The 243,793-nt window shown below is 40.2% G+C and overlaps 5 protein-coding genes across 9 annotated transcripts; 2 read left to right on the forward strand and 3 right to left on the reverse strand.

Annotated features, from left to right (window-relative positions):
* Positions 1-9,437: 9,437 nt before the first annotated feature.
* On the reverse strand, positions 9,438-16,770 carry CBX4 (chromobox 4). Its single transcript, XM_026701802.2, has 5 exons — positions 16,555-16,770; positions 16,389-16,432; positions 15,313-15,378; positions 12,823-12,889; positions 9,438-11,907 (listed from the first exon to the last, which is right to left on the reverse strand). Exons 1-5 carry the CDS (start codon positions 16,621-16,623, stop codon positions 10,543-10,545), a joined length of 1,611 nt encoding a protein of 536 aa, XP_026557587.1. The 5' UTR covers positions 16,624-16,770; the 3' UTR covers positions 9,438-10,542.
* Positions 16,771-96,991: 80,221 nt separating this feature from the next.
* On the reverse strand, positions 96,992-173,523 carry TBC1D16 (TBC1 domain family member 16). Of its 4 annotated transcripts, XR_015741831.1 has the most exons (13): positions 173,406-173,511; positions 154,134-154,377; positions 149,520-150,144; positions 115,925-116,122; positions 110,490-110,637; positions 107,144-107,311; positions 106,351-106,499; positions 104,205-104,339; positions 103,372-103,558; positions 102,738-102,917; positions 101,009-101,094; positions 100,189-100,335; positions 96,992-99,965 (listed from the first exon to the last, which is right to left on the reverse strand). XR_015741831.1 is itself a non-coding variant. In XM_026701799.2 (12 exons), the coding sequence occupies exons 2-12, from the start codon at positions 154,312-154,314 to the stop codon at positions 99,720-99,722; spliced, it is 2,364 nt and encodes a 787-aa protein (XP_026557584.1). In that variant the 5' UTR covers positions 154,315-154,377; positions 173,406-173,523; the 3' UTR covers positions 96,992-99,719. The 4 variants fall into 4 exon arrangements, 3 of the variants coding, with proteins under 3 accessions (XP_026557584.1, XP_026557585.1, XP_087781082.1); XM_026701799.2 differs by lacking the exon at positions 101,009-101,094 and having other exon boundaries at positions 173,406-173,523; XM_026701800.2 differs by lacking the exon at positions 101,009-101,094 and having other exon boundaries at positions 107,144-107,308; positions 173,406-173,522.
* A 3,599-nt stretch (positions 173,524-177,122) lies between these two features.
* Positions 177,123-178,238, reverse strand: RMI2 (RecQ mediated genome instability 2). Its single transcript, XM_026701689.2, has one exon. The coding sequence runs from the start codon at positions 178,106-178,108 to the stop codon at positions 177,689-177,691; it is 420 nt and encodes a 139-aa protein (XP_026557474.1). The 5' UTR covers positions 178,109-178,238; the 3' UTR covers positions 177,123-177,688.
* A 203-nt stretch (positions 178,239-178,441) lies between these two features.
* Positions 178,442-214,683, forward strand: CCDC40 (coiled-coil domain 40 molecular ruler complex subunit). Of its 2 annotated transcripts, none has more exons than XM_026701798.2 (20): positions 178,442-178,697; positions 179,516-179,624; positions 182,497-182,796; positions 186,542-186,671; positions 187,851-188,029; positions 188,873-188,956; positions 189,047-189,266; positions 189,832-189,989; positions 193,213-193,335; positions 193,969-194,090; positions 195,898-196,141; positions 196,557-196,739; positions 198,648-198,893; positions 201,350-201,563; positions 207,384-207,553; positions 209,091-209,182; positions 210,311-210,431; positions 211,685-211,873; positions 213,466-213,624; positions 214,226-214,683. In XM_026701798.2, the coding sequence occupies exons 1-20, from the start codon at positions 178,681-178,683 to the stop codon at positions 214,493-214,495; spliced, it is 3,330 nt and encodes a 1,109-aa protein (XP_026557583.2). In that variant the 5' UTR covers positions 178,442-178,680; the 3' UTR covers positions 214,496-214,683. The 2 variants fall into 2 exon arrangements, with proteins under 2 accessions (XP_026557583.2, XP_087781065.1); XM_087924939.1 differs by having other exon boundaries at positions 178,581-178,697; positions 210,269-210,431.
* A 2,671-nt stretch (positions 214,684-217,354) lies between these two features.
* On the forward strand, positions 217,355-240,087 carry GAA (alpha glucosidase). The gene is made up of 20 exons (XM_026701797.2): positions 217,355-217,464; positions 218,720-219,302; positions 220,378-220,523; positions 221,669-221,834; positions 222,636-222,732; positions 223,502-223,621; positions 224,943-225,061; positions 226,010-226,141; positions 227,911-228,021; positions 228,814-228,927; positions 229,082-229,166; positions 230,553-230,670; positions 230,823-230,956; positions 231,185-231,336; positions 232,867-233,015; positions 233,362-233,503; positions 233,894-233,992; positions 234,209-234,373; positions 236,663-236,815; positions 238,657-240,087. The coding sequence occupies exons 2-20, from the start codon at positions 218,838-218,840 to the stop codon at positions 238,714-238,716; spliced, it is 2,727 nt and encodes a 908-aa protein (XP_026557582.2). The 5' UTR covers positions 217,355-217,464; positions 218,720-218,837; the 3' UTR covers positions 238,717-240,087.
* Positions 240,088-243,793: the final 3,706 nt, after the last annotated feature.

Raw genomic sequence — 243,793 nt, forward strand, 5'->3', positions numbered from 1 at the left:
TTCTGATCTAAAAACAATTCTATTGTCTGCATTAAAGTCTGTGAGATATATTTGGATGTGGTTGTGAAGGAAGTTTTAAGCCCTCATGTGAAAAATGAAGACTCAGGGATAATAATCTTAGCTTGAAATTGCTGATGAACTGTTCTTTTTGAGTTAGTAGGCAAATTGTGGTGTTAGTGCTTTATATCAGGTCATTACCAAGCAGCCTGTCAAAGCATTTTCAGTGCTGCAGTAAGAATTTGGACTGTCCAAGTCTGTGGAAGGCAATACATACAGTTAAAGCATATTTTGGTCATACAGTTTGGCCTAAAGCAGGGGTCTCCAACCTTAGCAACTTTAAGACTTGTGGAAGTCCATAAGTCTTAAATTTGCTAAGGTTGGAGACCCCTGGCCTAAAGAACCTCTAACCAGCGTCTGAATTTCCTGAATTATTTTGATTTAAAGAATTTGAGATGTTTCCAAACCTATAGTTGAGTTCTATAAACAACTGAAAGATATACAGCTAGTCTTCAACTTAAAATAGTTCATTTAGTGACCATTCAAAATTATAATGGCACTGTAAAAAGTGATTTATGACCCCTTTTCACATTTATGATCATTGCAGCATCCCCATGATCACATGATCAAAATTCAGATGCTTGGCAACTGACTAGTATTTATGATGGTTGCCGTGTCCAGGGGTCATATGATCCCCTTTTGCCACCTTCTGACAAGCAAAGCCAATAGGGAAGTGAGATTCACTTAACAACTATGTTACTTACTTAACAACTGTAGTTATTCCCTTAACAAGTGTGACAATAAAGGTCGTAAAATGGGACAAATAAATTCACAATAACTGTCTCACTTAGCAACAGAAATTTGGGGTTCAATTATGGCCATAAATTGCGGACTACCTGTAATAAAAATAGATTTTGGTAATTTACCAAAAATTCAGAATAAAGAATTGATAAGTTGTTTAAAAATAAATTGCTCAATATTTTAAGTGAAATGTGCAACTTTTGTTGCTTAGGTGCATTTAATTCAACAAATATTCTTTTTTGAGTTTTTTCTAGACTTCAAAGGAAATTTAAATTTGGATGGCAACTTCAATTTGTGGTAAAATGGTAAAGGAGGTATTATTTCATTTGTTTGGGGCTTGCCCCACTAGTGTTAATATTTATACATTTGTTAATATGATGTCAGAAGAAGAATAAGGTTTAAAGATGTTGAGCTAAATAGGCCAAATTTCTAACGTTGATTTAAGATGAACACTGAATCTATCATGCATGGATTGTAACATAAAATGTTGGTTTATTTTGATAGAAAGATTCTACTATGCTGGATTATAAATCTTGGTTTGTTAATATTGTATATGTTCACTTTCTACCTAGGAATCTGTTTTATATCAACAAGCAGGAAAAGCAACCAAGTATCTTTTCATGTGGTCAATGTTTGTTCTGTTGTTTAAAAAGTGGATTATTTTCTTATATCTATGTATTCTGTGATGTATCACTTTTTTCTTTTCCTGTATTTTTGTTACATTTCATTCTTTATTTCTGCCTTGTTCTTTTCTGTATACTATACTTTTCTAGGTGCCTTCAAGTCAGTCTCAACTCCAGGTGATTGCATGGAGTAATCCCTGCAGTTTTCTTGGCAAGATCTCAGCAGTGGCTTGCGATTGTCTCCTTCCTAGAGCTGAGAAAACTGTTCAAACTTAAACTCACTCAGTTAACGTGGACTAGAACCCAAAGCCTCTCAGTTTCTAGCCTGGTGCCACCACATCAAATTGGCTCTCTGTATGCTTACAGCAATAAAATTATTTGTTAAAGTCTCTAGAGAGAAAAAATAGTTTAAAAAGAATATAGCTCAACAAGACATAGATGAAGAGAGTTAACCAAGGACCCTGTAGCAGTGAATGGGATTAAATTAAAAGTGTTGAAATTATTCATATGACACCAAATGAAGAATAACATACAGATGTGCATGCAAAAATAGTGATATGTTGGGGAACAGAATTGAAATGTTGGGCTACAAATGTTGATGCCCACAAAAACCTGATGACAGGGAAGTCCATAAATGCCTTCAGTTTAGGCATTTCAACTGAAGAGCATTTAGGCATTTTTATCATTTAAGAAAATGTATACAAAAATAAATGGAATAACTGGAGAAATGTTGAAATATAGTTATTGTTTACTTATGGAATGTATGTGAAAACTCCCTCCAAGTTACACAGTTGAAATTATGACTTCTGATTGGTATTCCCCTCTAGAAAGCGAAGATAGCAAGAATGAATGCAAAGACAGCAAGTGGCTGGCTCTCTTAAGGTTGCTTGGGAAGGTGGCGGGCAGAATTATGACTGAAAGAATACATGAGATAATAATGGGCAACTTCAGGTGGTGTATTGTGAGTTATGCTGAAGAAGGGCACATTTATTGAGTTTAGCACATTGTTGAGAAAAGTATTCAACATTGAGCAAAGAATTGTCCTGTTTGTTGTGCTGTGTTGTAGTGGCAGCTATTTCTGTGCTTGCCTAGAATCACTGATTAAGTCTGAGAGGGAGGAAATAGCTTCCACGCTCAAAGGAGAACTAAAACCTGGATCTTTCTGCTCCTAGTATAGCACCATAACCACTCTACCATACCGGCTTTCAATGCTAAGCAGGAAGTTCCCTGAACTGTTTCCTGCATTAATAGATAACTGTATAAGTAATGCATGTGATTATGTTAGAGATGTTGGAGTTGTGGCTGGGTGGACTTAGTGAGATCCTCCAAAGAGAAGATTAGAAGTTTAAAAAACACAGCAGCATATATAACAACAGATTAATACAGTAGAAGCAATTATGTTTAGCTAGCTAGAATAGAAAAATACCTTGGTGAATGAAGTTGGTGTAAATGTGATTTAGGTGTGCATTTTTTTGTATCTTATGACTTTATTTATTTGCTTTTAATTTCTTACTCTTTGCATAACATCACTGATTGTAAAAAAGCAAGTAATTGATGGGTATATCCAGGAGTGGGATTCAATTTTTTTAACAACCGCTTCTGTCGGCGTGATCTAATTGGTGGGCGTGGCTTGCTGGTCATGTGACTGGCTGGGCATGGCCAACTCAACATCACTCACATTGAGGCATGCATCTCCTTGCCTAGCCTCTCATGACTATGGGGATGCTGCAACAGTCGTAAGTGTGAAAAATGGTCATAAGTCACTTTTTTCAGTGCCATTGTAACTTTGAATGGTCAGTCGACACAAGCAAAGTACCAGCAAAGGAGGGAAAAAACCTCCAGAGAAGTTTCAGAGATAGGAAGTCTAGTCCTGCCAAGAATGTAATAGGGGTTAACGGAGAGGCAGTTTCTGTAAGCAACACTAGAATGTTTCCTTCCTGTCTTCCTTACAGGATTAGGCCATTAATTTCTTCTAACAACTGGTTCTCCAAACTGCTTAGAATGTTAACAACTGGTTGTAGTGAATAGGTGCGAACTGGTAGAATTCCACCCCGGGTATATCTGTGCCTACATAAAAGTCTGAATATCCAAAATACCTTGTTGTTGTTCAATTGCTAAGTCATGTCTTTCTGGACCATAGCATGCCGTGTCCCCCTGCTCTCCACTATCTCCTGAAGTTTTTTCAAATTCATGTTCATAGGGAAAAAAATGCATTTACTGGCCAAGACCTGATCAATTAGCGAAGCAAGCAGACCATACTGTATCATTCCTACAAGATTTTAGAAAGTCGAATGAAGTCTGTCTTTCAGGTTTGTGCATTTCATGTTGAATTGCCTTAGTGCAATTCTACTAAAAATAACATCTCTCCAAGAGCAGAGCCATCAAGGTTAAAAAGAGTTATGCTACTAGGCCGCAAAACTCTGAATGACAGAAAAAAGCAGCCAAGAATTAATATTTTTGATTGTCCATTTATTTTTCAGTCCAGGTCTGAGAATCTGTTTATGTGGTTTGGTTTTATCATCCCCATGGTTACATTCACAAGTTCTTCCTGCCAGCTTCAGATTATTGCAATTCTGCTGCCATATTGGAAGCATTCATAATCCAGACAACCCGGGGGAAATACTTAACCGTTAGTTACACTAGTCCTATTTGTATAATTTTAACTATGACCTGATATAATTTTTTTTTCTTGGGTACACTTGGAAAATATGCTAAACCATATGTGAACAACAACAGTTTAACCTAGCATGTTTGAGGATTCAGTCAGTATCATTAGATTATTTATGTATTTTTTGTTAAATGTATGTGTCACGCATTTCACAGTTCGAGATGACTCTGAGTGGCTTTTAATTATGGCTTAGTGGTGCTGTATAAAACTAGAAAATGGCACATAAATGTTGAAAAACTACTGATGTGGGAATGATGGATAAGGCACCAAGCTAAAAACCAGAAGACTGTGAATTCTAGTCCTGCCAGAGGCATGAAAGCCAGCTAGGCCAGTCACTTTCTCTCAGTCAAAGCCACCTCACAGGGTTCTTGTTGTGGGGAAAATAGGAGGAAGGAGTATTAGATACATTTGCTGCCTTGAGTTGTTTAGAAAAATAGTAAAAGTGAGATATAAATATCAATAATCAGAAAACAAGCATGCCATCCCAAAGCTACAAACCTAAAGTACTGTAAGATGAATGATTGCTGTGCGCTTCAGTTCCACCATGAGAAAAATGTTTCTTTCCATTTGTTTATGCAGGAATTTTTTTTACATGGCAACTCTGAACAATAGCTGACAATTTGATAAAAACATAAGCAAAATTAATAATTTAAGCACATTCGTAACTATTTTTTTAAAAAATCCAAAACATGAAATTTTTGGATGCTAAAATGCCAAAACTGAAAAAAAAAAAGAATTCCAAGATTCTGTCAAAACGTGTTTCACAAATATTTGTAAGAGAAAATATGTTGGGACAGATAATCCCTTATTTTCACTTGGGAAGCAGAGAGAGTGTGCCAGAAATGCAAGCCAGAGGAATGCCCTTGGCATCTCCTTCCATTTACATCACACAGCTGGGAAAAGGGAGAAATTGCCCCACCCAGATTACAGAGTCTTAATAAACTGTACAAACAGCTGCCCCCCTCAATTTATGTATTACAGAAATTAGTCCCTCTTAAACTCTTATGACAATTTAGCGTTCCAACTTCAGAGCTGATTCTTAGTCATAACGTACTTATGATTTACTGAATAGGAAACAACCAAATGGGTTTGTAGAAATCCTGAGCCAAATCTAAACAAGCCACATACGGTTTTATTTATTTATTTATTGAATTTATATTGTCGCCTATTTGCCCATGGCAATCTGTACCCTTTCTGGACATTTCAGTGTGTTGAATAGTGAGCAAACTTGCTTTTATAAGGGCTGTATTCATATGTTGGACTAAATTGTGGTTTCTTGGATCATACTTTGCAGAATAAGCTATGAATGTCTGGCTGCAATGTATTAAATCATAAGTCACAGCTAACAAATACAGATGCATTCATGCTACAAGCTCAATGTAAAATCAATCACATTATACCATAGTTTTGCACAGTATGTCAATCCAATCATTCATTCCATTTATTATCTAGACGGCTTGTAACAACTTATAGGAGGAAATATGTCTTTCTAAGTGTTTATGATCTGGGCAGAAGATGGAATCTCAATAGGAGTAGCTTCTTGTACTGAATCTTCCTGTGCACTCATGTTGTCATCTGTGCCTGACCACTTTAGCATACAGAGTTCAAACGTAAACCAAGAGACACTCCTCAGATACCAGTTAGAATGCCTGATTCCAGTGCTTTAGGATTTCCCACAGGTCCCTACTGCAGACTCAACATCAAGCAACTCACGCTTAAGAATATGCATTCGAGACTTCAGTAGCTATTCATCTCCTCTCCTTTTATCTTATTGTCACAATTTGAGCCTAGACAATGCTAAAACCAAGCAGGTTGTAGATTAATTAGTTTTGGGTGGGAGACTTGCTGCTTGGTTTAGGCTACTCTAAATTTCCCTGAGGTGAATTATGTAAATAAAAGTACTTATTTATTTGTACTTTTTAAACCCCAAAATGGTATACATTGCACGTTTTCCTTTCCCCACACAATTTCTTTGGCAGGCAGATTGGCTTGTAAGAAAGTGAGTGGCCTAAAGTAATCTAGAAAGCTTCCGTAATCGAAGGTGATCTCAAACTGGTTTCCTCAGTCTTTTGAACAACATGACCTTTGTACTACACTGGTCCCATTAGAGACCCTGTGGAGCTGAACTTCTGATGACTTCATGGACAGGCCTTAATTGATTTCTTTAAATTGCCCTGGGGCTAATAGGGTGGACACTGTCTTCTCATGGGATGTTATTTCCAACTTCTCAGTCTAGTTTACAGCCCTAGGATTTTGTGTGATGCCCTTTCATCTAAATATTAATGAGATATTTACTTCTGAGACAATTAGTATGTTGGTTTAAAGTTTCTAACAGATCTAAATTGACATTAAAATGAGATGGATAAGCTCAGTTGAAGTTAATAACTTTGCTCTAAGCATAATGAAGATCCACCATGTTGTCTAACTCTCTGTTGCAGCCCGTGACCAAACCATAACCCGATTTAAAGTCCTTTATCTAGTGTACCTTCCCCTTTGCTGCATTCCTTTCACAAGAAGTAGCCAGCTGCAGGAGTATGAGTACAACTACGTCTGTTCAGTCGCTGGTCTCCAGCTGCCAGCAAGCAAATCTGAACAGCAAATATCACACTAAAAATATAGTTTCTTTCTTCGCTATTTGACCAGCGGATGAGCCCCATCCGTTTTGCCTACTTCCTATCTCAGATGCACCTGAAGCTGCCTGTCAGTTACTTGTACTTCTTCGGTGCAAGAAATGCTTACAGGAAATGGCGTTCATCAAAACATCCCACAAACTCTGCCAAAATACTCAGGGCTTTTTCAGCTTCTCTGTTCAGATCAGTCAGGGCTTAGGTGATATGGAGAAGGGACAGGGAGTATGCAAGCACTTGGATGAGCTCAAAACAAGTTGCAATTAAGCTGTATTTAATATACAAGCTATAATGCACTTTGCACAAGCTGCTAGCCACCAATGATTAAAGGTATTAAATGTAATTAGGGTTGCCAGAGAAACAGGAAGATTCATCTCATACACTGACACATTTCTGATACAGGAAGTGTGGCACAATGTAGGAGCTGCAAGGGGCATATTCCATTTCATGGTTTGGTACTTTTTCAGTTTTTGAAAAATGTTTTCCACTTGACAATACTATAGCAATTAAATCCAAAGAATCTTGTCTTAGCTACAATTCACTAACCTATTTGACTCAATTGTCTTTTCCATTGCTATTTTTTTTAAAGTGAAGGATCAGTAGACAAGAACCTGTTTGGTTTCTCAAAAAAAACAAAACAACAACCCTCAGCCCTTAGCTTGAGATTCAGAAACCAGAATTCTCTCTCAAGTTGAGTATAAACAAACTCATGAGAAACAGATGAGGCAGGGGATGGGAACACAGCATTTTTATTTTGAAAAATAAAAGGGCTTTCCCTCCTCAATTTCTACCTTTAAATTATGAATAAATGTAATAAACCAACTCACAAGAAACAGATGAGGCAGAAGATGGGAACATAGTTTAATTTAAAAAAGGTTTTCCCTTGAGTTTCCCCAAAATTCTTAAAATTTTAATTGGGAAATCCAACTTTGTTCTTACACACCAACACACACTTACCTGAAGGAAATCTGATTCAGTTCAACGGCCCTTGTTTCTGTATAGATATACATTGCCATATTATTGCAATATCTTACTACTGGTTTATATTTAACAAATTTGGCTCAGGAAGAAAGCAGGTTTAATTTTTTTAAAAAAATGAAGTATATCTACTTGTAGGAGAGGACCCCCCCCCCAAATGGGGGTTGCTTTTGAGCAGTTAAGCCAAATCAAACCATTAAGTGGACAGATTACTGCCACTGTGTTGGTTTTTATCCTTCTTCCAATATTTTTTGAAAGAGACTTTGTTCAATTTCCATGAACTGTTGTTCTATGTTATGACATGATTAAAGCTACTCCACTCTTTCTCAGAGAGGTGCTAGCATGAGTCAGACACATAATCTAATCGAAGGTGTGCTTCTTGGAAAGCATGTCCTCCTTCAATTCATTTTGCTTCCAAGAAAGGATTGATTCTGCCCCCCCCAATCTTTGATTGGCCAAATGGGAATTAGCATTAATTCCTTCACATTTTTATTTGCTTTGCAGCAATGGGATGGCTGCCTTAAACATGTATTATCTACCACAGGGCAAGATGGGATCATTCCAAAACAGGGAACTGTAATTTCCTTCTCATTGTGTTCACAAAAGAGTGTCTCCCCGATCCCTCCGAACCCAGTATCTTCAGCAAAGTGCTTCAACCTTGATTATTATTCAGATTCAGATCTGGTTTATCCTCCATGCTTCTAGAGCTGAGGCCCAACTTTCAAAGAATTCTTCCACACCCCTTAGTTCAGAGACCAAATACCTGCTTGGCGAGCAGAAAGCCCCAAGCAGCCTTCCTACTGGTACTGACAATGCTGAATTAGAGAAACCAACAACTTGCTGAGGTGCAGGATAGCACCTTCCATTCTGCTGATCAGGGCTTATCCTGGAGACATCTGGTAGGAGAGTATTCTTTTCAGTTAATTTTGATTTCTCAGAGACAAAAGATGTATTACTTTGGGGTTATGAAACATCCTCTGAATCAGGGGTTTCAGTTACCACAGCTCAACCGCATTCTTTGAGGAAGACTGTTATTTGGCTTTCTTTATAACCTTTACAGCAAATAAGCTGCTGCTGTTGCTACCCACTAACTGTGCCATGTTCTTTATCTCTGCATGACATGCAAGGATAGGCAAAAACTGACACTCTCTGCTTAATGGTGAGCAGCATCCTGATGAACTATAGTTGGGAAATTAGCTAGAATGATTTGGTAAATGCTACCTATATAAAATTCACCTTCCTGCACACTCCCCAACCGAAGAGGGCAGAGCACCCATCGCGTTCTTATAAATCATTGTTAAGGCTTAGATGTCACAGGCGGTGGAGAAAGAAGCCTTTTACTATTATCTCATCTCATCTCAATGATTCATTATACTTAAGAAATTAAAACTGACTTCTTAAGATACCCATGTTTTCTATTAGGTATAGAACGCCACGAGCAAGATAATAGCATGTTCCAGCCCATTATGTACTAACCAGCCTGGTAATAATAAATGTGCGTGGCTCCTCCCTCTATCCTGCACAATTTCAGAAAGCCTTCCAGAGCAAAACTGCTTACCTATCACTTGCAAGCCCAGCTTTTGAGGACTCTCAGAGAACTTCGTGTGTCGTGAAGTCCCATTTGCGGCACCACAAGGTTATTACACGAGTCACTTTTGCCTGCGTCTGAAAAGCAAGCAGCCAGGTTGGCCACTTGACCTCAGGATCTCCCAATGTTTCAATAAAAGGACTGCACACCACCTGTCGTTTTTTGAAAGGTTTATAGACCTTTGTAATGACTGCATGACACAGAGTTTACTTTCCTCCTCCCTCTGGTTTCTGAAGGCACCAAGGTGCCTGTCAGGGGCTGAGGCCCTCCTGCTTCACAGCTAGCCTTTGCCATCCCGGCCTAGGCCAGCTGCAGAACATCAAATGCACTTTCCACATATTACCATTTAATATTTACATTCAAGCAATTCATAATAATTGGAAGCTTATAGTTTAGACATTTCTAGTAGCAGCAATTTCTATAATAGCTTTAGATTATTTGGGGGGGTTGCACAGAGATAGAAACATGTGTGTGTGTATACATATACATACGTGTATACATACATGTATGTATATGTAATGTACCGATATATGTATTTACACATACCGGTATACATAACATACACACATACACACCCACCAACTCTCTCTCTCTCTCTCTCTATGTGTGTGTGTGTATGTATGTATGAATGATGGTCCTGCAGTTTTACAAAAACAAGGAGCAAGGAAATCAAAAAGAGAAGTGGCTTTTAAAAAGGGAAGGAAAGAAAATATTCTGATATAGCTTTTTATATATATATAATATATATGTATTTAATATAATTATATATATATATAGGGCAATCTAGGGAACTCCATAAATCTAGGCTTTTTATATTTCATTATATAAATACCTACAAATAAATATAATCGCATGACCCACCTGGGGAGGCCTGCCTTCAGTTCAAACAATACATTTTTTAGCAACACCACATACAAACGGGAGCATGAACCACTGAACAAGTTAGCACTGTTAAAATATAATACTATAGAACTCTTCTCCCGTGAGTTAACTGGGGAGCCGGCACCCCTTGGTGCATCCTGGTGCCCGAGATTCTGACGGGCCAAGAGCGCCTTGCAGGAAGCCCTGAAGGCCGAAGGGAAGCCTTGCACCCAACCCTCCCCTTTTTCCAGGCAGCGAAGTGTGTTTGATCTCGAGAGGGCCTGCTCTTTGCTGCTGCTCCGCAGTGCCAAAGAGTTTCTCTGGGTAGAACGGTATCTTAGGGGAGGAGCCAGGTTGCCAAGGGAGAGAGCCAGGAGGAGGAGCTTGTCCCTAAGCTCCTCACACTGTCACATATTCCTTAAAGGTCACTGTCAGGCAGTTTGCAGTCACATCCGTAATTATTATATTCCCAAAAAAAGGCTTGAACTCTTGAACGGGCTCCTCTTCCTCCTCCACTTCAAAGTGCTCCACCTGCTTTTCTGGCTCTGGGACCAACGGTTCTGGTGACAATACCGGCACAATCTCCGGCTTCACCTGCACTAAACCAAGCTCTCTGTCCCCCCGAGCCTTGACACAACGCAAGTCTATGGGCTCATCTAAATCAGAGTCCAACAGGATGACCTCCGGCTGAGAGGTGGGAAAGGCCGGGGACTCGAGTTTTTCCGGGGTAGGAGAGTTCAGGCAGGTGGGGGCACTGATGCTCCGGGAAGTGAGGCGCTTCTTGCCGCTCTCCTTATCTCCATGGGGCTCAGAAAGGCAGCGTTTCCGGGAGCCACCATAACTGGGTGAAAGGCTCAGTCCTGGGGTAGGGGAGGTCTGCTCCTGCTGGCTGGGATCCAGAGCCCAGGCAACCAGGTTGGGCTTGGTGGTCAGCTGCAGAGGCTGCTGCTCAGGAACAGGCAGCTCTTGGCTTGAGGCCACTGTCTTGGAAGGGCTGCTTCTTACCTCAGGAGGAAGCTGACTGACCTCGGTGCCAGCTTTCCCTCTGAGAGCACTACTCAGCCACTTCTCCTCCCCAGGCTTTTTCCAGGACTCCTGCCTCTCTTCAGACCCTCTTTTAGTAGTCCTCTCCTCGGCCACCCGCTTCTTTGGGGGCTCTCCAGACTTAATCTTTACTGCCTGCATGCCGTTTTCCATGTACTTGCTCATGACAATCACAATGCGTCCATTCTTATTTTTGTTCTTCACAATTTTCATTTTGCCACCAATGCCGTTGCTGGTCACCCCCTCCCGGGGAGATGGTGTTGGTGGCCCTGTGCCACTGGAGAGGTTCTTCTCTGCTCCGTTCTTTCCTTCAACCCCACTCAAACCCTTGATAGGATTCAGCAAACTCTTTGTGGAGCCGTGGGACCACTTGTCTGACTGGGACATTAACGGGCTTTTGCTGTGCTCCAAGCAGGCCTGTCCTTGCTGTGGCTCCTTGTTGTTAGGCTGGTAGTGAGGTTCATACATCTTAGGGTCCGGCTGATAGTGGTGGTGCTTTTTGCTGTTCAGCTGATAGTAGTACTTCCCTTTGCTGTGCGACTGGTGTTTGATGCTGCTCTCCTTGCTGTTGGGCTGATACTGATGGTGCTTCTTGCTGTTGAGTTCGTACTGATGCTGCTGACTTTTGCCTGAGCTGCTGAGATCCAGCTTGGGCCTGTTCTCCACGGCTGGGTCCTGCAGGCCACTGAGGATGTTAGAGCGACGTGCAAAAGATGGCAGCTGTAGGGGGGGGGGGGGAAATACATTAGGAATTTCAGAAAAGCTTCTGGAACTGATCAGAAGAAACATCTGGCTTGACAGCTCAGAAGACTTTAGGAAGTCATGATAAAGGGATGCTCTTGCTGTAACTTTCCCCTGGACAGAGCCATAGAGGAGACGAGAGGAAATAAGGCATTATTTCGCCCAATCACCCCTTTGGGCACAAAGGCAAAAACACTACATAAGCAGCAGGAAATGCGGTAAGCCAAGGAAAAGCAGCCGCCAGGAATACAGATGAACAAAACATCCTACCCATTGCAGCTGCATGCCTTTTCTCTGGCCAGTGGCTCCTTGGCCCTTCTCTTTGCTAATCCTTACACCCCAACTAGGCATCATCCTTCCTAATTGCAAGGATTTTTTTTTTTTCCTAGAGAAGGCAAGCCAGTGAGTTGTAGCCAACAGACTTCCTTCGGCTGCTTCCCAGAAATCTTATAAATCTGGAAGACACCATCATGGGTTTTCAGGATTCAGCCCAAGCCTGATGAATATTGTGTCATGTTAGAGTCTGCACTTGGCCCTGGGGCCTTCTGAAGCTGCTGGGTGTACTGGTTGTAACAGACAAAGAATGGATAGAACAGGGCTTCCTAAGGCATTTATAGTTAACAAGGCAATTGTGCACATGGGTCTCTGAGAACATGATGAAATCAAGATGAAATTCTCCCCCTTGGGATATACACTAGAAAAGGAAGGGAATATTAATTAATTGAAGGAAAACAAACTAGTCACCAACAAAACCTCTCTTTTTAAAAGAAAAAAAAGAACAGGTCAGCATGTTCAGCAAGATTCCACCTTCGGGGGTCAATTACTTTCACTTTTAGTATAGATTATTTTATTTTACTCCAATGAAAGAAAAGCAGCACAATTAATTGAATTTACCTGAACTACCAGTGGCTTTGGTTTTGGTCCTCGCTTGCGGTATCCCATAAGTTGCTCTTGCCTCTCCCTGAAGAAAGATTTTTAAAAAACCAACAAAAATAAAATTAGAAATGCTTGACTTCAGAAGCATATACATATCAACCTCTATCAACTATCAACTATGCTAGTTTAATACAAACAGAAGATGAAAGTGATAATCCTAGGCAGACTTCCTGGGAATAAGCCTCACTGAATCACTATGTCTTTTAAGGAGAGACACATGGGACCGCCCTGAGTGTTTAGAACACAGCAGCAGGAAGAGACTACAGGAAACACAAGGAAACATTGAAAGGTCACAGGAATTAATACCAGTCAGTAAGCATGGCTCCCCCTCAAGGGCCTGTGCTATAGACAGCAACGACATCCAGAAATAAGCAGGAAGGGAGGGGAAATTATGTATTTTCATACAGCACATATTAAATGGGCAGATCAGAAAGTGGAAAAGCCAAGAGTTTTTTGGGGGGAGGGGGGTAGAATTATGTCACACATCAAGACACAGGAATGAGCTAATACAGGCATGCACACTCCAAATATAAATCACCAAGGCAAAAAAAAAAAATATTTTAAGAACTATAAAGATACAGGCAAGTCTGAAAATTTCTCCTTCCCACAGGGCCCAGAATGACACCAGTGCTGCTCAAACATCCAAAAGAGCCAGTTTAGATTTCAGCTATTTTCATTTCCTGCAAACCATTCCTCTATCTGCTCAAATTTCAATTGAGCATGAAACCAACTTCTTCTGAAGGCCGTTGTACACCTCAATTTATGAACTGGCTTACTATTTTGTTAAAAATTTGAATCCGAACCTGCTAGCAAACTCTTGAGTTTACTGACACTGCTGCTTTACAAATATCCTCAAAAGTAAGTCCCACCATGTTCTATGAAGCTTCTACTACAGCTTCAGAATATGTTCTGAGCCAAAACAACCAGCTTTTATTTGAAAGCAAAGAAGCTTCAGATGTGCAAGCCAGCCCTTCAAATCTCCTGGAAAACACAGCTGCTTCCAGCTAAATAAAACTATTTAGAACATGAAAAACTATTCTTCACTTCCATTGCTTTGCCCCATTCACTGTCATAGAAGGCATTCCTCTAATTCCAAATCTGTACTGTATTTTGGTGGTCTCCCATTCAAGAACAAATCAGCACTTACTTTTGAGGTCAGTGAAGTTGGGTCACATTAAGCAGAACAGTACTCAAGCATGCAGTATAAAAAATAAAATAAAAGCAGGCAAGGCTCCAAACGACAAATCCAGATTTTGTACAAACAGCAAAATGCAGTAGTTTGCAGGAAATGGCAAACCAGATGAGCTTCGGCCCAGAAGAAGAACAGGCTGCAGTGCTATAGGAACTATCAGCAACAAGCATCCAACTTCCCACCCAGGCACTGCCAGGGTGGCTGCAGAAGGCACTGCACTGGATGCTAATCACCTCATTAGGATTCACATGATAAGGCGCTTCTCCACACCGCAGCCTCAGAGGCCGCCCATTCACCAACAACGCGAAGGGAGGGGGATACTGCTGCTCCCCCCTTCCGGTTTGCTTAACGGCAAAGGAACCAAACCAAATTATCAACCTAATGCAGGAGAGGGAAGGTCACTGCAACTGGCCAGAGTGCCACGAAGGAAGGGCAGGAGAAGAAGCCACCTGAGGCGTGCAGGTTCTCCTCGCCCCCTGCAACTTGGGGACCCAGGGTTTCCCAATGTCCCCACATTTAATCCTTTGCAAGACCAAGGTTAGGTCGGAGCCTCCAAGCAGGATAGGGGCTCCGGCAATGGGGCCACATTTTAGGAACTCAGGCAAGAGCAAGAAGACCATCGCTGCCTCTTCCTCAAGGCCTGAAGATGACATTTGCCTCGAGGTCCAGATCCCGCAGGAAATCAGGCGCGCAGTCAGGGACAGTGTGTGTGTGTGTTTGTGTTGTGTGTAGCCCAGCCCTTCAACCTTCCCCACGCTCCTCCTAAGTATGCATGCATTTTGCGAGCTGTCACCGAGCTAGACAGGGCGAAAGGGGGGCCTCTTGCGCGGGCACTTTTGTGGTGGCGATTCCACCCCGGGAAGCTTGGCAAAAACTGCCAAGCGCAGAAGCAGCAGGGCTCAGGCAGCGCACACCCGCCGCCTCTCCCTTCTGTCAGGTGCAGGGCACCACAAGCCAGCAGCAAGCTTCAGCCAGGCAACTTCGCACTGCAAAGGAAGTCTCGCCAGGCAGTGAAGCAGGGGTTAAAACTGAAGTTCCGTAACATGCAGCACGACTTGCACAAGGCTGCCACGCTCCCGCCGACTTGCCCTGCACAGCCCAAATAGGGGGGGTGCGGTTTCCTCCACCGTTGCTGGCTCCTTCGTCCTCCCCCCACCCAACCGGCTGCAGGAGCAACTCCTGCGAATAAACAGGATGGGGCAGAATTCCAGAATTCTTGTCAGCAACCCCAGGCTCCCACAGCCAGACAAACTCACCTGTTTTGAAAAGCGATTAGCAGCCTGGGATCCAGGATATTTTCCTCCGGCTCCCACGTGTTATATCTTGCAAAAGATAAAAACATGGCATTTTTGGTCTATTTTACACATTAAAACAATAGCTTAAGTTAGTCATGCAGCAGTCTTTGGGAAACGAGCCCTGATTCGCTCTGATATCCGTCCTCTGTGCGGTGGGGCCATTTTAGAAGCTGGTTGCAATAGGCACCGCCCCCCCCCCTCTTTTTCCCGCTTTCTAGGACCTGTTTCAAACTGCGCATTCAGGACTGGCGCTAACCCGAGGAGGGGGATGGGTCGGATGGCAGGAGGGAGAGAGGTTCTGCCGATCTGTGTATTTAGTGCAGTTATTATTCCAGAGGAATTCCATGCATATTATAAAGAACGGGGTTCAAAGCCTCGCCGATCCCCTCAGGGAACCGGCCAAAAAGACTCCCAGGCTTATCCCTCCCTCCGCTATTTCTAAATCTGACGGCCCCTTTACTCCCCCCACCCCAACAGGCTCCATCGTTTCAGACTTCAACACCCCCTCCCCCGCCCCGCTCCATATCCCTTAGTTCATTTGCAGCTCCTTCGATCCAGCAAAAGTAGCCCAAGCCGAGGATTTGCTCGGGTTAAAATGTGCAGCTTCACTGCCAGCAGGACAGCAACCTGGTGACAGTGATAGCCTTTCGCCGCCCTCTTCATCCCGAGTAGATTCAAGGATTTCAAGCATGGGTGTTTTTTTTTTAATGGGTTTTCTCCTCCCTCTCCCCCGATCTCCGGGGCTGCTCAGTTCTGCAATATGGAGCCTGCTTTCCAAGGGAAAGGAGCCATTTTCTGCAACTGCTGCACATCAGTCCGCCTTGCCTTCCTCCCCTGAAGCTGCTGGCTCTGCACCCCCCGGCCTCTTTCTCTTCTGCCGCCTCCCCACTTAATGAGCTCTCCCTTTTTAACCCATGCATAAAAACGGAGGCACTTTTGGGGTGCCTGGAGCGTGGCATAATATTCGCGAGGGCTGGATCCGACAGCGGAGCCCGCGTTAAGGACACCCGGTGCCCGATTCCCTTCCCGGGACTTACTTAGAGGACCATCCCCTCCATTTGACGAGATATTCCGCTCGGCCCTGCAAGGGAAGGAGAAAAAAATGTCAGGAACCGGAGAGATCTTTGGAAGGCTTCCCTCAACCTCCCCTTCGGCTGTTCTCCAGTTTCCACCCTTGAGCTTCAAGACTGGCTGGTCGCTCACCTTCCGCATTCGCTGCTTTTCGATGCTTTCCACCGCGAAGACATGCTCCCCCACCGCCGGCAGCTCCATTTTTGTAGAATTGTTTTCGGGGACGGACGCGATCCGGAAGAGAGGTGGCGGGGGTGGGGGGAAACCGCGGCTTGCGTCCTGCAGAGAGACGAGTCTTCCTCGCCGCTCACTTCGCTTTTCCAGACGACTGAGCTGCAGCTTTTCGCAGCAGCGCAACTCATGCAAATCCTGCTGGGGACGTCAGAGGAGGCGGGGGCCTCGCTGCCTGTCAAAGAGGAAGGCGGCGAGACGATTGGCTCGGCGCTTTCGAGGGCTGGGAAAAGGGGAAAGGGAGAGGACTTGCGGGAGGAGGGGCTTTGCCTCCACCCCTCCCGTTCCCTTTTGCAGGCGACGGGCTGTGTATGCATGTTAGCTAAGATTTGGCTGCTCCGTTGATCAGCAAACCACCCTCGGTCCCCTCCCCCGCCTGGAAGGCTTCGAAGTGCGGGCAGTGCCAGGATCGAAATACAGTCCCGATGTCATAGCAGCGTCAGGGCCACGGAGACCACCCTCTGCCTCGTCCTCCTGAGCGATGCAGCCCAGAACCCCTGATTTTGAACGTCGAGGACCAACTAGGAGGGCGAAAAAGTTAACCGAAGCCACCTACTTCAAGGGGTTTTGGTGCGGCGCTGTCAGCAAAGCGGATCGTCCGCAGAAGCCGCGGAAAGCCCCAAAGAGCACCTAATTCATGTTCTTATTTCTGTGTTTACTTTCCCTCGCCACGGAGTCCTTTTACCACGGGAGAAGAGCTTTTTGGGGTGACTGGTGGCGATGAGTGTTTGGATTGGGAGATCCGGGAACTTTAGAGGGTAGTCCCGGGACAGATTGCCGTCTTTGAGTGTGAACTTGAAAAATGCGAAGTCCTTTGTGTAGGCTTTCTGACACTTTACCTTCCCTTTTGAGAGTCAACAGCTTCTTCGAGTTCGCGGCTGGATTTCAGCTTTGATCTTTTAAGGCCGGATTAATCTCTGATAACATGCATGAAATAATTCGTCTAGCTGCAATCTCCTTCTAAAAAAGGCCCCTGGGCTTTCATTTCCCCGAACACCAGGACTATCTCTTCGATTATTACAACTGATTAGTGCAGCTCGGCCACTTTAACTGACGCCGCGCGCACAGGGCGGGAGAGGGGTGGAAAAAAGGTCGAAAGAGCGGGGTGTGACGAGCTCTTGGAAGTAGAGTGGAAGGTGAGCGGGAGAAGCTTGGAAAGGCGGAGAAGGGGCAGGAGGCCAAGGCGGCAGAGATGGGTGCCTGGGTTGATGCAAGGATTGCATTTTATTAGTCCTCGGGTCTCGATCCCACGGAAGACGCAGGACTGCAACGCGTAGGAGAAAGATAACTGCCTGAGTTGGGTCTCCAGAGACCATGGAAGCCAATCAGCTGTTGATGGGGGGGAGCTATGAGAAAAGGAAAACAGCAATCTGTGATGGGTGGGGGAAATCTATTTTTTTCCCAAAATCGGCATAGATTTTAGGAGAGACCAAAATAAAAAATTTGGGGGTGAAGAACCGAAATTGTCCTCCCGGGAGTTAGGCAAAGAATCTCGAGGGTACTGCAGAGCAATCCTATGACAACTGGTGGGACAGTCAGCAAAACGGAGATGCCAGGGAAAAGCTCCATCTCTAGGCTGGCAATGGAAAAACGGAGAGTCCCAGAAATGCCCTTTTCTGTGCGGAATAACTTTAGAGAGTAATGTAGCTGAATGGGGTGTTTTATGGCAGAAATCCATATAATTTGATGAAAATTTGAGTCAGTCCTGTGGGCAACGTGAACAGGAATCTACCGTAGATATTTATTTCGCACAGCCAACACACCACAAAAGGCGCACGCACTCCATATTGCACTGATTCTGCAAAGGGCGCAGGACAATTCTTTTCCAAGGTCGGGTTGCAACATGTCAACAGGTGTTAAAGAACAGCTTCGGGTCTGCGGTCAGGTGGAATCCACACAAAATCCAGAAAGCGCATTATAAAGGGGTGGATTTTCAATAGTAAAGGAATGGTCCTTTCCATACTACCTAAAAAACAGAACCCGCGGACATTCAAGTACTGAATTACTGGAATCCGGGCTGATCTCGCTCCAAGGGACCCCTAATCTGCATCTATGTTAGGAAAAGGAATCGCCGGGAAGCAAGCGTCTGGAGTGGAGGGCGGAGACGCCCGCTGCTTTCCCAATACATTCAGCCCTTGGAAAAATAACTGGGCTTCGATCATTTCTCATTAGCTATTAATCACCTTTGCCTTCAAAACACAAGAAGATCGGGCGTTTAAAATGGAGATTTCACTCTTCATTTCCCCCTTTTTCTAGACATATATTTCTCCTGCGAATGGCTGGATTTTTTTTTTTAAAAAAATCTAGTTCCTCGGCAGCGCGCCCCCTACTGTCGTCTAGCTCAATTCAATACTGTTCTGCTATCTGAAAACTTAATTTGATTTAACGGGAGGGAAATATCAAAAACCCCGAGGATCAGAAAGTTTGGTAAGAAGAGAGCGGGTCGAGGCTTTATATAGGATGTCTTCCTTTGCCCTTGCAAAATGTGTGAATTTCAGCTGCCCAAGACTGCAATAGTCCACTCTCCTCAAATCAGCGTGGATTTCTCCCTCCCCCCTCCCGCGTGCCCGTCCCGTCTCACTCTCAAAGAGGACGGGACTGAGTTTAACTGGGCTGCGGCGTTCTCTCTCCTGCGTTCGTCCGCAATACCTTCCATATATGCATCTCAAATCCGAGGGGCCTTGGCACATTTTAAGATTCTGACCCCTGAGTGCTACCTAGCGGCGAGGGTGCTTCAGGTGGGGGGCCCTGACGAACCCTGCAAGTCAACCCCGGGGGGGAGTCTGCCCATCTGAGCGCAGGGAGGCTTGTGGTGGAGTAGCTCTAGCACTGCGAGCCTTCAGGATACGACGTTAAGCGCGTGAAGATTTCCCCCACTGTTTATAGATACCGTTTGCAAGTATGTGTGAAGCCGAACGTCATGGGTCTCTTTCTTAGGGCGGACCGGTCTGATTTCGTCAGCTGTCGGCAAAAGGAAAGGCAGAAATGGAACATTCTTAGCGCAGCTTGAAATCAGAGAGAGGGTTTGCCCGGTAATCTAATGGCTCTGGAGCTGATGGTTGCAAACTAGAGAAAGGACGCGCTGAAATCCCCCTCGCTTCCAAATAGCCCAAACAAAATGAAATGGCAGACTGATTTGAATGCTAAATGGCACACCTTTAAAACGGCTACATCAGTTTTCCTTCATTCGTCTCTTCCCCCAAATCTTTTTTTTCAACTGATTCGTCCCAAGTGGAGTAATTTAGGGAGGTTAAGATTTGCTTTCCGGTGTCCAATAGAAGCCCCACCTTCTGCCGGCATGTTGAGATGGACTCTGTTCCCTCACTAACATCCGACGTGACTTAATCATACGCAATCCTCCAAAAGTTGGAGCGAATCAAACCTGCCGAAACCAAGTGTTGCCAGCCGGTAGGAAGCGTCTGAGGAAGGCGGCTGAAAAGTCTGTAATAATTTAATGGTGCCGAAGGAAAAATGGCTGCCTGTGTTGGAAATATACAACACTACCCTCCCGCCCCTCCCCCCGCCGCCCATGGTAACTGGCACCAAAGGATTCCTCTATCTTTTAGGAACTCAGCTTGTTTCAGCAGCCCCTTCCCACGTCGAGAACCCAGTCTGCTTTCTTTCCTTTCCTGAGCGTTTCATCTGCTGTCGGGATCGTCCAGCAATAAGAACTTTAGAAGGGGCCGATCGATAACTTCCTGAGTTCATTTCAGCCTCTTATTATCAGTCAGCTTGTGCCAAGGAAGCCTTCTTGGTCCAGGATTCTGGTAAAATAGACTCTTAGTCCCGATCTTTTCTCCTGGTTTCTGCTGCATTCCTACTGAGAAACGTGGGCTTTAGGGTCCATATTATTATCACGACTGCGTTAAACCGGCTACCACGCTGGATTTCTGCTTTTTGTTTGTGGGACTCTGCCTCAATTATTTCCTGGACAATAGCTCTCTTTTTGGAAATCAACACTTAAGGGAATTGCAGAAAGTCAGCTAGAAATCTAGACACCAAAGGAAAAAAGTAGCCGGGCTAAAATGGGCAGAATGTATTTGTAATAATTGTCCAACTAGAGAAGTACGGGGATTAACAGCTGTTAGTTCAGACTGCCTTGTTCAGACATACGCGCCGAATTGGGTTTTGCACCTTGTCCTTATGCAGAAATAAGCTCCGAGTTTAATGGAGCGTCTTTCCAAGGAAGATTCCTTAGGAGAGCGGTCATAAATGGACACACGTGCACCCACTTCAAATTCCCCCTAACCCTTTCTAAAGCGAAATCTCTATTTATTGGAGCTTGTTAATTGAACCAAGGTTCCAATTCAGAAATATCGATCAACTGCTCTGTTTAAAAGGAAGCTGTTCACAACCCGAACTGAGTTGCTGCGTATATTTGAATGCAAATTCCATTACTACTGCAAAGAACTTTTGCAGGGGGTGAAAGAAACAATTTGGCAGGAGTCTTCATTAGACTGACATGGCGATCGCCTCTGATTCTGGGGTATCTAGGGGACCTCAATTTTGCCCGGAAGCTGCGGACAACCGGTATGGCAGCTTTTTTTTTTTTTTTGGAGGGGGGTGGTTTCGGCCGCTTGTTGAAGGTGGTTTCGCTGGATCCTCCGATGTGACATCTCAGAATAAGTTGCTGGTTGCTCCCAGGCCAAACGGAACAGGCCAGATAGGGAGAAATGAATAGCAAGGAATCCCCGACATAACGATTCGGCTGAACCCCGTTTCCATCAGGACCGGCTTGGAGAACTGATCTATAAGAGTCTGGGCAGGAAAGATGAAAACGGTGCTTAAAACGACGCTTGCTTTTAATGCAACCCGCAAAAAGTTCGCCCCCTTTCAACCGACTTCCCAAACTGCTTTTCCTCAGGCTCAGCTGTAGGAAGCGAGGCCCCCGGTCTCCAAGCTTTTCCTTGTACCCCGCAATCCCAGGATCCCGGCCAGCATTTCCCAGCGACGCAAGAAACGGCGCCGGCTCTTCTTCCCGGCCGTGAGCTGGTCTGCCGGGAGCCGAAAGGGTTAAGCTTTCCCGCATGCAAATGAGGCCGGAGTTGGCAGCCACGTGTGTCGCTCGTGAGAGGAGGAAAGCCAGCGCCGCTCGCTCCCTGCATTCCCGGCCTCGACCGCCGTCCGCTGGGACAGCGAGTGGCTCCATAGCGGCCTGGCTGAGCGGCGGGGAAACGCTGCCCATCCGTTCCCAGGCCCGGAGCCGAAGGCGGCGTTGCAAACGGGAGAAAAGGCCGCGGATAGTTCTTGAGGAAACGCGCGGGAAGCTGCCGGGCCTCGCTACCCGAAAACAGCGTTGGTGACTTTTGTTAGAAAAGATAACACCCCCTATGGGGAGGGTGGGGGGAGTTTTCCCGCCATTTAACGGGGAACTTTACGTTTTCAAGGTCACTATCTGATTGCAAGGTTATGGGGCGCTTTCAGGAAAAGGGACACTCGATCAAATGTATAATTGGATTTTTCCAGCTTTCTAGCTCCTTCCTCTCAAATGCAAGGCCCTTCTGCGAAGGCCGTTCATACATTCAGGAAGACTTGCATGGTGATTAGATGTACAGATCTAAGGCTGAGCCAGTTCTAAGGCCCTTTCTTTAGCAATTCAATGCCTCATCCAACAACTGCTGATTCAATAAGTATTGACCACATACATACATTAAGTTTCCTGGACTGGCCTCCTCCAGGGTTCATAGTGCTTCATCTCCCAAATTTATCTTCCTCATGGCTTGGGCATCAACAATAGCGTCACTTTAGACTGCACTAGTGAGACCACACTGGGAATACTGCATCGAATTCTGGTCTCTGTGCTACAAAAAAGAACCGAGACCTTAGAAAGAGCAGCAGAAATAATAAGGGGTCTGAAGGCTAAAGCATACAATGTACAGTTGAAGGAAGTAGATATATCTAGTCTAACAAAGTGAAGGACCAGGGGTGATATAGCACAGGGGTCTCCAACCTTGGCAAATTTAAGCCTGGAGGACTTCAACTCCCAGAATTTCCCAGCCAGCTGCTGGAGGGTCTCTCACAAAGAAGAAGTCGACCTATTTTCCAAAGCACCAGAGGGCAGGGCAAGAAGTAATGGGTGGAAGAGCGTTAAAAAGAGAACCAGTCTAGCTAAGAAATTTCCTCACAATGAGAGTAATTGTGGAATGCCTTGCCACCAGAATTACGAGTGGTCCATCACTGGAGATTTTCAAGAAGAGATGGGACAACCATTTGTCCAGAATGGTATAAAGTTTCTTGCCTGAACTCTTATGTTCTAAGTGCTAACATATTCAACCCAGAGTTTCCTTAATGCCTGGTTAGTGATGTGGCAGGTAAATCCCAGTGTCCATAAAAACCCCAGTGATGTCAAAATGGTTACAGGTCTGGTGATGTCATCAAATTCCATAGTTATTTCATGTTTGAGGCAAGTACTGTATATAAGTTGTGGCATTTTTGTGATGTTGCCATCCATATGTTGTCATCCTGTCCCTACTCATGGTTGCCCATACTGGCTAATTATTTAAAAGGGAGGCTATCTCCTCACACATCCCAAATACACCCCTGATCACTCCCTATAAAAGTCACCAGATATTAGAATGCTGAGGTGTTATATGGAAAGATTCTGCCAGCTTAAACAGAAAAAAGTAGTTATTTTCTAGAATGGGATTGGTGTAAAGTCCTGGCTTGAAGAAAATAAGCCCAGCATTCTAACCAACCAGCCCTCAAGCAATAGTCATTCCAGATCATGTATCCCAGCAACTGATACTCAAAGACCCATGACCTTCAAGGCTGGAAGTTTATGCAAATAGTCCTAATTACAACCTCAATTAAGCCCAAAATATCTGTTTTTAAGCAAGGCAGTTAAGTGAGTTTTGTCCTATTTCATGACTTTTTTGCCACAGTTCTTAAGCAAATCCCTGCAGTTGTTAAGTGAGTCATGCTTGTCATTAAGCAAATTTTGCTTCCTCCATTGGCATTGTTTGTTGGAAGCTAGCTGGAAAGGTTGCAAATGGTGATCACAACACTAGTTGTCATAAATACATGCCAGTTGCCAAGCAACCAGATTTTGATCATGTGACCATGGGAATGCTGCAGTGGTTGTAAGTATGAAAATTGGTCATGTCACTTTTTTCAGTGCCGTTGTAACTTTGAACAGCCATTAAATGAATGTAAGTCAAGGACTGCCTGTTTGTGTATTGTGTAGTTATGATATTCTTTCTTCATTTTCTTTTAAAGCCTTTGGGAAGCCAAGCTTACAAGAAATAGTGTGGATTAATCAGACAGTCACAGATATGTGTTGCTTCTCTAAACATGAGCCCTGGAATAACAATTACAATTACTTGGTGATACTAGAGATTATAATTATACAAAGCAATTGCTGCATTAACTTTCGTCTGTGTTTTGTGCCACATCAAAACAAGCCAAGCAAAACAATTCTCACCTACCCACACACACCCACACACCCCCAAAAATTAATTGGAGCAAATTCAATAACCATGTAACTAGTTGCATTAGTTTTAAAAATCCCAAAGAGGAAATCGTTGTTACTCTGTTACGGTTACACAAGTACAATAACTCTTGTGGCAAATGTATGATTGTGTAACTTCTGTAGATGATGTATCCATGACCAGAAATAACATAGAACAATAATATTAATACACACACACATACACATATTTTAAAAATATTTTGGACTTTGTTCTCCTTTAGTTACTTCTTCTTCTATCAAATGTTAATGAAGGTTGAAGATATCCCATTATTCACTGGTTGGCATCTTTTAAACATCTTCTTCCTCCAGTAACGACAATGATAGTGACAGACCTAGAATTACCAGGGGAGGGAGATATAGAAGAAGCTATCCATTGATACTGACAACCGTGAAGGCATTGCATGGAGACTGGCGGAAACAGAGAAATGATGAAAAGATAAGGGCAGCAGAGTTGTGCTTCATGTACCGTGTCCTGCCTTGAGTCAATTAGCAAACACATCATCGCACAAAGCAAGAGGTCTTCCAAATGGGTGGGGAAGATTGAATTATATTAGTATCCATTTAAAAAAAAACAGCTTATATTTCTATCCATTAAAAATGCAATCCTCTCAGTGGAAGGCTCTCGTGAAACAACTGGAGGAAATGGACAGGTATTGCAACAAGCCATCGCCTCCCCCCCCCCCACTCCTCCATCTTACATTAATTTGGAGAGTAGGCTTGTTTAGTTGTATATGTATTTGAGGTATGCTTTTGAAAAGGGAGAATGTAATGGAATAAAATGTTGCCAAATTTGTGTGTGTGTGTGTGAGTGTATCTAAGTGAAGGCATGTTTTCAATTTAAATTAATAAATTGAAATAGGATTCCAACGAATGAAAATTCAAGGACAAATGAACATGAGTTAAACCAGTGTTTTAAATGTTTTAAGAACAAAATTGTTAGCATAAATTGCAGTAAAATGTCAGCAATAAGAACTAAGGCTGTAGTGGTGGGACAACTTGGTGGCAGGACAGCTGCAAAAGATCCTAGGTTTAAACCCAACATTGCTAGGAAGACTTGGGCAAAACAAAACAAAACCAACATTTTCCAGAGAGGATTATAAATTTGTATTGACAAATTGAACTAGATAGATTCCTGATCTCTTAGGCTATGTTCTTTCTTCACTTGTAGAACACTAGTATTTTGATTATCACAAATCATATTCTTAGTGCATTAAAATCCATTGGTGAGGACATGGTTTCCTTTGTAACTCAGCACTATTCATAAACCCTTTATAACAAAATGGTGTTAACAACCTCATTTAAATTAAGATTACATTGTAATAGCAGTGCAGAAAAGCAGAAAAAACATTCTTTAAAACAATGGAAACACTTTTGTCAATCTAAACTGATAGAATAGAGCCTGGTTAAAACAACTTGAATATTTCAGGCAATATGGGTGTTCTTTAAGTATTTTGGATCCAAATAATTTATGGATGTTAAAGTCCAATAGCAGTAACCTGACCTGAGCTTAGAAAAATATTATATTCTATGCTATCTGAAGCTTCTAGGCCACATTCAAGGGCAACCTTGAAACATATTATTAGAGAAAGGGGCAGAATAGGAATTGACAGAGGAGACAGCAGTTTTTATATCGTCAAAAGATTTTGCTAACTCATGAATCAGCAGATAATATTTCAACTCACCCAAGAGAAAAGGCCATATATGTGTGTTTGAATAAGGTACTGGGTTGGAAGATAAGAATTTAATGCTATTTAAGATATGGAAGCCAACTATGTGACTCTGATCTAGTAAGTCCTTTTCAATCAAAGGAAAGTGGCCATGGCAAGTCACTTCTGAAAATGCTACCAAGAACACTGTGGACTTACCCAGTTAGTCAGCAGGAATCAAGACTGACTTGAAGGACAAAACAAACTTTCTTAAATGGACATCTACATATAGAAACCATTCTATAGTACAATAGCTTAATGTCATAAAACTGATGTTTAATGCATTATGGCAACAGAGGAGGAAAGCATTATATATTAATTTCATGGTCTAATTTTTCATAGTCTGAGCAACGTACAGATATGTGTGTGCTCCTGGGTTTATGATGGATCAGATGGGCATAGTTGCAAAGCATAATTCGGATTCTTTGCCTGAGGCGTAAGATATGTTGGGCTTGGTCAGATCCCATTTAAAGTAATGCAGGGATATTCATTAGGTTCTATGGAAGGGTGATATACTGTAAAATAATAAGGATTTTTAAAAATAAATCACTCACACCCAACAATCTCATAGCTGTCAGACAAAAAATCTAATTAAAAAGGAAGTGTGTGTGTGCATGTATGTGCATGCATCTGTTAATAAATCACCAAATCAAGTGAATGAAAGATAATTGAGTAGAAAAGAAAAGACTGCCACTGAATTTTTTTTCGGTATTAAAACAGGGCAACCTCCTTTCCTGAGACTGAAGAAGAACAGGAATCTTAGTTTGCAGTTGGAAGAGGTGGGTGGAGACCATCATTTGTGGACACCTCGGACTTTCAGCTGAACAAAGGCTGTCTCTGCACTGTCACTGACATGAACCAATAAAAACCAAACTGATATTACAATTTTGATTTCCCAGAGGGCCTGAAGGGGCTTAATGTAAGAATTATTATCCATTGTGAACAGAGGCTGATATAGAGGACCCACAGGATATGGCAGGGCTGGTTTCTTAAAATAAAAGGATCAGTGCTTTCTTTAAGGAATGCTAATTTTTCTACGGACATGTTTCTGCTAAGAATTCCTTCTGACACAAGAGAAATTCTTAAATTTCTCTGACACATTTAATCTAAGAAAAGACATACGCATGTATACTTAGCATACTCCCTAAGTCATTGGATCTAGGTGCACAGACATTGGTATATTTACAGGTGTGTGTGTGTAGGCAAAGTGAAATTGTACACGAGGGCCTTTCTGCAGGATTCATCTTCGTCGTCTGAATTTTAAATTCATGATTGCATCTCACAAAACTCACCATTTCCTCTTGGGTGGCAATGCTTACCGAAGTGCCAGTTAATCACTGTTATATCATCATCATCATCATCCTAACCATTGTCTTTTCACTATAGGATGAAGGCATCTTCTGTATGTTTCACACACACACACACACAAACACACTTGAATTCTTCGTGCTTCAGAAGAAAAATTCTTTTTCAGATACATATGCAAGAGAAAACTAGCCATGTACAAAAGCAGTTTCTTTTCCCAGACCGATTGCACTTAATTTGACAGTACTGTAATGATTATAATCAGGCTTATAATGTGTCTTTGGCTTCATTATACCTGAGAGTCTCATGAACTTTTGCTTTGTGATACCTGCCTCCTGAAAAATATACCATTTTACAAAAAACCACAGGAAAGCCACATTCACTAGAAAATGCTTTTATTTATCTTAATAACTAAGAGTTATTATATCAAGAGAGCCAATTTGATCGAATGCTTAAGGCACTAGGCTAGAAAACTTTGAGTTCAAGTTCTGTCTTAGCCACAAAAGCCAGTTGGGTGATTTTAGGCCAATTACTCTCATTCAATCCAACCTCACAGGGAAAATAGGAGGACAAAGTTATGTTGGATATGTGAGTTATTTGTAAAAATAATAAAGATGGGAATAAACAAGCAAACAATACCTTCCTGTAAAGAATATGATACAGAATCAGACACAATATGACCTTGATTCAGACAATCGTAAAATTATGCCATGCATAACTGTTGTATTGTCTTAACCAAGAGCCTTCTAAATCTTTCTTTTTTAATAATAGTGGACAGATACGTGACTATCGCCTCATAAATTAGCTACACTTCTCGTGCTCTTACGAAAGAAAAGGTAGTTATAAACACGCTAGAACCCATTTTTGAGTAAGCATGGGTAGAATTATATAATCAGAAAACAATGCTAGGCAACCCTGGGCATGTTTTTTTTTCAGGAAACAACCTGCATTCTTGGTTGCTTTTTTTAATATATAATATGGGGAACAAGTAAAAACTTAAGCATACCTCCCTGATTGAAAATATAATTGAATCCAGTGGTTTTAAATTGAGTGAAATTTTCCCTTGGGGAAGTATGTACAGGATTTTACTTCCCCCCCTTATCAAAATACAAGTTTTACGTGGATTAACAGCACCATAGGAGAGAAGAATTTCCCCCCATTTCCTTAAGATTTGTAGTGATCTGGCTAAGAGCAAATACAATGATGTTTTTCTAGTTGTGTGCAGAACAAATCGTAACAAACTAACCTGATCTTTTTTATATATATATAATATAACCTTTTCAGCTGACCACAAGAATGCGGTCAACATATGAACTGTGGCTTCAGCAAAGCTTTTGCCAAAATCTCCCAAGAGATTTTAGTTGAGAAAACAGTAACATGTAGGCTGGATTATGCTACCATTAGATGAGTACTGAGTTCTTTGAATCTTTATATCCAATACGCATACATCAATGGCTGCCCATCAGGCTGGAAGAAAGTGTTAAGGGGCATAATGCAGAATTTATTGTTAGGACTTACACAATTCAACATATTTATCAATGGCTTAGACAAGAGATAGATGACACAAAAATAGTGGAGCAGGTGGATAGCAAATACCTTAAACCAGAATTTCTAGATTCAGGATAGTCTTGACCATTATTATTATTATTATGGTTGGTCACACAGTCAACTAGATGTTGAGAATGGATTTGGCATTTTTATCCACCTTTCAAGCCTTTCCCGAAGACCAGAGATAGTCAGGTGTTGTTGTTTGATAGTGTTAAAGGTATTGTCACAAGATGTAAACTGTTCCAAGTAAAGTTGACTTCTTGCAATTGATTGATTTTGTCAATTCTGATAGTGTTCAAGTGGTGCGCTAGATGTTTTGTCATTGCACCCAAGGTGCTTACTACTGTTTATTATTACCTTTAATAACTATAATTATAGAGCCGTGGTGACACAGTGGTTAGACTGCAGTATTGTAGAGAAATTCTGCCTACAACCTAGAGTTTGATCCTGACCGGCTCAAGGTTGACTCAGGCTTCCATTCCATCCTTCCGAGTTTGGTAAAATGAGAACTCAAATTGTTGCGGTTAATATGGCAACTCTGTAAACTACTTAGAGAGGGCTGTAAAGCAGTATAGAAGTCTAAGTGTTGTTGCTAATGCTATTATTATTATTATTATTATTATTATTATTATTACCTTTGCTTCTTTTTGCTTGTTATGATTATTAATTTTAATATATAAGCTGCCCAACTCCAATGGACAACCTGGAACTATTAGCAGAAGTCTGTAAAAAGGACTTTAATTGAGACAAATGCAGAGAACTATATTTCCAGATCTTCTAGACCAGTGGTTCCCAACCTTTTTTTCACCCTGCACCCCTAAAGAAATTTCACTCAAACCTCACACTCCCTGAAATTTAGACTTTAGGAACTACTGAACGCGTTGCAAATATATGGTAGGATTGAATCTTTTTCAGCTAGGTATGAGACTATGACCTAGTAGCTTAAGATCTTTCTTATAGTTTAAGACACGCACACACACCCTGATTTATTTTCCTGATATGTCTTTTCTTTTTTTTTTTTTTAAATAAACTTTATTAATTTTACTTTTTTTAAAAAAAAGACAACAACACAACTATAAATTATATACAACAAAGAGACGCACCAGTCTTGGCGTAAGCCAGAGAGGGAAAGAAAGGAAAGTTTGAGAGAGGAAAGAGGAAAGGGAAGAGAGGGGAAAAGTGGGGAAAACAAAGGTAGGAAAGACAATTATAATAAAACCATATTTTGTGACTGTCAGTAAGGTCTTTTCTTCTTCAAAGCTATAAATCGGCCTTAGTCTTCTTAGCGGTGAACTATCTTTGATTAAGCCAAATATACAAAAGGATTCCAATTGCTAGAATAAATTGAAGATTCTTTATTTTTAATGCTTGGGTTAGATTGTCCATTTCTGCACATTGTAAAATTTTCTGAATGACCATAAGTTCAGTGGGGATGGAAGGTAGTTTCCAGCACTGGGCAAATGCCAGTCTGGCCGTGGTTAAGATATGGATTGTAATATACTTTGATTTTTGGTTATTAGTTTATCAAAAATTCCTAGAAGGAAGGACTCGGTTTGTACTCAATCTGTTCCATGGTTATTTCCTCTAGCCAGTGCCTAATTTTTTGCCAATACTTCTGGGTTTCCTTGCAGCCACCACATGTGGAAGAAGGTACCTTCTATGTTTTGACATTTCCAACACTTGGGGCTCGTGTTGGGGTGCATCTTGGCCAATCTCGAAGGAGGCAGGTGCCATCTATAAAACATTTTATATAAGTTTTCTTTATAAGCTGCTGATTTCGTGATCTTAATGTTCCTGTTCCAGACCTTTTCCCATTCTGCTAGGGTAATGCTCCGACCCACATTTCTGCTCCACATAATCATATTTCCCTTGACAATTTCTTGTTCCAGTTCTGTTTCTAATAAATATTTGTAAAATTTAGATATATTTTTTTACTTGGTCCTAATAGAATTTTGTCTAAGTCTGTAATTGTGTAGATTCCAAATTCTTTAATGTCTTGTTTGTATTTACTATGAATTTGAAGGTACACCCACTGATCAATTATAAATCCTCGTTCTTGTAATTCTTGTCGTGTTTTTAACTTTCCTTGTAGGTCTAATAAATTTTCATACTTAATCATTTTGGTTATATCCAAATTATTAGGGTGTACTCCTGATATGTCTTTTCAAACTATATGCACAGCGTTTATGTACATCGCTCTGCTGTCTTTGGAGTAGGGTGTAGGGCAAAAGAGATACAACTATTGTGCCTTAGGAAAGTCAAAATGGGTGAGCATTTCTTTTCTTAGTGATCTCTGAAGGGCTGGGCTACAATTCCCATCACTACATCTTCTTGACCAGTTACTGAATTGATGAGAATGGTAGTAATTCTGCCAGAGGATATTAAATTAGGGAAGACAGTTGCAGCTTCTCACTCAAGAGGCAATTTCCAGCATTTTCTTTAGACCATGCCTAAAACTGCAGGAACCACTGAGTTCTTCGTAACCCTGACACCATCGCTGTGGGGTATGTGTGTGTGTGTGTGTCTGTGTCTGTGTTTGTGTGTCTTCTCCTGACATAAATCTACCTTTATTCTAATTGGTTGACATGCATAGAAATGATACAGTAGCTATCTAAATATATGGAGAAAATCTGAAATACAAGCATTGTGAAGAATGAATGAGCTGGATTATTTTGCCTATTGCTGGCAAGATCCTGTGGATATTGATGGCTAAGGGAAATTATCTGACCTTTTACATTCCAGATATCAAAAGATAACATTTGTTTTCCATACATTTGATTTCCACTTTGCTCCGTGTGTTTGTCTTCATCAACTCTCTTTGGACATATGCTTTTCCATCTGTTTTCTATATCCAGGGGAAGAGCCTTGCAAAACCTTGACTCTTAATCAATACAATCATTAGGACTGTGCTGCAGGTGAGCTTCCCACATGTCTGGCTTGGTATTCTGTCTAGACTTTGTGGGAAATAATCTCTAAAGAGACAAGAACAGTAGCTAGCAACTGCCAGCTTTGCTTCTTCAGTCTACATAGTCTGAATGGCTCTTATATAGCCCATCACTATTGTACCTTCCTCCTCCTTCTGTGAGCAGGCAATTAAACAAAGCAGACTGTATCTCAGGGCTGCAAGACTTATGAAATGTCACAATATTGTTTGAGGGTTCCCCAATCCTCACTCAGATCAGGAGCAGGTATGGTGAAATGGTCTTTTCTGATAGCACCTTTGCAATGTTTTGTAACAGCATGGCAGGTTTTTAGGTTTTGAGCTTATTACAAATTAGCTCTACACCCATGCTTTGCTACAAAACTATGTGATTGGGCTTAGTTTTTTTGGAAGAAAATAAGGGAAAAAAAATTGTGCCTCTGCCTACCAGCATCCATCGCCATTCATCTGGCTAACATCCTGTCAGTGTGTGAGAGAGTTGAGGGCTGTTTGGAAACAGAAACATGGAAACTGAAACATGGAAACTGAAACAGTATTTGCTGTATGAGCAAGAAGGAGACAGCAAGGAGCCTGGGTGTGGCTTCGCTCAACTGTTCTGTACTAAAGCTGGTTGCTGCTGTGAAACTGAAACCGAAAACTCCTCTCCTCTGCTTGTGTTTTGCATTTGGAACGTATTTCTTTTCAGGTGGGGTGGGAAAGTAGAACTACTTAGCATCAGAGCATGTTAACAGTAATATATGAAATACTAATGGTCTGATGGTCATTTTGAAAAGTCCTTTCTTACTCAGCAGCTAGAAGCTAAAAGGAACACACGTGCCAAATTTCAAGTTTGTAGGCTTTACGGTTCTGGAGATTTTGTGATGATGCATGAGTGGTATTTCGCTTTTATAGAGAGATGTCCTGTCCGAAGTGGGCACCTCCGCTGGATTGTTCATTCCCAGTACAGACAATAAGCTCAGACGACTGTTCAGCTAAAGTATTAGATTTGTCTTCAGTGCAGCCTCAGGACAGGTGGAATTTAAAAATAAAGTGATTTATTGTGGCATAAGGTTTGAGAGATGAGATGTTTCCTTGTTGGTTAATTAATAAATTGATAAAATAGTTGATAAGATGGACGGAGGGAGACCCACAGTAGGACCTAACATTCACAATATATTTAGAGATTATAACTAAGTTATATCTAAAAGCTGTGTACTGCATGTCACAAATTGCACCTTTTGTATTTCATGGCTCTGTGGCCTCACAGCTTATGTGTATTTCTTCTATATCTATTTAGAGGTAGGTAAACAGGCTAGATATCTGAGAACCATTCTTTCGTGGGTTGAATTCTGCTGGATCATCCTAGTCGAGAACATACAGATATGCTATAGCAAATATGTCAGCCTTTCAGGTTTGGCACATCCCTTTTGTGATGTTTGCTGCATTGGATGAAAAGACCTGCTCCGTAATATAGAAATTCGTCTCCGTCAATCAGTGGCTGGTCAGCTCCTTCACGAAGGCACCATTTGAGACACCATTTCTTTTTAAGGGACTGGGTTTTGTCTCTTTTTGAAGTGAGGTCCTTTCCCCCTGAAATCTTTGCAGCCATTAAGCCTTGAGTTTGATCGGGGAGGTGAAGGAGCAAGTTGTGTTTCGAAGGAAACAATAATTGCAAGTCTGAAGCGCTTGTTCAATACTCTATTGACAGGTTTGCCTTGGCAACACAGAGTAGGGATTCTTTGTGTGCCTCTTACTTTCTGGCATCCCATTGATTTTCATTTCCAAGCTTTTTTCCGCCTTTCTTTAAACAACATTTCCACCTGCTGATTGTTCTCTTTCTTTTCTTCCCCACATGGGGTACGCAACTGCCCTGCCTCCCAGAAATGGTTTATCGGCTCTATTTTTAAACAGCATTTTTGGGTTTGTCATGTTGGTCCAAATCCAGTGCTCTCATTTGTAACCGTGGCTTATCGCTTACCTAATGTGTAACCTGTATGGCTAACGTTGTCATACAAGCACATGTACATACGTGCAGCATGCTATTGGCTTTCAAAAAATAAATAAGCAATAGCCAGGAAGTGACAAAAAAGGAATCACAGCTGATAGCATACACAGTTATCCCTGCATACCTGTCTGTGCTTCTACTACATCTATATCTATATTGCTTCATATCAATGTTTCTCAAATTAAGATGTGCGGATTTCAACTCCCGGAATTCCTCTGCCTGGATGGCTGAAGTATTCTGGGAGCTGAAGTCCACATATCTAAAAGTTGTCGAGTTTACGATACAATGCTTTAAACACTGCCAGTTGTTCTTTCTATTGCTAATCTCTTTCTTTTGGAGGATCTCATCAACATCATCTAACCAGGCTTTCTTGGTCTTCTCCTTCCTCTAGTAGTCATCTGAATTTCAGCAAAGCAGATCCCATAGTGTATTGATAGCATTGTTTAATTGCCACATTCCAAGGCTGGAGATGAATCTCTGTTCTCAAAAGAGACCATCTCACAACAGATTCTCCTTGCCCTTCTCTGATCAGTCTATGTATAAGGTTCTTTCTGAAATCAGAAAGGCTTCTCTTTGAAGGTGGAAGGATACAAGCAGTTCTGGATCTAAGCTAGCCTTTCTCAGCCTTTTGCCATGCCTTTAAACATGGCAGGACACACACACACACACACACACACACACACACACACACACACACATCCTACTCAGAAAAGCAGGATGATATCTAACAGGACTTTAGGCTTATTTTAACACCTGAATTCTTAAGACTCCAAGAAGACTTTTGAGTTCTGGATTGTGGGTTTTCATAGCCTTCATGAATCTTGTTCATAGTGCTATGTCTGGTTTTTTTTCTAGTAATAATGATGGTAAAAATGTATACAATAAACAGTTCAAGACAATCTCTCTTCCATTTTATCACATATGTTTTAATTGGGTTTACATTTTATTACATTTTTAGACTACTCCATAGCCAAAGAGTTCTAAGCATCCTACTTTAAAACATGATGGATAAATGAGAGTTGTAAAACTAATTGCAAGGTTTATAAATTCAGAGTCAAGTCAATAGTGGGGAATTAAAAATAAATGGTGCTGAAAAGACTAGAGTGTTGGTACCAACCAAACCTGTGGCAGACAGCCTCCAAAGGCTGTGTGTCACCATGGAAAAGACCTTGTGTCTTATGTCTATGTGCTTCACCTCATTTGTTAAATATCTTGATGAAGAATGTAATCCAGCCACAAAGAGTACAGGTACTCCTCGACTTACAACAGTGACCATTCAGAGTTACGACAGCACTTAAAAAGTGACCTATGACTGTTTTTCACAATTCAGATGCTTGGCAACTAGTTCATATTTATGTCAGTTGTAGCATCCCAGGGTTCTGTGATCCCCTTTTGTGACCTTCTGTAGAGCAAAGTCACACTCCAAGAATGGGTAATTCCATGGAGTGACCAATGCTTGAAACTAAACTGAAAAGGATCCCCAAAATTACTCCCATTAAAGAGTGTCTGGAATTGATCAGCAACAACTTGCTTGAGTGTCTTGTCCATGTAACCCGTGCTTATCTTCCTCTTTTTATTCCAGAAAGGGGTTTTTTGAGGAGCAGTCTTTTTAAAATCAATCTCCCTCCTCTGAGAGGATTGTGGGGCCAGTTGTTTATCCTTCTCAATTAAAAAAAAACAAGACAGAAGGTGACCAAACAATTAGTCCATCAAACATACCATCCTTAAGAACTGAACTGGTGCTTGGATACCTGTAGGGCAGGGATTGCAGTAACTTTGGAGCCAAAGTCAAGGCACATATAACGCCCTGTATACAGGTAGCCTTTGACTTATGACCACAATTGAGACCAAAATTTCTGTTGTTAAGCAAGACAGCTTTAAGTGAGTTTTGTCCCATTTAACGAACTTTCTTGCCATTGTTGTTAAGTGCATCATTGCAGCTGTTAAGTTAGTAACATGGTTCATAAGTGAATCTGGCTTCCCTATTGACTTTGCTTGTCAGAAGTTTTCAAAAGGAAATCACATGCTCCTGGGATACTGCAACCGTCATAAATATGAATCAGTTGCCAAATGTCTGAATTTTGATCAGTCAGGATGCTGCAACAATCGTAAATATGAAGAATGGTCATCAGTCACTTTTTTCAGCACCATTATAAGTTTAAACAGTTACTAAATGAATGGCTGTAAGTCGGGGCCTACCTGTATCTTTAAAATAAACTTGTCACTTGTATAGTGTAAACAGGGTGCTTAAATTTCTTAGGACTTCAAATATGGCCTTAAGAATTAAGAGTTTAACTAAGAGGAAATTTTTCTGGTATTCTTGCTTGAATTAGCTGAAAAAGCGCTCCTCTACCTCCTGCGTAATCCCAATGCCCATCTAGGGACAACCCAGGACAGTGGTGGCTAACCTTTTTGGGCTCCTGTGCCAAAAATTGTGTGTGCCGCTTGTGCACGCACACTCACATGCCAGCACCCAGAAGGCAATGTGTGTGCCCCCTGCACATGCCTGCGCAATCCCCCCACCAACAGCCCCTTACCTGCACTGCACCTCATAGATGATTTTCGGCCCGTTTGAGGCCTTTTTCGGCCTCCCAGAGGCTTGTGGACAGCTTCTGCAGCCTTTGAAGGCCGAAAAATAGGCCCGTTACATCACTTTGGGTATTACAGGAAGTGATGAAACGGGCCTATTTTTCGGCCTGCAAAGGCTGCAGAAGCTGTTGTCAAGCCTCTGGGAGGCTGAGAAAGGCCTCACACAGCCAAAAATCAGCTGTGAGGCATGCAACATGTGCAGTGAGGTAAGTTTGCCTGTGGCTCGTGTGCCGGCACAATAGGTTCACCATCACAGACCTAGGATATGATTTGATCATCCTACCTGACAAAATGATATTTCAGACAATTGTGGGTCACTCTCATTGCATACTTTCACTGAGGCAGACAATCCACGCTGGCTGTAGGGTGTGGGGGAAGGGAAGAGTTACCCATTGATGCAGGAGAGAAAGTACTCTGGAACTGCAGCTAGAGATGGGGTTTTCTCAAGGAAAGTTGCTTAAGAAAGCCAGACGGTCAATCATTCTCTTGGCAACTGAGAAAATGAACTGTCCCCGTGATTAATCATTTCTTCATTCTTTTTTCAGATATTGCACCCTTCCCACATTTCCAGAGAAATCCAAACACTTACTATACATTGTAATGAAATGTAGGCATTTGGAATAACATAAACAAGAAAGAAGCAGCCTGTTTCTCCCTACCAGGATAGGGAATACTTCCTAAAGCTAACTGCTGCATTTTTTCTACCTATTTTTAGCCTCTGTTGTGAAGAGGAGCTAACAATGGATATGCTAGAGAGAGCAAGACAGGCATGTTCAGTTTTAGATAAATAAGAACCTGAAGGCTAATCTGGCTAGTTTACTTCTTATTTCTGAAAAACGAATGAAACAATGTCTTTGCACTTCCTTCCCTCAAACAAGCAGTTAAAAGCTGGCAAAAATGTTGATCTTGTTTGTGCTGGGCAGTGTTTTCAATCTTCACACCTCTAACCTGATGGTTATTATTCCTGGGATTGAATAATATCCTTACTGTCAATTTCCTAATTCACCTGTTCCAACCTCTAGATTCAGTAAAACGTCTGGCCGCTGTAGTTTAATAGCGTCAAGTCTGATGCAAAAGCCACTAATTTCTCTGCACTTTTAATATTTGTGCTGGATGTCAGAATTTCAGCATGAGAAGTTAAGCTGAAATTCTGCCTACCATACAATTATGAAAGGGGCAGCCCTCCCAGCCTCATTTTCACACAGTCAACCTACCTCCTCAATTTGACTTGTAGTCAAGCGTAAGGAATATATGGGGGTACATGTTATTTTGTGCCGAAAGGGACAGAGATATTTGTACCACTTCAACAAGACCATTGGGACCATTTAATTTTATTTTGGGTGTGAGCAAAGCGCTGAGGTCAAGGTGAGGAAGCCACGGGAAAATTAGGTCTTGAGCATCACATATTACATGCTACTTAGGAGGATGTTTTGCTAACAGAGGAGTATAACTGAAGGATTTCCTCCTCGAAAAAACAGGCCAGCACATGCATGGATTGCAACAGAAGGAAGAGGGGCTGATGACAGCAGCAACAAGGAGCCCATCAGCTGCTCAGTGAATTGTGAGACAGCATAGATATTTGGCACAATTTTACAGCTGCGCTTCCTATCCCCTTCTCCCTCTCCCTCTCTCCATCCTTTAGCCTTTAAACACAAAAGGCTTTTAAAAAATATTATATAGTTTGTGGCTATCTAGAATACAAATCCCAGAAAGATCCACATTTTCTGGTGGCTCAAACCTTACGCACCTCTTCCCAGAAGGGTGACTATCCCATACTGACATAGGGCAGCTGCAATAATTAATAAATCTGTGGTAGGCAGGTGTTTTTTTAACAGTTCCAGCAAATTATTCAACCAAATTATGAATTTCATGTGTGAAAATCTGTGCTTAGATACATTCATGTGTCTTCCTTCACCCAAAAAAACAGAAAAGGAAAAGTAGGAGAGTACTTGTAACTCAGGATTGAAATGAGGGATCCTTGGAGCTCTCTGAGCTTAATTGTTTTCTTGCAGCTGTTTAATTACTCAAACCAGGTAACATCACATTAGCACTGATGATGTTGCCTAGGTTGGGTAATAAGCCTGGGTGGCACAGTGGTTAGAATGCAGTATTGCAGGCTAACTCTGCCAACTGCCAGCAGTTCAATTCTGACCGACTCAAGATTGACTCAGCCTTTCATCCTTCTGAAGTTAGTAAAATGAGGACCCAAATTGTTGGAGGCAATATGCTGACTCTGTAAACTGCTTGGAGAAGGCTGTAAAGCACATGGGATATAAGTCTAAGTACTTACTATTGGATAATGAAATGTCTGCAAGAAAACAACCAAGTTCAGACAGCACCAAGGGCCTCACAAAAGGAGAAGGGGGAGGCAATCTGCAGCTTCATCCTCTGTATTTTCTTCACTTGAGGGCCACATAAAGTAAAATGCTCTAGTATGGGGTTTCTTCTGTTCATGATTTTAGCCAGTCCTTATATTTTATCTCCTTACCAATTTCAGACTCTCTAAAATCCCACTGTCAGTTTGAGCCTTTTGGGGTGTACTCTAGCTAACTGATTTCCTTTGAAGATTCTCTGGAGCCTGATTATAATGATTCCTCTCTACACTAGGCCAGAGACAAAGACCAAATAAAGAAATTAGATGCCCAAAGGTGTCTTGTATTACACAGTATACCTCATTTCTACAAATTAATGCTTTTAGACGAGTTCAAATTGATATTGGCTGGGGTGGACTTGTCGTAGCCAAGATAGAGAAAATTGAACTAGGCTGCAGGGTTATTTATTGCATCAATATCCCACCTTTTCTACACAAACTCAGAGTAGATTCCTAATTTTATTCCCCCAGCAAGCTTTGGGTGGGAGTTTAGGCTAGTGTAAAATTATCAGTGTTCTCTGTGATGAAATGGGAGTTCAACTTGGAGCTCCTAAATCCACGTTGTTTGCTAAATGCTGCCATCTGGTCAGAGCTGAAGAAGCTTCTTGGATGAGAAGTGAAACATCTTCAAAGAAAAACCAAGTCCAATTGCCTCTTGAAAAAGCTGTCTGCTACCTATAATCCCAAGATGATATGATCAAAGGATAGCAATCTTCTTGTCTACTGGGTCATGATGTCATGGACCACCCCAAAGCCTGGTGACCACTTGGTCTCCATAGTTGATATAGAAGCCCAATGAAAGGTAGACAGAGCAGGTTTCACATTATAAAAGTCCTGGAAAGACCTCTTCGACTTCACTGCCGTAAAAGATTTCTTTTGTGTGTCATGGCCACTCCACAAAAGCTATGAACAGATCCTTTGGGGGAAGCAGTAGCTTCTTGTAGGTGTTACATCATGCCCTCCCTCTTTCCACAGAGTTTTTTCAATAGTGTTGGCTGTCAGTGAGAAGATAGAGCACTAATTCTTCCTATGAACTGCCTATAGATATCTGGTGTCCTATGAAAATACCACTTTGCAATACTTTTTTCAATAGTCTCTAGGTGGCTGCCATAACCTATATTCATTTTGGGGGATTAATAGTGCAGAGCTTTGAGCAACAGGAGATTTAATCCACTGGCTGTAAAATAGTATGTATGGTGTAAAAATAGCATGATATAGTGATGCTTTGCAGGGTTGAGTAATTATTGGGCCCTGAGGGCAACAGTAAATGTTGAGGCAGGCTCTTGGGGGCCATAAAACTATGCACATACACATATAAGAGACACGGAGACACATAGTTATAGATATGCAAATACAATTTCCCTACTCATGCACCACCCCAAAACCACTGCACATATATTACATACACCCAAACCCTCCCATGTGAGAGTAGGAGTAAAACTTGAACAATTCAGTCATTTGTCTTGCACTGGATGCCACTTTTAAGACAATGGCACGTTCCTACAGTAGTATCCATCTGCCTTGAGTAGCAGAAACCTTTCGGCACAATCTCAGGATAAGTTTATTCTTTTCACTGGCTTGGAGGAGAGAGGGGGGGGGAGGGAGGGAGAGGGAGTGGGGGGGAGAGATTTTTCTCATTACTTTGGAAGAGAGATGCCAGTGGAGCCACACAAGCGCAGTGCCTGCTCCTCCAAGCAGCTTCGGCCCACCCAGCCTGCTCCCCCTGCAGATTCTGTTCCCCTTCTAGTGCAGTTCACCAGCCCTGCCCTGGCAGGCTGAAAGAAATGCCAGCACACAGCCGTTTGTGTGTCACCAGCCCAGTGGCCACCCTGCAGCTTTTATCCTCTCAGCAGATTACACAGAGGCCTTTATGTTTGGGAAAGATTTAGTGGACAAGCTGGGAAGGCTTTCTCCATGTGCTGCTGTATGGAGGTCCTCGTTGCTCGAGTGTTCTCTGCCATAAAGCTGCTTAGCTCAACCTCCAGGGCCACTCCAGTAAACCTATTACCAGATGATTTGTGTGGAGGGTAGGGGCTTTTTTCCACTGGCAAGGCAGCCCCATGATTGTCTGACTTAACTCCTTCTCTCCTCACCCTAAGCAGAAGTCTCTTGTCGGGCAGGGGGGATAACGCAACTGTGGGCCACAGAAGGTGAAAAGGTGAGGGTGTAAACGTGCCACACAGGCTCGCCCACCTGCTCCACAAGCCAGAGGCTTCCTTGTTCACCTTCCAGTGTCACAGGGAGGACTGTTCAGGCCAGCTGTCCCTGTGCAGGGAAATCCAGCAACGAGTGAGTTAATCACCATCATGCATACTGTACCTCAACCAATTAAATCTATTTGCTTGCAGTGACTGAGAAGAGCCAGAAAGAAAATGTTGGTGGGGGGAGAGGTAGAGCACAGATCCAGCCAGCACATCTGGAAGAAGGGCAGCTCCATGCTTAGATAAAGATCGCCAAGCAAAGAATTTTAACTGAGTAATAGCCCATTTGCTTGTCAGCCTTTGGCACACCTGTTCACGGTGGAGTACAAGGCCGCACATTTGTTGATTAAATGGAGCAAGTGTGTGTAATGATTCTTCTGCCCTATTTAACCATCGGGCGAAGACATCATTCATTACACAAGATGTTTCCCATATGGACACATTAACCTATATGAATAGCATTTCTGCCAAATACAAGAGAAAGGGGAGTGGGTGGGATTTCTCTGACCAGATCCCAGTTCTGTGCCAATGTGCTTTTCTCTTCTTCCCTGCAGGCAGATGGACGAGGGCTTCCCCTATTCATGCCAAGCAGCTGACTTGGCTTTCTCTTTTTGACCCAACCACCCCCAGTTTAGACACTGAAATGGGACCCTCCCTATTTAGCAGCCAGCTGACTTTTTCTTCGGCTTCCAGGACCCTGCCCTCCAAGACCAAGGAACCTTTTGGAGTTGCATCACATCTGGTTGCTATAGAGACAGGAATGATGTCAGAAACAAAGGTGGAGGATAAGCTGCAGGATTCCTACTGAATAAATCTTCTTATCAGTTTCGCAAGGACCAATCAGGCAGAGGCTTACAGCTAAAAACAGGAGAGCCGGAGTGTTTGGAGGGAGTGGAGCAGTTCTCTAATTCCGGGGGAGGTTCTCACCCTTTATAAATATATTATAGATTTCCTGTACATTTACGTTAGACCTGCTTCAGCAGTGGATTAAAAAAAAAGACTACAAGGAATCAAATCACACCTCTCTCTTTCTCTCTTTTCTCCTCCTTTTCCAGTTCAGAAAAAAATCACACAAAACCATTTGGGTTACTGTATTTTTTGCTGTCAAGATTGTTCTCTGGACAACCCCAAGGGCCACTGGTTCTATAATTGTTGTGGTGCTGTGGAAAGATGACCCTGCTCCCAACCAGCTAAGTTTTCCCTGAGTAGATTTCCAGCTGTCATAGTCTGGGCAGACAGGGAGTTGTGCCATTTCCTAGGCTAATTTTGCATATTGCCTTTCTGGTTGCTTCTGCTTTCATGCCACTGTGTGCCAGATATTTGGCTGAGGAGGGAAATTGCAACCGGAGTCTCCAACACAGGTGGTATTCAGCAGGTTCTGACCAGTTCTGGAGAACCGGTAGTAGAAATTTTGAGTAGTTCAGAGAACCAGAAAATACCACCTCTGACGGGAGATTTTATAGTATCTTTCCCCTGCCATGCCCACCAAGCCACGCCCACAGAACCGGTAATAAACAATTTTGAATCCCACCACTGCTCCAACACCCCTGAGAAGAGCCCTGTCTTGCTACAGGTTGCCTTTCTGTCCTGTAGGAACAATGAATGGACAGCTGGAGGAGAGAGGCGGGACTCAGAAATCTCCCTTGAATTCTCAGTTTGTTCAACTTTTATACTTGGCATGCTGGGTCACTATCATGAATTTCATCAGATCTTTGTTTTATTGTTCTATATTAATGTCTACACAAGAGGGCTTCAGGCATGCTGATCCAAACTATCTTCTGTTCTTTTGGACTCTACCCAGTTCTGGTAGATAGGTAGATGTTTCAGCCTTTATTCCCCCACCATAGTCAGATGATTCTGGCCTATTGTACTTTTAACGACAGCAGTTTTTTAGAAATTAACCAGATATTTTCCTTTCATAATTTTTTGCTGAACCCGAGCAGGTTTTCTGTATACAAATTTTCAGCACTCTGAATGAGTTAACAGATTTTTTTAAAAAGAGGATCAGCTTCCTCTTCCTGCTTAAATAATTTCAACAAACACTTCCTGAAATTTCTTTTTTTAGCTAACTCTTTAAAGTATGGGAGTTTCATCATCTTTTTATAACCAGGTGCTGTAATGGCTAAGCATCTAGCTCTTCACTAAATAGTGTACCATCCACTACATTCAGCTCAGAAATAATTACACATTAGATTAATGCTTGGCAAAATGTCAGATTACAGAATATCCTGCACCCCAAAAGCATGATTTCTCACTCCTGTAAATATCATGAGTATTACTCAATACTCATGATACCAGTATTATGGGCTACCCATAACTACATTTCAACAACATACATGGTTTAACAAGAGTCATCAGAACAGCATTTTTGAAGAGCCATTACATAACAATTCTGTCAGTTTGTTATCTGCCTTTACAGTCCTTCTCCAAAGTAACTTCCTATAACTATAAAGAAAGAATTCAACATTTTACAGAAATCCATATTTTTAGATTGCAGCACTGGTATTAAAACTATTATTAAACTAAGTATTAAAATTATTAAAGCTGCCCAAAATCACCTTATAGGGGAGATGGGAGGGGCATAAAAATTAATTAAATAAACAAACAGAAAGGGATATCTAATAACAAATTCAGTCTCCATTGTTTTAAAAATCATAACAAAGCAGAAATGTTTCAACAGCCATCCAGAAGATGCCTATAGAACCAATCCTCTTATTTCTATTCAAAAGGTACTCATCTAGATGATTCAACCAACACAAAAATCTTTTAATTCTTTTGACGTCAGTCGGAAAGGCAGAAACCTTTGCTAAATATCCTACTGAGTTCAATGAGGCTTTTACAAAGTTAGGCTTAAGCTTCATCTTTATGTGCATGTATGCGTAAATGGAACAAAGACTTTTGAATTAACATAAGATAGAAACTAAAACACCACTCATCGCCATTTATCAAAGTTAAAATTGATCGAATGTGATTGTACATTACATTCTATCCGGTCCATTAAGAAATTGGAATTTCAATTTCTTGGCTAAGAATTATCTACTCTTCTCTACAGCATTCTCATCTCATTCCTTAAACAGAGACAACTTTGCTATCAGTATCCACGCTTTTCTATTACCCAACTTAGATTATTTAATGGAAGGTGTTACATGTGGGACGCTGTTGCATCTGTTCAGAAATTGCAACTAGTTCAGAACATGGCAGACTAACCGCAAGGTGCCAGTCAGAGTGCATTTCACTGTTTTTTTACATTTATGTGTACATTTTAAAATCTTGTGTTTGACTCCCACAGCCTGACAGTGTTCTACAGCCCGCTTGTTTTTACTATGATTCACTGCTGTATTGTTTGTATTTGTTTTATTCTTATTTTTTTTTAAAAAACTATTGCTGCCCATTCTGAGTCATAACCACTGAAATGAATGAATGATTAGGCTTAGGATAAGGACATTTTAATACATGATCCCCATCCAATTGTTATTGCTAGTTCACCTTTCAATCACATTTATTGATTGGTTAGATTTATATCCTATCTTTTCTCCAGGAACTTAAGGTGATGTATGTGTGTTTGTGTGTGTGTAACAACCTTTTTTTCAATTTTTCCTCTGCAGGAACCCTATGGGGCAGGTCAAGAGACCGTGACTGACCAAAAGTCATCCCACATCTTAACCACTCTACCATACTAGCTGTAGGAATTGTAAGATCTGCTTCTTTTTCCTGACCTTGTATTGTGCTTGAATAATGTTTCTGGTAGATATGATCTATTGTGCACAGTTTTATAGAATCTATGGGAAATCAGCCTAAAGGAATCAATCAATCAGTCAATCAAGCATTCATCCTTGTCCAATGTTTTCTTCAGGCCCAAAGGAATGTGAACAGAATGTTCAATGTTTCTTTTCCTTTGGCGATAAACTCCTCGCATCCTTTTGTTACATTCAAATGGCAAGCTGAAAGAAAAAGAAGAACTAAGTTTGCCCCGGTAATGAGTCTTTCCTGAAAAGAGCTGGAATGTTTAGGTATTCTGGCAAAATCCTACTGATTGAGAATAATGTTGGCATATGGTGTAATAATTCATAAGCTGCCAGTTCACAATTGTCATCAATTTCAACATATAGATAGTAACATCTTACAGTTGCCTCCTCAAAGCAAATTCCATTGAGTCAATGTGGCTTACTCTAAATTTTATTCTACGTACTTACTTGTGAACAAACCAAGTATATGTATGCGTTTGTGTGTATGTATGTGTATATGTACTGTATATATAATGTTTCTAGACAACCCATCTCCCTCTTTTTACCTACTTTTTAATAAAGATATGATGTAATAGATTCAATGAAAGAGAAACCAGACAAAGTTGATACAGTTTTCCTGTCTCCACAGATCTGAAGAATTGAGCTTGTTCAGCTTTGCGTCACCAGTTAAAAACTGAAATTTTCTGAAATTTGCAGTAGTCTTTCCTGGGACCACCTTTCTATACAAAACATTAATCCTTTCCATATGTCTAGGTTGCACTGGTATTTCCCAGTGCTGCTGCTTGGGTTGAGCAAAAGGCTATGATGTCTGGGCTGTGAAAGTCCCGATGTCCATTAGATGGCAACAAAGAGATCCACTCTTTGCTTCCAGCAAGTGGTAGTCATTTTTTTTCTTCTACAACTGTAGCATTACAAAGAAATTAAGAGCATAGCACCTCTGGCCTTGGCAGTAGTAACACTGAGTGTAATCTAAAGCATATCAGCCTCATCATAATTATTCACAGCTTTGATACCATGTTCCTTTAATTTAGTGGGTGAGTATATTGAAGGGCAGTTGGAGCTCAATTTATTTGTTCTGTGGAGCAGATTGCCCAACTCTGCTAGGCACTGGCACCCATCCAAGTGTTCAGCTGACCTACTCATTCAAGTAGGTGGAAGCCAGTCCAGGCAGTTTCTCTAAACTTACTAAAGTGGCAATAATACCATTCTCCCTCCCACCCTCCCTCTTTCTCTTCCTCCCTCCCTCTCTCATATTACCAAGCAAGTTCTGATCTGCCAACATTATTTTCCCAAATAGAGTTCACTTATGTAAAAAAAATGCTGCTGGCTCACATATGCTGCTGTGCCCATAATACACCTTCCACATGTATTAATTCAGGTTGGCTACAGATTTTTACCACATCACCAAAAATGCTGTTCTCAGTAGAGGGCATACACTTTGTTTCTGAGCATGTTCCTGTAAATAAGTCCTCCTGAGTACATCTTTTTAATACCTTGGGCTTACTCCATTCATTTGGTGGATTCTTCTATGGATGATTATTATCCATTTTGGATTTGAGTCATGGAGATACTGAAAATAGCATTTGTAGTAACAAGCTAAATAAGCCAATATCAGCCCACTCTCCAAAGCTGGTCTCAAAATTCCTTTCTAAGTTTGAAAATCTTGTGCCCCCCCCCCCGCCCCCCCCAAAAGCGCTTCATCTAGCGTAGATCATGGAGATGAAGCTGTCTTGGAGGACGGTGTTTCCCACGCTTTTTGGTTTGCTCTTGGCTCTCTTCCAACCTTGTTTTTTTTTTCCTCTGCCCAGGTCCCCTTGTAGGCATGGGACAGAAACTGGTACCTTTCTTGGCATCAACCAGTCAGTATTTGCAGTCTTTCTGTGGCCCCTTTGACACATGCCCTGGTTCTTTGCTACATGACACATGCCCTGTTTTTCATCTGTGAACCCCTCAGGGCTCCTAAGGAGAAATATGGGCTCCTGGTTGGAATCTGTTCATTTAGGGCACTTCTCCAGCTACGGCAGGGGTTGCTTCTTCTGACAAATTCCTTGGAGATACAGGTAGTCCTCGACTTACAACAGTTCATTTAGTTATTCCATTCAAGGTTACAACGGCACTGAAAAAAAAGTGACCCGTGACCATTTTTCACACTTATCACCTTCACAGCATCCCCTTGGTCCTGTGATTAAAATTCAGATACTTGGCAAATGGTTCATATTTAGGATGGTTGCAGTGTCCTGGAGTCATTTGATGTAACCTTCTGACAAGCAAAGTCAATTGGGGAATCCAGATTCACTTAACAACCCTGTTACTAACTTAACAAATGCAATGATTCCCTTAACTCCTGTGGCAAGAAAAATCATAAAAAGGGCTAAACTCACTTAACAAATGTTTCCACTTAGCAACATAACTTTTGGGCTCAATTATGGTCATGACTTGAGGACTACCTGTATCTTCATTCCCCCTGCCCCCATGGTTGAAAGTCTATGCTGCAACCTATCTTTACCTGGGGCTTTTCAACCCTCAGTATTGCACAACCCTCAATAGGGCTTCCTCCATTAATTGCAGGGGATGACCAAAAATCAAGAATAGCACACATTTGAATAATTAACAAATATTAATAATTTAACATCCTAATAATTAACAAATATTAATAATTAACAAATATTCTAATACTAGGATCAATTAGGATTGGGATTAATTCTCCTGGCCCAATGAGATGGGGAGGGCGAAGCTGTCTGCCGTTGGATGCAGTCAAGCAGAGGCTGGATCTGTCACAGATGCCTTAAACAGGATTCCTGTAAGGAGCAGAGTTTGGACTCAGCGTTTTAAATCTGCCCTTCCAGAGCTATGGTTTATGATGCTAAGGCTGAATTGTGACACATGTTTCAGGAGGATTACAGGGACAATTATGTTTATTGAATAATCTTGTGTTTCTATGACCAAGCACAGACTGAGGACATCTAGTGTCGTTCAGAAGTAACTACACCTGCGTGACAGCTGGGCTGGATTGATGCTGGTACCTGAGGTTGGAAATCAGTCAAAAAGAGCTGGAATCTATAAAGGTTCCTGGATGGAAGAAATGCCTAATGCGGGCAGACATTGCCTTTGCTAAGTTTTTAAATGCGAACTCAAACTGACCACCCAGGAATGAGGTTTAGAGGCATGTCTGGATCTCATTGTGTTTTTGAAAGTTGTGTAATGAAGAGTGCATCTGTATAAAATGCTGTATTTTGTACAGCGGCAGCAACAGAAAACTGCATACAATTTTTCTGGCACCAGGAGTTTCTGCAACCAACATGTGGTAGTCTTTGTCCACGGCCAGTAAACTCAATAGCAGCTTTTCTCAATGTGGGGCACAACAATGGTTGTGCCAGCTGAGGATTCTTTAAAAAGTAACTTTTTAAAAAATGTAAACTGTGCTAAAGAAACATACAACAATGTTACTGAGCCAAGGAGGAGCTTTGATGCCACTGGCCTTTCTTTCTTTTCCTCTTTTTCTCATTCATTCCTTCTTTCGTTCTTCCCTTCCTTCTTTTCCCTGTTACTAATTTATTTCAAGAGAAAAGTGCAAGAAGCTACCTTCCCTTACATGCTGCATGTAGGCTGCAAAAACCACATGTTGTTTCATTAATAAAAGAAACAGGAAAATGTATCAAACAATTCCCAAAGCTTGGAAATGGATGTTTCATGGAAAAACAGTCATGTGGCTGCCAGTCTGTAATAGCACACTTAATTGGTTACTGAATGAATGAACCCATTGTCAGAGTTCAGACAATATACTAAATTTTAAATTAACCACACTGGCTGGGTTCATCCAACATACCGAGGAAGCCAAAAAAACTTAATCAAGGTTGACACTGACCGAGTTTAGCATATGCAAATACAGTCACTAGCTCTATAAATGACCTGAAGATAAAATGTTAGGTGGACTAGAAAATTAATCTTAAGCTTATATTCCCACTCAGCTTGATGTTTACTGTGTCAACAGAGCTTTTATATGGATAACACAGGAAATGTACATTCATTTATCTCCATCTCTCCCTCCAACCAGCACAATCAAGAAAGGTGACAATTATGTAAAAAGATACCAAGCAAAATAAAACACTAACACTAATAATTTAAATACTAAAATAAATACATATTAAAAGCCATCCTAACCTTATTCAAAAGGCCTAGCTGGCTTCATAAAATCTAAGAAAAACAACTAGAATGAAAACAGGAATGTGTAGGAAAATAAAAATGACTTGATAGACATCTATAGAATTTAAAAGAGGTTGGAGTCCTTTCTTAAAATTGTGCCAGCCTTATGAACCAAAAGTCAGAAGAAGGAAGTGTGTTTTCTAATTGCCGATGGAACGACTTCCCTATCCTATTGAATGAATGAAAACATGTGCCAATTGGATGCCTTGGTGATTAACTGGTATTAACTTGAACCTTCTATTCAATTTCAATTAAGCTTATTTAAAAATAAGTTCCACTGAGTTTTGCATGACTTACAGCCCAACCATACCAAAGTCTACTTGGATACAATGCTCATTGACATCAGTGAAGTTCACCTGTGAGCCTCTAAATAAGTATTCGCAAGCTTGTACCAAGGATGCTGAGTGTGATTTTTAAAAGCTTCTTTAAATAGAGAAGTGGAATAAGAGGTGCTTCGCTTGATTTTGCCAATTTTCTGGAAAAGGCTATATTTAAAAGCAAAAGAGGATTTCTTTAAAAATAAAAGCCAACAGCTCTAATGTAACCCAATACAAATGGTGGTTTGACAAAGTCAGTTCCTGGCTAATTGCTGTCTTCTGGCATCTAATAAAGAGCTGTCATTTTCCAACCCATTTGCTCATGTAGGAACAAATTATAGGCTGGCATACCTGCCTCCTCTGCCAGCTCAACCTCTGCTGAGGATTAATATGGCTGATTCATCTTGGCTTTTGCTTACGCACCATGGGGCATTGTTTACTGCCCTGCCTGAATAGCCTGCCTGCTAAATTAAGCCCTTCTACAATGGCTTGTTGATTCTCCCATTACATTTCCATAGGCTTTGACTTTACAAAAGGATTGCTTTAAAGGGCAAGAACAATGGCTGTCCATGGTGATTCAGCAAAGAAGAAGGCCGCAGCTATTCTCTGAGCGAGTCCTGAGTCACCTACAAAAGACACAACCATGATGTCCTGCTGTTGTCTTCATGGGGTTTGTGCTTGCGTAAAAGGTGGAAAGGGCAGGAATGGGGCAGCTGAGAGTTGTCTTTGGTGAAAGTAGCACCATACAAAAAGTGACAGCTAATTTCACCTTACTGAATCCAGTTATACGGTATGATCAGGGGTTCACCAGGCCCATGGCGAAGTAGAAGCCCCTCTGCCAGGTAGAGCTGGAGAGGATTTTCTGGCCGACCTTTGGAGGCAACTGATATTCCACAGTGTCCAAGTGCCGCAAATGAGACTGAAGGTCCATATAGCACACACACACACACACATATATATGTTTTCTTAAGTTTTCATGGGTACTTCCATGTATGGTATTCAGCTTTGTTCGGGTATTTTCCCACGTCATTGTAGCTGTGCTTTTAAAGTTGTAGCAACGTTTCGGCAGAATCTCATCTGCCATCATCAGGCTTCTGTATTGTGTTCGTCTGTGAGTCAGCTGAAACGTTGCTACAACTTTAAAAGCACAACTACAATGACGTGGGAAAATACCTGAACAAAGCTGAATACTATACATGTAAGTACCCGCAAAAACTTAAGAAAACAAATATCAGACCTCTACGGGGAGGAAATAAACAGCCAGATCAAAACCTATGAGAAGCTGGAAGTTAAAAGAGCAGGAATACTATGTGACCTCAAATTCCTATGCAGCTGCAGAGACAACAATACAACACCAACCTGCTTCAAATTAACATTTCATCACAGCACAGCAGCTACTAAACGTATCCTGAAAAGAACTGAAATGGCTCTACTCAGGAACAAGCTCCACAGAAAGAGATTCCAATTGGATCAGTTAAACAAAGATTTGCTAGCACTTCACCTGGAATTGAGCAGCAAAATCCACCCTCTACTTTGGGACAAGATAAAACAACTTACAACTTGGAGAGCTGAAACTGAAACCACTTACATAAATGACAAACTCTTGAAGAAACTAGAGAAATTAGAACATGACAAGAAAGCCCCCAACAACTCACAACAACACCTGAAACAATTAGTATATAACATTTCCAACAGAGAACTCACCAAAACAGAAACAGATGTCCTAGCCAAAGGATTCAATTATGCTATAGCACCCCAAAAAATCCCCACAGAATCCATCATATGTGCAGTAGAATCCAGCCTAACTAAATTAAATACAGATGAAGCAGATAAAATAAGACACCAAGTTACCAACATCCTATGCACAAGCAAACCACCCAAAAGCAACTTGCAGAAAGAAGAACTAAAGGCACAGCAAGCCCTGAAAAGAGATAGCAGCATAATCATACTTCCAGCAGACAAAGGGAATGCCACAGTAGTAATGGACAGAAAAGACTATGAAACAAAATTGACAGACCTACTCCAAGACTCCACATACAAACCCATAAACACAGACCCAACCACATATCTGGAAAAATTAACCAAGAAGAAAATTATAACCAGCCACATGAGCAAAGAGATCCAACAGACGATCATCCCAAGAGAAAAATCTTCCAGATGCCCCAAACTATACGGCCTCCCAAAAATACACAAAGAAGGCATACCTCTCAGACCCATAGTCAGCTCCAGAGGAGCACCACTACAAAACCTAGCTAAACACTTAGCAAAACAGCTACAGCCCCATGCTGAAACAGCAGCTTCACATGTACAAAACTCATACCACTTCTTGGAAATGATCAAAGATCTACACGTGGAGCAAGAAGATCTGCTTGTAAGTTTCAACGTGGTTTCACTATTCACTCAAGTCCCGATAAAAGAGACCCTTGAAATCATCAAAAATAAATACCAACCAGCTAAACACCTCATGGAACTAACAGAACACTGCTTAACCAACACATATTTCATATACAAAGGACAAAGATACAGGAAACCACTGTAAAAGTCTGACTCACAGACGAACACAATACAGAAGCCTGATGATGGCAGATGAGATTCTGCCGAAACGTTGCTACAACTTTCAAAGCACAACTACAATGACGTGGGAAAATACCCGAACAAAGCTGAATACCATACATGCACATACACACACACACACACACTCACACACATATATATTCCTATTGTTTTCTGCTCAGCTAACTGTTACCATATATTTATTTGTATAGCAACACATTGTAATTCCAAGATGTCACCTGCATGTAATGCCAGGACTTAATATATGATTACTGTGATATGAAGCCAAGTTTTAATTATATTAACAAAACAATAATGTGTAGTTTTCTGCTATGCATTTGTGTGTAGGTCCTCTCAAAGCAGGATATAGACTAGGGATTGTTTTGGGTCAATGACAGCTTCTGCAGCCCCAGGAAGAATATTGAAATAAAGATTTCTAAGAAGACACAAAGACAGTTCTCAAAAGTATTCATATATTTATGTGGTTTTTTTCCCCCTTTTTAAAACAAGTTTTGGGTCTTTGTGTTCATTGAGATGCTATCATATTTTATCAAGAAAGTGGAAAAAATGAGGCTTGTGCCTTTGTAATGAAAAGAAACAAAATAAAGTTTGTACTTTTTTTTAAAAAAAAAGATAGTCCTCCAAACACGGCATGATTTTCATAACAAAAGATGAACAAGAGAGGGTTCCCACATGGATGGAATGAAGTATCAAGAGACACCAGAGGATTATTATGCTGGAACTGGCCAAACCCTGCTGGATTTTTTTTTTTCATTTCTTTTTTTAAATATTATTTTTATTAAACAATTTTCCTCATTTTATAACGCCATTTTCATTCTTCTCAACTTTTCGGTGTTGTTATACATATGCTTTACATATATTTTCATTATACCAATTACACCATGCGTTCCAAATCAAATAATATTCAGTTTCTTTTCTATCTTTTATTTCCATTGTCAGACTATCCATCTCGGCATTCTCTAATACTTTCTTTATCACACTTTCCTCAGACGGTATAATGCCATTTTTCCAGTTTTGCGCATAGACAATTCTAACTGCCGTTATTAAAGGGGATGGGAACAGCAGTACTTTGAACCATCGCATAGGGATAAGGACAGGCTGCAAGGGGAAGGGTCTTCTTGATTCTTCTGAAAAATTCAGTCAAGTGGGAAGCTATAATTTGAGTTGAAATTGGAGTGGGAATGTCTGGTTTAGTTCAATGAATGAGAATAGTTTTGAACCCAGTTTAAATGTGTCTTGTGAGCGTGGAGTTACAACGGCACTGAAAAAAGTGACATATGAACATTTTTCACACTTATGACCATTGTGGCAAAATTCAGACACTTGGCAACTGACTCATATTTATGACGGTTGCAGTGTCCCAGGGTCCTGTGATCCCCTTTTGCCACCTTCTGACAAGCAAAGCAAATGAGGAAGCCAGATTCATTTAACAACCCCGTTTCTAACTTAACAACTGCAGCAATTCACTTAACAACTCTGGCAAGTCAGGTAGTAAAATGGGGCAAAATTCACTTAATGGATGTCTCACTTAGCAACAGAAATTTGGGCTCAATCGTGGTTGTAAGTTGAGGACTACCTGTACTAAAGGATTGTAAAGGCTCTCGACAGCTCTCCCAGTGTAATTCCAGAAAAAATGTTACATATTAAGAATATAAGCATCCCCACAGAAGTAAGTTAGGAGGCTCAACTTGTCTTGGCCCATTTGGGGGCAAGTTGCAAGTTAAACTTAGTAAGGTCAGGTACAGATCTGCATGAAGCTTCTGCATTACACGTTGGTAGTAGTTGTTATAATAGGCCATTTTATTTTGTACAACTTAAAGTAGTGTACATCATGCTTCTGTCTCCTATTTTCCCCACAACAACATCCCTAAAAGATGGGTTGAGCTGAGAAAGAGTGGCTGTCTCACAGTCACCCAGCTGGCTTTCATGACTAAGGGAAGACTAGAACTCACTGTCTCCTTGTTTTTAATCCAGCACCTTTACCACAAAACCAAACTGGCTCTCCACTTTAAGCTTTGTTCACTGTTATTTACTGCAGTGCAACTTCACCCTGTTTGGTTAGGTTATGATTTGACTTACCGTGCAAATCTTGAAACTGGATTAATTCTGAGTTTAACAGGGTTAAGTATGCTGTGCCAAATCAAGCCACTGTATCGTGTGGATCCTGCACTTTGGTTAAAGTAATCCTAACATCCTGGGATTGGTAACTGGAGTATTTATTTAAGCTGGGAAGGAACAACACCAACAATCCCACCCAGCACATGCAACTTTGCCATCACACTGTCTTGTGATGTGTGTGTGTGTGTGTGTGTGTGTGTGTGTGATATTTAGAAAAATAAAATAAGAGTAGAAGAAGGATGAAGAAAACTATATTTTCCCCAGACTGCCCAACCATAATCAAGCCCTAATACATTTTATATGTTTTTCTTTGAAATGTTTGAAATTAAACTAAACAATTTAGTTAGACCTGAGGAAGTGGACAGAGTTCTTGACACTGTGCATTCAGCCACCTGTGTTTTAAATCCTTGCCCCTCCTCATTGGTCAAGGTATCTGGGGAGGGGGTATGAGGGTCAATCCATGAGGTAGTGACTGCTTCCTTCAGGGCGTGTTAGCTCTGAAAGAGGCAGCCGTCTGATCGCTCCTTGAGGAACCATTGCTGGATCCTACGGACTGGGATACTTTTTGTCCAATCTCCAACCTTCCCTTCTTAGGAAGGGTTGTTGGGAAGATGGCTGGGCTATATGTTCCACGGATCCCAGAGGAAGCAAATTATCTGGAACCCTTCCAGTCAGGTTTCAGGCTGTAAATTTGGGTCATGTTTGTGAGCACTGGTGAGATCTCATCCTTGATTTTGAGCAGGTTGCACTGCCTCATTCCAATTCAGTGATCAATTTGGGCATCCTCCTGGACTCACAGGCCTTGCTGGAAAAGCAAGTGACAATTTCGGCTAGGGACCACTTTGTGTAACTTTGTCTTATGGTGCCAATTTAGCAAGTTCCTGGATTGGGGGCCCTGGCCATGATCAGTCACCCCTTAATCACCTTGTTTAATGACTGCAGTTTCATTTAAACTCACAATGGTGATTTGCGTAATGATAATAAAAAAAAGGTAAAATCAGGCCATCATGTGATGACCCGCTTTATGACCATCACGACTTATGACTGTAATGGGCAGGCTCCATTACAGTCATAAGTTGAGGACTATCTAACCCGCCACAGTTTGCACCGAACCAGGATAGCCAACACATGTGAAAGCGGTGTTGAATTCCATTCCTGGTGCATCTTCTATATGGCATTATAAGAAGACCCCGAAGCAAAAGGGCTCCAGAATTAGCATGTTTTATAATTCTATGAGAAGCCCAAATCCCAAATGAAGGCCGCCATATTATAGTATCCAAGTGAAGGAAATAATACTTGGGCATATTCATTCGCTCACCACACTGACTTATGGTAGACTAGTTATACTTTGTGCTTTAGGAATGTTCATTTTCTGTCCTATGCCATCTCTCTAATAGTTTTCACATGAATTACTTTACTCAAAGCAGCCTTTCCCAACATGATGCCCTCCAGAATCCCCAACAAATTATGACTATTTGATGGGAAATGTATAGATGAGTAGATCTGGCAACAGCACAAATGATCTAGACTAATAGCAACAACACTTTTATATTTCACAGAATCGCTCCCGTTCCTCTTTCTTGATTAGTGAGACACAAATGTCCTTCCTCTTTTGTTCCAAATCAATTTATTTTTATTGCCCAAATCACCCAAGAACAATTATTCAAATACAAAAAGTTTGGCAAACATATCCAGATTTGATTAATTTTCTTTCCCAATGGCAGGAGGTTGGGATGACACATACCTCTCACTACACTTTTATTAATTAAATGATACCTGTCATTAGGAGCAGATATGGTCTACCTCAGAGTGTCTCATGACAGAAAACATAGGTGGATGTGTGGCAGGAGGGCTGATCTAAAGAGATTGACAGCTACTAAGGACAAGGTTGATTACAATAACAGAGCTCCAGCTGAGGAAATAGCCAATTAAATGGCACAAATAATCAAGATTGTGAATGCCTCCTGGGGAGGCTAAATGTATAAATGGGGAGCAGGAGAATTAGGATAAAACAGGATGGGGTTGTGATTGACATAAGAATCTGTATCAACATATAGCAAACATTCAGTTTCTAAAAGCTTTACCTGGAAGTGAAAATACCTCTATCTTAAAAATGGAATTGATAAAATTAAGTTTTCCTGATTGATATTCTGATTAATAATCTCCTGAGTGATGAAATTGTCTGTACACATGTGAATCTATTAGCATACTTTCTATGAAAAAACAATTAAGTGAGATGAATATCTGCAGAATAGAATATTTCTGGATTGCACAGCTAACATGTTCCCTTGGTGGGATGATGTAATCTTTGACCTGTAATGTGACATTCATCCTTCAATCACCAGGTACACAACCCAAAAGCATTAGCATTGCTGCTTTATAAATATGAGGATTGGCAAGAAGATTATCAACATGCCAACATTCCTTGCTTCTCCAAGGGAAAGAACAAGCAATACTTGGAAGAAAAACAAACAAATTAATAACCTATTTCTTTTCCTTTGCAAGAAGTACATACATCTTTACATTTTCTTATCATTTATCTTCAGACGAATTAAAGCTCAGCTACAAAATATTGCTTCCATGAATATCAAATTCAGCTTCCATATATGGTTTCCTGCAGCTTAACATGAATATGAAATTTTCATAGAAAGAAAGTACAACCTAGAGGAGTTCATGTTTTTTTTAAATCAAAAGGATTTCTAGAAATGCTTTTACGGTAAGACTTTTTGTAGAAACTTGGGCATCATTTAATAGGAACTCAAAAGCAATAGGGCTGTTTTATGCCATTCCAAAAGAAATTAAAACAAGCTATATGATTGTTTTTTTACCTAAATACAGAAAAACTGGGCTTACTGCATTTGAAATCCCGCTCCCCCAAAGTGATATACTGTATCCTATAAGGAAGAGAAATGTAAAACTATTAAAAATCCAGAGTTTTAAATTATCTAATCTCATCACTCAGTTCTTACTGAAATGTAGAATCATCTTGTTTTATTTTTCTTGCCAAGGTTGGTACCCTATTAAAATTAAAAACACTACTACAAAGAAATAATAAAGAGTACAAAGCAATTGAGTGGAAGTCAACATACACATTTTCAGCCAACGAAGACAACTAAAACGAGCAGATTTCAGTTACTGTCCAAGTGTCTTCAGAGTGAATGCAAACAGTGCTCTTCCTGTGGAGTTAATGTTTTAATTGAACCACCCTGCCCTCCAGGCATTTTAACCAACCATGCCTCAAATGGACTTGCTGGACCCTCAAAAATGGATTTTCAGTTGGCAAGTTGGTCAAGGTTACACTGAAAAAGGTATCCTGTTGAACACCATGCATGATTTCTTCGTGGCTTTGTACAAACTTCAATACCAGCCTGCACAACAATTGCATTTCATACATACCCTGAATGCCCATCCACACAAATTTCATACTGAAAATCTCTTTTTCAATAGTTTCTGAATGGGCCCACTCTGAGTTTCCTATCTGCTTCATGGGATTACTCTATGAGCCTTGCAAAACTTGTTCTGGAACACCCTTACTAATGGATGAATTAAAGTGCTATTCACCAGTGCTTTGAGCCAGGAACATAAAATTTGAAGCCCCCACTGATCTCTATGTATTTTGCTATGGGCATAATTGTAGTAAATGATGCTACGGTACAAATGAGTCACAGTAAAAAAAGCACGTTAAAGACCAGGATTACTGAGTTCTCCTTCAAAACTGTCAAACCAAAATGATCAGTGAACCATTGCAGATATATCCAAGCAAAACCTGTGACAGATTATATGGAAGCAAATTCTACTTCAGTGCTGGTACTCTTAAGGACCACTTAAAGCAGTCTCAAGTATGGGCTATGTGGCTCCGTGGAAGCGCAGCAGATAAAAGAGAGCGCTGGGGCCTATTTGTTTTGCAGTTGGATGCAAGCGAGAAAGCCTCTTGGTGAAAGGCACCGAAGTGAAACAGAAAGAAATCATTGCCTGTTTTTAAGAACTGCATGAGTTCTGGGTGCCTTTCTGCTGTTTTCAAAACTGCTTAGTCTCCATATATTTTTGGCAGCTTGATTATACATATAATTAGACCTGGCAATATGATATGCATAGGCATAGAATAGAAACAAATACATATTAATTCAGAAATGCTTTGAGCCAATAAATCAATTGTGCCAACTTTTTTGTTTTGTTTTGAAGATCCTTGGAGGCTTTGCTCTCTCTCTCTCTCTCTCTCTTTTCTGGCAATTCTCTCTCTCACACAGAAGGAATTCTAGGATTGGTAATCCCTAACAACCGTAGCATTCCTGGAAGCAGTTCTCAGTTAACATCTCCAACTTTACTCAAACACATATACTTTGTTCTAGAGTAAATTCAGGCACACTATTTAGCATGTTGGTTATTCTGAGCCAGGTTGGTATAATGGGTAAGGGGCTGGCCTAGAAACTAGGAAACTGTGAATTCTAGTCCCACTTTAGGCATGAAAATGTAGGAGATGACCAGGCTGAGCCCTAGGGAGTGATCAAACGTCATCTGTCATGAGTCCTAACATGCCTACAAGAGATCTAAGTCCAGCCAACCATGAATTTCTTTCTCTTCTTAACTCCTGCTAACTTCCCTTAACCATTGGTAGTTCGGATTCTTGTAGAGATCTTACACTTGCAATAAAACTTTATACTCATTTGAACTGCCTGAATCTTTTGATTTCCCTTGGCGCTTGACAGAAAAACTGGCTGGTGTTAGAAAATTCACAGCCAGGGGGTTAGCCTTGAATTGTTATGCAGCTGTAAGAAATCCAGGACTGACCCTCCCAAGCTCCATAGAACCTTATCTCTCTGTTCCCATGAGAATGCAAGCAATCCGGGGAGATTCCTGTATTATAGGCACAATACTATAAAATAGTTTGGATTCTACATGTGTGGATCTGATTGTTTGCACTTGACACTGGCTGAGGTCAGTCGCTCTGTCCCAGCTCAATCTATCTCTCAGGGATGTTTTCACGGGGAAAATAAGGGAGAACGGAGTTTTGCCATATGTTCACCGCCTTGAATTATTTTTCTAAAAAAAAATAAAATAAGGGCAGGATAAAAATCTAATAAATAAGTGTAGTTCCTACTTCGCCCCAGGAACCCTCAATACATGGACTATACTCATGTATATTGGGAATTTGAACACATTATGGGAAGACCCAGCTCTTTGTGATGCTGGAAAAAAAATAGAGAAAAGGGTAGGAAATGGGTGACCAGCAGCATCGTGAATGGACTAGTTGTAGTAGTCATGAATGCACCACAGGGAGAATTTAAAGATCAGGCTAGGGATAGATCGTCATGGAGAAAATCTATGGCCACTAGGAGTTGATGGCATAAAATCAATCATATTGGGAACAGAATAGTAGCTAAGGCTAATCCCCCAGGTCTTCATGTACTTAGACCCCGATTTCCCAAAGTGTATTGCATTGTTTATTTAAGACATTTTTCTACTGCCTTTAAAGTAAAATATTCCCCCACTATGTGAAGGCAGTTTGCAAAACAGGAAATAACCTCCCTCTTTCCTCAGACACACCCACACCAGTTAATCCATGATATATAATAAGGGTAGCATAAATAAATAGTGGACTGAAATATCAGGAGTTTAAAGCCTGAAAGTAATAGGGAGCGAGATAATTTCCAGGAGGATTATATTCCATAAATAGGGGTGCCCCACAGAGGATGAGTTGTTGCTTGTTCTGAATCCAACTTTGATAAGCTCTGTCCTTATCAAAGGAACAAAGCTTCTAAGGCTGATTGGAGGATTCAGATGGTTTCCTGCAGAGGCAGAGAGTCCTTCAAAGAACTTGGTCCCAAGCCACTTAGCGTGTATGGCTAACTGGCAACATTTGAAACAGAGTCAGAAAAAGCACCACCAAGCAGATGTGATTGTTCAGACCTAGAAACAACCAGACGGCAGTTAACTTTCAAAACTGAAGCCACTAACAGGAACTGCAGCAACCGTTACAAAAACAGTGCTGCATCCTTTACAACGGATAATGGACAGCAGTTATGTCTTTCAAAAAATTGGAACAGGTAACAATTTTCATCTGGGATCCCTTGAGGGTCAAAGGATAGATTTCAAGGAGTCTATGAATATGGATGAGAAAAAAATTAGACCTGTTTTCATTAATCTTTAGCTGAAATTTAGCTTTTAATTCAATGATGTATGTAGGCAACAAAGTAATTTTTTGCTTCTAGACTCCATAACCAGACCCCAAGGAAGGGTATTATCTTGTTAATGGCTTGATGGGTTAATAGAAAGGCACATATATTACTTTATTACATATTTGTTAGGCTTTGGGAACTATTTATCAGCCTAATTGACTTCCTTTGTAATATGATCTATAACTATGTATTTTATTTTCATCATTTAAATACATTTTTCTGAGAAAGTATCTATACGTTTCACCAGGTTTGTAAAGTAGTTGAAGGCACAGAAAGATTAGGAATCTCTGGTCAAGATACTGCATTCTATAGTTTTTCCAGATAATTTTCAAAAAACAGACTCATGTGGAAAATCTCACAATCTAGTTTCAATAAAGAACTAGTCTTTGACTTATAACAGTTCATTTAGTGACCGCCCTGTGGAAACTTCAGGATGCCAACATTTCATAAGGTTATTGTAAAAAACCAGAGGTGCAATTTTCAGTTATTGTGAAATATGAGAATATACAAAAGTTATAGTACAAATGTTTTTCTGAGCACTCATGTGCTCTGGAGACATGTGCAGATCATTCCCGGCATAGATACAAAAAATTTTAAAAAATAAAAGTAGCTCAAGTAGTTGAAATTGTTGACGTTTTCACTTGAAACTTCACAGGTTTTCTTACAGGGTTTCAGTAATTTAATTTTTATCAGGTTTTATTTGGTTTTACAATCATGCCAATGCCATCTAAGGAAGATCACTTATGGCATGGTAGCCACATTGCTAACCCTCTAGCTTATGCAGTGAACTTCCAAAGATTCTGAAGATGTTAAACAGACAAAAAGGTAGAGAATTGGTTCAATTGTACAATTGAGTCTAACATGGGCCTAACCTATTTTTAAACAACAGATGTTCCAATGTTTGAAAATTATCTCATCTATTTGTTGCATATCTTTTGAGTTATTAAGACTTAGTAAGAACTAGGGTGGCGCAGTGGTTAGAGTTTGACATTTCGATTCTCAGTTGCTCAAAATTGACTCAGCCTTCCATCCTTCCGGGGTTAGTAAAATGAGGACCCAGATTGTTGGGGGCAATATGCCGACTCTGTAGAGCGCTTACAGAGGGCTGTGAAGCTGTATATAAGTCTTATTGCTATTAACTTGACAACCTTGGCACTCAGAACCAATATTGTCCACCTCCTAGTGTAATGTACTGAGTTCTTTATTTATTGCCACACTTAAAAACTTTTATTTAAAAAATGAGTCAGGCAATCCCATAATTTATGTAGATTTGCAATATCACCATGCTTAATTTATCACAGTAATGGCTTTGATTCATTATATCTTCTTTTTTTTTTTGCTTGAAAAAAGGTAACTTAATAGAAACATTCTGCTGATTTGTTTCATTTTCAAAATGAATAGTATTCCCATGCAGGAAATTGGATATACCTACATTAAAAGAAATATGCTTTGGCACTTATTTTTTTTATATACTCTGCTTTATTTGGATGGTAAATTACACTATTTGTTTTCCAAGCTGAAGCTGTATAAGAAATGGGTGGAGGGCCTTGCACCAGCCAAACATGTGACTAGTTATACTCTAAACTCCCATCTTGTAATAGAGATAAAAGTCAAAATTATCACAGTAATTTTGGTACAGTATTTGAAATAATGCTGGCATTGTCTTGCCCATTTGTTACATCAGTAATGTCAAAACTATTTTAAAAGTTACAAATTTTGTTCAGGTCACCTGAAATTTTAGATTTCTGGTCCAAAAATCTCAGAATTTTGTTTTTAAGGGGAAAAAAAAGATTCTGTAACTAGTTGCTTTTTCCAAGGTTACATTGCACAACCTTGGGAAGACTGCAGATGTTCAGGATACCCAGTGGGCTAAAAAAGAGCCATGAACATTAAACAACTTAGTAATGGACTTAGTAATGCTGAAATATGTCTCACCCAATTTTCAAATGTATGTTTGAGATCCTTTTGTAAGATAGTCATGGCAGCCTGAACCTATGAATCAGGCTATGCTTCACAGAATAGTGTAGTAGGCTTCAATAGCACAAGGAGAGTAGAAATGAGGCAGATTTGGCCTGGGTCCCAGAGGCCAAGGAAGTCTTAGATGGTTGCCAAGGTTTCTAAACACTACTGGGAATTACAGAGAGAGAGATAGACAGACAGACTGACCAACCATGGGAATTCAGACTCAAGAAGCCTAGGCTATTTATGGCCATCAGAAAAGTTCTACTGCTTCTTAACAACAGAAAAGGAATTGTTTTCTGTTCTTTAAAAAGTGACAAATGAACATCAGATGTTATTCTTTCTGACTATTCAACTAACTCTAGAGCATGACACCCTGAGTTGAGCTATTGAGATAAAAAAGGCTACACTGCAAAAATCTAAACTGATCACAAGGTGATGGCAAAGAGGAATAGAAAACTCAATTTCTTTGCTTCTATCTAGTGATTGCCTGGATCGTGTCAACCAAAATACAGCTGCTTTGGTGTAAGAGGGATGGAAAGGCATAGTCTTACAGCTACGTTGTAATGTCAACCAAATCTTGAGTTGGCAGGAAAATATGTCAGCATAAAATCATCTGCTTGGATTGTGAAGCTATATTGAAACATAGTAATGAAGCCAGTGATTGGTGTTGTCTTTTCTATTTTAATATTGATGGCTGGGTTTTCTCAAATTCGTTGCCTTTTCTACCAACTGCTGTTTTTTTTTTCCCTTCAGGAAAGGAATTACCAATCATTCTCCTTACTGCCCAGTGGGACAGGATTGGACTCTATGAAACATCTTCTTTTTCTCTAAATTTCTCAAAAAGTTGCAATGGAGACAAATTTGTATCATAACGTGATTGAGGTGAACAACGCAAGGCTGCTTGTACCAACATCACTTGTGACTATTGACTTCCTATCTGCTAAAAAAAAAAAAAAGAGGAAAGAGAGAACTGGGAAAAGTTGCCAAAAAAGTGGGTTTTTTTTATTTTTGTATGAAGCAGCACACAGGTGGTTAACAGGAACTTTATCTTCATTTGGATGTATTGTTTGTTTGAGTGAGCAAAGGATTTGGATTGTGCAAAAGGAGAAGAGGTAATAGTAGAATTGAACACCTGGAGCATTGCAGAGTTTGCCTTTCTAGGAGTTTGCCTGGGCATCAGCTGAATGAGTACAACAATTTAAACCCTACCGTGATAAAAAATATTATGAAGTAAAGTCGGATTAAAGGGCAAAATTGAAAATGTAAACTTACATTTGACATTTGTTAATTCAGTATTGCATTGCTCAAGTAAAAAGAGAGTAAGTTCCCACCATCTAAAAGATGTATAATTTCTATGGTATTTCAGGAAGAAAATCAGTTATGCCGTATAATTTTTCCTTCATACACCTAATCTAACCAGCCACTTTATCAATTGTTTATCAATTGTTCTGGGAGATCAGGATCACACTAACAAAGTTAAGAGTCTTTGTTTGGGACTACATAGTCCATGTTATCCCCTGGGTCCCTGCACAATGACGATATTGGCAACTACTTCATGACATCACCTCATATTCCTTGCAAGGAAGAAAAAAAAATCTGTATTGAAGGAGAAAAGCAATAGCAAAAGAAACAGCCATCCTGAGGCATAGGAGACATAAGGCAACCTAGAGAAGAAAGTGGGATAACTGGAAGATATTAAAGTAATTGCAGGCACACCTCTGAAATCCAGGACACAAAGCTGGCATAGCACGTCCTGAGAAATGGGGCAACAAGCATCATAACTCTCCCACATAATTTATGTGAAGATGCAAGCAGAGATCACAAGTGATACCTGTTTAGAACATCCATATCTAGACTGCAAATAATTGTATGAACACTAGATGGTGGCAAAAAGTTGGTTTCCTATATCCCCAGGCTGCCCTCTGCTGGGCATTCAGATTTTGGCACTCAAAATGAGATTGCTTTGCAGCTGTCTTCCCCCTGCCGCTATCTGAATCAACTGCTAATTCTTTGTGCTTATTGGAGGAATGTCTGCAAGCAACTTGGTTGGAGTGTGGTGAGCGCCAGGTGTAACTTGCACCAAACCTTAGAGAGGAATGTTCCCGGGTTCCTGGACCTGGTTTGACTTTTTAGCACCTTTAAAATGCTGGATCTATTCATTGGAGAACTGAATGGATGGGGCTGAGCAAATGCCTTGTTTAGACTGCATTATAATATTCACACAGGGCTTTTTATCCTTTAAAAAAGTCCTAGGGTTATGTTATTTTAAATTGCACCCCCCTTATCCCACAAAGGTTTTGGTTTTGCTGTATGTCTTGCAATGTAACTCCCTTCATTACCCAGTTAAATATGTTGTGTGGACCCAGCAATATTGTGGCCATTATCACAGCAAGAGAGAGACAGAGAAAGAGTCAGAGAGTCAGAGAGACAGAGTCACAGAGAGAGACAGAGACTGCTTTTATAATGGAAGAAAAAAGATTGTCTCCTCCCTGCCTGGTGCTGTCCAGATATAGCAGGCTAGCTTTAATGGCTGCTCAAAGGAAGGATGAGAATCGTAATTGCAACTCATTTGTGTGTTATCTGGCAGCCAGGACACATGATGTCCAATATGTATATTAACACAAGTATTATTTTTTTTAAAGGTGGGAATTACCTTTTGGCAGGGGATGGGAGGTGTACTGTGTATTGACTGATTAAAAACACAAGGACAAATTTCAGCTGGAACAACATCCTGAAGGTTTATCCCAGAGTGCCTCTTTCTTTCTACGCATAGGAAGCCTGCAAGCTGCATAGGAGGGGAATCGTCTCATCCTTCCTCTGCTGTTGCTCGGCAACTGGTATCTGACACATTCTGCTGCCTCAACAGAGGCATCATAGCTCATGCCCACCAATATTCTTATTCTCCTTAGATTCATTTAACTCTTTTTTTTTCTAGCCACGCTGACGGCCAGAGCTGGATATAGCAAATCCCACAGTTTAAACTCTGGGTTATATGAATAAATATTTAATTCTTCCTTAGCCTGAACTTTTAAAAGTTTAGCTGGATTGGTTAACTCAGGGGTCAGCACAGCAACCAAGTAACTTTATATTCTGGACTGAACCATCTAATCATAATCTCCTCTTTAGGTGGAAAAGCCTATTAGCCCTGCCTTACAAAATGAAGTATAGATAACCTACAACCATTTGCATAGTGTCCATTTGAAGTTATAATGGCACTGGAAAAAGTGACTTTATAGCATTTTTCACACTTACAACCGTTGCAGCATCCCTGTGGTCATGGGATCAAAATTCAGATGCTTGGCAACTGGCATGTATTTATGACAGTTGAAATGTCCCATGATCTCACCTGGTGTAACCTTCCAACAAGCAAAGTCAATGGGGAAGCCAGATTCATTTTACAACCGTGCTAACAAACTTAAACACTGCAGTGATTCACTTAACAACTGTGGTAAGAAAGGTCATAAAACAGGGCAAAATTCCCTCAACAACTGTCTTGCTTAAGAACGGAAATTTTGGGTTCAATTGTGTTAGGAGTATCCCTGTAAGGTATTCCTACGTCTGTTGAACAATGCTATGGACCTTTGTCCCCAAGTCTCTCCTTCCCGGCAGCCAGGCCACTGCCCTGAATTTCTGTATGATGAGATTGAGGGATAAGGAAGAGAGGCTGACATGCTTAATGTCATGCTCTTGTCTTCTTCTACCAGGCCCTCTCTGACTCTGCCTGTCAGCTAAGTGGAAAAAAGGAAACCTGCTCAGACAGTGTTGCCATCTTTCCTTATAAATGCCTTCCTCCAATTCTCCCCTTCCTCAGCTCTAGCTCCATCAGGGTTGAGATGAATGTTGCTAGAATAGCATAAACCCAGTGTCCTCTCTCCTCCACCCCCACTCCCAATTCTGTGGTTCAGAAGCTTCTGGCGTGGACCCAACTGACTCCCAGAGCACCTGCAAGGCCGCTCTGTTTGTCACATCATCGAGCCAGAGTCCTGGGAGCCCCCAAAGCCTCCCCCGCCCTGGCTGGCTTGCCACATAATTTACTCTCCACTCACTAACCCAACCAGCCATTTAGTGGCTTTATCAATTGTTCTGGGAGATCAGGATCACACTAGCAAAGTCAAGAGTCTTTGTTTGGGACTACATAGTCCATGCTATTCCACTAGGTCCCTGCACAAGGACAATATTGGCAAGCTCTTCATGACATCGCTTGTCCCTCCCATTCCTTGCAAGGAAGGGGGGAAATTTTTATTGAAGGAGGAAAGCAGCCATCCTGAGCCACAAGCCCCATAGGAGACATAAGGCAACCTAGAGAAGAAAGCGGGATGACTAGAAGATATTGAAGTAATTGCAGGCACAAAGGCTGTGCACCTTTGTCCCCAACTCTCCCCCCTGGCACCCCCTGAGTTTCTGTATGATGAGATGGAGGGATAAGGAAGCGCGCCTGACATGCTTAATGTCATGCTCTTGTCTTCTAGCATCTGACTCTGCGCCACAACTAAGCGGATCAAAGGAAACTCGCTCAAACGGGGTTGCCATCTTTCCTTAGAGGTACCTTGCTCCAAATCCCCCCCCCCAACACACACACACACGCCTTCCTCGACTCTAGCTCCATCAGGGTGGAGATGAATTTTGCTAGAGTAGCATAAACCCGGTCTCCCCTCCCCTTGCACCCCCGCGCCAACCCCGCGCTTCAGGAGCTCCTGGCGCGGACCCGACCGACTCCCGGAGCACCTGTAAGGCCGCTCTGCCTGTTGCGTCATCTGGCCAGAGTCCTGGGAGCCCCCAAAGCCTCCCCTGCCCCCGGCTGGCTTGCTGCCAAGCTCTCCCTTCCTAGCTCCTCATTCCCAAGCCTGGCAATTAGTGGCAGAAGCAGGTTGGAGCGCTTGCTCGGAACACGCAGCTCCCTTCTTGCCGCAGCCAGGCTAACTGCTGCCTCGGAACTCCCCTAGCAACCAGATGTCTCCCGGGGCTTCCGGACGCTTCTCGGAGCGCAGCTCAGTTTGGCACAACACGTTCTCGGGGAGGCGGGGTGCGAGGGCGGAGGAAAAGCTTTTGGCGCTGCTCCCCTTTAGGAAGGCCGCGGCACTGCCTCGCCCACCCGGCCTGGCAGAGCGCGCTGGACGAGGCCTGAGCCCTCGGTGGGAAAGAGGGGCGCCTGTCAGCCAGCAGCCGTTTTTTTCTGAGCCCTCTCCGAAATCCTATACGTCTAACAATAAATGCGTAGTTGGTTCGCTTTTATTAATAAGGGATATATAAGACATACAGGTCCCGCGCCTTTCTAGCGAAAGGAAAAAAAAAGGCGGGAAGGATCCTCAATAGAGTGAAGCGCTTAAGGATTTTGGGCGGCTGAGAGGGCGGCGGGGCTCAAACTAAGGCAGGGCAGGGCAACAGTGGCATCTCTAAGCATTAAGATCAAGTGAAAACCCTAATTTTTGCAGCTCCTATCTCTCTACCGGCTTTTAGATTGACATTAAAAGGACATCAAAGCGATAAGGAAATGTGGTTGGTCTTCTGTCTGTAGTGTGCTATATGGAATGATAGTAGCTGGGTAGAACGCAGTCCATGAGGTTTTAAAGCAAGGAACCTATGAGTTGATAAAAGTCTTTACCACTTATCATCCTTCAATTTTTTTCAAGTACATGTATTTGTTTTGATAATAAATAGAGGACAAGTGAAAGCAAGGGGAACAATGTTTTCTTTTCAGAAGGATGTATAAAGTATCCCAAATTGTACTAATATTGAGTTTAATCCATAAGTCACCTTATGAGTGCTGTTCAGTGCAGTACACCTTGCTTTTTTATGCATTTCTGGTTCCTCAGAGTAGAATTGATTATAAATAAAGCAGTTGTTGAAAAAACAAAAAACCTACCAATAGGAGTGTTCAGAATGAGAAGGGAGAAATATTGTATCTGAATCCATACTGGCTGATATTCAAAAAATATACAAAATATTTTTTGCAAAAAATATATAGCTTTGGTGGGAGAAAATAGTCTTTAAAATGCATATTAGTTCCAGAATAAATAAATAATTAGGGCTTCTCACACCAGACTGTTCTAGGCAAACCAGTCATTGTAGTTTATAATCCATAGATGGTATGGCATAAAAAATCAATTATGACTTACTCAATAAGCCACCATGGTGAAAACAATCCTGGCATAGAACAGTATGTGAACTCAATTAGATTGAAATCTCACATTTTCTAGGTCAAATATTAAGTTGAAGCTTTCATTTTAATACTTGGAAAACGTGCTTTCAATAGAGCTGAATTTATCAGAAACATTCAGTACACAATTAAATGCAGGTTTGTTTATATTCTATAACTTTCAAAAGCAAAACAATGTCTTGTTAACAGTGTTAACAAGAAAAGCTGAAATTGGGACATTGGATGCTTTGTATAAATTACGATTCATGAAAAGCTAGTTATTAATATTGAGAGGTATTAAAATATTTTCTCTCAGTTTCAAGACTGAATCACAGGCCACTTCCCAAGCATTTTGGTTGTTCATACGGTCAGGAATAGGATAAAACAAAGCTCACAACAGAAATGATTTTAATAATGAGATTCTCAGATTTCTCTCCATCTTCTAATTCAGTCTGTCATGATAGAATCACCACTTCATGGAACACAGAAACCTTATCAAAGAGAATCATGGAGAGGACACAATCTGTGCAATGAATTGTAGATCTTGCATCAGCTGAAATAGCCCTGTGCACTGCCGCAGAAGTGCTAATGCTATCAGCATTCAGACTCAAAGCCTGGGATGTATTGTGAGTGTTTGTGTCACCTGCTGACAGCCCAGACTCTCCAAGGCTGCCCTCGCTTACTGTGATTAGTATGCAATGATCATGAAGTCCCAGTGGGAGCCATTAGTTACCTCTCCACAAGAACAGAGATGTTTCTCTATTAACGTCAAAACATGGCTCCTCTACTCCCCATGTCACTGGAAAGACCTGAAAGATATTGCAACAGCAATTGGAAAGGGAATTAAATCAACATTCCCAGAGAATCCTGCAGCCATTGAGCCATTGCCAGTGGCAGTTCAGGAGGCCGCCTCAAAGTCCTCTTCCATAAAATGGAACGCTTTTGCTTCAAATCAGGATAAAGAGGTCACAAACCATGACCCTCAGACAAACCAGAAAAGATCGAAGAACTGGTTATGCTCGGCTTTGAGCCAAGACAATTAAGGGTAGGGATGTGATGACAGCCTCCACATATTTGAGGGACTATCATAAACAGGATGGAATGCTTGCTTAGAGAGGGTAGGACATGTCAGTAAGCCAGTCTTGCATCTGTTTTTGAAACTCCTACTATTTTAACCAGACTGAAATAGTTTGATGCAATCCTGGGTGGAACATTTTAATGAATTCCATTTTCCATCACTGGTCTCTTCAAGTTGTAGCATTGGTACATCTAGAACTGCTGTCCTTTGAATATCCCATAACAGCACCTGGGAATTCAAAAGCCATGTTTTAATGCTCAAAATTCCAAACAGGAAACCAAGAATTAAGACCAGCTAGGGTGAGTCTTTGGTCCTGCTAAGCACTGATAATTGTCCAATTATGCCTGGTCCTGGTGCTAACCTTAACCAACGTAATAGAAAATGGAAGGTTGCACATGCATGGGATGTGTATCATTGCTTAAAGAGGAACAACAGGGAAGACAGTCGTGCCCATTTCACTCTGCACACAGAACAGAACTTTATTGATTTGACAGTGTTGAAATTAGATCAGTCTGGACCTAACCCTGTTGCAAATATGATCTCCCATATCTATTTTTCAGACATGTTCCCGTGATACTGTTTTCATCTGGTCCCCAGCCCATGAGAGAAACTGGTTTAAGTACATTCTTAGCTATTCTGTTATTAAAGCAGCACAGTATTTCCTCCTATATTTAGTGCTGTCCAAAGGACAGCCTCATGTAGAAAATCTATTAGTTTTTTTTTTCACTGATTAGCTTGGAGGGAAATTGGATAATTGCAGTGACTTGCAACAGTGGCAGGATAGGGATGGGCAACAGGAACAGCAATTTTCATGTCAAAATATTTTTCCGCTGATTGGAGGATGGGTGGCTACCACTTCATCATAGCAATGGAAATATGCCCTGAAAGGTTTGTGGTCATCAGGATTTCCTGTGAAGCTGTGCATTTTAAAAAGGTAAAATTTTTTTGGCCTAAACCTGGCCAGAAAGCCAAAGAATCATATTCAACTGAGAATGAAATTCTTCTGTTTGACTAGGGGTGTCAAACTCACATTACGCAGGCCGGATGCGTCATGTGCTGGCCACTCCCACACCTGGTTTAGCAAAGGGGAAAAAAGTCACGATACATCATGTGATGACACTGTGATGATGTGAGTTTGACATCCCTGGACTAGGGGGTCAGTTGGGATTTTGGAAGAGTGTCCAAGGATTGTATAAATCCCCTGTTAGGGGCTCTTATGTATCTAGGGGAACATTCAGATGCAAACTTCATTACGCTCTATATGTGAGTTGCACCAATGGGTGGAAGCTCAGTAAAAGTTGCCTGTATGCACATACTTCTCTTTAAAAAAAAAAGCATATATACATATACACCTGTAATATTTGTGTGATATTGGTGCGCCGATATTTTTTAAAAGGGAGGGAGTAAGAATGCCCATTCATCTCTGTCCTGAGCAGATGCCTGGATTAAATATTCAGTTCTGAGGGGCCTCCAGGTGTGAGACTATTTATAAAAGAACAGTTGTATATCCATTAACATCGTTTTGTGTCCTGTCATATTTACACTTAGATGATACCACCAGCACTTTCTTACAGATACTTGGATTGCCCAAATACATCTGCAAAGTATTTTCCACTGATATTGGATTCAAGAGATCCAATGTGAAAAGCATTGTGTAAAGAGCCTCCCAAATTCAAAACAAATATCTGTGAAAATAGAAAAATGAGAAACCACCTGTCAGTGCAGTGGTGTAAATGTTGTATGGTGTGTTTTAAAAAAAGATTGAAGAAAATAGCCAGAAGGACTTTACATTTCTATGATCCACTTTGCAAAGCAAGCTTATTGAAAGATGCTTAGAAAAATCAGGGACAATCAACGATTTCATAAGTTACTTCACCTAGCTTTGTTCTTTGAGACAAAACACTCGAGGAACTATTATTAGCCATGAAATCACTTACTGATGCAATATGTTTCCCTAAGGAATGAACACATTTGGCTAAATTATAGGAGGAAAGAATATGATCAAGATAAAATGGAATGAGTCTACTTTTTTCTTAAAGAGGATTTCAAAACACAATCAACCCCCTCCCCCCTTCCACCCCAGTAACATTAACTTCTGTGTTTAGATGTTACGAAGCAGGACAGAGAGAAGGAAGTATGGAGACAGGAAATCCACAATGTAAAATTCTGGAGGAAACATAGTATAAAAATGTTAAATGTGTGCACAGTATGTCCAATAATACTGGTCATGGACAAAAGCAGAAGCTTTTTTTTATTACTTGAACATACAGAAGCTCTTATGATAAACAGCCTTATGGAATATTTATTTATTTATTTGTATCCCACCTTTATTATACAAATAACTAAAGACAGTGAATATATTCAACGTAGCTCCCTCCGCCTATTTTCCCTACAACAACAACCCTGTGAGGTGAGCTGGGCTGAGAGAGAGAGTGACTGGCCTAAAGGTCACCCAGCTGGCTTTCATGGCTAAGCGGGGACTAGAACTCATAGTCTCTGGTTTTCTAACCTGAGGTCCTAACCACTAGGCCAAAGTATAAAATATAGTATGAAAGCATTCATGTTATAGGGTTTGAGTTCTTGCCTCTTTGTAATCTATTGATCAGAGTTTCCAATGATATAAAATAAGTATCTATTTTTACCTCCTCTTTAATCATCATCTATTTGTGCCTTACTCATTTGCACCATAAAAATCAGAGGCAACCTTAGTGTCTGCGCCGTGCACGTTCCACAACCAAAGCAAGCATAAAAATGAAATGAAATGTGATTTCCTCCACCATCATTTGCAATGTTACAAAGGCTTCTGTCAGTCTCCTTCCTTGATTTGTGTGGAAATTTTACATGCACTTATGTGCTAAAACCTAGATCCAGTGCCTTCCTTCTGCTTGGTGGATGCCCCTTTAATTCTACCACTCACATGGCTGTTCTTAGCTAGCAGTGTGATAAAACTGACCTTTTTCATGTCTAAAGTCCAGACCTGGTCATTAACCCATTGCCCACTAAACCTTGTGCATCACTTTTGTGAACATTGAGTTACTCAATGTTCACAAAAGTGATGCACAAGGTTTAGTGGCAATGGGTTAATGACCAAGTCTGGACTTTAGACATGAAAAAGGTCAGTTTTATCACACTGGTAGCTTATTTTCTGTTATACAGCTTATTTTCTGTTATACCAAAAGGAATATATAGTGGGTTCTAATATCGCTCATCAAGAGTGAAACGGAGGAAGGAAGTTAAAGACCTGTTCTGTAACACCCAAGACTTCTTTCAACTCTGTGATTCTATAATCCTATCCAGGTGAATCTATGGGGAAGAATAAAAAAAATACTAGTTAAAGGCAGTGTGGTTTCAATTGCATGAACACAATTGCCACCTTAACAGAATTTAACAGAATAACAGAGTTGGAAGGGACCTTGGAGATCTTCTAATTTTTTTAAAAAATCACCTTTTCTCCTTCTATCATAGATGCCGCTGATTCTGCCACTGTGATCTGTTGCTTCATGTATGTGTGTGTAGACTGAATCGCTGTGATGACATATTTGGTTTTCCTTGCTAGAATATTTTTGCTGCTCTCTAAGCATTCCCTGGAATTGGCCAGAGAAAATTTGCCCAGTTCCTGTTTCTGTGGGGTGTGTGTGTGTGTGTGTGTGTATGTGTGTACACACCTTCAAGGAACAAAATGAGTACCCTCATTTAATTAAACGTAAGGCATCCATTTTACCCCCTCAAATCCCCTCAAATTTAAGACACAAGGCTTCAGGTATATGTTGAGACTCTAAAAAAAGAATGCAAAGAAGAGCAACAAAGATGATAGGGTGACTGGAGGCTAAAACATATGAGGAATTGTTGCAGGGATTGGCTATGTCTAGTTGAATGAAAAGAAGGCCTAGGGGTGACCTGATAGCAGTGTTCCAATATTTGAGGGGCTTCCACAAAGAAGAGGGAGCCAAGCTATTCTCCAAAGCACCCGAAGGCAGGACAAGAAGCAATGGGTGGAAATAAATCAAAGAGAGAAGCAACCTAGAACTAAGACATTTCCTGACAGTGAGAAGTTGAATAGCTTGCCGCCAGAAGTTGTAGCTGCTCCAACATTGGAGGTTTTAGAGAAGAGATTGAATAACCATTTATCTGAAACGGTATAAGGTTTCCTGTTTGAGCAGGCAGCTGGAATAGAAGACCTTTACAGTCCCTTCCAGTTCTGTTATTCTGTTCCATTTCTTAACCCACTCACCCCAAACCCATCCGTAAAATATTCCTATTGTATTGCTTCACATGACATACAAAACTATTTGATTGTGGCTTGTGAAGTAAAGCATAGCTAAACAAACTATTGCGTTCCATAATGGTTTGGCCTAGTTCTCTAGATCATCAGCCAGGAATGCCTTATCCTACTCAGTTAATACATACTGTGTACATCCAACCTGTAATACTGTACAACACCACATCTGAATATCATAAAGTTTGTTGCCAGGAATAAAGTGGATAAGTAGAATCGATTATTACATTGTTGACAACTCGTGTTTTATTTTAATGAAGCATTTCCTTTATTCCCATTTTACTCCCAATCAAATTAAAACTAAGGTTTCAGTAGCTGCCCTTTAGTAGTTCCCCACATTTTCGTGGGGAATCTGAAAGTAATGTAGAGGAAGACAGGTATATTTTTAATATTCAGGTGGCCCAGTCATAGCCTGAACATGGGAAGCAATGGGCATCATTGCATTGTTCAGCCTAGACCTCTGCCCCTCCCTGAGGGCTTTACAGAATACAAGAAAGAGAACCTGTGGGCACCCAATTGGATAAGAATTGATGGCTTATTTTAAAACATCTACGTAGCTCTCATGGAGTCCAGGAGACTAAGGAACGGAATGCCAGTTCCTTCCCCCCTCACACGCATACATAGGGGAATTTCCCCTTAATCCCAATTAACTGCAATGAAACCATAAACGGAAGAGTGCTTTGAGGTTTTATTGATCTGTGGCCACACAGTGTCCTTTCTCGGAAGACGACAAAAGGGCAAACAAGTACTTTTTATAAAGTTGGTGACGTACATCATCTGCATCCTTTCCTGTCTACCTTATTTGGAAAAAGCAGAAGTTGCCAAGCAGTAGCTGTCAGATTAACAAAAACAACCTTCCAACTTTGCCCTTGAAGCAGGCACAGATCCTAGGAATCACGGAAAGACAGCTGTGTGCATTTTATTGCAATTCTCCACCATTTTATTGCAATTCTCCACCTTTCCAGCACATTGTTGGGCACCTCATCTGCTTCCATGTAGCTTCCAGCAAAACCTTCTTCTAAAATGCTCTTTGCATTCCAGCTTGTTCTGCACATGTAGTCCTCGACCTACAACAGTTTGTTTAGTGACTGTTCAATGTTACAGTGGCACTGAAAAAAAGACTTAAGACCGTTTTTCATGCTTACGACCATTGCAGCATCCCCATGGTCAGGTGATCAAAATTCAGACACTTGGCAATTTGTTCATATTTATGATGGTTGCAGTGTCCTGGGGTCATATGATCATGTTTGACAATCTATTGACAAGCAAAGTGGATTGAAACTGAACAAGGAGAGATTCAATATGGAAATAAGGAGAAATTTTCTGGCAATGAGAACAATCAACCAATGAAACAGCTTGCCCTTGGAAGTTGTGGGAGCTTCATTACTGGAAGCTTTCAAAAAAAGACTAGACTGCCATCTGTCAAAAATGGTATGGGGTCTGCTTGGGCAGGGGGTTGGACTAGATGATCTACAAGGTCTCTTTCAATTCTGTCAATCTGTAAAAGTCAACAGGGCAACAAATTCACTTAACAATCTGTGTTACTAACTGAACAATTGCAGTGATTCAGTTAACAAATGTGGTGAGAAAGATCGTGAAATGGGGCAAAATTCATTCAACACATACCTCACTTAGCAACAGAAATTTGGGGCTCAGTCGTGATTGTAATGCAAGGACTACCTGTATGTACTGCTGTACCTGCTCATACCTTTCTCATATCCAGGAAGGAGCCTTCGGAATAAGACTTTGGCCACCAAAGTAGAAGAGTAAACATCTATCCATGTAATCCTATGCATAGTTATCCATGAGCAAACTCAATATAGTCAATGTTTGTTCCCAGATCAAGTGTGCATAGATTTGACCTCTGGAAGCTCTTGCTAAGTTCTGTACGACTTTGGATATTCTGAACATTCAAGCAAGAAAAGAAGTTATCCTGACTTAAGTCTTTCTTTCCATGTTTCTTTCTCTCTCAATCAAACCAGGGCATGCATGCGCACTCAGAAACAGAAGCATGCTGCATCTCATCCAGCCCCTCTTTTATATCCTGGCTTTTCATCATCATGCAGATAAATTACAGCCAGCCAAAATGGGCCCCTTTGTTTCCTTGTAGAAATGCTTTTACTAAGGGTGTGACAGGCATAAGTTCATCTGGCAGTTTCTTCATTTTGGTGACAGAAAAAAGCTGCATTTGCCGCTGTGTCTTTTTTTTTGGGTGGGGGGAGGAGGTGCAGATTGATGAAATTCAGTGCAAAAAGGGGAAAAAAAATTCTCAGAGAGTCTTTCATTCAGTCATGTAATTTTATGGGGGAGGGCAAACACTGCCACCTACCATTTATAAGCAGCTTATATTTTACCCACCATCTCTGCAAAATAAAATACAGAATAGATCACCACATGTTTTGTTCAGTAGTCCTAAAAAAACCTTCCTTCTGTAGGTATTTCTGGTTTGCTGTTAAATAACTGGCCTCTGGGCAACGCATGAAAGTATTATCTACACCAAATATTAGGAATGCCTCCAGCTGCTAAGCTCTAAAGGCAACACACAAGAAAATCTAAAGCCATTTTATTAAAATTGTCCCTGGCAGCACAGAGAGAATACCACAGAGAGACTTATTTGGGAAGCGATGTATCAAAACTCTTTTATCAAGGTGATATCGTGTAAAAAAAATTGAATTGCTCCCAATTGTTTAAGCAAAACACTTCCCTTAGGGGCACCAACAAAAAATTCAGGTAATGAAAGCATATTGTTAACAAGAAATGAAATGAATAAATGAAAAGGCCGCACTACTGTGCTTTTAATAACAACCACAACCCCAAATGTTGTGATGAGGGACGGGGGAGCTGAGAAGTGCCCCCAACACCATTTTCTTTCCCTGGTCTCCACCCAGGACAAAGAAACAGGTTGCACCGGAATTCTGAGCTGTTGGCTCATGTCTGTAAATTGCTTAAATGTGTTATTAATAGCTTTTAATAAATTAAATCGTTGTGGGAGTAATTTACATTCCTTTAGAAGGATGTCCACAACTTAGTCATGGCTCCTTTGGAAGTCATGCAACAGTGATTATCAATGGGTAGAGAAGTTCCCAGGTTCATTAGTCTCAGAAAAGTTCTCCTAAGTTCAAGGCTGGCTTGGAAAATAACAACAACAACAACAACAACAACAACAACAATAATAATAATAATAATAATAATAATAATAATAATAATAATAATAATAATATAGATCATCGACATTGCCTGGTGACAATAGAATTGACAAGAAACAACTTGAAAAAATCACCAGATATCAGGACTTGAGAATCAAACTGCAGAGACTCTGGTATAAACTAGTGCAGGTGGTTCCAGTGGTACTCGGCACACTGGGTGCTGTGCCTAAAGACCTAGGCAAGCACTTAAAAACAATTGGCACTGACAAAATCACCATTGGTCAGCTGCAGAAGACCGCTTTATTGGGATCTGCTCGCATAATCCGCCGATACATCACAGTCTTAAACGCTTGGGAAGTGTTCGACTAGTGATTTCTGATACGAAACCCAGCATTGTCATCTTGTTTGCTGTGTACGCTGTCATTTTTTGTGAATAATAATAATAATAATAATAATAATAATAATAATAATAATAATAATAAGAAGAAGAAGAAGAAGAAGAAGAAGAAGAAGAAATGTATTATGTCTTTTTCAATTGGTTTTATTTTCATTTCTAAATCCTTACAGTTACCCTGGCATTTATAAACATTTGGAATGTTTTTAAATTGACAGCACCATTTAGAAATGGAAATACAAGCAGTTCTTGACCTATAATCATTTGTTTAGTGACTGTTCAAATTTACAACAGCACTGAAAAGAGTGCCTCACAACTAGTTTTCACTCAACTGTTGTAGCCTGCCCAAGATCACATGATCAAAATTCAGACACTTGGCTGCTGGCATGTTTTTATGATGGTTGCAGTGTCCCAGGCTCATGTGATCCCCTTTTGAGATCTTCTGGCAAGCAAAGTCAATGGCGAAGTCAGGTTCACTTTACAACCGTGTTATTCACTTAGCAGCTGCAGCAATTCACTTAACAACTATGGCAAGGAAGGTTGTTAAAATGAGACCAAATTCATTTAACAACTGTCTTGCTTAGCAGCAGAAATTTGGGGATCAATTGTGATCGTACAGTGAGGACTACTTGTAATACCCTTAATAATACTCATGATGGATAGATATTAATCATAAAATACATTGTTCTGTGGCAGGATTTCAGTCTGTTTAAGATGAACAGCATCTTGCCAAAAGGGAGGGTGGAATCTAAGGTCTCAAAAGGTGTCCAGCATGCCTCCTCATTGGCTGTGCAAGCTGACATTGCAAGTGGCCAGTGTAGCAAATCTAAAAGGACCCCAGGCTTCCCACTCCCATATTATGCATATCCCCACAAAGAAAACCCCCTTCTGGCTGAACGTTCAGATGTAAAAGATAAATTGCTCATGAATGCTTCTGAGGTGACCTGCATCATTTACATTAAATTGAATTTTTCCCCTCCCCCGAGATTATTAATACTTAAAGGAGATCTAATATTAGTAGTAATAAGTCTAAAATGGCAAGGTGTAAGTTAACTTTATGCAACAAACCATCAAGATGCTGTTCTTTATTTCAGGGTCACCCAAAGCACATTTTTAAGGACTTGCTCTCACATTGTCTTCTTAGCTTTATGGCCAGTGGTAATTTTAATCTATTTTCCAGATATGGTCATATTTTACTAGCAGTTACAAGGCTTCTCTAGTCACTTATCTAGGCTGGGAGCAAAAATGACACAATAAGATTCATTTCTGAATAGTGTAGGATTGTGTTTAAAGCAATAAATTTCAAAGGAACGACTGACAAAAATTTTAGAAAGGACAACTGCATCATTTTTAGTTTAATACAATTGTCAAGCAAGTGGACATAGCAACCACCCAAATCAGCAATAAGAATGCAGTTTGATAGCATGTGTTTTTGCTGCTTGCATGTTACAACCAAGACAGTGGTAATCATTTCAGTAAGGAGATAATTATTTTAACAAAACTTATTAGTAGGGATGCACCCCACAGAGGCATCTGGGGAGAAACAAAATACAGCATATCATAAAAAGAAAAAAAAAATAGAGAGGAATTTGTCTTTGCTTAATCCTATTCATCTTCTGCTTCAAAGAAGGATTTATTTCTAAAAGAGTGGTCCTGAGGTTCAAACATGCCTGGAACTCAAGTTTCTTTGACCTGGAGGACAGTCTCTTAGGCCCAAACATATGGCAGGGAGCTATAATTTTGTCAGAGGAAAAGAGAAGATAGCCTGTATACGGTATGTCTGCAGTCTTGCTTTTGAAATTGCTGATCCTGGCATTAAGAACACTCAAATTTTGAGTGTACAGAGGAAATACAAAGCATTTCTAAAATAGCTCTTCTCTTCAATTGCAACATTTAAACCTAAGAATGGGGTAGGCAAGTTTCACATTCGTTTTACATGTTTTGGTCACTTTCCAGTTTTAGATATTTTATAATTCATTTTTAAGGGACACAGTCTAAACAAGCTTATTAGATTCCATTTGGTTTTTTTTTTTTTTGGCACACAATTTTGCAACTCTATGCTGAATTCTTATTGAACGTGACCAATTTTGAATAAATACAGTTAAGAAAAGATTGCATGGAAAATTTCATATGGCTGGGAGACAACTAAAGGCTGGAACACACAACAGATTTTATATGTCCCAGTAGGGATCCTCTACATCTGAATCCCCATGGATCCAAAATGTGTATATATATTGTATGTTTATATACAGTATGTATGTTTATGGTCAAGTCATGGGCATTAGGGGTATATTGCTTGGATTTTTTTTTAATTAAAGAAAAAAGTAACTGAAGCAGTAGCTACAGAAATGTGACATATTGGATTCATATAATTTGCATAATTTTTGTTGGTATGTTCTTTTATCCCTTTTCAACATATATTCATTTAAGAAATAAATATATAGGTAGATAGATTTTTGTATATGAACATGTAAAGTTTCGCACAAAAGTTGGATGACCATGTTTAATTGTAAACATCTATCCACAATCTTACATTGGTCAGCAACATGTTCATAAATCACAAGTACTATAGGGTGAGGCGGTAATGTCAGACTAGGAAAAACAGGCTTCCGTCCATAACTGACCCAATGACTGAACATTGGGAAGCTGGTAAATCTATGCATTCATAAAAGCACCCATAATAGATACAGAGACAGATAATCAGAGTTGAAAGGGACCTTGTAGGTCATCTAGTCCAACCCCCCCACCCAAGCAGGAGACCCTACACCATTTCTGACAGATGGCAGTCCAATCTCCTCTTTAACATCTCAAGTGATGGCGCTTCCACAACTTCTGAGGGAAAGCTGTTCCATTGGTCGATTGTTCTCACTGTCAGAAAGTTTCTTCTTATTTCCAGGTTAAAACTCTCCTTGTTCAGTTTCCATCCATTATTCCTTGTCTGGCCTCCAGGCACTTTAAAAAATAGCTTGACCCCTTCCTCACTGTGGCAGATATTGGAAGATTGCTATCATGTCTCCCCTGGTCCTTCTCTTTACTAGACTAGCCAAGCCCAGTTCCTGTAACTGTTCATTGTATGTTTTAGCCTCCAGTCCCCTGATTATCCTGGTTGCTCTTCTCTGTACTTTTTCTAGAGTCTCAACATCTTTTTTATAATGTGGTGAACAAAACTGGATGCAGTTCTAGGTATGGTCTTACTAAGGCTTTATAGAGTGATATTAGTACCTCACTTGATCTCAATTGTATCCCTCTGTTAATACAACTTAGGATTTGCATTAGCTTTTTTGGCGGCGGCTGCACACTGCTGGCTCATATTTAGCTGGTTGTCCACTAAGATTCCAAGATCCCTCTCTAAGTTCCTTCTATTGAGCCTGGTTTCACCCAGTCTATATGTGTACTTTTGGTTTTTCTTGCCTAAGTGTAGGACTTCACTTTTCTCTACCTTGAGTTTCATTTTATTAGATATGGCCCAGTGTTCTAGTCTGTCAAGATCCATCTGGATCTTCTTGGGTGTTAGCTATTCCTGCCAGCTTAGTATCATCTGCAAATTTGGTAAGTTCCCCTTCTATTCCCTCCTCTAAGTCGTTAATGAAGAATAAGCCTTCCTGAATTCCTAGTAAATGTGGATGGGATTGCAGTTCGTCATCACCTTTTGCCTCTGCTCTGGCAGGACAGGCTCTGCTTCTCAAACTACTTTTTAAAAGTTAACCAAGGTAAATTCCTGGCACACCAAGGGATTTCATATCAAAACAAAATACAAAGCTGCCTGCAGGCTGAAGCGGTAAAACTTGTTTCATGACAACCCTTGTAAAATATTTCTCTACTCAAAAGTAATAAGCAGCCAAGTGAGAACAGCTGCCATGGGTAGGTCATAAACCATGTTGCAGTAGTAGAGTAGGGGAAGTAGAATTGCAGTGTTTTGGGGCATGTTCCTCCTGAAACAGAAACTCCTTTCAAAACATACTAGATAAGCATCCAGCTGCCTCAAGAGTCAGTTGTAACAGCGAAGGATCCTATCTTAAAAGAATTTGGAGCTTTTGATCCATATATATTGTATTCACCTAACACCACTGGGAATCATTTGACTATGAATTACTCCTTGAATTTTTACATTTCTGATAGCACACACTGCACCATAAATTAATAAATCTATGCGAAATCCTAAGGAGTATTTTCATCTATTCAATGATCCTTTCTGAAGCAGATTCGTTAAGCAATTCCTTTTTTTTTCAATTTCTAATAGCAGAGAAGTATCTACCTGATACAGAAGCCTCCTCCAGCTATTGGAATTGCTAAAGAAGTTTTGTTTTCTGGGCAACATGAAACATTTCAACTGGCAGAATCACATCTTCTAACTGAGGCTAAGAATGCTGGTCTTGGTTATCCCTCACCAAGGTAAACTGCGGCCATATTGCATATCTCTATAAACCATCTCATATGCTTAATTTATATAATACAGTAGGCTAATAGGTGATTGGCTATTTATAATTTGGTATTTTGTAAATCCACGGTCACAGACTGTATCTTATTAGTACACATAAACTACCCTCTGTAGGTTATCACACACAAGACCATTTCTTCACTATAGTTAGGGCAGCATATCTGACAGGATGAACCATTTGGGTAATCAAGGATTAGCTAATCAAGCTCTTACTAATAACTAATTAAATGTAATGCACCGAAATGAACTTTCATCACATAAGCCCACACATCACCACTAATAATAACTACTTGGAGGAATCTGCCAGCATTCAAATGATAGGGTAGAAATCTAGACATAACTATATTATATTCCTAATATTAAACATTTTTTCTTTGACAGTGCATTTTTGGGTACTTTCTGGCCTTTCCACTTTGCAACAGTAACACTATTATGATAAAAATATAAGGCAGATAAAATAAAGCAACCATTCCCATTTTTTGCAGTCTGAAGTTTGTACCTCACATTGCAATGCTTGACCATGTTGCTATCAGTCCAAATCAAATCTCAAATCTGAGAAAGCTTTCAACTCCAGTACTAAATATCATAGAAGTGTTTTTTTTTAAACAAACAAAAACTTCTTGTCACATTAAATTGTAAGTTATAACAGCTTTTTCAAAAAATACTTGGACAAATAAATGGTCTCAGTGAAAAGACCTATAAAATAAAGAAAGAACTGTTTTAGTTATGCACGGAATAGATGGGATGACCTGACAGGCACAATTTCATCCTTTCTTTCTTCCATGACGCTGGTTTTGTCTCATCCCCGGACCATGGTTTACGAAACCCCTTTTTTCATGGTTTCTATACCACAAAGCATTAGACAGTGGCAAATCACATATGATACACACCAAAATCAGGTCAGTTAATTGTTATGTGTCAACAGCTCTTTTGACAAAAGTTGAGTTCAGCTCCAAGATCGTTACTAAGGAAAAGCTGTGGGATATTGTACAGGCATAAGGCTGGTCACTGCATCTTGTCTTTCTGTTTGTTTGTTTATCTACTTACAATATTTATTGACTTTATAAATTTATTGGCTTTATCTTACCATAGGGTAACTCTGAGCAGCTTACAGTCATGAAAATATGTACCCATACATGCACAATTAAATCAGAAATAATTAAAATCAACATTCAAAACATAAGACACAGGGGGAAGGCAGGGGCAGAGCAGGAAGAGGTAGGATCAGTTGTTTCTCTATCAACCACCTCTTTGGCCCCAGCTGGTGCCTATAGATGTTTTAAATGCAGCCTCAGGTTGTTTGGGCTAATTATCAGGGAGAATAGAAGTTGTTGGCTAAGACATCTGGAAAAACTGAGATTGGGGCCTTTTCTGACATTGTATTAGTTCCTTGTTCTAATTGTATAAATACCAGACTTGTTGCTTTGAATGATAGGCCTTTGGAGCTGCAGTTTGTTTCAAAGAGAATAATGGTTTTATGATTAAGTTGGATTCCATACAGAAAGCGGGTATCAGCAAAGCTGACAAAGGTATCACATAAAAAAAAAAACATTAAAAAAACCACCTAAGGATTCCTTCTAGTCTGAAATCTTCATTGCTATGGAGATTCATAATTTAAAAGAAGTATAGGTTTTATGCAACCAATCCTCAATTCAGTTGAACATCTTGAATTAAAATTAAAATTGTGTCTGTATTGCTCACAAGTATTGCTCACAAGATATTTGGTTTAATTTAGACTTCTAGGAATATCTTGTTCAAGTGATCCAGTGTCAGAACAAAGTATTTTGAGATTTCTGCATTGTTCATAGAAATTCCCACTGCCCCCTTATGCTGCCTCACTGAGTCAGGTAAGGATTGAGCAAAGAAGGCCTGAATTGTACAGTACATTGTGTATACACCAAGAAGAATCACACAAGGCCTGAAGATCATCCCAGATGCCCAGAAGTCACCTTTATGGGCAGCAATTACATAGTAAGGTGCAGGTGGTAGATGATCATGTGAGAGACAACGAAAAAGCCTCAGTTCCTATTCTACAGTAAACCATTCCTGTATTTTACCAAGAAAACCACAAGAATAGATAAGATACAATGATTTCCAACATAGTGCTGGATTATGGATTCCTCAGGCCTGACAGCATTCATCATGCTACTGAGGAAGAGGTGACCATTTTTTGAAGTACTATGGTAATGGTATTTATATGTGACTAGATTAAAGCCTTCCAGACATTTAGTTCTGGAGACAACCATATAGGAAAAGAAAATCTGAGGTTGTGAAGAGATAATATTTCTTCATCAGCATAGTCTTCAAATAGCATCACTATATATGGACATCATCAGAGAGAGCCAATAGAAATCAAATGGTCTGACTCTATATTCTTGGTCTAGACTCTAAGGTGTTGGAGAATTTAGTTTAACAGCAAAGATACAGTCAGGAGTTAATTGTGGAACAAATCATTAACTAATAATCTGCTGGTTGCAAGTCAAGCTAAAGCAGAAAAACAAAACGAATCAATTTCAAACATTATCATTCCATATGATGTTGAGTTTATCCCCACTTTTTAAAAGGGAATTATCAGAAATCTCTGTAAAATCCTTATCAGTAGAAGATTAGAAGAATGCTGGAATAAATAAAATAAAAAATTGTTAGGGATGAATGTGAAAAAGAGATTGCTAAAAACTAAGAAATAGAAGAAAACAATCTGAATGTCAAAAGATTATGAAAATTGCCAGGAAGAGAAGAATGTGGGAAACAATGGAATAAAAGAGAAGATGATAAACAGAGGATGACAAGGTAGATGGACTTAATTACAGCAACAATAGGTTGCTGATCTATACTTGTGGTTGCTAAAAGTTGACAACTTGATGACACATAATGAAGTCAAATGTAGAAATGACAGATCTTCTGATTTTATATTGATTACAACAGCAAGCTATTACACATAATGTTCAGGTACTGTTTTGATTCAATAAAGATCTTATGTGGGCCCACATGGCTACATTCACAAGACAAACATGTCAAAGCATCTGATAGAGACTAGATAACGTTGATTAATCATTTCAAAGTTGTACAAAATCGGATGACACCAGTCCCAACATCCAGTTGGTATTTGGCCATCTGCTAATGACATGGTTATTAAAGGCTGACAAGAGGGAAAGTAGATACCAATCTAGTACCCACAACCCACTTCAATTAATCTTGGTGATAGCAATCTTTCTACTAAGTGGAAGTTTCAGAGGAACTTATGCAAGAACATTATCAAATCCCCTCTGAACAGACAGAAATGAATGAAGCAAGAGGGGTTAGGAAGATTAAGTATTGCAATAGCCAAGTGTTAGGAAGAAACAGTGAGCAATTCTTATCCCCGTGCAAATGACTGGATCCCAATTCTCCTTTTCTGGAGGTAAGTCTTGCATTATATTGCCTTCCTGCAGCCCCAATTAAGTTTTTATTTCATACAGAAAAGGTCAAAGAAACATCCTTTCTTTGTGGGGTGAAACTCCACCACTGTACACTGTACACCACTTTACACTGTATAATGGTATCATGCAGTGGTGGGATTCAGCCAGTTCACACTACTTTGGGATAATTGGTTGTTAACTTTCTGAGCAGTTTGTTGAACTGGTTGTTGGAAACAATCATTAGGGCAGAGAACCGGCCATTAAATTATTTAAATCCCACCACTGGTATCGTCATGTATGTACACAAATAGCCTGATATTTCAGGGTATGTTGATTCATTGCCTTAAGACTATTCACTTCAGTGGGTGTTTTCTTACAGATTTGTAGCTGTGTATAAAAGCTGTGTATAAAAAGGCCTTCAAAATTTTAACAGGTTGCACCATAGAAATACAAGTCAGATACAGGTAGTAGACAACTGACAACAATTTGTTTAGTAACCATTTGAAGTTGATGTCCTGTGACCGTTTTTCATGCTGTTGCAGCATCAGCAATGTCACGTGATCAAAATTTGGGCACTTGGCAACTGACTGATATTTATGACAATCGCAGTGTCCCAGGGTCATGTAGTCATCTTTTGCAACAAGCAAAGTCAATAGGGAAGCCAGATTAACTTAACAGCCGTGTTGCTAACTTAACAACTGCAGTTATTCACTTAAGAAATGTGGCAAGAAAGGTCGTAAAAAGAGGCAAAATTTTCTTAACAACTGTCTTGCTTAGCAACAGAAATTTTGGGCTCAATTGTGGTTGTACCTGTACCTCAGTGATGCAGTGGTTAGAGTGCAGTACTGCAGGCTACTTCTGCTGCTTGCTGGCTTCCTGCAATTTGGCAGTTCAAATCCCACCAGACTCCAGGTTGACTCAGCCTTGCATCCTTTCGAAGTGGGTAAAATGAGAACCCAAAATTGTTGGGGACAATGTGCTGACTCTGTAAACCACTTAGAGAGGGCTGTAAAGCACTGTATATAAGTTTAAGTGCTATTGCTATTTATCCATGCTCTCTTTTGCTTCTGTAGTTTGACATAAACTGAACTCTACCCCTCCACAACAGAAGCAAGCATCCTCCCTCACTAGTAGACTGCAAATGAGGTGCGAGCTCAGACTCCTCAACCGGTCTTCAGTAAGAAGTAAACATTTCTCAGAGCCCCAGAGTCAAGATTTATGGGGCTGCAGGCTCTCTATCAGATCAGTTACAGACTGAACTTACTTTAGCGTGTTTCCTTTCATCTTGGTTACATGATGCATATTTATTTAAAATATTTATAAGCCACCTTCTAGACTAAAATGTACAAGATGATATCTAACAAGCTCTAAAAGCACAGGACAAGGTAAAGCAATGAAAAATAATTAATAATTAAAAGCAAATAGTAGCAGAGATGCAGTGGTGTAGCAAGCTGAACAGCAGAGTCACGGGGCTACTTGAAGGCCTGTTATGATGGGGTTGGTAGGCATCAGTTTGAAGCACAATCCACAAGTGGCTAAGAAGGCTTAATTTTGTGTGCCTGCCTTCCTAATTGCTCCTCCAGGCCCCTTATGCTGATCTTAAAGGACTGTCAAGCTGACATTGATCAAGACTATCTTTCAAACAAGCTGGACTCAAACAATTTAGGTCAGTTGGGTCAGAGGTGAGAAAAATCTGACCTTCCAGATGTTGGACAGCAGCTCCCATGATCTCTAAACATTTGTTTTGCTAACTAAGGGTGACAGCAGCTGGAGATCAACACTGCCCCAAAAGGCCAGATTGCCTATCCCTGATGTGTTGGGCTTAGAAACACACTAGAAGCCAGAATAGCTAGTACAACAGAGATGTTATTTGAGCGGCCACGTTTTTTATACCAAGCCTCCTTAAAACTAATATATTGAGTATATTGTATCATCTAGCCTGGTGTCTTTAGAGTTTGGAGAACTATATTCACATCTGCCCTCTTCAGATAAGGTTGCAATTAGTGTATTAACCTATACTAGGTTAATAACTCCTGGCTATCTTAGTCAGTTGATGTTTTGCTGTCAGCATTGTGTCCAGGAGAACTCAGAAACCAAATACTCGAACCCATGCAAAGAGTTGTAAATCACTCTTCATTTTGGCAGAATTTCCTTCCCACTTTATAGGACTTGTCAAATTGCCTATCCATCTGAACTATGGGTATACATAGCTTGAGGATTCTACCATCTACCTAAAAATCAGTGCAAAATGTAGTACTAGTGAGAATAGCACAGTACAAATGTGTCTTGCCACTTTTGATAAAAGTACACTAATTTGTTACTAATTTGCTAGTACAATTCAAAGTGTCAAAATGTGGAAATCCAATACTGCAGCAACTTTTTTTTCAGTAACAATCTGCTTTTTTAAATGAAATGTTTTTGCTAAAATCATTCACAGACACAAGGGTTTCTATACGATGTAAAACAATCTAGAAGCTACATTTGCATCACACTTTAACCTTGATTCATTTTAATCATGGTTGGAGGAGGCCTCAGACTGTGAAAAACTCAGCCTTTTTGATTTGGTGCATAGTGTGAAGCCAGAAAAAAAGGTCAAATCAGTTCAGTGTGTTGTGTGAAAACAAGCAATGTCACAATAAGTGGGTTACCACATTCTGAACCCTAAGACATAGGTGTTTGAATTCTATTAAGCATTTTTCACTTTGTCATTTAGGCAGCAACTTAAAATGTTTTTATTCTTGCAAATATTATTAAGTTTTCTTTTTTTGATTCAATCATCTCTGATTCTCAGAAACTACCCAGACCATTTCCTGAAGTTTTCTTGGCAAGGTTTTCAGAAGTGGTGTGTGATTGTCTCCTTCTTAGGGTTGAGAGAAGATAACTTCCCCAAGGTCAACCCTCCTCCCCCAAAAGTTGGCTTTGTGACTAAAGCCTGACTAGAACTCACAGCCTCCCCGTTTCTAACCTGATGCCTTAATTATTACACCAAATGGGATCTCTCTCTCTCTCTCTTTAAGTTTAGTTCTTTTTTAAAAAATGAGAGAAAGTTTGTTATAAAACATTGGAAGTACTTTTATATTATGCTATTGTGAAATTACCTTATTGTTATGGTTAATGTAGAAATTTAGAGGGTTATGGGAAAGAAATGATAGACTGAAGTCAGTTCTGCAAAAAGTGGAACTGACTACTGCAGTAGAATGAAAACCCATTTCGTAGCCCAGCTATTCAATAATTACTCTCTGGATAAGAGAGTGCCCACAAGTGCTCCAAACAGTTGCTCCTCATGAGGAGGCCGCAAGACAGCAATCTCCTGCAGGGTTGATGTTATGGGAAATGAGCAGGTAATGGAATGTGGGAATGACCTTGAGGAATGAAGAAAAAAGATACTGCCTAGATAGAAAACAATCAGACAAGAAAGACAGAACCCTCTAGTGGCTTGACAGTCAGAGGAAAAGAGGCCTTATCCTAATGAATCAAGCAGTTGATTCAATAATGAATCAAACAATGGTGGGAAGTTTAGTATTTTAGTACTTTCAGACTTTCAAGATTCTTTTAATGTAGCCTTACAGTAATGTGGATTTAGTTCATTTAGTCATATTTCCTGTCTGGTTTACTAGAAGGGCTGAAAATGCCTTTTAAAGGATACTAGGTTCACATACTTCCTTTTCTAACTACTTGCAGTACTTGCTTGTTGACGGCTTTTCAACTGTCACAAACTTTTGGGTCAACGGGTTTAACGGCACCAGGTGAGTTTCCTTCAAAGTTTCCTTCCTTAGTAAAAGAAATCTTAATTACAAGTTTAGGAACTTAAAGAAAAGGGTCCAGTAAATGGAAGAAAAGTTGGTTTATCTGACCAAGGTTAAAAGAGATATGTTGTTATCTCTGGCAGCCCTTAAGAGACTTTTACTGATATCAGGACTGAAATAACTAGGCTTTACAGATTTTTTGCTAGATAACAGATGGGATATGGAATAAAGAAGGAATAATTTGTGTTATTTTAAGTGAAAGTGATGAGTTACTAAAATTGTTTCTACTTGTGATGAAAGGAAACTTCATTTTTAATGTGCTTTTCCCACCTTACTACTGTATATTCTTATTTTTTTCTATTTCTCTTCCTATTTTTTCTTTCTTTTCTGAATTTTTACCTTTATTGTTTTTAGCTTGTATTAGTTTGTTGATGTAATAATACTTTTAATAAAATTACTCTACAAAAAAGAACATCCACAAATTTAGCATTGAAAATTTATTGTGCTTATTTATGTAAAAATATTTATGTGTCAATAACAGCTGTTTTTCATCAGTTTGTGAAAAGTTCAGGGATATGTTTATGAAGAATGTTAGAGAAGTTTTGTAAAGCTTTCCTGACCAAGGGCCTGTATTTTTTTTTTCCCCTGTTGATGCTGCGATCTTTCACTGATGGGACTAAAAGGTTGGAATGGCCCTTTATTCCTTTATTCCTTTTTTTTTTTGACAACTTTTCTTTCTTTCCCCAAATGCTAACTGTGATGCAGGGACAAAGAACTCTCCTTGAACAGACCTTTTTCAAAGCACGTATGAAATTAAATGCAGCTCACAACCACTGCTCTAGGCCATTGGTCTTTACCAGGTAGGTCAGAAATAAGTAGGTTTTGATTTGACCTTTAGGTGGCTGTATCTATCAGTGTCACAAAGAATTAAGTGAGCCGCCCACATGCTACTCCTTTTTTTTTTTTTTTTTTGCTATCAGTTAGCTGAAAAACAACTAGAGAATGGCTACATCTAAATGGAAATAAAGTAAATCTCCTGAATATCAAGCTTGACTCCTGAGGCATGCAGTACATGGACACATCCACGTTGCTTCTTGATATCAGCATGGAAATAGTTTGCTTTCTTCCTGCATACTTTTTTCAACTTTCCTATGCAGACAATGATCCTAAGATTTCCTGGTGGTCTTCCATCCAAGTACCAACTAGATCTGACCCTGCTCAACTTTTTCAAGATCGACCAAGCCATTCAGGCTTCTAAAAACCTGTGAGGTGACATTGATTTCCAAAAAAGAATTCTTTACTGACAAAGAATGTGGAGAAATTACCTATGACTTGCTTTCTAATCGTGTGATTCTAGAATTCCAAGATTTTCACAGCAAGTTCCCTCTGCTGAAAATTCCTCCTCTTCTTCCTCCTCCTCCTCCCCCCGCACTTACATGGTAGGAATTATATTGTGTTTCTTTGAACCTATTCATCCTAGAAATCTGCAAAAATATGTAGTACTTAAACTGAGCAACATGTTGAACTCAAAGTAGATGATTTCTATTTTGGGATTAAATATAGTATATGGCTTCGCTTATGGGTTAAAGAAATAGACTTTTTTGGGGGAAATAAAGGGTTAGTTTGGACTGCAAAATCCTCTACTATTGAATATGATACCTGAGAAGCTGATGAAAAATTCTGGACTCTGATCCGAGAAATCAGAAAAATGATGTTCATGTCTTTTGGTGCAGTGAAAGCATCTTTATTGCCTATTTGTTAAATATGGTCCCCCTTTTCTCCCAGATATACTTCTATTTCTGGGACCATTCATAATTTCCCACTGCTGAAGGGCAACGTTTATGTTTTAAAAATGGCACATTTCCCCCCTGGGTAATAGGAACTATCTAGAATTCAGTAGTGTGAAAGCCTTTGACAATAGTTATATATAGATATGATATAGATAGATTGATAGACCCATTTTCAGTGACAGTGTTCTACCCTGGCACATGCATTTTTCCACATTTTAAAAGATGGGTGTGACTGTGTCTCACCATCCACTGCATAACTTTACCATGACGTTAGACTGTCATGTGGCCTCATTAAAAAAGAATTGCACATAAAATATAGCAATGGTACCCTCTTCTTGAACTTGTATTTGTAGCCAGCAGCAATGACAAAAGCATTTTTTCTCCTTGTAAAAACACTGGAGGCCATTTGAGACAGTTCGTTAAGGAGGAAGACACTTGGCACGTGGTGCCTCCAAATTAGCTGTCTCTCGCTCTTTGCCTAAAATAGAGGTTGTCTTTTAGATCTTTGATGAGGAGCTCTGAGTGGGCGAAACCCACCAGTATTGAGGTTAAAACCTTCTCTTTCAATAGCCGAAGTACAGATAGTAGAAATACAAGTAGTGCACATTACATATGCTAGGTGGAAAGTTAGGGCAGCTCTTCCAAGAAATGCAGGAGAAACTAAATGTCTCTGAATGTTGCTTCGTGGAGACACTGCGTTTGACCTCCCCAGAACAGCCTTGTTAGTAGATGGAGTCTTGGGGGCTTGGTTAGTTTGCTTGGTTAGCAAAGAGCCTTTATAAAGCTCATGTAAAAAGCACAAGCTGGTCAGTTTGGGGCCACTTGGTATACGCCCCTGTTCCCATCCATGACCCGACGGGTTATATTAAAGCAAATATAACCCGCCTAAAAATGAGGAGTGATGTTGTGGTGACCCTTCAAATTGTGGCGATTGCAAAGTCCTTTCTTCACAGGATTTGTCTTTTCCTTGTCGAAGAGATCTCCATAATGAAAGCAGGCATTTAACAGCGGACTGGGCCCCATGCTAAGACAGCATGTTCATTTGGGGAGCATTGAGTTACCATCTGCCAGGAACATTCTGTTCGACTCTTTTACCTTTCCTGCATGAGGAAATCATATTCTCAGCTGCTCCTATGAGGCTATTGGTAAATGATTTCAGATTCTGTGGGGCAAACGCCCACCTGCGTCCTTCCTAACCAGAGGTTAAAGGATGGATTGGTACAAAGCCAAAGTTTCAGCTATTCTTGCCTTACATGTGCTGCTTTCTGCAATAAGAACAAACGCCTGTTCTTAATTTTAAAGCAGATAATAAAATTTCTGCATGCCGAAAGAGAGGTAAGATTGACAACAGGGTAAATAAATCACGGAGCATTTTCAGGGGGCAAGAATTTAAAAGCTGCCATAGATTACTGCTCACGGCCAAAAGAGAAGTGAGTTTGGGTTTGTGGCTGTGTTCGTACATACAGATGAGCCTATTTCTAGGAAAACGGGGGTGGGTGAGAAGCACGATTCACCTCATCCCTTTAACAAGACTGGCAGACAAGTAGTGATCTGGGACTAAAAAAATGCCTTGTCTCAGCAGCTTGGCCACTCCCCAGATGACCCATCCATAACAAATCCCTCTCAACAAAATGCTGAGATGGACTTAGACACATCTGTAACAATTGCAATTGCAAGAACTGCACTTAATTGGGACAAAGTTTATCCTTTATAGCAGTTGGGCTTTATGATTGAGGCCACACTTGTCATTCCATTTGAATAACTCAACTATACATTTTTATGGCTTTCAACTCTTTGAAGCTCATTCACAAAGATGCATTCCAGAATATACAAGGACGTTGTGGACGATTAATAGCCTCATGGGGAGGGCAGACTCCTCCTGCTCACTGTTCAGCATTAGACAAAGCTCTTCTTGCTATTCTTCCTGAGGCTGGAAGAAGAGAAGCTAGATGGAAAGAGGACCCTTGGAGAGCCAGTGACCTTATAACCAGGGGTGGGCTTCAAAAATTTTAGCAAAGGGTTCTCTGCCCGATTGCTGGGTAGATGTGACCATGGTGGGCGTGGGCTATATCTGGCCTCCTGCACCATGGTGGGTGGTGGTGTTTTTGCCCTCCCCTGCCTCTGGAGGCTTTTCTCGGGTCTCTGGGGGGGCGAAAATGGCCTCCCCGGGCTCTGGAGGCTTTCTGGAAGCTGGAAAGTGGCCCATTTCCGGCCTTCCTGGAACTTCCAGGAGGCCCATTTTTTGCCCTCCCTGAGCCTACATGCGCAGCTTGCACTTACCTGCATCCAAAACAGGCCATGTGGGGACTCCTGGGAGGGGTGGGATGGCTGGGGCCATCCAGGAGTGGGATTTGAGGGTTCTCTGAACGGCACAGAATCTTAGCCAGGGGCTCTTCCGAACCCCTGTGAACCCCCAGCAGCCACCCCTGCTCATAACCCATGATGGCCACCCATATCCCATAGAAGGAATTCTCATAGGCCAAGTCAGGAATGTTCATTCTTCATAGTTGACATGACTATAGGAAATGCAATAATGTAGTAGAATTTAAGCATGATAGGGAGGGATCCTGCTCTTTAATAGTGTCATATAACAACAATGGCGAGCTGCATTTTAATATAAAAAACAAGCAAACCTAAATGGGCAACTGTTTGCAAACAGAAGGGAAAATACATTCATTGTAAACTGATAAGCAGGATGGTTTCTAGTCCCAGAAACATTAACCGAGGTGAGGGCAGTAGATCGGTATCATCACAGAATTCAACCTATTCACATTTGCTACTGTTTTAAGCCACAGTTTGGTCAATATGAATACATTCATAAACATACCTTATTGTTAGAAAGTATATCCCATTTAGCTCAGTGAGGTTTCTGTGTATACAGATGACCAAACTGTACTAGTTCAGTTCTTCAGAAAGTCTCATTACAAGTTCCATACCATTAATATATACTTTGGGAAGCACTCTGCTCTGGTATGCATATAATCACAAACGAAGGGACAATTGGGCAATTGTTGGCATAATAATATGACTTGTTATTTATTTATTTATTTATTTACTTATTTATTTATTTATTGATTGATTGATTGTTTGATTTGTCAATCGCTTACAAGATAACAGGTATAAGTATACACTATAGTTATGAATACATGAAATGGATACATATAAGAAAAATGAAAAGAAACAATAGGACAGGGACGGTAGGCACTTTGGTGCACTTATGCACGCCCACTACAGACCTCTTAGGAAAGGAGTGAGGTCAATAGTAGACAGTCTAAGGTTAAAGTTTTTGGGGTTTGGGGAAGAAACCACAGAGTCAGGTAGAGTATTCCAGACATTAACCACTCTATTGCTGAAGTCGTATTTCCTGCAATCAAGTTTGGGGCGGTTAATCTTGAGTTTGTATCTATTGAGTGTATTGTTATGGTTGAAGCTGAAGTATTCATTAACAGGTAGGACATTGCAACGTATGATTTTATATACTATACTTAGATCTGACCAAAGGCAGCGTAGTTCTAGATTTTCTAGGTCTAGAATTTCATGTCTGGTGGCATAAAGTATTTTGCAACGAGTAGAGGAGTGGAGAACTCTTATTTCTGGACTTTCTCAACTGTGTTAATATCAGATACGTAATGTGGGTTCCAGGCTGATGAGCTGTATTCAAGTATTGGTCTAGCAAATGTTTTGTATGCTCTTGTTAATGTGATATTACCAGAGAAAAAGCTATGTAGGATTAGGTTAACAACTCTTAATGCCTTTTTGGCTATATAGTTATAGTAAGCTCTAGCACTTAGATCATTAGAGATGAGTACTCCAAGGTTCTTGGCAGAGTTTGGATCATCAACGTGCATGGCAGGATCTCTCACCTTTTTCTGTGAAACACTAGTCGTATACAGCGTTCCTATCCCTCTGGCATTTTATACTGATACAAGAATTGTGAGGGATATTTCTTCTTCTTCTGGGTCTAGATCAAACTCTAAATTTCCAGAATGAAGACATCATCTTGGCTTTATCGTTGGCCAAAAATAAGTCACCACTGGTACATTTCTAGTAGTAGCTGATATACCAGTAGATGGGCCGGGCTTTGTGTCTCTCCACATTCACACAGTGTGTTGTCATCTGCTAAGAACTTCCATTTGAACATGGAACATTTACACTTAGGCATTCCAACTCTCAACCTATTCAGGATCCTCAGTCAGATCCTTCAGCCATATCCTCCTTTAATGTTATTCCTTGCTCAATGGTCTCCTTCCTCCATCTTTTAATTCGATTTTGTTCTCGTGTATCCTCAGGAATGTTTGTTCTTGTCATGAAGGTGTTCCTAGATCTGAGTCAGTGGGCTTCAGGCATATGTCCATTCAGAGGACATCAGGGATCCTTCTCTTGCTTAGTTCTCAGGGCATCTGCTGCTACTTCTCTCCTGATCTTAAGGGGGCCAATGCCAGGAAGAGGATATATTTTCTCACTTGGTGTAAGTTTGAAACAATCTGTCACTAAGCGTACTGAGAGATAGTTGAATACAATCTATTTTAACTAAATAGTAAGGTATGTTTAGCAATGTACTCTTACTGACAGAACTGATGCTTAAATTTGTGAAGTAACTGTTAAGCACTATTGTTACGCACTAACCATATACGAACATCTACCTAATAGAGAAACTAGGGGAGGAAAAGCCACTTTCAACTCCAGAATAATCTCCTGCATAGTATTTTAAACAAAAATATTGAGAGGCTTCTTATCTTGTCTTAGTATTCCAAGAATATTATTTGTCTCAAAAACCTGTCCCATCGTTGGGTACCATCTTCTGTGGAAAAGGCTGTCCATTAGCAATATTCCCATTTTTAGACTAACAGTGCACTTTTATAGAACAATCCTAGCATGTTCTCTTATGTTGTTTAAACATTGGCTATGGCAGCTACCATCTTAAGAAAATGCCAAAAAAATTAATAACACTGTGGTGTTGGGTCAGCTCAAATGTGGACAGTAGCCAGAAGGATGGTTGTGCTGGAATTACACCATCGGCCTGGGGGTGGGGGAAATTATTATTACTTTACATCCTGTGGACTTTGGCTCCCTGCATTTCTGAGAATTCTGGAAGTTGAAGTCCGCAGGTCGTAAACTTGCCATAATTTGCCCACCCCGCCATAGCATAATCACCACTGAGCAGTAGAGCTTGCAGACAGTAGGTGGTGCTGTGTTCCTGTGACCTCCAGGAGATGTGAAGGAGGCCGGCCCATAATATATTTCCTACCCTACCCCTCCTTCAGATATGTCTCTCTCACAGCAATCTCCAGCATGGCAGGGCTGGACTGAAATTAAAACAGCTCTTTCCCTCCTGACCTTGAAATCTGAACAGCTTCCCCCTCCTCTCCCGCTTGGCCTCCCTCCCCACTTCTGTTTATATATGCAAACACAACCCCTTGAACTGATGACAAAGACAGGCTTGAATTTCTGGGAAGGAAGCAGAAGCTACAGGCAAACTGCTTTCAGATACATCAGGAGTGCCTTGGGATCCAGGCCTCTCTCACTTGTCCCTGGTGACAAAGAATGGCTTAAGTTACAAATTCAGGAACTAAGAACTGAAACGAACAGTGATAAAGAGGTTTCCGTTCAAAAGAGAAAGAAAAAAAAAACCATTCTGGTGGAGCTCCTGGGCCCCACCTCCCCTGACAGGACACCCAAATCCCCCAGGAACACTTTAGAACAGGGGTCCCCAACCTCAGGTCTGAGGCCTGGTGCCAGGCCTCAGCCTGTTTGGAACTAGGCCGTGGAAGTGGTGGGTGAGCTCATGTGAGCCGGAAAAGTTGGAGACCGCTGCTTTAGAAAACTCAACTTTAATGATTGCAGTGCATCAAGAACACATTCATGCTTTCGTTCATGTTTCTTGGCCATGACACAGAAGTGGTTCATCATTCCCTTTTCAACTTCGTTTTCCTAGCTTGCAACTGTGGGATTTGCTGGTAGTCTCCCCTCCAGGTGCTAATCAGGACTTAGCCTGCTTAGCCTTTTCAAGGTCAGCCAATGCATGCTGCCATCTGCTATGGTTTCTCATAGCTTTTTTTTTTTATTTCTCGGAGAGAGACCACCCCACCTGGCCAGCTTTCCTGTAGAACAGGGATTGAGATTTTTAAACGCACCAGAGAAGGTGTGGACAAGAGGGCAGGGCGTTAAAACACCAATGGCTATCTGTTCTCCAAGTGATCTGCTAATCCCCATTGATAGGGATGGTTGTGGGAAAGGGTCCTCAAGACCTAAGCAGAGACTGAAAAAGTTGAAAACAGTGCTAGCATCAAGGGAAGGCTACCTCAGCTCCAACTTTGTTCTTGTTCCAAGTGCAAAATGCAACTAATTCAAGTTTTCACACAGTATTTAGCCTAGGACAGAGTCTAGATGCAACACCTTCTGCATGTGGGAGTAACAGGGAAGGGCCAGACCGCCAAAACCTGCACTCCAGTTTTCTGCCTTCAATTAGGTAGAAGGTGCAGAAATTCACGGAGTTGTTGATACTCTTGTTTTGGCCGCTGCTCCAGTTCAGATGCAATTTAAGTTACTGTGTTTAGTTCTGCTTCAGTTCAATGTGCAGCAATTGATCTGAGATGCAAAATATACTGGTTCATGATATGAATTCATTTGCAAAATGGGGCAGAGCAAGTGAAGGCATTCTAAATTCATTGCAGCAAATTTCCGCTCCATAGCCTGTATAGGAAGTAAGACAAAAATAATCTCTGTGTTCTTAATAAATACAAGATTTTATTCAAATTTATTTATACAATCGGAAACATGTGCAAATGAAGATGCCATTAAACCAATGTTAAAGAGGAAAACGGCTTAATAAAGAATTACAGTGATTAACTTTAATTGATTTAAATAAAACTAGAGGAATAAAAATTACCAGCTTTCAACAAATTTAAAAGTTGCAATTTATATATTGAACCCATCACAAGCTGGCCTTCAGTTTTGACTCCAACCAAATACTGTACATCCCAGGCTGAAACTGAACTCGTTAAAGAGGGAAAGTTGTGCTGTACAAATCCCAAATAATTGAGCTTCCCAGATGTACAATTTATTTTACAGGCTCCTTCTAATTCCTGGAGAGACAGTTAAGTATACACACGCAAGTCTTTTATTTCCTTCTAAAGTGGCCACCGGGAATTCTTCTGGTCCAAGTTGATTAGGCAATTTCAATAATGTTCCAGGTTTTGCTCTAGTTCAGGAGAAAAAAAAAATCCTGTTTTTTGTTTCCCAGTGAAAGTAACTCCTTGGTCTGCTGTGGGCTATTCTCTTCCCTCCGATACAGGGATGATCTGTCAAATTCAACCTGTAAGTTATAGCCCTATTAGTCTGCCACTGGGATTTCAATCTTAAAAAAGTGTACAGAAACCAGGCAATAACACTCAAATTCTGATCTGCAGCATTCATGTCCAATTATATTACATTGCAAAGCTTATTTATTTATCTTATCTCTTTTTAATTTATTTAACTTATATGCTGCCCATCTCACTCAGAAAAACGATTCTGGGTGGCTTAAAAAGCTGTTAGAAACATACTCTCGCAATACAGCCCAGTTACTGCTGCAATTTGATGGCAATAAATTGCATTTGTTCTGAAGTGTCCATGCTGGTTTTTTTTAATTAAAAAATACAATTTCTGGACAAAGCGCTGAATAATGTTTTACAGCCCAGCCACCAGATTCCTTCAATTAGATTTGGTAATATCCTTCTCCTTCCAAATGATAGACAATCTAACCTATCTGGAAGCTCAAAAAGTCTCTCTTTTGGGGGGTCATCTGTTCGTTGTTTTTTTAAACGGCTGAAATTATCAGCACTTGGCAATTCCCATTTCCATATAAAGTAACAGGCTGCCTTTGGCTGAGGCGGGGAGGTGTTGTAAATTATGCTGGTTTTGCTAGGGTTATGAAGGGGACAGATAACAAAGGCATTACTTAATATCTCTGAAAACACCTCACACTTTGCAACCTATGTGAACAGCCTGGTAGCTCATTCAGCGCAAAGCCTACATTTCAAACCCACAGGTCCCGAGAATTGGATGGAGCTTCTCTCTTACAAGTTTTAATACATTTAAAAATAAGCAAGAAATTAAAAAAGAAATCCCAAGGAGCTGCCTTTGCTCACTACTCTATCTTGTGGATTTCCCCTAGGCCTAGATCCAAGTATTCCCTTTGGGAGAGATGTAGCAAGAAGAGCTTCACTGCCTTGCTATTTGACGAAGAGCCAAATTATAATGGCTGAAAATGTATATTGGCAATAATAGTGGGTACTATCGTTTTAGTTTGGCCTTCCTTCCTCTTTTATTTTTAAAGAGTTTGTTAATTGTTTTCTTCTATACTAGTCTTTGACCTCAATAACTTTTGAACTGAACTAAGAATCTTCACCTCATTCAGGTAAGCATTCCTTTCACCACCTCAATATTATCAGGATGATCCTACCACTGTGTAGCAAGGTGGGCTTTTTATTGTTATTTTAACTAGGAAACAGTTAAATCAACAACAGTAAAACTGGAGAAGGACACAGGGTAGCTAGATGTAGGCTACTGGTTTGAAAGGAGAACGCAATGGCTCTGAAGCTTGTAGCCTTCTGATCCCCAAAGTCCTCACTGGAGAAGTTGTTAATGAAGCTAAATGCCTCAAAGTGATTCTTCTCGCTGGGCTACCGAGAAGAACTTTTTTCCAGTTTCTTTTACTTGACAAGTTTAAATCAAACAGACAATCTAGTACGAGGTGTGATTTTGCATAATTTACATTCACAGTGAAACTTTCCTAATGACGAACATTTGATGTGTATATGGAGAAAAACCAAAGGCATTTAAAATACGGTGATCAAGGTTTACACACACACACTGAAATGTTTCCTTTGGGAACCCCAAAGTTTATATTTTTTTTTATTGTTTTTGGCAGACTATACTCCAGGTGGTCATTGTGGCTTTACATAAAGCCAGTGAGTGGTGCATTTTGGTTAAAGCAGTATCTGCATGCATAGGTGTGTGGGTGCACCTGGGCAAAGGGATAAGGCCGACCCTGCCCCTTCACCTACCATCAGGGTTGCTGGTTTTGGATTCATTTTCTAAAGCAGTCACTATTCCCTACATGACAAGGGAGGCAGGGAATCCCAGGTCACTTTTGACCCCAATTTGCCAGCATCCACCTCTCTCACCATTTGTTCCAAACTACAATGCAACTCCATACTCTCATCAATCCGCTTCCTGGTATGGTGCACATCAAAATCCAGCTCTGATCAGAAAGCAGGAAACTCTTCCACTCTGTATCGTTCTGTTATATTCTGTTCTCCTCCCATGACCAACCTTGTTTTGGGATCCGAAGAAAAACCCCTTGTTTTGTTCTTTTTTTTTTGTCTTTTTTGCTTGCCAGGTCCCGACTGTGCCGAGTTTTCTGTGCTCACTGCTTCGCAGTCCTCACATAGCTGATCTACGAACCTGAACGATTATTTCCGGAAAGCAAAGACCTCTCGTGTTTTAAGTCCCCTTCTGCAATCATTTCCTGACTTGGGAGACGGCTCATCCACCATGCCTCCATATGGGCAGCTATCGGAGTCCGGGTGATTTCCAGTGCATTCCACGGCGGGGATATAGCCACTGTCCCACATGCCTGTTCCGCAGAGTTTGCACAAGTCATGAAGACTGCAGGGGATCCGGGGTAGCAGGCGGAACTGATAGAGCAAACTCCTAGCCTGGAAGAGAGACAGCGGGAGATGTTTAGGTCCACTGAAGACAGCTAACTGGAATAGCTTGAGCTCGTCTAAACCATGCCTATTGTAAGTCACAATGAAGGATGATCACACATAGACACCCCCAAAAAACCCTCCCACATTGGGCACAATGTTGTGTGTGCTCCTTTAAAGTCCATACATTTCTTCCCAGAAGTTTTCGCTTGAACCCTGGACATTGATTTACCTTCCTGAGTATGAGCTCCCCATTCATGTGCATGGTGAGGTTCCCAAAGTGTAGCAGCATCTGGTCGGTGGCCAGTTGCTGCTCGATGACATCATCCCCATAGATCACCACAATAGCCACACAGATGAAGAGATGGAAATAGTCAGTCTGCAGCAAAAGTAACCAAGAAGACAGTTAGTGCCAACAACGCTTTGAAGAGGTTTCTTGGGCTAGGAGAAAGCACACACACACACACAAAAAATGGCAACAGAATAAAAAGCAATCGATGGTGATCATGAATTATATGACAAGATGGAAGGGCAACATTACTGCTATTCTAACACAGCAGACACTTTAAAGACAAAGAAAGCACTTCATGTAATGCAGAACCTGTGGGGTATTATGGCTTGAATTTCAGATTATGAATATAGTAGATTAATCCAGAGCTTTCATTTGCATTTCAGATGTTTTTCTCTTGTCCAATAAGGACAGCAGATTATTTTCTTTAAGGAAATACATGGGGGGGGGTGGGGGGTGGGGAACTTAGAGGAAAACAAATGTTTTAGAAAACTGGTTTTGGAGTCTGCAATCTCCAGCACAGGCACCATTGGCAGATTGAGTGGATGCTATATAGTCCAAGAATTTTTTAACCTCTAGGATGCCCAGAGCAAAGGATGAGTAAAACTTTAGCTCAAATATTGGGACCACGTGAAGGAAGGTTACAATCTTACACACTGGCTTTCCTTGAGCTTCTGAAGCCTTCTGGCTGACTGGGGATCAAGGGAGATGATGTCCATCCAGGTGAAGGACATCATTAGAGCAAAGCTGCTCAGACACTAACCTGAGCCCCACTGAATTCAAAGGTATCTTCAGCTGAGAAGGCAGCTACCCAGTTGTGCTGGAGATTGCAATTAGGAAAGATCAGACCTGAAAGACAGTCAGCAATGACTAAGGGAAACCGAAGAATGCCATTCTGCCACACTGCTAACGAGTAGGATGTCGTACATGTCCAGCCTGCTTTGATTGCAGCTCCTCTGAAGTATTTCTGCAGCCACAATTAGCAGGAAACATGAAGGTTGCAATGCTGCCCCCTGCTGTCCGCTGAAGGAATCAGATGCCTCCAAGAGCAGGAGTAGGCAACTGCAGCTCCTTTACAAGCTGTGGACTTCAATCCCCAGAATTCCTGAGCCAGCTGGAAATTGAAGACCACGGGTCGCAGAGGGGCTGTGGTTGCCCACCCCTACTCCAGAGGCAACACACCCACTTCATAATAGCCAAGCAACTGGAGTGATCCTCCACAGAGATTTTTAGAGAGTCCTATCAAAAGTATTGCAAATGTTACTTGAATGAGAGTTTAGGAAAGAAGAAGTAAATCAAAGCCTGGTGCCCCAGATAAGTAAAAGGAATAATAATGATGTACTTGGATAGAATGTAAACGTGACCACAAGTGTATTAGAATTTTTTTATCCTGCCTATATTACTTTATAAATAACTTAAGGTAGTGAACCTACATAATATTCCTTCCTCTTCCTATTTTCCCCCAAACAACCACCCTGTGAGGTGGGTTGGGCTGAGAGAGAACAACTGGCCCAAAGTCACCCATCTGGCTTTCATGGCTAAGGCGAGACTAGAACTCACCGCCTCCTATGAAATCAAGACAGGATTTAACACTCAGACTTATTTTTTAATGCTAGCAGTCTTTAGGGCTGGTCCCATACTTAAGAACTTTGGCATTTAACATGATATGCTTTGTTAATGTACAATCGAAGCTCCGGTCTTTCCCTTCTGAATTAGGTTTGGCTAAAGGATTCAGTTTGTCTTCGGTAACATGTTATTCCCACAGAAGTCTAGATCAGGCAGCTAAGAGGCAGCGAAGCCAGAGCCAAGAAGAGCAACCTTCCTGGCTGCTGCTCTGTGCTAATTTGAGACAAGCTTGCTCCAGGCATTTTCTCCCCGCTTTGGCCCCCCCCTCCTTGGACCACCACCAGAGAGCAACTATTTGGCAGAGAGAAATGAGAGTTAGCAGCATATGGTGAACGTGGTTTGGTGGCAGCCTCCGTTTACAGGACAAGACCAGGTCCGACACAAACCATACGCTTCTTTTCCTGCTGTTGGGACCTGGGGCTAACCTCACCAGAGACGCTGTGGAAGTCGGGAAGGCCTGACGCTGTCCATCTCTCCATCTCTCCCTCTCTCTCTCTCTCTCTAGAGAGGGGGGGGAGAATGCACAGAGCAGCCATCAACATTAACGCTTGGGAGGGGCATGATGGCAGCCAAACTGCGGAGGCAACTGCACAGCAGGCAGAAGGCCTGTCAGGTTGATGGGTGGCCACAGCAACGAGAGGCCCAGGGCTTCGAAATGAATCATCAGGAGGGAAATTTACATCTGTTTGTGTAATGTCAGAGGAGGCGGGGGGGGGGTAGGGGACACGGAAGGGAAGGCCAGGGGATCACTCAGAGGAGATCAGGAAGCATGCTCGGCTTCTCCCTATCGAGGCTGGGACAGGGAGTGCAAAGGGGAGGCCGTTCCCACTTGGAGGGGTGGAATGCAGGCTGCTCCCAGGCCTCACCTGATAATGAGCCCAGCAGGCTTCCCACATGCGCAGGGCTTCGGCGTCCGGAAACTCTCGCTTAAAGCAGAGGAGGATCCAACGGTGACAGAAAAGCATCTGAAGACCGTCCTCCCCGAGGGAAGCCAGGTGCTGGTAAAAGCGTCCGTGCATCAACCGCAGCAGTTCTCGCAGGTACATCTGCAAAGAGACAAGGATGCTCGGCTCAGCCACAGCCAGGGAAGAAGAGAAAGAAGGACAGCCACAGTTGCACCTTCTGGTTTTCCTACATTCCCTCTTTACACCATCCTAGATCAATAGAAACTCACAGGCCTACACAGAGTTGGCTGCATCGGTTGTTGGAGCCACCAAGTCAAACAAATAATAATAACAACAGGCTGAGAAGAATGCTGGGCGCAAGGCAAGAAGCCCTGGGAGCTGCCAGGAAGTGGATGTTTCTGCATTGCCGGGGCCTCTTGCAAGCATAACTTTCCTACTTCTGCTTCTCTGACAGACCTTCTCCTCACACCTTTCCATTTCTCTTGTGGGATACACAGGCAGCCCCAGGTGTAGATTCCGTGCTTTGGGTTTCTTTGGAAATGACAGGGAAGGGAAGGGAAAGGAAACAGGGAAGGCCCTCAGCTCCAAGCCTCACCAGCTGCTTCTCCATATCGTCATCCCGAGGGGAGCTGATAAAGATCGTGTTTTGCATCAAACCAACAAAGCACCAGAAAGTATCCGATTCATCCAGAACCTCAGCAAGGATGGGGGCCACGAGGTCAGACATTCCCTGGGAATAGCCAATGGCCGGGTTGTACACTGCATAGTTCAGCAAGATCCGCCTAGGAAGAGGTCAATTTAAAAAAAAAAGAAAAAAGAAAAACAGAAGGTGAAATTAGGGATGATGGAAGTCAGAGAGTTCCCTTCTTCTCTTGCCAAGGAACCATTGGCCAGAAGCTTCTTTTAAAACAAAGGAAAATGGGGAGAAAACACAACATAGAAAGTAACAAATTCTAGGAGAATAGGAACCCCTGAGCTACCTCGAGGCCTGAGACAAGGCGTTCTCTCCCTGTTTTAATCCCCCACCTGCAGTATTTTATTTATTTGTACTGGGCATAAAACTCACATCTTCCTAGATTGCTGTCCAGCAGCCTTTCCCAACCTAATGCCCTTCCGTTAACTGGCCTACAGCTCCTTTAATTCCCAGCCAGAATATATTTGGAACCTACTAGCTATGAATTCGGAGACAGGCGAGCCATATTTGGAAGGTCCCAGAATGTGAAAGGCTGTTTTAAGAGACAAAGCATGCGAAACATTTGAAACTGCTTTACACTGAATAAGATTAGCCGCTTCAAGAGGAAAAGCCTGTGACTTTCTCAGTTTGCCTGGAAATCCTCTGGAGGATTTTATCCAAGCAGAAATGAATTTGGATTTACCAAGAAGGTGCACTCGGTGTACTGTTCGGTACTAACTGGGAAAAATGATCACCTCATAGTCTCCACGTTGGGGTTGTTCTCTCCTCGGAAAAACTGGTTACTGCGGTCGGTCCTCACCACGTCTTTATCAACGGTGAATTGCACATTCCTCCAGAAGGCCTTTTGCTCCTCTGGTGCTAGGGAGAGCCTGAGGAACACAAGGAGTTATTGCACACCTATGCTAGAGCTTTGCAGTGTGTCAGATTCAATTGGAAAGAGGTGCTTTGGAATGCTTGGGAGTGCGTCTCCAGCACCTGCTGCTACTCATTAAAGCACCCGTGTCTTTCTTTTAGGCAGCTGCAAAGGGTTTCCAATGCAGCTAGGCCATCCTAGAAACTTCTTGAATGAGCTGCAGATGGGGGCGATGTTTGCATTTGAAAGAATTCTCTTCCGGATACAAAGCACTGTACAGCCCTAATGTGTACTACCAGGGCACACAGGAGTAAACCAAACACAGCATAAAAAAGGATAAAATATTCTGATTTTTAAAAAAAGCGGTTATAGACAGTTTGCATCAGCTTAAAACGCCATCCTAAAATTTAAACTCCTCTGATTGTTGGTGGTGGAATTATCACTACCCTGGCTTCTTTTGCAGGAGGCTATAAAATTCAAAGCAGCCTTCTTTCCCATTGCACCTAAATGTGCTTCTGAAGATGATTTGACTAAGGAAAAAGCCTTGCCTGGAGATGTTGAGCCTATGCAGTTCTAAAGGGAAGACTGCAGCCCTTCAACCAAGTCCCAAGATACAAACAATCCAATAATCTGAAAAAGAGACCCTGTAATAAGGGAGGCAAATGCGTCCTACAACTTACCCTCATCAATAGCCTGAATGCAGGGTTTGCTAAAATTTCCAAACACTTTTCAAAGGCAGCCCCATGAACAGTGTGCTACTATAACCTAAATAGGACAGAATATGTCAGGGGTGCAAGTCAAAGTGCTAGTTTTCACTCTGTAAATAAATTCCTGGTTGGGTTCAGTGGTGAATTCACCATATGAAAATGGCTTGAATTTTCACAGTGTGTGTCACCTAGGTAACAGAGAAACTGATTTCCCTGTTCTTCCTTCCAACTGACCACAAAGCTTGGTCAGGTTCTTCTTTTCAGCCCCTTCTGAAAAATGTGTTCAGATACCTTGGAATTCGATAGAAAGTAGAGACAGACCGGCTGTCATCAGAGATTATGGGCACTATCAAGCCCTAAAACATTGGATGACCTTTGCCAGCAGTTGTTGGTGTGTATAAATACAGTCAGCCCCATAGATTCAACTGTTATGTCTGGATATTTATGATTTGGCATGTGTGAAACCAGCTGAGATTTATTCAACAAATCATATTTAAAGAAATTACGGCTCAATGAGACATATGAATCAGGTCTGTGAAGTACTTCACTTTGAATTCTTTCCCAGCCAAATCTCCCTCTCTCCACCATAATAGTCCTGGGTATTCCCTACTCCTGTCTCTAATAACATAGATGCTTTGAGCAAGGGACTGGTTGTTAGTTATGAGATTCAGTTTGGTGTAATGGTCAAGGTGCTGGCCTAGAAACCAGGAGATTGGGAGTTCTGGGCCTGCCTTAGGCATAATAGGCAAATGGGGTGACTTTGGATCCATCCTTCATCTCAGCCCAACACACCACACAGGGTTTTTTGTGCAGAAAACAAACGTATCATCTTGAGGGATTTTGTGTGTATGTATGTATTGGTAGCCCTCAACTTACAACACAATTAGATTTCTGGTTGTTTCAGTTTGCTAATCGGGTTCTAGGTACAATCCCATTCTTTCAAATGGTGTTTTGTTTTTTGCTGAAAACTGGCTAAAGCCTTTGCAAATCATGCTCATGTGTTCACAAGATGCTGTAACTGGATGGAAAGGTGAGACAGTTGCTTGAAATGTGATCATGTCACTGTGGGCGGGTGGGTGAGGGAAACAGCATTTCATGACAGTCAGAAGTGTTTCACTGTAAAACATCCATTGCAGGCCTATCATAATTTTGGAAAGCTGAGAACTCTGTGTGTGTTTGTGTTTGTGTGTGTGTGTAAATATAAATATATAACTGAAAGGTGGTATAGAAAGATGACGAGGACAAGCATGAGGATAAGAGGATGGAAGAAGGTAATTTTACCACAGTATCTTGACCCATTAGTCATCTCTTCCTGGCTACCTTTTCTGTTGGATCTGAAAATATTCCTCTCTCTTTGCAATACGGAGAGCTTCCCTCTCTTCCGAGGTGGATTCATAGCTATAGTAGCGCAACAAGAAGGGCCAAACTTCACCACGGATTGAGACATCGATCCCGCCAAAGAAAATAGCCTGGGGAAGGAAGAATGAGAACCTCGTTCAGTGAAAAGTGTCAGCGTTACTGAAATGGGAGTTCTTTTTTACTCTGCCTGACAAGAGCTCCCTTGATTCAGGAGCCCACAATCTGCATATGCTGGGAGGGAAAGCAGAGCCCTCCCATTTCCCAGGGGAGATACAAATCAAGCTCATTTCAATGTCAATAAGTCCCCTGGAGGGCCCGTACAATTAACGCATCATTCTCACGTCACAGCTTAATCCCCAATCTTGGAAACGGTACACTTGGACCCAGCTTTGCGCTGATATTCCATCACCTCCTATTTATTCCAAGCCAGACAGTTTTGAGCACTTTCTTGGGGCCTGAGGAGAGAGGCCCAAGCACCCATGGCAATAGCTGCAGATCCTCCCAACTCAATGAGCAGTGACCAACAATGGCTTAGCAGCAATCTGATTTAGGAAAGAGGCCGTGTGTGTGCGTGTGTGTGTGTGTGTGTGTGTGTTTTCTGTTGCACTTAACTAGTTCAGTTCCTTCCCTCTTGCCAGGATTAGGCCCAACCAGGAACAATAGGCAGAATTCCTGAAACTCTGGAGTCTGGCAGAGGGAGGCTCTCTGCTGAAACCCGCAGAGCAAAACATGCCACCGTGAAGTTGCTTCTCACCTTCTTCAGCTTGTACTCTTCTTCGACTTGTCCAGCCTTGTTTAAATGACGAAGCCACCCAGAGACATCTAAGCGCTTATACGCGTTCTCCTCTGGGTGGGTCTCAGAGGAGGGGAGCTTGGGCCGTCGAATGGAGAACTGCATGCAGGTCTTCACGTCGGTGAGCTGCTAATTGGAAACAAAAGAGGAAAGAGAAGGCTCGTGTCATGGCTGCATCAGCCTCATCTTGACACCATTCCTGAGAAAACAACCAACCAGCCAATCTCTGGTAACCGGGGGGGAAAGCCGCTGGCCTGGAGGAATTAAGGTTCCGAGTCCCCTTAAAACTGCTTTGTGGTCCGCTTCCTTTCTCACCCCTCCCTGTCCAAGATCACAGTTCACCCAGCTTGCAGCCATATCTTGAGTCTGCCCAGGAATGTGTGTAATAAATTACATCTGATTGCCCACATACAAAAGCCCTGCTGTTAGGAAAGAGGGAAGCAGCGGTGCCAGGCTCTCTGAGGATGCTTGCCATTCCAGGGCAAAAACTGCAGCTGACATTTAATTTAAAAATCAAAAGGTTGCTCCACACAAATGCAAGTCCCTGTGGCACTATAATGAGAGGAAAGCAGCAGGAGAAATGTGTGTTGGGGGGGAGGAGGTAGGGAATTTAGAAACCCTGTTTCTAACAAGCATCTCTGGTACCTTTAAACACATAATTAAGACCTTTGCAAAGTCTTTGTGCCAATTAAAGGAAGATATGGCAGCGGGCCTTGTCAAAACAGGATTGGAATGGACTGTAAAGAGCCACAGAATGAACCATTTCCAGAAGGGGCAGCTGTGCCATTTTGCTTCAACAATGAGTTTTGTAGCATATTAATAGCTAATTTATGATAGTATAAGCTTTCATGAAGTACATCCGCTGGCATCAGCATACACCTAATGTTCAAGACCGTGTGGGCACTGGGAGTTGAGGGACTCCTGGGGACAAAATGACTAACTGAAGTTTGTGGAGCTGACGCTGCAGTGAACGAAAAACTGTTGAGGAGATGAGCTCTTCGTTTTTCCTCTCTGGACAAGTAGATGACTTGAGATGGCCCACAGCTTAGAGTCTAGACAGTTACACCTTACAAGGAGATTGCAAGACAGTAATCTTTGGTGGCTTTAGAGCTCTGGGAAACAAGGGAACAGCCATCTTGATAAAAGCGGGGTCAGCTTTGAAAGGACTCTGGGTTCGCATGCTTCCTTTTCTAATCACGTTCTGAAAATGATTGTTAGTTGTTTTCCAGCTTTAAGAACTTTCGGATTGACATGTTTTACAGCACTGAATGAGTTTCCTCCAAACCTTAGCAAAAGAAGCTTTAAATACAACTTTAAGGACTGAAAAAAAATGGAAGGGGGAATAAATACAAAAGGGTTATTAAATTTTGATTTTATAAAGTCTTAGAAAGTTACAAATGAAGTGGGAGGTCCAGATAAATTTTAAATAAGATTATGGAAGCATCTTTCCTCTGGGAAAACACTTTTGTTTTGAATTCTTTTGTAAAAACTGTAAGGTAGGGCTTTAAAAATTGGACACTACATAGAACTAGAACGAGCTGAAGTTTACAATTAAAGAAGAGCACCACTCAACATATCATCATTTGTTTAGTGACCATTCAGTATTTACAGTGGTGCTGAAAAAAGTGACTAGCAACTAGTCATTGCACTTACAAGTGTCATGGTATTCCTACTATCATAATGATTATGATCTGGGCCCTTAGCAAGCTGCATGTATTTATGATGGTTGCAGAATCCTGGGCTTAACTGATTGCTATTCGCAACCTTCCAGCTACCATGCGCTTCCGGCAAGCAAAGTTAATAGAGGAAGCCAGATTCACTTCATGACCTTGTGATTTGCTTAATAACCGTGGAAAAGAAGATTAGTAAAATCAGGTGTGTTCACGACTCATTGCTTAGCAACAAAAGTTCCAATCCTAATTGTGGTTGTTAGTTGAGGAATGAAGCGAAATGTTTTAACATTGGGCCTACTGAAAGTTGAACAATGGACCCAGAAATTAATCTTTAAAAGTGTCGGCCTCTATAAGGTTGTGTCTAAAAGATGAAATGGGAATAAATTCTCCCTCAAAAGAGTGAGACTGATATGAAACTGGATTTAACAATGACAGGGTAAAAGAATGATACGGCAAAAGATGTTACACTGGACATGCAAAAGAGAAAACAACACGCCAAGAGAGTGACCATTGTGTTTCCTACAATGGATCTACTAAAGAGGCACGTAAAGGTTATGAAGAATGTTATATGAAGGGATAAAGAAAAATGAAATCATAATTCTAGGACATTTTGAAGGGCCTAAAGATCAAAATGGTTAGAAGTAAAAGAAAGGAACATAAAGTTGATTTATATGATCCAGGTTAAAAATAGATTATGCCGTTTTCTCTGATAAGCCTAAACGGCCTTTTGCTGACATCAGTATTGAAATGACAAGGTTTAAGGATTTGGTTATAGATAAGGAGATATCAGAATAATGTATTTGTTGTATTTAAGAAAAAGTGATATGTTATTAAAATTGTAATTGTAACTCCTTTATATGTTTTTTTTTCTTTACTACTGTATTTTCTTATTTTTTCTTTCTCTTCTGTTTATGTTTCTATTTATTCTTTTTTCTTTTCTGATTTTTTTTTAAATTGGGTTTTTAAAATAGTTTGCATTAGATTTTAATTGTTGTCAATTGTAATCTTTAAAACAAATTACTATTAAAAAAAAGACCGTGTGCGCAATAAAGATGCTGATACTTCCTAGGCATCCTAGGCAGGAATTCAAACCCCCTCCCTTCTCCCAAGGATGCATGTTTTTCATCTCTCCTCACATCAAGCAAAATGGAAAAGACAAATGATTGCTTGTGCTGCTGTGCCCATGTTTATATATAGCCAATCTGTCATGCCCAATCACTGAGAGCAAACAGAACTAGGCTCAAATCTTCAACGTCTGATAAAGCGTTGTAAGCCCTCCCCGGCCCATCCCACCCCCCACCCCCCACCCCCCACCCCAGCTTCCTTTGGCATGTCTGTAGGCATGTTTATAACCCTGCCAGCTTACTCCTGTTATGTAATGTATTCTCTTTCTAGCCCAATTTTAGAAGAAATGAGCATTTTGGATGCCTCTGTTATATCTAAAATGAAGCCAGGAAGTACTGCTGTTCTTACTTCTCCAGTATAAGAAAGAACTAGCTGGGTTTTCTGAGTTTACAAAACCCAGCCAATTACCCAGAGAGAGGCTGTAAGGAAGAAGGAAGAAGGAATCTACTGAAGTAGGGTGAATTGGTGGCTTTCCTGCATCTCCTTCTGCCTGCTCTGCTCTAACTTACCTGGTCTTTGAGATGCGTCTCTGTACAATACTTCCATTGCTGAAACACTTCGGAGAGTTTATCCAGGCCACCATGGTGAAAGTGAAAAATCTTATACTGACTCTCCCGGCTAGCAACCACCAACTGCCCGCTGGTGCAGGCCTCATCACTGAAGGAAAAGGTGCAGAGAAAGATGCAGGAGAGAGTCAGCAAAATTTATTAGCTAGATGCCTTGTGCTTTGAGACAGGCTGTATTGTGTGCATGTTATATCATTACTGCAGTGCACCAACAATATTAAGAGAGGATGTTAACCGTGTGCATTTTTTATAGGCCTAAAAACATTTCAAAAATGTAAACACAGACAGTAACAGGTAAGGACCAAGTGAAAAGGCCATGATAAGAAAGAAGGATTTGCTAATAGAAGAGCAAAGAGTAAAATCAATCAATCACTCTTATTTATCCCCAAAGGCCCAAAACCAAGTGACAAACATAATTTACACCTGACATAGAATTAAAAAAAATAACAAGTACAATATTTAATAAATATTACGCAACCAACTTTAAACCCAAGTTCATTTCTTAATCAAAGCCTTTTTTTATAGCCATTGTTAAAAATCTGGCTGCTGCCACTGTAATCTTAGGATTTCCATCAACAAGTATAGGATTTTTACATGAGCAGAAGTATTTCTTCCTGGTTTAAATTTTAAAATAGGCCCAGTAACTTCTACTCTTCCCTCCCCCTGCCATCAGAACTGATGAAGCTTCTTGGATGAGAAGTGAAACGTTTTCTTATTCTTTCTCAAGGAAAAAACAGTCCAGTTGCCTTTTGAAGAAAAAGAAAAAAAAAACCCTTTGAGACAACTATGACCTGGATGACTGAGAATCTCCACAGAAATTCCTGCTGAAGACTTCCGGTTCGGGCTTGTTCGGTGATGGACCGAAATCTGTGATCGTGTGCAGTTTTGATCCGTGCTCACCGCTGGAGCACCCCGAGCCACCTGGATTCGGGGCAGAAGTCACCCCATAGAGGTGGTGAAGAAGGGGGAGCCATCAGGGGTTGAGGAGAGCCGCATCTCTCCTCCTCGGCTGGCCATTTCTCCCTTTCCCAAAGGCGGTTGCAGCGGTGGTCAGAAATGGTCACCCCAAAGAAGAACCCAACCGGACAAGATTGTGCAGGAGGAATTTTAAAGGAGAAAGTTTGACTGACCGGGTTGAATGGAGAACATCTATTTAAGGTACCTGGAACCTGAATTTTAAAGACTAATACTATTCCTAACAAAGATCTTAAGCGGCGAAAGAGAAAGGGAAAGGAAATGGAATTGGCTTTTTTTCCTCTCATATTGACAGTTTTAATTGATTTGGAACATTAAGAAGAGATTTGAATAAGAAATTGATACAAATCCACTTTGACATTAATAGGCTATTTCTAGCTGAAAATAAAGTGTCAAAGGGATAAAGATTCTTGAATAATTTAAAAATTTTCTTTAAAAAAGAAAGAAAGCAGAGGAGGGAAAAAGGAAACAAGAGGGTGGAATCTGGAAAATGGAGGAGACCACCTGGAACTTTAAAAAAATTGATAGTGGAATTTTAACAAGGTTTGCAAAAGATACATTGTAGCTGAAACTTTGTTACAAGATAACAAAGTCCCTGGAAAGAGAAAGTGAGAAAAGAAGCAAGAAGCAGTTATGGATTATTGGATGATTCCTGGAATTTTGGATGGTGGATCCTAATGAAACAAAATAAAATCAACTGGGGTTGTTTAAAAATTTTTAAAACGGCATCACTCCTTGAAGAGTTAAAAATGAGACTTAAAGATAAAAAGAAGAAGCACAAGAGGGAAGAGGATCTTTTGGCTTCATATTTCAATTTTTAGAAATGGAGATTTTGAACTATGAAAAACAACAAGAAACGCTAGCAGAACAAGAAGGGCAGGATAAAGAAGAAGCCATCTTTAATGACCAAGCAACTTTAAGCGGGGTAAAAAAGGGAAAGGGGGGGAAAGGGAATTTAAAACTTAAGCATTGAAGCAACAACCAAAAAAAAAAGAGTAATTTGAAAAGCAATCATAATATCAGGAAGAAGCAGAAGGGAGGATCACAGAAGGGAGAATCAGATAGAAAAGGGAATAAAAAGAGGAGGGAGAGGAGAGGGAAGAGGGAAAGGAAAAGAAGCTACAAAGGACAGAAACAAGATATAAAGGTACAGGAAAAGTGTACAAGAATTAAAGGTATAAACCTATTTAAAAGACACAGAGACAATGGTTAAAATGTAACTTAAGGAGGGGATTCTGCGAGGGTGCATGGTATAGCATTGTTATATTAGAAATAGAAAAGGGTTAGAAAATATGTTTAGATGATTAAAGTGATAGAAAAAAATTGTATTGATGTGTAATGGAATATTTGTTTGTAAAGATAATAAGGCTCTCATGATTTAAAAAGAAAGTTAAAAAAACTGAAAAGAAACATGGAAGATTTTTATCAGTTTGACAAGATGAATTTGAATAAGAATAATAATTTTATTGACTACTGTTAATAACTATTGTTTTGTTTTTTATTTAAAGACAGTAATAAGTAAAATATGAAATATAGATGATTAAAGTAAAAGACAACTGATATTACTAGGTAATGTTTGTTAAAAGAAATAGAAATGTAAAAGATTGTTATTAATATTAATGGCAGAGCTGTACTTGAATAGAATAATTATTCCATTTACTATTGTTATACATGTGTCCATAGATATATATACATATATATTTTTTTCTTTTAAGAATTTAGTGTGTATCTTTAAGGGAATGTACCAAGCAGAATTTGATTGAAAGCTGGTATGTGTTATAAAATAGAGGTTAAAAAATGAATGTTATAACTGTAAAGATGTAACTTAAATTTTTAAACAAGATTTGAAAAAAGATACAAAGGTGTTACACTCCAGTCTAGTAATTACAGAGGAAAATTTATTTTATGAGAAAAGATGAAATTGTAAACAGGACAAATGAAAGTATAAAAACATTGATTAGAAAGATTTTAACAATTAGAAAAAGATATGTAATTGAATTAAGAAAGGAATGAGATAATTTAAAATAAGGCTATAGGAAGAAAAGAAAGGGAAAAGCTATTGAAAAAATTGCAAAAAGAGTTAGAAAATATGGATTAGAATGTATAAAATAAATATGTATTGAGTATGTCTGTATGGAGAAGTGATAACCCGGGGTCATGCTGTTCTCAAAAAAAGATATTTTATTTGTATTTATATGTTTTGTGAAAACTTAAATAAAACTTTTATAAAAAAAAAAATCCTGCTGAAAACTTTTACAAAATTCACAATGCAATACAGTATGTTTTGAAACCATTAAAGATCACACATTTAATCTGGCTTTTAAACCTGCTGCCAGAAGCTAATGTTTGGGAAAGAAAACGGATGCTATTATCTGTCCAGCATAGCCAGAAGCTTGGGTCCAATGTGGTTCCTTCCCATTATTAACCCTCCCCCGCGCCCAGTCTCTTTCAAGGCCTCTCCTCATTCACTTACTTGTTTTATCATCATTTCCCTGTGGAATGTGCCAGCAAGGACTGAAACAGCAAATTTCCTTGAGAACTCCAAACCGCAATCAAAATGAATTATGGAAATAATCTGACCTTACTTTGCATAATATATTCTGAGCACACACTTTGATTCCCCCTCCCCTAGGGGTAGACGTTGCTTTTCATTTTCTCCCCTGCAGAGCACACACGGCTCTGATTATGAACCAGCATAGCCAAATTGTAGCTTGTGAGGTCTTGAAGAATCAGTGCATGCCACACACTTCTTGGTACCCAACAAAGGGCCTGGCCTCCATCTGGTAGTACTTACAAGATTGTTTATGGCAATCAACCTGAACCTTGGTATGCTCAGCAAATCCTACCAACATGGATCTGGGCAAAAGAACTGAGGGAATGGCTGCCAAGGTCAGTTTGCTTCTCCCTTAAACTCCTCCTGGCAAGGCATAAATAATTATCATTCTACACAGACCTAAGAGTGAGATAACAGGTGGATCCAAAGGATGATTGGATAGAAAATTACTCCTTTTAACCTTTAGCTTTCTTAGGTTAATGGTAGGTAAGAAAGTGGGACCACTGGATCCTGTGACTCTTCAAATACCCAGCTTTGTTGGGAAGGAAGGCAACATGTTTCTAGCTCTCATATTTTAACATGACATCACTGGGACCGGTGGTGATACAACTAAATAACAATAGTCAGAGATCAAGGGAGTGAAAAAAGGGAGAAAAATTAGCTTGCTTGATAGTTCAAAATTGTAATTTTTAAGTTTACATAATTATATTTTTTTCAGATCTGAGCTTTATGTGAATATGTATTTAAAAACAGCAGAGGAATCCTGTAGTATGAAAAATGTCTTCATATTTGTTTCATGAAACTTACACACCAATTACCTGAAAATAATGAACAGGTGCAGTTTTTCAGTCCCCCCCTCCCCCCCCCCTTTTAAATTAAAACACTTCACTTTCTCTGTTATAGATTGCGGTGGTTCTGGTTGTTATGGACCTCCCTTCTTTGTTGGTTTGTTTGCTTGCTTATATTTCATACTTTTTAACTGCCCATTTGCTTCAGAGAAGAGCTGGAGGTAGTTTACATGGCTTGCCTGGACTATGTCAACCATGTCAACCTTATCTACTGAACTGTACAATCACTAGAGACAAAGCAACAGGGGAAAAGGATGACAGAGAAAGGATAAGGGGGCAGTGCTATAAATCTATATGAAATACTTAGGGGAAAGAGACCATCAAAAACAATCTCAAAAAAACTGTAGACAGACAGGCAAGAAACTTATCCCACAGCTGGGAAACAAAATGGATTGTATTGTTCCCAATTCTCAGCCATACATGTTTCCCATTCTCAGCCATAATTAAGCAACAGCTAAGTATATGGCCTATCACTTAGCTGCCAGCCCATACAAAATAATCATGCCCATTTGGCACCCTTTGATGCACTGAACTACAATTTCAAAAATTATCTCTTTGAACCTGAAGAATTTGGGGGGCTTTTGTTCAGCACAACTGGGAGAACATGTTAAGAGAAACATGGCCAGACTATATATTATTTAGGAAAATTATTAGGAAGTTTTCTTGTGCATTCAGACAAATCAATCATCAATAGACACATAGAAATAAACCATATTTGCACATCATTTTGCAACTCAGACCAGTCTTTCTAGGTCACTTATTCAAAATACACAAGTACACAGGATAAATGTAGTCCGAAAGTCAGCAGATGAGTATAGATAATATCATCACTCCAAGTAACCGGGATATCATTTTTGACCCATGTGGCAGCATAAAATCTTTTTAAGCAACATTTTCCAAAAGAAAAGCCAAGAATGAAAACTCATTCTGGTTTTGTTGTGATATCACATGTTTTGGAAGCAGGGCAATGCCTGCCATGTCTGGACACAGTCAAATCTTACCTGAAAAAAAGGCGAAGAGATCTCATCTGCCCCAAGTCAACTCTGAAGACCCCACAGATCTGTTCCAAGGCAAAGACCTTCTGTTGCTCATCCCATCTAGAGGCCTGGACCTGCCCATTATTCTCCTGGAATTGGGAACTGGGATCAAGGCTTGAACTGGAACTGGTTGAGCGAGTCATGTGGCTTTCACATGGGTCTCTACACCAAATGTAGAAATGGACAGATAAGAAAAAAAGGAGGTGGTATGAGACAGATCACTACTAATTAGAAGAAGCAGTGGTACAGTTGAAAGGTGAATGGGGGAAATCCAGGTGGACTCCATTTTGCTACAAAACCTGTTCTATTATCCTGGCTAGTAACTCACCCAGTAGCCTGCATGCATGCAGTTACACAGACATATGTGTTTACTCACATGAAAAAACCCTCCTAGGAATTTGGAAACATAATTATCTAACCCTACCTGAATCGTTAAATTATATTTGAGTAGATAAAACCTTCCAAGTTGTAAAGTAAATGTACACATGGAAACTATACAGCTTAGTTAATTGCTATTGCACATGAACACTGCTAATTACACAAATTAACTTTTCTTATTTATTTCTCAACCTTCTCTTTCCAACCCCAAATCTATAAACTACTCTGCTTGGTAAATATCTTTTCAAACTGATGAGGATTTTGCTCAGACAGAAAAAAGAGTTATAAGGACAAAATAAAAAATAGTGCATGTCTCTACTACCTTTGCAAAGTTGGCAGCAAGAGTCATGAAAAAGAGCGCGATTTTCATTCCATTTCTTAATTGTGAATGGGCAGGAGAATTTCAGTTTGTTCCATTTCTGCCAAGGGTTAATGGTAAAGTTTGGGTAAGCTTCCCAGTTATAGCAAAAGCTGCATTTTATAAAAGTGGCAATTTCTCAGAACAAGGATTTTCCTGGCTGTCTTTTAGACAAGATGGCCGAAACACAAATCTAATAAATAAATAACTTCCTGACAAGAAAACACAGTGCAGCTTTGGGCAGAACTATGAGACAACTGAAAAAAATACAACAAAAATGCTGTTTGGATAAAATAGGTGGATAAGAGAGGAATCCTTCAAGGAGACCCACTAACAACACTATTGTTTGTCATTGTGTTGATTCCTCTGTCAACAATACCAAACAGGTCAAGCCATGGCTATCAAACCTCAAAAACATCTGACAGGCTATTCCCATCTCCTTTACATGGATGATCTGAAGTTGTATGGCAAAACACTTTCTGAAATAGAATTGCTGGTCAACACCATGCATGTATACAGCCAAGATATTGCAAATGAGCTTGTACTGAATAAGTGTGCAACTCTGACCATCAATGGGGGAAAATTGTGGAAATGAAGATTAGAAGTGAATACATGAGAACGAAGAAGATCGTAATATCCAAACTCAGTGGAAGAAATCAACAACTGGGCAATTTCTGTCACTAGATACACAGCTGGAATATTGGACTGGATTCGAGCAGAACTAAAAGACCTGGATAGGAAGACCAGAAAAATGACAATGAATCATATCCTTCATCTACACAGCAATGTTGATAGATTTTACTTACTAAAGTGCATAAAATAGTGTGGTATATTGCAAATACACCTGACAGTTGAAGAAGAAGAAAAGGCATTGTGTGCAATGAAGATGAACCTTGTACCATACTCCATGAAGGCTTATTGAATACTCAAAAGACCAAACTGGCCTATAAGGAAGACCAAATGAAGAATAGAAAAGAGACATGGCAAGGCAAAGTATTACACAGCCATTAGCAAATAACAACAAGATCTGGTAATGGCTTGAAGCAGGAAAGTTAAAAAAAAAAATAGAGGGGCTAATTCTGGCCACATAACACCAAGCCTGAGGATAAATGTCTGATAGCAATATACAGCAAACACCATCTCTGCAAAAAAGCTTAAGAAACCCTGGACCACGTAGTTTAGCTGCTGCAAGAAGATTGCCCAGACTGACTATAAACAATGAAATGACAAAATAGCAACAATGGTGCACTGGATATATCTGAAAGAAATACTATTGCCTATAGAGGAACTAGCAGGACCACAAACAGACAAAGTAATCGAAAATTAAGGTGCCAAAGAGCTCCGGGGTTTTAGAATTCAACTAGACAAGCATATGCTGCATAATTTACAAAATACAAAGACCTGCAAATAAAAGTAAAATGACTGTGACAAAAGAAAGCAAACATAGTACCAATAGTTGAAAGTGCCTTGGGTGCAATTCCCAAATCACTGGAGCATCACTTCAGTACCACTGGCGTTGACAAAGTCACCATTAGTCAATTGTAAAAAGCAGCTTTACTTGGAAAAGCAACGGTATTTTTAAGTGTATCAAACAACATCTACCTATCCCAGATCTTTGGGAAGGACTTGATGGGCAAATAAAAATGCTAATTCCAAGCTAAACAATGGCTTCTGTGTGACAACTGTAATTGTTTAAAATTTATTAACTTTTTTGTACCTTTTTTGTACATCACCCAGAGTTACTTGTTGTGTGATAGGTAGCTATTTTTAATAGGTAGCTAAATGTAATAAATAAATTATGCTGAACAGTTCTTATGCTTCTTTCCCATACACACATACATACCAAGTTGTCACATCATGTTTATTCCTATTTTTGCATCAAGCAAGATATCTGGAAAATATAGTTGCATACTTGCTTATTTAAGCATTTCTTAGCACATTCTCTTTCTATCAAAAGCTTTGTGAAGCACACAAAGAATCCCCGAACAGCCATTATTGTTCAATTGTCTTAATTATGTCAGCAGATGCTAAGCTGCCAGAGAATTTGCATTCACTTTTACCAAGGAATAGCAGCAACCGTTTATGTGTGGCCTGCATTGATTTTCATCAGGTTGCTTCTGAAAGAACAGCAACAACTGCAACTCACAAATGTTCCACTGTCTCCATGCATTTTAGAAAGGAAAATGAAAACAACCTACTTCTCAATGACTCTCCAATTTAACTCTGTGGAAATCTGGGACGTCAATCTTTTGAGAAGCCATCTTAAAAATCAGAAAAGCTTCTAGCTTTTGTCTGTCATATCCCTGAAAGATGCAATGCAGGAAATACTTTTGGCTACTCCTTATTGTAGCAATTTAAAATATCAGAGGGCCACTATATCATATTTTGAGTCCAAAAATGCTGCTACAGTTAACTAAACAGTTATGAAGAGACTGGAATGAACAAGGAGAAGGATCAAAAAATGATTTAAGCAGGAAATTCTGCTGCTGTAGCTCCAAAACAGAGCAGAGAGTTTAAGTTTCAGAAATCTGTCCATTCCCTCCCCTGTAAAATGCTAGTCCTCTCCCCGAAGAAAATCAAGAAAACCAGTAGTGTGCTGGGAAATCAGTGAATCTGAAACTGTGACCTCCAGGATCTGGAAAAGGGCAATCTATTTGAGCAATGTGAAAGGGCTCTCCTGCCAAATGATGGTTTGCAAAACAAGGGAAAGAGAAAATATAAAAGCAGCTCCCTGAAAGGTCAGTTTATGCAATGTGTTCTAATCCTCTTATTGAACAATGCAGGTGACGAATGCTGAAGAAATCACATGCTCAGCATGCCAGTGTGAACTTCCTAACCTGACAAAAATGCTCCCTGAGCAGGGGCCACATGAGGCCATTGGAAGAGCCTTATTTTTAGCATTCCCCAGCAGCTGGGGTCCCTTAGGCATTCTCCAGATAGTCAGCTGGAAGATCGCATTGTTTGCAGAGCCCTTGGGAGAAGACCAAATTCATCACTGCAGCCTGAAACCAGACTCTGTATATACAGCTCCACAGTACAGCCGCACTGTAGACACAGCAACTGATGTCCAATGTCCCAAAATGCTAGTTCTTGTCATTCAAATCAAACTAATTTGGGCTTTAAATGGCATGCTCTTATTTCTGGCTCTTGATTTTAGGGGCCACTGATGTCACGGCCCTTTCCCCATAACCAGGATAGAACTCGTGTCCTTCTGTTCTATTTTCCTCTACTCCTAAACCTACCTGAGCCTCACAGCACTACGATCAGGTGAACAAAAGCAGAAACCTGTCTACATGCTCTACTACTAAAACTTTCATTGTCATAAGGTCTAAGTGGGTGAAGTGGTACATCATATAGGGCAACAATTTTTGAAGAGAGTACAGGCAATCCTTGACTTACGACAGTTCATTTAGTGACCGCTTTCAAAGTTACAACGGCTCTGAAAAAAGTGACATGACCATTTCCCCACACTTATGACCATTGCAGCATCCCCATGGTCATGTGATTGAAATTTGTTATGTTTGGCAATTGATTCATATTTATGCCCGTAGCAATGCCCCGGGGTAATGTGCACAGGTTTTGTGACCGTCTGACAAGTAAAATCAATGGGGAAGCCAGATTCACTTAACAATTGTCTTACTAATTTAACAACCGCAGTGACTCACTTAATAAGTGTGGCTAGAAAAGGTCGTAAAATGGGGCAAAACTCACTTAACCAATATCTCACTTAAACATAAATTTTGGACTCAATTGTGGTCATAAGTTGAGGGCTGCTTGTATCTCAAACTGGGCTAAATTTCAGAATGTGTTCAAAACCCAAACCCGTGATTCCCGAGGGAATGTAACGTGCCAAAGTTGTGGATTCTTCAGGGGCTGCTGCAGTCATGTGATTTTTCATTTTCAAAAATTCAGTGACAGTTTATCAGCCAGTCTTGCAGTGCTTTGCTCCCTTTCCCCACCCGGCAGCAGCCACTTAGCTGGAAAGAGGAAGGAGAGGAAGGGAAGGCACTGAGGAAGCTAATGAGAGACTGACAGGGTGTGAGGGAAATTTCTGATGCTCTCTGCCAATTTCCCTTAACTCAGTGGGGAAGTTGGCAGGGAAATGGAAGTTGCTCCTGTTCCCACTGCTTTTTTGCCCATCTATGATCATTCTGATTCTATGTTTAGGTAAATAAATATCTCTTAAACGATGACATGTCACAGTTTGTCTAGTAACAGATAAATCCAGCATTATACAGTAATTCAAGTACATATGGTGCTGTATCATGACATCTAAATACTACTATTTATGTTTAGTCTAAACAGCATTTTTCTCTCTGAAAAGACCTGGGGTAGGCCTCTTGAGCTGTCGATGAATGAAATCACTCTCTGTTGAAGTTTTGTGAGAAACATTACTGTATTGCATAAAATTCCTTCCTTATATTCCTCAGGCTAGAATAAATGGCCAAGAATTATGGTGCTACGGAGCTTGGAAAAGACATAACACTTCTTTCCTGTAGCTGGCATACAATATCATCTCTACAATGACAGTATTACATAAAAGCGGATCAGAATACAGGCAGTTCTCAACTTACAATGATTTGGTTAGTGACTGTTCAAAAGGCACTGAAAAAAGTGACTTATGACTGTTCCTTTATTAAGTTATTCACTTAAAATCATGGCAAAAAATCAGATGTGATTTAATTAACATGGAAATTCTGGACCCAATTGTGGCCATAAGCCGACGACTGCCTATATTAATTCCTCATGGTCCAAAGAGGAAGAAACAACTTAAAATGCTAATACAGACAGGTTGTGGGAAAAGGCCATCTTTGTATCAAGGACCCCACTTGTTCTATAAACACTGTCTATATTTTTTATTATTGTCAAGCAGATCAATTCACTTCTTGGCTGTATTTGAAAATGTGCTAATCTTGGTAATCCTTTGCACAGGCTCACTTGCGTTACATTACTGTTTCTTCTGGGTGCTTGATATTATCAGTGGTGATACATGCAGCAGCTTACAAGTCCTCAAAAATAAAATAAAGCAATTTCTGGCAAACAACCTTGGCAAACTGATGACCATCAAGTCATAAGGAGCTGGCAGTATTTGAATGACTGAACAACAGCAACAATATTAAATGACGGTGCCTGCTATCTGAAAAACCTGCTGACCTACAATATATAGGAAATGTTTTTTAAAAAATAGAATGGTACATGCAGTATCTGCCATTTGTCTTGCTAGTCCAATTAAGTCAGCTGGATTTTATGAAGAATTCAAAATGGCTCTTGAATCATCCAGAAGCTTGCTTACTACCTAAGGACCCTCCAGAGCAGTGGCCCCCAACCTTTTTTGTGCCATGGCCCGGTACCGGCATCACAAAATCATCCGCGGTCCGGTACTGGCATCAGCACGCATGGCAAGGCAAGCCGAGCGACCAGCCAGCCAGCAGTCCCCCGCTTCTCCCCACCACCTTCAACTCCTCCTTTGTACCTGTGTCGATGGGCTTCGCGACGGCTTCGGGACGGTTGCTCGGCTCGCCTTGCCAGGCGTGCTGAAAGAATCCTCGCGCCTTAGTTTTGTTCGAAGCCGCCTCCCCCTCGATGAAACTAAGGCGCGAGGATTCTTTCAGCACCCAAACGCCTCTTTCTATCCGGAAAAGCTCACCGGAAGCACTTTTTCATCAAAACAAGACGGCGGCACCCAGCAAACCAGCGGCCCGGTAGAAATTGTTCCACGGACCGGTACCGGTCTGGGGACTGGTGGTTGGGGACCTCTGCTCTAGAGCAGTCATCGCCAACCGGTGAGCTGGGGACCATTGGTGGTCCACGAAAACATTTTGATGCTCCATAGAGAAATGTCACCCCCAAAGCAATTAATCCAGGCTTTGTGGGAACACACGGCTGCGCCGCCCACATGGCCCATAGGAACACAAGGCCTGTGTCGCTTGCATTGCGAACAACATGAGATAGTGAGGAGGAGGGGGAAGGGCCAAGCGGGGGAACTTGCTTGGTCACCGGGCTGCTTATTTCTGCTTTCTTCTTCTGCTTTTGGTTGCATGCAAGAAAAGCAGCAAAAGTCTTCCTTTCTCTCCCACAAACTCCACCAGAAATGCGTCTTTGGGACCATGCAAGGCATCCTGCTCCAAGAGGCTGCACCGGCAAAGACTCCTTTCTGGCGGAGTTTGGGGGAGAGAAAGAAAGACTTCTGCTGCTTCTGCTGCTTTCCTTGCATGAAGCCAAAAGTCTCTCTCTCTCTCCCTCCCCGAGAATGGAGCTGGAGCTGGTATCCTGTGATCCCAAATAAAGAATGATCGATCGGTAGGAAAACGGGGTGGGGAATTTTCCTGCAGACTTTTGGGGGGATTTTCCCAGGGTCTCTGATCCGCAGGATTTAAAATTATGAGTTTGGTGGTCCCTGAGGTCCAAAAGCTTGGCAACCTCTGCTCTAGAGCAGGGGTTGAGAAAAATTAGCCCTTTCATGAATTGTGGACTTCAACTCCCAGAATTCCTGAGCTAGGTGGCAGGCTCAGGAATTCTGGGAGTTGAAGTCCACACATCATAAAAGACCATTGTTCTCCACCTCTGGCGCACATGCCGCCCACCCACCAACTAATCGTCAGGTAGCTGCCGCACATGTGTGGGGGATGGGGCATGCGCAGGAGATGTGTGCACATGCGCAGAAACACGCGTGCCGGGGCTTCGCACGTGCATGCATAGAGACGTGTGCCAAGCGCGGGGGGTCATGCATGCATGCACAGGGGATGTGGTGGCCCCCGTGTGCATTGCCTTATGGGTGTTGGCACACAAGGATGGAAAGGTTCGCAATCACTGCTGTAGCTACTCATAAGTCCACTGGAGTTGGGTAGCGAATATCTTTAAATAAAAATAATAATAATAATCTTACATAATTACACAAGTGACTCTGGATGGCTTATAAGATTAAAATAGACAAATGTTGTGGACATATAACAATGTCCTCCCATGACACCACTCACCATCAAAACTCATCATGGCCCTGTTAGGAATCTGTCCAACAATTAGTTGGGTTGGCAGTATATAAACCAACGATGTATTTTTGTAGCTTTAAGGCAAAATCACTGTATTGATTCCGATTAGTTGATTGTATTGTGAATTGCCATAAGAGGGAGCTAGAGATCATGGCTTGCTCTCTCTGACATTCTGTCTCTCTGACATTCTGTTACTATCTAAGGTTCTAAATTGTGCTTATACTTTCATATCTTTGTTTACTGTAAATGGCAAAGGCAACAGGTAAGAAGACTTGGTAATTGGATATTCTTTGGACTGTAAAACGTGTATGACCTGGACTCTTTATAGGACCGTGCTATTTCTTAAAGTAAACCTTAACTCAATTTAATGTAGCTGTGTGTGGCTGAATAATTATTCATAACTATTCTCATAAATGTTTCCATGTGCATATATCCTTGTTACTCAAGGGTTATTCTAACAGACCCATTTGTTGATATGCACTATTTATACCCACATAATCGAGAACTTGTTCATATTATAATACACATCCAGAAAACAACTGCACAAGACAGTTTTATGTACACTTTGGAATAAAGTACTATATTTAAATTCTGCCTGACACCATGGTGGACATTCCTATACTTCACCCTGTTTGACAATGAAAAGGATTTACTATGGTAATCCAGGTCATGATGCTCTTATTGCTGCTAACACATTAAAACGAGAGTACACAACTTTCATGCACTCTGCCTATTTGTTCAGCCAAAATAAACATTATGATTGGCTGCAGATCCTATGCAAATCCGCTGCCCTTTCTGGGATTTTGTCAGTGCCACAAACAAAGAAAGGAGGAAAGGAGAAGGAGGAAAAATCTATAGCTACAATACCCTGGTAATACAGAGATGTTTCAGTGTAATTTTTTTTAAAGACGAAACTGTTAAGGAACAAAACTAAAAGGAACCAAGTATGCTTATCCAGACCACAAATGCAATTAGAATTTTAATGATTTCAAAAATTTCCAATCATTCAAACAAACAAAATAAGGTAGACGAAGGTAATTCATCCTTTTCATGAATTATTAACCTTTAGACCAGGGGCTGCAGACTGCTACTGGTCTGTTGGAACTGGGCTGCGTGAGCAACAGGCGAGCAAACAAAGCTTCATCTGCACATACGTGGGATCTAAGTTGCACGCAACACACATACACACACACATACACACACACAGAGCATGGAAGAACTGTCTTCCATGAAACTGGTACCATAAAGGTTGGGGACCGCTGCTTTAGACTACTTTTCCAGCTGATCTTTTAAAGGTAAGCAGGGCCAATTGTAGCCCTTGGACAGTTTTGTGGATCTATACCCAGAATTCCTTAAGACCCAGTTCACTGAAGTTTGCCTGCAAGTCTCTGAAAAACTGTATGATTTCTGCTGTCCTCCACCAAGGAATCTAAGGAAAGAAAAGCTCTCCGCATCTGAAAGGATCAATGCATCTCTTCGGAATTTAAAAAATTCTAACTCCTCCCAAAACAGAAAAAAAAAAATCAGAAAAATCCTACCTCTAACATTCTTACAAAAATCAATACATCAGTGTTTGCCTTCTTTCTATGGATCCTGGATGCTGAAAACGTTGCAGGAAAAGAAAAGCTTTTGCATGCAAAAAGATTGTCCATCCCAGTGGTGGGATTCAAATTTTTTTACTACCGGTTCTGTGGGCGTGGCTTGGTGGGCCTAGCAGGGGAAGGATACTGTCAAATCTCCAGTCAGAGTTGGTATATGCCGGTTCTCTGAAGTACTCAAAATTTCAGCTACCGGTTCTCCAGAACTGGTCAGAACCTGCTGAATACCACCTCCGGTCCAACCATCTCTAAAGCGGAAGCAGTATCTTCCGTCCCGTAATTGGGTAGACCAGGTTGCCCCGATAGACTAGTCTCACCAGAAAAAAAACACTTAACCATCTCTAAAATTCACAACGGTTTGAAGACAGATGAAATTTCAGTTAAGTCAAATAATAATATTATTTTTATTACTGCTGTGGTAGGAAAAGGCAACTTTCCGAGGCAGGAACCATTCCTCTTCCTTACTATCTCATCAGCTCCTGAAGCACCAGCAGAACGTTGGTGGTGTTGCTCTTAAGATCAAGATGCTGTATTGTTTTTCTTTTTGTTAAATTTATATGAAGCAGCATCAGTACTGGGTCAAATTCTTGTATCATTTTATTACAAGGGTTTTTTGTCTTCTCCTCCTTTTAATTTCAAAGTTTAACTGCAGTAATTACAAATAGTAATTGAAAAACAAAATTGGCTGAAATCTTCCTTGAAATACAGCCAATGGCACACCTCCCTGTGGATTCATGGGTAATTGGGTGTGGTGTATCAATATCCTTTTGTAATACTATACCAATTCCAGAAGGCTCCTTCTTTGCTCTCTTGCCTCAGGGCCCTTTCTATTAGCAGCCACATCAAATGGTAAGTTCATCAAAGCATCTACGTCTTTGGTACATCCTTCTTCCCTAAGCTGCGATGTGAGGCAATATGCCTGAATTTTGATGGTGCACATTTATATACGGTTCAGGAAAATCTGCATTGTCCTATTAGTTTGTAATCAACTAGAAATGGGAAGCTAGATAGCTCTGAAAAAACAGAACATCTCATGTCATTCTAATCTTTAAAAAGTCTGGCTTAATCAATCTCTTCCTGTGAGTGCAAGTGGATGAACCTATCATATTTCCAATTTTGGCTTATAAGGCCCAGAACAAAAATGGACCCTAGTTAGGCTGCCACAATAAATAATAAATAGAGATGCTGTGGTTGGCTTATCTTCCCCTATGGCAGGGGAGAATAAGTAAAAGCAGTCAAGCAAATAAAGAACCAGAAATGGTGATCTTTTTTGATGAACGCTAAAAATTCTGGCTGAAAGTGATATGCAAACACAGGCTGGACCAACTATTTCTTTTTTCGGGTGGGATTTTATGACCAACCACCTTGAATATGTAAACAAAACATGAAAAGGAGTAAAGTAATATAATACAAATAAATAAATCAGGGATTTTAAAGTATCACAGATATTATAGCTTTTAAAAATATCATTATGAGGATACATATGTGTTGTACATATTAAGGGTCTAAGAAACATTACTTGAATTTAAGCTAAAATGAGTCACAAAATCCATGGGCCACAGCAATATAAAGCACTGAGTTGAACTTACACCTTTGTAACTTCAGCCCATATGATTAAAAATCTATTCCGATTTAGATACTGTTGACCAACGACTTCAACTTGAGAAACAAAAGATATACTTTAGGGTACCACTCAGTGGTGGGATTCAAATAATTTAACGACTGGTTCTCTGCCCTAATGATTTCTTCCAACAACCAATTCAGTAAAATCCTGAGAAAGTTAACAACCGTTCTCCCGAACTGGTGCAAACTGGCTGAATCTCACCACTGGTATCATTGCTGCATAAATGTATATACACTGCTTTCCAGAAGAAAACAGATTCAGGTCTTTGCCCCAAATTGTTTATAACCTAATATTTAATCAGCGATCAAATACTATATAAGAAGAGTACTGGTACTTGACTCAATTGAGCCCAAAATTTATGTTGCTGGGTGAAACATTTGTTAAGTGAATTTTGTCCCATTTACCTTTCTTGCCACAGTTGTTAAGTGAATCACTGCAATCATTAAGTCAGTAACACAGTTGTTAAGTGAACCTGGTTTCCCCACTGACAGACGGTTACAAAAGATGATCACATGACCCCGGGACACTGCAACCATCATAAATATGAAGCAGTTGCCAAATGTCCTGAACGGCAACTAGTCAGTGTGAAAAACAGCCATATGTTGTAACCTTGAACAGTCATTAAATGAATGATTGTAAGTCGAGGACCACTTATAATTTGGGTTGTATGCAGTAAGGGCATTTTTGTTTCCAAGGACGCTTGGCTGGACTGGGAGGTAAAAAAAACACCCCAGAAAGAGAGCAGTGGAAAATCTTTTCTATATGAACGGATAGAGATAAATATATGGCTGTGTCCTGGTAATCTCCACGTGTCAGAGATGACTCAGGATATCCTCCTTTTTTCATTTTTTTCTCCATTTTTTCCCTCAAAAATGAGGAATAGAGGCATGGTCTATTCCTGTCTCTTCTCCTATCACAAACCTAATACATGCTTTTCTTCTGAAGAAGCACTGAAGCTCAAGAAGGCCAGAACAAATTAGCCTCCTCCCCCCCACCGCTTCCCTCCTGCACAAACACAAACACACACACACACAGAGTGACCATTTCCCCCTAGCCAGTGGCACTAAACACTATTTAAGTAGCTAATTAACTTTCTGGGCTAGAAAAGCTTCTGTAATTGCGTTCCTTTCACCTTTATAGCTCCCCTCCCTCAAGGGAGCTAGAGCTGTCCTCTGGCATTTGTTCTGCTCCTTCCTCTCGCTCAGGCACAACTTCTACCTTGACAGCAGCCTGCCAATCATGGGCCGCAGAGGTCGCTGGGGACTAAATTAGGAAGACGCTTGTGATGGACAAATCCGCCTAGCTATGCACAAAGGCAGTGCAAAAAGAAAATATGCTTACAAGAAAATATGCTCTACCTTACATTAGAACGTGGCTTCAACAGTCCCCTTCAGGAGCCAAGCATTTCTCAACCGTTGACTCCTTTTTCTTTTCTGAAGTAGATGACAAGAGATGTTCAAAACTTAAGACCATTTATGTTTTGTTTGCACTGGCATCTGCTCATCAAACAGAAGGGGGAAGGGCACAGAAAATATAACTACTTTGATATTTCAAGCCATGACAGTCATTTTTTGGTTTCCAAGGTGTTACATTAAGCACTTTGCATTGTTATAACCTTAATCACTTGATCCAAAACTGCATATGTACAGATGCTGGCATAGACAAGGAACCAGAAGGTTCTCCTTTTGGGGATGACATAAGTATCATGGTCCTTGGTATTCTGACCCTGGTTTAAGCTTTTCAAGATTCTTGTTTCAAGCACACCCACGCCCATAATAACTGCAGTTCTACATTTTGGGTGGCAGAGCCGCACAGGTCTTTCGTGACAGACTTTAAGAACATGATCAGAGAATCTAGAATCTCTCTCTTATTTTATTAAAAGAAAGCACCTATTGCAACTCTGGTCAAGCATAATTACACAGTTATTGCCAAAAAAAAAAAAAAAAAGGAAAAGGGAGGAAAGGAGAGGCAATAGCAGCAGCTGTTGTGGCATCCTAATTTCTCTCTATATTGAAAGCAAGAGTAATTTTACAGGAAACAACTTAACTAGGGTGAAGGTTCCCCCCCGCCATCTATTGGGTCATTCCAATGGTCAGACTAGATAGAAACCTTCGGAACGTTCTCTGTCCTGACCACCTCCTTCCCAATATTTTGGATTACATCACCTATCATCCGCAGTCACAAAAAACCCTATGATGCTGGTTTGATATAAGAGGCACTGTAGTCCAACACATTTGGCTATCACCGAATTAAGGACACTCTTCAATATGGAAGAAATGGAATGCAGCATTTGCCTCTATGAGGATATATATCAAGTTACCAGTAAACAAAGTGAGGAGTCCTTATTATTGTTTTTTTTTTTAAAAAATATGGACAATTTCTGCCAATACAATAGAATCCTGAAATGACATTGCCCATTTTTCTTCCCTATCTCCTAAAGATATTTTCTTTTGGTCCAGCAGGAACATTCACTCAAATGGAAGAAAAACAGTTACTTTGCTTAATTCATGCTATATACACACACTCACTCTCTCTCTCTCTCTCTCTCTCTCTCTCTCTCTCCATACATACATACATACATACATACATACAATAGTAATTCTTAACAGCTTAAGGGTCCTCTAAATTGAAACATCACAATCCTAAACCTAATATACAGGTTCCATACCAGGTTCCAAACCTAATATACAGGTTCCATGCCTCAATGAAAAGAATATGCTTGCTACAAAATATGGTAGAAGCTAAGACAGAAAGTATTAATCTGTTAAGAAATGATCATTTAATCTGCTTTATTTAGTCAAATGCACACACACACACACACACACACATCTCTCTGAATATAGGTGCTGCTTTGTGTTAGTGGAAGAGAGAGAAATGGAGGGGGGTGGGAGGGATTGAAAATAAAAATATTACCTAAACAGGTAAGGTATATTTTGGTAAATCCACAGAAAGATTTTCTGAACATTTTTGTGATACAGTTGTTTCATGGCGACAGGTTTGGTCGCTTCATACTTAGGAATAAACACGCTCACACCGCCCTAAGCAGCTGAATACAGGTAACCATTGAGGAACCTGGGCATGGTGAACCTGGCCTTCCTTTTAAAACAAGACAAGTATTGCAAAAGCCCAATGATATATCTTTATGTTCAGGAGAGAGAAAAAAGTGCTTTTTACGTTTGTTAATCAATCAGTGGATGGTATAAATTCTCCCCTTGCCCTAATCCTAGAGATGGAAAATGTGATTTCTTAGTGCAGCAGGAAGACAAATGTTTACCTTCCAGCTGGACAAGTCTGGAAAAGGAGAGCTTTCTTAGTCGTGTTTATTTTTTTATTTTTTTTAAAAGAATCAATGGGTCATTTTGCTAGGCTTTCCCTGCTGCCTTTCTCCCCATCCCTCCATGCAAAAGTAAAAGTCAACGCTCATTATGCTAATTACAATCAAGCCATCAGAAACCCAAGTCACTGGAAATCCCTGAAGATCCATTTTGTTTGGAGATGCCTGGCATTTAGCAGCGAATCTCTCAAAAGGTCTTTTGCCTGGCAAATTAAAGCAACGGCACTAAGGCCAATTCTGCAGAGACTTCCCTCACTTTACTCCGCCAATGCCATCCAAAGCGATTGGCATTCCTGTTCAAGCCTACTAGAAGACACACAGTGTTTCCCGAGCAGGAAGAGGAATAAAAATGAGGGATGCAGAATGCTGATGGTATTTTAAAAGCTGGATGCAGGGAACACATCAGTTTTTGCTTACAGTACAAGCACCGCCAATCCGAGGCTCTCTTCTTAACCTCTAAATGTGGATTACACTTTCTACACCACCAGTCATTCTCCACCCGGTGTTTTCCAAACACCCCAGATTAGGTCAGCCTTGCCCAAAGCACTGTGTTCCCCACCCACCCCGATATATATTGCTTACATTTCCCATCATCCTTAATCGCACCTGGAGGATGGCTTACTCCATCTAAAAATATTGTGGCAATTGGGCATGAGTGGAGATTTTGAGTCAAACATCCCTTTGGGAATAAGGCAGCAGAGAAATTGAAGGAGATAAATAAGCAGATTTTGCACTGTGAAAGGAGTATTTAAAAACAAACAAACAATGAACTGAAGTAGCGCAGGAAATTACAGTTCAATTGAAGGCTTAGAAAACAGCCATTCGTCCTGAAAATAGGAAATGAGTCTGGATGATCTGCCAGGATATTTTGTAAGTCTAATTATTTATTAATTAAAAGGGCCAAAATATGCATAAGGATCCATAAAGCAAGGGCACTGATAAATATTGCTATTGGTCAATACAAGTAAGTCCTCGACTTACAACAACAGGGATCAGAAAATTCATTGTTACGTGGTTGTTAGGTGAGATATCGTGTGACTGCACCTGATTTTTTTTTTGCCATGGTTGTTAAGTGCTTGTCAGAAGCCAATTGGAAAGGTCACGTGTGCCTGCAGAATGCTGCAACAGTCACAAGTGTCAGTTGCCAGGTGCCCGGATGACAATCATGTGACTATGGACATGTTGTGACAGTTCTAAGTGTGAGAGCCATTTGTAACTAGCTTTTTCAGTGATGTTGTAACTTTGAACAGTCATTCAGTGAATGGTTGTTAAACAAGGACTAGTATTTTTTTGTTCCACAAGGTCACATGAATCGGAAGATCAGAGAAACTACAAGAGGCAACAATCTATTGGTGGTAGTTTAGCCACTACAAAGTCACAGCAAATGAATTTCATGAGCAGTTGTCATTCAGTTGGCAAGTCATCTCTGATGCTTCATGACCCCATGGACCGTAGCATGCCAGGCTCCCCTGTCCTCCACTATCTTCCAGAGGTTTGCCTAACCATCTCATCCTCTGATATTGCCTTCTCCTTTTGCCTTCAAGCACTCCCAACATCAGGACCTTTTCCCATGAGCCCTCTCTTCTCATTAGGTGGCCAAAGGGTTTCAGCTTCACAGTATCTGCTCTTCAAAGAATTCACGAGCAGAGGCAAGGGTAGAGAAGAACAAGAAATGCCACTGAAAGGACACAAGGAAATTCCAAGATTACGAGGGAATCATATCATTCAAAGAGAGGAGACTGACTGACTGAATTTGAGAAGCCATGCAGCTGAGATAAAGGAAGAGACGCTTCCCTCCCCATTAGAGGCTTAAATTCATAATGGAGACAATTTCTTCACCCCACAGATTCCTGCCAGTATACCAGATGATAGTTTAACCAAATTCCTGTTCGAACTGTTATTCCAATTTACACAGGGCAACTTTAGAGCAATTTTATATTTCCCACTGTGACACAGTCCTGCCTGGTCTAAAGCTGTTGCCGTTCCTGGCCTGAGCTGATTTTCTTGATGTGTACATAATCCAGACTCTTCTTTATACTTATCTTTTCCTCCACCCTTAAGGTGGAATCCTCTGTTGGTTTATCCCGGCCTCTTATTGATTTCCTCTGTTAACTGCAGCCCAGCAGGAAAAGGAATAGGAAATACTTTCAATTTCCCTGTTGTTCAACCAAGGTCAAATACCCTACAAGGAAGAAGTAGGAGCAAAGGAAAGACAGAAAATAAACTTAACAGGCAAATAAATAAAACCCCTGTCTTCTAACCGCTTCCAAATCCTGATGATAGGCACTAATTCAAGATGCTGTTAAATATAATAGTAATTTATTTATTTTTTTGTCCTGATCCCCTCAAAGGCCAAGCCTCTTGTGCATCCATCAGGACAACTGCATGAAAAATCAGGCTAATATCCTAGAGAAAGAGAGAGAGAGAGAGAGAGAGAGAGAGAGAGAGAGACAGACAGACAGACAGACACAGAGAGAAACAAAGAGGCAGAGAGAGAGAAAGGGAGGGAAACAGAGAGAGAAACAGAGAGAGAGAAAGAGAGACGGGGAGGGAAAGAGAAACAGAGAGAGTGGGAGGGAAAGAGAGAGAGGAAGAAAGAGAGAAATATTACAAAAGTTTTTATTTTTGTATTAAACGTAATATTTCAAATGCAGAAAAAAAAATGAAGGGGCATAAAAGTGCATTTATCACATTTTTCTTAGAACAATTAGCTGAACTCTGCCTTGTTTATCATTATTTTAGGTAGTAAAACCTCAGTATTCAAGTTAAATTGCCATGTTGGCACTTTGCGATAAATAAGTGGGTTTTGGGTTGCAGTTTGGGCACTTGGTCTCTAAAATGTTTGCCATCTCTCTCCTAGAGCAGGGATCACCAGCCTTTTGGACCTCGGGGACCACCAAACTCATAATTTTTAATCCTGCAGACCAGAGACGCCGGGAAAATCCCAAAAAGAGTCTGTAGGAAAATTCCCCAACCCTTTTTCCTACCGATAGAGCATTCTTTATTTGGGAACGCAGGTTACCATCTCCAGCTCCGTTCTCAGGGGGACAGAGAGAGACTGACTTTTGGCTTCATGCAAGGAAAGCAGCAGAAAGCAGCAGAAGTCTTTCTTTCTCTCCCCCAAACTCCGCCAGAAATGAGTCTTTGTGAGACTTGTCGCGCTGGCGCAGCCTCTTGGAGCAGGATGCCTTGCAGGATCCCGAAGATTCATTTCTGGCAGAGTTTGGGGGAGAGAAAGAAAGACTTTTGCTGCTTTCCTTGCGTGCAGCCAAAAGCAGAAGACAAAAGCGGAAAGAAGCAATCCGGTGGCCAAGCCAGGCACATGGGGCAAGTGGGGCAAGTTCCCCCCTTCGCCCTCCCCCTCCTCCCCTCACTACCTCATGTTGTTTGCAGTGTAAGCAAGACAAGCATTGTGTTCTCGCGGGCCATGTGGACGGAGCAGCCTTGTGTTCCCACACAGCCTAGATTAATTGCTTTGGGGGGTGCTTTGGGGGTGACATTTCTCTGTGGACCACCAAAATTTTCTCCCAGACCACCAGTGGTCCCTGGCCCACTGGTTGGCAACCACTGTCCTAGAGCTAATAGCACCAATCACTGCCCCTCAAGCCATCCAAAGATTCACCATGCAGCCTCATTCTTTCTGTGGATGCAACGATGGTCCTTCATAAATTGTGTCAGATATCAAGAAGGAGGAACAAATATTTTAGCACATGGTTACATTACATCAACAAGCACATTTTCTTGCTTTTTTTATGTCTTCTCTTTCAAGTGCACTTAGTTACTCATGTGGCTATTTAATCTTCAGCGAGCTTCCCTGGCTGATCAGTAAAATACTCAGATAACCGTTTCCTAAGTGATCTCTGACCACAGCATTTGTAGGTAACCACTAACTAAGCTAGCTGTCTTCATTCATCACCCTCATTGGGCCTGCACAGCAGAGACTGGGACCACTCAGAGGCTTCCTGAAGCTTTGGATAAGATGCAGAGAGAGGATATGAGATCTCCATTAGCGGCAAAATTAGCAGACCCACTCAAGTTCTTTGCTGCTGTTCCAAAGCAAGTTATTCATAATAGGTCTCTCTATTACCGTGCCTTATATTTTCTGGGTTTTTAAAATAATTGTTAGGCTTGTAAAAGGAGTAGGGCCTATTTTGAGAAAGACATCCAGAGCTAGAGGTTCAAAGGGAACGAGGAAAAAAAACCCCAGATGGCAGACCAGAATCTGGAAGAATCTGCCTAATTGCTTACATATAGCATTTGTGAATTAAATTAAAGGGTGTGTGATTGGACTCGAGTTATATGTCAAAGCCAACTTGACTTGTGAATTTATCTAGCTGTGTTTCCATTTGGAAACCACTTCTGGATGTTGTACTCAAAAACTGGGAAAAAATTAAAATTTCATTTTACAGCTTTGGTGATTAGAATTTTGATGTTTTAGAAATGGCTTGAAACGTTTAGAAATGTAAATCAAAAGATTGAGGCTATAACATTTTTTTTTGTATTCCACTGCCCTGAAAATTGTCAGAAGTCACTTCTTTCTTCTTTCTGCTCTTTTCTTTTTCTCTTTCTAATCTTCTTAATTTTTGTTTGTATTTGTATTTGATCCTAGGGCAATAACTTGAAGAGCAGAATGACCTTATTTAATTCCATTGTCACAAAATCTCTATGAAGAAATGCCTTGAATAGTCTTTAAAATATAGCATATGCCCCCATTTAATAGGAACTAAATCAAAACTAATATAGACAAAGAAAGAATTGGCTGTTCTGAAAGAAAATAATGAGAGTCAGAACTGCCAAATAGGGAGGACAGATAGCTAATATATTTAGATTTTGTTACAAAGCCAAGTGTAATAAACTGAATAACTGAATGACAAAAAAAAAAAAAGAACAGTTGCCCTGGCACCATCAAATACTTCTATTAAATAATTAATAGCTAACACCATTCTCTTTTTCTTCAGGCATAGATCCATAACTTTCTTACCAGATTTTACATTCCAGCCTGTGGCAGACTATGAGACAAATTGGCAATACTGACAGGAACAAACACAGAGAAAGGATCTTTAATCACTTTGTCCCTCATCCCCCAAATGCTGAATTCATTTCCTTCCAATGATATCAGTAATTAGATGAACTGGGTTATTTATTACCTAAATCTGGGCTGTCGAACTCCCGGCTTGCGGGTCAGATGCGTCACGTGCTGGCCACGCCCATGGGCAGTTTAGCAAAAGGGGAGGAAAGTCCTGATACGTCACATGATGCCACTGTGACGCCGTGAGTTTGATACCCCGGTCTAAATTTTTGCATGTCAGTTTTCTACACAAAGGTATTCCTGACAAGTGAGGCATTCTAGGTCCTCTTACAAACATTGCCCTATCTCTCACTCAACTATATCAAGAGTTGTCAACCTGTAGGCCACATACAACCAGCAAACCCTCCGGAACACATTCTTTAGATTTGGTATCAAATGGGAGGGGCATGTGGTTTCCACCAATTTTCTTCAGGAAACCAAGGAAATTAAACTTTCACATATGCAAAATTCATCTAGAACACTTTTTTTTTGGAGAAATCATCCCCACTCAGTTGTATGACATCATGCTATCAAAACCCCTCTGCACAATTCTCTAAAGGTCAGCACCCTGCCAGGCTAAAATAGTGTAGTTCAAGAATAACGGGGTCCCATACAATCTGCATGCACTCCCAACAAGATCCCATATCCTCTCACAGAAATTATAAATGCTTCCTACTTACTTTAAAATAAAGCAATTGCCTCAACCCCAAGGGCTAGAAACTTGTGTCTTTTAGATGCACAAACAGTGAAAGCAGCAAAGGAATCTGACGCAGCCGTCCAATTCTGTGCTGTGCAAATTGATGACATGCAAATTTCTAGACCCCCTGCAATGAGTCTCCATTAAAATGCACATACATCATGCTTTGAAAGCTTTCATGTTTAGACCATCTATTATCCAAGCTTCTATGGTATCCTATGGGAGAAAAGGAAACCAAGGGATTTTGCATTGTCCTCTGTTTGAAGGCACAGACACACTCCGGCTCTCTCAATCATCCTTTCTCCTAGGACAGGAGGTCAAAGGCCATGTCCCGAGAGAAGAATATGTTAGCCAACCACAGCACTGCACCGGGCTCTTGGATCAGCAAATTTGTTTAAGCATCAGAAGCCAGTTTTATCTTATAGTCTTCCTGCAGAAAGCAGGAGGGGTACAGATACTGAGACTGGCTACTTATGAGGAGAGACACAATAATGTGCAGAGAGAGAGAAAGAATGGCCATCAGTGACTGGACCTTCCAAACTGGAAAAACCATCATGGATACTATTAGATGAGATCAAGAATGAGGTCTGAAGGATTATCCATCTCTCTCTCTCTCTCTCTCTCTCTCTCTCTCTCTCTCTCTCAGCTTCTAGATTCTTTTGAAGCAAAGCAACCCCCATATATTTGTCATTTTAATGTAGATACCAGCTTCTCTCGCCATTCATAACTGTGCTAAGAAAAGTGTGCCATCTACTGGACTGACGAACAAGTTACCTCTTACAAGAGCCTGGCAAAATAATTTAACACATGATGTGTGAGAAGGTAGGAAAGAACATCATCACCCTTTTAATAAATCGTGGAAAACAACTTAAGTTCATCAACATTCTAAAAACATCATGGAGCAAAATGACAATAATAATATTTTACCTCCTTTAATTGCACTTTGAGAAAACAGGATATTCCCAGATTTACACAAAGATATCCAGAGGAAATCTTTTTGAGGAAAGGGGATATTCTGAGGTTAAATAAAGCCTCAAATAAATTATATACTTCATGCAAATTCACAATGGATCTAAGTCATGAGTATAGAAAAATTCAGGCAAGCAAATTAAGAAAGGACAAAGCAAACTCACAGGGGCTAAAATAATAGATTCAAGAAATTTCCACACTTTTAAAAGAATTTTAAGAAAGGCAGTTGTATTTACAAGTTGTGTCTACAAGAGGGCCCTGTAACATCACCGTATGGCAAATTATGACTTGCTGTCCTGTCAAGAGTGCTGTCTATGAAGGGACTCCAAATGTTTGGGATTAATTGCCATAATCTTCAACCAGAATGGCAAAAGGAGACACTGGACTGGGAAATTGTTCTAGAGAAAGGAATGGTCAGGTTTTAATACTGTGCTGTATTGATAACTGAGTTAATTTGTTCTAAAATCATTGTCTATTATTTTATCTTTTTAAAAAACTTGCTAGCCAATGAAGAAGACGGAAAACTCACAGCCCAACAAATGTGGCTAAACTACAATTCCCATAAACCGCAGCACCCAAGCCAATTGTGAAGATCATGCAATTCAATATCTGGAGAGTTAGGGATTCTTTATGCTTGTTACAGAATACTGAAAAAAATAGTTGTAAATCCAATTCAAAATTAGTAGCTGAAATGAAGAGAATATATAAATAAACTTGCCGTGATCATAATCTTTTTGACCTTTTTATGCAAATTACTTTGCTTCCTCTTGAGATGCTGGTAATTAGCCTAGATAAATTTCCTTATCCTATGGTAAAGAAAACCTGAAAATTGTATTGCTCTGAAGAGTGAAAATGTTGGTCTGTATCTTTCCTTGTCTTCTGAACTTCCTAAGTTAAGACAGTAACTTTTTCTATCTGGCAACTATATTTGGTTTTTATGTCCCATTTTGGCACTAAGAGACAGAGCAACTGATGTAACGATGATACTGAGATAAACAAGAATTTTGAGGAGATCTTAAAAACCAACGTTGCTTCTTCTTTTTATTCTAGCATGGCCAATCCACAGGCCTGGACAGCTAGTAGTGTGGCCCCACAAGATAATACAAATATTAAACAATAAAGGAAGTTTATATACATTAACTATATATTTTATATGCAGCCTAAAACAATTCCTCTTCATTTAATGTGTCCCAAGCAAGCCAAAAGGTTGGACAACCATGCTTTAGAACAGGAGTTCCCAACCCCTGGTCCGTGGATCAATACAGGGCTGCAGCACACCAGAAACCGGCCCCACAAACAAGCAAAGTCCCATCCAGGGGATGCACGCAGCACACGAAATCACGCCGCCTCTGGTCTGTGGAAAAACCCCTCTTCACTGAACTGGTCCCTGGTGCCCAAAAGGTTAAAGCAACCACTGCATCAGGTTATATTTATAAACTAATAAATTATTGCACAAAACCAGGCCCCAGACCACTGACCTTGCCCATTCAGAAGGACTCTGGGATCACAAATGGAGTACTACATCTTGTCACAGCCACAGCTTGCCGATTTGTGCCTTAAGCACAAATCGCATTTGTGCTGCGATATACACTCCAATCCTCAGATGACAAAAGATATGCAGACAATGAAAGGTTTACACAATATTACATTGCAAAAAGAGGGTATAGCCAGAAAAAAAGCCAAATTTAAGAGCAATTTGAACAAATACCCTCCTCTTCTGTCATATTCAAAATGACAATTTCAGAAGCAATCTTTGAAGGGACAATTGGAGGGCCACACACAAGGCCCCTAAAGAGCGTTGCAATTCATGTGCCACATGCATATCAGATTAGGACACTGAATCCTGTCATACGTATCTATAATTCTGATGGAAGAATGCTGTCACCAGGTCCCTCGGGTTATTTCTGCAGAAAGTCCCACATTATTTGCCCTTCTCCTATATAGCAAAAGCAACAGCAACTGAAGAGAGTTGACATAAGCACTCCTCGTTTTATGATAGATTGAAATATTCACACATTACCATAATGGATTTATAAAGCAAGGATAGGCTTAATGTACCCTCTATATGGATGTTCATTCCTTCATGTCCCCATTTCCTTTCTTTAGTAAGCATGTCTATTAAGGAAAGGCTATAAATTGTACTGGCTTATTTAGGAAAAGAGGCAGGGAGTAGGAAGGGCTTACAAACAAGAGGAGGAAGAACAACCCTCCTGTTTTGTGATCCATATTCAAAGTGTATATTTTATTGTGTTTTATTGTAAACTGCCTAGCGAACGTTGGCTTTTGGGTGACTTAAAACAATAAATGAATATATCTGGAGGGCAACTATCTCTGACTACAGTCAGCTGGGCTTAAGAGACCATGTGGGAGAAGACTGAACGAAGTCAAAAGACCAAAGATAACAGAGAGGGATGCAAAAGATGGAACAAAGTAGAGAAGCTACTTCACTGTTCTGTTAACGTCCAGAAATCCGGGTCACACTGGTGACTTCCCATGACTTAAGATTAATTTTTGTACTGGTTCGCTATTAATAAAATGAGAAATCAACCACGATTATCATCTATACTTTAGCTAACAATCCACTGAAAACTGTCACAGCTTCCTTGTTATGGGAACTCAGGTATACACTGTATAAAGAGAAGTCATATGAAAAAGAGCCCGGCTAAAATAATCCTCCTGTCGTTTAAATGTTTATCCTATCCCCATCACATTCCTCTGACACTTCCTGGTTTTGATCCCAGTTCCTTGAAGTGGTTGCTAAGGGCATCAGTGACTCTCTTCTACTCCTTTTTTTCTTCTTCCCCTGATAGACAAATATCTGCCCTGGCAAAGCCACAAACAGCTGCTCGACATATAAAAGAGACAATATTTAAAACATGAATCAAAATGGATAGACACTTAAAATCAAGATTACACTTCTCAAAGATTCAAGAGTTCATAGCATCACTCATATTACAGGTGGAATAGGGGATAAAATGCTGGAGGTGGATTACACTTTTACAAAGTATAATTAAAAAATAGAAAGATTGGAAAAGATGCATTTGCTGATGTAACTACTGATACCCGAACAGAATTCCTTTCAACAACAACAACAAAATGCTTCACTTACTAAATCTATTATTTGTCCTGCAAGTACCGTAACATTATCTGTTTATTTTATACCACCACATTTTTGCTTTCTGATACCGATACTGATTTCTGGCTGAAAGGTGCCATTAGAGTGGATTACAAAATCCATATGTCTTTAGCTTATGGACAAGTTAAAGACAAAAAAATTCCACAGATAAGGCTGTAAAATGGTCTAGCTGGCTCATCTGCAAGCCAATTGGAATTCACAAAGCAAAGCAAGGCCTCAATTTTAAACAAAATTTAATGAAGTAAATACCATATTATTTGCATGTCCGCACCACTTTCCCCCCAATCGCTCTGCCAGTAATTCTGTCTCCTGCTTATTCTGCAGGGAGCCGAGCCACGCCAACCTCTCAAGTGGATTGGCATAACAATATGACGCAAGGCCACAAGTCCTCTTGCTACAAAGGAAGCTGCCAGTGGGAACCCCTCAGACGCTCGTCTATTCCCTTCCCAATACAGGCCCTGAACAGGAAAGCAATTTATTAATGGGAAAGGCAGCAAAAAAAAAAAAAAGCAAGGATCATGCAAGGATTGCGTCAAGCTCAAACTCAAGAGGGGCTGCCTCTGCAGGATAGCATTTTCTAGGCCTATGTCAATTCCTGTTCTCTGTATTGATGATGCTAATGGTTCTGCTAGAAACTACCAATGTAACACTACTGCAGGACTGCCATGGGCTGATCCAGTCCAATCAACTGAATACCTGTGACTCTAAATACAATAACTCATTAGCATATTTTTTTTAAAAAAGCAGCCTACCTTTCTTCTATGTGGCATATGCACAGATTGTGGTAGCCTCTAAAATACCACCTGCCACCTAGCTTTCCATTCAAAAGTGATTTTGGAACAAGCTATAGAATTACCTACTGAAAACACATCTCTCTCTCTCTCTTTTTTTTGCTGAATAGTGCCTCATTTTTCTCTGTTGCTTGCATGCAGCAACCCTACTTGCTAAAGAAGCACCTTTAGCTACTTAGCTTGCTATTTGCTTTTGTCCAATTTTGCAATCCACAAAAGAAAAGAAAAAAATAAAATTAGAGGATGTGCTCACAACCTCACATAAGAAAAACACCCCATATTCATATACTCTTACTAATTAGGTTTGGTGCAAAGAATGGGTCTCCACCCACTTCCGGATGAGCCATCTGCACGTGCAGGTAGTCCTCGATTTATGACCACAATTTGTTCTGACCCACGCCCTTTTTCAACAAATCAAACACAATCCAAAAGGAACAAAAAACTTGTAATGCTTTTACAAAATAATTAGCCGTGATAAGCATAAGTCTTGCCAAATTGTGCAAGACTTGCCAAAAGATAACAGACAAGAAATAATTTGCAAAATAAGAGTCTTCAAATACAAACTCGGGATACTGGAATGTCCACGAGGCTGGAGTTTCAAAACGTCTTTGCCTTCTGCAAAGAAAGAAAGTTTCACAGCTGGCTTTTATCTTCTTGAAGGAGGAGGGACCATTACCTTGCAGCCTTACTCCCAAGTTGCCTGTGCTGCTGTAACTGCTCTTTCCTCCGAGCAATCCTACATGCATGCACACTTGGCACAGGCTCCTCAGGAACCTCCTCATCACTGCTGCCAGCCCCCACAATCAATGAAGGCAGCAGTCCACTCCCTAATGGTCCTGGCTCCTCATCTGAGTCCTCGCTCTCCTCAGCCATCCGTACCTGCTGCCGGCTTACCACAACACAATTGACTCCAAAATTTCTGTTGCTAAGTGAGACATTTGTTAAATGAGTTTTCTCCATTTTATGACTTTTCTTGCCAGAGTTGTTAAGTGAATCATTGCTGTTCACAGTTAGTAACACATTGCTAAGTGAGTCTGGCTTCCCCATTGGCTTTGTCAGAAGGTTGCAACATGACCCCAGGACTCTGTAAACCATCATAAATATGATACATGTATAGGAAAAAAACATCTTGGCTTATAAAATTAAAAGATTATATTCAGAATGAGATGATTATTTGAATTTTTACTGTAACGTGATCAGCCACAAGAGGGCTTGTTTGCTGAAAAACCAAAGGAGGAAAGGGGACAAGCTACAATTAAGGTTTATTTGTAGAGAACTGGCCACTCTAAGGATGCTAAAGAGAAACACAGATTGGGGTGGGGGTGGGGAACAGGGAGGAACAATAACACTCACTCCCCTTTCAGCCAAGATAAACCAGTACATAAAGTGTCTCCATGAAAGAGACCACCTGGGTTTGGGATGGTGGGAGTAACAAGATGAACAAGATATATCTGAAACTTGAATGATGCAAATGCCGTGCTGGGTAAACACCTCAAGAATAAATAACCAATGGACAAGTAAATTATTATCATTATTATAGAATTAATATTATTGTGATAAATACCATTGTAAACATTTTGTAATTATAATTGTACTCAGACAACACACTGTTTGACTGAAATTGAGTTTTTACACGTTACATAAATAAAACAAATAAAAAAAATAACCAATGGAAGTGGATAAATTACAAAAGCAAAGTTCTAAAGAGAAGAACAAATAAACACTGCTACTATATATCAAAACAAAAGCTAAGCTGTTAATTTTAAAATGAAAGAAATCTAGGTGTAATCAGTGATAGGTATAACTTATTCCTAGAACAGGGGAACTTTTAATATGATCTCAAGCTCTCCAAATTAATAAATTCTGGATTTAAGGAAAACCCTCAAGATCAAGGATATGAAACTCAAGAATGGGGCGGCCCTGGAAACAACGAAGGACCGGCCCACAGTGCCTCTACCAATGAAAACAGGCTCCATTTTCACTGACAAAGGGTTGCAGGAAGCCGTCATAGCTGAAAATAGAGCTTGGGAGCCCCTGTTTTCACTGGGAGAGTGCTCAGGCCACCATAGGTGCCCCTGACACAGGAGATGTTGAGCTGACCACGCCTACCCTGGCCACACCCACACCCGTCCCCAGAGGTCAAACACAAGCCTGATGCGGCCCTCAATGAAATCGAATTTGACACCCCTGCTCAAGATAAAAAGTAGCAATCTGACAGAAGTATGCAGGTTGTCCTTATCTTACACAATTTGTTTAGTGACCATTGGAGCTTATAGTGGCACTGAAAAAAGTGACTTATGAATGTTTTCACATTTACAACGTTCTTATAGCTTGTGTTTTCACACACCATTTTAGATTTTGCATTTGGATGACCTACTTGACCAGTGCTGATGTACAAGCTTGGTTTGGAAACCTGACATCTCTTGGACAAAGCCAGAGAAGCATGTGGCAGTCTCAGGGCATCAGTGCAGTGGGTATGCCTCTTAAACTAATAATTAATCATTAAACTTATGATTACCAGTGCCATCATTTTTAATCTAACCTTGAATGTAATCATTGAATACATACAGTACATTTAATAGATCATCTAGTTAATTCATCTTTATAGGGATTTTTAAAAAATTCTTATACTGCAAAGACCGAAGACTAGGACTTTGGTCTGTTCCAATACAAATCTTTTTACAATCAGTCTGAATGCTTAGGAGAAACACAGGAAAAATAATCCCCTAATTAACAAGACTTCATCTACTCAATGCTATTTCCAATCCCCCCCACCCCCTTAAAACTCGCCTATTAGGAAGCATGGTAATTGTTTTCATTCTTTTCAAAAGAGCTGAAACAGCCATGTTGGCCAGGAAAAATAATACCACACAGTATTAAAAATATTCCATTTTTCATAGCCCATCTTTCATTCATAAGTTCAGGGCAACCTATAAAGCACTTTCTTCTCTTTCCACCCCACCCCACCCCACCGCTAACAATTTAATCCTGGGGGAAAGGATGAGCTGAGAGAGTGACTGGCCCATCAGGTAGTCAACAAGTCAGCTTCCAGCTTTGAATGTGGATTAGAATATGGGTATCCCTAGTCTCAGTCAACCACACCAACAATATCTTTATTCACCCAACTGAAGTTTAAAAATAGTACACAACCACATTTACAACATTTACAACCACAATTAAGCCCCAAATTTCTGTTGTTAAGTGAAACATTTGTGAAGTGAGCTTTGCCCCATTTTATGACAGTTGTTAAGTGAATCACTGCAGCCGATAAGTTGGTAACCTGGTTGTTAAGTGAATCTGGCTTCCCCACTGCCCTTGCTTGTGAGAAAAGCTGATCACATGACCTTGGGACACAGCAATGGTCATAAATTGAACCATAAATATGAGCCAAACATCTGAATTTTGATGACAGGATTATGGGGATGCTGCAAAAGTTGTAATTTTGATAAATGGTCATAAGTCACATTTTTCAGTGCCACTGTAACTTTGAACGGTCATTAAATGAACCGTAAGTCAGGACTACTTCTATAAGTTTTTCAGATGATCAAGACTACTTATTTGGTAAAAAAAATATAACTTGAAGAAAATGGATGATAGAATGGAGAGAAGACAACATCCAAGTCACACCTAATGTAGGTTATAGACTAAGATTGTGGGGATCCTCTTTATGGACTGTTAATCAGCTACATTCTTGGCTTAACATGGATTTTCATTCTTTTCAAATAAGCAGGTTTTGTATTCTGCCTTGGCCTTTCAAAGGCTATTATCATATAAACCAAGACAGTCTGCTGCCAAATAAATGTCAAAAAGGTCTTAGAGCAAGTGATTTGGGAGGGAAAACTATAACCTGCATCAAAAACCCCATTTGCAATTAGCCATTTTGCAATATAACTGGTAGGCCGCATGAGGGCACTCGCCTCTTACACCGAACGTGAATAAACTCTCAAGCAGGCAAATGTATGACCCAGCACTAAATTGGAGCATTGCAGCTTCAGTCACATTCTACAGATAAAATATACATCTTCACCCTAGAACAGCAGATGCTCAGTTCACCCCAGTCAAATTGTATTAGAAGGAGATCACAGCATTGAAACAATAATATGCCAAGCCACGGCATTGTAGCTCTGGAGGAAAGCAGAGAGAAATCAGCTAAGTCATTTTTATTAACCCTGGCTGTCTAGACTACATGGTTGGGTAGTATTTAAACAACCAAAATAGTTCGGAAGAGTGTGTAAATAAAAACAATCTTCAAAATTCTTGCTTAGACAAGAAGTTACAAAATGCAACACAAAGGGAAGAAACAAGAAGGCCTGCAGAGTAGGCAAAATGCTCCGTGAGCCAAAGTCATACAAGTCTTTTTAAAGTCACGCAGGTAACAGCAAAATGAATCATAAAAATATATGCAGGGCGATGAACTATAGTGGTTATATTTTATTCATAAAAGTTAGGTTGTACCATAGAACAGAAATTTCTCCAACTTGAAATAATAGTTGCTTAAAGTCACAAAGGAATCCAGACAGCATATAAAAGCTAATAATAATAATGGGAGGACCATAAAATACCGAAAGTAATAGAAAATGAAGAAGCTAAAATGCTCTGGGACTTTCAAATTCAACAGACGAGCACCTGTCCCATACACTCCAGACTTAACAATTTGTTGATAACAAAGACAAAAATGCCTGGATAGTGGACATAGCAATACCTGAAGACAGCAGAATAGAAAGAGAAAGCGCTGGGGGAAAAAAAAATCACAAAATACAAAGACCTGCAAATAGAAGTAGAACAAGCGTGACAAAAGAAAGCAAAGACAGTGCCAATAGATGCTTTGGGTACAATCCCCAAACAACTGGAGCATCATTTGAATATTATCACCGTTAACAAAATCACCATTAGTCAACTGCGAAAGTCAGCTTAGATTCTGCAAGATCCTTAACGCCATCGAACAGCGACATCTGCTTAATCCCAGGTCCTTGGGAAGGATTCAGTAGGTGGATGAAAATGCAAAATCCAGTCTAAATATCTGGCTAACTGTGCAATGAACCATAATAACATTGTTGTCCCAATGAAAGGGACAACACCAGGAAACTCTAGGCCAATAACATGCTAACCTCCCAGGATTACTTTACTCAAAGGAACAATAGCAAGTAATATTACTGCAGTACTGCTATTATTTACAGTAAATAATATTCAAGATTATTTAGAGAGAAAAAAGAACATTCTTCTAGTGGAACAGAAGGAAATAAAAGGAAGAGCAGTGGAATAAAATATCACTTTCTGATTGATAAAATGGTTTTGGAGAATTGTTAAAAGGCAAAAAACCAATTTACACATAGTCTGGTTTGCTTATAAAAAGGCATTTTATTCATTACCAGATAGTTAGACCATCAAATATTTGGAAACAACTAGTATTAGTAAAAACATTAGAATATTTATAGAAAAATAATGAAGCAGTGGAAGACGAATTTGCGGGTTGAAAATGAAAATTATGGGCTTTTCAACATTACGAGAGGCATCTTCCAGAGTTACTCATTATCAGCACAGTCATTACTATGTTCCCACTTTCAATGATTTTAAAGAAAACAAATCTGGGCTACCAAAGAGCAAAAAAATGGTAATAGAAACTCACATTGGCTATATACTGTATGGATACACTGAAGCTTTATGGAAAATCAGAAATCCAGTCATTGACAAATATCCTAAGGACTTTTAGCAGAGGTATAGAGATGGAATTTTGCCTAGAGAAATATGCTACACTAGGAATAAACTGGGTAAAATCATGAACAATAATAGAATTGAAATGCCAAATGGCCAAACCATTAGGATGAAGCCTATGAGTATTTGAGCATTTTATAGTTGGATAATATCAAGCATAGACAAGTTAAAAATGTGATTAGTAAGAAATGTATCCACATAAGGAACTTCTTCACAAGGGACCTTCTATGGCTGGGTACAGAAACAAACCTCCAATCTTAAGGGTCCAAGCTTCATATTCTGCAGCCCACCTTAGGATTTCCCTTCGGCTCCATGCACAGCAGGGAACTCCTACAGTGGACTAGTGAAATGAAGCTTGGATCATGAAGATTTGAGCTTCCTTTCCGCAGCTGCCAGAGGAGTTTGTCTCCCCTCGGTGTGGGGAAGAGAACTACTCTGGCAGGCTGCAGGAAGAGAGAGCTGGGATCTTCAGAATCTGAAACCCTTCAGAGTTCCTGTCCTCTCCAGGTGTGAGGAGCTGCACAAGTGTGGCTCATCCAAGCTTCCTTTCTGCAGCCTGATGGAGAAGTCCCCCTTTCCTCTGGAGGCAGCTGTTTTGGTTGCTTGTGGGGTTGGGGGATGACAAATCACAGCTCCACACACAGCTGAGATTCCCTCCTGACAGGGACCATTTCATTCTCCAAGAAGTGCCTGCCAGGAGGGAATCTCAGCTCTATGGCAGGTGGCAGCAGCTTGCAACTTTCTCTACTGATTTCTCCATGTCTTTATGGGGAACATCGTGATATCAAAGGGGTGCTTGGCAACTGTTTGTAAGTTGATATAGGTCAGTGGTCCCCAACCTTTTTTGTACCATGACCCGGTACCGGCATCACAAAATGATCCACGGACCGGTACCGGCATCAGCACGCACGACCAAGGCAAGACGAGCCGAGCAACCGGCCATCCAGCCATCCCTCACTTCTCCCCGCCACCTTCAACTCCTCCTTTGTACCTTCTCGCGGTCGATGGGCTTTTCAGGCTCTTTCTTAATCTCCTCCTGAGTAACGCGAGACTCCACCGCCATCGGGACGGCTCTTCATTCGAAGCCGCCCCGCCCCCTCTTCGACAAAACTAAGGCGCGAGGATTCCTTCAGCACCCAAACGCCGCTTTCCATCCAACCGACAAGCTCACCCGGAAGCACTTTCTCAAGCGCTGTCGAAACAAGATGGCGGCGCCCAAGCAAAGTAGGTGGCCTGGTACAAAATGATCCACGGACCGGTACTGGTCCGGGGCCCGGTGGTTGGGGACCCCTGATATAGGTTGCCAAGCAACCAGATTGCAATCATGTGGTTGTAGGGTAGCTCAACATTTTACGACATACCTAAAATGCTTTATGGATCATAAAGTATCCTTTCCAAGGCCATTGTACTTCTGAACAGTAATTTAAAAAATCAGTCATAAATTGAGGACTATCTGTTCATGGTGAATTTCTGCAAAAGATCAGGAAGAAGGTGGATAAAGATAAAACCTGGCAATAGCTAACAACTGGAACATTGAAAAATAAATTGAAGGCTTGGTTTTGGCTGCTCAAGAGCAAGTTATTCAATTTAATACAATCAGAGCCAGAATTGAAAAATCATCAAATGATTCAAAATGCAGATTATGCAAACAGGCGGAAGAAACAGTGGATCTTAGCTTAGCTCATACAAGAATACCACATAAACTATGTATAAACAATGACATAACAGTCACCAAAATATTACACTGGAACATCTGTAAAATTATCATGTGCCAATAATGAAAAATTGGTGGGAACATAGAGTTGAAAAAAAATAGCTGAAAATAAATAGGTTAAATTTCCAAATTTAAGACCTTGGTTTATAACGCATCAGATTTAATCATGATCGAAAAGAAGGAAGTATGGATAATTGATGTGGCAATATCAGGACATAGAGCAGAAGATAAAGATTTGGAGAAGATCAGAAAACATTAAGACCTGAAAATTGAAATGAAAGATTATGGCAAAAAACAGGCTAATGGTCTCAGTTGTAATCGGCACACAATAAGATCTTGGACAGCACTTAAATGAAATTGATGTGAGTTGATGAAAATTCTGTCAATTACAAAAGACCACATTGCAAAGATTCATGCATATACTACACTGATACTACATTCTAGGTTCTTGGGAATGACTTATGAAGGCCAAAACGAACTGCAAATTCATATTTCTATGTACACAATAATAATTTATTAAATCTGTATGCCACTGAACATCAACAGTTCTGGGTGATTCACAAAAATCATAGAAATTCCAATAAAATCACCAAACATAAAAGATAGATAAAAGATGGCAAATATGCCGAAGCAAAAAAGTTTCACTTTCCCTTGCCAAAGTTTTGGGCGAAAAGCAAGGTCTTCTAGCTCTTCTAAATAAACTTTTTTTTTAATCAATTAAGTATATTTGCTATGAAAATATATGAAATACATATTTAAATAATAATTGTTGTAGTAAGTAAGCAGAGCACCTTCAGACAATGTCTGGAATTGTATTTTCATTGAAACAGACATCACAAAACAAGTAAGTTGACAGCACCCCTGACAGTATTTGATCTTCTGTCTACTGCATTAAAGGAATCACTAAGTTGAATGACAAGTTGATTCAGTCCTTTGATCTCTCTGTAGAATTCTTAAGACAGATTTCCATGGCAATCTTATAATCCTTTCATGAGGTAAATCTCAATGAGCTCAACAGAATTTACATCTGGGTAAGCATGCTGTACTTGCTCTAATGAAAGCCACTGTTGATACCTCTCTGCATGTAACAAAGAGCAAATGATTCTAGAATCGGGTGACTTACATTTGTGGGGCTTACCCATTTTGTTTTGAACTGGGCTCTGTTTGAGTAGCACATGAATGTCAACTCACCGGTTTTCATTAACCAGGAACATAGAGCTAACATTTTCCACAAGTGCTTCGCTTATGGGTGAGAGGCAGAATGGAGAAGAGAAGGCATCTGAATCCGAGTCAAACGTGCTATCTTTGCTAACATCATCGGCAGACAACTCCAAAGAGCCTTCGTCTTCTCCTGTCTCCAAATGGCCCTCCAGCCCTTCCTCTACGGACTCCTCTAATCGGTTCTGTTCATCCTGAGAACTGATTGTCGATAAAATTCCTGAGTCACTGTGAACAGGCTGAGTGGAGCTGTGGATGTTGCATGTGGCCGAGCAGCTGTGGGACAATTTGTCCCCTTCTTCCGAAGGGGGGCTGACATGAGCCACATCCCTCACCAGCTGTGACACAGTCAAAATGTCCTCCTCATCTTTTGGGGTCTCAGCTTGCTTCTGTTCAACAGAAGAAGCCTGCATAGGGATGCCAAAACCCTGAGTGTGTCGGTTGCGCTTGCGGGGAGTCTTGCGGACAGGGGAGCTCTCGGGCGTGATGTAACGGAGAGCCTCTTCATCCTGCCTCTGAATACGGGAGTTGGGGACCCAGGCCAGGATAAGCGTGGTTCCAAGCAGCTCATCCTTCTCCATGTACAAGCACAAGTAGCCTGCAAAAGAAGACAGGGACTTAGACTTACAGTCAACCCTCAGCTTTCTGGACTTCACATGATGTGGAAACATGGCTATTCCTTTCCTTTCTAGCAAGTGACTGGCCTCTTCTCAATGCTACAAGTTTTCCCTCCTCATATAAGAGTATCCCTGAAGATGTCCTACATCAATATTTTGACTGACAGATTCCTCATGATGTGTTTCTTATTATCCAAATAAACACAGAACAACTGTTGTTTCTCCCGCTGCTTTAAATTGTTGTGCACACGATTCTACTGATCTTAATGTTTTTTCCTTAGGCCGTTGGCTACTTTGAGCAACTCCTTTGCGATCAAGTGCAACCTAGGTATTTAGGATGCAAATACCGTGTATTAATTCACAACTTCTATCTTATCTCTGTGTAACTAGAACTTTTATTGAATTTTTTTTCCCTTCTGTTCATTAGTTGAAAATTAGCCCTGTAAAAAAACAAGTAATGTATTTCTTCTATAAGATGAAAAATCACAGCAATCTTGTTAAAATCCATGAAATAGCTAATATTGTTGGGAATAAGGATGACACCGTGTGCTTTCTCAAGCTGTTCTAATTGCTGTGATGGAGCTGTTTCACCCCATTTCCGAGCTGTTCCATTTCTAAAGACTGACTCTTTCTTATTTTGAGAGTCAACCTCTTGCTCCACAGAGGTAGAGAAGAGTCTTTTCCTTGAAATCCACAGGGTATCTCTGGCAATATAAAACAATTTCTTGCTTCCAATTCTTCTTACTGAAATATACGTAATATCTTTAAGCCTTCTTTCTAATAAATACAGATAATCCTTGACTTACAGCCATTTGTTTGTGCCCATTCAAAGTTACAACAGCACTGAAAAAAGTGAACTATGACCATTCTTCACACTTATGACCACTGCAGCATCCCCATGGTCACATGATCAAAATTTAGATGTTTGGTAACTGGCTCATATTTAAGTAATGTCCCAAGATTATGTGATCACCTTTTGTGACTTTCTGATATGCAAAGTCAACGGGGAAGCCAGATTCACTTAATAACCATGTTACTAACTTAACAACTGCAGTGATTCACTTACCAACTATGGCAAGGAAGGTTGTAAAATGGGACAAAACTCACTTAACAAATATCTTGCTTAGCAGCAGAAAGTTTGGGCTCAATTGTGGTTATAAGTCGACTACCTGTAATATTCTTTTTGAGAGTTTTTTTAAAAAGAAAGTAAGAACTAAAATAAAAATCTAATATGATGCCATACACCCTAATGTTTTTTCTTAAAATTCAGTCTGTCCCAACACTATACACACTTAACCACAATGACTTCAAAGTGAAATGTGCACTCTGATGTTATGATGTTTGCCCCTTTATATCTATATCATTTCATTTGCAAGGATATAGAAGTCTATAGACAGCGCAGAGAATGGCTAGTAGAGAGACCTGCTACCAAGGCAACGGTCAGATAAGCCGGTTTTGAGCCCAGGCCAAGGAAATAACTCGAGAAAACAAGCATAGTTCACAGAAAGGGAGGGAGGAGAAGCACATTTCAAACTTCTGTTAACTAGAGCTATTACAATAAAAGACCTATATAAGTATGTAATTATTGACCATATAATCATTGGTTTCTTGGTCTGGTCTTCCTTGTTGGGCTGTCAAAGGCAGTCTGATTTGCAATGCAAGTTTCATCACTTGCATACTTTTTATGTTGGCTTCTGTGGATGAGGTTGTCCTGTCCAGCAACACTCAAAAACTGATTAATAATAATAGAGAATGGCCTCTGAACACAAAAAGCTGCTTGCATTTGCTTTGAAGCAAAGCCAAATGCTATAAAGGTAATCAAAATCTAAAAAAAACACAGTCCTCAAACTATTTTACTTATTGCTAAGTAAAACAAAACATCAAGTGACTGTATCACTGAGCAAAAAGAATCCAGGCAGTCCAAGTTGTCCCAAGATATAAGGTCATTAAGCAAGAAATGGAGGGTGTCCCCCAGTCAGGAGCACAGGGGGCTGTCATGGGAGGGGAGGCTATCATGAAAGAGGGAGGCCCTGGGTGGTCTGGAACAAATTATGCGCAAGTTGTAGGACAATGCACTGCACCATGAACCCAGGAAGGCTGGGAAAGGCGGCACTGGGTGCATACATGAATGTGTGTGAGCACAGGGAGGCCTGGGGAAAAAGAACGTGGGGTACAAAAGTGTGTGCAAGTGCAGGGAGAACAGGGGAAAAGGTCACAATACGTGTCTGTGCAAGCACAGGGAAGCTGAAAAAAGAAGGTGTGAAGTGCATGTGTGTGGATGCAGAGAAGCTGGGGAAAGATGGGAGGGGTTCATGTGTGCAAGAACAACAGGGAGGCCAAGAAAAGAGGATACGAAGTGTGTCTGTGCACAGTCAGGACAACGGAGCTGGGAGAAGACTTATCTGATGATTTGCAACCTTCTGTGCTGGCTTTTCCATTAATTTTGTTTCTATGAAGCTGGCAGGAGCTGGCAGTAATAGTGATCATGTGACTGCAGGATGCTACAACTGTGAGCTGTTCACATGACTGTAAGGAGCATTGCAGCAACCAGAACTTTGTTGAGATGGGTGGCTACAGAAATCAATCAATCAATCAATCAAATAAATAAATAAATACTCTGAGGACCATTCTTAAGTCCCTTCAGTTCTAACAGTTGCTAAACTCAACTAACTTGTGAACTACTTGTATGTCATATTCAAAGGGATACATGAAAAATGTGAATTCGTTTCAAATTCTACCTACTTTCTACACAAAACTAGGCACAAGTGATAGGGGAACCAATATAAAACACTAATATTTTACTAATACAAGACTTTTCATAAATGAAGTGAGACCTTAGAGTAGATGCTTCTATTGCTGCTGATCTGTATCATAGGGATAGCGCCACCAAAGTGTATGCAATAGGAATAATCATCATGCTTTGAATTTATATGCCTGCTAAAAAAGGCAGCCACTGACATGGAAACAAATGGGGTGAATACTAAACGTCACACATGCACTGGGTTAGAATGCAAGAGTGTGAGTTCAAATCCCACATTATTTTTTTACTTATTCAATTAAAAACATTTAATTAATTTTAAATTATGTTTTTAATTATAAAAAATGCCTTTCCTACCCTTCCGTTTGCATAATATTGCAAAGTGAACAGTGCAATGCAGGCATAAATTTTATTGTACACCATCCAGGGTCCCTCTGTAAAGGACATGGTTGGTTCTTAGGTATATAAATGAGTCAAAATAAATTAAAAATTCATTTGTATTTTTCTGATATTTGCAAAATCACATAATGCTGCTTGCTGGCTGAGAAGATTTTTCTCTGTGTTAAAGCTTATAAAAGCAAAACAAACATTTCAAAATCTAATTCTGGATCTACTTAATATACTTTAATCCTAAAACGAGGTTCCCATTTTAGAAGTTCTAATATAGCACATGCCACTTCATACTCAAGCTAAAAAAAACCCAAGGGGAGGAAATATTTTACACTGTAAACGCAGACAAGGATTAGCTGAGACACGCTATCTTGCTGGCAAGATTTAGCCACTTCCCCTGGATCCATAAACAAAGGAGATACCAGCTGAAGGTATACAGGGTGATAGGTGAAAAAGGTAGTAAGGGAAACTTAAGGAAATAGCTAAAGCTTCAAGAATTTTAAGTAAGTATGGAGGGAAGAGATGTTACACTTCATTCCTAACAGTCCATGCTGACAGGGAAGGCTTGAAAAGGAGTCGCAACCCTACTGACCTAGGTACAGTTCTCCAATCCCTAAGAGAACATCAACATATTGAGTATGATACATTAACACCAGTCTTGAATATTGCTGATAACAAAGGGAGATCAGAGAGGAGCAGGGTAGGACTGAAGTGCCTGCCTCAGTTCCCTCTATAAGCATTAGATGCCTGAAAAGGGCTTCAGAGATTCTGCTGCACACACAGTCCTAAAGAGACCTGTTGATGTTTGCTAGCCATCCTCACCTGGATGATGTTCCACAACACCTTGCAGCATCTCAGGGGGGTGGACACAAACATTGTTCTTGGAATAGATAATCTCTCCATCCAAGATGGAAGATGAACCACCACAGCCGCTGCTGGCATTTAAGGTCAGGAGATCAGATGCTTTGGAAGAGGCACGACGGAGGAGTCTTCCCAGAGACATTGCCAAGGAAATGTTTCCATTCTCTATCAGCTTCAGTCAAGCACCTAATTCAGAGAGTAAGGTCTGCCCAGGGAAAACAAAAAGCAAAATCACACACATACACAAATTAGAACAGATGCAATGAATAGGTAACAACAGAAAGATACATCACTCCCCTCTCTTCATTCAAATGAAGTACTTTGGTTGGGATGATCTAACAAGCTGTCTGACCTGTCTGCCCTACTAAAAGTTGGTAAAAAACCCCTCAACATTAAAGTCAAGTCTCCATTACAAAATTCCTATTTACAATTTTAGGTAACCTCTTGTACCTGACAAGTGCTCACTAAGGCTTATGACATGAGCTTTTCTGAATTTGCTGCATGTTTTACTGATTTTCCTTCAAGGTATTAAACCTGCCATTGATTTGGATTGTACAATATTAACCCCCATTTTTTTCATACAAGCACTGGTAAACAAAATAGCGCTTCACTTCTCAATGTATGGCTTCAATCTCAGGTTTTTAGTGCCACGTTTGACACTTGACTTACTTTATCCTGCAGCTGAGCTGAGGTGCAAAGATGCAAACTAATTTAGGACATGTATGAAACCCACTCATGAGCTAGTCATATAATATAAGAAATAAATAAAAAGCAGGTATTATGCAAAAAGAAAATTTCCTTGGATGCTGCAATAAGTTTCTGAAACAAGTATCACCAGTGAAGAGTTAATTTTAGCTTAGAATGATGTTGACAGTAAACACATTTGCATCTGTTATTTATTTGCTCTAGTTCTTTTTTGGATGAAGTTGGGGAAGTGTCTTCAGACAGAATACCTTAAATTAGGGGTGTCAAACTTGATTTCACTGAGGCCCGCATCAGGGTTGTGTTTGACCTCAGGGAGCCAGGGTGGATGTGGCCAGGGTGGGCATGGCCAGTTTGACATCACTTATGTCTGGGGCGCTTTTGGTGGCCCGAGTGCTCTGCCAGTAAAAACAGGCTCCCAAACTCCGTTTCCAGATGCAATGACCTCCTGCAACCCTCTGTCAGGGAAAACGGAGGCCGGGAGGGCTGCAGGGGTATCGTAGGCTGGTCCTTCACTGTTTCCAAGATATCCCACTGGCCAGATCTAAGCATCCCAGGGGCTACATTCAGGGATGAAGCCTGAACCCTACTACTGTCACTGCTCTAGCATAGAAACAAAGCTTTGTGAGCATTACCTTTGAGTCCTATTGAATATAGGCCTGAAATAGCTCATGCCTGCTGTTACCTGCACAATATATGAAGGGGAATGAAAGGTTGCCTCTTGAAGGCACACACAATCTTCCCCTTGTGATCTTCTAATTTCCATGGCCTTAAAAGCAACTGTATCATTTTGAAATACCAACCAAGGCACTGCAGAGCAGCAAGAGTTTTTTGGTTTCAGGATGGCAACCAAACGAAGCAAGAAAAAGACAAATGGGAGAAAAATACTGGCTTTAATTAAACCATACTGTGTGTCTGACTTGTTAAATAATTCACAAGAAAGCAAGCTAAAGAGAGTGGAGCTATAACTAACAGATACAAAGAATATAGTGTCTTGCCTGTGAGATGAGCAGTTATAATAAATAACTATATTGTACTTTGCACAAGAGTGAAAAGAGGAGGCATATAGAGGCAAAAAGAGAGGTATGTGGGTACAAAGAAAGAGGCATTCCCAGCAATGCTCCCCTTCAAATCAACAAAGCAATAAAGGAGGTGGTCCTTGTTTAATGACACTTGTTCTACACTGAATGAGTGGTAGCTACAATTGAGTACACATGCTTATTTTCTCATGAGGCCTACACTTGAAAACCCATGCAGTCAGAGGTGCTATTCAGCAGGTTCTGACCAGTTCTGGAAAAGCGGTAGCAGAAATTTTGACTAGTTCAGAGACTCAGCACTGGCAAATACCACCTCCAACTGCAGATTTCACAGTATCCTTCCCCTGCCACGCCCACCAAGCCACGCCCACAGAACCAGTAGTAAAAAAAAAAAAAATGAATTCCACCACTGCATGCAATCCTCGCTTAAGGATAGCAACTGCCCACTAAGTGGAGCAGTTACAACTTTTGACTTATGACAATGTCACTTAACAATGGACTTTCCATCCCGAATTAGCATCTTTAAGTGAGGTTTATCTATAGTGAAGGTGTACCCCAATAAATAAATATTTCCTGCCCATTCTTTAAGCTATGACCTGTTTTTTTCTTGTTCCAGGCACTTTCCCTCTTAAACCTTGCAGAGCTTATCATCTAGCTCAGTTAATATATTGAAAACCAGAGATGAAGCAGCAGGATGTATCTTTTCTTCAGTATCCTTTCAGAGACTGTGTTTGCCAACTTGCTAAACTTGGTTTGTTTTGACTGCTTATTGTACCCTATGACCATCATTAAGTGTCGTACCTTACGATTGTTGACTCTTGACGAATGTATCTTTTCTTTTATGTACACCGAGAGCATTTGCACCAAGACAAATTCCTTGTGTGTCCAATCACACTTGGCCAATAAAGAATTCTACTCTACTCTACTCTATTTTACTCTACTCTACTCTACTGGTTACTGAATTAACCCTTTTTCTTCTGGGTGTAGGAAGTTAGCACCCATCCCTTTCCTAGAAGAATGAGATATTTTGAGAAATATTAAAAAGGCAGAACATTATATTTCCCTAGATGAGAAATGGAGAAACACTCTTGGAAAGCAGACCCCACCTTTCTTAATATCCCTCAGCAGGTGTCAGCACTTAAGAGATAAAGAGATAGCTAGCTCTATTCATAAGCAAATACCCTCAATTAACCCTCAGCCACAATAGGAATTGCCCAAAGCCCCTTCACTGCATCATCTCAGTTGCACCACCCCCAGCAGTTCAAACTTCAATCAAATTTACCTCAGACAAATTCCTAGGATTTGTACATGGCTCCATGGGAGTCTGACAACAGCCAACAGAATACAGGTTCAAGTGCAAAATCCAAAAGAAAGTATAAATACCCCCTCCCTTCTCAACTCCATGTGGTCAGCTGCCCAGAATCACATGTGCTTGATGGTTCTGCTTCATCAACAGCTCCAGCCTCCATTTTGTCTCCAGTGCCTTTCTCTTGGTTTGGAATTGAACTAGATGGATATTTCTTCCAACACATGTTTATGGATTATTACAATGAACTATCAAGTAAGATGGGTTTGCAAAAGGCACCAAGTTGTGAAAGAGCAAACCAAGGTTAAAATTAGCTTAATGTCCAAACGCAGCCATCAGGTCTTTAGTAGACCTGGTTAAATGCATGGTGGGAATGCACTGACCATAGCATCTCAATCATCACTACTAAAATGAAGAAAAAAAGTTGCACAGGTTTGAGTGCAAATTCTTAAAGATGTATTCCAATTTTCAAAACTTAGGACTTTGTAATGAGCTTTCAAAATTCTCCATCAAATATATGGGAAGAGAAATTGAATGGAACCAATGGCATATTGTAGGCTGGTCGACGTAAAGACCACTACAGGTACATTCTGGAAAATATAATGAAATAAAGAAGTCCTAAGCAAACTTCACAAACCATGAGATAGGATGAGTTATTCCTCACTAACAACTATGCATTGCACAAATTTTCCCTGACATCTTGTGTCTGTTGACGCCATCTTCACCTCCTTATCCATAGCACACCTAAGACAGGTTTAAGGTATTCTTAGCTGCTCTTAAAGCACTCTTTCCCTCTTAGCACAACAGCATCCAAAAGTACAGGGAATCCTTGACTTACAACCACAGGTAACAACCAAAATTTCCATTGCTAAGCCAGGCAGTTGTTAAGAAAGCTGCACTTTTATGACCTTTTTTGCCAGTTGTTAAGCAAATCACTGCAGTCGTGAATTGTGCAGTTGTTTAGCGAATCTGGCTTCTCCCACTGACTTTGCTTGTCAAAAGCCAACTAGGAAGGTTACAAATGGTGATCACATGATTGGGAAGGCTGCAACCGCTTTGGTAAGTACATGATCCAAATTTTGATCATGTGACCACGGGGATGGCAGCAACAGTTTTAAGCATGGAAGCCAGTCACTTCATACTAATACCTTTTTTTTGCCAGCTCAAAGACAGGGACATTGTACCCTAGTTCAATAGTGGAGAAAAACACCCTTTCCGCAGAATTCAACAGAACCACCAAGTCTTTACAGACTTTATGAAAGTCTTTTCAAAATAATAAAAGCAAAAAAAAAAATCTTCTCCAGACTGGATAAATGAACCTTAAAATGGTAAAGGGAAACCAGAAAGTATTAACAATAAAACTCACGTTTCTCATATAAATTTAAATAAATGGCATCTTGGCTGGCTATGAGCAATCAGGAAAGGAAATTGGATAAAATTGGAGGTTAAATGTTCCTTTAATGCAGTGTTTCTCAACCTTTGTCAACTAGGAAGACCTGCGAACTTCAACTCTCAGAACTGTGGGAGTTGAAGTTCACATAATGTTAAAGTTGCTAGAGTTGAGAAACACTGTGTATGATTCTTGTAAGACAAATGCTAAAAATTATTAGGAATAGAATAAAACTGAAAGAACTTGCAATACATTATAAATCCACAATATGACCATACTGTACCTGGAGGACACATTAAGAGATATTGCTCAATAGGTCTCTTACAATAAAAGACTTAATTGTAGTTGAGTGTTTACAATAGAACAAAGGAAGTTATGGAGAGCTATTACAATTTAAGCTGGGTGCAAATAAAAATTATTTTCTTTACCAAAGTACAGCCAAAAAAGTGTTTTGAGGAGAGAGAAAAAAAGATTACCAACCCAGCTTGGCAGGAAGTACTCTACATTCCTCACATTTTTCTTGCCTGAAATCTTGATCAGTAAAAACAGGAAAGGCTAATAAAATATAGTATGTTAAACCTCTAGGTACTTTATGCATTCTTTAGCTATCCTGACCCTGAAGGAAAATGATAGTTCCTTGTGTTGGAAGAAATGTTCATTTGGATTCAGTTCCAAGTGGGAAGACAGACACTGGAAACATGGAAACTGCTTGGAAAGATGGTTTAATGGTGGGCAGGACCACATTGAGGTCCTGGGCAAAAGGAGCACATGGGTGAGAGAGGGAGAGATTTATAACCTCTCTTGGGCTTTGAACTTGCTTCCTGCTTTGGCAAGAAATGTATCCTGATTGGTTGTCAGACTCCTATGGGGCCATGCAGGAATAACTTTGTAGGTTGTCTTGAGTCCCAAGCTTGGTTGAATCTTGCTGGGTGATGTAATCTTCCCAGGTGCCATGTGGTGAGATGGGTAGAGGGCTAATCCATTTTCACTGGCAGAGGCACTGCAGGCTGGTACTTTGCTGTTTCCAGGCCAGTCCCATGGGCCAGATCTAAGCACGCCATGGGCTGGATCTGGCCCCCGGGCCTTAAGTTTGATACCCCTGTCTTAATCTATTCTTTAATTTGGGTCAAACATGAGACAGGAAGGAATTAACAAGTAAACAAATTATTTTTTTTAAAAAAAAGATTAAAGATAAAACAGCAGGGCTGTCAAACTCCCGGCCCATGTGCCGCATGCATCACGCACTGGCCATGTCCATGCCTGGTTTAGCAAAGGGGAAAAAAGTCCCAATATGTCACGTGATGCCAACGTGACAATGTGAATTTGATACACCTGTAATAGAGGATCAGGTCATTGAAATTCTCCAACAGAAGAAGGGAAGTTCTGTTTTCCTCTTTACCATGCCTGGGGCGCAGTGGTTAGAATGCGGTATTGTAGGCTAATTCTGCTTACTGCCAGCAATTCAATTCTGACCAGTTCAAGATTGACTCACCAGCCTTCTATCCTTCCGGGGTCGGTAAAATGAGGACCCAGATTGTTGAGGGCAATAGGCTGATTCTGTAAACTGACTCTGTAAACTGCTTAGAGAATGCTGTAAAACACTGTGGGGCAGTATATATGTCTAAGTGCTATTGCTATTGTGTCTAGGTAGTCTTTTATAGCCACTCACTTTATAACCACAATTGGCCCAGAATTTTAATTATAAGTCATTGCAGTCATTAAACAGATCCTGAAGTCACCTGTTGTTTTTATTGGTCATAAAGCAAATAGTATGGTAATTAAATCAATCACATGGCTAATAAGTGAACCTACAGTCATTAAGCAAATCCAACATATCCAGTGGGTGGGTTTTGCCATTTTCTGCTGGAAAATGGCAAAAAAGTTGCAAAGCATAGTCAGGTGACTACAAGATGCTGCAACTGGTCATAAATGAGTCGACTGCCAAGCACCCAAAATGCAATTATGTGACCATAGTATGTCTCTCTCTCTCTCTCTCTCTCTCCCTCCCTCTCTCTCTGTGTAGCAGTTGTAATTTTGAGGATGAGTCGCATCTTTTTTTGAATCTGTCATATCTTTGAACTGTCTTTACTTAATGGTCACTAGCTAAAGACTACTTTGCAATAAGTCTCCTCATAGACCTTGATGTAAAATGTGTCATTGACAAGACTATATCCTCATGTTCAACTATCTAATATTTTGCTATGAGTAAAACAGAATATAACTGATTTCAGCTTTAATAAACTTATTCTGTGCCTGAATCTCGTAGAAGAACGCCTTTCTTGAGGTATGAGTAAAGCAGTCCCAATATTATAAAGTCCAGATAATAAGTGTGATTGTGTACCCCCTTATCTGAATCCATAGGGATCACTTAAGTAAACATGGTGACAAGATAGACAAAGTTTAAGGAACACTGAGGAAAACTAACTTCTACTTTACAATCTAAATTACCTATTTCTCTCAATCTGGATTTGGAATTCAGACCTTCCAAAATAGAAGCAACTCGTTCCAGGGGTGGGATGGCCCATTTTGGATGTGAGGTAAGTGCAGGGCCAGTGTGGAAGCTGGGGGTGGGTGAAAAATAGGCCTCCCTGAGGGTAGCCAAAGCTTGGGAAAGGCCTTTTTCGACCTCCCAAAGGCTCGAGGAAAGCCTCCACAGTCTGGGGAAGGCAAAAACACCTCCTCCACCCTCACCCCCACCCCCGCTGTGGTGCAGGAGGCTGACTAAGTCACGTCCACCATGGCCACAACCCGGCAGAGAATCCACTGAGAATCCATTGTTGAAATGTTTGAAGCCCACTCCTGGCTCATTGTGAACATTAACTCGCGTGGCACAAACTTCACCCTCCACAAGAAAGTAGGGGGGGGAGATACGGCTATCTAATTTGAAATGTTCCAGCTGCTATTTTAACAAATATTACGCAGCCTTTATTCAGACTTTTTCCGCATGACAACTCTTGTCACCGAACAGCTCAACACTGTGAGGTTTTTAATCCATCCATCAGCTGTTTCGTGGACAAAGCCCAAGACTGCTCAGCAGCCCGACCAAGATAAGTCACCAGCTGATTTGATCACATTCTCATTAAGTATTCACACACTCTCTCCCCACCCCCAACAGCCCAAGCCCTTCCCTCTAGAACAAAAGGCCACAGGGCAACATCCCATTGGCAGGTTTTCTGCCATAATCTCCACTTGCGCCGTTTCTCCTTCCTTATCAATGGGAACAATGACTTGGCTGAAAGCATGAGTTCTTACTGACGGCTTGGCACCACTGCAATGACCCAACCAGGACAGGCAGAAACTAGTTCTTTACAGAAAAACACTAAAGATTTGCACAATTTGTTGAAAGGGATAAAAGATGCAAGGCTGTAGAAGGGGAAGAACTATATGCACTCTTGAGAAAATATGCAAAACTCTTTCCTAGAACCATAATCTCAAGTAAAGAAACAGCGGGAATTAAAAAAATGGGATAGCGGAAGAGTAAAAGGGATAAAACATTGGACAGTGGCTCTTACCAAATTTTAAGGCATAAACTTATTTTGCATGTTTCTTGGACAACTATATATAATCTATAATATATATAATCTCCATGAAAGAGAATGGAACATGTCTCCATTTTTCTTCACAGATTTGTGAGTTAAGCTGAGAGACAAATCAGAAGTTAGGTGTATCGTTAGAGCTCTTTAACAAGAACTGCCATAGTAGGTTAGAGGTTTTAGGAATATATTCGAAGAAAGGAAGCCATGACAGTGCTTAACTACAGTATCTGAGAACTGTAATGGGGATAATGTTCAGCAGTAAACATGGATCAAGCAGCAAATCCTTAGCAAGTGTGTGGGATTTCTGAGTTCCCACATCACTTTATATCATAATGAGTTTAAGCTTAAGCAAGCCTGATGAATTTAGATCAATGGGCTTCATTAAGAATCTGTTTAAATCGCAACAATCTAAACATCAACTACTATAGCATTTTAGGATTTCCATAATAAAAACAAAAGCCCTAAATAGGACTACTATCTGCAATCTTTATTTAAAATGTACCTTTTCAAAAGAAGGCCTTAAGGGCTTCTTGCAGCTGCCATTTAGTCCTCAACTTACAACAGTTCATTTAGGGACTGTTCAAACTCACAATGGCACTGAAAAAAGGGATTTATAATCCTTTTTCACGTTTATATACAATTGCAGCATCCCCATGGGTACGTGATCAAAATTCAGATGCTTGGCATCTGACTCGTATTTATGGTGGTTGGAGTGTCCCAGAAAATGTGATCACCTTTTGACTCTGACCAGCAAAATCAATGGGGAATCCAGATCCACTTTACTACCTTGTTAGTAATTTAACCATAGTGATTCACTTAAAACTGCAGCAAGAAATATCATAAGATGGGGGAAAACTCACTTAACAAATGTTTCACTTAGCAGCATAACTTTTGGGCTCAGTTGTGGTCATAAGCTGAGGAAGACCTGTAATATAAAACAGCTACTATAAAAATAAAAATTCTCTTGAAGTGACCACATGGAAGTCAATATAATTTTTTACAAAGGCTATAGAGAATGAGCCAGTGAAGTAGGCAACAAGTAAAATTATAGTAGGAAAATCAAAATACGCCTGCCACAATTCTAACAAAAACAAACACTTGAACCTGTCTGTAGATATTTTTATTATAGCAGATATTCATGAGAGCTTGGAAGACACTTGATAGATTGCTGAGATGTTTCCAAAGCCACATAACTACACTCCAGATTTAGCAGCTGTTATGTGACAAATAACTTAAAAAGTACTTCCATAAAAGGATTCTGGAAAAAGACCTGCAGAAGATGTGTATATGTGTATATATATATATGTGTATATATATATATATATGTGTATATATATATATATATATATATATATATATATATATATATATATATATATATATATATACATACATATACATATATATATATATATATATATATATATATATATACATATACATATATAATCAATCATGGTATAATCAACCATGTATACAAAGAATGATGATTATTCTGGAAAAGCCTGAGGATTTCATAACTGAAAATCTTATATAGGCAGTCCTCAAGTTACAACCATTCATTTAGTCACCATTTGAATTTATAAAAGCCCAGGAAAAAGTCACTTATGACCATTTTTCACACTTATGACTGTTGTAGCATCCCCCTGGTCATGTGATCAAAATTCAAATATTTGGCAACTGGCATGTACTTATTGTACTTAAGATTACCTTTACTCCAACTAACATAATAATAATGAAACCTTCAAGGAAGAAACTAAGTTCTTTGGAACAATTTCACTTAAGTCTATACAACTCTACTTCAGAAGAGAATTTATCAATATTTGTTCTGCAATGCAAACTTCCTGCTATGGGCAGTCTTCTCTTATACAGATATTGCACTTCTCTTTAACTCAATTATTGTGATTTCATCCAGATCACAATCTTTGCACTTCTTGAGAAACCTACTGCATTTCCTCAACACAGTATTCAAACTGTGTCAAGAGAAGCCAGCGCTATTATGTGCAATTGTAAAGGTTTGGTGGTATATTCTGAAGCCCCTATTTTGGAGAAGAGGGAAATAACATAGCCCAAACTTCTGGCAGTCAGTTACTATCACAGGCTACAACCTGTCCCCTACCATCAGAGGAGAACGCTGTAATTCCCCTTAGTCAAGTTTTTGGTGACCAATTGTTCATGATTAATTTTCCCATGTTCTTCTTTTGTTGTACTTGTGTTTTGGTCTGTGACCGCAAATAAAGTATTATTATAACTGTCCCCTACTGCAGGGGTCCCCTACTCCCGGACTGTGGCCCGTTCTGAACAGGGCCACATAACTGGTGGGCGCTTGCGTGAGCATGTGAACCTTTATTTGTGTGAATGGCAGGCATGCAAACTTGCTGCTGGTGCAAGTAGAGCTACGTATTTGCCACTTGTGCAGCCCAGAAACACACCCTCTCCCCCGCCCCCCCATGCTGCTACCACCAGTTCACAAAACCAGAAAGTTTGGGGACCACTGCCCTATAGCAGGGGTCCCCAACCACTGGGCCGCGGACTGGTACAGGTCCGTGGAAAATTTCCTACTGGGCCGCTGGTTTGCTGGGCGCCGCCATCTTGTTTGATGAGAAAATGCTTCCGGGTGAGCTTTTCCGGTTGGAAACTGGCATTTGGGTCCTGAAGGAATCCTCGCGCCTTAGTTTCATCGAAGGGGGGGGGCTTCGAACGAAACTAAGGCGCGAGGATTCTTTCATTACCCAAGGCAAGGCAAGGCGAGCCGAGCGACCGTCCCAAAGCCGTCCCGAAGCAAAGCCCATCGACAAAGGTACAAAGGAGGAGTTGAAGGTGACGGGGAGAAGCGGGGGACGGCTGGCTGGCCAGTCACTCGACTTGCCTTGCCTTGTCAGGCGTGCTGATACCGGTACCGGGTCACGGATCATTTTGTGATGCCGGTACCGGGCCGTGGCACAAAAAAGGTTGGGGGCCACTGCCCTATAGGACACATTCTCTATTAATACACAGAACTTTCTTGGAATTTTCCCATGTGACAGAATAGCCTGGTTCACACATAATTGTAAACCATATTATGATTCGTTTATTGGTCAGCTGAAAATCAGGAAGAGTGTAGTAGTACCTTTTTAAACGAATACATTAGAACAAGTGGGCAGATGGTGGTTATGTGTGAGACAGATCACAATAACTCATCAATTAGCAATGTGTTAAACAGCTATTGTGCTGCAAAGCAGACATCTACTAGGTTTGTGGTAGGCTCTGATTCAGGTCTTAAAGTTCCTCATATTTACATTAATAGCACAATCAAAAACCCAACAAACTCCCAAACAAGATAAGAAGTTCCCGCATCTGCTCTTCCTCTCATGTAATATATGCCATTATCCGCCAGGAATGCTCCTTCGAATTTCATGTAAGGCAAACAGGGTCACTCCAATTTTCATGGAAATAATAAATAGACACAAGTTGAGAACAAGATTCCAAACAAGGACCAAGTAATTTTAGAGCATTTTAACCTACCAGGACACTCCATTAGATTTTAGTAGCCATTTTAGAAAAAAGAAACTTATTTTGCACAGTAGAACAAAATGTTCAACTCATATACAACAAAATACATCACATATACCTGTCTTGGGAGGTCTCAATAGGTTTTTAACACATTACTGATGTTAATTGATAAGGTGCTTAAATTCTGTACCAAAAATAATCTCTATGTGCATAATCACTTTCCCCCAAAGCCCAACTTGAATCTTATGAGTTTAGCCACCACATGAAAATGACAAAGGAGCAACAGCTCACAAAAAATTACATAATGGTACCTTGTTATTCAATTGCTTTGAAACTCATCAAATTTGATACACATTACTCATTTTGACAAGAAAATTATGTCACCAGTATTCATCGTTTCTTTGGTATTCAACGCACAAGCTAGAACTTGTGACTTGATTGCCTTGTAACTCACTACATTATTCCTTATGGGAAAATTTTTGTTTGTTTGGTACTCATCATTTTTGGTACTCATTGCACCTCTTGAAACCAATTAACAATGAGTACCAAGGTACCACTGTATTTTCATAAAATTAGTTCGCTGAAGAGGTGTTAAGTACTCCGCTAAGTACTCCGCCTCTCACTTTGTAATGCATGCATGCCCTCATGAGCTTGCCTGTTGCCTCCACACCCTCCCTTGGCTTGCCACACCCATAGCACTCACCCATCTGCTGGCCTTCTTCAAACTGTCAGACTTGCAATTTCCTGCCAGCATCCCCATTGACTTTGCTTGTTGAAAGGTGGCAGGAAGTCACAAGCTGCAAACATGCAAAGTTCTCACTTAACAACCAGATCCCTTAGCAATGGAAATTCTGGTCCAAATTACCGTCATCAAGCAAGGACTACCTGTATATTATATTTAGCACAGTGTATGAATGTAGGCACTTGAACATAAGTGTTCAGTACAAGCCACAACGATGTCAAGTGCATCATAACATTACACAAATATTGTGATTTACCTAATCTGGATATCTGTAAGTGACATTATGACATATTTAATATCACTTACGCCCCACCCTCTCCTGAAGATGCCCATGACATTGAAACTCTGTGTCATGGCCCTGGTGGAGACTGACTCTGAAGGAGAGGAGGAACAGCCTACAGGGAGTGGAAATGTGGCTCCGGAGGTTGTGGAGGAGGCTGGGGAAGGGCAGAGGCCAGTTGGGCAATCAGAGGAGGACCCAGGCCCATTCCCTCTCCATCCTAGGGCACGCAGGGAGGAGAGGATAAGGGAGACACGTGGTCTGCTTGGGAGGAGAGGATCTTGATCCTCTTCATGGGCTGCAGCTGTGACAACTGAATAAGAGGATGGACATGCCTATGGGCGAATGCTGGAAACAAAGCGTGGAAATATCTTGTTTATGGTTCCTCTCTGAGTTTGGCGTCCTTCCCAGTGTGTGTTCTGTTATCTGTGGACATCCTCCAGCCCTTATCTTGCCTGGTTTGTGTTGCTTTTTTCCTTCTTCTTGTAACTGCTTGTGTGGGAGTTTTTTTGTCTTCAGTCAAGGATATTTGGAGCTTGAAAGCAAAGTGAAGGAATAAAAGGGGCTTCACCTGTTTTCTGTGACTGTGTTTGTTTTGTATCCCACCCTGAGTCATCACACTCTGATAGTGGCTAAGGTGCTGAACTAGAGACTTCAGCATGAAAGTCATTTGTGCCAGTCATTCGTTCTCAGCCTAAGCTACCTCACAGGGTTGTTGTTATCAGAAAAATATGGAGGGAGCACTAGATATGTATGCTGCCTTGAGTCGGCCAATAATAAAAATGGAATAAAAGTCACAAATATATATTGGATCCCTTCCTGGACTTGCAGCTAACCTTAGCTTAGCTCCATTTCTCAATGTCTGAATATCTCTCCCAACCCTTGACCTCTACCTACAAATGGACTGTGGATTGACAGTGTGGTTGTGTCTTTTTTAAAGTTCTAATTGATAAATCCATTGATCTCATGCCGCCTTAAAACAGGTTGTGATAACAGTAGGTGGCTACACAAACCACCCTTGGACCTAACAGTTGTTGACAACTACCAAGACTCCACTTTATGGGGAAGGCTATTGAAAAGGTAGTATATAGCTGAAGAGAACCTGCAGCAAACAGATTACCTAGACTAATTGCAGTAAAGATTTCAGGCCAAAAGTTAGCAGTGGCACAACCTTGATCATGCTTTTTTCAATGACCTGCAATGGAACCAAAATGGCAACAGTGGATCCATCCTTGTGCACCTTGATCTCTCAGCTGTTTTTCTATCAATTGCTATTCTTTGTTCTCATTGGCTATTCTATCAACCACAATATCCCTATCAAGTGTTGATCAGGAGGAGAGAGATCTGTCCCAGGCCTCTCCTGTATTGGGTGCTGCAGTTTTACTCTCTCCCATCTTTTTCTTTTTTTAAAAAATAGATTTTATTAAATTTACAATTTAAAAACACATCGACAATACATTTACAAAATAGAAAGAAAAACGGGTAGAGGGAAAGAAGGAAAACACCCGGCCTAGCACACCGGATAAAGGCTGGTTGGGGGGGGAAAGAGAAAAGATATAGAGGGAGAGAAGGGAAGGGAAGGGGAGGGAGAATAGGGTAGAAAATACAATTAAAAACGAATGATATCTTTTTGTGACAGTCCGTAAGGATCATTTCTCTTTGTCATATCCAATCTACTCCTCTTTTCCATTATGTTTAAGTTACTTTTTATCATTTACATAATTTGTCTCTGTGTAAGCCAATTATACTATGAGTCCCAGTTGTCATAAAATGTTGAGGATCTCTCCCATCTTTTTCAACAGCTACGTGAAGCCACTAAGTGAGGTCATTCCTGGTTTGAGTTTGGTATCATCAGTATGCCGATAATACTCAACTGCATATTTCGACCCTGTGACAGCCTAGTGAAGATCTCAATAACCTTATCAGTGCCTGGAGATTGCATGGTTTTGGATGGGGAAAAATCATATCTAAGTCAATCCTACCAAGACCAAATGGCTGTTTGACCTGGCTGTCCTTGTCCTTGGATGGGGTTGCACTCCCCCCTTCAAGGTTGATACACATTATTGGGGACTTCCTGGACTTGCACCTGCTACTTAAAGAACAGGTGTCAGCTGTGGCTATGACAGCCTTTGCATAACTTCATCTTGTGTGTCTGTTATAGCATTTCCTAGATTACAGAGCCTTCAGGCAATCACTCATGCCTAGACATTTTGAGGCTTGACTACTGCAATGCTTTCTAAATATGTTTCCCCTGAAGATTATCCAGACTCTTCAGCTAGTCCAGAACATAGCAGCAGTAGAAGTTAACACACTTCACAAGCTATGCAGTTGCCATTTTGTTTCTGGATATGACTCAAGATGCTGGTTGTTATCTATAAAGCTCTAAATGGCATAAAACCTTGTTATTTGAAGGACCACCAATTGTCCATAACGTCAGCCTGGCTGTTTCGATCCTGCAAGGTTGGTGCACTTCAAGTTCCTTCAATTAAACAATGTCATCTATAAGGATTCTAGGATTTTCTGCACTCAGGAAAGAGTGTAGAAAAGAGCAACAAAAATCATTAGGGATCTGGAAGTTAAAATATATGCATAGTTGCAAGAATTGAGTATGGCTAGTCTAGTGTAGAGAAGAACTAGGAGTGATATGATATTTGAGGGGCTGCCACAAAGAAGAGGGGATCAATCTATTTTTTAAAGCACCAGAAGACGAGAAACAATACATGGAAACTAATCAAGGAAAGAAGAAACCTAGAACTAAGGAAACATTTCCTAACTGTGAGAACAATTAACCAGTGGAATGGCTTGCCTTCAGAAGTTCTTGGTAATCCATCACTGGAGATTTTTAAGAAGAGTCTGGACAGCCACTTGACTGGAACAGTTTAAGGTCTCCTACTTGAGCAGCGTTCGACTAAAAGAGCTCCAAGGTCCCTTCCAATTGTTATTACCTTTTCTGTAGCAGTCATTCTTTTAAGCCAGTTTAGTCTCTCTGGTGTTCAATAAGCCTTTGTGGTGTACTAGCTTTACTGCATCTTCTTCATGGTCCTTCAGATATTCTTCCAATGCCTTCTCCCCCCTTCATCTGGCTGGTGTACTTCCAACATTCCATTCCCACTTATTTTCCTTGGTAATTAGGGTCTATCAACATCTCTGCATGGAAGGGTATAATTCATTGTCATTTTTCTAGTCTTCCTATTCAAGACTTTTAGTTCTGCTTGAGTCCAGTTCACTATTTTAGCTGTGTATTTAATGATTGTAATTTCTCAAGTGTTAATTGCCTTGATAGCATTTTCTCTATTGAGTTGGGACTTTAAGATAGTCTTCACTCTCATCTTTAAAATAGTCTTCTAATCTTCTTCTTGTCTTTGGTGTGCTTGATGTTGCCAGGTTGAAGGATGCCCAGGTATTTGTAGTAGTCATCTTCATCCAGACTCTTATATTTTCAAAGGCCATCTAGATTTCTTCAGTTTTCACTATTTTTCCTCTACTCATGGGAAGGCTGGCACAAACACCATTGCAATATATTGTCCATATGTATGGACAAAGTTAAGTAGCAATTCTAATTCAGATGGTATTTTTCCATTCAACCTTGTCCACATTATTATCCCCTACCCATTAAGGCAGTATCTCACTTTGATTTCTGGCTGGGGTGCAAACTGAGACAGGCTATTTTAATCTGGAGCTCATGCAATAATCAGCACTACAGCCTTAACTGGGTCTCAATTCCTGTAGGTATTGTCCTGGAGCCAAATTTCAAGAGAGGCATATTGTCCCATGCTCCAAACTTGCTTTCTCTGTAAATGCCCTCATCAACATGCAGCCATAATTTACTTCCCCTGATTTTGCACATTTCCTTACTGGAAGGCATTTTTAAAATTATTGCCTAAACCAAAACTATGCTGCCGTTTGCCTTTTTTTTTCCTGACATGCAAACCACAGTGATTTGATCCAGCAATTTCAAACATTTCCTTCAAGTCTAACTAGTCACACTTGTTTTGAAAATCTTTCTGATCCAAGTCTTCCTTATTTTTTCTGTAATGTTAGAGAGTGTACCACTTATTTTCATAAAATTGTCTCAAAGTGCTTGATCAACAACTTTATTTCCTGATCGGTCAGTAGCTGCATAGAAATCTGGAGAGGGGGAGAGTGATATTATGCAAATGATAGAATTGATGTAATTTGCACCACACACATTAAATGTCTGACACAAATTATATGATTTGTGTCATTTGTACTATGATATCAAGGTGCACATTAGTTCATTATGGTTCCTATGGTACACTGTCTAGTTCATATATGGCACTAAGCCACAGCACTGCTTCCTGGTTTCTGCCATTGTAAATTCAGTATATTAAATTGCACTGTATTATATGCTTTCATTATAACTCACCAAATGTTAAAATAAAGCCTTTACTCTTGAATGCCATGGTAATCACCATTTAATTAGTTCACTTACAATAGTTCGTTTAGTGACCATTCAAAGTTACAACAGCACTGAAAAAAGTGACTTCTGACTGTTTTCCATACTTATGACTGTTGCAGCATCCACATGGTCACATGATCAAAATTTGGATGCTTGGCAACTAGCTCATATTTATAATGGTTGCAGTGTCTCAGGGTCATGAGATCCCCTTCTGTGACCATCTGACAAGCAAAATCAATGGGGAAACCAGATTCACGTCACAAGTGTGTTATTAACTTAATAACTGCAGTGATTCTCTTAACAAGTGTGGTAAGAAAAAATCATCAAATGAGGCAAAACTCACTTAACAAATGTCTAGCTTAACAACAGAAATGTTGGACTCAGTTTGTAATCAGAAGCTAAGGACCATTTGTAATACCTTCAGCCCTAAACATGCGTAACTTCCAAATCCAGGCAAGACTAGCCAGATACTGCTATCTGGGACATTGTGAAACAGAAAAAACATTGCCCCATGTACAAGTTAATCAATGTTCTACTCCAGTCAAACCACTGAAAGTCTCTCTGACCCTCTACATTAGTATGCTTTGCAATTTGCAAAAGTAATAGCTTCTTCAAGAGCTATTATTTTATGCAGACAGGCTGATTCCAAGTGCCATGTTCCTCCTGATACGTACTAAAGCTATTCCCTCGGGAGATTCCTTTTTCAAAGGAATTGCCTTTGAAGAGAAAATGCACATGGTGAAAATACCATTTTTCCTCATCAGACACACATCACTGGAACAAGAGTGCAGTCTGAAACAATGCAATGAAATGCTTTGGTTATTCTTTCATTTAAACAGAATAGTTTAGGAGTATGAAGAAACTATGTGGAATAATTAAAAGGAAAACAATGAGACAAAATAGGAGATTACTTGTTTATTATGTTTCCATTTTATTATGTTCTGAGACTAAAGATGAACTGCATTTTGGCAGGAATTCAAAGCACAGACCATATATGATATGTGATCCATACTTTATGGCCACCACTGAGCCAATATGAATTATTCATTGGTTTTGAGTGGGGGAGGTAGAGGAAGAGAAAGATGCGATCTCTTTCATAGCTGGCAGCATCACTGTAAATTAAGAAATGAACATAGCACACTGCTTCTTAACAACTTGATCCTATGCAGAATTAAGCATGCGTGGCATTGACACGCCCAACATCTCACAAGATTAATAGGCTACTAGCTGTACTTCCAGATTCATTATTTTCATCAGGGCTTTCCACTTCCTTTATTGACTGAAAAATTAAAGGTTTTAAAATAAGTAGAACATGAAACACAGAGATCGTCTGTTGTTTAAAACAAAAGTCTGTTTGCCTCAGATTATTACAGATTCATATCTGCTACAGTATATCCTACCAAATAATTGGGAACAGTTCCATTTTCATCATTATATGGGGGGGAGGGGTAAGGGAAGGTTACAGGCAAAAAAATCCTTTCTAATTAAGAGCTTTTGCCTAATCAAACAGCCTGAAATTATGTTACTCCTGATAAACTGGGATGTTTTTATTCATCAACTGAGGAAATTTTCCAATAAGAATGCAGCCCAGGATGCTAACCTGGGAAAATGTAGCATGGAGCAGATGCCCTCACCCATTCCTTTTGCTGATTACAATAGTTAGGAGGCATCTTCAAAATGCCCTTCAAAGGAGGGCCAAGAAGGAAAAAACATATGTTTAAATGAAGGGAAGTAGTGAATGGAAAGCATGTCTCGTACAGCCATCATCATTCAGATAGATAGTAAAATACGATAGTACTTTGTTAGTCAAGAGGAGTAAAGGACCGCATCTTTGAAAGACTTAAGAAGCCTTGAGACAACAGACTTCCTTGAGTGAATCTTTAGTCTCTTCTGCACACCACTCACTACCCTTGCTTCGATCCCTGGTGCAGTAATTCCACACCACTGCGCACGCATAATCCTAAATAGTGCCCAATATCCTATCGCTCTACAATCATCTGGAGCGCAAGATCCCTTCACAGTACTGCCTCATATGAACTGAGCAGGTGAACTCACTCCAGCGAGATGCCCTGACCCGTAACCCTTTCTCCAAGGCAGTCCATAGGGCCTCGTCTCCTCCCGCGCAAGCAGCACCTTCCACGCAATCCACGCGAAGAAATCGTCTCAGGGCCTCGGCGGAGACCCCACCCCACAATCCACCCTGCTCTCCCAACGCCAGAACTTCCCTCCTAAGCTTTCCCATCAAAGACTGAGATGCCTTCGCCCCAGCCCCCAACCTGGGATCAGCCTCGCCCACCCAGCCCGATGCCCAGCGGGGCAAGTTCTCACCCAGAGGCCACCGTCGCCGCCGCTGCCTCCTCCTAGATCAGCGCCGCGCGAGAGGATTTGCAGGGAAAGTAGGCGCGGCCAAACGCAGTCACACCCAACTCGATCTGCTTTACCCTGCCTGTATTATACTCTTGCCGGATCCGCTCAGGATTTGGAGGTGGAGCAAGCGGGAACGTGAATCGCTCTGTTCTTTTCAGCGGTTCCCCAGCCTTTGGCGGAGGGAACAGGCGCTTACCAAAATTGCTCTGCCAAAATGGTTCCCTTACACTGGAGTCTTTTTCCCCCTAACTCCCAGGACTGACCCCAATATGCATCTTAAACTACTACATTAAAAGGTGATCTGAAAAGTGGGCTCAGAAGTGCCAACAAAAGGCCTTTCTTAATTATATCACATTACATTATAATTAATATCTATGTTACAGATATTAGTTATATTAATATTACTACAGATATTCAGATTATGAGATTTCATTTTAGTTCACAGCATTTAAGAGTTTACCCAAAATGTCTGCAAGCCTGCTTCATGAATTGAAATAAATAACACTTGTTAGTTTTATCTTTCTACCAACAGCATACAATATTTCAAATATTGTTCAGTGTCAATTCACATTCCGAGCTTTTGCTCAAACAAATAACATGTATATTTGGAATTATTGTAGCTGCATTGCTCATAAATTATTAACATTGAGAATCTTGCTTGAATTTTATCCCTACTTTGGATATGGGAAAATAAGAGCTTCAATACTGGACTAGCTGTCTTCAACAGACATATTCATGCAACATGCTAAGCTTGGTTAATAATACTGTAACTTTGCAGGGTTTTTTTTGTAATTTATATGAATCACCCTGTTCAGTTTGTGATTATATACTGTATGAACCCAAAACATGAATTTAGTAACCAGTTAAATGTGTGAACATGGCATTGAATCAGATATGGACATCCATCAAGTTCAATTTGCTAGCTTCAACTTAACTATTTAAGAAGTCCCTCAAAAGTAATGGAGTGGCATGTCCAAAGATATTAGACTGCAATTCTTCACATATTATCCTGCCAGTAAATTCTATACCGACGATATTCACTTAGTTCACATCAATGTGCATTCTTGAGTTGGCAGCAAAATTATGCAGGCCTAAGTAAAATGCCGATGTCATAACCCTACTCATGAGTGAGGCTGACAGATGAAGGCATCTTAACAGTTGTTATTAATTTTATTGCCTGTCACCTAAACACCAACTGCTGTTTTTAACACATGGTGGGGTGGTCCTGACAGCTGCGGATGGGCACTTGAGATAAAAGCTTTGGCCATATTTCAAATGGCTCAAGTGACAGGCATGGATGAATTTCAAGTTGCAAAATGGCACTACCACCCCGTCTCTCAAATAATAGAAAGTCCAGCCATGCAAAACCTTTGTCGGCAGAAGACTGAATAACATAATGCAAACATCTGACAGAATCTGGCCTTTCCCCATTTAAATTGATCTTCTGAATGACAGGATTGGCAGCGTTGTCAAAAAACTAAAATCCTGTACACATGTCTAAAACTCTTTCAAAAGAATGCTAATTCAATAATACAGTATAAGGAGCTTGCATAATGCCGGTGGGGTGCTTTTTGAAATATCCTGCATCCAGGATGCTTTTAGATACTTAGTCTCTCCTGCAACCCAGGCCAAAATGACTATGGAAGCCAGTAAACACTACAAATATTTTGAAAATAGAACTTCTTAAGATGAATCAAATGTTTCTCTATGGTGGGCACCTTGGAGGTATCTTCATGAAACATTAAGATGTCTAGACGTTCAGTCATGACAACTGGAGTCCCTTCTTAGTTGGAAATGTTTGCTGCTTATTCAAATAGTTTCTTCAGTCTGAGCAAGTTGGTTAGGGGAACTCCATATACGTCCTCCGGAGCGGTTTCATTTCTCACCAATTTGGACAGGCTTCTTAAGTGAATAAGCAAAGTTATTGGAATGTAAATGCTCCAACTCCTAAATCCTTTACCTAAGTGGGTCATTAAGTGTGGCCTTCCTGGTGAATCTGTCATTTTAATCTTCTTTGGAAGTGATGCACAGGTAGCATTAAAAAATGAGACAGGTATCTGAGACCTCCATCTTTACTGAGGGAAGAATTTTCCACTTTGGCATAAATGGATTCCTTCACTGTTTTCTCAAGCCATCTGTCTTCCTGTCCAAAATGTGAGCAATACTGTCCTCAAAAGAGTGCCCCTTTTCTTTTAAATGAAGTATACTGATGATTCTGGTCCTATGGTGTTGATTCTCCTATGCTGGGCCATCCTCTTATGTAAAAACTGCTTGGTTTCTCCAATATAGAACTCTGAAGACTCCTCACTCCATTGGACTGCATACACACACATTACTTTTTGTATGTTTTTATGTCTGTTCTTTGGGTGAACAATCCTGTCTCAGTGTGTTGTGGGTTTGAAGAACGCAGGTATGTGGTGCTTTCCAAATATGTTTTAGCTTTTCTGATACACTAGCCATATAAGGAATGACCTGTTGACTCTTAGCCTCAGCTCTGTCTGCCATTCTTTTGTTGGATCCAGATACTAATTTAATAAAGGCCCAATCTGATATCCTGAGGCCTTAAGAGCTGTCCTTAAATAACTGTTTTCCTTCTTTTGGGCATTCCTGGAGGTGGGGATGTTTTCTGCCCTATAATATAGTGTTCTGATGATGCCTAGCTTGTGTTGAAGTGGATGGTGGGAGTAAAACAGCAGGTACTGATCTCCGAGTGTGGGTTTCCTGTAGCTCTCTATTTCTAGGTTGCCACAGATCCTAATCAGAACTTCACAGACTAGGGACACAAGCCTGTTGTCTTTGGTGTCTTCCCTGATGAACTTGATATTAGGACAGTATTTATAAGTCTGTGAAGATCTGTACTTGATTTTTTTTGCCCAGGTGTCATCCACATACCTGAAAACTAGTGGGTGATGTCATCCCTGGAAGGTGCTTAGTGCTGTCTTCTCTACTTCTTCCATGAATAGATTGGTAACAATGGGGGAATCCACAGCTCAGCCGTATTTCTATCTGTAGAAGTCACCTCTGAAAGTGAAATAAGTGGTATTCAGACACAGGTCCAGGATACATATATGGGGTTCCCCCTAACCCCCTTGCTCAGAGTAATGAAGCTATTTGGATAAGCAGCAAAATGTTTTGAACGAACAAGAAGTACAATTGCCATGACTCACCTGGATGCCTGAGAATCTTTATTGAGATATGAAACATGAAGATGTTCTTTAAAAATTCAGCAAAAATTTTTCATGCCATACTTATTGATATAAGAATGAATACTATTCTATTAATCCTGTTTGTGAATTATTTACATCTAAATGATTAGAACAAAACTACATTCTAGAAGCCCCCTTCAAGTATTGCATATGCTAAATGTCCAAGAATGTCTAACTTTTTAAGTTTATATTCACTATTACTCTGAGAAACCAAAGAAATTCCACAAAATCTGTATTATCTTGAATTAAAAGACTAAATCTAACTCTAACTTGCAAAAGAGGGTACTAGATAAACAGCTGGCCAAAGCAGAATACACTTTTTGTAATATACTGGTAGTACCAGGTGTTTACACTTTTCAGATCAAAATAACATGCTAGAAGGCAAAAATGTGAAATGTCGAAGGCACTATCTATTTTCAAACTCCAGGACAATTCCAGCATTAAAAGTTCCAATAGCAAAGTTTTTAAAACATAACACTTAAAATATATTTTATTTCCATTAAATATGTCATCAAGAGTCTAGTTATTCACTATCCAGGAACATTAAACCAGACACTCCAGTAATAAATGCATATTTTATTGTGATATAGTATAACTTCATCATGCAATTGTTTCTCTGAACTCTTGCTATATTGGGATGTGGTCTACCTCTCAGTCTGACTTAGGCATTAAAAACAAGCCTTCAAATTAACATTATCCATTGTTATCAAAACAGTTTTATTCTAGAATTGTAAGTCATGTTAAAATAGTAATGTCTGAAGTCAGATGTCTGTAGGGAATTCTGTAGCACAGTACTCCTTTAATGGAAGTCCAGCCTGAAGAAAGAAGAGCATTCTCCACAATGGGGCAATAAATATATTCAATATAGATATTTTATCTTTGCAACAATCCAGTACTCTCAAGTACAAAATATTACTTTGCACAAGCTAATCCAGCCGGAATTAATCCACGCCTTCTAAACAGTGCAGGCATTTCCATCCCATTTGTTTTGTTACTGAGAGACGTGCAGGAAAGGATTCCCATTTTGACATGCCAACTTCATTCACAGAGGAGGCTTCTTTGCAAATCTTCCACTTCCAACTCCCACATAGTCCTGTGCAGGGGATTGCCCGAAAGATCCGTCATCTTCACAGCTTGAAGGACAGGTTCTGGCATGCAACCCTGCACCAAGCCCATCACCATCACATAATTTCCAAGGCTGAGGCAAGGTTTTCCCTTAGGGACTCTCTCCACGCCGGAAACCACGAAAGAGCCGCTCTCGTCCAGCAACCGCACAGTCGAACCATTCTGCTCCACGGCCAGTACTTTGCCCTGCATCCAGACCAGAGACACGGGTAACGCCGGACATCCGTACTCTTCCCGGTCCAACAACCATGAGCCGCCAGGGACTTGGCGGCAACGCTTCAGCTGCGCAGCCAGGACTTTCACCGGCGGCGACTGTAAGCAAGACTTCTCCATCGTTACGCCAACCTCTTTCCCGCCAAATTTCAAGAAAACGCTGAGAATGATGGTTCTGAAGAAGCTTAAGACTATTGTAATATCGCGAGAATTAAATTGAAGCTTTCTTCTCTGAACAGGGGTGGGGGGGGGACGAATTGGAGTCACGTAAAATTATTTGGTTCCTCAACAAGCCAACAACAGCTTTACTTGTTCTAACCATGAATAAGTCTAACCTTTCCTAACTCTATGTTTGCTTCACGGAACCTCGGTCTTCACGCTTTGTCTAATCGTTGCTTCCCATCATTGGCGTTTTCCAGATATGTGGACTTCAGTTCCCAGAGTCTTTATTCATTTAGCTGTGCTAGCTGTGGAATTCTGGGACTTGAAGTACACACACCTGGGAATGGCTAAGGTTGAGAAACAACGCCGCGGCTTTGTCACTGAAGACGATGTTGAGAAATGGTTCTGTCCAGATTTGCACCACCCCCCTTTTTTTTTTCAATTGGCTTCATCCGAGAAGTCAGGGCGGGGCAGCGAGGTAAAGGAAGCCCGCGGACTGTTGATAGCGTCGCTTAGCAACGGAAGACAGCATGGAGCCGAGTGCGGGGTGAGCAAAGAAAAAAAAAAGGGAACCAAAAGCCTTTTTTTAAACAAGAGGGTGAGAAAAAAAGAACTTAAATTGGGAGTATAGAGTTTCGCTGGAAAAGTTGAGTAAGCTAAAAAAACCTGATTATTCATAAAAAAAAGTCATTACTTGGGAAATGGCATTAGCTCAAACGTGTATACGTAACTAACCGGAGGAAACAGTTGCCATTCTGAAATTTCACGGTTTTAAATAAAATCTGGAAACACATGCCAGACATCTAAGCAGAATTGTTTGCATGCAGTTTTCAACCTCGGATAGACAGATTGCTGCAAATTATGCTTGTTACATTTAGGAAATCTGAAATGTAGGGGAATATAAACTCCCCTATATAATTTTTTTCCTTCCTTCCTTCCTTCCTTCCTTCCTTCCTTCCTTCCTTCCTTCCTTCCTTCCTTCCTTCCTTCCTTCCTTCCCTCCCTCCCTCCCTCCCTCCCTTTAAAAATAACGCAAGACTGTGATCATGTCCACCTTACCTTTCTCCTATTATCCCCACAACAACAACCCTCTGAGATGGGTTGGGCTGACAGAGAGAGTGACTGACCCAAAGTCACCCAATTGGCTTTCATGGCTAAAGCAGCTTAAAAACTCACAGTCTCACCGTTTCTAGCCTGGACCAACCTGGATCTTTCTTTTGGAAAGAAAGAATGAAGAATATAAATAATGCATAAGATTAATTTTATGTTTGGTACATTGGCATGATCTCTTTTTCTTATGTGAGTGATTTAAACATCTGCTTGAATTGGTATTAAATAATTTCTTTTCTTTACATTTAAATGAAGTGCTGAATCAGAGAGTAGACAAATTCCAGAAGAAGAAAATAAAGATGAAAAAGAAGTTGAGAAAGAAGATGAGAAAGAAGATAAGAAAGAAGATGCAGAAGATAAAGTGGTAATGTTATGTGTGTGAAAATTTTGAGAAAATGAAAATTAAATACAGATTAAATCGGAAGTTTTCAATACATGCAGTACATGTTTAAATTGGGGAACAAGAAAGCAAAATATATGGTTATAGTAAACTGAGGAAAGTAAGGTGGGATAATTACCACATACCTTCTAAGAATCACCCTTACTTTGTTTTGGGTGGAAGAGATATTTTTGTCCTCCTTCTAGGAGGACTAACTGAGGACTTTAGATCTCAGTGAAGCTTCCTCACAGAATTTAGGGATGTCTTCTCATAACATGAAACTGCAGTAATGCTTGTGGTTAATAAAGATTTGCATCCCAAAGGCCCTAAGGAAGGTTGGAGTAAGTAGGAAGATAAAAAAAGATCTGTGTTAAAAAGACACTCAATTGGTTCATTTACTTTGGCTTTTGTGAGCCAGCAGGATTTCAAATGAGGTAGTCTATTTTTTAATCCTCTATGTCCAAGCTATAAGTAGAACATTCTTATAGAGTGCTTCTGTGCTGCAATATGTTATATAAAAACCTGAGCATTGCCAGCAGTTTACAAATTGGAAAGAACATTTTAATGTTATTTATCTTTTCTTACTGGTTGTTTTCCCCATTTTTACAACAAACAAATTCCCAGTCTGCCACTATAAACAAAAGATTTGAATCTATGACAATGTCAGGGCTGATTCAGTGCTGATTTGAGTGAATGAGCCAAAATTTAGAATTTCATTCAAAAGCATAAATACTCTTTCTGTTCTATTCTACTTCTTCAAAATCCAACTAGTGCTTCCACATATATCACAAGAAAAGTCATCCCCTACATGATTCTGATATTTGTAAGTATACCTGTTCTAAGCCTTTTGTTGCTACCTTATCAAGTGCTAATCTGTAGCATATTTCTTGATTGCTGGTTTCTGTACCACTGATAGTAAATCCTAAAAGGCAGAAGGCATCTATCAGCCCCATACCAAAAATTCCATTCCACAGAGATGCTGAAACTTGAGATCGGTTATAATAGAATTTGCAAGTCTGATTATACCAAAATTCCTCCTTCTTATCCTCTACTGAATTAGGGAGGCGTCTGCTTGAGTTGTTTCCAATTGTTATTTCATTCTGGACATACAGCTTCGTTTGCCTGCATATTTCTGTCAAGATCATCTTCCTTATTCTCTACATCAAGGGTGTCAAACTCAATTTCATTGAGGGCCAATCAGGATTGTGTTTGACCTTGGGGGCCAGTGGGTATGGCTGGTGTGGGTGTGGCCAGCTTGACATCACTCGTGTTGGGGGTGCCTGTGGTGGCCCAAGCACTCTGCCAGTGAAAATAGGTTCCTGAGCTCCGTTTTTGACCGTGACAGCCTCCTGCAGCGAAAACAGAGCTTGGGTAGGCCACGCTTGCACACACCCCCGGGTCCCGTCTTTACTGGCAGAGGCACTGCTGGCCAGTCACTCACTGTTTCCAGGGTGGCTCCGTGAGCCAAATCTAAGCATCTGTGGGCCAGATTGAGTTTGACATCCCTGATCTACATTATCCATTTCAGTATCTTCATTGTCAAGTCAGAGTTGGCTACCATACCAGCTCTTAGTTTGAGCTGTTTATATTTAATCTTAAAATTAATTTAATTAATTTAATCTTTAAAAAGTTTCAATTTTTTCACTGAACTTAATATTTATTGCTACAGTTTGCAAATCATTTGCATGTTCTGCTAGTAGAATAATGGCATTGGCATAGTGCAGGTTATTGCTGTGCCCCCTTCACTTTAAAACTAGGCTTATTTTGTTATATTCCACCTTCTCTATATCTCCTGTCCTGTCTGTGGGCATGAGGACAATGAGATGGTTATGGGATTTCTATTTTGTTAAGGACATTCCAAAGCATGATGTGGTCAATGCAACTGAACAGCTTTCTATAATCAATGACTTATTTATTTTTTTGACTTTCTCAATTATTCAGTGGATGTCAGCAGTACTGTCTTTTCCTCCATATCTTTTTCTAATGCTGGCTTGAGCATCTGTCATCTCCAGATAGGGCACTGATCTGCTTTGGATAATTAAATTAAGGATACCATACATTAGTCTGTAGATTGCTTATTTATTTATTGAAAACATTTACATAACTACCCAATCAAAGATGAAATATCATCTGAACCTGGAAGGCCGACCTCCTGACTATGAATATAGAACTGTTCTTTCTTGGTTTTTTATGTCCTGGGTATCAGACCGCACAATCTTCTGATTGAAAGTATCCAGTCCTTGTCCATTTCAGTCTGCTCATGCCTAAGGTGCCAATATATTGTTGATTCATTTTTCATTGTGTTGAGTTTTCCCATATTCATGAATCTTATGTTCTATGATCACACTATAATCTGTCTTTGCTGCTTTGAATATTCTTGTTAGCAATGTCAACAACTATATATTTTGAAAGTTCTAATCTAGCCATTATAAATACCATTTGCATTCTGAAAGAGCCTTTGCTTTTCCTTAGCAGCATCCAAGTGCCATCCAACCTCTTGAAGAATCCCTTATCGAGCATTACATGACCAGTTTTCTTGAAAAAAAGTCATCCATGAAGTTGTTTTAGAAAAATACAGGGCTTTTCTCATGTAGTATGAAACTGTGCATTTTCCATTGTCCCTAAAGGGTTGATTCTTCTTCAGCACCTTCCTATTTTGTTGCTGCTCATAGCTATACCGTTGGCATTTACTTCCAGCATTTTTTGCTCTTCCCTGCCAGGAATATTGCTTTTCCATATTGAGGCAGCGTAAGACTTGAGTGGGATTCCAGTCATAGACAATGGAAAACAAGATTGTGCTAGAAGTCAGCAGAACAAAATACAAAAGTTAACATTTAGTTTGTTTCACTCATTGCAGCCAGAAGACAAAAATGCAACAGAGGAAGGAGCAGTTACTACTCCCTTGATAACCACAGAAGAAGCAGGAGGAGTTCCTTCTACGCTGGCTATGGAAGTGGGAACAATTAGTGACATGGAGGCCACTGAGGAAAGAGAGGAAAGTGCTGCCATGATAACCAAAGAGGAAGCAACAAAAGATACTCTCATTGTGCCCACTGAAGAAATGACAGGTGGTGTTTCCATGATATCCATTGGAGGTAGGGCAAAAGGTGCTGAGGAGATATTATCAGGACAGACGGATGTGTCAACTATATCATTGGTAAGCATTTCTGAGCAAATAGGACCATCTCTCATCCAGGTAACTGATACTTCCTGTAGAATGTAGGAATTTAATATTTCTATGTATATATATATTGACTCTGATGGATTCAGTCTTATATTGACTCTGATGGATTCAGTCTTCTTAAGGTAGCTATCAAGAAAGAGCAGGTATCGATTTCCAGTTTGAAGGGCTTCGGCGACAGACAGGAATCCACAATCGTGCGCGGTTTCTGCCTGGGCTCGCCGCTGGAGCGCCCCGAGCCGGCTGGTTTCGGGGCTAAGCCACCCCGTAGAGGTGGTGAAGATGGGGGAGACTCTAGCAGAGTTGAGGAGAGCCGCATCTCTCCTCCTCAGTTGGCTATTACTCCCTTTCCCGAAGGCGGTAGGAGCGGTGGTCAGAAATGGCCATCTCAAAGAAGAACTCAACTGAAAAAGAACGTGCAGGAGGAAGATAAGAAGTGAAAGTTTTGGCTGACCGGGCTAAGTTAAAAAAGCAATAACTAAGGTACCATGGAATTTAAATTTTACAAGAAATAACATCGCTCCCAAAGAAGAGTCAGAAGCAGTGAAAGAAAGTGAAAAGGGAAAGGTTGGCCTTTTTTTCTTCTCTCTCCTTCCTTATATTGACAATTGAGAATAAGAAATTGGAAAAATCCGCTTTGGCATCAATAGGCAATTAAGCTGAAAATATAACTAAATGCCAAAGGGACAATAAAGATTTCTGGACATTAAAAACTTTTTCTTCTATAAGCAGGAAGGGAGAGAAAAAGAATAAGGGCAGGATCTGGAAGAGGGAGGAGACTGCCTGGACTTTAAAAGAATCTAAAGTAAAATTTCAATAAGACTTCTAAAAGATACATTTTAACTGAAACTTTGCAACTAAATAGTAACCCCAGGAAGAGAAAGTGGAAAAAAAGAAAGAGTAAAAAGAAACAGTTTGTGTGTATTTGGATTACTTGGTGACTTTTGGATTTTTGGTTATTATATTTGAATGACTAAAGTCAATCGGGTGGTTGTGTAAAAATTTTCTACAATGGCATTACTTTTGGATGAATTGAAAATGGAACTTTAAAAGTACAAAGAAGATGCACAAGAAGGGAAGGGTTCCTTTGGCTTCGTTTTTCAATTCTTAGAAATGGAGATTTGGAACTATGAGAAACAACAAGAAAAGACTGCAAAACATGAAGACTGGGACAAAGAAGAAGCCACCTTTAATGAACAAGTAACTTTATGTGGGGAAGAAAAAGGAAAGGGGGGAAAGAGGGTGGAGAATTTAAGGCTTAAAAAACAACCAAAGAAAAGAAAAATAATTCAAAAAATAAGTATAATACTGGAAAGCAACAGAAAAGGGGAATACAGAAGAGGGAAATAGAGGTAGAGAGACAAAGGGGTAAAAAGGGGAGAGAGAAGAAGAGAGGGAAGAAGGAAAGGAAAAGAAGTTACAAAGGTCCAGAGCAAGATATAAAGAAACAGGACCTATTTAGAGATAATGGGTGAAAATCTAACTGAAAGGGGGATTCTGTAAAGGTACATGAGATTGTGTTGTTAAATTTGTAATAGAAATAACTTTAGAAAGTTGGAAACAACATATGATTAGAATGGTTACTGTAACAGTGAAATGTTTGTGAATAAAGTAAATGAAATAAAATAAATGAGAAAATTGAATTAGGAAGGAATGGGAACACTTTAATTAGTCAATGTTTTATAAAATATAAGTGAAGAGGGGGGGAATTGACTATGGAAAGTTTATAATTGTTCCCATAGAAGTATGATATTTAATTGAAAAGTAACATGAAAAATGTTAAGACTTTAATGAATATTAATATTAATGATAGAATTGAATTGGAATGGAATGTTGTTTTAATTATATAAATTTATAATATTTTCTTTTTTTTTAAGAATACTGTGTGTAGTTTAAGAATGTACCAAGCAGAATCCGAATGGAAGTTATGTATTATATTGAGTGTTCTAACTTTAGGGGAAAGATATAAAGGCATCATACTACAATCAGTAACTACAGGAGAAATTTTGTTTAATGAGAAAAGATAATAGACAATTGAAACAGGACAGACAAAAAATATCAATATAATGATTTGAATTGAGATGAAATAAATAAAATAAAATTGAGGAAATTGAAAGAGGGGAGAAGCCATGTAGAAAATGTAAAATTGTAATAAGATATGGAATAGAATATAAAAATGAGCATGAACCTGAATTTTTGTCTGTACGAAGAAATGTAACCCGGGATTATGCTGCTTTCAAAAAAGATGTTTTAATTGTATTTCTTTTCTTTTTGTGAAAACTCAAATAAAATTTACAAAAAAAAAAGAAAAGAAAGAGCAGGTATCAAGAAAGCCTAAGAGCTTAAGAGCAGGTATCAAGAAAGTCTAAAGTTTCATTAGATTCATGGTTTAGCTTTCTTGTATCTCAAAAAACCTGCCTGAAACAACAAAGAGGGATCTTGGTCTCAGATTAACCAAGGGAGCAAATAAAATGCAAATAAATATTAAGAAAAAATGTTTAAATCTATTTAGATGAGCCTAATATATAGATTGTGTCAAAATGCATATTGTTAATTCAGACATAGTAGCCAACTTCAGTGAGTTGATGATAAAGGTGCACAGCTTGAGATTTTAGAGCCATATACAGAACGTAACAAAAAATCAGGCCCTGTAGGCCAATCATAAGAGCCTTCAGTTATACTGCTATGGTTTAGATGCTTACTGGATGGTTATTATTATTGCTGTGTAACTCATTGTCGTGTGAGCTACATTGGTGAAAAACAAGATGCTACTTATTGTCTGTAAAGTATTCTGCGTAAGGGCTTCCACGTTTAGGGCCTCCAGAAAACATATAAAAACTTAAGCATTATAGAACTTCAGTGCTAGGAATATTTTTAAATAGTTAATGGAGGCTTAATAAATTATTATGTTTGATTTATCAGGGTGGGACCAGAAATACATTCTTTAAAAAAATCTTGATTGGAAAAATTACTTATTAGTTCTGTTTGGAAATCAATGAATAAATGAGGTATTATAGTACAATAAATAAATGAGGTATTATGGTACTTTGGCATAAAACACCTTTAGTCTACCCTATATAAATGATTGCCTCCTTTCTTGCTGAAAAGCCTTAGGATGGCAGCTACGCTTGGCTTGGCTTTCCTTTTAAGGATTAAATTTGGGCCTTCTGCAAATCAATAGCCTGGAAAAGAGTTCCAAGGTACTTAAACCTTGATTGTTCAATGATGTTAGTATTAATTTGCGACCCATATTTATGTCTAAATGGTCCCTGGAGAAAACCATTATTTTTTGTTTTGTTTTGTTTTGATAACTGAGGACTAGGTCATTATCTGAAAAGTAGAAGGCTGTAATTTAATGCTTTCTTCAGTTCAGTGAATGTAATTGAGAAAAGTTATTGTTTTTATAAATCGGTTAACTGCAGTAGTTTATGAAGTTGTAAATAAATAAATATTTTTGTGAGCTGTCTAAAAGCATTTGGAAGTAGAAGGCACACAAATGTGTAAAATAAAATAAAAAGAGTGCCAAAAGCTGCCTCTTATCCATATTAATTACCATACATTTTTAAAACACTCTCCCTTGCCTTCAGGAAATCATAAGTAACCTTCATTCTTATTTGCTATGACAAATTCAAGAAGAAACTATATAGCATCAGTCATTCTTAGTATGAACACTCCTTTTTGAAGTTGTCTTCTAATAACAGTTTTTTCTGTTTTGGAGAAGCTTGAAGTTTCTGGAGAGAAAAGTATGGAGAGTGCTCTTTCTAGTGAAGTAACAATCTCTTTGCCATCTTCTGGAGTCAGCAGTGCAAAATCTGAATTTCCAATGCGCGTGGACCTCTCTCCAATGTCAGGTTAGCCCCTATTTTGCTAGAATGATGTTATATAGTATTACTGCATTTCTTAGATACAACTAAATCTTTGCCATTGAGGCACAGTTCAAAAATCCTGCTTATTCCTGCTTGATAGGAACATTACATCAAATTCTCCATTATTGGCTGCTTTATTTTATTGTTATTTTATTGTTATATGGTGTCTGGTATTTGAAAGTCTTTTGAGAATCTTGATCATTTGGAAAGGGATTAATAGCAATTATATTCTTATCTACCATATATACTGAATATACAGGAGGTCAGGAATTCAATTAGGAGTTTTTTGTAACTGAATATGAATAGCATATGCATTGATACTATTTTACATTAGCATGTATAGTATTTATACTCACACTCAGCTACATAAAGCAATATAGATCAAATTTCAAAAATAGCAATAATCAATATAATATAATAAAAATATATAGTAAATAGATGAATAGAAGTGGAATAAAAGTAAGCAAGCGGGAAAAATGCAATAAAAATGGCACAAGGGAAACATATTTTGTCATGTATAATCCAGAAGAATTATTAGAAAAAGATAGATTGTTTGATATATGTAGGATTTGTTTATTTATTGAATTCAATTTATTTCCATTCTATCTGCTTAAAGTGAATTATGATAATCACATAAATAGAAACATTCTGTATAGCATTTGAAATACAGCAACTAAAACAGAGCAAAGTGTCACCAAATGTCGTTGTGTATATTACAATTAAATTATATATTCTGATAAACAGTTGACATTTAGTTAATGCCTACCGAACAATTTAATACAAAATCAGATTCAAATAACCAGCAAACAAACCATACCTCCACACAAACTAAAAATATTCCTATTTTGTCATCCTGAATTCCAAAAAGCTCAAACAATTCAGTTTAATCACTGTTTTAGGATCATGAGAAGGGAGCTTGGATTACAACAGGTTTCCCTTTCTTTCTTCCAAAAAAATGAAGCGTGGCAAAGCAACATATAAATTGTATCTATTTTCAGTTCCCCTGTGTTAATGGCCTTCTTTGATTATGCTTTATATTCGTTATAATATCATAATCATTACCTAAATGAGTGTTATTTGAAGCAAAGCATTTTTGGGGAATTTTCATGTATAAACTAAAGAATTTGCTGTCTCTGGTGTCCTCCCTCTTTTCTTCATATACAGAAGGCACTCAATCAACTGTTTTCCCTTCCCTTCTTGATTCTGATGTTCGGCAGTTGACTTCTGAAGTCACTAGGCATGGCCCCACAGAACAGCCCGATGGAGAAGTTATGGCTGGGCAGGAACTGGGCATCGAAGAGACAGGGGAAGAAATCCAGCTGGTTGTGTTAGATCCAAATCATGTAAGAAAACTCTATAAAGACTATGGGTGCTAATAACTACAAAATGGACATCAAATGTCATAACATTTATTTAAGTTAAATTTAATACCAAGAGAAATGCCGTACTAATACTACCCTTCCAAGAGGGTGGGGATGGAATTAAAGGACTTCACAACCATAGTGTGACACCACGAGCAGTGAGGTATGACATGGCCTTTGGTGGCACGCCACATAATTTCTTCCATGTAGACCAATGTTTCTCAACTTCATCAACTTTAAGACATATTTAAGCAACTTTAAGATGCTAGCTGGGGAATTTTGGGAATTGAAGTTCACACATCTTAAAGTTGCTGAGGTTGAAAAACACTGATCTAGGCCAAGATAGGCTAGCTGACAGCTTCTACTGCCACAACATATTCTTACCATCTTCCCCATACTAAATGACTAGTCATCATTGGTAGAGAGGCTACCATAGTTTTAGAATATGACCTTATTTCGTTTTAATGAAGTTATTTTTGAAATTTGTTACAAAATTATGATGGCCTCTGAACATGTGAAGATCATGTCTTTTAACTGCAACATTTTGGACGAAATATTTTTAGCTTGGGTAATTCTTTATTGTAACATACATATTATCAATTTGTCATAAGTGAAAATTTAAAGATGGGAAGGCTGGTTCTTCAGTGCGATCCTAAGCTATTCAGTCTAGTTTTATTTCGTCATGTAAACAAACTATTGCCATACATGAGATTCAGATCAAGAAAGTATCCAGAAGAAAATCTTTGTTAAAATACAGTTATTTGAATTGGAGTCATTTTTTTTGACTTGGGAAATATATTAATATATTCTTCCTTGTTTCTTTAGCCCTTAATGAAAAGATTCCAGTCTGCTTTGAAGACCTATCTCAACAAACAGAAAGGAAAGTTTACTGATGAAATTCAAGAGTTGGTATGATTTATTTATTTTTTTGCTTGGAACTTATTTCTGCTCATATCTTGGCATTTTTGGTGGCTCATTTCCTCTTTCACATGACTGCAGGCAGTAGCCATAAAGAGTGGAAAAATGCAGAGGGAAGAACTTGGTGTGATCCTGTATGGCTTTCAGCAGCATCTGGCCCGGCTGCAGATGGAACTGGAGAAGAACCACAATTGCCATTCTCAGATTGCCATGGCACGGCGGCAGCTAGAGGAGGAGTTGCATGACCTTCGAGATGCGTATAAGAAGACATTCCAGGGCACCCAGGTTGAACGGAAAAGAGGTGATCAATTCCACTTTTGCAGAATTGTCTTATTATACATTAGCTACTGCTTAATAAACTCTAGTTCAATAATTTAGGGATTAGTGAATTATCTGTTGTGAAATGGAAACATGCTCTGAATATGGAGAATTCCTAATCAGTTGTGTTTGTCTCAAAGCAAACCAGAATGATTGCATTTATTTGATATAACATAGCAGTGTACTTATCATTAAAAGTTAGCTATACTTATCTTGCAAGAGCATATTGCTTTATCTGGGAGGAAAATATATTATATGTTTGGAGATTATATAATAGTTTGCTTTTGTCTTATATATAAGCTTGAATCTATATTTCAGTCTTTTATATAATGTATAAAATATTATGCACACACACACACACTGTATAATTTTATATAGTTCTTACTTCGAAGCTGAAATCTAGGAGTCATGTCCTTCTCCTGTATATTAAATTCCCATGGCATGCTGCTTTCCCTAGTTCTTTCATCATTAGACGGGGCTTGACACAAGCTCCAAAAGTTTGCGTGTGTATACATATGGGTGTAATTTCTCAATGTTTTTCCCCTTAGTTTCATCAGTTCAAATGGAGATTGAAAATCTGTCCCTGCGCCTTTTCTACATGCAGAACATGGACCAAGATGTCCGTGATGATATAGCGGTAATGAAGCGAACTGTAAAAAAGGCTGAAGTGGAGAGGATGCGTGCGGAAGTGGAAAAACAAAAGCAGGTATTTAGCAATAGTCCAGTTTCAGAACTCTCTCTTTTTTCAATGCACCTTGCCTTTTCTTCTCTTAAACCTGCTCTGGTTTATTTTCTGTTAGCCACTTCTCGTGTCATTTGTTTTTCATGCTGTCTGTTCTTAGAGATGGCTTTGTTTGTCTTTATGTTCCACCGCAACCTCAGAACTTATTTCTTTGGTGAGCTTTACTGACTCATTCAACTTTTGTCCCATCTTAATTTGGCATCTATTACAAACCATGAGAATATTTTGTACAAATGAGGTCACTGCACAAATGACAACACTGTGTAATGGCATCATTTGTATTAGTTTCATTATGACTCACACAATTATGTTTACATGATAATAGCAGGCTGTATTTGTCTCTCTTGTACCATTGCGTAAGTCTTAGTTGCATTTCAGGGCACTTTAATTGTCATCTTTATAGTGTGATTCCTGAGAGTTATCACAATCTAGATTAACTTTATTTTACAATATACAAGAACAGGAAAAAGGTCTAATGCTGTACCGTTATTTCTTCAGACAAAATTAATCTGTATTATATATGGTGCAAAAGGAGTTACTAGAGTTCAGATCTTGTAGAATAAATACTACTGTTTTAGGTTGCAAGTGTACCCCCTGCAAAATAAAAGTACAGCATATTATACTTAGTGGGGTGGGGGCATTTTAAATGTAAGTTGCATTCAGAATCATGACATTGATATCTTGCTCTCTAATGCAGGGGTGTTAAACTCAAGGCCCATGGGCCGAATCCAGCCTGCAGGGTGCTTAAATCTGGCCCACAGAGCCATCTTGGTGCCTCTGCCAGCCAAAATGGGCCTGTTTTCGTTCTCCCGGCCTCCAGCAGCACCCTGCCAGCTGAAAATGGGCTTAGTAGAGGCCCCCGCAGGGCCTGTTTTCATCCGGCAGAGTGCTGCAGGAGGCCAGGGAAGCCGAAAATGGGCTGCGTGGTAGCTGCACAGGCCTCTGCAAGGCCCATTTTTGGCCAGCAGAATGCTGCAGGAGGACTGGATTGGACTGGATTACAATTATGTGGCGTCAATTAAGTGCCTGATCTGAATAGAAGACAAGCTCCTATATTAATATTCAGTTTAGTGCCAGATTTTGCATACTGTAGGTCCATTTAATTTAAAATCTATAATTGACAGCCATTCTATTTACTATTCTAGAAATTTAATTCTGGTGTTAAATCTTGTATTATGTTATTTATCTATTGTATTTTTATTGTTAGTTGAATAATAAAAATACAATATATAAATAGCTTTTCTGTCTGGAAAACCAATATTTAATATTAAACAATGGGGTATAAATTTAGAAATAAAAAGTTTAGTGGAGTAATAAATTTTGGCAGTAATATCTGGTAGAAGAGATAGGAAAATGGTTATAGTAAAAAACTGTGGAATGAAAGAAGGGAAGGGAAAAAGTGCATCTTGAGCCTGTGTCGAATGCCCGTCCTGGCCATGCCCACCAGGATCACACCCACCCCTCTGAGGTCACTCTGATGCGGCCCTCAATGAAATTTGACACCCCTGCTCTAATGCAACTGTCCTTTAAAGTGACAGAATGTATGGTGATAAGGCTTGACTTCATTTCATGTATTAGCAGATCTGTATGTATGTATTTTATGCCTCCCATGCTGTTAAACGGAAATTAATAAATTTTATAATTTTGATTATCAACACTTCTAATTGACTGAGCTGATTTCATCTATTTTTAAAACAATTATATCAAACAGGAAAAAAAGTCTCATTCATAGCTAATGTTGGGAGAGTTTGACTGCAAAGAGAGTATGTTTATTGCATTTTTGAATCTTTTGAAACCAATCCTGTTTCTCCATCTTTTAGTTCTCATGGAATTACAAATTCTCTGAGTGCCAAAGTAGATATAAATATTATACACATTATCAGAAAGTCCTGTGACTTTGTTACTTATTTTGACATGGCTTTTGCTAGTGATCTAAAGTTGTGAGTCTCTCTAAGCAAGCATTCCATTGGCCCCTGGCCACTGTGTCCCAACCTCACTTTACAAACAACTAATAATTGAGTATAAGACTGGAAAAGCATTTTGTCTGTAAAGCTTACTTCATTAAAATGAATACTAGGCAAAAAAACCAATAAAGAATACTGAAAAAGTCTCCAGAGACTATAATAATTATTCATACACACTGAATATACAGGCAGTCCTCTCCTTATGACCATAATTGGACCATTATTCTGGTCATTAAGAGATGCAGTCATTAAGTGAGTCATCATGTGACCGGACCCAAATGTCAACTCATAAAACATTCCTATGCCTGTTTTAGTAGTTGCCATAAAAAGTGGGGGGAGGAGATGGAAATCTGGAAGAGCAGTGCAGCAGTTTGAGATGGAAAGTACATTCCAACTCTTATCTTTAAAAGATTGTAACTAAAATACCAGAGCTTTTGCCCATGAATATATTTAATTGGAGAATGTGAAAGATGACACCAAGCCGGTGAACGTGCTCAATTGGAGAATCTGGTTTATGAGACACCCAGGGGGGGAAACAGAGTCACAGGTGACTGTAAATTATGTATGCCAGAGTTGGATTCATACAGGGCAGTGCCAGTAAGTTGCTTCTAAGAAATCCGTTGAAGTTTTTTGAAGTTTGGCTTGAGAAACATTTTAAAAAATTTTTAATTTATATTGCCGCCTATTCACCCATGGTGACTCGAGGCAGCTTATACAATGTTTATTTAATATTTAAAACAAAAACTAAAACATGATTTAATTAGGGCGATTGCTGGAATCCAATTTTATGACTATTTTTACTTCCGTTGTTAAGAAATCACGTAGTCATTAAGGAAATCACATGGTCCTTAAGGGACACCCCCCCCCCCCCATTTCCCTAATTGATTTTGCTTGTTGGAAACTTGTTGGGAAGGTTGCAAATCATAATCACGTGACTGCAAGAATCTTCATCATAAATGCAAGCAGGCTGCCAAGTGCTCAAATTGTGTGATTGTGGAGCTGGGACAACAGTTATAACTTTGAGGACAGGTCATAAATTACCGTACTTTTTCTAAGGCCATCATAATTTTGATCTATTGTAAAGTGAAGAGTCATAAGTCATAGACTACCTGTGGTGCATATAGAGAGCATGCATGCAGCTGTTTCTCTTATCTTACTCATTATCTAGACTTAAGTGCATAGGAAGAGAGATCTGATATCATGAGATGATCTGAATTTCCTAGGACCTTCATGTCGACCGCTTAACAAGAAGAGTTAATGAACTAGAGGAACAGATTGCTCTTTATGATGCACAGTACACGGCCCAGGCAGAAGATACCAGGATCACACGGCAAGAAGTGGGAGAGGTAAGAAGTTATCTCCCTTTTTTCCTACAGCTAGAATTTTTTAATGAATTACAAATTACAGTAATATTTAATAGAATTACCTTGTTAATCAAGATAGAGACTGATAGACTTGATAGAGATAGCAACTGTCCACATGAGGACAGTGATACCTGTAAAACCACATTTAATATACTAATGCATACTGCCTTCATAATCTATCTTTCAATCAAAAGTTGTAAATATGTGTACATATACTGCCAGAGTAGTTTATAATCCTCTAGAGAAAACTTCATTTTGCTGTGCGTATAAGGAGAACTGATAGATGACTGTTTGGGAATCTATGGATTGATTAGAAGAGAAACAGGGCAGACATGTTAAATCCTTCTCATAATATGATTGCCACCAGCTGCCCACTTGTAGCAGCAGCCAGCACTCTGCAGGATATAAGTATTTTTAATTCCTTCAATTTTTAGATATAAATTTGTGTTTGTTGCTGATTAGGTTTAATTTCATCTTATCTAAAACATGAAAATGCAAATAATAAGAATTCATAACTCTGGCATTGAGCTATATAGAAAGAGAAATGGCAGAAGTCAGCAGAAATATAATTTATATTTTCCCACATAGCCCTAGAGTGTTTCATTGCCTTTGCAGGCAAGTATAGAGATCCAAGCTATTAACATGGAGAAAAAGCAGCTATTGCACCAATGGACTGTCAGTTTGACTGGGATGAAGCGCCGTGATGAGGCATATGCTGCCATGCAAGAAGCGTTAAGGTAATTACCTGAATAAGCAGTTTCTTGGGGTGTCAGTTACCTTTCAGAAAGACAGAAGAAAATCTAAGCACCTAGAATATTCTCCAGACAGCTACAAAAGCATAGCCGTTGGCCATCTCTTTTTCTCAATTGCAGAAAAGTAAGTGGAGAAAGAAAATAGGCAGATCTTTAACAGGTCAGAGGCATTGCTGTGAAAAAATATCGTATGAGAAAAAAGATAGTCTTTCAAATTTTATTTATCAAATAAAGTTTGATAAATGGTTTAATTCAGTAAATAGCCTGCCCTGCTTTTCTTTAAGGATGTCTGTTATATTAGCTTTAGAACAAATTTAATAATAAATCCTAGTTTATTTTACATTGGGATTGTTTCCCAGGATAACTTTTAGGGAAGAAAATTTCTACTGCCAGTACAATAGTGAGAAAGTAAAATTAGAGTTAGGCTTCCTTGTCATCTGGGCTTCAATTTGGCATTAGACTAATTTCAGGCAGGTTTATATACATCCATCCATCCATATAGACACAGACATACACACAAACACATATGCACACACAGTTGCATTTATACATACAAAGTTAAACTGAAATATTATTTATAGAAAGTTGTATAAAATATTTTATTACTATACTTCATTTATAAGGACTTTTTGTCTTGTTTTTATAATAATACATAAATCTTGCCTTATAAATGAAATGTTGCTGCAGAAATGTTTCATTAGAATGAAGATGATAATGAAGATGATAATTTCCAAGTTTCCTTCTCCTTTTCCAAGATCTGATAATTAGTTGTTCTGTGTTATTCAATTCCAATCAGATTTATTTGGAATACTTAATCTAGTTCTGGATGTTCTATTTTAAAAAAATATGAGTGGTGTCAGAAAGGGACCACTACACTCACCAAAATTGTGGCAAACAAGTCACATTGTTTAAGCTTAACCTGAACAAAGCAAAGCTGATTAGGCTGCAGAGGTATTATTCAAATTTTTGATAAAAGAAGGCACAGTCTTTTTAAAAAAATATTCCAGGAACTAGGATAGATACAAAGGGTTTAAATTGTTTATTATAAATTTAAAAAGTAGTTTTCAGTTAAAAGGATTTTCTCCTACTGGAAATCTTGAGGCAAAGCTTGAACAGTTGCCATGCAGGGATACTATATTCTAGTCTTGATTTCCTGCATATACAGTAACAGAATGTGTTCTGTGTGATCACAAGAATTACTGGAATCTAGAAATGCATATAATTATTAGATGCTTGTACTGTTAAGAGTCTCAACGTATGATAGTGCTTGATAGACTGTCTGAACTTGGAAGCTATGCAGGTTGGGCTGATTGATATTCGGAATATAGAGCATCGGGGAACATCTGAGTTGTAGACCAAACTGGGGTCAAAACAATATCCCAAAAGAAAACATAGGAAATAATTCAAATACTTCTACCAAAAAATCTTGTACTGATGTGTCTATGAAATCACTAGAATTCAAGGTATAGATCTTATTTTGCATTTAATTATATTACCGTTTATAATACAAGTCATAGAAGAAACAACAGCTTTATGTGTCTGACTTCAAAGAAGCAGTGATCTATGAAGGTGTTGAAAGAGCCACTGTGGTCTAATTATTTCCAAGACAATTTATTTGAAAATAGAGACATTTGATAGTAATTATTTTGCTCCAAATTATTTATTATTATTATTATTATTATTATTATTATTATTATTATTATTATTATTATTATTATTACTATTACTATTACTATTATTACTATTATTACTATTATTGTTGTTGTTATTGTTGTTATTATTGCCTCTGCAGAGATTCCAGACATAAACTCAAATCTTTGGAGGCTGAAATTGAAGTCTATAAGAAGTCTATCATCAAGGAGGAAGAGAGGAATGAATTGTTGGCTTCTATCCTGAACCGTTCAGAGAACGATGCCAACACAAGCAGAAAGCTGATAGCACAGAACTTGTCTAAACAAGATGCCATGAAAGTGGAATTTAGCACTTACACTCGTACTCTTCAGGAGACAGAGCAGGCCCTCAATAGGACATCTGCAGTAAGATTTTCAGACTAAAGTTTGCTATTTGTTTACTTCTAGTGTCTGATTGAACAGCCAGGATTGAAATAGTTCTTCCAAAGATCTTTCAAAACATCATTGCAGAAAATTAAGCCACATCTTTTCTGCCATTTTAAATATTAATATAAGCTTCCCAATAGTTTCAATATGTTTTCATTAAAAAACAATAGGGAAAGAAAGAGATAAAGTTGAAATTCTGTAGCATGATTCTGGTTACTTTATATAATTGCCTCTCCTACTAGAAGCTACAGTTAGGAGAGGCAATTATATAAATTGTGGTAATAATTAAGTGTAGTTTCTTACCATCAAATATGGCTCATCATAACTCATAATTCTGCCCTCTATGCTGTTTACAGTCATCTGATTTCTAAAAGTTCCCTATTTCCCATTCCAGGATCGAGCAGCTCGCATGAATGAATTGGTGGTTCTTCGCAGAGAACTCGAGAAAGGATCACAAATCAAGCAGGATAAGGAAAATGAGATCATGACCAAGTTGCAAGATCAGATGATATCAAATAAAGCAGCAAAATATTTTTTACAACTAAGAGCTAAACTTGAGAACACAATGTTGACTTTGGTACGTAGAACACCTCCATATTTGGGGCTGATGGGAACGAGGTTTGTATATAAGTATATGAAGTTTCTCTCTGTGGGTCATTACGTATGACATCACATGCCATGGCTTGCAACTTCCTTCCCTGTTGACTTTGCTGGCTGTGAAGGTTGCAGATGGGCAGGACACTGAAACTATTGTAAATACTCACTGGTTGCTGGGCACCCAAATCATGATCATGTGTCTGCAGGGACATCCTGATGGCCACAATTTAAAGGACCAGTTCTAAGTCTTCTTGTTCAGTGCCATCATAATTTTGAACAAGTGATTGGTAACTGAGGATTACATCTTATTGATAAAGAAAAGATCCACAATGAAGTTTGAGACACTTGGGTCAGCAACCTCATGATTTGAGGCTAGAATCATGCTCTGACCAAGCTTTGTGATCTCAGGGCCCAACTGACATAAAAAAGATTTGCAATTTCTGCAAGTAATAGGAATTGACCAGTTCTGATATAAATATTAAGACCGTAATCTTTCTGATAAACGGAATACTATCTTCTGTGGATAAAACTTCTAGAAATAGCATAACCATCACCACTAGCACCAATATTGGAGATAATAAAAGAAATATCCTTAAACCGGTATCTGAGCTAGTGCTTGAGTCCCCGATGCTTATGATCCTTGGGGATTTTAAACCTCCTGAGTTGGAACTGTCTCAGGATTTCATGACAGCCATAACAATCATTGACCTAGTAATATCTAGTCCAATCCATAAAGGTAGTTACAGCTTGATCTGGTTTTTATTTTGGGACACTTGCTTTATCATTTCCATATGGGGGTCTTTTTAAAAAAATCCTTCACCGTGGACAGTCCTTTGTCACTTTTTGTCATCCTGAACCTTGCTCCATAACCAACCATTGCAAGAAAGGAAGAGGAATTAATTGGGTCTCTCCTGGCACTTTATGGATTCTATTAGTTTCCAACAGGTGCTTGGGGAGTTTTTGAATGACCAGTATAACCAGTTTTGCCACTCCTCTTACCAAACATTGAAAAAGAAAATTGGCAAGAACATTGGATTAAATTATTCCTGGCTATCCCCTCCAGTGTGCAGATCTAAATATGCCCTGTGGTTCACAGAGGAACCTTGGAAGATAAAGGGACAAAAGACATATCAGAAATGTGAACATTACTAGACAGAGGTATGAGTTTAGGTTGGGGCTCACATATCGGCAATAAGATAGTGAAATATAATTACTTCTCTAACCTTGTTGCATCTGCAGAGTGCCATCCAGCATCCTTATTTAAACTAGTCTAAACCTTTTGTGGAAATGTAGGTTGAAAAGATATTCCCAAGGCCACCATGACTAAAAGTGATATTAGTCAAATTTCTTCTGGTTTGTATTCACAATTTACATAATAGTGTCTTGCAATATTGTCTGGGATTCTTTTGAGTCTCTGGGGTTTAAGGAAGTGGGATAGCATTCACTGTAGTGTGAGTCTAGCCACTTTCAAGTTGGACTCCAAGCTCTCCTGGCTTTTTATGATTACAGGCTAACCTTAATTAGTGATAGAGATTTATTTACAGTAATATTATTACATTATTGTGATTTATTTTTTACTATTGGTTCTCAAATAACAATTGTTAAAATGCACCCAGTGAAACCAATGTGTGCACTTACATATTGGAAAGAGCAAGTGAGTATTGTTTATCTCTCAGTATTCTAGCATTGGGGTGGGGGGGTTCCTGCCCTTTAGTGTTCTTCTTGTTATGATTTGGGATTTTTTTGTTCAGCTACAGTCTAAAGTAATACTGTGATTGCAGCCAGGCATTCCCTTGGTAATAGGTATTCATTAACAGCCCTGAAATACTTATTTAGCTATCCATACAGAGACGTCTTTTTCTGATCTCCCTTTTCTTGTAATCCCTAGGATACACAGCTTACCAAACTTGAAAATGAAACGGCTCAAACCTCATTGGACATAACAAATACAAATAATAAGCTGAACATGCTTCAGAAGAATCTTTCAGAACTGGACAAAGAATTGGACGAGTTAAACAGCGAGATCAGTCATAGTGAGACTGAGATTGCTAAACGTAACCTTCTGATTGGACAAAAACAGGGTGCCATCAACTTGTACAATAAGAAATTGGAAATGATGATTTCTCAACTTGGGGTATGTTCCATTTTTTTCTTGGGTTGCTCAGCGCAATATAGATGGCTTGCTCTCTCATTTTTGTATACCAATTCTCTTGAGCTTAAAGATAGCACTAGCCCATAAACATCCAGTATATTCATTAATTAGTAAGGATATTTAAAGGCATCCTCCATTCAGTTCTACACTCTAACCATCACACATTAACCTTTCTTTATGTTGGCATTTATTCTATCTAACTGCTAAGCAAATCAAGGTGGAAACATTATTAAAGCAACCAATACCTAAGCAGACCTCTTATTCAGTATACAGCAGGAATAATTAAATGAATCCAGATGGAACTTGATAACTTGGATTGGAAAATGAGAAAACCAATGACACTCTACCTTTCTCTACATCTGAAAAGTGATACCAATTGCCTGTATTTGCCAAGAGCTAAATGAGAGAGATGTCTCCTACAGGTGAAAAAAATTGTGGAGGAAGAAAAGCATGGTTTGAATGATTACATCAAGAAAAGTGAAGAACTCTTATTGAAAGAAGTCCATCAAGGAAAGCATTTGAAAAAACAACAACAATGAAGGCTGATTATTAAAAAAGAAATAATCAAACCAATTTATTAATTAGAGGAATATGCCAATACATACTCAATGCTTGAAGAATGTAGTAGGAAAATCCAATAGAAATCCCACGTAGAATTGGTTAAGATCAGGAGTATTAAAGAAAAGCTTTATTTTAGTGGCTCAATAACAAGCTTTACCAACTAATTGCATGAAAGTGAAAATTCAGCCTGTAATAAACAGCAAATGCCATCTTTGTAATAAAAAGGATGAAACATTTGACCATCTGAATTATGACTGCCACAAATTACACAAACTGATTACAAACATTGTTATGATCGAATTGCCAAAATTATTCATTTGAAACTTTATCAGAAATTTGGATATGAATGTAGCAAGAGCCACTGGGACCATGAAGTTGAGAAGGATTTAGAAAATAAGTAGAATAAGATCTTATGGGATTTTAAAATCCAAACAAGCTTCTTGCTCTTAATATGCCCGATATAATAGTTACCAAAAAGAAAAAAAAAGTCTGAATCATTGATGTTCCTTTATTGGGTAATATTAAAACTGAGGAAAAACAATTGGAAAATTATGAAATACAGGACTTGCTGATCAAAGTTGAATGCTTGGAGAAAACAAAATCCACTGTTATGCCAATTGTAACTGAAACCTTTGGAGCAACCATCAGGTTAATTTTCCTAAAACTACACAGAGCTGAGAATTGGACCAATAGTTGCCAGCAAAAGAAAGAAGTTGGAAATGGGATGGTTTCAGCTTGAGGCTGTGGTGAGCAACATTAATGATTCCCTATGGAAGAGACAGGTGGGCAGCCACTTAGAATTCTCCTGACTATGACATTCTAAGCCACCTCCCTCCTTTTCCCATTGATGTGATTCAGAACACAGCTGTGATTAAGGGACTTGAACGAATTTTGGATGCCAAATAACTCTGCAGGCTTTCCCTTCTATACTTTGTTTTTTTCTTTCTTCTAGGGTCCTTGGTAAATGTACAGTATATCCTGTGCACATGGGGTAACTTTCTATTTTTGGGAAGAATTCCCGAAACCAAGACAAAGTATTTTATAGTAAATTTTTAAAAAATATGTTCATGAGTAGACTTTAGGTATTAATGGAAAAGAATGTATGTAGCTCAGAGTTAAACTGTGGAGCAGTGGTGGTATTCAGCCGGTTCACACCAGATCAGGTGAACTGATAGCAAGAATTTGGCGTGGGTCACCGAACTGGTAGTAAGTTCTAGCTGGCCAGGCCCCCCACCCGGTCGCCCTCCCACCCGATGCTCGCTCACCCCACCCACCTGCCTGACATTCGCCTAAGGTATTTCTTTCTTTTTTTTCCCTCCCAACAATCCGCTGTAGATAAGATCAGCTGTGCCGGGATTTCCCTTGCTGAGGCCCAGGAAGGCAAAAAATGGAGGGAGGAGCTCAGGCCCCTCTCCATTTTTTGCCTTCCAGAGCCCCAGAGGAGCCTTGGGGGAGCAAAAACTCCCCCCCAGAGGCTTCTCTGAGGCTAGGAAGCTCCCAAAACGGAGCTTGGAGGGGTGCTGCGTGTTTCTCCCATGCTCTGTTCCTTTTCTTCCAGAGCCCCAGAGGAGCTTTAGGGGAGCAAAAATGATCCCCTCAGAGGCTCCTCTGTGGCTAGGAAGCTCCCAAAAATGGGTGGGGGCTCCAAAACAAAAATATCCATGCGCACCCAGTCACGTGGCCACGCCCACCAAGCCACACCCACAGAACCGGTAGTAAAAGTTTTTGAATCCCACCACTGCTGTGGAGTCCTTGGTGTTCTCTGAGCTTGGTTGTTTGCTTGCAGACATTTTGTTACCTGACTAGTGAAGATGTTTTTCAAACTGTATTGAATTGCAAGTAACTAAATCTAAATCATTATATATTCCTGATTCAAGGGACAAGAATTAGGGCCTTTGGAAATTGAAATTAAAAAACTCACCAAACAAATAGATGAAATGGAATTGGAGGTAGTGAAGCTCCAAAAACATTGGATGAAGCAACAGAGGGAATTAGTGAAGCTTACTCAAGAACGAGAAGAACAGCTGGTTTCCTTAGATATGCTAAAGAAAGAGATCACAATCAAGGAGCAAAAGAAAGTACGCATTGAGAGTAAGTGCAGCACTCTTGAAATCTGATTGGATGGTTAGGTAATTACATTGCTTCAATGATTTTGAAATTCCCTATGCTAAACAAAAAGCATAATTGAAACAATGGCTGTTGAATAAGAACTTTATTATGGAAAGCGAGCTGCCATATCTTAGTGATAAAATCTATCAAAGATCTTTGCAAGCATTTGAAGTAATTTCAGTAGTCTGTAACAAGGTTAACTGTATACTTCTTTATAAAAGGTCATATAAAATGAATGAAATATCGGGTATAGTATATGTTGTAGAGCGATGGTAAGGACGAGGCACGAGACCAGAGCGTACAAGTAACTGGCTTTATTGCAATGAATAAAGGGTTGTCGCATCTGCTAGCTAACTCGCAGACCAGCGGGCGACAACGGGCTGGCTCTGCTCGACAGCCGGCTTATATAGCCGGCTGTCAAACGGAGCCAACCAATGGGAGCTGCTGGTGCTCCTGCTCAAAGAGCGGACCTGGTTGGGAACTCCAACCAGTTCCACAGACATAACACCCCTTCCCACCAGCTGCGAACATGCATAGTCTTGTAGGTACGTGGGCTGTCTTCGCTGGCGCCCAGAGCGTCGCAGTTCAGGTGAACTGCCAGTCTGTGTCAAGTCCTGGCTCTCGGATCGCGCCTCAGCGGTTGTTGGTACTGGGGCTTGCCCGGTGTGGTGCCTGACGGTGCTGGTGAAAGCCCCTGCTCAGGTTGGCCCGATCGAGTCTCGAGGTCCGGCTGGTCGGTTGGGTCGCTCGGCGGCTGGATCGGTGACTCTGGTTGGAGACTCGGGTTCTCCATCCAGCCCTCTCGCTCGTCTGGGAAAACCTGGTTCCATGAGGGATCTCCATCAGGCGCGGGTGAGGCGTTGTTGGAGCTGGCTGGTTGGCACGGGTTGGTATCTGTCGCGCCCATCCGTCGCCTTCTGAGTTGATCCACGTGTCTCCGCCACAGCGTCCATCCCCAAGAAGGACCCGATAGGATCTGGGGCCGGTAACCGATACGATCTGTCCTGGCACCCACAACGGTTCCCCTGCGTAGTTCCTGGCGTATACCAGGTCTTGTGGGCGAAGTCTCTGACCAGGCTATCGGACCCTAAAGGGGTGTCTGGGCAATAGTGGGGGTGTAGCCTGTCTAGAGTGGTTCTAAGGCGTCTCCCCATTAAAAGTTCAGCCGGAGACTTGTTGGTGGTGGTGCAGGGGTTGTGTGCTGGCTGAGTAGGAAACGAGACAATTTAGAGTGCCAGTCCTCCTGACCAAACCTGGCAAGTGCTTCTTTGGCTGATCTAACTGCTCTCTGCCATCCCATTGCTAGCGGGATGGAATGGTGCTGTAGGGCGTGCCTGATGCCCAAGTTGGCAGTATACATGCTGAACTCACATGATGTGAACTGTGGGCCATTGTCTGAAACCAGGGTGTCTGGGAGCCCGTGGGTGACAAACAGTCGGGTTAGGGCTTTCACTATTGACTGGGTGGTGGTCAGTGGGAAGTAAGGCTACATCAATCCACTTGGAGTATGAATCCACGACCACCACGAAGGTCTTGCCATGCACAGGCCCAGCTAGGTCAATGTGCAGGCGGGACCAGGGTGTTTGCGCTCTCCCATCTGGTGGGCGTGGCAGCTGGAGGGCGGCCGGGTTTGTTGGCAAGGTTGGCAGAGCTTACCCAGTTGGCGATTTGAGCGTCCATACCGGGCCACCAGGCGTAGCTGCGGGCCAGGGCCTTCATTCTTACGATGCCGGATGTCCCTCGTGAAGCACCTTCAGGATGGGCACTCGCAGTGATGTAGGCGATGACCACTCTTGTTCCCCACAGAAGACAACCTTGTAATTTTGACAGTTCCTGCTGGCGGGTTTTAAAGGGACAAAATCAGTTGTACATTGAGCTTCCGCCACCCTCCCCACCCAGTCCAGAACCTGGGCGATGATTTTGTCCTTTTTCGAGTGCGCCGCGATGTCTTGCTGTCACTGGCAGTTTGAGTTCGTTGACCTCGAAAATGGCATGGATAGGTGCTGGGTCTTCGACTGGGACTGGCAGGGGCAGCGGCTAAGGGCATCGGCGTGGCTCAGGGTCTTGCCTGGACGATGCACTAACTTAAATGAGTAAGCAGCCAGAAACAAAGTCCATCTGGTCATTCTGGGCGAAAGTACCTGCGGAGTTTGCTTGTCTCCAGACAGAAGTCCTAAAAGAGGTTTGTGATCAGTCACTAACTCAAAGTGGTGGCCAAACACGAGTTCGTGGAATTTCTTAACTGCAGCCACTGCGGCCAGGGCCTCTTTATCGATCTGGCTATAGTTCCTCTCGGTAGGCGAAAGAGTCCTGAAAGAAAAGCAATTGGTGCCTCGGAACCGTTGGGGAGCCTGTGGCTCAGGACAGCCCCAATGCCAAAAGGGGATGCGTCAGCGGCCAGGACTAGGGGGAGACGTTGATCGAACTGAACCAGGACCGCTTCTGAAGTGAGCAAGGCTTTGACTGATTTGAATGCATGGGCCTCCTTGGGTCCCCAGTGCCAGGGTGAGTCTTTATCTAGTAGCCTATGTAATGGTTCAGCGACAGATGCCTTGTGTGGGAGGAATGAGGCGTAGAAATTCAAAAGTCCCAGAAAAGCTTGTAGTTCAGTCTTGTTGGTAGGTGTGGGTGCCTCATGGATGGCCTTCACCTTGGATTCCATGGGATGGATGCCCGAGGCGTCAATCCTATAACCCAGAAAGTCCACCTGCCTAGTGGCGATGGCACACTTCTCCCTTTTGAGTTTGAGGCCATGCTGCCTGAACCTCTCTAGCACTGTCCTGACTCTCTGAATGAGCTGGGGCCGGTTCGTGGCTGAAACTAAAATGTCATCGAAGTAGGGGACCACTCCTGGGAGACCCTGGAGAATCCTCTCCATGAGTGACTGAAAAATGCCTGGGGCTACGCTGACCCCGAATTGGAGCGCTTGCATTTGAACGCTCCCTGTGTGTGACTATATTGTAATTCCGCTGTCTGTTCATCGACAGGGAACTGTTGGTATGCCTGGGACATATCTAACTTAGCGAAAATGGTGCCGGGTTAAAGTATGTAAAAGATGCTGGATAACGGGCACGGGTAGGCGCTGACCTGCTGATAGCGGTTGAGCGTGGTTTTGTAATCCGCACAAATTCTCAAACTGCCATCTTTTTTGAGTGGGGTGACTATGGGGTCTCCCATTTCGCGAAATCAGTGGGTTCTAGCACCCCTTGTTTAAGTAGTTTGTCTAGTTCTGCGTCCAATTTTGGACGGATGGCAAAAGGCACCCTACGGGGTTTTAAATGGAGAGGGATTGCCTGGGGTCTACTGAAAATGATATGGGGGTGCCCGAGTAGCAACCCAGCTCATTGCTGAATACATCGGAAAATTCTGAAAATAGGGTATCTACATCAGAAGTTGAGACAGCATGGATCCCGGTTACGCTAAGGCCGAGTGAAGGAAACCAATCAAGTCCCAATAGACTAGGGAGGGTACCGTTAACTACCACTAGGGCAGGTGGCCCTTAAAGGTTTGGAATTGCACAAGAAACTTGCCTTTCCGAGGACAGGAATGTTCTTTCCCTGGTAGTCTCGTAGGCGTCAGGTGGCATCTTTGTAGCTGTTTCCTTGACAGCCTGGGCTGGAGTCTCTTCAGGGTATCCCAGGAGATGATTGAGAGCGCGGATCCCGTGTCCACCTCCATCCTGCAGGGCTTACCTTCTAGGAAGACAGAAATTTTAATTTTATCAGGGGTTAGGGAAGTATGGTTAGCGTGGTAGCAGGTATAGCAGTCCACCACTTGCCTTTGGGAGTTAGAAGGTGGTAGAGGTCTTTGAGGTAAGGATCGCCCTGCTTGGCAGACTCTAGCGATGTGACCCTTCTTTTGGCAGTTCAGGCAGATGGCGTTTCTGAACCTGCAGGATGCCCTAGGGTGGGAGCCTCCACAGGTTAGGCACATGGGAGGTTGCTTGGGGGTGAAGTTGTTTCTCTGCCCCGCTCCTACCTGTGAAGGCTTCTGATGAATTAGGCGGTTAACGTCAGACGCGTCTGTGGGGTCATCTTCGCTGATTACCTCTTCGGAATGGACAGTTTGCGTGCTGGGTTTGGATTGCTTTCCCTGGATTTCAGCTGCTGACTGGCCGAGAGCTCAGCAGCCAGGGCTTCCTCCATGGCTATGGCTAGAGTCAGGTCTTTCTTCGCCAGTAAACGCCTTTGGAGTTTCAGATCTCTTACCCCACAGACGATCTGATCCAGCAGCATGTCTTCCAAATATTCTTTGAATCCGCATTGCAAAGCGGCTGTTCTCAGGGCGGCCATGTATTCGTTAATCGACTCCCCCTCTGTTTGCTTCCTGACCCTGAAGGCATACCTTCTGGCTATTTGAGACAGTTTGGGTGAATAGTGATTTGAAAGTATTTCCTGTAGCTCGTCCCATGGGACGCTTCTGATGGCGCGGGGCGCGACTAATGCTGTGGCTGTGTCGAAGACGGTGGCTCCGCAGTAACTCAGGAAATAGGACTTCTTCCTATGCTCCGCAGCGTCGGCTAGACCGATGGCGTCAAGAAAATGGCTGAATCGATGTCTGTAGGAGTCCCACGTCTCCTCGTTAGGTTTGAATGGAGGAATGCTTGATTCGCTCATCGTGGAGAAGGAACAGGTTCGTCTGTTTCAAATTGTTATTCGAAATCGCGCTCTTAAAAGAACGCGCTCTGCGGTTGTCTCTCTGGGCTGCTTAGCTCTTTTTGAAAAACGCGCTCTTGGTGAGCGTGGGCGGCCTCGGCTGCTGTGCCTGTGGCTCGTTTCAGCGAATCAGCTCTCACAGTATCAGTTTTGAATTTCGCGCTCTTTGCGGCGTGGGCGGCTGCGGTTACAGCGCCCTTGCTTTCTCTCTCTGTGACTACAGCTCTTTGTAAAAACGCGTCTGGCTAGCCTTCGACCATCCCATCCTGCGTCGCCAGTGTTGTAGAGCGATGGTAAGGACGAGGCACGAGACCAGAGCGTACAAGTAACTGGCTTTATTGCAATGAATAAAGGGTTGTCGCGTCTGCTAGCTAACTCGCAGACCAGCGGGCGACAACGGGCTGGCTCTGCTCGACAGCCGGCTTATATAGCCGGCTGTCAAACGGAGCCAACCAATGGGAGCTGCTGGTGCTCCCGCTCAAACAGCGGACCTGGTTGGGAACTCCAACCAGTTCCACAGACATAACAGTATACATACAGTGTTTTTAAAGCAATTCTTGGTTAAACTGTCAAACAAATGTTGCCGCATCAGGTTATACAGTATATATGATCACCCACTATTTGCTGAATCCCTGAAGCCACATTGCACAGCAAAATAATGCACCTGAGGTATCTAAACTTGGTTTTCTGTTTACAAAATCTGAATTTGCATTCAGAACGAAATTGAAATTCTTGGCTGCAAACATTCATATAACTTTGCTTAATAACATCTGGAAAAACATTTTGTTGGTCACAGTAAATAAGACGGTTATTTTGAACAGGGAATATAAAAATACTGCATTCGTGGAGAGGAGGAATCTTTCCCATTTAGGGATGGTCAAATCAATTTATTTCAGTGTGATTTTCATTTTTCCATATATTCAGTTCAACATTTGTCTGATTCTTAATCTTGGATATTAAAAAGCACATTTATTTTTATATAGTATGCAGATTTTGAGTGTGCAGACTCAATTCCCCCCCAATCCTGCTGATAGAATTGATTTCCCCATATATATTGCCCATTTTATTCCAATACTTCCACTTCTCATGTTATTTGCACCAGTTTACATCTTAAAGAATTGTTATCTTTTTTATCCTATCCTCTCAGATGATATTCAGCAGGAGAAAAATGAACTGAAGGACATTGAGCGACACATGAAGAATATGTCTAATGATCTGGTGAAGCTGCATTTATTGATCAATAAGAACAGTGAGAATTCTCATGAGTTACAGCAAGGAAACACCATCATGGAAAATGAATTTATGCGCTCCCTCAAGGTATTCCTTGGCCTAGATATATTTCTCACAAAGTCAGGTTTTGATGTAGTTTGATGTTCAGTACTGCTAAAATTACCAAAAAAAGTGGTTTTGATAATGCCTGCAATCCCTTTGTGAACAGATAAGCAATGACAATACTTCACAGGAAAAGGCTGTATAATATAAACAGTTGGTCTAGATCATTCAGTTTCTAGAAAAGGAGGCAGGAAGGGGACCCTCAGGAAAAGAAATACAGATAGTCCTTGACCTGCAACCAGGATTGAGCCCAACATTTCTGTTGCTAAGTGAGACAGAAGCTGAATTAGTTTTGCCCTACTTTACGACTTTTTTGCCACAGTTGTCAAATGAATCACTGTTGTTGTTAAGTTAGTAACATGGTTGTTAAGTGAATCTGCCTTCTCTATTGACTTTGCTTATCAGAAGGTCACAAAAGGTGATCCCATGACCCTGGGACACTGCGTCCATCATAAATATGAGTCAATTGCCAAGCATCTGAATTTTGATCACGTGACCATGAGGATGCTGCAATGGTTATAATTGTGAAAAATTGGCATGCGTTTTTTCCATGCTATTATGACTGTTGTAAGTCAAGGACTACCTGTAGGTAACTTATTTCTCAATATAACCTTGACTGGTTTTCTGATGACATCAAATCATCGGTTCTTCGGAAATAATTATAAGGAGAAGCATACTGAAGCAAAACACCAAACTTCACAAAACTATTTAGTTTGTTTTGACAGGCTAGATAAGACATGTAAGGAATAAACTTCCAAGAACGCAAGCTCTGATAAAGAAGTCAGTGAAGCCGCTATGAAAAAAATATTAATGAGACAATTGTCTACTGGAGAATCATTTAAAAAGGGATTAAAAATAAGATTGCCAACATAATGCCCACATATAAATCTACAACATGGCACCTTACATTAAATTCTGCACACACTGTTTGTCACTGCCCCTAGATATTGTAAAATTGAAGAAGGTAAAATAAAGGCAACCAAATGGTTATGGGACTCAAATGATCCACTTTCAAGCAAAAAGATAAAAAAGTACTAGAAGATAAAACTGTGCAAAGGATGGAAAGATGGAGAGAAAGAGGAAATTGTTCTCTCTGTCTTCTTGTGTTACGATTGTTGCCATGCAGTGAAATTATGCAAGATTTAAGACCAATTTAAAAAAATGCTTCTTTACACTATTAGGTGCAATAATGGCTACCAATCTACAAGAGAATTGGTCAAATTTAGAGACAGAGCTGCGCATAAGTTTAATTGGCTGTGCCTTTTGCACACCAAAAGCAGCACAATTTAAACCATATTAACGAAGACAAATACTTGAAAGTTATTGCAATCCCATCCTGCTTGTAAACATCTTGGAAGCATTTAATTGGCCCTTGTGCACCACAGAGATTTGAATTAGGTGGGCCTTTGGCAGACATAGCAGAGCTTTTCTTATATTCTGTTGTTAGCCCGGTCTGATAATTATCCTTGTTCTAGATCATTTGTATATTAGAAATAAATAAAGCACATATTTCTGGCTCTAGATATCAGAGAGAGAATCAATTGAGATGCAAGAGAAACTGGACCGACTCCATGAGGAAAAAGAGAGGCTCATCAACAGTCTAGTTGAGGCAGAGTGAGTTCTGATTTATCATATCGGGTCTGAATGTTTAAATAGGGCAGGTGGGAAATATTCATGACCTTTTTTTAAGAGTCAATTTTCTAGGTTGGGTCATCAACTATGTCAGAGCATAGACAAATGGAATGTAAATCAGATTTCCTTCTTGTGTTGTAATTTGAGAGATAAACAGAGAGCAGCCTCTGCACCTAGAATAATTGAAGGTAATTCATAAATTATCACTATACAGGTGTGTAGTGAAAATAAATGAAGGAAATAAAATGGAGCAGCTTCCTTTTTCATCTCTGCCTTTTGGACATGATCAGAGTCCAATCCAGCTCCTCTCTTTGTCTAATCCTACCTCCAGGGGAAGCCCCATGAAACACCATCAAAAGAGTATAAGCCTTGATCACACACTCACAGTACAGCCGAAGTGCAGCCCTAACTGCAACACAGTAACAAGGCCAGGAAGCCCAACTTCCATCCTTGATCAGCCTGATCATAATAGCATTCCATCTCCTTAACAATGGACTTCCCCAGATTCACTGTCCTCCTGAAAGAGCCACTTTGCCTAACAATAGAAATAACTCTGGATTCATGGACAAGGATCTGGTTTGCTTCTCCAGAAGTTGCCAGCCAATCAGATGCCTGGGATTTCCTGCCCCGTATTATAGCCCTCAACCTCTGTAAAGACTTTTGCTTTCCCATTGTTCAGGAACCTTCTTTTTTTTTGTAAAGCAACCATCCAAAGTCTTTGCAATAAACATGGCTCCTCCTCATTGTTGTGCTCTGTATTCTGATTTTATCACAAGCTGAAATGCCTTTCTATATTACATTTTAATACCACCATTTTTATTGTCTTCTTGGTTTTTATGTGGAATCTACAGGTGAATATATTTTCATGACATAATGTTGGGAAAACATAATTCTTTCTAGCAACAAATTCCTGGCATTCTTTGTACATAAAAGCTATTAGTAGTCGTGATTGTGTTCTTTTGTTTTGATAGAATTTGATTTGCATGAGCGTCTTGAGGTGCAATTTGATAATGCTACTAATTATGACAAATGGCACACCTCCTGTTTCCATATACCATTGTCTGCTAGAATTCTGCTAGCTACTCTCTTTACTCTTTTCTGGCATTTCAGATGTCAGATGATGCAATGGGAGAAGAAGATACAAATAGCCAAAGAAATGCGTGCTGCAGTGGACTCAGAAGCTGAGCAGACTGAGATCAAAGCCATGAAGTCAGAGATTCACAGGATGCAGGTGAGACAGGAAGTTCTGGGAAGGCAAATCTGCTGGTTTTCCAGATTGACAAAAGCACCACTGATTTCAATCAAACTACTCTAAGGTTTTGTATCATAAATACATTTAACCCAAATAATATATGATTTGCACTTATCCAATCTGCTGTTTTTTCCTTCCTTGATGTACCTATATATATTGAAGAAAAAATTGCATGGAATAAACAAGTTGTCCTGGGGGATATTTTTGGCAGATTTAGTTCCAAGATTTGTAACCAGCATAAAAATATTTTGGATATGATAAAAGGAGTGTCTCTCTTGACTCAACTTTTAGTCACTTCATGTAGACTTATTGACAGCAGTGTGGGATTGTTTGCCAGTACCTTTTTCCTGAATGGTTTTTCAATGTTCCAGTCTAGTCTGATTTTCTGGTGATTTCCCATCCTAACCAATCCTGCTTAGTTTATAAGCCCAGATAAATTAACTATTTTCTGCCACTCACTGAGACATTTTTAATACAGAGTATTACATCATAAGAGATTTCAAAATTCCAATAACCCTTGCACACTGTGCAGTCCAAATCCTGATAGATGTGGGGAATCCAAACTGCAGAATCATTAAAGGGCAACTACCCAGATTTTGATTGCAAATTTTTAATGGATGAGAATCTTATTACAGAGGTCTCTAAGCTTATGCTAGCTGGAGAATTCTGGGAGTTGAAGTCCACAAGTCTTAAAGTTGGGGACCCCTGATTTATTACCTTGTTGTTTTTTTGCTGAACTGCTCTCTGCTTACCTTTATAATATTGGCTAGATACTGCCACCTGCTGTGAAGCTGAACTAAGATATAAAATGTAAATTATTTTTTCGATATATAAAGTGACTATAATTCTGACTTAGATTGAATATTTCAGAAAAAATATCATATTGGATGCTGATAATATTGTGATGGGAAAGGCACTAAGAACTGTTGAGAAACTCTGCAGGTTAGCTATGTATCAGAAATGTGGATTAACATTTACTAGACCCTATTTACATGATGTTTTACAGACATCAGCAAGGCGTTTCAAGTATTCTGTGAGGGATATTGAGTTCACTAAGAGCCCCCAAAATTGTAGTTTCTGCTGATCAATGTGGTGGTACCCTAGTTTTAGATTTTCCATGTTATTCAAAGTTTTGGGTTATAGATGATAGACATGGATATATATCTACAAGAATGTAGCAATATCTGATGTCCAAGTATATTCAGTTGGCTTGCTTCCTTTCTGCAATATAGGTAAAGTACCAACAGCTGATGAGGCAGCAGGAGAAGTTAATGAGAAATATGGAGGCAGCAGTTTCCCGCCGAGAAACAATTGTGGTTCGTGCTGAGAGCCAGAGCAAAGCGAATAAGCAAGTGCTGACAAAGGGTGACTTCTACTACAAGAAGCTGGAGCTTAAAAAAAAGATCAAAGAGACCCAGAAGGTCAGCAAGTAAAACTTGGTATTACAGATCATTATCTCTTTCTTACACACAACCAAGTATCTGAACAACTGATTATTTGTAGAATATTTCCTGAAATAGTCTGGAGAGCTGAGTTGGTAACTGCTGTTATCTCTTGTAAATGAATACTCTACTTTCCGCTTTCTAATATGGAAATTAACAGAGCTGCTTAATTCATCGACAATACTATGGTCCACTGTATCTCTAGTGGGACTGATTATGCCATCCTTGACATGATATTTTTCTTCCTGCTTAAATACAAGATGCAGTAAAACTATACATTTCATCTTATACTACTATAAGTCAAAACAATAAAAAGGAATCAAAAGAGTATTTGGTGAGCAGGAACAGTCATTTTTTTCAGGATCACAGCAGTAACTTGAATAACTTGGATGCATAGATTTATCCTAGTCAGATGAGGTGAAAGGGGGAAAAAGCCCTTCTCTATAGCGTCATCTATGAAAGAAATACTTAAACTCGGTCAGTCAAGGGGATTTAATTTATCAGTCTAGACAGAAACCAAAGACCAGCTGCATCTGCAAGAGGCAAACAAGATTTGCAAGATGGCAGATACAACATCACAGTGCAAGTGAAGCAGTGCCCGTTTTGCATATGTGTGACACACACACAGAAAAAAGGCCCTCCTGCCTCAAGAATTTGCACTCACCATGTTAGAGTTTTTGACCAACATACCCTGAAGACACTGTTAGCAGGAACACTATATTTAGAAAAGTTAAACTGAGTGATAAGTCAGGAGTGAGGTTTCCCCCTTTCAAATGCTTTTTTTTTTTTTTCAAAAGAGGAGGGCAAACTCGTTTTTGTCTTTGTTCTGCATTTTTTCCTCTCATGGGAGATACAATGGATCTCTTCAAAGGCTAACTCCAGGTCAGGGGAACAGAAAATTTCCAGGAATTGAGATTGGGGAGTCAGGAAAAATATAGCAGTCTAGAAATTAAGGAGCTAAATGAAGATTAGAATTTTATTCTATGGAAAATTATTTATTTGTGCCATAGTTTTACTTTGGGCTGTTCTGCCAAACTCCTCTAGACAGTGCTGGTGGAGCCTGTTTTTGAAATATCTACAGAGGCAGGGCATTGCTTAAAATGGCAGCAGGGTGTGTGTGCCCACCCCCAACCCCTAGACACAAGGAAGCAGGAATTACTGATTTTTTGTCATTATGTTGAACACTGATAGGTTTTCCAGTCCTCATTTAATTGATGATATATATCTGCCCAGCTTCAATACAGATTGAATACATATTGAAACATAGGCACTATTTAACCATTATTGACAAGTATACCATGAGCTTACTAAGGGAACATAGATTCACAACTGCTAACCAGTTATATATTAAGTGGAAAATAAATATTTCTGTTGAGCATGTAAATGTATTTTCTTACATCATGAATATCACTGGAAGTTGGTAGAGGGGGGAAATCACTTGTTCAGGGTAGTATAATGTATGAAGTTGCTCTGAGAATTTATAGTAGGCAGTTCTCTCACAGGACCGTCAGGCAAATGATTGGTCCTGGGAAAGAGGGTTGATTTTTTTTCCTTTTCCTCTATTCCCATAGAATATTGAGGAATGTAACAAAACCATAACTCATCTTGAACGATCGCAGCAGAACCTCAACTTAGCTATTATGGAGAAGGAGAGAATACTTTCTGGTATGAATTATGAAGCAGAAGAATTTGATGAAAAAATTGATCAGTTGCAAGCAATGAAACGGCAGGTAACAAGAGTGATCATTTGCGCAGTGCATGTTCCAACTCTCTTTAGGACTAATCTATAGGGCGGTAATCTTGTATACTCAACTTGCGATAGTTGCCCCATAATGAGGAAAAATATACCTATTCTTACATGGATTCCAAATAACAGATTTAGGTACCGGCTGAAGCATCCTGTCCAGTTTTTAACTTTTTTTATTTCTTTACCATTTAGCAAAATATATGCTGATAATTTGTATTATTGCAACAATTTGCAAAATAGGCCGCTTAATCAACTTCAAGTTCTCTGAACTACCTAGGTGAGCTCTTTGTCTGAACAGACAGGGATTAAACCAACTACTGTATAATAATCTACTTGTCCATGCAAATCTGCAGGAATATTAGTGTTTAATTTTATTTTGGGGTTTTACTGACAGTTCCCACAATGCAATTTTCTTCTTGGGACCCTGCCTATTTTTAAAAAAGGGTTTAATCTTGTATAAAGCCTACCTAGATTTTTGTTCATCAGTTGATTCAGTCTCAAGATGCAGCAGAGGGGATTCATTCCTTTCTGCCTTGCCTGCAGCCTTTTGTCTCTAATAACAAATTCAATGTTGCTTTTCTAAGAACCTTTCAGATATTGTGTCCAACCAGACACGCGTGAAGCACATGCAGGCCGTGAAGGAAGGGAGGTACAGCCTACTATGTCGTTCTGAGATAATGACCCGTGTTGAACATCATAAGGTGGAGGAGAGACTGCGTACTCTTAACACCGTTCTCCATCAGATTGAGCAGGAATATCCTTATTATCACAAGCCATTGCGCAGAGTTACCCAAGTAATAACTCAGAAACTGGAAGAACTGAGTATCCAGGAGCAAGAAGAAATCAAAATATAGATGTGAGAATATCAACATTTTCAATATATAGATGTGAGAATAATCCTGACAGTTTGTCAGTGGATAGTATACAGGAAAGAGAAAGATGGGGGATGAACAGGGTAGCTGTGTTTTATATTCATATTTTGCTTTTTCCATTGCACTGTGTTTATTTTTGTCCTAAATAAAAAGACAAGTTGGATTCCTTATCTTCTTGCTTAGTTCTGTTCATCTAGGGATTCAGCAAACATTTAATTCTTAATTGTTGGAAGGAATGTTGAAATTTTCCGCAGGATAAAAAGTCCTTCTGAAAAATGTTCAGATTCCATGAGAGAAAATTATGGCAAAATGTAACTGCAGAGTTTTCCATTTGATTCTTCTTCCAGCGTCTCCTTCCTCTCCTCAGCCCCTGCTTCCTAGATAATACTAAGACAGCTCTTCTGTTCAGCAGTTGACAAGATAAAAGATCATTTAAAGAAAGTTCACTTTCTCAACACCTCATGAAGAAAAGATTCCAACCAGCAGTCAACAGGGGTTAAGATTTTCTGGGCAAGGATGTTCATCCCTCATGACATTGGAGGATGAGGGGGAATATTAAACCTCAATATAGAATGAAAAGTCTCCCATTTTCATTTATACTGCAGTGATCAGCTGAGAAGGAGGTAGTTGTAAAATAGATGTGCATGATGATGTGCATGTTTGCAGATGAACTTTGGATGAATTCCACCCTCAGGTCAAAACTATATTTCTACTGCTGCTTTAAGACTGATACTTAGATTCACATGTAAGTTAAACTATGGATTGATGGCATAATGGCATCTTTACCCATAATCCTAAATTGCAGTGAGTACATACATACATATGCAAAGGAAAAAAGCAAACAGATCATAGCTTAATGCTGTCTATAAAACCAGAGACAGAGCCCTAAGGCCGGGGTCCCCAACTCCAGGCTGCAACCCACTACTGGGCCGTGAGCTGTTCAGAACTGGGCCACGGAAGCAATGAGCAAGTAGGCGGGCATCCCCACTTACATAGGCAGCAGCCCAGCATGTACATATGTGCTCCATTTGCACAAACAGGCGTGCAAATGGAGCTGCACTCATACACTTGCCCACCACTCACTCAAATCAATTCACTTGCACATGCACTTAACTGCTGCTCGTGCAAATGTAGCTGTGCACACACTTAATCACCACTTGGGCACAATCATCCCCTCTCCCACCCCTACTGGTTCGCAAAGCTGGAAAAATTGGGGAAGTCTGTTCTAAGGTGACTTTTTTTTTCATTTTACTCAAGTTAACAAAAACTTGACAGATAGAGCTGTACCTGCTATATCATACCGAGAGATAAGCAATCTGATGCTGTTGCCAACTTCATCTTCATAATTCCTTGCCACTGATTGGAACTGATTGTACTTAACACCACCCAAGGAAGTGGAGGACTACTGTACTAAATCTAAATGTAGACGAATACTTCCTGTACCTGCCCCTCTCTTCCCCGCATCTCAGCCGTCCACCCAATCTGTGCATAGCCTTGGCCTGTTCCTGGACACTTGGGTCCCTTATCTTTGCATTGTTCTGCAGTTGCTGACAGGCACAGCCAAGCTGATGCAAGGCACAGCTTCCTATGGCAGTTCCATTATTTGCTCAATAACCACAATTGGGAGAGCCAAGATCATGATCATTGATAGCTTTGCTCAATGACCAAGAATCTGATCACAATTGAAATTGTAAGTCAAGGACTAGCTGTAGTCTATCAGATTTTTTTATATATATATTAATTCTGCAAAATCATTAATTGCGGCTGCAATTTCAAAATGTAGCTTCCCATTATTTTAAAGAAAGTTGTGGAATTGGCTTATTTCAACTAAGCTTTTTCAATGGTAGACTTTTTTTTTTCAAAATCATCCTTAGGCATAGTATTTAAACCCTATACTTCAAACATGATGCAAAATTATACCACAACGAAAAGCTTAAATTGGCGTAAAAATGTGCTCTAATTTGAAGGACTTGTTAAATAGTTACAGAATTTGAATGCAGTTACAGATCTGCAACAAAGGACATTTTAATGGAAAAACATTCCATGTATTATGGAATAAAATGCCATGTTTATTATTGTTGTGTTATTCCAGCTGTCATTGCTAAAAAGGACATATTTTAATAACTACCTGTGTATTTTCCATCTAAATTCCAAAATACAAGTGTTCTATTCAACGGCCTTAACTTTTAATAAATTATGCAAAGCCATCCAATAGTACACTCACCTTCTGTCTTCAATTTAGAGCAGTAACTAGACAACATTTAATTATCCACCTCCCAATTCTACCTGAATTCCCAAGAATGTTCATAGCATTACTTTAATAAGCAATTTAAAAAGCAGATCTGCGTTTGCAACTAAATAGAACGGACGTCTTCATTATTATCACCCCAAAGCCTCTAAACTCTAAAAGAAAGACAAGATTTGAAAACAGCTGCGGTGAGAGGGGGTCTTTGTTAACGGGGTGATAACGTGTGAAAAGGTGTGAAAAGAGACGGAGTGGAAACGTTTTGCAAATTTCTCCTACTTTCTCTAGGAAAAATAATCCTATCCTCTAAATGTTTGTACGGGAGCAGCTCTTCCAAGGCGAGCCATTGCGTGTCGTCGCCTCATTTAAAGAATTTTAATAGAGAAACCCGAAGCGAAGCTCTTTTCTGTGAGCTTGCCATCTCCGGGCTGCAAAAAAATAAAAAAATCCGGACAACGAGAAAAACCCGGACGGCCGCGAGAGTGCCTTTGGTTGGAGTCCGGATTTTCACCCAGCTCCGACTGCGACTCAGCCCATTCGGCGAGTCCGCATGGAGCGCAAAAAAACCAGACGGAATCCACACCGTCCTGGAAGGAGGAGAGTTGGTCACGTGACCCGCTGTTTACGTGCTCCGTTGGAAACTCTTGGGCATCTTCCTGTTTCTTTCGCGTTGTGCTGATTGCGGAATTTTTATGTCTGTTTCCGCGTAAGTGAACATTTTTGGGAGCGGGGGGCTGCCCGAAATCCCGCGGGTTGTGTTTTTTTTTTTTTTGCACAGATAATGATAATTGTGAAGGGAGGCGGGACGGGCTAGGCGACAGGATTGCTGTGGGATTTATTTTGGTCAGGGTCAACGAGTATGAAAAAAACCACCCTACTGTACACTTTCCCATTAATTCGAAGGAATCTGGTAGCACTTCTTCAGACTAACACATGTTATGGCCGAAGCTTTCGTCAGATGCAGCTGAGAAAGTCGGCTGTAACTCACAAACGCTTAACTATGTCTTTTAATAACATTTGTCAGTTTGAAAAGATTCTGTCAGGTTCCTGATTGTTAGCTACTGCAAAAGAATATGGTTCTTCTCTTACAGTGACCACATTTTCACAAATTTGTTTTTGTGTGTGTGGGTGTGTTTGTATCTCGCCGTTATTATTTTCATAAATGGCTCAAGGCAGTGAATATATCCAACACACCTTCTTTCTCCTTACCCCCAACAACAACTGTGAGGAAGATTGGGCTGAGAGAGCGTGACTGGTCCAAGATCACCTATCTGGCTTTCATGCCCAAGGCGGGACTTGAAGTCACGGTCTCCCACTTTCTGGCCTGGTACCTCAACCACTAGATCAAATCAGCACTGAGAAACCAAAAAGGCAGTTAGAAATTTATGCTTGGAAAAACAGCACCAACAATTGTAATTAATATCGATACAACATTTTTGTATTCTCACTACATTTTCTAAATAATAAAACATGAATAATCTCCAATTAATATTGTATAATTACTTTTGAAATAATAGATTGTATTCTGAGTCATAATGTAATGATAAGAGTATCTCTGTAGGCAACATGGGGTCTGTTTTGCCTATAGGGAAATTCTGTCGTCTTGGTTTTTCTGTTCCAAGTAATGCCCACGCTTTCAAGATTGTTGTCAGATTTCCTGACACAGGAAATTTTTCTGCAGGAAATCAGTACCTGTAGCTTTACATGATTGATACAACTTAGAAGGAAAAATTAGCAATAGGCCTGTTGCCTTTTGCCCACAACAGTGGGGTATCATTGTTTTGATGGGTATCAATATTGAATATAGAAGAGTAACTTTTAGATTTTCTAGGCCTGACATACATTCATTTGGGACTTCCCAACTTGAACACAAGGGTTAGGTTCCAAAGAATAGTCAACTTGGACAATGTATCTTAGCACAAGCCAGGAATTAACATGTCTGTTCTGCATGTCCTCTACAGCTGGAGATGATCAGTCCTATTACTTCCTGAGGAACTAACTCTTCCTTGTTGAATCTCATGAAGTCCGTGCTAATTCAATGCCTGACAGAAGTTGTGGTGGAAGAAGAAGCGCACAACAATGCTGGTGAATTCAACTCTAGCGTTTGTGATCACTCTGCTTGGACTATCAAGGACCTCAGAGGCAGCCATAGCTGCTTCTAAAAGAGAGGGTGATCACTGGGGTAAGAATCAAGACAGGGTTTCAGAGGTACCACAACAGAAACTAGAACAGTTGGAACCCCTGTTGCTGTCCTCCAAGCAATGCAACATCCCTCCAGACAGCCGCTTTGATTGTGCCCCAGAGAAGCTTCTCTCTCAAGATGAATGTCAAGCTCGGGGATGTTGTTACGTCCCTGTCTCTTCCAAGGAGCCATGGTGTTTCTTTCCTACCAATTACTCTAGTTACAAGATAACAAACCTAACTGCCACCCAGACTGGCTACACTGCCCACTTGATCCGCAGGGTCCCTTCTTTCATGCCAGATGACATCATGAATGTGCAGCTGGATGTGATCTTTGAGACCAAGGGGAGGCTTCACTTCACTGTGAGTAGGGACTTCTTTAAGGTTCTAGATTTTTTTTTCAAGTTCTTTGTACCTAACCTGTCTCTTAGTGACATCAGTATTACAGCCCATGATCCTCCAATTTTGCTTTTTCCTGCTCTAACCCTAGCAAAAATCTTTTTCGAATTAAATAGAGAAGGTTATTGCCAGGCTATGTGCCTTTGGCAATTCTGCCAGGACCAGAATTCACTTTCTTATGAATCTTAGCACTTAAAAAATAATTTCAAAGGCTAATGAAGTGAATAAGTGGCTGGGTACATACATCAGGTTAATGTATTGGCTTTAGCTTAATAGTTTGCATAAACTCAGTATACTGCATGAAGCATAATTATGGTCTAGCTAGAATTGCTCTACCTAAACTAAGCTATCACTAGATGGCGGCAAAGAACTGAAGTTTTTGATATTGCTTTGCTGATATTGAGCCAATGACAATATGTATAAATCAGCTAATATTATTCAATAAATCATGATAATGCATAGTGGCTTTATGTGATTGGTGACTCTTAGTTACATAATTAATTCCTTGCTTTTCTCTGTAACCAAAACACATCCAGCATATGCTAATATTTCAAATACATTATGTAGATATTGTAAGTATGTAGGATGTAAGTATCTTATTCATTATGTATATATTTTCAGACATCTAAAAACAGAAATTATAAACAAAATGCATTGCTACCAATTCAGAAATGATTGATGCTTATTTCCAAGCAAAATCATATAAGAATGCAGCCTTGATTTTATTTTATACTATTTAAAAATGGCTCTGCTTATAGATGTCTGTTTTAGAAATAACAGTCCAGTTGCAGGAATATCAAATGTCATATTAGATCAATTGAAAGGTGGGCAATCAATTAACCAGACAATAAAAAGCCCTCATGAACCGAAGAGCTGGATTTCATTGTAACTTCAAATTCCATACCCATTATAACTTCACATTTTCATCTCACAAATAATCTTGAAGTAGAAGCCAAGTCCCTTTGAAACTTGACTGGATATTTCTGACCATCAATTTTTGGAGTAGCATTGCACAATGTTTGTGTTTCTTCCACCACAGCTTAAGGATCCAGCTAGGAAACGCTACGAAGTTCCTTTAGAAACCCCCAAGACCACCAGTAAGGAATCCTCGACTCTCTATTCTGTGCAGTTCTCTGCTGATCCCTTTGGCCTCATTGTTTTTCGACAATCCAATGGCCAAGTTCTGTAAGTAGCTCTGGACTTTGCTGCTCCAGGTAGTCCTCTACTTCAGTGTATTTAACTAGCAGAAAATCATTCTAATGAAGATTGAATAGCTGTATCACGATAATATAGGGAAACCTGTGTGTGTGTGTGTGTGTGTGTGTGTGTGTGTGTGTGTGTGAGAGAGAGAGAGAGAGAGAGAGAGAGGGAGGGAGAGAGAGAGTGTGCTATACTAGTGCTTCTGTTCTGGATGTTGAAGGACTATTTTCATATTATACTCCAGCGTTTGCCTTCACCTGAAAGGATTTACAGGCTTTTGATGTATGTGCATATCTTCCAAATAGGTATTTGTATCATTTGTGGATTTATATTTTGCAGTATAAAGCAATGTACTTAATATATAATATGTGAAATAGCCATCTCTAACCAGCATTATTGAGACACTGAGTTGAGTTTTATCTTTTCTGACGTGCAGTAGCTCTAACTCTGGATTTCATTCTTCTGGTCTTTCCCTCAGATACCTCAATCAGGCCAATTCTGGGCCATGTACCAAAAATAGAAAGCCACAAATAGAACCTTTCACAAAAATTTTAGTAACCATTTCAGAAATAAGCATAGATGAATGCCCACAATCATCCTCTGTGGCGCAGTGGTTAGAGTGCAGTACTGCAAGCTACTTCAGCAGCCAGCTGCTTACAATTTGGCAGTTCAAATCCCACCAGGCTCAAGGTTGACTCAGCCTTCCATCCTTCCGAGGTGGGTAAAATGAGGAGCCAGATTGTTGGGGGAGCAATATGCTGACTCTGTAAACTGCTTAGAGAGGGCTGTAAAGCACTATAAAGCAGTATATAAGTCTATTGCTATTGCTGTCCTGAAGATTTGTTGAAACAATAATTTTATTGAACAATACTGAACCCATAAGAGATAGGAGCATCTCTGGGAACCTCATGTTCCATAACTGAATTTTTAAAGATGAATTCAGACATGCAGTAGCATACTCTTGGACGAGGACACCTGCGTAGATCACCATGCAACCAGTGTCTGAATTAGATTAGATTAGATTAGATTAGGAATTTGGAAGTAGCCTCCAAGAAAGATTGAGGTAAGTCAAAGAAAAAGGGGGCTTTATTTGTAAACTGCTGGTGGAAGTGTCCACTTTCTCCCAATAGGCTGAATACTACTGTGGCTCCTCTGTTCTGTGCTGACCAGTTCCTTCAGATCTCCACTGCTCTGCCATCAAGTTTCATCTCCGGACTGGGTGAACATCTGACCCCTCTTACTCTGAGTGTCAATTGGACCAAAATTACTTTGTGGAATCGGGACATATCACCTGTGGTAAATGACAGGAGGGTGGCAAGGTCTCCTGAAAGGACAGGGTCATTAAGAATTTAATCAGGATGGTATGCAGTGATCATCTGATCTTAAGTTCGTATGCCCAGGGCTAAGGATCAGATTTAGCATGCACTGGTGCACAAATTTCGTAGGAATAATTCCAGTATTTTGTGCAAAATTGGCAAAAACTTAGAAATAATGAGGGGTAAAGAAAAAAAACCCACAAGCATACAGTTACCCGGTGAAATGTGAGTTATATTCAATGGCCATATGATAGCAGGGTCTTTTGAAGAAGAAATAATGACAAGTAGAATTAAGTTGTGTGTTTTGACTGGAATTCTGAATAGTGTCATGTTGCAAGATTAGGTGACAGATCCCACCTGGGCATTCTACTGTTTAATCGGCTTTAGTCTGCAATTTCTTCTTCCTATGGGAACCGTAGTTCTCTGCAAAGCTTTTGAGAGCTCTGGAGAGCATTCTCAGCATATCCTTTGTCCATGAAACCCCACATTGTTGGCATGAACCATGGCAGATATAATGCTGTACTGGTGATTGGCCCTCTATCTATGGAAGCCTGGAAAACAGAGTCAAAAGCTTGCTTGATCCAATTGCTTGATAGACTTTTTAGGCTGTCATTTAATTGACACTTGATTTTTTAAAAAATAGTGTAAAGGGGCCATCATAGAAAAAGTATTTGCTTGTTTGAGACTACCAAAGAAGTGCTAAAAGCTCAAGGCATTGCTGAAATGTTCATGTTGTCCAATACAGCATTGACCTTATGCAGTATTATTTCTGTGTTTTTAGCCCTCTGCCAATTTGTATGGTTCCCACCCCTTCTACGTGGTTTTAGAAAAGGGTGGTTTGGCCCACGGAGTCTTCTTACTGAACAGCAATGCTATGGGTAGGTATTGTAGCAGATCACATCCCTATTAGGTCAAGCTTAGATATGATCAAAATAACCTAACCATGATTTGTGTGTACCAAAGCCATGTGTATTTGAAGGAGCCATTTTATGATTTGGAGCAGAGATTCTGACTTTTTTTTATTTTGTATTTGTGAGGTGAGTTGGGCTGAGAGAGGTGACTGGCCCAAGAGCGTTCAGTTGGCTTTCATGGCTAAGGCAGCATTTGAACTCACACTCTCCTGGCTTCTAGCCTAGTCCCTTAACTAGCAAACAAGACTTGTCTATTAATCAAATTGGTCTACTAATTAAGGTTTGGCTCATGTAATTGCCTTTTAGCCTCAACAATTTAGCTTGTTCTATTAACTGCTATTTTGTGATTACTTACACTGTATACTAGCGTAACCCTGACTATTTATGTTGAGAATTAAGGCCGTTTATGATGCTAATTACACTAAGGCTCTGATCTGACAAATACTATTTAAGTTTCCTTTTCTTTCCTCCATAGTTAAACATCTGCTGAATGTAAAAGGACAATATTTGTACCTCTTTCAATTAAAGGGAACTGGCTATATGGTGGGAAACAGCTCTTTGTCAGCATAGAGGCAAGAGTAGCCATTAAGCAGCCAACCAAGGCTGAGTGTCTGATAATGGAATACAATGGCTGTATGGAGGTTGTGGGAGTAAAATCCTGCTAGTATTTCTACAATGTACAGGTGGTATGCTGTGTCCTTCTAGTAGCATTTCCAAGCCACTGTTTGTCTTGTAGATGTGTTACTGCAGCCCAGTCCAGCTCTGACATGGAGAACTACTGGGGGTATCTTGGATTTCTATGTCTTCTTGGGCCCAGATCCAAGCAGTGTGGTGCGCCAGTACATGGATGTTATTGGTAAGCATTTGCATCTTCCCTTGTGTGAAGCTAGGCAGCATTTTGAGGACTGGCTTCCTTTCAAGAAAGTTATTTAGTAGTTCTCTGTGATTACTAAACACTTCTGAAAGCAAGGACTACTTTTGTCATTAATATTGAAGTGTTCTGCCAGAAAATCTCTGGCTCTTCTAGCTTATGGACTTCTATCAGAGAATGGTGTGTTGGTGCTGGAGCACTTATAAATCCGAGAGATGGGAGAAATAACCCTGATTCAGGCTTCTGTTGTACTAATTAGAAGTCTCATCCAATCTGGATGTTCTCCAATAATAGCATTTAGGTTTATATACCTCACCAAGCGCTTTACAGCACTCTATGGGAGGTTTACAATCTAGAAGCCTTATTTGCATATTGCCCCCAACAATCTGGGCAGTCATATGGGCTTTAAACTCCAAAGTTCTTAGCAGTGGCCTGCAGAATTCTGGGATTTGAAGTCCAGGCATCTGGATGGTGCTCAGGAAAGAATAGATCAGTGATCCTCAACCTTGGCAGATGTATGTGCTTCAGAGATGTATGGGCTTCAACTGCCAAGGTTGAGAAACATTGGAGTAGTTGAAAATGTATCCTTCATGAAGAACTCCCTCCAACAGTTACCAGGGTAGAATAGTTTGGGGTAGATAAGATATCTTTTTTACATTTCTGAAACACCCCCCCCCCCCACACACACAAAGGCATGCAGAAGAGATTGAGAAGAGCCTTTGAACTTCCTTTTTGAAGTTGGCTTATTAAATGCTTGACATCTTTAGTTCTCAGAAATTCCCAGCCGATATACTGTACAAAACATAAGCAAGGCATCAGCTCAAGAAAGGCTTCTCTGAAGAAACGATAATCCACAGTTTGATAATAACGTGCTAAGTCTATTTTATCTGCCCTTTCTACATTTTTTAAAAAAATCACTTTATCTGTGAAGAGTCTAAATCCAGGGTCTGCAATGACATTTTTCTCTCTCTACTCTATATCCTAACTTAGCCTAGGTATTAGAAGCAGCCCTTTATACGCCTAAGCTGCAATCCAAAGCAGGGTCTTAGATGTAAGCTTAACCTTGAAAATAGCCATGCTAGGTTGGGTTTGGGGTTGAAAGGTTCAGGCATATTGTGAGTATGTTATTTAAATTATTTTGCTATGATAGATTCGGGAGTGCCTATGGTTTTGAGAGGTTTTGAATGTTGATCCCTCTCTCTCTCTCTCTCTCTCTCTCTCCCCCTCCATCCCTCTTTCTCTCTCTCCCAAACCCTCTCTCCCTTCCCTTCTCTCCCTCCCTCTCTCTCTCTCTAAATTCCTCTAGGCTACCCATTCATGCCTCCTTACTGGGCTCTCGGATTCCATCTCTGTCGCTGGGGATACACTTCCACTGCTATTACACGGGAAGTGGTGAAAAACATGACTACAGCTCTTTTTCCCCTGGTAGGTGCCGTCTCTGAATTACCTTTGACTATAGCTGCTCTCTCACCCTTGGACTGGTTCATATATTTCTCTGAGCCATAATGTGATTGCATTTTATTAAGTTCAGAGGTTCTTTTCCGATGCCCAATCAATTCCTCAGGCAATCACCTGCAATCAGAGATTAAGAAACGCAATTGATGCAAGAGCAAAATTATTATTATAAATGAATTATTATAAACTTAGGCTCAAATTCATATTAATGAATACATAAAGGAGAAGGCAAGTTAAATGATACAGTTTAGCAAATATTTCTATACAAAAAAGAGCCAGTTTTGTCTAGTGGTTAAGGCATCAGGCTAGAAAGTGGGAAGCTGTGAGTTCTAGTGCTGCCTTAGCCATAAAAGCCAGCCAGTCATTCTCTCTCAGCCCAGCTCACATCATAGGATTGTAGTTATTGGGCAAATAGAAGGAGGAAGGTGTGTTGGATATGTTTGCCACCTTGACTTATTCATATTCATATTCATATTATTATTATTATTATTATTATTATTATTATTAATAATAATAATAATAATAATAATAATAATAATAATAATAGCAGGTGTAAATAAATAGTTAAAAAAAGCCTACATATTACAGTAAAATAAAAAGGGATTCTGCCAAAACTTCTGAGTTGGTTTTAGCTTGGAATGTTTTCTGAATTCAGACATCAATTTTTGCAAATAAGGGTTAATAGATTGTGTCAAGGTTGAATGTGGATTAATGGATTGTGTTAACTTAGCTAATTATAATGTACTTAATAAACCATTATAAAACAGATCATGGGCTAACGTGATATGGATACTCAACCTGTGTGAAGTAGTACAGCTTCCATGTCAGCGTAACACTCAAATAGAATATTTGTTCATAGAGAAAAGTGAGGTGGGATGCAAACTTGCTCTTATTGGAATCTCGTTCCTGGGCTCATAGGACGTACAATGGAATGACCTGGATTATATGGACGCTAAGCGAGATTTCACTTTCAACAAGGATGGTTTCAGGGACATGCCAGACATGGTGAATGATTTCCATCATGATGGTCGGAGGTATGTCATGATTGTGGTAAGTTAATGAATCTTGAATTCTCCTTTGAGGGGCTTCCCTTGCAGTGGTTCAAAATATTTATTTATTTATTGGATTTATTTTATCTAATAAAAATATATTGGATTTATAATAGCACCTATTTGCCCACCAAAATATTGCTGTATTGAAGTTGACTTAAATGAAATGTAGATGATGCAGTTCTATGTCCAGCCCTCCCTAATGCAGTAGAGAGTCTTTTGCAAGGAAAATGCAATCTAGGTCTTCCAGTTTAGGAAATATTCCTAGTTTGGTAGGAGATTCTGTAAAGCAGAATTCCTTGTCATATGTCAGCCTATATTTGAGAAGGCCCGATCAGTTGCTAGAAGTATTGGAATGTAATTTAATGCATTTATGGTAACTTGACAAAATCTTGAAAACTTGTCAATATCTCAGCTTATACCTAACAGAATCAAGGCAAAGTTGTTTTGAGTTGCTTCCCAGCTTTTACGTTTACAGGACTCAAATATATTTTCTCAGTATTCTTCCCCTTCTCTGAGTCAAACTAATACAGCTGATCCTCAACTTACAAGTGTTTGTTTAGTGACTGCTCGAAGTTACAACAGCACTGAAAAAAGTTACAAATGACCATATTTCATGCTTGCAGTTGTTACAGCATCCCTATGTGATCAAAATTCAGAATTTTGGTAACTGACTCCTAGTTATGGCGGTTGCAGTGTCCCGGGGTCATGTGATCACCTTTTGCAATCTTCTGACAAGCAAAGTCAGAGAGCAAGGCAAATTCACTTAGCAACCATGTTACCAATTTAACAAATGCAGTGATTCACTTAACAACTGTGGCAAGAAAGGTCGTAAAATGGGGCAAAATTCTCTTAGCAAATATCTCACTTAGCAACAGAAATCGGGCTCAATTTTGGTTGTAAGTCAAGGACTACCTGTGTTCTGTCACATTTGCAATCTTTTAATAGGTGGGGGTCATATGAATGGAAAAGTCATTTATGTTTGGGACAATGAAGGAAGTAGCTTTTTCAAAGGAGTCTCTGTTGAAAATTTGGAAGAGAGACAGACAGGTGATAGTACAATATCAGTGTGGCTTTCTTATATGTTTCAATAAGATTGGGATGGTCTGATTTTTTTTTTATCCTCCCCTGAGGGATTTTGGAGTTCTTGATAAATTGTGATGGGACTAGGTTTCTGTTTCCAACGGCAGGAATCCACATTTTAGATTTTTAACAATAATGGAATAAAGCATTCATCTCTGAGACCTCAGATTACCCATCTCTGCTTTTCAGAGTAGAAAGGAAAATTATACAGACCTAGAAACCACAGAGAACTTTACATGTTCATGTATTTAGACTTTTAAAGAAGCAACAGCAGCACGAATGACTTTCCATACTCATGTAACAGGTTGCTCTCTTTATGACCTTTTAATGTTCCACCCATGTTTTGCATTTAGAATGTGATCATCCACAAGCTGTGTGCTGTTGCCCAACTTCAGTAATGGATGTTCCTCTTCCTCCTAAAATGTCACGTTTGCTTCTGTTTTTCCCACTGTGAAAATGCCATAATCTGGACTCTCCACATATAAATAAAGGCATGTTCATTTCCTATGCCTCGTGTGCTTTTTTGACAATCTGTCTCCCAACTCTGAAGTACTGCCAAGGTTTGAAAGAGCGCCTTGTGCTTTGTTCCTTTGCTTGAGACAACTGTGTCCTGTGCCCTTCACATTTTCATACTCCCATCAAATCCATTAGGGCTAAACAGATGTCTCTCCTTCTGTTTCCTTGTAGGATCCAGGGATCAGCAGCACCAGCCCCCCTGGGAGTTATAGGCCCTATGATGAAGGCCTGAAGCGGGGGGTCTTCATCGTTAATGCAACAGGACAACCTTTGATTGGAAGGGTGAGACTTGATGGATCACCCATGAACATGGGCCTGTGCAGAAGCAGTCACTGGGTTCAAAATGGCAGGAGTGTCAGTCAAAGCCCTGTTCCTGTTTAAATGTATGCAATGAAACACATTGAAAAGTAGTGGGCTTCATTTGCACAGCCAGGCCTGCCATCTTGAAGCCAGTGACCAGTTCTTTGGATACTCCTGCCATGAGCCTTGGTAGAGAAAGGATAAGGCTTCGGTGAGGGAGATGCCATATGGTGAAATGTAAATCTGTAGTAGTCTAGTAGACCACAAAAGAAGAATAGAACAAAGGGAAGTGGGGAAAAATGTGTGTGTGTGTATACACGTACACATACATATACATATACATATGCATATATAATATATTTATAATAAATATATATAAAACTTAAGAAAACAGAGAGAGGGAGAGGAAGGGAGAGGGAGAGAGAGAGGGAGAGGGAGAGAGGGGGGAGAGAGGGAGGGGGAGAGGGAGGGAGAGAGAGAGAGAGTTTCCCTTATGAGCATTTCTCATGTTTCATGTCTTCCTTTGATGTTGAACCATTGAAATCCAGATATGAAGATACAGATGTTGAATATAGCTGCATTTGTAGTTTCACTATTGTACAATATCATGAAAGGGCAATGGGTTCAACTTCCAAACAAATGTATTTTTATTCTGACAATTAGCGTGTTAATCTTTTTATTGCTCCTTCTCCAAAGATACACTAAAATGCATCACCGTAGCCGATACAGAAGGGTTACTGATTTAGACACACAGCTCTGGTTTTTATCTTCCAGGTTTGGCCTGGGCCTACTGTCTTCCCTGATTTCACCAACCCAGAGACTCACCTGTGGTGGTATGACATGGTCAAGGATTTCCATGACAAAGTGCCCTTTGATGGCATGTGGATAGTGAGTTTCCAATCCTGGGACTTGAATGTTGAACAGTTGGGAGACTTTCTCTTTGGTTGATGATGCTTTTGCTTCTTTAAAATGAGATTCCTGTCTTGGAAGTTCTAATTTAGAAAAATAGGACACATGAATCTCTTTCTCTTCCTTCTTCTAGGACATGAATGAGCCATCAAATTTTGTGGATGGTTCCTTGGAAGATTGTCCAAACAACAAGCTTGAAAACCCCCCATATGTACCAGGTAAAAGGAGGAGGATCTTGTTTGGAGGGGATGCTTTTGGCAAACATGTTCTAGTTCACGGGTATCAAACTAATGGCACCACATGACATTTTATGGCATTTTTCCCCTTTGTGGAGCTGGGGACTGTGCATGAGGCATCCAGTTCCGCAGGCCTCCAGTTTGACACCCTTGGTCTAGTTGGACAACTAAAAAAAAAGTGAAATCAAATTTGAGGGATAGAAAAGGACAAAACAGTGGGTTAAGTCCACACACAAAATACTTACTATATTCCTTTTTTTTTAATTTAAATTTGTTAAAACATGGTTTCAGTTTAGTCCAGTTAACAGTTATCTTGATAAATATGATAAGATGGAAATCTGTCTTTCCACTCAGTAGCTCTTAGGGTGTGCATGTGTGTGTGTGTGTGAGTGTGCGTGCATGTTTGTGTCTGGCTTTCAATATTGCCTTAAACCATAATTTGTTTAAATTATAACTGAACAAATCAGAGTGTTCTGATTTATATATAATATTGAACCTGAACCATATTTTATAAACTGCAGTGACTCAATTAACATATGATCAAATCAAACAGATTACCTATTGGCTTAGGATACTCTATGAACCAGCCATTGTGTATTTAAGAGGCTCTTTAAGTAATTTGGTGGAACTGTGATTCAATGCATGCTGGGCTTTTGTTTTTTTCTTTTTGAGCACAATTTCTAAATAATTATGCAGACAACTAATTGCTTCTAATAAAACAGGACATTGCAAAAATTCTGGCAAATACCTGTCAGGTAATTGAACAATAAATAGTTGCTGAATAACCTATAGTGAGGAAGATTTGGCGTACAATTTACAAGGATTTAAAATAAAATTGAAAGAATATACTTAATAGCATAAATCCTACTGATTTTCAGTATGGAAAATAAACATATTGTTGACTGAAATACATTGTACACATATAAACTTTATGTACAACTGTGCTACAAATGATACATAAGCACTGGATGCATGTGGCTTTTGAAAAATGCAAACATGGATTCTGAACATTCGACAGTTCTTTGACCTACCTTTGCAAACATTTGAATCTGGATATTTAAGACGACTTGTTGACTTTGTTCAATGTTTTTAGTTTTGGGGGCACCCAGTCAAGAGCTGACTCAAGTCTAGTTGCATTGAGACTGGATATAGAATAATTTCTTAGTGAGCTCTCTATGAATCTTCTAGCCTCCTCCCTGTAAGACCCAGATGCAAGTAATCAAGGAGGGATGTCTTTATGCCAGGAACCAGGGATCCAAAGCTCCCTGGGACATGTAAAAAACTCAGTTCTTCACATCTCACACATTTTTGCCTGGCGGCTTCCACAATTTCATTGGTTATATAGTATTTCTCCCCCTACATTTGCAGGAATGCTGGGTGGAACCTTGAAGGCAAAAACCCTCTGTGCCTCCAGTAGGCAGTACCTGTCTTCCCACTATAACTTGCACAGCCTTTATGGGTTGACTGAAGCCATTGCAACACACGAGTGAGTATGAAGGGGAATTCTGCCAGGTAGATAATTATTCCTCTGATTCTGCCCAAGACACAAATTACATATTATATTAGTTAGTTGGGAGTGTGAAAGCTCCAGGTTCCAGATCCACTGAGGTCCTTTGATTACATTTTTTCTGTTCCCAGTGCTTTGGTGAAAGTGCGAGGAAAGCGTCCATTTGTGATCTCACGTTCTACCTTTGCCAGCCATGGACACTATGCCGGCCATTGGACTGGGGATGTCATAAGCGTTTGGGAGCATTTATACTACAGTATACCAGGTACAAGTATTTGTAGAAACCATTTTGTGAACTTTTCCAAGTTCCTGCCTGTCTGTCATGGATTTTTTTTTTTGTATCTCCTTTGGAAAGAAAAATATATCAGAAGAAGATTATATCTGGAAAGATATGATATTGTGGTTCCTCCAGCTTCCTCAGCATTTCTCCTATTGCTTTCTAGAGCTTACTGTCCAAGGTTTTTCCTAATCCACACTCTCTGTCTTCTTAAAGCAATGCTGCTCTTCAATCTCTATGGAGTGCCATTGGTCGGGGCTGACATCTGTGGGTTTCTGAACAGCACAACGGAAGAGCTGTGTGTACGCTGGACCCAACTGGGCGCATTCTACCCTTTCATGCGAAACCACAATGACCGGGGAAGCAAGGTAAGCATGATGTCTCTGCGTCTGCCTGGCCATTATTTTCATTTGGAGAGGGCTGTGACAAAATGGAGCAAAGCAGCAGGCTGGCAGGCCATTCTGGGAGCGATAATCTTACTACATCTAGAGCAGGGGTCCCCAAACTTGGCAACTTTAAGATTTGTGGACTTCAATTCCCAGAATTCTCCAGCCAGCTATTCTATGCTATGCTGGCTGGAGAATTCTGGGAGTTGAAGTCCATCAGTCTTAAAGTTGCCAAGTTTGGGGACCACTGATCTAGAGGCACCAGGTTTAGGGAACTGGTTTAGAAAGTTTAAGTCGGTTAGGATGGGAAATCAGGTGGTAGTGAACCGTTTCTTAGAATTTGATTGGTCTCTCTAACAACATCATGTTCAAAGACAGGGGTTAAGGGAAGTCCATGAACTTTTCAACAAGTTAAAAATTGAAGTAGGCTTCAATTTGTTATGATTTTTTCCTGTCAAGCTTGTAGCCAAGGCTAGTATTCTTACTTTCATTGTAAATCAATGATTATGTAGCTTTTAGATTGAAATCACTGCAAGCAAGCACATAATAAATGATATTTATGTGTTTGGGTTTTTCCTCTTCTTTCTTAAAATTGAAAATAAATTACACAATCTTCTTTGTATTTGGAGCAAACAGTAAAATCTAGCTTTATAATAAGAAAAGTTTTTTTTAAAATGTATGTAACGTGCATTTATCCAATCAAGGCGCCAAAAGTTAATTTAGTGATTCAAGAATACTGGCTAAGAAGCAGAGAATACTCAGCCTCTAAGGCAGTATAATATTTAAAAATCAAAGAAATACAAATTGTCATAGGAAGCTATAACAATAGTCTTTGTACTTCTTGTGTGTGAAAAAACAATCTCTCTTTCTACATACTTTCTTAATTGCAGGGCAACATACTGGTTTTTTAGTCAATCCTCTATTAACTAACCACAAAAAACTAGGATTCATTTATAATGCACTCATATGCACGCTTACTTATTCAGAAGAAAATCTCACCATCTTGCCACAGGAATGACTGAATTAGTATGTAGTGTCTAAATTGATCATGTTCCTACTGATATAATACCGCAAGTTCAGTGGCTTTAATACTATCACTGCTATAGCACCGAGCTGTGGGATAATGCCATAAGGGATATTCTGTTATCTGGTTTAACACTATATCAGGTTAAGGCTTCTTTATGGTTATAGAATAAGCCATACCTGGCTGAGTCCCAATTTTAAAATAAACCATAAACTAGGGCCTTCTGTACTGGTTTTATATATATTAAACTAGAAGCAGATAAACCAGATGATGGCTTTAGTGTATAGTGTGAACTAGGCCTTAATGCCTCAATTCTTGTTAACTGCATTCTTCTTTTGAGTGTCGTGTAAGGGAGAACATGCTAGTAGCAGGAAGAAAAAAAGATTCAGTATGGAAAGAACTTCCTGAATCCCATCTTAGCAAATAGAAAAAAATGCCATTTCTGTCTCAGGAACCTTGCACTCACTTTTCGCCTTTCTGTTTTGCAGTCTCAAGAGCCATATGCCTTCAGCCCGGAAGCCCAAGAAGCCATGAGGAAAGCCTTTTCCCTGCGCTACTCCCTGTTGCCCTATCTTTACACCCTGTTCCACAAGGCCCACTCTACAGGCGAGACAGTAGCCCGTCCTCTTTATTTTGAGTAAGTCAGAGAATGGCTGTGTTGTGCGGGTTAGGTTAGCTTCTGAACCATTATAAAGTAGTCTTCAGCGATGACCATCCCAGTGAGTTTTAGGGTAACTGCCATCATGGTGCGAATTCAGCGTCAGGCTGGGTAAGACTTGGAAGAAGTGTGGGATACAAGGCTGAAAGACAATTTCAAAATCTTTTTCCTGTCCTCAAAGAAGGACGTGGTGGTACTCTTGCTCAGTTCTGGCTGAAGGAAATAGATCTACACATGGGAGAAATACCTTTTGTAATGACTTTTTCTTCTTGTTTGACTGCCAGAAGTTCTTTGAAGTGGTCGTGTTCTTTTATCGTTCTTGCAGGTTCCCACAAGACACATATACGTGGACCATTGATAGGCAGTTCATGTGGGGAGCTGGGCTCCTCATTACTCCTGTGTTAGAAGAAGGGATAAGAAAAATGCCTGGCTATTTTCCTTTGGGGACATGGTATGATATCCTCACGGTGAGTGCGGCTTTTGGCATTCACAGAGGCTCAGATGGAATGTCTGTTACTCTTTGCCTTAATCAATCATTAAACTTTATATACATGGCTGCAGTTGACCCATTTATTCCTACCTGTCGTCTTGTGCCTGCTAAGACTTGTTCTTTTCTATAGTGTCAGTCCTATAGGTTAGGCAAGACTTTAAAAATCCAATGCCATATGGGTCTAAAACTTCTTTAATTAGAACTGCTACAGTAAAAGAATTTTCTAAGTCTGAATGTGCTCACTGCCTGGGATTTCTGTCAAGTTTTTTTTTTTTTTTTGGAATGGATGCCAGCCTCCCTTGTCTGATTCTTGCTTTGGTAGCACAAACCTTGTCTTAGATGACTTTTATATATTGTGGGCCTTCAGGGATCTGTCATCCACAGCAAGGGCCAGTGGATTCTCCTACCAGCTCCACTTGACACGATCAATGTCCATATCCGTGGAGGTCACATTCTTCCTTTGCAGGTAGGTCCAATACACCAGTTCTTCTCCTGCTGCTTTGCCAGAAAATAGGAAAATGGCAGCCCAATATTGCTGTAGATTCTCTGGCTTGAATGGTTTTTTTTAAAAAAAGATTTGCTTAGGATAGGAGGAGGAGGGGAGGGAATGTACTAAAGTGAAGAAGGCTTTGGGGCCTTTCTGCTTTGATAGCGCTTCTGTCTCTACTGCAAATCTCTTCAGGAGCCTGCTCTCACAACCACAGAGTCCCGTTCAAATGGAATGACTCTCATCGTGGCTTTGACACTGGAAGGGGTGGCCAGAGGCGATTTGTTCTGGGATGACGGTGAAGGGCTGCAGACCTTTGAGAAGGGTGATTACACACAGATCTTCTTTCTGGCAAGAAATGTGAGTCTGGAAGTAAGGCATTTGTTCTCGATAGCTAAACTGTGCTAGCCAGAGCAGATTAAATTTTAACCAGTTATTTCCTAGTTTGGATTACTCCCAAGTGCAGATAGTTCTCAACAAACATTCGTTTAGTGACCAAAGTTACAATGGCCCTGAAAAAAAGTGATTTATGACTGGGTTTTTTTTCACACAATCGTTGCAGCATTCCACCATGGTCATGTGATCAAAATTTTGGACACTTGACAACTGGTGTGTATTTATGACGGTGGTAGTGTCCCTGGGTCATGTTGTAGGTGGTTGTAGTGTTCTTGGGTCACCTTCTGCAAACCTCTGACCAGCAAAGTCAACAAGGAAACCAGGTTCGCTTAACAACCATGTTATTAACTTAAAACTAGCGATTCGTTTTACAGCGGTGGCAAGAAAGGTCATCAAATGGGGCAAAATCCACTTAACAACTGTCTTGCTTAGCAACAGAGATTGGGGAGTCATTTATGGTCGTAAGTTGAGGACTACCTGTGTTGAATACTTCAGAAGTGTGGGCCAGGGACTTGCTCTCCATTCCCCCTTTGCGACCTTCTGACGAGCAAAGTCAACAGAGAAGCCAGATTCATTTAAAAAACTTGTCACTTATTTAACAAGTACAGTGATTCATTTAACCGTAGCAAGGAAAGTCATAAAATGGGGCAAAGCTCACTTAACAGCTGTCCTGCTTAGCAATGGAAATGTTGGTCTCCATTGTGGTCATAAGTACCTTGTTTCCCTTCCTGTCCTATCTGCGTAAGAGTGTCATAGCAGGGCAGTAGATGAGATGGCAAGGCACAACATGCTGAAAACCCCCTGTGGACGTTCTAAGTCCATTTGAATAAGAGAATTGCTTTCTCAATGGCCAACCTTCTTTTGATTGGTGCCCTTCCACAACTGAGTTTTGTCCCCATTAACAGCAGGAGTCTGCAATTTTTCATGGCCAAGGGCCACGCTTGAATTTTGGCAGGTGTATTCTTGGCCACGTTGCAAAAAGTAGGACAGCCAGGAGTGGCTGAGTTTTGAGTATTAAATACAGTATATTAAGTGCAAGGGATAAGATTTCCAGAAGTTGATGTTCACTTCAGAAAAGGCTTTTAGGACTTTATGGGTTTGTTTATTTATTTAAAGAAATTTATATTGCCGCCCGTCTCACGCTTGGTGACTCTGGATGGCTTACAAAGATAAACCCTGATAATAATAATAAAAAAACCAATAACACTCCCTGGCAACAACAAACATGTGAGCCCCTTGATGGGGTCCATATCACTCTGGGATCCCCAGGCTCACTAGCAGGGCGGTGTTTTCAGGATCTTGTGGAAAAGTGTCAAGGTGGAAGCCAATTGTATCGATGCAAGGATGATGTTCCACAGGGATAGAGGGTTGCAGGTTGTACTTCAAAGGGCAGACTGATCAGTTATGTTGAGATTGGATAGGAAGGCAGTGGACAGAACCAGTTGTCTTCAAGGATAGACTGATTAACACATAGACAGCACCTTAACAACCTTAATAAGGTTGTTGCCTTTTTGTAGCAATGTTATCCAAAACATGAAAACAAAGCTGAGACTAGCGGAAATCCTCACACATTTTTTCTTAGCTAGATGTTTCTTCCTAAAGATCATTCTTAACCAGGCACCCTCTCTACATGCAGTCCTGTATCTCCAGTGACTGGTAAGCAACTGCAACTGCTGTGCGGTTCTAGGAAAACGGACAGGTATATGGGGTTGTAGAACAAGTGCCACTTGCCCACTTTTTCACCCTCCAGAGCACTTGAACTATATACTATTGGCTGTTAATAATCGAACTTTTTCTTACTTTTATATTTCAGTCCTGTCAGTTTTTTTAAAAAAATCCTCTCCTCTTGTCCTGATCCTTCGAGGATCTAGCTGCTTGCTGCTTTTAAGTGTTTTACTTGCACTGCCAATTATATGGGGGGGAACCAAGAGAACGATCTCGTGGGATTTCACTACCGTGCCATGTTACATCAAATCTGGAAGTTGTATTCGGCTGCACTACAGCAGGACAACATACATCACCATGACAAGGCAGAGGAAAAAAAATCATGCGGCAATACTTCCAAAAACAGATAACGCTCAGAAAAATCTGGATATTATTTAATGTGCATCTAAGCATCATGACTCCATCAAATTTGCATCGTGGTTCCACCTGCTGTGTCCTTTGCCTTCTCCAAAAGTTTGACCCCTGACCTCTGAAAGCTGCCTGTTGTTGTACTACTTACATCGACTTCTCCTTTTCTTCTTGTTGCAGGGTGTGCTAGCGAATGAGATTATGCGACTTAGCGGCCACATAGACGGGCTCCTTCTGATACAGGTGCTAGCGTTAGGTGTTCCCAGCCCTCCCCGGCGGGTCCTAGCAAATGATATCCCCATCTTGGATTTTTCTTACCGAACTGACACCAAGGTAAGTAAGTTTCTTGCCCTTCAGACAGTTTCTGCGTGAGAACCCAGTCCAAAAATTGTCAATATAATTTATTGTTTTCAAAAAGTTCTTTATTGTTTTGATCGTTTTTATGGTTTTGGAATTGTAACCCCTCCAAGGTCATTGATTGAGCTAGGCAGCTATAGAAATTGAATGCATAAATAAATAACATCTTGCAGTGGTACTTTGATAAAGATTTTAGAGACATAAATGGATTTGGAGACAATAGTTAAGAAATAAGCTTCCTAGGAGTCTCAAAATTAGTTCTGCTGTTGAAACAAGATGTGGGAAACTGACCCTCCTCCAACTTTAGTGAAACTCCCCAAAGTCCTTCCTTCTGTGACACTGAAGTAGCCAACTGCCTAACTATTTATTGGTGAGCATCTGCTTGGAAACTGTGTGTATTTCAAAGTTAAGAAACAAAGGTTGACAAATATTCTGGCTATCTGTTGGGGACCTTCATGTAAAATTTAACTTGACCTTTCTTGAATTGTTTTATCTTTTCAATGCTTTTTATTCTATTAAAATGTTCTACTCGATAATAAATTAGGTTGAGTGTGCTTAAGATATACATAGGAAAAAATAGTTTGGAGCAATTGAAAATAAAGGAAAATATTCTTCTTCTGAGTCCCTTAGAATAGGGGTCCCCAACCCACAGCCCATGGACAGGCACCGGGCCATGGCATGCCAGCAACCGGGCTGCGCAAACAAGTGAAGGCCCATCTGCGGGATGCAGGCAGCATGCAAAACAGCACCCATTCGGTCCACAGAAAAACGTTTCTCCATGGAACTGGTCCCTAGTGCCCGAAAGGTTGGGGGCCGCTGCCTTAGAAGACACTGCTATGTTGCTAAAGCCAGAATGCATATATTTATTTTTCACTTAATTATTTTTTTTAGCTTGCTTTTCCCCTCTTTCTTTCTCGCTGCATAAGGTTGAATATGGCCCTCAGCCCCAGAAATGGCTTCCCTGTCCGGCATTTACGCAGCATCATTTTCTGTACCTCCCACCCAGCTAGCAACAGGCCAATACGAGTAGTCCTCCACTTACAAACATTCATTTAATGACCATTCAAAGATACAACGGCACTGAAAAAAGTGACTTATGACTGTTTTTCTCACAACAGTTGCAACATCCCCATGGTCACATGATCAAAATTTCGGACACTTGGCAACTGACTCATTTTTATGACTATTGCCGGTCCCAAAGTCATGTGATCACCTTTTGTGACTTTCTGTCAAGCACAGTCAATGGGGAAGCCAGATTCACTTAACAAGCATGTTACTCATTAAACAGCTATAGTGATTTACTTAACAACTGTGGCAAGAAGAGTCATAAAATGGATCAAAACTCACTTAACAATTGTCTTGCTTAACATAAATTTTGGGCTCATTTGTGACCGTTAGTCAAGGACTGCCTATATTTCAAATGATATAAAATGAAGATGGAGAGTTTGCACACATCCTTTTTAGTCATCAATTTGGATATGTATTTTTGTTTAGTTTTGTAAGGTAATTACTATCGTAATAGATGATTTTCTTCAGCGCTAAGCAGTAACTTCCATTTAATGCAGAAACTTTGCAGAATTCACATGGGAGGAACTTCCGTGTGGTTTGTAATACCCCTATTAACTTTGTAGTTCAGTGCAGGTAAGTGCATTGGTGTGTTCAAGAGGCTCCAGTGCACCATCTAAAGCTCCATTCTCTCCTCTGCTTTGCATGGACATTCATACCGCATAAATTATATTACTGCGTAATGTTTCTCACATTGATGACCTGATACTGTTTTGAGCAATTGTAACTAACTTCCCTTGTCACTTCTTCAGGTCCTTACTATTCCGCTTTCTCTGCTGATGGGGGAGGAATTTGTCATCACTTGGTCTTGAGAAGCAAAAACAGACAGACAACAATCTGAATGAAAGATAAACATCTCTGAAATATAAATGGAGGAAAAAAAATTTGACGAACAAGATCCTTTGCTCCAGTGTTCTAGTAGGATCATTAGGTCCTGCAGGAGATCTCCCATATTCCTTTATCCATGCTGGATATGTAACAAAATTTAGGTCGAGTTGGATGCTACCGGCTTTCATGACAAGATTCCCTAGTGGTTTGAATGATTGCAATTTTTCAAATGTCACCTCTCCCCTCTTAGAGGAGAATAAATAATTTCTGTTAAGGGTGTTGCCAGGATTCCAATAATATTTCCCAGAAATGCACAGGGAGTTGGAGTAGACTAGTTGATCTTCAAGTGCCATTGGTTATATTCTGTAATTTCATAAAATTAGGGATGGGGGAAAGAAAAAATGAAAGTACCAAATGTCCAAACCAATGTACTGATTACATGTTACTGGATGAATACAATAATTTGACAAACATGTCTATGCACTAGTGCTTTATACAGTTATATAAAACCACTTGTAATAGTTCCTTGATCCAGACATTTTGACCCAAGTTTTCCTCAGTGTCATACTGATGTTCTCGTGGCAGCCTTAGGGGAGAATGCTTATGCAGCTCTTTCTCTTGACAATAGATTGCTTCCCAGTTGTAATCTTTTATTGAGGGAATGGCTTAGTTCTCCATGAGAAAAATGAGTTGCTCCAAGGCCAGGCTTCTTTGAAGCCTCTTCTCTATTCAAATTAGGTAAATTAGTGACTTGCCTGAATAGAGAAATCCAGGAATAGAGTAGTTTCCACTTTTTCTTTTGCTTGATTCCTTGCTGGCCCACGCTTCTCTTTCACTTCTACAGGCCTTCCTTCTTACTTTCTATACAGCTGGAAGCACTGAGTCTAGAAATATTTCTGGAAATGAGGCTTATTCCAACTGAGGTTGGTGTTCTCTATACTATATTCATCTGCATAATTGAGAGTTGCTTCCTGTTCAAAATCATACAAGGATATCTAATGTTGGAGTTAGACAAAATGGTCTATAGAATTGTTGAAATGATATAACGTGGGATGCCCTATAGTGTTACAAAGATTTACAGTACAGAATTTTTATCAGATGATTATATTAAGGAAAAAAAATCTTAAGAGTTCATTGGTTTGACAATTCGGTATGTTTTATATATTTGCTTTAAAGCAAGCAGTGTGTTTTTGGCACCGATTAAAAGAGTTTGTATACTTCAGAAACTGCTCCTAATTTCTTCTTTCCATTGGACATGGAATAGGAAAGTCAAGGAAAAGTTGAAATTGTCAAAATGGATATGATGTATGCTATTTCGGATGTCCTAAGAATAAAGGAATGTTTATGAACCAGAATGGGCCAATTTAATTCAGACAATTAGATGGTTTGTGGCTCAGTTCATAAAATGGACCTGCTGTGTGTGAGGACATATTTAAGGACATATTTTAGTACCTGCTCAGTTACAATAAAATAAGAGACAAAATCATATCACAATTAATGGCTATCAAGTAAATATCAATAATGGACAACAGTGGAATCAAATAGATTACAAAACAAGAAACAAAAGATGGAGAAGTACTATCCAACTGGCTATGAGTTTCCAGATTTGTATTGTAGAACATACCATGAATTGCTGGTTTCAATTATTCAGGTAAAACATAGAACATTAAAGAGAAAGGTGTGTCAAAAAATAGGCTATTGAGAATATGTATTGATCTTATAGTCTGACTGTAACAGCTTCGATGTGTCTAATTTGTACAAAAAAGACTATGAATTGCTATGAGAAGAGACAAGAGACATTGCAAAAACTGAATAGATATTGAATAACTGAAGCAAAAAAAATCCCAACATTTCAAAGAGGAAAAAAAAAACCTCAAGTGGCTTTCAGAACAATCAGTTGTTAGAGCCAGGCAAAAAATGAAGGATGGAATGGTTGGGCAGCTAGAAGAACATAATAATGACTGAAGACAGACTTCCAAGGTCAAGCAAGCAAGAATTTAAAAAAAGGTTTTATTCTCAAGAACGTCATCAGAAGAATAAATGTAAAAAGAAAATGTAAAAAGAAGAGTACTTAAGATGTAGGTCTTCCCCAATGGGGAAGTGAGATTAGAGTGGAACAGAGTATGTTAGTGGCATTGGGGGAACATGCCAATTTTTTATGTTTTTGAGTTATTGGTTTTATTGTTTCTTGTTTTTATTATGTATGTGTTGCTTTATTCTTGACTGGAAACTGCCCAGATAGCAAGCTATGCAAAAGTTTTAAATAAATAAATAAACATTACAACTGAAGTGGAAATTCTTAAGGGTAATCATGAAAGAGGCCTACATGGTGCAAAGGATATTGAGTAAAAGGTTTTTTACAAACTGGAATAAAGGGTGATGGAAACATTTATAAAGAGCTCAGGAACTTTCTCTAAAAACTGACATCTTGAACAAGAAATCAGTTGTTCAGTAACAAAACAAATTCCCCCTTGCATTTCTGAAAACATCAGAAGTCAAAGCCTCAAAGATAAGACCAGGTGCACTTTGAAAATATTTAGAAAAAATGTTCCATACCTTAAACAGACCACAGCATGTTTTAGTTATTCATCAGAACAGCCTGTTGTTTTTCATGCTACTGAAATCTGAAGAGTTGTGGCTACTGTAAGAGATTGTCTAAGTTTAATAAATTCAAAGCACAGGCAGCACTTACTTAAAGGTCTGTGTTTATAAATACAGAATGAAGCTGTGTGTTTGAGGTGGAGAAGACTGCCACACTCGCCTTCTAGGGAAGGAGAGATATAGGAGAATGTCCAAATTACTAGATCTACACTGACTTCTTGTTTAAAGGCTTACCAGGGAGCATACAGAATGGAGAGAAAAATGCTAAATGAACAGGCACATCTCAGAAAAGGCAGAGGGACATGACATCTAAAAAAATGGATAATGGAGATAGGAGAATAAGAAGGAGATTTACCTTTGCTACATTGACTACAATAAAATTCAAGCTCGACAATGTTAGAATGTGAAATACATCACTAATGGGAATGGTAGAACACTAGCTTGTTTTGAAGGACTTGAAGAATCTCTTAGGAATTGAGCCTGAAGAAAGGGAGTGGTTCAGAATAATGAAGGGAGTGAGTCAACATAATTTGTCCTCAATTGCTTAACTCAGCATGCTGGCTGTGGAATTCTAGGAGTTGAATGTCTATGGAGATTCTCAGTCATCCAGGTCATGGTTGTCCCAAAAGTGCTTTTTCAAAAAGCTTAGATGGGAAGTGAAACATCTTTAAAGAAAAAACAGAAAGTCCAGTTGCCTCTTGAAAAAACACTTTTGGGACATCTACGAGTTGAAGTTCATACATCTTAATAGTTGCCAAATTTAAGAAACACTGGTTTAATTTATGCAGCAAATCTCAGGATTGAAAACAACAGCAGGAGTTACAAGCACGGTGGTCCAACCAACAGTTTTGTTCCAAAGTGGTGGTTATCGTAAATGATACTATCCTGTCCCCTAGCAAAAAGAAAAATCATACAATTTACCTATTACATTATTGCTGAAAGTGTAATATGCTATCTGAGTGCACAGAATAAATTAAGCCAGGACTTGGCCATAGGACTTCTCTTTAATTCCAGGATTCATTAAATCTGGATTGCTAGAAATTCTTTTTTCTGATTGGAATTGAAGACAAGCATTTCAGAACCAGGCATTATGGAACACCATTGTACTTCAGGGTTCAGGAGAAGATCATAGTTAAGCATGAACCTTTCATCCTGGATTCTTTGGGACTATTTTTAGTACATTGTAAAAAAAAAAAAGGAGCTGTTCTGTCATTTCCTCTCCCAAGCTTTGGAATCGCACACCTCAGGTTTTTTTCCTTGCCTGTCTGCAATCATAGATTTTCCAGTAATGTAGCTTGATCCACCTTTTCCTACAAACCCAGGTGAGGCCTCTGACTGGCTCTGCAAGTCTCATGAGCAGTTCCTTCTGCTTGAATAACTGGAGTAGCTGTCACCAAAGCAAGTAACATTTCGTCACACAAAATTGGTGTCTGTTACTGACATAGAGGGCCACAGTGATAAATTCTTTCTGTCAAATAATGGGCCATAAAGACAAAGAAAAGTACCTTATACAGTTAGTCCTTGATTTACAACCACAGTTGAGCCCAAAATTTCCATTGCTAAGTGAGACAGTTGTTAAAGTGAGTGTTGTGCCCGATTTTACAACCGTTCTTGCCGTAGTCATTAAGTCAATTACTGTGGATGTTTAATTAATAACAGAGATAAGTGAATCTGGCTTCCCCATTGACTGCTTGTCAGATCGCCGAAGCTAATGATGTGACCCTGAAAAATTGCAACCATCATAAACATATGCCAGTTGCCAAGTGTCCAAATTTTGATCACGTGACCATGAGGATGCTGCAACTGATCATATGAAAAACAGTCCCCAATCACTTTTTTCAGTATCATTGTAACTTCGAATGCTCACTAAACGAAAGGTTATCAGTCAAGACTATCTGTACTAAATCAGAAGACCTAATTCTAACATTTCTGACACAGGCATCCTGCAACTTTGCTGTTGGAGAACCCTGCTGTTCAACTCAGAAGCTTGAACAATTTGCTTTATGGTAGGCTTATGAAAGCAGATCGAGGGACCCATGTTTTCATTTGAACCATACGATTGGTCCTCCCACAAAGAAAGCATTTTTCTGTATTATGGTCTCTCCCATAAAGTTCAAATTCATCCTGGAAAGTCATTAGAATGTAGGTAGTAAGTTCCTTCAGACTGTGCGTGTCCTCTTTTTTGATTCATTTGGTGTTGGGTGAAGTACCACATGTCTTTCTCAGGATATAAATGAATGCATCAATTTAAGGCTTATGGTGGATATTTCTCTGCTTATTAAAAAGTATAGAAATGTCCATCACAATCCTTATAATTTAAGATGTCATTTAATATTTTATGTTAAAATCTCCTTTAGTTTTCTTCTGTTCTTCCTGCTGCAGAGACTTGTATTTTCCCACGTATGCTAAGATACAAAAATTTTAAATACCAGCCCAGAGGATGTGATGCATTTATACTCT

This window comes from Pseudonaja textilis, chromosome 2 (assembly GCF_049901715.1).
Source record: "Pseudonaja textilis isolate UNSWEBS1 chromosome 2, rPseTex1.2, whole genome shotgun sequence".
NCBI classification, from domain to species: Eukaryota; Metazoa; Chordata; class Lepidosauria; order Squamata; family Elapidae; genus Pseudonaja; species Pseudonaja textilis.

Coding starts and splice junctions, on each gene's coding strand:
- RMI2 (XM_026701689.2), bottom strand. CDS start 178,108: ATGGAGAAGTCTTGCTTACAGTCGCCGCCGGTGAAAGTCCTGGCTGCG.
- GAA (XM_026701797.2), top strand. CDS start 218,838: ATGCTGGTGAATTCAACTCTAGCGTTTGTGATCACTCTGCTTGGACTA. Junction 221,835..222,635: donor ATCGGGACATATCACCTGTG/GTAAATGACAGG, acceptor CTGTGTTTTTAG/CCCTCTGCCAATTTGTATGG. Junction 225,062..226,009: donor CTACAGCTCTTTTTCCCCTG/GTAGGTGCCGTC, acceptor CTGGGCTCATAG/GACGTACAATGGAATGACCT.
- CCDC40 (XM_087924939.1), top strand. Junction 193,336..193,968: donor CACGGCAAGAAGTGGGAGAG/GTAAGAAGTTAT, acceptor TTGCCTTTGCAG/GCAAGTATAGAGATCCAAGC. Junction 196,740..198,647: donor AGAACACAATGTTGACTTTG/GTACGTAGAACA, acceptor TGTAATCCCTAG/GATACACAGCTTACCAAACT.
- CBX4 (XM_026701802.2), bottom strand. CDS start 16,623: ATGGAGCTGCCGGCGGTGGGGGAGCATGTCTTCGCGGTGGAAAGCATC. Junction 15,379..16,388: donor TGGAGGGGATGGTCCTCTAA/GTAAGTCCCGGG, acceptor ATCTTTTGCAAG/ATATAACACGTGGGAGCCGG. Junction 12,890..15,312: donor CTAATCGCTTTTCAAAACAG/GTGAGTTTGTCT, acceptor ATCTTTCTTCAG/GGAGAGGCAAGAGCAACTTA.
- TBC1D16 (XM_026701799.2), bottom strand. CDS start 154,314: ATGTCTCTGGGAAGACTCCTCCGTCGTGCCTCTTCCAAAGCATCTGAT. Junction 150,145..154,133: donor TGTTGTGGAACATCATCCAG/GTGAGGATGGCT, acceptor CTTCTTTTGCAG/GCTACTTGTGCTTGTACATG. Junction 106,500..107,143: donor AAGAGTACAAGCTGAAGAAG/GTGAGAAGCAAC, acceptor TTCCTTCCCCAG/GCTATTTTCTTTGGCGGGAT.